This window comes from Cyrtonyx montezumae, unplaced genomic scaffold (genome assembly GCF_038088225.1).
Source record: "Cyrtonyx montezumae isolate F1298 unplaced genomic scaffold, pur_monq_1.0 scaffold_18, whole genome shotgun sequence".
NCBI classification, from domain to species: domain Eukaryota; kingdom Metazoa; phylum Chordata; class Aves; order Galliformes; family Odontophoridae; genus Cyrtonyx; species Cyrtonyx montezumae.
Genome location: NW_027071914.1, coordinates 13110804 through 13386741, shown reverse-complemented (window position 1 = coordinate 13386741; position 275938 = coordinate 13110804). Strand labels below are relative to the sequence as shown.

The window sequence follows — 275938 nt, the reverse complement described above, 5'->3', positions numbered from 1 at the left end:
TGATGGTAAGGTTGAACGAAGAATAAAGATTGGAGCATCAACACTTCGACTTCCCAAAAGCCTTGGTTCTTCCTCAAAGTAGAACAGGAGTTCACAGAGGAAGTTATGCTTCAATTTTAAGACTAGACTTAAAATCTTTAGAAGACGTAAAATGAACGAAAAACAGTATTCTATCAGGAATTCTGCTTTAAACCAGCTTTTGAGAAGGAATACATGGATGTGCGTTTTTACTGCGCTCGCTGTCCTTGATACTAACCCTCCACCCCTCAGAACCAGCCACCGCTGTGCCACGCTGTGCTGATGTGCTGTGCCATCAGGCAGGTTGTTGGGACACCATTCCAGTTTGTCTTGTTTTCAGATCCTCTTGCTCCTCCTCTGAAGCAGTCTCTGATCTTGTGTTTCCCTGGGCCTAGCCCAGATAAGGGGAAGTTATTCATCTCAGCCATGTGCATTAAAGGACATTGCTATTTACGTGAAGTAATATAATAGGGCTTTTTTGCTCTCTGTACAATGTGGGTTTTTGTAACTTGTTAGCTCTTGATGTTATTTTTGTTTTTTTTTTTTTACACAGTCATACCAAACTCCTGATCTTTTCTAAGAAAACCAGCACAGGGGCTAAGAAATATACACAAATACAGATGTACAATAGCTCAAAGTTTCACCACTTTCAGCTGTTCTCCCTCGCAGTGCTCAAGGTTACCTCCCTTTATAGCCAGCCCATCTGCCCCTCAGCCTCCAGTGTATTATTTTAAATTACCATTGATCTCAATTTGTTGCTGTTCACAGGTTGGTGTGTCAGCACCTGGGAAGGCTCAGACCTCACTGCTGCTGCTGGTACTGGGGTGGTAACTAACACGTGGCACAGGCAGTGGGAAAGCAGCATGGTGGGGTTTTTTAAAAACACCACTGCAGCACTAATTAGCAAAGACCACGAATCAGAGCCTAGAGTTTCACTCATGCAAGAAATTTCATCTTCCCATGTGATATTCCCATGGAGAATGCTAAACAAAAAAGACTCAACTGAAATTCTGAACTGCATTGATTAGTGGTTGACGTGTCACTTTGATTACTTACCAGTCAACACTTCCCAGACTTATCTGTCTAATGCCATTTGGCTTTTTCAAGATTTTTTTTTTTTGGAAGTGTATGAAAGAATAGAGACGCTGTTTTGGTTGGTCTGTGTGGCTTTTTACAGCACTCAAATGAGATTATCAAAATGATCTCATTTCTCATTAAAACCTGTTTAAGCCCAGAAGCCAAAACATGTGAAAGTATCCTCAACCATAAACAACACGAGGGGGTTATCTCCATTCTGCCACACTCTCTAGTTACAAGTGCTCTTCTCAGGAGACTGTTTAAAAAAAAATCAGTACTTTTTACAGAGTTTAGAATTCAAAAGTTGTCATTTTTGTGCTATTAGAGACAGGCAGCTGAGAAGCAAGTAAGGTCAAGTGATGCAATTTCACATGACAGTCTGAATGCAAATACGAAGAGACGCTCTAAGGAGTAGAAATTTTTGCCCAGCTGCTACTTTCTTTTTTCTGTCTTTGCACAAGTGAGCAAAAATAAAAGTGGCAAATAATAGGGTACAGTAAGGAGAATATTATATCCCTGCTTTAGCATCAGGTAACAAAGGAGCTGTCTGGGGCATCATTAGGCAAAAGTGAGGAGCAATGAAAATCATTCAGCATGTGGTTGAAAAGGATTTCAGCTTACGTTTTTCAGATGTTGATATTAGTTTTTACAGTGTTCATTATCTGCCCTGAAAAGCTTTCAGCAGTAGTTTAAGGACAAACACTTCAAACTGCCTTTGCATAACTAGAGACACTTTCAGACACTTATCTACACATCTTTTTTGCACTAGACACCAAAGGACTGAGCTTCCTACTGAGGATTTTCAGTAAATACAGTTATCCCAGAGAGTAAAAGGACCAAGATGTTGTCATTAGTACACAGCGACAGAGAAAGTAACAGTGAACATGAGCTGCAATATGGAAAAAGTGTGATAAATACTAGGAAAATTTGAGGAGGAGCAGATAGGCAGTAGGCCAGGTGCCAGTCTGCTTTATGGCCCTTTCACTGGTGACAGCACTCTGCTTGAGCACTGTCCTACGAGGCAGCACGAGCGAGTAGGCCTGAGTGTGATACAGAAATGGTGGGTAAGCAAATGGAAGTCCTTTCCAGCTTCTGTCATCACAGCTGGGTCATAAAACTCCTTGTTCATCAACTGCTGGATGAATGGTGCCTCCAGTTTCTGAGAACCAATAACCTGCAGCTACATTTCCTCTGCTGAGAAGCTGAAAGGGGAGGAAAAGATGTTTGTTGTATCGATGGCTCTCTCAGTGGAGGTGTCAATGAGCAATTCACATAGGACTTGTCTAGGAAAAGGAAGTCGAAGTCTTCGGTTTAAGAGTACACGACGGTGATTAACAGCTTTCAAGCTGTTTGAGAACGGGTCCAACAGCTGACTTGGAAACACTGGAAATTCACGTTAGGAGGAGTTCTGCATATATATGAATCAACATCATACCTGTGACTGAGAATTATGCATCCGGGGTTTAATTCCATGACAGCTTTTCAGCAGAAATGCTGTGATGAGCACGTGTAATGTAAAGCCAGCCGGGCTAATTAGCTAGATTTGCAATACTTGAAAAATACAAAGGTGCGTTTAACAACCACTCATTTAAAGCACGGGGTTTTAAGCAGCATTAAGGAGTTTTCTGAGTTGTTGATGTACCTTCCTTATAGCAGGAGCTGCAAAGACCTTAATGGGAGATGGCAGGGAGAAAAGGAAGCACTTGGAAGCAAGCTGTAGGTTTCTCAAGGAAGCTTGCTTTTGGTGCAGGGTCATTTTTCTCAGCCTTTTGTGTGGTCTTTCGGTCAAGAGTGAGAAATGCTGACAGAAGGACATAGGTATCTGTATACCTACCCCCTCTATTTCTGGCTATCAGGCCTAGCTGCTCAGTATATTTCCTAAGTACAGGATCTCACAGACAGTGTGGGGTTGGAGGGAGCAGAGCAGGAATTCAGCACTTCCCAACCTGCACCCACACCACGCAGCAGAGTGAAGTGTAACTCCTGTGCTGTTCTGGTTAATTCCTGCTTCTCAGCACGTGAACCTGGCTTGCTATTTTGGTAAGAATAATTTAATTCCATTCTTCTCCTGATTTGTTTTCTCAGCTTTAATACTTCAAGGGTTTAAACTGGCCTTTGAAAGGAACACCTTTGAAGCTAGAAAATAGTTTTGCTGCTGGCTGCCCTCCGGTTTGCCCTTTAGACAGTTCTCTGGCAAGAAGCTTCTGATTTTGCAAATCAAAACCTGCTGTTCTCCGGCACACATACCAGCACTATCCACACAGCAAGAGAGGGGAGGGCTGAATAAAAAAACAATTTTCCCCACCCTCACGCTCCTCTACAACGGCTTCTGCCACCCCTGCCCAGCAAGAAACTGCTGCAGGAGCAGCTGGGAAGAGCAGTAGGGGAGCAAGGTGCTGGGAGAACGAGGCACTTCTGCAGAGCTCCACGTATCAGCAGCTCCAGATGAAGAGAAAACAAATCCAACTGTCTACAAACAGCCCATGTAACAAGATGCATCTGGCTTTACCTCACACATTCAGATCCACTGCCCTTATTATTTCAAGATAAGTATCAGAAGGTGACCTACTGAGAACTTAAGACTTCCCTTCTCCCTGTAATGCTGTTTGTGGTTAAAACAAAGGTGTGGGACTGCTGTATTTAGCATTGCAGCTATGGTGTTACAGTTTGCTTAAAAAGAGTCTGGAAGTAAAGTGCCTCATGCACAAACACTGCTGAATACCCACAGGTGACCCAAGGTTCCCCAGCTTTAAGAGCCATTAACATTTAATACGGTGGGTATGGGATGCCATTGCCCAACAGCTGATGAGGTCAGAAGGAAACTCATCTCACAAATGGGTTATTTCAGAGATCTTCAGTTAAGGATTTTCTGCACCTTCCTGAAACTTCTGATACTGATTACAGTCAAAGATGGGACAGAGGCTGGAAATCCTTGTATCTCCTGCTGGATTCCAGCACGAGAAAATGCTCTTTAGAAGTGAAGGATTATGTGAAAAAACTTCTGAACTAAGAGCCTGGGTGCAGAAAGGGTGATACCTTCTCCCAAGCTCCAAACCTTGGAACCTTACACTCGGAGCAGCCGTAGTTTTCATGGGCCTTCCACCTGACCACCTCCCCACCAGGGCTGTGCAAGGCACACTAGAAGATATGCAGAATTTCCTTTCCAGCTTTGTGCTCTCTGACAACATCTCACATCTTTGCACCCTCTCCACTGTGAGCACCAACCTTTTCTGAGCTCATCCTGCACGACTGGTGGGAGAGGTCAGAGCAAATATGTCCCAAGATTTGTCTCAATCATTTAATATGATATTTGTGATCTGGACAGAGACCATCAATCCCAGTCCCACCAGTCTTGCAGCCACAGCCGCTCCTGTTTTTATGTTTTTTTTCATTTTGAATGTATGATATAAATCACAGCTACACTTTTATTTATTTTCTTTCAACAGCTTATGATGGTCTTTTTGTATCTTCAACAAAGAGAAAAATGGCGTGAATTTTGTTTCAACAGAAGCATTCAAGTCCTTATACTGCCACTTAGTGCCCCCTCTATGCCTCTATTTTTAGGGTTCTCAGCTCTGCTATAATCTACCTGTTGTCAAAATCAGTTTGGGGCACACTTGCATTGCACACAGGGGAATTCAAGAGAAACCATATACAAAAACTCCTCAGAGAGGCAAATATTTATATCTGTTGTATCTTAAAAGGAAATGGTTTTGTCCTTAAATATTCTCCCTAGTCATTACATTTTATTTCAGGTCAAAGCCAAACCCCTTTTTTTGAGCTCTACAGTTTGTCAACAAACACAGACAGTTCTCAGTTCAATTGACCAAAAATGGGCGACACACAAAACCAAAGCAGCCACAGCCCATATTTGCACAGCTGCAGACACCAGGCTCTCCTCCACCCCCCACAGATACTCATGCTGCAGGACATGAGCAAGGCTGCTACCGCCACAGCTGCATCAGGGAGAGGGGAAGGTCACAAGTCTCTCCTGGCTTTACAAGCTGTGGAAGTCCTGCCCACATTTGCAGGGGAAGTCATGCTAAAAATCTTCAAGCCGTAATGGTGTTTGCATTGGCGGTTGCACAGCTTTACATGCAGCATTGCCACAGCCTAAAGGAGCACCTGAATGTTATACTGTCACTTCAGATTCAGAGCTTGGCCTCTGCCATGTCATTATTGAATCAAATTTACCCTATCAGATGGGTGTTGAACTTAAAGAATGAAGAGACCATTGTTTAACCAGGATGCATGTACTTGTAAACCCCAATTTTTCATGGCAGGTGGATTACCTCTAAGCAACTTCAAGTGAATGCAGTTTTAGCTTCAATATACTGAAACACCACACACTCATGGAGAATTTTTCAATACAGAACAATTAGATCTTGTATCACATCTGAGTTCATTGACAGCACACAGAACTAAAAGAAGTCAGAAAAGGCAGCTTCAGCCTGCCACACACCAATGGAGTTGGACTGAGAATTCCAGTTCTGGGAACCGATGGCAATACGTTCTGGGGAAGGCTGGCTGCTCACAGGGACTCCAGCACTCACACCCTGGCACGAAGGACCAGACAGCTACTTTGCTTCTCACTGATTTCCATGAAGCGTCACTTGGGTTCTAAACTGAGTCATAGTAAGGAAATCCCAGCAAAGATTCTCTGCCTCTTCCAAGAAATAGAAGATTATCTTCTCCAATAATTACACATAACAGCTTAAAGAGGAAAAAAAAAACTGATTTCATTTTCTCTGAGTCACATTATTTACTGGCTGCTGAGGTGCAAGGAGCACAGATGTTAAGTGAAGTAGCACAGCACATTCTCCATGCTGTGGACTAGAGATGGAGGCTGCTGGGGTGTTAACCTCAGTCGAACCAGGGAGAGTCATCAGGAAAAGCTCCTTTACGACACAAATTCTGCTTCAAGGATGCTATGACACATGGGATCTGCTCCTTCCATGTCTGCATAGGAGAAAACGTAACTCAGCCAGGAAATCCAGGCAGACAGAGAAGGAGGAAACAGTGATTTTTCCTCCAAGCAACTGAGTCTCCCAATTCCAAAGAAGTTTACCCAACTCTTTGAAAGTCCCAGGCAGCATAGCTTCGTTAGGCTGCATTCACACAAGGCTCAAAGCGTTGCCCAGACTGTGGATGCTCTGAAGCACCTCAGCATTTGCAGCCCATGCAGCTTTCAGAAGTTCACATTGGAATATCACGTGTGCCAAAATACTTCAGTAGATGAGGTTTCATGTGCCCATTTTCTCTCTTCACCTTACACATGGAAAAGGAAGCTTTCCAAGTTATTATTTGTCAAAAAAGCTGCTGGCCCTGGATCAGAGCCCAGCTCCCCCTGCAACATAGCACTGGAGGAGTGTAACAGGATAGGAAAGTGCCATAGGGTACAGGAATATTTCTCATCTGAAGGCTGCTGGGAAATAACACAGTGGGAGGAAAAGTGGCTCCTGGGGCATTCTTAGGGCACAGACCTCAAGAGAAATGTCTGCAAAGGGCTAGAAATGAGCTGCCAGGAGATGGGACAATGCTGCTGCCCGTTCCCCCCCCCCTCCCCACAGAGGGTAACCCAGAGCAGGGCATCCAGTGAGCCTTGCTTCTGTCCCAAGTCAGGGTATTACGTAGCAGGATTTTGTGTTTTCAGTAGGAGAAAAAGATCCTCAGTGAATGAACTACACAGTTCAAACTTTTCAGGGAGTAGATTAGCATTTCTCCTGTCTCCCTCCCTTTCCTTCAAGGCACCAGCACAAACACAGACTTTACTAGCAAATACCTTGTTGGTGTCCTCCAAATAAACCCTCCAGAGAAGCTCTGAAGAGTTATTTTCCTCTGTAAAGTTCCCCCCCACACACACACACAGATAAAGCAAACCAGGAAAAAGAAACTGAAGTGTTCAATTTTCTGTCCAGTCACTTTCTTGGTGAAAGAGAGCAAAGAAACTCTTTCATGCTGCTTGCTATGAATTTTCAGCTCTGTTTGCTTTGACTCACAGCAAAGCCAAGGAATTAAAAAAAAAAAGTCTGAAAATTTCCACTAATGAACTCCAGACTTCTGGACTGCAAAACCATCTGCTTTCTCCCAAACCATGTTGTCAACAACTGAGCACAGCTGTATGAAGGGCAACAAAACGTTATACAGTTACTTGTGCTTCTAAACCCTACATTTGCAAGTTTACTGAAGTGCCATGAGGTTCAGTGCTAGGTTCCATAGCAACACTTGCCTCCACAAAAGCTTGCTTAGCAACGTTGCCCTGACCACACGGGGCTGACAGATAACATGATACGTGGCCAGATACATGGCCTGTATCTGTTCACTCTGTGGTTTTTTGTTGTTGCTGTTTTGCAAAATCTTAGAACAAGTGCCACATGGTGAAGCATACTACCAGGGCTTTATCTAGCCTGGGAGTCAGGAGCTGGGATACTGCTCATCAGCAGTGCTGAACAGCTCAGGGTCTCCCATTGCACCTGAGCAGCTCAGTGGCTCTCAGAAAGATGGCACGTACAATTCAAAAGATACACCATGAGCTTATGGCATCTCTCAAACTAATTCATTACATTAACACCGCAGACAAGTGAGCAAATGCTTTTGTCCATCATTAGTTTCCTCATCTGAAAAGTGCTGTGGATGCCATGCAGTGCCCTCCACAAGAGAGGAAGCCACCACTTCCCATCACAGCCATTCAAGGCTAAGAACTCAAAGCACAAGCAATACATCTTTTCCCCTTCTGAAAAGTGGCTTCAAGGAGGATCAGGACATCCTCTCCGCTGTACCTGTGCACACCAGCTCCAGGTTCCTGGTTGCTGTTTCAAGGAGAGGGCGTCATTACTGAGACCCAGCAGCAATGGCACCAAGCTAAGCCCCTCTGTGTATACTTTGGCTCTGCCAGTGAACTCCCTTTGGGCACACAGCTGAAGCACTTGCTCCTCACATTCATCTCACCTTCATCATCCATTTGACAGCCCACAGTCCAGGAGAACTCCATCCTGAGGCACACGATGTGTTGCCTACTTTTATTCTTGCATCTTGGAGTATTCTATCCTTAAGTGCAACTTCCCAGATGCACTTACATATTTTTTAAGCTTTTATTTACTTTAACCAGTGAAGTTAATACCGAAGTTTCAGTGCACTAATAAGGGGCTAAGGAAAGCTGACACTGCAGAAGACCTCCTACTCTCTCCTCTTAAGTTTCTTCATTTCTTCCAGCTTTTCTTTTTATAATGCACAGGGGGAAGGGAGGACTTGAGATAAGTACTCACAAGTTAGAAACACTCACCCAACACAGAGCTGGTCATATGGTTCCAGTAAGAAATGCTCAGCAGGTTGTATTTCAGTTGTTACAGTCACCCTTAATGCATCTCTTCCAGGTAGGCTGGGATAAAGCACAACTCAGAACAGAGAACATCCTTTCTCCTAGTGGCAAAGCTCTGAGGAGTTTCCATAAACAGTAATAGATACCACTTCATTTATTTCACAGACTAACAAGATCCAAGACAATCCTATTCTTCCTCTCTCTCCTCTAGTTAGCAGCACAAACCACTGCTTACTCACTACCTTAAGTCTGCTAGTAGGGCCCTTTTTGGTTGCTAACACCAAACCATACTGAGCTTCCACCTAACCCCTTAGATACACAGGCACAAAGATAACTTCTCTACAGGTGAAATCAGCCAGGTGCAGTTTAAAGAGCATAAATGCTGCAGCTCTTAAATATAGTAAGGTTCACCCACTAATAAGAGCTCAGCCACACTGACTGAGAGCAGCTGTGTTAATTTACAGATGCAGAATGTGAGCTTCTCAAGGAAAAAAGCAACGACACACAGCTGCTTTGTGAACCTCAGATCTGTTTTCCACACAGATGGCTTAAGTAGTTAGGAAGAGACCCGAGCTTTCAGAAGCAACGTTTGTGAGTGCTGCATCAATCAGGCTCTGCTGAAAACTGCACTTTCCTGTAAACAGCTCAAAACTGAGCATCTCTCATGGAAGTGCTGCACAAGCAGTAGATGTGTCCCACAGCTATCCTGTGTGGCACCCCCTGAGGAAAAACAGCCAAGAGCAAAGCTGGAGCCTGGTTCTTCCTTTCTTGTTCACACTGCTGTTTTCCTGGCTTTTGCTGCTTCATATCAACACCTGGCGAGGCAGTGCCCTCCTTTACCTGCAGGGAAACCCTTCCCTCTGATGGTTGGTGAACACGTGTGTGTCTGTTCACACTCACACCTGCCCATTTTCCTTCCATCGGCATTCACCTGCCGGGAAGACTTCCAAGACAGCAGAAATTGCTGGAGGTTTCAGAGCACAGAACTGTGATGCTGGAGGCAGTATGCACGATTTGCAGATTGGGACTGTGAGCTCAGATCTATGTGCGTGGTTTTTAACATGCAGCGATGCATGTAGGAGGGATTATTTATAGCACCTACAACTTGACATCTTCATTTAGTTTTAACGAGGCAAAGAATTGCCAGAGGAGATAAACACAGTGCTCCTATTCCTGCTCATGGAGTGAAGGACTTGCCAAAGGCCTCAACAAAAGCAATAGCTGCTTTATGATGCTCAGTGTGGAAGTATCTCTGTGGCATCCAGCAGTATTGCTGTCCCAGGCTCAAGCTCCCATCATCTTACAGCTGAACACAAAAGGCAATGAAATACATCACTTTGCCATGCAAGAGGTCTCCCAGACAGACGAACCAGAAGGGCAGCCCTTTAAGAATTTAGTGCCTGAAGGCTCCAGCTCTTCACACCTTGGCATTCTTACTCCAATGTTTCATTGCTCAACACTCGAGAAATCACACCCAAGGTCACATTGAGTGCATTTATTGCAGCCAATAAAATTAAAGGCAAAAATCCAGTACCCCTCTTCATTTTTTTCGGACTGTCCTGTGCTGTGCGTTACAGAATGGTTCAGTGTTGCAGTAAAACGTTCCCTTCTTTTGGCCTAAATAGATAAATAAATAGAAGAACTAAAAAGTATCCTAATAACCCACATCCATTTCTCTTTCCTCTTATTAAAACCTAATAGCTTCTAATAAATAGTTCCTATTTCTCTCTTTAGTGACAACTTAGAGGAGGTTTTGGTAATGACTGTCTTTTAACTGAGCTGAGCTCAATTAACTGGGCAGAAAATTAGAAGCCATGTCTGCAAAATTAACAGGAAATGCATCATTTTCTGGCATGCAAAAATACAATTCCTTTCTACCAAGTTTGGCATAGATTTAACAAAACATGTTCCACAGATGGAGATTCTTTCAAAAACAAATTAGCTATCCTAAGATAACCAAGCTCTAATGGTGCTGTTAGGACAAAAAGACCAAAAATAAACAATCTAGCAACATTAATTTTATCATGTCCTCTTCTGTCTATGTATTCCTGCTCGTGTCTGATGTGGACATAATTGTTCGAGTAATAATTGTTAGCGTAGTAATACCCCAAGGCAAAATTCAGCCTATGTGTTATGAGAATGTCCATTTCCACCATTTGCTGTACAGTATCCGGGGCCAAAGCATTCTGTGCAGCATCTTTGGAATGAAAACTGAAGTGTCAGAATCAGAAATGGTGAATTAGAGTATTCTTGTTTCCAGCGTGGCTCTTCTGACAAAATGTGGTGTGTAGCTCTTTGAGGTGCACGCAGACGTCCCCGTGAATCAGTGCTCAGCCACCGAACAGTCCCATGCAGGCTGACAGCGACCGAGGGAATTCATCTCTCCTGTTTGACAAGGGTTTGTTGCGCTCACCCAGCTCTCGCCTTGAGTGTATGGGAACGGTCACATTCCTCGGAGCTTCTCTTGTTTTGATACAGGGAAAGAATGAAGCTGCTCTTTTGATCATGCGCTACTCATGATGAATCGAAACCCACAGAGCACTTTGCCAGATCTTTTGTGGTAAAGCAGCATCCTCTGTGTTTGCAACGAGCCGTTCTGCTTCCTTCCACAAAGTGAGACATCAGAGGAGCACCACTGGCAAAGGAAGCTGACAAAAGAAGGTATCCTGAGTGAAAATTGTTCCCCTCCCAAGACTGTATTTAGATATCTCAAAAGGTTTCCGGAAAAATGGCTTAGCACACACATTCTATTCCCCAGCACCCCGGCTGTTAGCTGGATGCAGTGCTTCAGCAGCCACTTTTGAAGGAAATGTAACAGCAACTTTCAATAATAGACAGTAAGTATCTGTGAATGTAACTAGGAGTGCAATTTTGCAACTTACCCCCCCCAGACTTTCCTTTGAAGCACAATCCCACAGAAGTTACTTGCCAAGATGCTGCAGTGCCCGGTCTGTAAGCTGTAAGAACAGGCTCTGAGCAGCCGGTATGCTGAGCTTCAGAAAGCACTGTGAAAGCAGAACAGTACTCTTAAGGGACATGAAACAGCTACTGAGCCTGCTTGCTACCTAGAGGCGCCTCTAAGGTGAATCCACAAATGGAGCTTGTAGCATTTTCCTTTCTAAAGCACTACTTGGACCAGGGAAAGATGGTTCAGGGATTAAACATGAACATGAGCTTTAGCAGATCCTGCTTCAGTCTTGTGTTCCACTGATATATTTTCTTAATGTAAATTTAGGTAAGACATTTAAATCCGGATCCTTAGAAATACCTATGCACCATTTTGTTCAGGACTACAATGCCTTGTGCCCAGACAACCTGGGAATGGAAGTTTCAAGCCTCTAGCAGTTCAGCTGCACTTGAGCCCTCAGCAGCCATGCTTTTGGACTGCTATGGGAGGATATTGCTTAAGGATAGAAGAGTGTCCTTGGAGAACTAGGAAATAAACCACACTGAATCACCAACCTTCCCAGGGGTGACCCGGTGTGAAAGATGTTCATAGGATAAAATAGCGGCACCATATGTCTGTCTGCCTGGCAGAAGGCAGAGGCAGCTTCTATCCCATCGCATCCCGTCCCATACCAGCTGATACCACCACTGCCCATGCCCTCCTGCATGCCTGCAGCACTTCCCTGGCTGGATGCTCTATGAGATCCCCTGTCCGTGTGGGAGAATAGACCTGTTTTCTGGTCTTTGCCAGGGAATATTTCCCTGACACATTCTGCATGAGCTGCATGAGTTCTGATAATGGAGTTCTGTCTGTATGTAACGTGGTAGGCTGTACTCTACTGTAAGTTACTCCAGCTCTAAAACGAGGCTGAATTCATCTGTTCCTCACATAATATTACATTTTGAAGTCCTTTACAGAAACATAGTCTGGAAAACGCTACGCATGACTATGCCAGTAATGTCTCTAAATGTTCTCTCTAGTGAAAGGACTGATAAAAAAAAACAACGCAATTCCTTCCTAACTACTCACTCTGCCTCTCCCCTTGTGCGTAGAAACACAGTCAAGTGATGGGATCATGTCCGTCTCAGTGACAAATGCAGTTGAGCTAATGCAGGAAGAGGTGGTACTCAAGATGGAAATGAACCACTGCAGCGTCAGATATTGCATGGTTGGGAATTAGTCTCAGTTTTTTACAACAAATAGAAGCTCCAGAGCTCAGCAAGAGACATCAAAAGAACTACACACTAAGTCCAAAGTAGCTAATCAGTTTACATTACAGTTGGCATGCTGGAACTGATGGATTGGTTCTTCCAGTTGGAAAGATCAGTATGGAACTATCAAAGTCCTGTGAAATAATGACAAAAATGGGCAGTCTTGAGTGAATTTACTTGAAAATTACTTTTAGGGGGGAAGCTGGGTTGCCTGCAGATCCTCAGGGCAGAATCCAGCTGATGGCATGGAGAGGATGAGCTGCATGGTTGTGACTCGGAGAGATCATCACTTGACTTGAACGTTACATTTTGTTCTCGGTGTTTCCAATGAAGACAGTCAAAGGCAAATAAAGTTTGTATTGCCTCAGTGGAGAATGGTGAAACTTTTTCTGATTCTGTGGCTGAAATGGATCCTAGAACACCAAAAGCAGAAGGCATGGCATCTTCAGTGCCACCATATACCATATGTTGGGCAGGAAGAGCTGCTGTTATGACATGCCAGTGGCCTTCATTTGCTGTGCAAAATTATCTGAAATTATTTCTTCAATCTGATACTGCAGATTACACAGCAGTTTTGAGCCTCATAAAAAGCACTTTCTTCTTGATCTTTTGACTGAGCCCATCTTAAACTTTCCCAGCAGGGCACACTGATGGAAACAGGATGCGATAGCAAGTTCTGCTTTCTGTACAAATCCAGACTTGCACATTAGCTAAACCATATTTGCTGCAGGGGAAGAATTGTTGACTTCTTTTTTTCCTTCTTTCCCATCTGTTTTGCCTCTTCTCCAGAGGATCCATTCTAACATCTAATCCTAACACTGTGAGCAACAGCAGCAGCGCACACATGGCGCCGCTGGTGAGGTAGGGCTCTTATCAGCAACAGCAGCCGCAGCCAGAACTTGTGCCTCTGGGCAAAGTTACTCGGTGGCCATCTGAACATGTACACTGAATGTTTTCTTTCTCAGCTTCCACCAAAGGGTGTTTGTTTTTATCCACTCCTTTTCTCAGTAGCAGCAGAGACATTTTGAATAAAGCAAGGGGGGATACTTCTGATTGCTTGGATTTCACTCAAGAAAGACAGATTTATATGTTTACCCTGGAAATGACTTATTTGAATCATAGTTGTGAGCAGAGCCAGGGAGCCTCCCTCGCCTCCACCCCCAAAGCATGTCCGCAGGGCTCTGCCACAATGTGCTTTCAATTATAGGCAGGAGCTGCTGCAGCGTTTTCTGCCTCACTACAGTATTTTTCATTATGCAGGCTGCAGAACGACTAGGAAAATCAGATTCTGTTAAGGAAAGAGTTTATTAAACTTACTGAAGGAATAAAAGGCAATTTTAGACTCATATATGTTTAAAGACATGATGATGGAGGGTGAGCAAGCAACTTAGTTATGTCCATAGTGCAGCAATATGATGTAGTAAGGATTAATTGACAATGGACCTCAAGAGTCAGTTTGGGACTTTGGTGTGTCTCTGCCCTAGGCCATCACTCACAGCTTCAGTGGATGTTTTGAGTTTGGTTTCCTTCTGGTGTGACCCTATGAGGAGCACCTCTGCTCTCAGCTCAGCACTGTGGGCTGCCCACACTGTAACTGCTCAATAAGAACAAGAAACTGCTTCTAGAAAGATGAAGGTGTTGAAAACATTCCTCTTCACATTCAGTTTATTTTTTCATGCCTTCAGTACATGAGGGTTAATGAAATCCAAGGTGTTTTCTCATTTCTCTCATGTCACTGAAATGCACTTGGGAAGAATACCAGAATGTAAATGTTCACGCTGCTGCCTGGAGGGCGAGCAAAGATCCCATGGGTGAAGAAATAATTGCCACTTTCTGGTGATAAAAGTTATTCATCCCAGTGACTTGGATTCTTGCACAAGGCAATTTTGTCCACTGCTTTCATGTCATATTCTCTGTGCCATGAGGGATCAGAGCCCAGTTGCCTCCTCAGCAAAGGGGTTGGTAGTTATCCCTCTATCAAAAAAAAGCCATGACATCAGCAGAGATCAGCACTGTGTGTGTGGGGTCTGCTCACCCCTGATCCCACCCGTACATGACTCAATGCCCCCAGGCTGCGTGCTGCAGACCCTGGTGTCCATGGGGTGCTGTCAGCATTTCTGAACTAGCTTTGGCTCCACAGAATCACCCTAATAATTGTCCAGAATTGTATCACCTCTTGGAGGGATTTCTACCTCCACAGGCCCTCAGCTTGTACCAGTTTGACAGGCTGATGTACTCTGTATTGCTGGTAGCATCCTGATAGAGGACATCTCCTATTACCCTCTTGAAGGGAGAAGAAGGACTGTAGGGCAGCCTGATCTCCAGCACATCGAGTGGCAGCACCCAGAGGTTATCTAAGATGGCCACTGTCATTCCTTGGCCCCGGAGGTGGCTGCATTTCACAGCAAACTTGCTTTACATTTACAGGAAAGCTGGGAAGGGATTTTTCATAAGGGCAGGTAGCAACAGGACAAGGGAAAATAGCTCTCAACTGGAAGAAGATAGATTTAGGCTAGATTCAGAGGAAATTCTTTACTATGAGGGTGGTGAGACACTGGAACAGGTTCCCCAGTGAGGTGTAGGTGTCCCCTCCCAGGAAGCATTCAAGGCCAGGCTGGATGGGCCCGTGAGCAACCTGATCTACAGGGAGTCATCCCTGCCTAGAGCATGGAGGTTGGAAAGAGATGATCTTAAGGGTTCCTTCCAACCCAAACCATTCTATGATTCTATGATTTTCTTGTCCCTTTCTATAGCTTTCTCCTCTTTTTCCATCTTTACTCTAATTTCAGTTAATTTATATTGGGTTCAGACCAGAGGCAAGGAAATTTTTCTGTACTGTAAGTGTGGACAAAGACTGGAACAGTCTTCCTCAAGAGGTGGTCGATGCCCTGTGGCTGTCTGTGTTCAGGAGATGGTTGGCAAGGCCCTCAGGAACAGCCTGTAGCTCTTAGTTAGCCCAGCAGTGGTGGGGAGGTTGAATTTGATGATCTTTAAAGGTTCCTTCCAACAATTATGTTCTAAAACTGATGCTGTGCTACATGATATCCTGTTTTATATGATATTTTAACTTCATAAGGATGAGAGATGATGAAGCTGAGCAGTGAACTTCTGAGGTTTCCATGAGAATTCCTGGACTGGGGTTCATGCACCCCTCCCAGAGTAGTCATGAGACAGTCTTTGATGCGTGAGACATGGCAGTCACTCTTCCACAAGAAGGGACATTCCCAAATTCTTTCTTTTTTTTCTTTCTTTCAGACCTTAAAAACCAGGAGATTTAAGGAATTAGGATGTCGAGCAAGGAACTGCTCACCCAACTGGAATCACTTGAATCACTCTCCAGGTGCACCTGGAGCATTTGTACCACGTTCTGTGAAAGCTCCCAGGGCAGGTAAGAGCAGATGGAGTGTTTCTAACAGAAACAGCACTGCAGGAGCTCTTGTGGAGATATTTTCAGTCTAATAGCAAAGCTTGGAGCAGTTTGACATTTCTTGAGTTGGGTGGGATGAATGATATTTCATTAATCACTGCTTTTGGAGTTACATCACTGTCTATGAAATTGAAAAACAAAGTATGACATGTAGTTCGAGAGGTTTCACCATGAAATTACGTAACTTTTCTGTGGTAGGGGAATGAAACAGGACATCTTCACAGGCCAGTGTGGATTTTTGTGCTACCTAATGTCTTTTTCATCTGAAAGTGGCTGTGCCTAAGAAATACTGAAAATTACACAACTGCAAAATTGTGCCATTGACTTCAATGATCCCAACAAATTACTTTTATTTTTTACATGTTAAAAATCAGACACAGAGCTACGAGAACAAGGCCTGTTAAAACGTATAATATTTTTAATAACCAACACTGGGGACTTCTTAAACTAGTGGTATTTGCAAGTGGAAAATACCTAGCAACACTTTGCAAATTTCCATTGTCTTCCAGTGTTAGAAGGCCAAACTGTCCATTTTCAGTGTGACCTTTTCCCCTCTTGTGTTCGGCACAAATACAATGAAATGAATACCAAGGGAATGGATGAATTATTTGAAGGACCCAAGCTATGCAGCACTGGGTACCTGGGTGCAGCTGGCTGCCCTTTGCAGCAAGGGGTCCTCATACATGAGGGTAGTTGTGGAAGGAGCAATTCTGTAAACAAGAAGACAGGATCCTGGAGCAGATGCTGGAAGCTTCTTGCCAACCCGTAGCCTGGAGAGGCCGTCTGAGCACTTGGAGTCTTGGCCAGATCCTGTTTGTGTTGAAGTTTATAGATTTTGACATCATTCTCAATGAGCAGTGTAATCGATCTTCCAGGGGGGCTTTGCCCACGTGTGTGATTAAGTTCATGGACAAACTCCTGAGTCCTTATTCCAACAGTCCTTTCTTTAATTAATTTTGTATTTTTCAGACATGCAAAATAAACACTGACTTCCTCTGTTAAATGAAGAGCAATAAACTGGGGTTACATACTTTTATTATTAGGAAATAGCATAATACTCAAAATTTGAAAGCATGCCGTGTAGCACGCTGTACATCTAACCCTGGGATGAAAACATCCCATTACTGATAGCAGAAAAAGATTTTGCACAATAGTATTCAGTTACATACATATTTACACGCATACATGAAGCAAGATGTGGCTAGCCCATAAAAATGTGGAGAATGATAAAGCAAGAGAAGCAATATATAAAATGATAATCTTCTCCAACTACAGTGTTCTGCTACATCTGTGCTGGATCAGAGTTTGGCTGCTGAGGATGAACTTTGGAATATGTTGTTTTGCATCTTTGGGGAGCTTTTCCTCCAAATTTTCACAGTCTCTTATTTTTACAATGCAGAGAGCTGAGCAATTACAGGCGTACAATGTGGTAGATATTTTGGTAGGAGAAAACTCTATACAACATCTCCTTTTACATCCACTAGAGAACTTCACGTGCCCACAGAGGCTCAGGCAGAGAGCTCCTCAGTACACAGCCAGGAGATTTTAAGAACCAAGACTCAGAACGCATCGTCCGTTCTATAACGCTTCATAATGAATGTATGTGAAGTCCAGTTCTTATTCCACTTTGAAGAACTGTCATCTCACAGGTACAGTGTCAGAGAGCTCATTTGCTGGCACCTGCTTTCCACTGACATGACTTCATGGCCAAAAGCCAACTGTGTCAAATCCAACTTTTCAAAAGAGATCCTACAATTGGGAAAAGGCCGATTTCTGCATGCTCGAGGCTCTGCTTCCTTTCTAGCCACATACTTGCATGGAAGTTTGTGTGATCCAATGACCCCTGCCTCAGTCTGCAGCCAGCAATGCTCCCAGTGGCCAAGTTACAACCCATGGGGTTTATAATCCCAGACCTAGCTCCTCCTACACTGGAGTGATATGAAATTTGACAATTGGGATAGAGGAATGAAGACCGTACCTAGGACACCTCGCTTTGATGGTGTCACCGGAGTGCAGCAGTGATGCTGGACTAGTGACAGTGTGAGCATGGGAGTGGTTTAACCATTGTCACACTGTGGCATTCCAGACCTGGTCATGCAGCCCAGGTAATGCTGCCTGCCCCGATCTTTTGTCCCTCTTCATTTCCTCGTGGCTGTGGGAGGTCTTGCTGGGATCTTTCTGATTTGGGGACTGATGCTCTGCAACATTTGCTGTCTAAAACAGATTTTCTCTCTCTGTTGTGGTAAACAGTGAGACACCATAGTAGTTCACATTTGTTTAGGTCTGTGCATTTTTTTGCTGGTAACTACTTACACATCTCCTTTTGTAGCAGCTGTTTTTCTATGACTTGCATCTGTGGCATGTTTCTGAGGCCTGAAGATAACAGATTTGTTGCTGAATGTAGACATAACGTACGTTGTCAAGATTCATATGCAGTGAAAATCTGCACTCCTTCAAAAATCACCAGGGTTTCTTTGTTTTCTGTTTAAACATCCCTATCTGATCGCTCACTAGCTGCAGTCTGGCACAAATTTGGTGGCAGAACCGAGGGGATGGATAGCTCAAAAATATTTGAATCACTGAGTCACTGAGGGGCATTTCATTCCCACAACTTGTGCCCTTGGACAGCAATACAGTAAGAAAATATAACGAGCTGCTATTCGGTTTCTCACAACACTCCCAGTGTTGAGGTTTAGCCAGTCTGTCCTTGTAAACTGCAGCACAATTTTTCCCCCCAGAAAGCCCATATAATCTTGGACATACTCATATGGCAAAGCCACAGAACAGCCAGCCAGCCATCAGAACTGCTTTCTCCTGCATCTCTGACAAAGAGTGAAATTCAGTCCTGAGACCTGGGCAGTCCCTTTGTGTCTTTAGTTATGAGGTGATTCAAGCTCTCACGTGTTCTCGTATACACGAGACCACAGTAGAAGAGGACATGTGAGCAAAGCTTGGCTTGTACCTACAAAGAAAGAGGTGTTTGGTTTTCCCGTGCTGTTCATCCTTGCTGCTGCTTAGGACATCCAGAGTGACAGGCACAGAGAGCAGCACGCACGAGAGACAGGAGACAGTATCACATAACCTGCCTCCTGCTTCTTATTTTAGAGTTCTGAAATAAGAGTGCTCGTGTTTTTCATTGCAGAAGCCTCCTTTGCTCTCCACCAGCTGGCAGCAAACCTCTCAGCTTGGCAGCTTCTGAGAGCAGGTAAGGAAAGGTGAGCAGAAAGTGTGAGACAGGCAGAAACAGCGGACTTCAGGGGAGGTTCTCCTTCGTTAGCTCTTGTTTCTTTTATCCTGCTAAGACCCAAAGCCTTCCAAGTATCATGTGTCTAAAGGAAACCTATGAGGGAAAATACAGAATGGAGGATTTTCTTGCACTTAAAAAGCTGAGGCAGTTTCAATTTGCTCCAAACATAATTTCCTGATGCATTTTCTGGAAGATGGACGTTAATCTCCCTCAAAAGTCCTGATAGCTTTATTCAGCTCAGCACCACTGCACACCACACACGGAATAACCGTTACAGCACCTGGCTGTGCCTGACATCTCACTCTATATTCAGATGGAGAAAACCAGGATAAACCCCCACTGTCGGGAATCAAAGGTAACATCCTCACAGAAACCAAATCTTTCCTCGGTATGTGATTTTCTGAAGAACGGGAACGTGGTAGATCTCAGCTCTCAGGACCTCATTAAAGCCTCTGGTTTGGTATCACTGGGAGAGACATATGAATTGAAGGCAATTCCTGGAGTTGGATTCGATGTTCCTTATGGTCTCCTTCCAACTTGGGATATTCTGTGATGGTATGGAATAGGGATTATCGAGGAACCATTGATGCAGTAGTTTCCCCTGGTGAAAGAGAGAGCAAAAAGTTGAAAACGAAAATAGCAAAGCAGCAGCAGGAAGGGGGAGTACTGACTGCCCACATCACTGGGGCCGTCCTCAAGGATGTGTGTGAGAACTGATCTCTTCAGTCTGCAGAAGCGACACTGGGCACTGCTCACATTCTGTAAACGTGTGGGAAAGACAATGCCTGTGGCAGAGAAGAGCATCGTTTTGGCACAGGAACAAGGGGCTTTCTGACCACGTGAGCAGTGTGGCTCTGGAATAGCTGCACCACACACCACAGCTATTACTCAGGTGGGGACTGTGCCAGAAGATGTATGGTTTATTCCCAGATTTGCAGCACTGTAAAGCCTTGAAGAGGTGATGTGCATCAGGGAGATGATGGAGGTGATAGACACGGGGCTCTGGAGGGGCAGTTGGCATCCTCCTCTGTGGAGTTACCACACACTGTGAGCAACAGAAAGAGGGGAGATGTGTGGCTGCACACTTCCTTGACCATGTGGAGGAAACAACACCAACACAACGGTCAAAATGCGATCCTTAGAACTGATGAGTGATGTCAAGATGTGAAGATGAGAGCTGTTCAGTTTGGGGTTTGGGGAGGGTTGGTTTGTTCTGTGCTTTCAAAATCCCACAGGCATGGAGGAAATAAGTGCACCGGTGCAGACTGAAGCTGTTTTGGCTTCCAGCTCCTCTCAGGATGACTGTGGCACAATCGTTTCCAGATGTTGAGTTTCCAGTGGCAGCTGACACAGGCACACAGACACACAGAAACTTCCCCAGCTCCACGGGCTCAGACATAATCCCAGAATCACAGAGAGACACAGGCAGACATTACCCCTTCCCCACGGGCCTGACCAGCCTGCAGCTGACGAATGCTTCGGGTCCTTTAAGTGTGTCTGGGCAGGATGACGTCCCCTGATGGTGGTGGTGGTGGAGGAGCCCATCTCACAGAGCTCTCAGCAGTGCTGTGTCAGCCCCACGTGAGCACAGAGTGCTGGAAGTGCCTGGTTAACCTGCTGCTGGCTGTAGGCAGAAAATTAATGACCTGATTCCAATTATAAATATTCCAGGGAGGGCTAATGATGATTAATCTGCTGTTACAGAATTATTCTTTTATGACTTGTTATGTATTGCTCATATGAGTACATTCACTCGTGACACCTGTTCCTTTTGATAGCGTCTATCACTTATTAAATCTTTGTAAGTAATTCAGGGGGGTAACTGTCATGCATAAATGGTACTCGTGCCAGATTTAATGCAGTGACTGACACTAGTGATCGATGGACAGTGCACAAGCAGAATGTAGAGGATCAAAAACCCCAGAGAAACTCAGCATCTTGGGGGAAGGCCATCTCCATTCCTCTGGTGCAGCACAGAAGCACATCCTTTGCTGCAGTCAATGGACTCCAGGAACACCCCCAGGCAAAGGCTCGAGCTGGGACTCAGCATAAGGTCAGAGGAAAGCTAATTTTGTGGAGAATTTTTAATATGAAGATATAAACTTGCAATAAAAAGCAACTGCTTTAGGCTGGAATTTTCCAGAAACGTGAGGGGCAATAGGTCCTCAAATCCCACTGGACTGGTACCCAGCTCTCACAGGCTCTTCTGAACAGTCCAGCTTCACTCTGACTCATTGCCCATTCCACTGCTATTATTTCTTCATAAGATTCTGTTTAAGTTATTGTGCTCTTAATTTCCTGTTTCACAATCCTTTGGTGATGCCAGCAGAATATATTAATGCCGATTTCTGGATTTGCATTTGAACATTCAAAGGATTAAAATGAACCACAGCTCCTCATTGGCTCGGGGAGATCAAAGGTCCGGGATGGAGATCTGATTAATCCCTCCCCAGACACAGCCAAAGCCCAATTAGCAGAACTGGATCTTTCCCAGCCGTGTGCACTGGGGTGAAGCCAAGTCCAGCACCCACAGGTGAAGCTCCGTGGCTGTGGCTGAAGGTATGTGGGCTGCATCCTTGTTCTGCCTGCTCCAAGGTAAGCAAATGTACCAACAAAGCTAATGCTGTATTCACCATGAGTAACAAACACCCACACCTCAGCTCTCTGACTAAGGGCTGCTTCACCAGCACGGTCATTATTTCACCATCAATCATTTTATTTATTTATTTATTCGTTTTATTTCTTTTTCCTTTTTGCAGTAAGAAGATGTAAGTAATCCCGATAGATGTGTGACAGCAGATGAAGCGGGTGTAAAACTGTCAGCAGACACACGAGGTTTGGAGGGAAGGCCTGGAGACAAGAGGGTTTACTTCCAACTGTGCCCTCAGAGCTGCAGTGTTGCAAGATTTCTCTACAGAGCGTGCAGGAGTGTTAAGGAAAATCCTGAGAGCTGAGAAGAATCTGCACTGCCAGGAAATGTCTGATTTCCAGTGTCTCCAGTGAAGCACACAGCCCAAAGGTGGCATGCCCTGATCACCTGGTGGCCAAACAAGTGAGGATCCGCCCCACCTGAGCCCCAGGCAGCTGACTGGATCTCAAGCTGAAAGATTTCTATGGGCAAGATGGATTTATCCAGAGTTCTCCAAACAGATTTTGCCTGTGATTTATGCACTGTCCTTTCTCACCAGTAACAGCGGAATTTGGCCCTTCTGTGCTCATTTCCATTGCAGATTAGCAAACGTGTTAGAAAAGAGTCTGGTGTCAAGATGTTTGTTGGGGTTGGTGGTTTGGTCAAATGGGAATAAGAGAAGTAAATTCTCCAGGGGAGGATGTTTGTAGTCCCAATTCTTTCTTCTAACCATGTGTCCAGCCAGACAAATCCACAAACATGCGAAATGGTAACAACTGTAGCCAACAGAATTTTTCTAATTAACTTTCTGAGCACAAAATCCAGTGTTTCTGTTCCTCAGACTCCATCCAAAGTGTGTTCAAGCCGATGGAAAGGCTCCCACTGGCTGCAGAGCGATGGGTCAGAGCCCCGGGACAAGAGGCAGAGCAGTGGCTCCATTTATTTTGGAAATTCCATCCGTGAGCACAGTGCTTGTTGGAGAAATCCCACCCCACAACATGAAACAGTTCTCAGCACTGTGGTCTGTTCCAGTCCGTGCTCCAGCCAGTGACATTTTGGTACATAAATTATTACCCTTTGGACTCCAGAGGCGTTGCTTTCCCTGCCAGCCTTCTCCTACCCCTTTCTTCATCTCCAGCACTTCCCTACAGACCTTCTGTAGCTTCAGGTGTGAAAAGCAGGTCAGTTCCAAGGGCTGAAGTGGAAACTGGAAAGCACACCAAGCTAAACAGAATGCCCAAGCCAAGCATTTTATGTGTGTGTAGCAGCATGTGCTGTTCTACAGGAAGATTGAAGTCTCCCTTACACTCCACTGATGAACGTCTTTGCTGATGATGGAAGTCATTCAGGTCATGCTTTGTTGCAGGGGATCAGGCACAAAGGAACTATTTATCCTACAAACCTGTCAGCTTTTAAAAGCTCTGTTTCTTAATGGTGGAGCCTCTTTTTTCTCTCCCCACTTTAGCAAGTACCCTGGAAGATGGTAACAGTTGAGTTCCTGAGGAGGTGAAAGAGCTCTTTTCAGAGGATGCAATTTGAGAGAACTGGAATCTCTGGAAGCTATGTTAAGCCCAAGGACAGCTAACATCTGTCATGCTCATACCATGCAGCATCCACTACAGATAGGGTAAGTCATCTCTTACACCAGAATCATTTGTCTGCAAGGGAGAAGAGAAAGAGAAAAGGAGAGAGGGAAGGTGGGGGTCACAGTTCTGCGATGGGATGGTGAATCCTGCACCAGCTGGTGCATGGCACAGCTCTAAGTCCTCCGGCCCATCTCAGGACACTGGTGTCTGTGCTGCTTTCAGGCTCCACTGCCTAGACACCAAATTGGTTGTGCTGGGCTCTGCACTCAGGTGTAGCCTCACACCTGAGCCCTGCTGTGTGCCATGTAGTTGCAGCGCAGGCAGGTGCTTGGCTGGGGGATACTCAGGGTTGTATTTGAGCAAAGCAAGGGGGAGGAATGCAGGTAGTGAGTGCAGGTGTGGGACAACTGCTGAACATGTGGAAGGAAAGGAAGGGATGGCCTGGCCAGGCTGGGTGGGTGTCAGCAGGATGCAGACATGGTCCCTGTGCGTGGAGGGGGGTACAGCAGTTGGAAGGCAAAAGCTGACTCCAGCTAATGGCAATACTTCCAGTGAGCACGTGGCATTTCATTAAAATTTCACTGCATTTCATAAAGATTTTGTGTCTATGGCTCACATCCATGGTTATTAAAAGCCAGGTGTACTGCTCACACGGAATAAAATGTGGTGGATATTTGAATTGATACAATTTGTTGTATTTATAGTATTAATAAAGCTAAAGCCTATAAAAGGGAGGCATTTTGGGAAAATGAAATCCTTTGGAGAGTTTGGTTAACACGGGGCAGATGTTTCTTCTCCTACTGACAGTCAATGGTTTGTAATAATGGAATTTGCCCCTTTTTAATTAAAAAGGCTGAAGGTGAATAGGGGTGGATGTTTGGCAAAGGATCTTAAGGTATATTTTGAAAGAGGTCTGTTTTGTTTCCGTACTCACAGCTGCTCCTAAGTCCAAATCTCTGAACCCACGGCTGCTTTCGTAACTGAGTGTGATATATCCCCTTATCTTCTCACTGTGCAAATCACTCTGTGCTGAACGCTCCGTTACGCAACTTCACTTGCTCATGGATGGGTGAGTGGAGCTCCGAGGGGTTGGGGATAACAACTGCAAACAGTTTCCCATCACAGTGCTACACTTCGTCATTTTATATCAGGCAGAACCACGCTGCTTTCCCCTGGAAACATGCAGCAAGTGAAAATAGCGTGCCCTGAAGATTAAACATTAAGTGTGAGCTTAAGCAGCATTTCAGTTCCATGGAGGACAGATTTTTGTGCTTTTGCTATAAAGAGTGTGTGGCCATTGGGCTGTGGCAAGCTCCGTGTGCTGCTCTAAGGCAATATGGGCACAGTGAGCATCAGAGATGGGGGAGAAGCACAGCGTGGGCACATCTCGCTGCTGATGTTCCCTGGCTTCAGGCAGGTCAAGGAGGAAAGAGTCTACTGACTGAAGCAAGCCAGTCTGTCTGCAAGGGAAGGAGTCGGGGAGGTGATTTCTCAATGTGTGTGGTCAAATTTCTCACGCACTGGAGCAGAAGGAGCATCTCAGAAGCTGGAAAAAAGCAGCTAAGCCAGGCTCAGCTGGTATGGGGGGAGAGCAGAGAGCAGTGCCAGGGGAAATGTAGGAGGCCGATCCCCCAAGCCATCATGGAGAGGTTTTGCAGAAGAACAAGTAGAAACCAGCCCTTGGCACAGAGGACAGGGGCCAAAGAGCTTGCAGAAGGGGCAGGCACTTCTGGGGGACGGGTCTGAATTATAGCTTGGATAAGGGGAAGAGAAACAGGGCTTTCCTTGGGGAGGGGAGGGAAACCTCCCCAGCAGTCCAGCACTGACCTTTCCCTGTGCTCCTGCAGATCCTGGGCCACGCTGGTCTCCTTCCCCAGTCAGAAAGGGTTTTTCTTAGCACCCAAGATTGGATCACGTGGGGCTCTGCTTGTTTTTGTAGACTTAGGATTGGTTAAAAAGTGGTATTATGTTTAATGAAAATAATAAAAAATAAATAAATAAAATGGAGGTTTCAAAATTTATTTTCTTTCAGCTCAGAAATGAAATTGAAACCACTCAAGAAAATCAGTTCCCTCCCAAACCTCCCTAAGAAGTCCTCCAGCCAACTGGAGCTGAAGGGCTTTGTTTGCCTGCTTGTTTTTTTCTTAACGGAAAGCAGACCCAAGAGATGCTCGGCCTTTTCTCTTTTATGGGGGCAGTGGGGAGAATGAAACCGAGCGGGCATGTTCGGACCCTTTAAACCAGCTCTAAGGAACGCAGGGTCTGGAAGGTTCTGTATTTCCTCGGTGAGAGTCAGCTTTCAGCTCAGCCTGAACCAGCTGCGACTGCAGCGCGGGCAGGGCCGCGGCCCACATGCACTGACAGATGGCCCCCGTCTGTATCTGCACTCACACATACCAACCTTACATCCAGCCACCTTTGCAAAATATTTGGTGACCATCCGATGAACGCCGGTGTTTTAAGAGCAGTGCGACTACTGTTGTGCCAAGAAAACAGCTTTCCATCTTGAGAGTTTTGTTAGCTAATGCAGAGCAAAAAAGGATTCAACCGCTCGCTAGAAATGTGGAAATTAATGACGATTGGTTTCATCACATTCCTAGAGAAAAAATATATTGGAGTGTGTGAGCAGCCTTCAAATAAGGCTCCTGCCAACTGCAGACAGCTGGGCTCAGGGATGGGGGCTCAGGGATGAACCTGCCCGAGGGTAATTGCTAATGGGACACTTATTCGTTGCCTTTTCATGGTAGGGTTGTCATCCAGGACAATGATAAACCCCAATAACTTATAATTATCTCAGCAAAAACAACTTGGAACAAATCACCTGAAATTAAAGGGTATATAAAAGAGAGAAAGTGTAGGGAATGTGCTTTCAGTACCTCTCGCTATTGTTTCTTCAAGGATGAAACCCTCTCTTCTCTACAGTTTATGAGAGCCGTTCCAACAACACCCCACACCCACTGGTGGGGCTCTGGTCACAGCCCCCAGCCCGGTCCCTGCATCACACACACGGCTTCCTCCACTCGGGGTGCACAGTCTGTGGGGAGCAGCAAAGCCCAGCCTGTATGCAGCATGGAGATGGCACAGTGTGACACCAACAGGAATAAATTGGCTTAGACAGCAACAGTCCCCTCCTCTCTGTCACCGCTGCTATGTGGTAAATTCAAGCTGATATCTACCCAGTCCCAAAACTGCCCCGAGCTCCACCAGAGCTGCAGCAGGAAGAAAGGTGCTGCAGCTGCACCAAAGCCAACACATCCTGATGTTTGTCCAAGAAAAGGCCCAAATTCACCTGACTTCTGTGATCTCCTGACATCGTGGGGTGGGTATGTGTATGAGTGCATCTGTGAAAACATGTAGGAAAATAACAGGTTTGCATTGGGCAGAGGTGGTACTTAGAACACGTACCCTTCCTTAAGGGGCTGCTTTACTATAGAGAGCGAGTGAGGCAGAGGAAGGGGGAATTTCAGACATCTCTATTGCTGAAAGAGGGGTTAGGACCTGAAATCAAAGCTGAAGATGGGATTAAGGTAGATGAAAGAAGGGTTGGAACGCCTCGTTCCTAAAGCCTTCTCCAATATTTTTGAAACGAAATTCAATAGAATCTTTGCAGCTGTAATTCCCTTCAGACCTGAATTGCTTTCCCCCAGGATTTGTACTGTACCCACAGCAGCCTTCACCAGGCTGAGAAATGTGAAGGCAATGGGATATGTGCGGATCATGAGCGCCAAATCTCAAACCAAGGCAGGACTTTCCCTGTAGAAGAACTGCAGAACATCTGTTTGTTTCACCACGTCCAATTGCCATGGAGATGTGAACACCCTGTGTTATTCACAGGAAGATGACATAGCTATTCTTCTGCAAAACAGAAATTACTTTTTAAGTATTTCCAATCATAAATCAGGAAAACACCCAAAAAGTCCAGGTTCCACCCACAGCCCCAAACACCACACCCTCGTCAGTCTATTCAAAATAAGTGTCTGTGATAACCTTGCACTTTGCTCCTGACACCCGTGTGTCCTTCCAACATCAGTACACCTCAAAATGCTGCTGACAGCTGTGCTCTGGACTTCTACGTGTAGGAGCAAGACAGGTGGAAGAAGGAAAAATGAGACACCGTCAGTAAGCAACAAATTAGCCTTCAGATCGTGAACAATTTGCTCTCTTGGGAATGGAGCTCCTTCAAAATACACGGAGAAATGATGAGGGATTGCAAGCTCCTCTACAGAAACTTTATTTTTCTGGTTTCCTTTTGTACCCTACTCCCCACTACCTCGGCATGAGTTACATCCTGCTATTCGCGCTAACTAAACTAGTTGGTGAGGTGAGCCGTTTTCATTCATCAACAAACCCAAGCATCACTTAGCGCATCGTTGAGGCACAGGGCTGCAGTGACAGAGGTGCCACAGTGCTGGCTGCACACGGAAGCATCGCAGGCAACACTGGCGGATTGCTTTGAAGCAGCTCTGGGAGGTTTTGGGGGAAGGGAACGCTGCTGGGACTCTGATCTATTTGGATAATTAGATCTCAGCTGCACTGGGAATTAATTCCACGCTTCCAGCTCCTGCAGTGTAACAAGGACAACTGCCAGGCAGAAAGTTTTCCTTTACAAGACATGATTTTAGTCTCATGATCCCAGCCTGATTTTTCACCTCCAGCCATTCCCCACACTTTATGATTGAAGCAGGCTTTCAATTAGCTGCCACGGGCAGATACAAATCCATAACAAATCGGCCGTTGCTCCGAGGCTGGAGAAAATCCCTGCACTCTGCTGGTTTAAATGCAGCCTGATGCAGAAGGAGGGCCATCACTGACGGCTCTGGAGGAGATGTTCACTTCGCTGTGATCCTCCATTCAGTGCCTCTCCCACAAGCAGTAGCACTGCTCAATTCCACAGCACTGTGGGCCATGAAACAGATCATGACGTGATTAGCAGAAGAAGGCTGCAAGCATGTATGATCATTCACTATGAAATCATTTTAATGAATAACTTCAAGTCTCTTTCTGTGTTTCTGGTTACTTTGCTGCAGGATCATGGCGAGCACTCAGCTTCGTGTGCTGTGCTCCTTCCTCATACGTGTTGGCGAGAGGTAACTCCTACACCTTCACATTGGGAAAGTGATCATTAAAAGCTGAAACATCTGACGGACGTGGTCAGATCAAAACCTCACTCTGAAGGAGCTCTCCTGCTATGAAACGGCACTGACCAATATCCACAGATTGCTCTGGGGGAACTGCAGTGAGGTACAGCGGGGTTTGCACAGCATTACCTCTCCTTCTGGCAGCCCCAGCCCAGGGCATTGCCAATTGCACTCCTTGGGGCCCTCGGTTGTGACGGAGAAGGAGAATTGCGAAAGTCAGTGAGATAATTTGTCGGTTCTTCAGGGAGAGAGTTTAGAGGACTGCCAACGTGCACTGTAATGTTTTCTAGTGAAGTTCAACCAGGTCACAAGTCGTTAAGGTTATACAGACTATTGCTGAGTGCACTCGGAGGCACAGCTGTAAATCTCTGTATTCTGTTTTGCAAGCTACTACGCAAGATTTGTAAAAAGGGGCTGTATTTCACTACCAAAAGTAAAAAAAAATAAAAAATAGAGAGGGTTACTAAGGTAAAAAGGGTTGAAAGGAATCAGTCTGTGCCTTAACTGCAGGGTAGCACTGCCATGAAAGGAACATGTGGGTGTTTGGCCCTCTCTGCAGCTCTGCAGCCAGGCGAGCACAGCAGCCTGCACTCGGGTGGGAGATCCGTGTGTGTGGATAGGGGAGCACTGATGTCAGCACCCAACTGCGTTCTTAGAGCAAAGAAATACCCTGATTACCCCAGAAACTCCTCCACGCATGGGGTTTTAAGCTTTCTATATCAAGCTCAACCTTTCTTGTAACTTTCTGTTAGAGAGTGCAGGAGAGCACTACGTGATCTGCATACAACACAGACCCGTGGGAGACCCCGCTGCCTTCACCCTGCTCTGCAAGGCTCCTCGGAAGCAGCAGAGCATCCAGGTGCTGGGGGATGCATGGGACAGCTCAGCCCGGCCCAGTCCCGCACTGCTTTCAGTGCAGGAGCTCCCAGGCCGGGCTGTTCCCAGTTCCCATCCCTACTAATGACCCAGCACCAGGACCTGCGCCAGGCTGTGCCTCACCCGCACGACAGAAGCCTCCTGGCAGCCTCTAGTGGCACTGCTGGGGCCCTGCAGGGCTCTGCCTGCCTCAGCCCTGGCTTTAAACCCAGCAAAATGCGGCTCTCTCCACTTTGGGGGCTTTGCACGCAGACAAGCTGGGTGCTCCCACGTTCCCACCCGTAACGTGGGCAGGGAGGGGGCAGCTGCCAGCGGCACTGGGTGCTCGTTTCAGGCTCATGTGTACTGCTGTGTGCACGTACACTTTGCTTGTGAGCAGCATAGTGAGGCCCAGCGCTCACAGCTAGGATCAGATGGGGATCCCAGCGTGCTTTTCTGGAAAGCTTTATATTTATAAACAGTGAGAGCTAGAAGGATGGATAGCATGAAACATCACAGTGATTTCAAAGCATCTAGCCTTCGCTGGGGTTCTCTTTCCTCAGATTAAACCCAACTCTCCTTTGCCTTTCTGCTGGACAGCCAGCGAAGTGGCAATGCAGCAGAAGTAAAAATCCAAATGGGATCCGAGGGCACAAAGTCCCATTCCTATGAGCGAAGTCAGGGCAGAGGTGGGGGAAGGAGCTGCCACGGCACAGGAAGGGCCCCATACCACTTCCAGCATAGGATTGGGGTGCCAGAGGATGATGCCACAGGCACCAGGTGGGCAGGCACGTACACAGATCCATGCACTTCCAAATATTCATTAAGATCCCAAGGAAAGGCTGTTGGTAGAACAGTAGGCATTTGCTCCCAAATCTTACATTTAAATGAGAGAGAAAGCACAAAGGAATTTAGGAATTAGTACTAAGGGAGAAAATGCTTGTTATAAGAGACACTGGTTCCCCCACAAAGGCAGCAGTGATAACAGAGTTGCTTTTCCTTTCCATTTCTTGTAAGTCAGGGGATGACTGTGGAAAATGCAGTGATGTGTGTGATGCTCCTCACCGTGGTTGGAGCATCTGAGCCGTGGGAAGCTCTGCAGTGCCCCACTGTGAGCACGGCCGTTACGATGATGTTTATTGGAAATGAGACTCCAGTAACCTCAGGACAGTGCATGAAACATCACACGGGGCACTCGTCCTGACACTTTGCAAAAGTCACATTCGGCCCCATTTCCAAAATGTGAGCAGTGCCAATAGCATTATGCAATTTCTTTCTATATTGTTCGTTCTCTGCTTCAGCTGCTCCCAGAGCTGAGCACCCAGGGCACTTCCCCATAGATGCCTGGAAGTGATGAGTGGTCCTGTGAACTCATTATAGCTATTTCAGGGCACGGTGCCAAAGAAAGCAAGCTCACTGTAGTGCCCTTTCTAATACTGTTAAGTGCACAAGGACCACCAGTAACAGAGGCATGATGATTTCAATCAATATTTCAATCAATTAAAATGATACTATAAGGGAAGCTATCGATTGGAAGCAGGTTTAAATGAGCAAAGGTAAAACCAGTGATGTCTTTGAGCTGGCATTCAGTGTGGGTCTTCGTTCACTGTTCCCTGTGATTTCTGGGAGCACCCAACTTTGCTCCTGTTTTCTGGGAGCATTTACAACCAGCGATGCTCAGGTATCCTTACCTGTAAGAGGTGGTTGGACTGCAGCACATGGGCTGATACAGAAAGCTCCTGCGGTTTGGTTACAGAGCAGGGAGAAGCGGTGCTTAGTTCCATACGATGTTTTCAGATCCACTTTGTACACATTACTAAGCTACAGATGAGACAAGCAATCCGTTCTGAGCAGGACAGGCTGAGATTTGGATGTTACTTGCGATGTAGCATGAAAAACATCTGCCTCAATCCAGTCACTTCCATGAGCAACAGCATAGGTTAGCTGCTGTGGAGTGGGAAGAGCTTGGACTTAAAATCCAAACATAGGTCATATCTTACAGAACCTCTTTTTATCTTTCTATACATTTACAAATATGAAGCAGTCCTTTTAATCATTAATCTTTCTGGAAAAAAAAAAGCCACAAAAAGTGATTCCTTTATAAGTGGTCACATTGGTAATCAGTTAAACTAGATGTGTTTCTTTAACTGCTTGGTGATGTGGAGAAACACTTTTCCTGTGCGTAGCACTACAGCAGTTGAAAAACAAAGGTCTTTTATGGGCAACTACAGCCCTTAGGAATACTGTCAAGCATTTCTCCTGCCAAATAAGAAAAAATTTCACACCATATAATATAGTGAATATGCCCAACACACCCTGTGACGCACCAACACTGCGTCATTAACAGAGTTACTGGAACCAGTGCACAAAGAAGTCGTGTCTTTTTCAAATAGGTTCCTTTATCCTGCAGTATCTGCCCCTTTTTCTCTGGCCTGGAGAGATGAGCTGATAAGTCTCGTTTGGATTCAGTCATTCCAGCACTGAGGAGGAGTTTCTTTTTCAGAAGCACTCGAATAATTCCATTAAATCACTTTTTTTTTCTTTCCTGTAGGCCTTTCTAACCACACAAAGAACTCCAACATCTAATTTTAAATATGCAGGCACTTTCAATTAGATAAATGAAATTACTCTCATTCGTTGAATAAGCACTGAAATACTTCATTAGGCCAAGGTGAGCAACAAAGTACGAACCAGTTCCTTTGATCTGGACATACACGCCTCAAACTCAGAGAGCAGGACTGAGGCTGCTGTCTGGTTTTCATTGATAACCAGCAGTGTTCCTGAAATACCCCATCAGAAAGGGTAGTTTTCCACCTCAGCTTTATTACTGCTGGGATCTGGAACAGATCTCCCCTCTGCATCCCTGTGTTCTGATCACTTCCACTCCTCTCTGGTGTCTGCAGCCCATGATGTTCCTCCTTTGCTTCCAGTTCATTCCTGGTGCTGTGCCAGAATGTTACTTCATCTGCTGCATTACATTATGATTTTCTTCATTCATTTTTACAGCAGTAAGATATAGTTTGCAGCAAGTTAGTTGTATTAGCAGCTGTGTAAGCCTCTATGGACATATACTTGAAAAGTGCACGGCATAAAATTTCCCGAGCCATTCTGATCTCCACAGACATCACCAAAATACCATGAACACTTAAATGAAAGCTAGTTAATATGAGAAAAACACATGGGCTGAGTCTCTTCAGGTACATCTCCATCTGAGAAGGCTTTTCTTAACAAAACAAGACGTACAGACTCTGACCTGTAGTGCAACCAGTAGCAGAATCCTCTCCTAGAGGGGAAAACCCTCTCCTTCTGGCTGGAACATGCTCATTCAGGAAATCTATAGTAAAAGCTCCAAATACATTTTCAGCTTGCCCTTGTTCAGACTCATCTAGGAACTCTGCAGGTCTACAGTTTCCTTAGGTTAAATGTTTTGCAGCTGAAACCCACCGACGTCAAAGGCCGGCTGGTGATTTCTTATCAGGTTTACTGGGGTTTTCCACAAAAATCTTCCAGGCGGGTACTGTATCTCTATCACATGGGGTGGAGTTGGCCTAATTACTAATGCTCTCCTTAGCCTCCATCCATATCTAATAGCAGGACACTGTGGGCGAAATATCTGCTGCCTTAGCTGACAGCTTGTATCTGAACCTGCAGCAAAGAGCTGGAGCCATGGCAGACACAGCTGAGATCTCACTCTGCTAAGCCAGCCAAGAAGGGAGCCCTGGAGCTGCTCACCCACCAGTAACTCAAGCACCGTGTGCTTTGCCAAACTTACCAAAGCACCCCTCTACTCCTACATATGTATGCTTTGCCAATCTGGCTAGAAAACATTGGATGGCAGTCAGGGGACGCACTGGAACGTGGCACCGTGTGAACCAGCACTCTGGGGCTTCTGATGGCTGAGCTTTCCGAATCACAAACGTGAGCTCAGCTGGACATCCAGACAGAAGTGCCTCTGTTCCTGAATGAATTTCTGTGATTTGCCTCTCAGCAGTTCAACTTTGTTTAAAGGATATAGCCCCAGCTTCACACTGCTGTTTATTTACAACTCGATGCTTCTGTTACAAGCTGTGAAAGACCCTCTACAAGGGGAGGAATTTCTTTAGTACACCCTGGTGCGTCCCCCAGTGCCATCAGCAAGCATGAGAAGATGGAGAAGGGAGGATTAGATTTTTGGTCCTGTTCCTGTTTACGGAGCTGGACACCGTCCTGCACATCCAGATTCCACCTACAATTAATAGCACGTTCCCTGCTGTACTGAAGTTAAAAGGAGTGGATTGGTCGGTCAGGGAGAGCTCCCCCATAGCATGAGCCATCTGCACTCCCACTACGGGTGGTTCCCCCACGTCACTGCAGCGAAGGTTACTGGCAGGACACTCAGTCTACGCTACAGCTTGCACCAGAGCTTTCTATCATCCTGTCCTGAAGGGAATATCACTTGCTAGAACTGACTTTTCTGCAAGAACCGCCCTTCAGAAGCAGCATGTTGTAATTATATGTCAGAGTCTGGCGAAGCTTGACCAGTGGTATCTCCACATCTGTTGCTACATTCACTGACACAGTAGTCATCCTAGCAACCCACCCTCTCCTCCACTCAAAATCTTTCATTGTATGGCTTACAAGCTAGCAAACTTTTCTCTATAAAAACAACTTAGAAACACACAACCTCATTGAGAAACTATCCCTGCTATTAACATTTGACTAAGTAAGATTTGTCATGTGACTGGGATACAAAATTAATATCCACGTTTGGAAAAGTTGGGGTTTGGCTCAACTACTCAACTGCATTGCTGAATATTGTATGAAGCACCTGTTTGTGGCAGGCGTGCACTGAAAAAGAGATGACACAGTGATCTCGGTGTATTAAGAACTAATTTAAACTGCACAAAACAAAGCTTCGAGACGATTTGGAAATTGGGTCAGTTCTTTGCAGGATCATTGCTTGTTCTACACTTAAGGTGGGAACAAGATCCCAGCCTGCTGCTGAAGAAGAAAAGTTCTGGCTTGTTCAAATGAAGACATAAAACCTCAAAAACAACTTAATTACAGCAGGTTTATGCTTTAATTCTGAAGAAACCTCTACAGTCCAGATTATGCAGAGCCAAGCTGGATCATGTATTCCTGTGACAGCATCTGTTTTCTATAGCGTGAAATTCAGATGTTTCTGCTCTGTAAATAAATGCATAATAGATTTTTTGTACGTATGACACAACAAGCTACCTCTGAAAATACATCCCATGTAGGTGGGCTAAGCCTCTTGGCACAGCTCAGCTGTGCTCTGGTCCATGTCTGACCAGGGAAGATCTTTGCTGTTATCCGAGCAATCAAACTGCAGATGCTGCTGCACAGATGTGGGCACTTGAAGGGCAGTCTGAAAGCAATTATAAACCCAGTCAAAGGAGAAATCTGAGCCTAAGTCACCTCAATTTCATTTAAGAACATTTCATTGAAGCAGTTTTTCTCAGGCCACAGCAGATCATAATACTTTAATTTTAATTACATAAGTCTAGTTATTAAAAAAATAAAGTTTACACTTTTATTGGAACTGAAATATGGCCAAACCAAGCAGTAAACAGTGTCTGTACTCAAGAAATTATGGGACAAATGTGTTAAGGACATATCACCTGACTGGGCTGAATGCTTTCAAACCTCGTATGCATCTTTGTCCATTTCACACATATGTTCTCATCAGCCCCATACAAAGCATCTGATTGAGATACAACGTACAGCAGTATTTGCTCTAAATAGTTTGTGTCTGTTGATTTACAGCTTGCAGGGAAGAGAGCCCTTTTGTGTTTTACATGCCTGCAAGACAGCAGAGTGAACCCAGTGACCAAAGTCCTCCTGAGTGACACTCTACCCTGGCTATTGTCCCATCTCTCAGCAGCCTTCTGCTTGCAGTTCATTTGGGCTGGGAGAGCTTCCTTCATTTCAGCAGAACTGTTAGCTGATTCAACCCAGTTAATTCAGCTTTCCCATGCAGGAAGGCACAGTCTGTTTGAGCTCAACGCTTTTCCCAGCCTCTGTTTTCTGCTTACTCAGCACTACCTGCATGCTTCCACAGCAAAATTATCCTGCATGATGTTACAGATTCAAGCCAAGACTCGCTCTTTTTGTAACTCCACAGAGAAGCTCACTGAGGAAAAGTGACTCTAGAAATGTCAGAGGTGAAGGGAGACGGTTTTAGCTTTCTTGGAAAAAAGAAAAACTTGGAAGCAGGCTAGATACTCATCCTCTATGGAATTTGATTTTCTCCCCCAAACTCCTTATCATAAAATAAGATGAAGCTTTGGAAAGCGTAATTCTTGAAAAAAATAGAAATAAGAAATCGAAATGAACACGTGCTACCACCTGGTGTCCAGTATTTGAAAGAGCAGCACGGGTCCTGGCCGGTCACTAGGACCTGCAGACCCTCAGACCAGACAACCTCGGGCTGCATCGCTGCGAAGCTGTGGCATTCACCAGGGATTCCCCACCCCTGCCCCAGCACAGCAGAGCAGCTTGAGTCTGTGCAGGGACATCGCCAAAGGGCTGGCAGCAGCCACACGAAAGAGAAAGTGTTTGAGGCTTTTTTAAGCTTATGAATACGTTCACGACAGAGCAACACTGAGGACTGAGTAAGAAAATGAGGCTGAAGGGAAGCTCACAAGGTGTCTGGCTGGAGGAATTTCATGCATATGTCAGAGCCATGGAGGCACTGAGATGGAGAAAAGTGCCAACAGCTCCACACAGCCATATCAGGAGCTCTCCTATGGTCGGTCATCATTTGATGGAGTATTTCAGAAGGGCATCTGCTGTCACAAACCAATAGCCATTACGGCAAACAATAGCAAAAGGCTCTGAATAAATACAAGTTCAAATAGATAAATCACCGTATAGATCACTTAACCTCCCGACTTCTCCACCAGGTCATCGACGTCAAACCAGCAATGCAGATCAGAAGAAATAAATCACCTAGAGCTGACAAGAGTAACTTGGCCCAGAGCGCACAAATACAAAGAATGCACTTAGCATTTATTGGTTGCTGTGGTGAGCAAACAGAGTGTGCCTGGCACATTAGGAAGCAAAGGTCTGGACCGTTCTTGTGCCAACATAATACCCATAATTATTTGGAAAATAAAGTGGAGACCAATGAATTCAGTCCAGGCACTCACTATTCAGCGCAGAAAAAGGACTCCCAGGAATCATCATCCTCCAAAAGTCCTGGAAAATAATGAAAGGAGAAAACAGAGATGGTTCCAAATGTTGTAACCTGATTCATGTGCATACAGAATCCATTGCTACATGTAAGATATCACAGGAGAAAAAGAAAACATTCCCAAAACACTTCTAGAACTTCTCACTCAAGCTATTACACATGGCAGCATTATATGGCTGAGCAGCAAACTTCCAGCACAGTGCAGAACACGATACAGGTTTGTCTTGAACAACCCAGGTGCTCAGACATACCGGCAAACACCATGTTTAACATCAGTTAACAAGAAATCGGGAGAGAGATTATCTGAAATAAAGAAGTCTGGATAAATGCAATTAATAAATTACTGAGATTCAATATTTTGACCAAATGTAAGGTTTGGTTGAAGCACATATTTCGTTGGTAACTTCCCTGGTCTTCCCAGGAATGTTAGAATTTGCTCTGAAAGTAATCATTTCTAAAACTGCATCTGCCCCAGTTTTATTTGAAACTTTCTGCCCAGCCAGTGTGCTGGAGCAGTTTGGAATAAAGGCCCACCAAGGAATGAGAAGGCCAACCCAGCATCAACGTGAAGAAAGGAAAAAGCTACTCAGAGTAAAGGCAAAAAGGGGGACAAACTATTAGCAATTCAGGATTTACAAATATGCTCTTGTTTTCTATTTGCCATTGCGAAAAAGAAAGAGAACATTTGTGCTGAAATAAAAATGAGCAACAGAAGAAAATAGTGTTCTGAAATCTTTTATTTTTCTACAAATCTTTGATGACATTTTGCTTCTGCGGCACTCCACACCTTTCTGCAGTTAAAGCTAGAGAGAGGATGCTGGTTTACTTCATTCTCATAGCATGAACTCGTCCTCCTTGCTATTCTCAATCTGTCACATTCAACGATCACATGCAAAATGACTCATGCTGCCAGTTGTCTCCGTGTTGCGCTCGCTGAGCGTTTGCCAGTTACTCAGGAGCAGGTTTCGTATTGGGAGGCACTCTGCTGCAAACGTGGTGCTTGTTTCAGGTTGTTGCATTCCCTCAAACGTTTTCAGTTTTGTCACACAACTATCCGCCCTTTTTTAAATCTCACAGTCCAACAGTTCTGGACACAAAGGAAACAAGGACAGATTAGGCTGGTAGCTCTTTCACCCTGCTGCTTTGCCCTCACTGAAGGCATTTACTCAAAGCACCTAATATTTTGGAAGGAGTGGGAAAAGCTTCAACCAATCACAAGCTGTAAACACTGGACAAATTTTCTTCCCACCACCTGCAGCGATCACCTGAAAAGCAGATAATTACTTTCATCTTTTTGTTGTGCAGCCCTTTAGAAAATATGGCTCTGAAAACTAAGCCAACCATTTGCAAGAGCAACTACTGATCTCACTGAGGTCTCCCAGCGCTTTGAGACAAACCCCTTGCAAGTTCATACTTTCTGCTCCAGGATGTGATTGTAAGTCTTCTGAAAAGAGATTACAGCACCAAGGCTTGGTACTGTAGACTCCACTGACTGTAAAGGCAACCTATGGTGACCAGCTTGCATATGTGAACGATGTATGCCCACATTCATTTAGGTGAAATCTACCCTTGGGTGTCCCAATGAACCGAGTTCTGCATCAGGGAAGCAATCCAGCGAGTAGCTCCACGAGAAGGAGTTCTTTAGTTTTAGTATTTAATGACACTGGCTGTGATTTGAAACAGGTTTCACGCAATACAAGACTGTTGTCCCACTCCTTGCAAATCTGATGTCCTTAGGAGAGTATCTCGTTGATTCAGATGAAGGAAGAATATACGAAAGTCCACACTTAACTGCGCGTTAAATTTGGTCAGTCATCTTTTTTTATATTTTTTGTAGCAACCAATGAAAAAATTAATCATAACCTCATTATTAAAGTGCGTTTTATCAATTCAGTGTTTTTTTTTTCCCCATTAGAGGCTGTACTCAGCAAAAACTCTTCAGATAAATGATGATCTATATAAAACATGCAGCAGTGAGGACAACTGAACACACAGGAGATGTCTAACAGGTAGCAAAAGGAAGATTGTGCCTAACTGCACAATGGAAATTGTGGAAATGAGGTCACTTTCTGCTACGTAATTTGTGCTTTGTGTTTGATGCAAGAAAAATATAGAAATAAATAATTAAAGCTTTCTGCAATCATTTTATTGTTATTCAAAGTAATCAAAACCAGTTACTGATTTACAAAAAGTAAATAATACATCACTCATTCTGTCCATCAAATATCAAAAGTAAGGTCATGGTGAAGATAATTGAAGTTTGTAAAGTCTTCTAATAAAAGAGCAAATGGACTTTGTATCCAAGAGCCCTCCGTAACATCCCCTAATTGCACAGATAGCTGTCTGAAAGCATACGGTATGTGTAAGGACTGCATATACCATATGCACGTATCAGTTCACTTGCCACTGAAACAGTTGTGTCATGGGTGGAATGTGGCAACTCTACCCACACATAGTAATGTGATACAACAGATGAAGATAGTGGAAAGCCGTGAAACTGCATGGAGAAATTTAAGTAGATTGAGTCCATCCCTACTTCAGTGGGAATTAGATCAGGCTCCAAATGAGAATTTATGCACGACAGCTGGATTAACATATACATTTCCTCAAAGATTGCACCTCTGTAAGCTGAAGAGTTTCACAGTGCCACACTGGAGCATTCGTTCAATTTTTTATTAAGAGAAAACCCATCACTTTTTAATTCACAGCGATTTCCTCCAGGACAAAGGTTTCTTTAGTTATCTCCTTTGAGTCTTGATCCTACTAAATTTGCAAGGTACGAGATTACAGTAGAGACAGCTCAGTGTATATTTGAGCTACAGCTGCCCATATATTCTGGTTCATGAGCAGGAAACGACGCAAGCATGAAAGGTCAAACTGAGTTAAAAGTTTAGAAAGCTCCCATTTCAGTGAACTGCCAAGCATCAAAATATTGCAGCATTATTGCAGCTTTTTACACAAGAAAAACTGCATACCCTCTTCTTTTTTTTGTTTTTGTTTTTCTAAAACCATGCCTAAATGCAAATACTCTCCCTGTCTGATCAGCAGTCTGAAATCTTGGCACTTCTGTATATTGGAACTTCCTCTGTCATATGAAACGAAATCAGACATGCAGTGCCACTGCAGGGGGAAGCTTTACAACACAGCCACACAGATGGGATCAGCTTGCAAGTAAATATGTTTCTGTTGCTAGAGAAAAGCATAGAAAGTGACAGTGAATAAAGATGAAAAATAAGACGCTGACAGAAAGGAAAGAAACACCAAAATGGGTACAAAGAGAAGAGGATATGGTAAAAAGGACCAGAAAGATGAATTGATAGTTTGAGCAGCTGGCTTTCCACGAGGGAGAACCCCTCCTGCTTAGATCAATGATGCCATTATTTGGCACTGAATCTCTGAGTTGTGACTCCATAGCTGGGTGCTGAAATATTGCAAAGCAATCTGCACTATTCAGTCACTGAACTCTCATACATAATGGGTCATGTCATGCAAAGTGGGGCAGAGTCTTGTGCTTCTATTGTCATGCTATCAATGCAGCTAGGCACTCCACCTGGACAATGATGTGTGCAAGTCATAATTTATTTATTTATTTTGCACCATTATCTTAGATTCAATACAGGAAGATGATCATCTTCTTGCAGGAGGGTAACCAAGAGCTGGAGAGGTGATCCTAGAGACAAAAGCTCGTAAGAATCAATCTGTATCTAAAAAATTACAATCACCAAAACAATATCATGGTTCATAACTCCAGCTCAGACTCTTAATGATGCTCAGAGTTTAATATTTGATTATGACAATTAAGAATCACTGCATTCTTAGATTTCTTATTTTAGCAGTGGAATATACATAGAAGAAAAACTGTGACTAAACGTTCCATAGACCTGAAAGCTTAAGAAGTTAGAGAAGTCTTCATATTAAACAGAGGTATTTCTAGAAAGCAGTATCAGCAAACTTTCATCACATTCAATTTCTTTTAATGTACTTAGAGCATTTTTGTTTAATAATGCATATTAACATGATACTTAAGGCTGCAAAGTCAAGTACTTACAAATTGTGCCATCCCAGCATTCAGATTCCTCAGCTCAGTTCTGCTGTGGTTATGTGTGAGTTTTCAATCATCTTCTTACATACAAGACTTATGGAAGCTATGTAACTCCAGTCCACACAGAGGAAAGCAGGAATATTAACTGCCTCAATGCTTTTTGTATGGGGCTTTCACTGTGGTTTCAATGCTCGATAAACATCAAAGATTTATCTTTATTATCCAACTGTTGCAGGCGATGCTCTTACATTCGATAGATGGAGAACAGGCCATAAGACTGAAGGCTGAAATCATTACACATGCAATGATTTTAGATGCCCAGTCCAAGAACCCTAAGATATCAATTTTTCAGAGTACTTGTCATTTTAGGAATGTTCCATGTTCAAAGCAGAGATGCCACTGACCTCACTAGCAATGAAAGTTATCATTCAATTCAGATCTGTCTCTCAACAGGTCCTTAAAACGGCTGCAAGTGTCAGCAGTGTGGACAGAGCAGCACTCCCATAGCCCTCCCAGACAGGCCCTAGTCCCTGGACATGAAGAAGGAAGGTGAAAGGGAGGTGGCAGTGCTGGGAATCATTAAGCTACTCACAGCAAATCCTCCCAGCCCTAGTTTTGAAGGGTTATAGGATGCTCACTTTTGGGTACATATCAAAAAAACTGAAGTTTGTTGCACAGTGCAAAAAGGTGTTGATGGGTAATGAATGAAAATTTAAATGTACCATACTCTGAGTTTAACTGTATTCAAAATAAGTGATTAATTTCTGCTCTGATTCTCTTTAATATCATCCTGAACTCAGGACAATTGTACACCATGCAACACAGCAGCTCAGCAAATGCATGGAAACTCTCAAGGGCGGGTAAAAAATTAATGGAAAGGGCTCTCATCCGATTGATGAATCTGTGACCTTGAGCAACAAGAGCACTTGCAAAAAGTCTATCCACTATGAGAGACAAAATGAAGGAAGGCTCATATTGCACTCTCAAATCTCGTTAGGCACCCAGACCTGAAACACCGACACCAGCACAGACCATCTGCTCCAGTGTTTGCGTGGTTACAGGTCTGATAACACTTGCATGGAGCAAAAGTTAATCATACGTACCAATGAGCACCAGCACTTCTGCACAGGAAATTCCGTGCAGCATAACAGCTTCTAAAAAAAACCACCTACATGTTTTTACTTCGTACTGTTGTTTCCAACCACACAGGCTAAGCGATGGTTCAAACAAAACTTGGTATAAAAAGCTATAACTTGGGACTCTTCAAATGTTGCTGGGTTTCTGTTTTTGTTGTGTTTATTTTTGTACATAACCTGTAATGTTACCAGATAGTTAATTAACTTGAAATTTGCCAGATGGCTGTGATCTGTGATGGTCTGATTTTTGGGTGGAGCCAGAAGTTGAACTCGACAATCCTTTCGGGTCCCTTCCAACTCAGGGTATGCTATGATTCTCCTGGTATCTTAAATAGTGAACAATAATACTGAATTGTTTTGTGATTGATTTAATTCCTCTGATTTTATTTTATTGTTTATGTCTATTATTTGAGAATCTCTAGGTTTTATTTTTGCTACATGCTTTCTGTTTGCACTAGTGTAGGCCTTCCCCTGTGGGTCTTTCCAAATCCACTGCAATTTTACCCCAGCATCTGCCCTCCCAGCATGAAATTTCCCTGCAAATATTTTTGAGGGATTTACAATGATTTTCCTTTGCTGAAAAGCAATTCCTGGAAAATCCTGCAACGCACTCAAAGATTTTACTACTGCTTTTGGAGAACTAGCTCTAGGCAAAATGATACAGTCTATTGAGGCCATATCTGACCTAGAAAGTATTAACCAAAGAATGTACGGGACAGCTGGTTATTGGAAAGAACACATATACAGTGCAGAGAATGTCATGTAGAGCAGCTTCACTCAGTTCTGAATGACTGCTGGCTCTGCACAGCCAGGCAGGCACTGAATGCAGAGCCCACAGTGACCGAGTCAGCTCAGGTATCTGACACAGCCACAGGGAGGTAGTTTGCCATCCGAGAACATTTCAGATATACGATAGGACAAGGCTGACCAGAAATCTGCAGGACAGCATGATTAGTTCCCAAGCCAAGTGCCAAAGGGCTAACTAAGCCTGTCTGAGAGGATGCCTGATGTGCAGGCTGGCTATGCAGCGTGCTGGGGCCATTCTTTTCAGAGCACTGCTCATGTTGGTTACTGCTCAGATGTTGGTGTTCCTCAGAAGCACGGCCTGGTTCAGTGCCTTTCACAGTTTGTAGAGAAGGCCTCATGGCACAGCAAAGGAGAGTGCCATTCATTGCCAGCTATGTATCCATATACCAAAACAGACGAGGTTTCAACTCTTATTTATCCCATTCCAGAAAGATGTGATCTGGTGAAGGACCTTTCCCTGATATATGCACTATCAGTACTTCAAAACGACGTCTTTACTTTCCCAAGCATCTCAGCACACATCCACCCCCTGCTTCAAACCAACGCTCAGCCAAACCCGAGCTCCAGCATCCAGAAGGCGGTGGCCGTGTCCCTGCACACAGACATCACCCGGGGCACAGATCCGCTGTCTTATGGACACACGCACAGTAAAGATCCCCTTTCGCTAAACACGCCATCCACGCTCCGCCTGAGGTCACGCACTGCAGCTGCGAATGGCACAGCCGCAGAATTCCAAGCCCTTTCAGCGGAGCACTTCAACGAGGCTCCCTGGCCTGACTCTGGGAACTGCTTCACCGTCACTCTGATCCGCTTTTCCATCACTCCCCACCCGCCCGCGCTCCCGCCACGCAGCCGCCCCCACACGGCCGCCCCCGGCGCTCCCCACAGCGCCCCCATGCGGTCCGGCGCTGCGCAGCCGCGGAGCGGGGGCAGCCTCGGCGGGCGGGGCGGAGTGGGGAGGAGGAGGAGGAGGAGGAGGAGGAGGAGGAGGAGGAGGAGGAGGAGGGCCGGCCCGCCCGCAGCCGCCGCCACCAGCAGCACCGCCGCCATGATGCTTGTTTGCTTTCAATGAGTGTGAGGAGGAGGCGGGGGGGAGCCGCTCTCCCGTCCGGCCCGCGGCAGGAAACAAAGAGCCAGGCAGGCGGCGGAGCGAGGGCGGCGGGGGGACGGGGATGCTGCAGCCACAGGTATGGGATCGGGGGGGTGGGGTGGGGGTGCGCCCGCGGTGCCTCGCCTCGAGGGGGGGCTCGAGCTCAGGGGGCGGGGAGCGGGGCTGCGGGGGTTAACCAGGGCGGGGGGGGGGGGGGGAGGGGAGCGGTGTTATGATGGCGAACAGCGGAGGGCGGGGGGGATTCTCCGCTTTGAGGGGTGGAGAAGGCGCTCAGAGTTCGGTGAGAGGAGGGGGGCCGTTCTGTTGGGTGTCACGGGGCGGCCCCTCGGGGCGCTCCGGAGGCGGTCGGGCCGGGCTCGGGGCTGCGGGGCTCGTCCTGCCGCCCATCCGCCGCGGGATGGAGCTGGCAGCTTCTCGACGAGAATCGTTTCTTTCGTCGGAGGGCAACGAAGAGGGGAAAAAAAAAAAAAAAAGAGTCTAACGGCATCTGGCGGCTCCCAAGTTCTCTATCGATACGCGTTTATTTATTTATTTTCCCCCAACTGTTTAAAATAATTCAACAAAGGCTGAGAGGGAAATGACATCAATCTGATCGTGGTCCAAAACGTAAATTTTCCAGCCATCTCGCTTCCCTTCCTTCCTCCGTGCCCTCCGCTCGCCGACGGACGGCGCTGCCGGGGCGGCGGGGCGAGGCCTGCGGCTGGCAGCGGGCGGCCCGCGGCCCTGCGAGCGGCCGGGCGACGGGAGAGCCAATCCGAGCGCTCGGCGCGTGATTGGCGGCGCCGGCGGCCAATGGGAGCGGGTGGAAGGCGGGGCTTACGCTGACATGTGGGGCGAGGGGGGGCGCGCACACACACACCTGCGGGGGTAAACAGGAGAGTGGGGTGCGGGGTGGGGAAGTCGGAGGGTCGTGGGTTTTGTGAGCTGGCACGTCGTTGTTTGTTAGGGCGCGATCCTAAGGAGCCTTGCGGGGGCTGCGTGCACCCTTGGAGAGCTGAGAAGTGGGTCAGCGGGGCCTGGGTGCCTGCGCGGAGCTGTGTGGCTCAGGGCTTTGCGGGGAGCTGTAAGCCTGGATCACTGGGGGCTTTAGGAGAGTCTGCGTCCACCCATCTGTCCGTGGTGGTGTATGGAAAGCGTGTGCGCAGTGTATCCCAACAACTTTGCCATGAAAATTAAACATTCCTATCAGGCTTACTCTATGTTATGTAGTATGAAAGTATAACCATAAGAAATACAGGTTTGGCTTGGTTTTCTTTTTTTTTCTTGTTTGTCTGTGTGTACAAGTGCGTAGTGACAGAGTCCTGTAACAGGCTGCTCAGAGAGGTGGTGGGCTGTGCCACTCTGGAGGTATTCAGGACTGGTCTGGATGCTTTCCCATGCAACCAACTGTAGGGAACCTGCTTTTGTGGAGAGTAGGACTGGTGGGTCTCCAGAGATCCCTTCAAACCCTGCAGATAGTAATTCCACAGGCAGATATTTGCTTTGTAAGCAGGGTTGCACATCTCCAGGATTTTTTTTTTTGTTTGATTTTTTGTTTGTTTGTTTGTTTGATTGATTGTTTTCTGGGGTTTATTTCCTTAATCTAGCTCTCACCACAATGGGTAACAAATTCAAAATTCAAGGGATTAAGGAAAACCTGCAGTATGTGTCTGGCTTAAATACAGAGATGTGCAAGTGTTGACTGGTAATTGTATTGTATCTTGCATTTTTTTCCATTCTAGAGCAGGTCTCATAATTGGGAATTTATCAGCCTTTCCACTGGGGTAATTTTACAGGATTATCCGCCCTCTGTTCTTCCTGCTGCTTCATCTGGACTCTGTGGAGTGTGCTGCTAGCCATGAAGCCTTCTGTGGGGGTTTATTCATGCTATTACTGACATGGAGCCCTTTGCATTTGGATTAACTCTTCACTCACTTTTCACCTGAATCTTGTGGATCAGTCTGTTTATAAAAAGGACATTACCACGCATCCCTTTTCTATTTGCATTTTGAAGTTGAACTCTCAATACAGCCATAATGTGTTCAGGCTGTTTACTTTGCTTGAATTTTAGAGGAAGAAGTGAAATATAAAGATAGGTGAGATTATAATACTGCATGGGCAAGTAAATCCTTCTGATGTTTTATGTAAGACGTGGAAACATCACAAAGGGCCACAAATTCAGTGAGTGTGGTACTCATTAAGGTAAAAATCAGTAAGAGCAGGCAGTACTGGATATTAGGAAGACTTCTATGCAAGTTCAACATTTGTGATGGAAAACACTCTTGAAAATGGGATAGAATGCTCCTAATATAGAGCAAACTGAAAATGCTTTCCAAGCTTACCAGCAAAAGCATCTGTTTTCTGAATGCGTGGCAGTGTAAATAAAAGCAGTCTTGTTAAACTATCTCTAAAAATCTCAGTATTTTTGTTTGTAGTGCAGTGTGTTGTTATTTGGATTGCTATCATGCTTAACAGTCTGGGTGGTAAACTGGAATTCCTCATCCAGTTGTGCAGTCCTGCTGCAGAGGCTACAGCCTCCAGCTTCTGTTTGCTAACGGGCTGCAGAGGTCTAAAATAAGCCCCTTGTTTTGTCATTTAATTGTGTGTATGTTTGTATATGTAGAGCTTGTAACGTGCCATCCCTGGCCCAAATGGGGCAACATGAAGTGAAGGTTATGTACAGACTGTGTGCTTATGAATGAAGGTTAGATGCAGGCTGTATCTTCATGAATGAAAATGCCATTCAGTCTTCAGAACTGAAATGTACAAGGTATGTCACTTACAGGATTTTGGCTTTTTTTTCCTTTTTTTTGCTAGGAGAAATGTGTAGCATTCAAAGCTAATAGTGATGTATGTATGATAGGCTTGAAAAAGTACATTCTACCTCAAAACCCCATGAAAATGATCACAACAGATCCTGCCTCTGGATTTTAGTCCTAGTTGCATGATGCATATGTTGACCTTTGCTCTGTTGCATACAAAAGCTTTATATGTGAAGCACTCCAACTGAATCACTGCAGGGTTTCATCCGTTTTGTATTCCCCCTTCAGTGTTTGTGCCTCACACTTGGAGGTGTGATTATTCTACAGTATCGTGCAAGGTTATTAGCATTGTATTAAGTCACATAGTTTATGTTCCCATGTTGAGATTAGCTTGTAGGAGTCCGTTCAGCAGAGGAGCTTGGGGACCTGTGCTCACATTTTCCACACTGAGTGATTTCTGCAGGTGAAGCCTTAAAGAATACAAATGCCTAGGCAAGTCCCATAGAAAAAGCAGTTAAAATGCTTGACGTGTCCTTTTGAGCTACTAATTGCACTTCCAAGATGGTGCTTATTTAAAAAAAAAAGAAAAAAAAGAAGTTGGCAACAACTCAAATTTTCTCTATTGTTGGAGTGCAACAGGAATCCTTCTTTTAATGCCTCAGAGGGCTCTTTTTAGCAAAGGAATCAAGGAGGGCCTAGGAGCAGAACATGCATACATGGTTGTTTACCTGAGAAAGAAAATACTTGTTATAATTCCAGTTTGTGCTGTAATGGAGCTCTGAAGGAGGAGGGTTTTTTGTTCATTTTTACCAAAACATGCTAGGTATTTTACTGAGGCTGCTGCATAGATGTTTTGTAGCCGTAGTATCCTGATGGTTCTCTTCTGTGTCTTGGTTATGTTCCTGATCTGCAAGCTTTACTCAGCAAGTTGAGCAGCTTCCTACCTTAAGCCTGTCCTTACAGGTTCTACACCATTTTCTAACAGCACCTCCTGTAGCTCTGTGCTGCCTCATGGACTGAAGGGGGAGGCATGGTGCCCATCTGAGGGCTGCTGCTCTTCTAGGATGAGCCACAGCAATGGGAACAATAGTTCGTGTGGTTAGGGGACAGCCACTCACCGTGGTTAGGAGATGGAAGGAATAGTTTCGTATGCTGCATATTACAGATTATCTGTGTAGCTTTACAGCTAGAGATATTTTGGAGTGTACTAAGAATGAAATGTGGATCATGCAAATTAAACGGAGCTCCACAAAGGCATCACTCTGTTTAGATCATTTTGCAGGTCAGGGATCAGAAAATGGCCCGTGCTTCACAGACAGAGCCTTCCATGTGAAACTCACTGAAATGACATCTGCAAAGATAGGAAGGCTTGAAACCAAACTGAAGTAAAGCTAGGTTTGCACCTGTACAGCCTGATCCCTATCACTTGTCAGGACATGAGCCTGTACCATAAGAGGCTGAATAATGAAATGTTTTGAAATGCTCTGTGCTGAACTTCCACCATTAATACTTTGTAATCTGTTTTTAAAGAGTTTTAACAGTTCTCCACCCAACAGAAGAGCTTTGCCTGACAAAGCAAAAGTACTGTGGAGTCGAGTAGAAGGATCTCAGTGCTGCCTTAATCACAGCCTGTCTGTATACAGACGAGTGTTCTCAGGGTCTGTGAAGAATAATGAAAGCTAAAAAAGAATCTTTGCTGGTGAACATCTTCAAAGGTGTAACTCTGGAGACAAGAGGACTGGCCTTACCATAACTACCTGACATAGGACAGGCCTTTCCCACATGGATTGGCCCTAGTGCCTTCAACTACTGTTCAAGTAGGAAGCAAGAAAGTAGCTGAAGACAATTGCCTGGTGACAGAACTGCGAGAACTACTGCTCTGACTGGTCCTTGCAAGCTGCATCAGAGCAGCCATCTCTGGACAGTGCTGGAAACCAACCAGTGACGTGGCTGAAGTGGTGGGATTTTTTTTAAACCACTGCCATCCTCTTAGCTGAGTACTGCTGCTGCTCCAGCACAGCTCAGTGGGGGCACAGACAGGGCAGGGAAGAAACCTCGAGTGGGTTTTGCTGCATGACAAAGGGGTTGCAAAACAACATTTGCAGGCTTGTTGGTCTAACTTGAAGTAAAGATAATTCGTGAATAGTTCTTCTGTTTCTATCAGGATGTGGCTAGATGGGAGAGGAAGAACTGTAGAAGTGAGTTTTGTAATGTGCTGAACTAGAGTTCAGCAGCTCTAATATTTACAAGCATTTAAATGTCTGCCTAAAAATACTTCCTGGATAAAACATTTTGGAACTCGATGCTGAAACCTGTTGTCCTGCAGATATAAAGCAGGAAGGCTGGAAATGAGCTAATGCCCAAATCTCATTTACAATAATCAGGTTGTCTTTGACTCCAAGTTCTACTGCAAGGCTAAGAGAATAATGTGGGTGAAAACAGGAAGTCAGCATGCACAAAGCAGCAGAGGCATGGAAATTATTCTGCAGATGTATGAAGGAAAACATGGTAAGGAAACTTATGGTATACAGGGGAGTATTTGAAATAGCTTACCAAGTTGGACAAAGGTACATTGTGCCATACTTGAAACAAAAATGCTTTTTCATATGATGGAGAATTGTCAAATAGGATTGTATGGATACAATGTGTAGAATAAGGGTTTTTATTAATTGACATCTTGGTGGGTGAGACCGTTCTCCAACCACCTTCAGAAAGCAGGTGAGGAGCCTGTGGTCAACCTTGGCCTTAGCACCTATTTGCATTTTTAAAACTGAAAAGGCTTCAAGATGGAACACTTCCCTTTAAAGTTGCTCTCTTATGCTCCATCTTACTTGTACAGTATATAATATGCAATTTAAATAAATTCTTAGAGTAATTAGTAAACCTGACTGGTCTTCTAATGCATTGGCATTTGAGAATACACTAAAATAGAAGATTAAACATTCGGAATGTTGCCTAGCATTTCTGGGGATACGAGTTCAGGGTTGAGCTTTGCAATTTAGTTTTGCACTAATGTTTGTTTTGTATACAGCAGCCTTCTACTATAGGCATAATTATTTATAATTGCTGATAATTAAGAACTATGCTAATCGCCTGGACTCTGCTCCCTGAGAACATTTGGAAGTAGTATTTCTAATCATTAGATGTTTTGCAGGGTAAGGAGGAGGAATTCGAGTTACCAAAATCCAGCTGAAGTGTTATCATCTAGATCTGTTAAAAGACAGAGAATCAGGGGTCTCTGGGCTGAAACATGCCTCTTATACTCTGACCGTGTTACAGTTCTCTTTTGAAGCAAAACTGATCTTTATAGCAAGTGAACATGGAAGTGAGAGTTGCTGCTTTGCACTACTGAAGCTACAGTAAATTTTGTCACTCCTCTAGGCTCTAAGGGTTACGTGTACTCCATTAGAATATTGTGCTTCAGGTTGCTTGTCTGCTGGGAAATCATGATTGCCGGCAGAGCACGGGGATGGCAGGGGAGTGTGAGGCTGGAGAGCAGCAGCCTTGCTGCCCCTGCCATGCACCTCAGCACCAGGCAGCTCGTGTTCCTATAAACGCTGAGTGAAGGAGGACAAAGAAACCTTTATTACACTTTAAGTACCTGAAGGTTAAAATTTAATAATGTGCTCATTTTAAAAAATATGAATCGACTTATTTTTAGACTTAATGAAACAGAGCCTGAACCAGTTAGGTGCTGTAGCTCTGCAGTCTGATCAGGCCTTCAAATTGGAAAACAGCAAACACATCCTGCAACTTTGTGACTCAGCTGATAGGAACTAAGATGATTTGCTTTTTTTCCCCTTCTTAAAAAAATAAAATTCCAGGAAGGTTGACTCTCATTCAGCTCCAGTTAGGTTAAGAGATTTGCAGAATTTATTTCTTTGTAAATTTTGTGGGAAAAAAGCTTACTTCTGAACCTCCAGGTTTTCTGTAGTACAGTTTATTTATGCAAAACCAAATAACTTCATCTGATTGGCTGTATTACAGGTACTCGAGCAGCATATACTGACTTAATCATTGCCTTATGCTTAGCATTATGTAATTGTGATGCATGCTCACATACTTTCATGATGTGTAAGCTTGCAGAAGAGGAAGGGTACCTTGTTTTGTATTGGTAGCCAGATAAAACCCTGGTTTTGGAGCTCTTCAAAATCTGATGAGGCAGCATTATTTCCCTGATGGAGCCATTAAATGTTAATATACTAACAGCCCCTAAAACATCATCCTACTGAGTGAAAGAGCACTTGAAATTAATCAGTTGGCTTTATGTTGGGTACTCAGCATCGTTTTCCCTTCCCTTAATTTAGATCGTTCCCACATTAAGTCATCACTGGGTTAAAGGAGTCTTTGACATTTTCCCACACTTCATATTTGAATCTCTTGGGTGTGAGAGAAGTGATCCAGGATTCACAATGTGCTGCCCCCTGTGTGAGCAGCAGTAACACACCAGCCCTCCCTACTCCAGGGAGAAGGAAATGTAATTCCCAGGATGTATTCTGCAATATTCTCATTACTGTTTAGCAACTTTACTAATCTGTGTGGATTTTTTCCCCCTACTGCTATATTTTCAATGCTATATACTTGAAAAACCCACTCAAATAAGCTTCTTCTATAAAATGCCAAGAATGCTTACTCTGTTCAACAAATACGTGTTTGCACAGACATTTCTCCTCCCAGTATGCAAGTCTTACATAAATATGAAGTGTTCTCATAGAACTCTTGTCTTTGTGTATATTTCAGTAGAGCAATCCCGTTCACTCAGTATTAAATGTAAGGTTGCACTGCAATAGATAGGCAAGTCCTCGAGCTTCTGAGTATTCAAAATGAAAGTATTAGTGGTGGTAGCTCTGATGGGCTACCATTAGAGTACATTGAGTTTTATTCATGTGGCACTTGAGATCCATCTGGGATACACTGGGTACGTTTGCTTCTTTTCCTCACCACACTGTGTTGCCTGTGACTACTTTTCCCATTATTTTTCAGTATTAAGGTCACTAACTAGTTTGTTGTCCATACATGGTATGGGCTGAAGGTAAAGCCAGGTACTGCCTCAACTCATGCATTCAAGTGTGTGAAGTTCTGCCATAAACCTGCTCCAGCTTCTGTTGTTGTCTACAGGAAGATGATGCACCTCTTCATCCCAGCCAGGGCAGCAGCCATGTACATAGGGCTGTTGCCTCATTTGCCTGTACTTCAGGCTGAAATGTAATTTAGTTCCCATAGAAGTTCATCACTTGCTAAGTATAATGCCAACAATGAAGGGAACATTGAAAGCAATAAGCTTAATTCTCTTCGAGAAAGCACTCGTTTAAAGAACAATTAGTGCTTCTTTGAGTGGGAATTGCAGAAAAAAAATTGAGCAAGTATGAAGGAACAATTTTAGCAAGTTTTAAGTTTTATAGGAAACATAATAATACAGGAATACAGCACTATTTTTATTAATATTAGTTAGCTTATTCCCCCCCTCAAAGGGGAGTGGGTATCTTTTAGGTGCATTCCTGATGTTCCTTCTCTTTAAATGGTATCATTCCTCACAGTTTTAAGCAGTAGTTTCTATTCTAATAAAGCTTGACAGCAGAAATATTAACCCTTTATACACAGGCTGACATTTTTTATTAGACTATACAGAAGGACTACTATAGTTTTGTAATCTAAAAAGCATTGTACTTTGACTTCTCTTGGGATTTTAGACTTTGTTCAGTGTTACTATTTAACTAATGCCTGGACAGTTTTCAGTTGGAGGCAAGATTTTGCTTCCTGCTGGGCAAGAGTAAATTTTAGGTAGGTATGGCCAGAGAAACAATTATGTTGTTGTCGTCTAGATTGCAGTCTTAAGCAGCTGTGTTGCAAATACACACTTAAATTACTACTGTAATGCAGGAAGTTGGACTCTCCAAAATGCATTCCTTATTTTTCCTCCCACCCTAGCTTTTGGCCAGTTTACATCTCTTACCTAGCTTATCTTCTTATCAGAGATGGATCAGTGTTGATGCAAGAGTGAAGGGGAAACAGACGTGGGAAGGGAGGAACTGCAGGAGGACCTGCTTAGTTCTGCTTAGCATGACTTGAAACCACAAGGCAAGAAGATGGGGGTGAGGAGAATCCCAAATTAACTTTGAGTTTAGGTTTTATCAGGCAGTATCAGATCACTTATTTGTGGAGAAAACCTTTGAATCTGATTTTCCAATAAAGTTTTGGATTGCATACAAGAAGCTTCAAGGTTAGAGGCACAGAGTTACAAAGGAATGATCTAGTATGAGAATCCAGTATTAGAGTTATTAGAAAGGAGGTGTCACAGGTTATAATCATCTTTAAATCTTCGATCAACTGAATAGGTTATACTATATAGTAAACAGTTTAATTAGTACTGCAGATCACCATGTCTCCTACTGCTTTCAATAGTGCAGAAGTAACCTGGCAGCCAGCGTGTGCCTACTGCACAAAGGAAAAACACACTTCAGTTATCTGGTTGTTTCTAGCCTTGTTAGAAAGATTTTTACAGCTTAATCATAGTCCTCTCAGAACAATGGATCAAATCAGATCATATGGTACCTGAATGTTAACTTACATTGCTTTTATTGGTTCAGTGTTTTCTGTAAAGCTTTAGAATTAAAGTTCTCTTAGCCTAGTTTAATATATGGTATGGAAGAAGTTAACACTTCTAGGAAATATTTTATGGGGAACTTAATACTCATAGCATGCTTAATACATGAAGGAGGGATGGTAGATTCAGCCTACAGGAGTTACTGAATGCTTATGGCTTTGAAATGAAGTTAATTTGTCTGCGATGTTTCAGACAAAGAAACACCCTAGTTGTTCCTCCACACTGTCACCTCCCTAGTTCAGAGGCATTATCTACTAGCACCTTCTGGAGTTGTTTGGATCATTAACTGCCTTGTAGCCCAACTTCCACCTTTTATTTTGCTCTAACTTAAGAGACTTACCGTTATAGGGCTGCAGCCTTTTCTCATCCTTCTGCAGAGATCAGCGTAGCAGAAACAATTTGGCCCTCAGGCAGCTCCTCCAGCACTTCCTTTGTAGCCACTAACTTCTCTTGAGCCCATGCTCCCTGTGGCACTGGTGCTTTGGCTATAAATGCTCTTCAGCATCAGAGCTGCACCTGCTTAATGGAGCAGCACACCCACTCACATAGCTGCTGGTAATCACACCTCTTTTCTCAAAAACAACAGCTAGCCCAGTTCTCAACCACCTGATTGCGCTCATTGCTTTAAACTGGAGAGATGGGCAGCACAGGTGCAATTCTACCCTGTGGGAATTTGGTTTGTCTCTAGCAGTCCTGAGAGAAGCCCAGCTCAGTGCTCCATTATCCATTTGTTGCATTAGTCACCCTTGTCAGCTCTTCTAACAGTTTGGCCTTCCTTGACTTGGCAATCTTCAGTATTTTTCTTCCCTTCATTTCTCTTTTTGCTCTCTTTCTCTCAGAGCCATTCATGCAAACAAAGGCATAAAATTGTGTCTCCATTGAAGACTCCCGATCTGATTTCCCATGTCTTGACATCACCAGCCTGGTTTAGCTCAGCTCCCGTGGGGTTAGGAGTGTTAATTCTGCATTGGGATTGAGTGTCCAGAGTAGGAATGGGCAGCTGTCCTCGTCAGCTCTCAAGCAATTTTGTGTCTCAGCTTTTAAATTTAGTTCTAACAACCTGGTACAAGATAGTAAACAACTTAATTTGGACTTAAACAAAATCACATGCCCTCTTCATTGAATTTTGGTTGTGTGGAATGCATTCTGGTATCTGTCCTATCTTTGTTGATAAACCATTCTCCCTTGCCAACTAAGTGGTGTGTGTAACAACAGCTGAGTATTCCGTGTTGCTTCCCCCAGTCTGTGCAACTGAAAATTACAGGTGGTGTAAGCTCTTTTGAAAATGAGATCACTATGTCAAGTTACATTATTAGGGCTGCACTTATCAAAGGCTTTAAGGTTGTCCAGCACCGTTGTATGCCTCTTAAAATTGCTTTAGTCTGACAAAACTGTATCCCTTCAGCTGAGGCTTACCTCAGCAGGTTCTAAATTTGGAATGGGGGAGGTAGGGAAAGCAGAGGAGATGATGATTTGCAGAAAGCAGTGATTTATCCAACTACTCCCTGCTGTGAAGTTTTGAAATTTAGTTCAAGGTATCACATTTGTGTTTTACGACGGCCTGTGCAACATGACCCACATTTGGCCTGGCTGTCAGGGCCTGGGAGATCTTCAGCTCTACCTGGTGAATGAAGGTGCACAAAGATCTGGTGGGATGGCTTCTCCAGCACCAGCAGCTGGGTGCCGTCCTGCATCAGTACTGCTCAGTGCAAACAGGACTGCTCATCTTGCTGCTTTTTCTGGTCCTGTGTGATCCTATGCTCGGACTTTCTGCTTTGAAATGCAGCACTGGGAAAGGACAACCCATCGAACAGGAATGCTGAGAATGGGTCAGATGGTGATGCTGGCAGACTGGCAGCACGGGCTCACCAGTATCCTGCTCACCAGTATCCTGCGTTAAAACCTTCAGTTAAATCTCATCAGTCGTGTTACTGTGCATTAACAAAACCCACTGGAAAAGTATGTCATCCTCTTTTGGTAGCAGGGAGTCATGTAGTGCTGGTACCAGCAAGTCTGTTAATTAGTGCATGTGATTGACTGTGCTCTGGGGAGTATTCGCATTTCCCGTACTGAATGAGATTTCTGTCTCTAGTACTACCTGCTTTAGTTTTCAGAAAGTGGAGCACGTTTATTAAGTGCAGGAACTGCAGGAAGAGAACGCATCAGATGGGTGAGGGAGGGGAGCAGTCCCTGGAAAAGCACTGCAGCAGTGCTCTGTGCAGTAATGGCCTTTGTGAAAAGCATGCTCATTCGTAGCAGTTCCAGAGGAGATGCCATATATATTGTTTTGCCATCTGTGATTGCACTCGTTAGATGGCTACTACAAGTTAGTTATTTTTTTACCTTTCTGGTGATTTTCAATTGAGTTCTACCTATTTAAATCAGCTTGGTTTAAAAAGAGAGCAGAACACTTAATGGTTTTAGCATCCTCAGAGCTCAGGTATCACCATTCTTTAAGGAGCCTGTCCCAGCTGCTATTTATAATCTCATTGCTTTACCCATAATGCACTTCTTAAAGAGGAATTTCTTTTCCCTGGGTGGAGCTGATTTTGGAGTAGGGAGTTGGATAGGGAAAAGGTGTGAATCAGTAGAAGAGCTGTTGCTTTACAGTATACAGTAAGCACTTGGGGCTGAGGAACTTTTGTTTTAACGAAGTCACTGTGTTTTGTTTTTTAATGTTATTAAAAACGTTTTTAATAATAAATAATTTCTATTAAATAAATGGTAATCAGGTCTGGTTGAGGTTTATTAGCTGTTAACGCTCTAGAGAAGTGCAGTGCTTTTCTGATGTACTTGGTGCCCAGGGCTGAAGAACAGACTTGATAGAAAGCCTTGCTAGGTGCAGTAGCTGGGTGTTATCCGGGTGTCAGCTGCACAGCTTCTTCTCTGGGTTGCTGTTACGTGTTTTGCTCTAGCAATTGTATCATATTGCTTGTAATGTGTTTGTAAGTGTGTTCTGAGTTACTGTTGTTAAACTTATTTATTGCATGTAAATCATTTCTGTGGTTCATGGCTTGTGTTTCTCAGTGTGGGTGCTTCAATTTAGGATGGGGAACTCTTGGTGATAAAAGCTCTTATGTATGCATGGAACTGCTGTAGCATTCTTTCATTTGTAGTAAAAATGATGTACATTGAGAGTCCTTTGTAACCTTTAAGCAAGCAACTAACGTGTAAGTTAACACAGTATTTATTTAAATCAAGGTATGTCTAAGCTGTTTTCTCTTTTCAACTGTCTGAATCCTAAATATTTTTTTCTTGAAGAGGGAAAGAGACAGGAATGCCTTTTTTTCATTCCTTCTCTGTGCCTGGAGGTGGTACTGGTCTGCTGCCATACAGGAATGCTGGAGGGAGGGCTCTGCCTAGAGGAATTTTTGGCGATTCTCTTCCACTGTCCGCACTGGATTGTGGTAAAAAAGAAGCATTGACTAGAATCGTTTCTGAATTTCTTATGCAGAATGATGAGGAATGAGAGTGAGAGAAGTTAAAATCAGTTAGATGTTTAACAGTAAAACTTAACAAACTGTCAGAATCTCTGCATTACAAATAGTGATTTTAGACTCAGAAGAGTAGGCTAAGGCTTGGACTAGGGGGCTGTTGTGCAGGCTTGAAGAATTGAGAATCCATTTAGAATTACTCTTTTCTTGGTTGCTGAATCTGTGTCATCAGCTGAGATTTGCAGTAAGCCTGGAAATGATGGGTAAACAAGAATAGTAGCAGATGTTTTCTGTATTATATATGAGGGGGACTCTGGTTGTGGTGGTGGTGTACATCAGTTTCTGAAGTCTCGTTGTTTAAGGGTCCAGATATGCTTATTGTTTTAAGCAGCTTTGTCTAGTAGGGGTTGCTGGAGCGTCTACTTCTGTAGGCCAATGGTGAAGGAGACTGCGGTACGATGGGATGTTTGCAGAGCAGGAAGCACATATGAAAGGTGTCAGGGCAGAGTGATTGTATTGCATTACAGACGTTAAATTATTGGGGGCTGAGGTCGGATTTTGTCTGTCGTTCTAATACCATCAGATCTGAGCTCCTCTATTCTTGTAGCAGGTTTTCACACTTACAGATGGATGCAGATTATCTTTAAATATTTGGATTGAATGTCCGATACAATACTTAACTGTAAAATGGAAATTACCTTGTAAAGAATTCTTGGTATAAGATGTCATAATCCGTTGTTGTTTTGTATTGACAGGAATGCCCAAGGAAAAGTACGATCCACCTGATCCACGGAGGATGTACACAATTATGTCCTCAGAGGAAGCAGCCAATGGAAAGAAATCACACTGGGCAGAGTTGGAAATAAGTGGTGAGAAAGTGGGGAATGATCCTCAGTTAAGATTTCAGTGCAATGTAAGAGCAGCCTGCACAGTACAGGCTTGAACAGAAAACATAGGGAGTGTGAAACAGCTGTAGAAAAGAATTTCTAAGCTCGATGTGGTACATTCTGTGATGAACTGGAAGAAGCAATAACAGAGGCTTTATGCAGAAATTTTGATGAAATAAGGAATTTCTTAAAAAGATTACTATTTCTAAATGGCTGTTCAATAGAGAACTTTGTAGAAAGCAAATAGACTTCTAACTGGGAAGGAGTCTTCCAGATCACTGAATTTGTGTCTTGCTTCAAGTGCTGCATGCCTTTACACGTGAATAGCATTACTCACTTGAAGGTTACAGATGCAGAAACCTAGTTAAATGCTGCTTCAAGAAGCATTAATTTAGGCTTGGATATCCACTTGGACATCTGCTACCTATGCATAGAAAATGCATTAAGTAATAGCTCCTTCCTTTCATGCTTTGTGATCTCACTATAGACTGATTCCAGCCCAAAGAAATGTAGGTGGTGAAGAGAACATATAAATCCTTTCAGCTTCACAGGTTTCTTTGATAGCAGTCACCTGTTTGCATTTAGAGGATAGGAGAGAAGGAGAAGCTGTTAATGCTGTTTTTAAAAATGCAGAGGAATACTGATTTGTATTTAAAAACCTTTCAAAAAAAATTCTTAATAAGCATTACAGGAGAATGAATCCTTGAAGGAATTGTATGCATTTGCCTTGCAAAATAAAATGTGACAGTGTCTTTGTTCCATTAATGAGCACACTGTCTTTCCCTTGCAAAATACTTGGTCATCTACTACAGAAAGCCACAAATGCTTTAATTGCTTTTATTATAATCTCAGAGCTCTTTGCTGCAGGCTTTTGTGTACTAGCCACTCTCTTGTAGCTCTCTGGCAGTTACACCTGTATTAAAGATTTTGTTACCAGGGACTGCCTTCCAGGTACTCATGTATCAGTGTAGCTTTCCCCAGGCACTAAATGTGAGTTGTTTCCTTAAATAGAAGGAATTATTATTTGTATACATTGGTGTATTTATTAACGATGCTGCTCTTAATGTTGGGTTTTTTAAGGGCTTTCTCAGTTTTTTAACCTCAGAGAAACCAATAGTGGTGCTCATCTTTCAGTGCTGTTGGCACCAGTAGGTGATTCTTGAATGAAGAAATGAAAAGAGAGCTCCTCCTGGGGAGAAAAATCTTGGAGAGAGGAAATGTTTTGAGACCTTCTTCTGATTATATCTCACATTGTTTTTGTGCTGTGATATAAAAGTCTTGATTCTGTAACACGCTTGCACCTTTCAGTTGATACAAAAATTATACCTTTAAAAAAAATCTCTGGCAGTGGTATATTCAGCTTTTAGTTGAATGCCAGATGGAAATTCATGTTCTCAACCAGGCATTTTGGTCACCCCAAATATAGTACTTCTGTCTGTTCCTGGCTGGATGAATGCCATAGAACAAAGATTTTTGGTTTGAAAGATGTTACACAGACATAAGGGGAAAACTGAAGAGCCATCTCATATCCTATATATAAACAGTAATTGAAGAAATATTTCTTAAACATCTATTAATTATTGAGGGGATGGTCAGTAAATTGTTGTTTCGTATGAAACTTGAGAAAATACAAATGCTTAGTACTTAAGTCTACGTTGTTTTTTCCTCAATCCTATGTACAGTAGTGCTTAATTCTTTGAATCAGTGATTGATTGATTTTTATTTTTATTGTTTTTAAATTTTTTTTCTTCACCTTCCTTCTACAGGGAAAGTGAGAAGCTTGAGTTCATCGTTGTGGACGCTGACCCATTTGACAGCTTTGCATCTCAGTGACAATTCCTTATCCCGTATTCCTTCAGACATTGCCAAGCTTCATAATCTGGTGTATCTGGACCTGTCCTCTAATAAAATTCGCAGTTTACCAGCAGAGCTCGGAAACATGGTGTCACTCAGGTATGTGATTTTTTTTAACAGGAGTTAAACAGCTATTATCTTTGTAGGAACAGCTTGGGTTTTGGCTTAATAGTGTTGTTCACGTAAATGAAAAGCATAAATTAATTCTCTCTTCTTGTTTTTTTCACTTGTTCTGTGATACTCTGTTCTGATGTATGACAGTACATATACATAATGAGCTCTGGAGGTGCTGAGTTTGACAGCAGTCACCCATTTTATGTCTTTCCAAGTCACATTTCCTCTTCTGTGCATCTCTTTCCAAACCCTTTTACAAATCTTTCTGGAGTTATCTAAGAAATAATAATACACAAAAAAAATTGCCTTTAACTCATTGCAGTGTAGGAGAAAGGTCTGATTAAACATTCACTTTGTATGAACTACTGTTTTTCCTATTTATTCATTATTCCTAATAATATCAGTTCTTATTCTCTGGGTTTAATAACTAATGCAGCTTTTCTAATATCATCTCCTTCCCACCTTTGCTATCATTTAACTTCATTCCCATGCAAATTAAGGAGGAACAAAATATGTACTATATGCAACTTTTCCACTGAATTTTATAATGTTTAGCTCCTCTCGTGGAATGATACCTCCTTTTGGAAGTGGAACATGAATGGTGATGAGTATTTGTGTTACAGTTAAGGCTGCAACATTTTGTTTGCAGAACACTATTATGTGAAAATGTAAATGACATACAAAAGTAAACATCTGCAAGCAGTATTCTTCTGCCCTTGACCTGGAAAAAAAGAACACCTTATTATTTGGTTTATAACCTGCACTGACTTCATTAGTTTTGATTTTTTGATGTTTATGGTCAGCTTTGTTGACCAGGGAACCCTGAGTCTAAAAGTAACTAGAATTCTATTGGAAGTAAAGAAGAAGAAAATGGAATAATGGTCTGCCAGCACAGCTTTGATGAAACCAGGGGCCAAGCAAGTTTGTACATAGAAATATTAGTCACTGCATTTTATTCTGTTTTAGCAAAGAGCACTCTGCTGGGGAGGATAAAACTAGCTGGTGAAATAGGTACCAAAAGCTCAAATTTCAAAGTAGTTCACATCTCAAGCTTAATGGTGAACTGAGGAGCTACTTTTTAGAGCATAATTGGCAGCTTTGTTTTGTAATGTGTTGTATAGTTGTTTTCAGATGTGAAGTAATCTGTGTTTTCAAAAATAAGTTTTGCATTAAGGTTTCAGTTAAAAGCAGTTTAATTAGTGTTACCTTCCTTCTCCCTTTTATCCACTCCTTGGATGTTGTGAGCTAGCACCCTAAATATACTGGTATATTTTCAAATTCATCTTTGTACTTCATCAGCATCCTTTTAGTTTCATCAGTCTTTTTCTTTCCTTTTACAGTGTTGCTTTAAAATTAATACTCATTACCTGAAGTGAGCTTACCCCTGCGTAGTCATCAGTAGTGTCAGAAGATATTATGCCATCTTCACAACACTTTTCCAGTTTGTTCTGATTCTCTTCTAAGTCCTCAACCTCTTTTCAGTACAGAATGAGTGTGAAATGTGTTGCTAGGGCCTAGGATCAGACCAGCGTTGTGTTTGTGACAAAAGCATAGCACCGAAATCCAGATCTCTAGACGTGAAAAACTAGTGCATTAATCCACTGCGCTCTCTCTGTCCTCAGTAATTGCAGCTGATCCATGATTTCTTTTCACTGTGCTGAAAGTGAAGAAAAATCCGTAAGTGCATCCTGTGTGATAGCTCTCTGCAGGTCTCAGCTGTGCTGTAGTTTATGTTTCAGGCTGGCTCTTACTGCAGATGCTTCCCATAGTTTCTGGGAAGTTTTTCAAACTAACAGTATTTCAGCACGGGGCATTGCTAATATCCTGAGCCACGGAAGTAATTTGTGCTCTCACATTTTAGAATTGGTAACAGGTCTTACAACTCCCACATCTGGAGAGCTGTGTTTGGGCTGTATCGCAGAGCTCACCCAAGGCTCATTGCATCTCCCTTTTTTACTGCAGGTACTTGAAGGAGGAGGTGTCAGAGGGAGCAGTAAGATGTCTGATCTTTGAGGAGAGAGGAAAAATGAAGTAATTGTAACATGCTATCTTGGAGAGCTCAGATCTAAAACAGATTCTCTTGATATGCTTGAAGGGGCTAGTGGAGTTTGCTGTGATCATCTGTGCTGTACAGGAGGAGTTCCATGCACGCATAGATCATTAGAGAAAAAAAACTCTTTCATCCAGGAGAGAAACAGTGATGACACCCTACTGCCTTGCATTCTTCCATTTCACTCATTTTTCACTAGAAGATTGAGAGTAACTATATCTTTTTATAATACATATATAATGTCTTTTTTTTTCTTTTTTTTAACGCTTCAGCAGTGCTTCCTAAAGAATAAATTAGGACGTTCTTAATCTCATATGGAATGTTATCTCTAAAAAATACTATCTATTTAAATGTTAAGTGTCTATGGAAGTGCTGAAAACTGTTGGGAAAGTTGACGTTTTCAGATTTTTTTTTCCTGTAAATAATAGTATTTATTTATTTACCTGCTGTGCCTTGTTTATACTTAAAAACCCAAGAATGACACAGTGGGCTTCTGAGTTAGTCTGAAATGTGTGTTTTCCACAGCAGAATTTTCACATATTAAAAAAAATAACTGCAGACCAGTCGACAAGGTGTGCTACAGCCTGTCCATCAGCTAAGTAATGACTTGCCATTTCTAGATAACCAGACAATTAAAAACAACATCCCCTCCTTTATCTTCCACTGCTCCACGCCCCAGAGTATCGGTGAAACAAACCCCTTTATCTTTAGCACTGTTTCCAAATCTGCACTGAATCCAGGTGATATTTTGGAAGTCATTGGTAGAGCTGACTTTTGCAAGGCTTGAGGAAGAGATGTTTCTTTCTTTTTCAAATGCTGTCTCACAGAAATCTGAAGTAAGCAGATTTATATTGGAAATTGTGTGCAAAGTCTTCAACTTAGATTGGGACAGTTTTAAGAAATTCTAAAGCTTGCTAAGAAATCTGTTTTTTCTCTGCCCAATTGATTGTTATTTCAGAATTCAGGATATGAATTCTGCTCTTGTGTCTGTTCTGCAACTTTGGAAGTTAAAAGGGCACTTTTTGTTTTAACACTGAAGTTATGAAAACAAACAGTGTTGGTGAGAAACACAACTCATTTATTTTTTGTGTGTGCCTGGAAATGTGTATGCAGCAGATCAGTATACACTTTGCTTCCATGACAAAAGCAGGCAGCTTAACAGAGGGAATGAAATTACCTGGGAGGCATGCACACTGCTTTTTTAAAGTGTAAACCAGTGCTCTCAAGAGACCTTATCCAAAAAGAACTGTAACTCTGCACTAACACGGTAACGTCCTAGCTCTAGTAGTGCTACCATGGTCCTGGGTTTTTTGCTTACTTGTTTTCTGGGATATAATTTACTATTATTTGGCCTTTAATCACAGCTGAGCTGTTTCACGGCCTGGTTTGTCAGAGCTGTTACTGCTTGATCACTGGTAGTTACTAAATGCTTTAGTGATTGTTAATGTTTATGATACTTCTGACTCGTTAAGGTGAACTGGCCAACTGCTGCTTTCCTCCTCACCTCACTGTGATATGCATTCTGTCTGTGCCTGTGTGAGTACAGCAGAATTTCCCTGATGCTGCTCAGTGTTCAAGTTTGTTTGTTTTTATTTATTTTTCTTCCTATGTTGTGGTTTGTTAGTGTATTGTTTCTCTTTTAGTTACTTGTACTGTAGGCTGCTGAAGACAAACTGCGGTCTGTTTTCAGCCCTATATGATTGTTACTCTGTCTACAGGGAACTACATTTAAATAACAACCTGTTACGAGTTTTACCTTTTGAGCTGGGAAAACTGTTCCAGTTACAGACTTTGGGTCTGAAAGGTATTACTACTTTTTCTTGGTATCTGTGCTTTGTTTAATGATGTGACTCCTGCAATGTAAGGGCTGTAGACTGCTAATTCATGAACGTTACTGAGTAGCAATCCCAGACTTAGCTGCTTACCCTGCTTTTATAAACATTGTTCAGTAATTGTTAAAGAGAGGAACAGGAGTCAGTTGGGTGAAATCCTCCATGTGTAAGGAAGCTTCTCTTTCTGCAGAGCAAGAAGCTTTCTGTTGCTAGCACAGCAATTGGATGTGGTGCTTGTTTCAGTAACAGGCTACATTAGTAGGGTTTTGTGGGGTTGAATACTTGAGATTTGAAGCTTGATAGATAATAGATTTAGTATCTTTTCTCAGAGATGCTGGCTTTAAACACTGATAAATTCATACTGAACCAGTATATTTTATTCAGCACTTCTGTAAATGTGTTTGCAGGAAATCCACTCACGCAGGACATTCTGAACCTTTATCAGGAACCAGATGGGACAAGAAGGCTACTGAACTATTTGCTTGATAATTTGGCAGGTACTGCAAAAAGAAGTAAGTGATCATTCTTAAAAGGTTTATTCCTGCTGTGTAAAATAAATAGGATTATCACTTTTGTCTGTGCTTTAAAATATTTCCATAGTTTCAACAGAACAGCCACCTCCAAGATCTTGGATTATGTTGCAAGAACCAGACCGTACAAGACCAACAGGTACTGTAGTGCTTCAAGGAATTTTTGTTCATTTTATATAAAATGCTGCTCTCTGATATCTAAAAACTTGGTTGCTTAAATTAACCAGTCATCTTGCCCAGTGCTGACAGCCAGTTGTAGTAGTCCCATCCTAACTGGAACCTCTGCTTCAGATTTTGGTATAATTTCCTTTTAGTTAGCATACTCTTCACAGAATCTGAAATTACTGTCCAAAGTGAGTGGGTTAGTTGAATTATAACAGGCTTAATGGAGCATTTGTTGAAGAATAAAAAATTGAAGATCGTGATTATAATTCCTCAGAAAGGTAAACATATTTCTTTTGAGTTCCCCATGTGTCCTCTAATTCCACACTTTCTTGCTGTTTGCTCTCAGGTTGTGTTTAATTGTTTACTATTTTTTTTCCTGCATGAATTGTTTAAAATAAAGCCTTTTCTATTCATTAGAATACAGACTTTTATATTTAACAAAACCAAATATCCCTGCTGCTAGGTGATCTGTAGTCTTGCCTCAAACTGTCTCATATCCCTCCCATCCCAAATTAATGTGGGGAAGCAGATGTTTCTTTTCTTTATGTGTAAATTGTAAGGTTTTTGAGATAAAATAAAAACACAATTTTGTTTCTACCTATACTTGTGTTCTGTGGGAAGGGTTCCTTGCCTTAACTGTGAATCAGTGAAATTATGTGAATCTGTTACAATTGGTGGTATGAATTAGGATAAATTTGCTAGCTATGCTAAAATATGTAGAGTCCTCAAACAGATCATTTAAAATCTGTTTGAAACTCCCTTTAAAGGCTTTTCTCAGTAATGCACCACTTATTGTAAAGTGCATTTTCTTTCTGTTGTATATTGCATTAACCATATAAAGAGTTGTTTTGATTTTTGGTTTCTAAGTACATGTTAGTAAATGGCTCCAGAAATACCATCTTGGGGGTAATTTATCCTCCTGGAAGGACTAGAAGATGCTTTCATAGTGTAGGTGCAGGTACTGCGTTTTAGCTGAAGCAGATCATAAAATCATCAATTCCTAAGTCTGTGGAAGACAGAAGAAAATAATAGTATGTTTTTTTTGTTGTTGTTGTCAGTATGTAAGTAACATTATTGCCCTGCAGCCTTGTTCTCTGTCATGTGTTACAACGTACTTTGTGATAAATACGCTACCCGGCAGTTGTATGGCTACTGTCCATCTTGGGCGTTGAACTGGGAGTACAGAAAAAAAGCCATTATGCAGGAAATCCTGAGCTGCAATGCTGACATCATAAGTCTTCAGGTAAAAATTACGCTATTATTTCTTTTTCCCTTTCAGTTCTCACGTGCTGGTTTCTCTGTATTAAATATATTTGCTGTAAATTCTGTGTTTTCAAAACGCCCTGAAATCAAAAGGGGGGGAAAAAAAAAGTGATGTTTATAACAGTATTTACTGCTTGACATCAAAAGAATGCTTCTCAGCCCACACAGTTGGAATGTGAACCAGCAGCTGCTGATCAAAGAAATGTATGTGGGGGTGTCTTTGTGTGTGCATGTGAGGGTATAATTGACACATTTTCAAATAAAAGGCTTAGGATAATCATAACTCTGGGGATTACAGAAGTTCATTTATATTTTCTTCTTAAAATAGGAATATTGCTCTCAAATTTGCATTCTCTGTTGTACTTAATTCTTAGGTGTTTTTTTTCCCCTAAATCTAATTTGAAAGTGATTTGCACTTCTGAAGAGTCTAAATAATATCAGTCCTGTGTGTTTTGTTAATAGTAGATTCATGGTGTGCTGTGTTCTGACTTATAGGAGGTTGAAACTGAGCAGTACTACAGTTTTTTCCTGGTAGAATTGAAAGAACGTGGTTATAATGGATTCTTCAGTCCAAAATCAAGAGCTAGGACAATGTCAGAGCAGGAAAGAAAACACGTTGATGGTTGTGCAATATTTTTCAAAACAGAAAAGTAAGTGATTTGATTTATGAAGCCTTCCATTGTGTCTTGCTCGTTTTCACATAATTTCTCAGGTCACTCTAAAGTCAAAACGGTTTGGCATTACTTACCCTTTTTGTATCTAATTGGTATTAACAAGTTAAGAGTTCACTAAATTATGCTTCGAATGCTGCCATTAGGCATTAAAGAATAATTTCCTAAAAAGACAATTATAATTTTATAATTATAAATATATAATAAAAATAAAAATAAATAATAATATAAAATTATAATTATAAATTATAATTATAAAAGAATGCTTTTTAATTATTTAAAAAGAATAGAAATCTCTAAAATCACTGAAATGAGGCTGCATGCAGGGTCATAGCTTTCCTTCCTTTCTTCTGCTTCCATTCCTTTGTGTCCACAGTGGTGCCAGAAACAATTATTTTAGTTGCTATTAAACTTTGAATGTTTGAACTGGAGTCTTATGCAGAATCAAAACCAAGCACTCTTTCAGTAGTTTCTCCTTTTAAAAAATGAACGTTTTAATTTAAATCAGCTTAATATCTTTAAAGTAAAAAAATAAATAAAACAACCTAGGAAAACAGTATCCTTTTGATTTCAGCGAATGATCTTTATGAAATTATAGGATGGGCTGAGTCTTTCTGATCCTAAAAGTGTTTGAGCTTTAATTAAGAGGAGGATTTATCTGTAACGTTTCCTTTGGTAACTGTCTACTGAGGAAAGTGTATATGATGTTCCTCTTTCAGATTTACTTTGGTTCAGAAGCATACTGTTGAGTTCAATCAACTAGCTATGGCAAACTCAGAAGGCTCAGAAGCTATGCTGAACAGAGTTATGACAAAAGACAACATTGGAGTTGCTGTATTATTAGAACTGCGAAAAGAATTGATAGAAATGTCATGTAAGTGCTGTTTAATTTTTTAGTACCCTGTATTTTGTAAATGAAAACAAAAACAACCATATCGTTACTTGACCCATACATCTTTTCCTCAAATCTTCTTTGTGAATAAATTTCTCTAAGCATACAGTGTGTTAACTTATATTCACTTTTAGAATCTAGTTTCCTTTTCACTGTAATTTGTGCTGGAAACAAAAGAAATACTTCACTTTGAGGGATTCTATTGGAGACACAAATGTATTGGAGGATGAGTTGATATTAGATTACTCATCAGCTAAGTGTCATTTAAATCACTTTAGTATTTAGTAATTGTAAGAGGAGTTGTGTAGCCCTCTTAAACTAAACATTAGTAATCCTTTTCATACAACTGGTATTTTTTTCTTCCCCTCAAACATCTTGTTTGAAACTGAACACAGTTAAAGATGATAGCATTTTCTGTTGCTGACTATGCAAGGTAAATATTTAATTTTAAATTTTAGCTGGAAAGCCACATCTTGGGATGGAAAAACAGCTCGTTCTTGTTGCTAATGCACATATGCATTGGGACCCGGATTATTCTGATGTGAAGCTGGTTCAGACTATGATGTTCCTATCCGAGGTAAAGAACATTATTGATAAAGCTTCTCGTAGTCTCAAGCCTGGTGTTGCAGGGGAACTTGGATCCATTCCACTCGTACTGTGCGCCGATCTCAATTCTCTGCCAGACTCTGGTAAGAGTACTATTCCTATTATTATTCTTTTTTTCAGGCTATTTCACGTGTGTAACAATTAAAACTCTTAAGGTCTCATTTTTTTTTAAAGGGCTTTTTAACCCAGGGAGTATGTTGTTTGATATTACAACCTCTAAAGGTGCTAAGAAAATAAAATGTTGATCTGCTTCTTTCATGACTGACTTCTATTGCCTGTGTAGTACTATAGCTCTATTTTGTCTTTTGGAATTATTTTGATTTTTGTCTTAAAATACAGGAATGGAATGCAAGAGAATGTCTTCCAGCATAACTGGCAATGTTTCTGTTGCAGATGACTGTGGGTTGTTGGGTTTTTTGATTTTTTTTTTTTTTAATGTGAAAATATATCTTCTTCTCTTTAAAGTTGCAACAGTACAATTGCTTTTTACTGCTCAAATGTTGTAGGACTTCTAAAACTCAGTACATCTCTTAGGAGAAAAGAATTCTACAGAGCTCTTTAACGTTATGCAGATTTCTTTGACTGTGGCAAACTTTATAAAATTCAAGAAAAGATTCAGTGAACCCCTTCTTGACTTTCTCAGAGATCCAGATTGAGTAGTGAACTCGAGCTATCCTTCTTTCTTACTGCTAAGTATTACATATAGTTATCTTCATCCTTGGTCCACCTTCCTTCTGGCCTCTCCTTGGCAACATCCTAGCTATTCCTATCAACCCTAACCTGATGTTATTGCTTAGCAGTGCTGGAAAAGGGATTCTCTATGTTGCCAAGAAGGCAAGTATTGGTGGTGCTTACTGTAGTGTACAGTTCATGTCTGATTGTGCCTTCAGAATACTTGGTCACTTCTTTCACCTTCCAGAACCCTAACATAGCTGTTCTGAAATTAAGAGGCACAATCATAGATTTTTTTTTCAAGGCACAAATCTGTTTTGCTTTGTAGCCTCTCTTGGCTTCTATTTTTTTTCCAATCAATGAATCTGTCTTTGTTATAGGTGGTTGCTCTTGTCATACTTAGACATTGTCTCGTGATATCTCTTGTAAGAACAACTGCTGACTGTATTGTGTGTGTTTAGGTTTTACTTACATAAAGCAGAAGATTGCACATACAGATCAAAGTAATACATGCATACTTTCTGAATGCTTGTTAATACCTTATTGTGTATGTGCCTCTCCTCTCAGGTGTTGTTGAATACTTGAGCACTGGTGGAGTGGAAACAAACCACAAAGATTTTAAGGAACTGAGATACAACGAGAGTCTTACTAACTTCAGTTGTAATGGAAAAAATGGAACAACAAACGGAAGAATTACACATGGTTTCAAGTTGAAGAGTGCCTATGAGAATGGTCTAATGCCTTACACAAATTACACGTTTGACTTCAAGGTAAGGACTTTGCAGTTGCTTTGAAAAAGTTTTCCATCTTGGAGTTTTATTAGAGGAAATCCATTAAGTTAATTGTTTAACAAAGAAGTTAATGTTTAAGTAGCTAACAGTAAGTTTGCCAAGTTCATTTAAAGCAATTAAAATGTATAGCAAACAAGGTGCCTAAAATTTCCATCTCCTGGAGACCAAGTTTTCCTTTCTCATATTGGTATAATAATAGTTCTGCAAGAATCAAAGCACTGTTATCCTTCCCTGTAAATAAGATCATGTATTCTAATACTCTTAAGCTAAATGAAATAGTGGAATTTGGGCAGGTAAGCTGCCAACTCTAAGGAAATAACCTGTGCTACTACTGGAAAAGAAAGATGGATCTGTTCTTCAGATTATTTTTCTCTGATTTTGAAGCTTTGTAGGAGGATAGAAATTACAGCTTCCAGAAGGAGAGCAGGGATGATGGCAGGGTTGAACTTTAATTTGTTTCCCTAATCTCTACTGGGTTACCCGTGGGGCAGGAAATAGAAGTCTCCTGAACTGAAGATAAACTGCAGAAAAGGAACGATAGCATTGCAGTTATTCCAAATACTGAATTCTTTTGTTTAGAAAAATAACCTGAAGACAATGTACTAATAATGCTATTTGTGTTCTTGTTTTAGGGTATTATTGACTACATCTTCTATTCTAAACCTCAGCTAAACATACTTGGCATTCTTGGACCTTTGGATCATCATTGGTTAATAGAGAACAATATAAGTGGTTGTCCGCATCCACTCATCCCTTCTGACCACTTCTCACTTTTTGCACAACTGGAGCTTTTGCTGCCTTTCCTGCCTCCTGTAAATGGAATCCATCTCCCTGGCAGGAGGTAGTTAAGTACATTTTAGAGGGTAACCTCAGTCTAACTTGTACAATTGTAAAATCTGAATATAGAGGAGTGAGGTATGGCCAACAGGGATTTTTTTTTCTTAATAATCTTAATCTTAAATCTAATTATTTGCTAAAGACATAGTAAAAGCCAGGTGCTATCAACAGACATAATTCTGAGCCCAATATACTTTGTATACTGTCGACAGCGATTGGTGCATTTGCACCTTTCTTTAATATGTTGCAGTTAACCTTCCTGTTTCTTTTATCCAACATGACATTTTCATGCCTTGAAATAGGGAATTGTTATACAGTATATTCTCTTTGCACAGTTATCTGTAGCACTACTTTTTTGAGGCCAGTAGGAACATCCACAGAACATTCTTCTGTACTTCACTCCCTCCTTTTTCAGACTTGTTTGTAAAATATAGAATTTGAATTTAGCCTTTATTGATTGTATATGAACAACAGAAAACCTGATTTATGAAATTTTGTACTTAAAAAAAATCAGATTTGGAAAATGATTGTATTGTAAACTAAGGCTAAATTTTTATCTGTTTTCATGTGTTACAAAGGCCAGCTTGTAAAAGAGGTTGTCACAGGTTTTCTCTGCTAACGATTTGCACTGTTAGGGTTTTGTTAGCCCTTTTGTACTACTTTTTATGTTCAACTGAGAACGTTGCTTTTTAAAATGCAAATCTATAAAGTCTCAGTATCTTACAGAGGACTAAATACATTCTGTCAATTTCTGATTTTAAAAAAGAGAAAAGCATGGAGTTCTCACAGAACATATAAGCTAAGCAGTGAATATAAGTAGACCTGTATGCATTGAAAGTTATTGCAGATGTGTATACTCTCAGATATTTTTCTCATCTCTAACTTTTGAAGTAAAGTCTAGGGATACTTGTGTATAGCTTCCTCATTTCTGTTTTAATACTTGTCCTATCTCCACTGTGCCTGCTTAAATTTGTTCTCAACTAGCACTGCCTGTGCATGCAGAGAGAGCCTGTGCATCCTCTTTTATTTTTTTAAATAACGTTAACACTTGTGAAAATTTTATGAAGATACTTTTGTATAAGCTGTGGCATCTTCTTTTTTTCCTTTGTGAAGTATTGGGTATCACACTCTGAACATGTTCAGGTTATGGGTACACAGTTTCTAGCTTCTAATACCCATGCACTGCTTCTTTCAGTGTCATTACACAGCGCTCTTTTACCCACTGAGAATTATCATGTGAATTCTCCTTAGTTGAAGTGTGTTCCTCAGTTTCAGAGAGTATAATTCCTTGGTGAAGTAAAAATAAAAACAACAACAACAAAAAAACTCTGACATTTTCTATTGATGAAGCAGTGTAAAAATAAATGCATTTTCGAAACAGGTCCCAAAGACAATTCTTCAGATCATTTTTAAAGTGACCAAGTCTTATTTTTAAGGTGTCAAGACTAAAGTTATTGTGTACCCTCAGTGCCATTTGTGTCACGAAGCCAAGTATATAAAAAGCTTACAAATTTAAACTTGTGTATTTGTATTCTAAAAGAGAGACGATATCATCTCCTTAAACTAATACAACTTAAATAATCAATGTAAAAAAAATAGAATAAATGGAGATAGAAAGCTTGATCTTAAACAGCTTTTGTTTCAGCTGCGGGCAGGGAAGCAAAAGGACACTGAGCATTAAGAGAACTTTCTAAATATGAAGAATTTTTATATATATAGGAGAGTGGATTGGTAATAATGATTCAAAATTTTATTAAAAATTAGCAGGCACGAGTGTGCTCAAACTGTTCTGTTTTAAGCTGAAAGTGAACGTGACGAACAGTTCGGATATGTAAAATGTACATTTTTAAATTTCAGTAGAAGAAATTTTGATCTTGAATCCTTGTCTGGGACCTGATCTCTTGGGGTTATTTTGTTTTCCTTTTAGTTGTGAAAACACCAAACACGTCCAGTTTATAATCAGTACATTGAAATGCTGGTAGTATTGCTGTAGTAGACTTAATGCGTAGTGTTATTTTTTGTTTGGTTTTTTTCCTTTTTGGTTGGTTATTATTATTTTTTTTGTAAAGTGTGAATAAAAAGTGTTTTACTCATGTTTCCTTAATGATGTCTTGGTAATGTACATCATGACAGTTTCCAGTGATGATGAGCTGATTTAGCTTGTCCAACTAAGCAAACTATTTTCTTTTCTGAGGATCTGGATTGTGTATTGAGTCCAGGAAGCTTTACAGAAGGGGAAGGGAAGCACTTACTCATTTTGTATTTCTTAGAGGGGGGATAATTTACTTTAATAGATGCTGGAGCTTGAGTGCACTTGTTAGATTCAAAAGGTTTGAGCTTTATCCAGTATGTGTTCTCCTATATTTCTTAGTCTTTAAAGTATTTGAATTTATAACATCGTTAAAATGTGGCCCGTTGTGCTTTTGGAGACACAGCTGTCCCTGTTCAGTCACCTTGCAGTTTAAGGGTCCATTTAAGTAACCATTTCCTTTGGCTTTTATACTAGTCTATCAGATCCCAACTAAAGACCCACTGAATACATTTAAGGCACTCCTTTGACTTCACTGGTTTGTAACTGGACTACACCGATCACTTGAGAGATGAGGGAATGAGAAATACTTTGATACAGGGAAAGAACAGAAGGCACCAAAACGGAGCTGAGATAAACTTTGACAGACAATGTTTTAAAGAAAATATATTCCTATGTTGAACAAATGTTAACTCAAGTCTCGATTTCCAGCTATAGCATAGAATAAGGCAATAAACCATGTCTTCGTGCAATCCAATCGTTTGCTTCATAGTCTTTGACATGAAATGATGATGTGCAGTATTTTATTTGAGGTGGATTTGGGTGTTGCCATAATGTAACTTCAGTGTTCTTTATGTAAAAGCACGTACAGCAAAAGTCACAGAACATCAGTGGGATCCGTTGAGGTTTGAGCAGGCTTTTTTCCATGTACAAAAGCAGACAAGATATGGTCAACCATATTATTTATATTTGCCAAGAATTCTGGGAATCAAAACGGTAAATTGAGCCTACCTTTAGCTAAGAGAATTGATTACAAGATTGGCTGTGATGACTCCACGAGCTACTGCTTTAGCACAACATCAGTTAGGAGGGGTGGAGGGGGACTGCGTATAAGTCAGCGTCAGTGCATTCTGTAATTATTTTGTCCTTTTAGCTTTAAAAAGAATAAATTTGGCCAACACTTTGACAAAACTGACTTTGTTTAGAACATTGTACGTAGGCATCTTCGGTGTAACTTTAGCAAGTCTCTCAAGTTTGGGTGTTTTGTGGTTTTGGTTGGTTGCTTTTGATTTTCTTGAGCAGACTTAGGTTACGGTTTGCTTTTTCAGCCACGCAGTAAAACCTGTATTAAAGGCAAAATAATTACAATGTCATTGGAAACAGCAACTAATTACACTGTAAAACTTTAAAAATAGTAATAATCAGTTAACTGCGTAAGTGGCAAGCCTTTCTCATCCAGCCGGTCACAGTATTTTTTAGTATGTTAACTGCTATTCTTTTCTTTTGGTTGCATAAATTTGTAACACTTAAGTGTCTTGGTATGTTTAAGTAGTGTCTAAATTAGAATATCTTTGTCTTTATTCACAGTACTTCTGTATAACATGTAATGCACTGGACTAACTCTTGTTTACCATTCATGTAACAAAAACCAGCACGTTATTATCTGCACTAAGCTCAAAGAATGTTGCATTTGTCTATAGGCAGCTCTTCAATAAGATAAATGGGAAACTGAATATGGTCTGATGGTAAACAAGGGCTTTTACTGTTCTCTTCAGTGGAACTTTCTTCTTGGTCAAATTTTAACTAGTTAGTATTATATTTATATACAGGGTCTTCTTTTTCCTTACCAATGTATTTTCCTACTCATAGCTGACCAATAAATCCAATATCTGTTTCAAACCTTCTCGAAGTCTAATTCATATTTTAACTTAGTTCTGAAAGCTTTTTCTCAAGGTGCACGTGTAGCCAAAGTAAATGAAGGATGTCAAGGGTAAAACGGAAGTGAGTAGGCAAGCTGGTAATCCCAGGAAGCATTTCCTGTGCTCCACGGAACCGCAGACCAAAAAACTTTGAATCAATTGGGCTTGGATTGCAAAACCAAGAACGGTTAATAATGCCTCCAAAATATGAAGCCTGTGATCTGACCAAATCAGACTGCAGCCCCGTGACTTCATACCTGGCCTTCCTCTGCTCTTCGTAAGTCAGTCAGTGAGGTGGGTTTGTTGTGACCCTTCCTACCCCAGAAAACCCAAATCAGACTTGGGATCTGGCAACGGGAAGGAATTCAGAGGTTCCTCTTTTCATTAAAGTGTCATAAAAGAGGAACAAAGTGAAGATTTCTTTCATCTTTCTTTTCAGGAATGAGATTCAAGCTAACTTGTGTCCTCAGTTCCTTTTATTATGGTTTGTTTTCTGCAGCATTTTCTCCTGCATCAGTCTGTGCATAGCAGCGTGATCTGTTCTGTTCTGTGACGTTCCCATCACTATCTGCTGAAAACAGAGTATCTCAGCATACTTGCTGCATAAAGCACTCAAGCACAGAAGGCATCTCATGGACACTCCTGTGTCACTTCAGAGCTTGTGCTCTGCGTGCTGGCACTGCTCTTGACAGAGATGTTCTTGTTTGGTGTTTCCATAAGTACTGCACACCTCTGGGTGCCAGCCTGCTTGGGTTTTTAAAATGCACAGTTGAAAAGCAGCTGTAAGTCCTCAGCAGAACCAGGAGTCCATCAGAGATTTCCGCAGTGATTTCTCTTCGTTTTTAAGCGTGTTCTTAATTCTCACCAACGCGTTTGCTGTCTTGCCACTAGATGGTGCCTGCAGCACAGGCTTTGTGTGTGTGGGGATGTGCAGGCAGTGTGTCAGAGTGGCACCCAGGAAGTGGGGTGTGTGGAATTACTCTTTAGAGTTCTTACAGGAGATCAGGCCCAGGAACTAACGTTTTTCAGTTGGTTTGTTGACATCTGTGTCGATTCAGTATTGGTTTTATGAACACAGCTGCCATGATGGGAACTAAAAAGCCCTGCTTTAACTACTGATATTTTAATAAAGCGGAATGTCAAATCACTCTGGCCAGACTTTGAGCTACTGTTCCTTTATGTCCCATGTGCACTGGCTCTTCAGAGAGAGTACGGAGTTATTTTATGGTGTGGACTTTCCAAAATGGTGCTGGTGACCACAGGGCATTTCTTACCCACTGCCATGAGTGCTGGGGGTGTCTTAAAACATCTGGAGCTGATCTGGGTGAGGGAAGGCAAAGAATCTGAGAGCAAGGTAAGTGCGAAGGACGAGATCATGGGAAAAGTGTGCATCCTTCAGGGGTGAGTGTTCTGCTTACCTTCTTGCTTTTCATCTTACCCTTCTAACCAGAGGCACTAATTGTTTGCTCTCTAAACGTTCACTGCTCTGTTTGTGTGGAAGGCAGTAAAGTTAAGACATGGGGACCTTTGGTGTGTTCAAATACTTTTCCAAAATAAGCCCAGTATTATGTATTTCCAGTTTTAAAAAGATAGGAAGATACGTTCTAGTTAAATCTTCCCAGTGTGCCTGTAGACAGTATTCATTTATTATGAGTGTTCTGTGTTTATTACATTAAACATACATTACTTAAAATAAAAGCCATAGGGTTTTAATGGCCACAAGGGTTTCAGCTAACGCTTGATGTGTTTTTTTTTTCCCTCTATCTCCCTAGATATGAAGAGAATTCAGAGTACAGGATGTACCTTTTGGGTCAAAGCAGTGAGTTAATGGCAATTTCTCTGCAGTAGCTGATGGTATTGGTAGCTCGTATTGGCTTTCTTTCTCCCTTCTATAAAACATAGTGGACCAGTTAATAGTCTGTCTGCCTTTTGGCCAGGAGGAGACAACTGTTGTACCTCACTTCTGAACCAACCAGGTCAGTGGGTTTGCCCATCCTGGCAGCAGGACAGCACAGAGATGAAGGTCAGCTGAGGGGAAAGTCTGTGCTGTTTTTTGACCACTGACTTTAAGCCAGTGGAATGGGAGAAGCAGCTTAACTTACAAAACACACGTTAAGATTTCTTGTGGGTACAGGGAATGTGAGGTGAGGGAAAGCATCATCTTCACGTCATGTCTGGCAGTGTGGTATCCCGTGGTCAGGCTGTCATTCCAAACGTGTCAGACACCAGACAGGCTCAGACCTTTCTTTCTCAGTTGTTGTCTGCTTGTTCTGGGCTCTGTGGGGATGTGCTCTGGTTCCAGCTGGTGTGTGGGAGAGTGTTGCCCATCGGTTGTGGTGTTTGGATGTGAAGAACCATGTTCTTGTTGCCAAGATTTTGCTCTCAAGGGTCACTGGGGGGATGTGCTGCCAGTAAATAATAACTATATTCAGCAAAAAGTGCCATGCAGTGCCCAGTGAGAGAAGAGCAAATTAGATGTGCTTGTCTTGCAAACTGCATTTGGACCCACAAAAACCCAGCAGATAGGGCAAGAGTGTGCACTGTGGTTGTGGCACCAAGAACAGGAATTCAGAGTCTGCTGAGTTGCTGTTGAGGGTGTTTACATTCTTTGTTGGACCCAATCCTGAGCCTTTGGCATGTCAGTACCATTTAATTAAGCTTTCACATCTGATGGTGTCAAACTGTGGTCCCATCCAGTTACATAACCGCGAGCCGCCAGCCAGCCTTGTTGTTACATCAATCTCTGTATTACTCATCCATTGCAGGAACTATGCAAATGAATAAAGAGGAGGAACGAGCCCAGGGCAGCAGTGCATGCTCTCCTGTCTGCAGCAATTCTTTGCTGTCCAGGAGATTGCAGTCCCTGCCACTAATCTTGTTCTATCTAAATGCTGCTTCTTGTAGGTCTGCCTGATCTTACAAATCCTCCTTCTTCCCCTGTGAGATGTTCCCTCTCTACAGAGCACAAAAATAACTCAAAAAAAGATGTAACCTGTGGGAGTCCGTGGGGACTCATGCTGTCTGTGTAGGTCATTTTGGTTTATACCGAAGGAGAACAGGAAGGTTTGCAAGCAGAGCGTGGGGGGGGCAATGGTAAAATGAAAGTTTCACCTGGAGTAATGACATAGCCTTGGACCAGGGAAAGAAACTCAAGCATGCACCACCAGCTGCAAATGCTTCCAAAGCCATTGTAGTCTCTTCCCACAGGTTATGATTTTGATATAGAAATGGTCGTTTGTGTGAATTGGTAAGTTTAGTTCTTCAACCAAGGTGTTAACCAGCAGCCTGTTCCCTTCCATCTCTTTTCTTGGAGCACGGAGCTGGGCTCTGACAAGGCAATTCGGCCAAGCAGAGGCAAAATCCTGAAGGATGCAATGTTATATTCTGGCTTAAAAACAGACCCCCCCCCCCCAGTGCAGAGGGGGCAATTCCGTGTGCTCCCTGCAGACCCCATGCATCCCCCACTGCACTGTGGATGAGGCCTCGCGATGCAGCCTGCTGCTGGGGTTGGCAGCTGGGGAGGAATCTCCTCTAAATCCCGACAGTACCAGCTCAGCCCTTCAGGCAAGCACTGAGGTGCTGATCATCTCTGGTATTTCTTTGACCCAGTTAGCAAAGCACGAATGTTCCTGATCCCAGGGCTGTCTAATCCTGTAGACTCCTGCTGGCTTTTGTCTTGCTGACATCCCCCAGCAACTGCCTCCAGGAGCAGCCCCTGTGCCAGCGGTGGGAACCAGCTGCCTGTGGCTCTTCCTGCGGGTGTGCTGGGGCCTGCAGGGCTGGGCTGGGCCTCCTCCACCCTCACCCGAGTCCTGAGCAGTACCTGAGGAGCTTAAAGTTTGGATAACAGGAAAAACTTCTTCAAAAGAGTGGTTGGGACTGGGACAGGCTGCCCAGCCTGGTGGGGTCACCGCCTCTGGAGGTGTTCTGGGAGCTGTGGCACTGAGGGACGTGGGCAGTGGGCAATGGTGGTGGGTGGGCAGTTGGACGAGATGATCTGAGAGGTCTTTTCCACCCTCGATGATTCTGTGATCCTACGGTTCTAAAGGCCTTCCTCAAAGCTGAGCCACGAGGCAGTGCTCTGTTGGGCGAGGTGCCAGGGAATGGACGTTGTAGCCCAGTAGCTCCAGTATAAACCAGTCCGCTGTCCAATGTTCCTGTGTCCAAGGAAAAACATAAAAAAAACCAACAACCATTCAGCTAAACTCAAGTGACTTGTGTGTGTCACAGTCCAGCACCAAATGCCATGTGGCAATCTCCCTCCTGGGCTTCCAGTCCGCTGAGCTTCGCTCACCCTGGGGTGGGGGAGCAGCTGTGGTGGGAGTGGTGTGGCTCAGGGCAGGCCCAGGGCCTTTCAGCTTGAGTAGTTTATAAACAAAGAAATGACTGACAAAATGCTAGCGTGTTTAAGTGAGTAAACTAATTATTTCATTTCCCTCATCAGCTGCTAATAGGAATCTGTGCTTTAATTGCAGGAGAAAATTGTCCCCAGTAGGAGCCCATTCCAGTGCTCTTACAGGCTCCCTTTGGTTTTAGATGGCGTTTGGTCAGATGTAATGTAGCAACCAGATGCTATTCCAAAAATGCTTGTTTTCTACAGCTCTTTGCAACAGTCCCTGGAAGTGCTGCCTCCAGGAGCTTAATTTCCAGGAAGGCTGTGATTGCCAGGGACACTGAATGTGAATTTACACACTGTGTATTTTTGCATTGGCTCTAATTTGTGCCAGGCAAATGCAGTTACCCTTGAGAAGCCCAGAGCATGGGAAAAGGCCACGAGAACAAGATGTGGTGTTTTGGGGCTCTTCACAGCTGTCAGCTGTGATTTTAGTGCCAGCTACAAAAATAAATGGGGGGCTGTGGTGAGTGAGGCAAATGGCTGAGCTTGAAAAATGGTCAAAGGCAAATCTGCAAGCTAGTGCTGTTTGAGCTGGTACTCCAGCACGATCTGAGATGGGAGCAGGAGACCTCTGCCTGGATCCTGCAGGATGCATCACTGGTGGTGCAGCTCCCTGTGCAGGGACAGACGTAGCACTGCCTCCTGCTGCCAGCAGGACAGAGAAGCTTCCCTGCTCCTTTCAGCTGTGCATGCATTTAGCCGTTGTTTTGGATCTCTTTTATGCCCGTGGTTCTTGCTGGAAATGCAAAACTCTTGGCCATTAATCATGTTGCTGATGGGACATACGAGGCTTTTTTTCAAAGCTAAGAGAGTCTTGCTTAGTCACTAAATGCAGTTTAATTTCATTATGCACCATTTATCATTGCTCCCCATTTTAGAGGCTCAAAGTCAACTAAATACACTCTAACTGAGCAATTAGGCCCAACTGTGTCATTTCAGGGCAAGGGGAAAGCTTGATGCACCATCCACACAGCTCTAATCTATGCAGAGGGACCCCATAACTTATCTCAGGCTTGGATCTAATTACCCTAAATTAGGCTCTGTGTTTTCTCTCAGCTTTAAGATTTTGACTTTTTTTTTCTTTAAAAAAACCTGCTTTTACACTGCTACTACACGAGTGCTCTCATTTATAGAACTTCTCAGGAACTGGCTTTGCTGACCTCACTTGGGCCTCCTGCATGGACCTTCTCCATTTCTGCCATTTTCCTCTCTTTAGGACAGATGCATTCTTGATCCTTTCCTGCTTCTAAACACATTGCATTGGTTCGTGTTTTAGTTTCTGATCAATAACAGTCTTTCTATCAGCAGAGAGACCCTACTTGTGGTGGATTAGCTCCTTGGAGTGCTGTGGCTGCTCTGTGCTGTACTGATAACCAGATCCCATTAGCCAGGCTCTCAGAGCTGTTGCTATCTCATCCTTGCTTTGAGCTTATGGTAACTGTTGTCCTTCAAAGCCCCTCCTTGCTGCTGCTGCTTCTCTGTTGAACTCAGGGCTGGTTGTGGCACTGATGAGAAAAGAGGGGACAATTTTGTTTCTGCCTCTCTGTCTCTGTTTTTCTAATTTTGGTCATGGTTTTCTGTGTCCAAATATGTTCATTGCTTGCAGCAGTAAAAGTCTGCATGACCACGTGAATGAAACTGTATGTTAGCCTGCAGATTGCCCATGAACAGGTTGTGAGACTGAAAGCTACTGGTGGGATTTGGATGCCAACTCCCTGCTCAAATTCATCTGAAACCCTTGGGCGGTTCTGACAATCCCAACAAATGATGTCTTTCAGGAGGTGATGAGATCAGCACGGCTCTCACCCCACACCTCAGTGCCTCCATCAGGGTGTCTGCACCTCCTGGGAGCACTTTGGAGCTCCTTCACCACAGTTCCCACCTCCCCAGGGCTCCCAGGCCCTCCTCACCCATCTCCTCTCTCTTCTCCTTTTCTCCCCTTGTTACCTTGCCCCGTCACCTGAGTTTGTCTGTGCCTGTCTTTGCTGTGCTCCGAAGTTTCCTCCCCCCAAGGGTTTTAGGTTTTTAGGGAGCTCTGCTGAGAAATTTTGAGGATTTGGGACATTCACGGGAATATGTGGCAGCTGGGGAGGAATCTCAGTGCTGGGGCACTCTGCAGCAGCTGTTTGGTACCGTGCTGTGGTTTGGCTGTGAGGGCAGATGTCATTGCCGTGGGCCTTGTTCTGGGGGTCCTGAGAACGCACAGTGTGTCTGCTCTGATGCAGACCTAATGCCCGGGCCTGGCTCCGAGCAGGCAGAATGGTGTTACAAGGCATTGCTCGTGTGCTCGGGGCCTGCAATGAGCAGGTGTTTGTGTGGTGAGCCCTGAGCCGTGGGTCATGGCCTGCCCCAAGCCTGGAGGGTCGCTTGTGGGCCTGCAAGAACAGAGACGGCTGCTTGGTGTAAGGGTTTTATTTGCTTTCTTGGTCAAACGCAGTGATACATGCAGTTGGCACAAGACTTGGTAGGCATTAGTGTCTTAAATGTGGACAGAAACCGAAACATCCGCTTGGCAACGAGGGCAAATGTCACCTCTGTCCCTGCGCAAACCCAAGAGGGAAGGGCAGAGGAGGGGGAGGCAGAGCTGCTGCAGCCCTTGTTCAGCTCGAGCTCTCCAAGCCCTAAAATAGCTGCAGCCACCTTTGTTCTTGCTGTGCGGTTAGCTTGAAGATGAAGATGGGAAGCAGTTCGGCTCCAGAGCATTGATGAGTTTCAACAGGAATAAAAATATTTGAGGTAAGAGATGTGAGAACGAGCAGTTCAGATTCTCTCAGCTTTTGATCCTTGAGCGTATTTACACTCGCGTTGGTGCTGAGCAGAAGATGCTGTCTGATTTCATCTACTGAAGGGTGTTTTAGAAATGGCTTGTGAGCACTTTTCTAATTGTAGCCTTGCAGTGGTATTTCCCATCCTGGCTGCCTTTGAGCAAGTCGCCTGGTCCCCGTGCTCTGCTCCCTGCCAAAGCATTCATTTGAGGCAGCAGTAACTGTGCTAGTGATGCTTTGCAGTTTTCTCACCTGCTCCTCTCGCAGTGCTGTGGCCGTGGGACTGTGACACTGAGTGAAGGTTTCAGGAGACAAAGTTTTCTCAGTGCGGTGGTTGGGGCCTGTCCTGGCCGTGTGCTCACCGTGCTGGGACCCCACAGCAGCACTGCTCCTCCTGCAGACATCCAGTGTAGCATCAGCAGTGGAGGGGTTGTCCCGGGGATGACTTATGGTGGTATTTTTCCTTCACATTTCGATCTCACAGCACCAGGCAGAGAGAAGTCAGCGTGGTTAGCATGGCCGGGGGGGAAACTAGAGAAGCATACACATGAAGGAAAACACAGACACAATTCACATGTGCACAGATCTTGCTCTGCTCCCAGCCCTGCTCCCACCCAGCACACAGCATGCTCTGACACCGATGGATGCAGGGTGCTGGGTCCCTGATTTCTTGCAGGGCCAGGGCAACACCAGAGCAGCATTGGCAATGCTCACCCCGAGCTCCCAGCTCATCCCTAGCAAGGATAAGTTGTGAAGTGAAAGTCATACATTTGTGTAATACTAAGGAAGAGGAAAATTCCCACCCGGAGCACTTTCAGCATTCTCCATGTTGTCCTTTAACAAATCCTCATCACAGGCTTCTCACAACTGTTAAAAATATTCCTTTACATGAAAGCATGAACAGATGACCGACCCAGGGGAATTCTGGTGCAGATGCAGTGATCTATGCTGTGTGTCTCAGTGAATATATATATCAGTGAGAGCATATTAAGTACTGTCCAAGCACTGTTCAGAATGTTTCTTTCAGAATAACTGTACCCAAGCGTGTGAAACATCTGTCTGCTTGGCATTTGCTGTGAAACAGCAGTATGTGTGTGGGTTTTTTTTGTTCCTGTGGATTTTGTCTTCAAAACAGATGGCTCTTCAATTTTCTCCACGCTCAGGGCAGTCTGGGCAATAGGTGTGGGGCAATGCTTTATGAACTGCTGCCTTTCCAAAATGAGAATTAACTGCTGCTTCCACAGAGGACTGGACTCCACGTTGTCTGTTCACCCACTGATGAGGAGTATGATGGATCACAAAAGGTTTTCTGACTTGCATGCACATTCAAGCCATGTTTTCCACATAAGGACTCCAGGGAGAGCTTCTAGAGCACAGGGTGGTTATTTCTTGCAAACAACATTATTTGGAACATATAGTTTTTTCACACTTCAGCAATGGCTGGGAGCAAACAAGCCTTTATCTTTGCTTCTTTCCACATGCATCTGTGCTCTGAAATCCAATTGTGGATCACGGCTTTTTTAGCTGCCTGGAAGCACTCCGAGTATCTCTGTTTACTGGGAAAATCACCCACTGCGTTTTTGTCACCGTGAGAAGTTTCTCTCCCTTCTTTTCCATCAGCACCCCCTGCCTCGAACAAACCCTGTCTCCTTACAGAGCAGCGCAAAATGCGATTTCCTGATAGCTTCCCTCTGGCTGAGCACGGCAACAGCTCTTCAGTGTTAATAAACATGGGGGCATCTTCTTTCTGACTGTGATTGCTCCCTATAACTGCTCCCTCATCCTTTCTGAGACACCTGAGCTCCGAGCAGAGCGTTTCTTTCTGCACTGGCCTTGGAGAGGGAAATCTTGGAAAACTGAACATCCGTGGGAAATGTGGTTTCCCTGCAGCTTCTTCTTTCGTGTCTGGGGGATGGAGGGAGCCCGGGTGGCTGGAGGAGGTGCACTGTGAGGAGCCAAGGCTGGAGCTTTTTCTCCACAAACCCCCGGAGGAGCAGAGATTTCCTGTGTGTGTGTAGATCTGTGCCAGGGGGTCCTCTCTGGACCAGAAGTCAGCTTCTGCATCATCAGGAAGGGATGTGGCTTTTCCCAATGGCACCACATTTGAGATGAAATCGGTCAATTGAGACACTGACGTTTCTTGCTGGGATGGGGACCATGACATGGCTTCCAGGGTCTGCAGGATCCTTCTGTCCTGAAACCTATGGCTGCTTTCAGGAATGCCTGGGAAGGTGGGTCTGGCAAGGTGGCAGATAGATTGAATGTAATCATCACTGGAGTACGAATCTGGGTTGGTTGAAGTGTTTGCAGCATGCTTTAGGTTGCTGTTTAGGTCTTCCGTTGCCTCCTCGTGAGTTTCACAGATGGTTGGGAGAGGTTTTGAAACACACAATCTTACCCTGGGAGCCATGGCTGCAAAGAACAGACAAGGTATGATCAGCATGGGAATCACAGCTGTGGTGAGGACATCCTGGGGTTGCTGCTCTGAAATCCATGCTGCTGAATCCACTCAGTATTTTCTTATGGCCAGGAGTGGTGCTTGCAGAAGCATCACTCTATAATACAGGTAGGAATTTTTTTATCTCTGATTTCCAGAAGAGCCCATGGGTACAAAGGAGGCCATATTGTTAAGTAGAAAATAAAAGGTTCATTACAGATATTTGTGGGGATAAGCAACTGTGCTCTCCTCTGATCTAATGCACATTTACCAGCTACAGCAGTGTTCTGCTTGAGCACCAGCTTGCCTCGTGCCCAGCCTGTAACCCCAAGGACGTCTCTTTGGCTGGTGCTCTCACTGTCCCAGGCTCTGGTTCACACTTGGTCTGGTCCTGCAAGAGCTGATCTCAAAAGGTGCAGAGCTCTGGTGGAGAGCACCACATGGGTGGCACAGCATTGCAGCCGGTCTGCTCAGCAAGGAGGAGGAGGTAACGTACAAAGCTTCAGTTTTGTCTCTACCAGTGGTTCATAAATTTAGCTATGGGTTGCTGGAACCTTACCTGAAAGCTTATGTAGATTCAGGTCCTTTTTAATGCACATAGCAATCCTCCACTCTTCGTAGGCTGGCCTTCCATCACGCCACTCCCATGAGTTAAGTAAACCCCTTTTTATTTTCATTTTTTTTACAAATATTTCCTCTTGCAGTGGATGCTTGCTATAGGGATTATATAATTTATATCAAAATTATCTTTCCTGTGCTTTGTTTAGCTCACATTCTGGCAGAAATGACCACATTGCCTGGACTTTGTTTTTTTGGTTTTTGTTTGTGTTTTTTTTTTTTACACCCCCTCCATCCCCAGTGGAATTCATATGTGAATAATCTGTCAACACCATCCAGCCTGGCTGTGTGACTGAACACGAAAGTGCTCTGCTCGCTCTCTGGATGCTCGCTTGTCACTGCTGGAAAGCCTGGCTTCGCTGAAGCTCCGCAGGGCCACGGCTCCCACGTACACGCAGGGAGCACCCAGGTGCCCAGCCCTACTGCACTGCTGCTGGCTGCTCCTGGCAATGCCAACCAAGGTGAGGTTTGCTGATCTCAGAGTGGGAGATGCCTCTTTTAGATCTCAGGGCCTGTTTACTATCCTTTCTTTATTCTATATAATGCTCTTTTCCTATCATCTCTCTAAGCACCAAGGGGGAAGGCTTGCCCCCCTCCCAGCCCAGCACCAGGCCCTGCAGCACATCATTAGCTCGGCCCCACACAGCTCATTAATGGAGCCCTGCCACCTCCTCCTTCCTGGAGCAAACAGCGACCTATGGATGCTTCCGATGGGGCGGACGAGTTCCAGCCCGGATGCCATCCCCACTGCCCCCACACTGCGTGGAGGTCACCTCCCCATCCCCACCTGCTGTCACCTACCATTGCCCGTCACCCCCTGCCCCCACCCGCGGCCCCCAGCACCTCCCCCCAGCTGCTCCCCGCTCCTTGCCCACCTGCATCCCTCCCAGCCGTGACCTGATGCCCTGCCCTTACCTGAGCCGCAGCCCCTGCGGGTGTCGGGGCACCTCCCAGCTCCGTGCCCTGCTCTCTCTCGCCCCGCTTTCCGCACAGGATACGTGCTGCCTACAACTAACCCGTGCTCGCTGCGCCCAGTCAGCTGATCCCGCTGCCTGTTTTGTTGTTGCAGCTAAATATAGCCTGCCGGAGCCCTTCCCAGCCGAGCCCTGCTGTGATGCACGCAGCTCGGCTCCGCGCTGCATCGCTGCTGCGTGGCAGCAAACGCGCTGCAGAAAACTGCTTTGCGAGGTGGGCTGGCAACGCCTGACCTGCGGGGCTAGCGGGCTCCGCAGTGAGGGCTTGTCTTTGTTTTCTGGCTCTGTGTGCCTCTTGTTTAACTCCAGCATCTCCTCTCGTGTGCCGGGTGGCGAGCCGAGTTGTGATTTTTTGCGGCAGAATCCTCCCTCTGCTTTTATTTCTAATTGCTGTCCTCAGTGACTGCCACGAGTGAGCGGCACTGCAGCATCCCTGTGCTCCCTGACCCTGCTGCTCCTCACCCGGCCTGAGCTGCTGGGAGGAGTGGGGAGAAAGTCAGAAATCCAGAACTGGAAATCGCCATTTCAGCGTTGGTACAGACGCTCTCGGTGTGGTTGGCAGTGAGGCTGGAAGCTGCTCTGGCAGCCACTTTGGGCACCCAAGTCTGTGCCCATCAGTCAGATCCTTTCATTCTCTCCCGTGTGCAGAAATAAGCTGCTCCAAAGCCTCTCCCATCTCTCCAGGCTGTGAATCCAAGCAGAGCTGAGCTGCTCTCTGCAGCTGGCCTTCACTTGGTGTTTGATTGTCAAAGGTGTTCAGCTGTTCGCCCACCTTTCCGATACTGCACTGCTGGAGCAAATCAACCCTCAGCTTTCCTGAACCAATTTCCAGCAGCAGTGCCCAGCTGGGGGTTCTCTGGAGACAGTTCACACCTTTACCTTCTCCTTCTCTTTAGGTTTCTCCGAGAAGAAGTAATTGGGGTCCTCACTGTGTGTGTGTCAGGTGAGGGGCATTTCCCTGCGATACCAGACCAATAATACAGCTTTGCAGTAACGATCTCCTCCACCTCTTCAATTAAGTTTCTACGTCTGTCTGGGGTTACGGTAAGAAAGTCACATTTATTTGAATGCTCATTTGTTTCATCTCACAACTGCCCACGGTTTCCTCCAGCACTGCCAGGTGCTGCTCTGTTGAACCTGCTCCTCCCCAGGTGAGCATCTGTGCTCCTGGTGTGTGAGAACCAAACAGGATGAACAGCGAGGCAGAGGTGAAAGCAGTGCCTGAGCTGCTGAGGGAAACATGAGGTATTAGTTCTGCAAGGCCTGGTTGTGTCCGAGGTCCGGGTGATGTTGTGGCAGTGTTTCTTGTTTGGGTTTCTGCTTGTTTGCTTTATTCCCATGCTCCCAGTCTGGGGGAAAGCTGTCTTAAACTGGTTCAGCAGTATGAGGTGCACGGGGTAACAAGCAGCTCTCCTTGGGGCATCTTTGAGCTTTTTGTTGTGTTTGGATAAACAAAGCAATTCATCATGGGGAGCCCTTTGTGGATGAAAAGCATCAATTCTCACCTCAGGGAAGTACTCAGGGTGCTGCGTGGCTGAGCTGCACTGTGTGGGCTGTGTGCTTCCAGTGCACTTTGATAAATGACTTTTCCTTGAGAATGTGGCAGGGAACTTTTGTTTGGGTGGAGGGATAACATCACTCTGTTTTTCAAAGTAATGAAAGAGGTAAGAAAAGGTAAGAGAGGAGAGGAGAGGAGAGGCCCCTGCAGGCCGGTGCGGCCAAGTGATGTCCCCGTGGGTGCCAGGCAGCTGCACTGCCTGAGGAATGGGCTGCGGGTAAACCTGGGCTGGGGGCTTTGGGCACTCTGCTAAAATCGTGTCAGAGCGTGGGGAAAGGAGCAACCCTCAGCACCCAGAAGCCATGGCACAGACAGCTGCTGCTTTCTTGCGTCTCTGTCATTAATATTTCAAGAAAGAAAAGGAGTTCGACCTGATTTGTGCCAGCTTCCCAATGATTTGTGCTCTCTAATTATATCCCTCAGCCCCTTCACCTCCCGTGCGTTGCAGCAAGCAGTTGCTATGGTTCGCAGTGAAGATTGTCCCATGAAACATTAATGGGCTGTTTTTGTATTAACTTGATGGAGCTGGGTTAGAGATGTCACGCCCGCTGTTGTTGCCTTGGCTGCAGCTCACACAGGAACCAGCAGCGGCTGCTTGTGCAAACACCATAACTGATGCTCAGAGATTGCCTGGAAATGACCAGGTATTTCTTTTTATTTGCAAGCAAGGAACTGGCTGCTGCACAGATGGGGTGCTCACCATTTAGTGCAAGGCTGAGCTCGCTGTCCACTTGGAAACGTGGGCACGCTCCTTTCGGAAGACCTCGCAATGGCTGTGGGCAGTGCAGGTGCACACCTTCCCTGGGATTTTGGCTCAGCCTGGGAAGTGCCCCCAGGGATCCCCCTCAGAGCACTCTGACCTCACACCTGGCTGTGGTTCACCTGCCCAGCACAGAGCTCAGTGCTGCTGCACACACCTGGGTGCAGCGCCCGACCTCTTCAAGGTGCTTTGGTGATTTGCAGAGTGCAAACTCCCACTTCCCCTGGAAATCCAGCACAGGATATTCATTTCATCTTGTTCCTTTGTATGTACGTGTTTTTCCACACCTCGTTTAAGTTTTATACGTGTATCCCCAGCCCCCACACAGTGTCAGTTGTTTCTCCCAAACTCAACAGACCAGGGAGCGGTTCCTGCACGGGCTGTGAGGTGTCCCCTCTGCACAGCATCAGCCACAGAAGGCAGTGTTTGCACGGATCTGTGACCCTGCTTTGCAGTGTGGTGCACAGTCCAGACACAGAGCTTACAGCTTGCTTTCCATGCACCTATCACACGTGCTGGGTTTGCCTTTGTGCAGATTTGTGGAGCTGGACGTGACTTTGTGGTCAGAAACAGGCAATGCACCAGTATTTGTGGGTGCTGTGGGAGTAGGATCCTGTAAGGACAGCTCATTTTTTACATGCTTTTTCCAAACTAACAGTTACCTGTGAGCAACGTTTCTGCATTCAAACTGAAACCCAATTAAATATAATTTTAACTGCAGCTGTAAATTAGATACTGTATGAATTGTCACATGAAATGAAACCCGTGTTTTGTCTGGCCCGCTCTCTTACCAGGGCATTTAAATAACTGAATGCTTTTCCCACACTGGAAATCTGAGGTGGTTTGTCACTTGTTGGACTTGGGTGCACTGCATGGTGCTAACGGGATAACCAAGGCAAGCAGGGATCTTACAAGTCCTCAAGCAACAAAGTTCAATTAGATGGAAAAGATTCAATTATGCTTAAAAGGGAACCTGGCTATGAGCATGCAGGACAGGGCAGGAAGATGTATGCAAAGGGATTTCATGGAAAGGAGCAATTATTTTATCAATAGGACTTGCAAAGCAAAATGGGCTCATCAGTCCCACGTGGAAGTCCCAATGACTGTGTGGTTAAGATGATGTGTGGACCAGAATGGATTTCAGCAGAAAGCAAAGGATGAGAGCCTTGAGCAGCTGTAAGTTTGATCCATCTCCATACGGTTTTAGAAATCAAATTGCTTTGGGGTCTGCAGATGCTGGTTCCTCCTCCCCCAGCATCTCTGCACTTCAGTGACAAAAAGCACAGGGAAAAGTCAAACGCTTTGCAAAAGAACAGACATTTAAATTTAATAAATTATAAAATTAGAGATTCTAATTTGTATATACATTTTTAATATACAAAAAATGGCTATTTATTGCAATTTGCTGTTAAGGTATATGTAAGTGAATGGAAGTTGCATATAGATACTCAGATGAACATAGCTAATACTGCATTGTAGGTGAGTAAATACGACATTAAATGTGTTACGTACTAAAATAAAACATAAAACCCTTTGAGTACCAGTAAAGCACCACTCATTACATTCTCAAAATATCTGAAAGCATTCTATGGAGGCGTTGTGAGATTCTAAATACTGAGTGGATATACGAATATAAAAAGTGATGCGTTCATAATAGATGACAGACAATTTTAAAGGAATGTCGGTGGAAGAATGGCAGTAGATTGGGACCCAGGGAACCAGAATTGGTTTGAGATTGTATTGTTTCTGTGAGGAGGTGACCCTCGGATTTTAAGCTTAGACAAGGAGAATAATGGTAGCTTGGAGAGCTGTGTACTGTATGGTTAGGCAAACGGATGTCAGAAATCACGTGGCTTAATGGGAGTATGTTTGCTTCAGCCCTCAGAGTTCTGAGACAGTCTCTGCAGGAATATAAGCCAGTTTACTCCTACGTTTGATCTCTAGTTTCTGGGGAACATGTTAAAGGAAAATACTGATCTGTTCATTACGTGTCAAAATGCTGCACTCAGGCAACAGCAGAATGGGGCACGGTGACATACACTGATGATGCTCTTTGCCAATCACAGCATTGTAGGATACAGTTGTCAAAGTTCAACCAACCAGTAAACGACCAAGATTTCCACTGCAAGACAGGAAAAAATATCAGCTTACCCAACCCACTGCCGTGTGCTGCTCTTTCTTTCTCAAATGAGCTCTGAGCTCTGCTTTCCAGTAAAGCGTGGTACAGGTTCTCAGGAAACTGCCATGGGAGGGAATTGCTGAAAAACATCTTCTGAGATGTGCACGTCAGCCTGAAAAGAGGGCATCTTTCCCAGTATGCAGATTTGTTTCCTCGTTCAGCAAGACTGTAAAGAGGAGGCAGCTGGTGCTCCTGCTCCAGGAGGAGATGGGTCAGCCTGTGTCTGGGCCGTCTAGACTGAAGCTGCTCCTACAAATGTCATTTCAGCATTCCCCAAATAGCAGCTAGAAAATTATTCAACAGAATTAAAAATAGCAAGGAATAAAAAGGTGAGATTGAAAGAGGAGCAAACCCTTTGTGACTGCAGGCCACATCAGGCATGGCATGGAGTCCCCAGCGAGCACCAGGGGGAGTGCAGCACTGCACCACCTTTTGGGAGGCTGCTCCCCATTCAGAACACAGCTGAAGTTTCCACCTTATCTGCAAAATTGCCTTTGGTCTCTTTGCTTGAGAACAGAGAAGGCAAAACAGTCAAGTTCCTGAATTTGAATCAGCTTTCTGAGTCCTCATTGTCTTTGCAGAAATGTCACCTGAATTGCACCAAGTAAACTTCTGCTGTGCTTGCTCCTGGGATGCAACTGGAAAGTGCTTTGGAGGGAAGAGGCTATTTGTAAGGCAGCATCTGAGCTGTGGCCACTTCCCCACGTGCCATTTCTTCACCCTGCCTGGCTCATGCTAAGGAAGACCAGAAGCTATGAGGTGCATTACCTCAGGCTTCTGCAGGCTGGCAACGTGGGTCTCCACAAAGTCACAGAGGGAAACAGGCAGCAGTCAGGGAGCAGACTCCTACCTCCATTCCGAGTTAAGTCCAAGCCCCAACCCTTCTCCATCCCTGGGTTTGGTGGGGCTCTTTCCAAAGTTTATCGTATGGTCGGACGTGCTTTTAGGCTATGACAAAGCCTGGGTTTGCTGTGTTTTTTGTTTTAATTTTCTATGGCTCTAATAGCAGGATAACAACAAGAAGGGAAAGAGATGAGTTTATCTGCATCCATGTAACAGAAATATGAAATGCAAGAAATACTACGGCCACCAGCTGTCAGCCCAACTACAGCATGCTCCTCTTGGGGCACGTGGGGGGAAGGATCACATCAGCCCTGCAGTGCTTCCTGGCCGCTGTGTCCTTCCATGTAACTCCCACCTCTGCACCACCTGAGCTGCTCCTGAACACTCACCTGAGTGCACCACCACAGTCCTCATCCCAAGGGACTCAACGTCACACATGCTGCAAACTCCCCTTCTCTGCTTCGGACACCTCCTCCAGGCTCTTTTCCTAAACCATCCTCCTGGCCTCCCAAGCCTCCTGAAGACAACCAGCACTGCAAAATCTGCTTTCTCTTGACCCTTTTCCAGCACATTCGGCCACAGTGGTTGGATGTAGGAGGGCTGCCCCAGGCAGGCTGCAGTGTGTGCAATGCTTCTGAAGTACTTCAGCAGCAGTAGAGCTTTACAGACTGCTGGAAATCTGGTGTGTCCGATGTCCACGTGGCTGCATACAGGCTTAGAGCTGCCTTTACCTCCAACCTTGAGCAGCTGTAGCTGGTGTGATAGCTGGAGGACGGGGTCTTATTCTCAGACTGGAAAACCTGACCCAGAGCAGAGCAGTAAGGGAGGATTTGGGGGAAGCTGGAGCTCTGCGGGAAGCTGACCAGCAAAGAGGAAATGAATGGAAAGAGTCCAAGCCAGGAGACAGAAGAAAAGCTGAGCTGCCCTCTGCGGAGCGAAGGGCAGCAGTGCACGGTGCCGTTACCGGGAGAGTCCCAGGCTGTGAAGAAAGGACTGTTTCCTCATCTATTTGCAGAGACCTGCTAAAACTCACACCCACTTCTGCCCTCCACAGACTGCATGGGGCCTTCAGTGCCTGATTTCCTCCCTTGCTACTTTGTCGGGATGGCAGAAATAGTTCTGACTTTAAATGCTGAAGTCCAGCTCACACCGACCTCCCCATCACCCAGAGCGATCCCAAAACCAAACAACTGATCTGAATTTGTCTTCTGATCTCTAACCAGGAATCTGAAATGACTGATGAAAACTACGATGACCCTGAGAGGAAAAGCAGCACTCAAAGGGTTGTCAGGTTCCTCGTCTCAACATTCTCAGCAGACCTGGTGCTGTACACGTGTGCATGCACATCTTGACGTAGGACACAGGGAACAATTGTTCACTTCTGTGCCCATAACGCTGTCCTCAGGAAAGGAAGAGAATGAAAAAAAAACCAAGTTCCCCAGAAATAACCTTGTGCTACGGGAGAAAAAAACCCAACATGTTTTCTTAGTAAAGCACCAAAGAAAAGGCAACAAGAATCCAGTCATCTTTGACTTAAACAGCATGTGGGTAGAAAAAGTCAGGTAACAAAAAAAAAAGCACCAACCAAGATCACTGAGGCTGTTGGGTGATATGAATGGATACCTGTAAACACAAAGACTGGGCTGTCACCAGTCCAAGTTGGCCGGACCTGCCCTAACACGAAACACCTTGCATATATATTCCAACTTTTTTAGGAGAATCCTTTGAAATGTTTATGGATACACGTAAGCTGCTGGTTGCCAGTTTTTAATTTACACATAAATATATGGCTACAGAATTCTCTATATCTTTTCTTACACCGTCCTGGTTAGGAAGGCTACATAAGCACGTGCCTAGCTGCAGCTCCACTGAAGGCAGCTAAGCGTGGTCTGGCTCGTCCTTAAGCACCTTCCCGAACCGTGGCTGGCTAGCACCTGGCTCTACTCAATGCACAGAAGCATCACAGGATTGCTGACCACCTGCTTGTCAGGAGTAAAGGGGTTCTTAACAACTCGGGACCATTTTCCTCCATCATAAATGTAACTCGCATCACCGCTCCCAAGAAGCTTTACACAGCTGTAGAAGACTTAAAGGAGCCCATAAACAAAAATCCTGCTAACCTGGCTTAGGTATTAAGGTTTGCTTGGATTCAGTGAAATGCCGTCATGATATTGCACTAATACTCTACTGTACCCTGAAAACCTAGCCGTCGAAGTGTTCAGATTAGCACTCACAAAACAAGCTGTCGTTTCCATTTCTAGTAGGCTTTAGACTTTGGCATCTCTGCCATAGCACCACTTTGATTTTTCCCCATTTTCAGTCTCTACGACATGGGCAATACTACGATGTTGGTAACATCTCTATAAGAGAAAAATGTTGTTTGTGCCATATTTCCATTTCAGTTTATTTTTCTGAGAGTCTCTCTTTTCCTTTTCTCAGCAATCAGCTCCTGGATCCTTTGATTCCTTGTCCTTTCGTAAGGTATCCTCCTCTGTGTGATGATGTTGTGCTGCGAGACTTCGTTATCCAGCCCCTCGATTTTATAGGGTACGTCCACCGCGTTAATTTCGGGGTGCTCATCGGTGGCATTGGAAGGAGGCACGTGGGGTCTGGAAACAGGAGGAGGTCTGGTGGTGGCAGGTTGTGTGGTGGAAACTCCCATGAGAGGGCTGAGGGTTGTCTGGAGCTCTTCCTCAATGACATTATTCTTATTTACGTGAGCGTTGGTTGCATTGCCTTCCTCTGTGACGTTGTTGTACGTATTACAGGACTTGCAACAGAGCTTATTGTAACCGGGAATTGAACAGTACCGAGAGAGAACTTCCATGCGGCAAAACATTGACTTGTCTCCTTGACAATGATCTTCTGAAAGAGAAAAAGGGAACAGATAAATAAAGAGCATTTTCACATTAATTGGTGAAAGAAACACAGCTGAAGCTTTGGCAGTGGGCTGAGGGTTTGATATTTAACGTGGGATGGGAAACTGGCAAATGAGCCTTCTATCAGGAAAAGCAGACTTTTGCTAAACCTAAAGCTCAACTCGTTTTCAGGGAAGCAAAACCTGATTTGAACTCTGTTCCCATCCACAGCATAGACCCGAGTGCTAATTGCTGACTTTGTGTCCTGAAAGTGCTACCCTAAAGACCACTGGCAGCGGTGCTGAGCATGTTCCACGCTTGAAAAAGAAGTGGTGCACTTAGCATAAGGTTTTTCTCCTCTTCCTAGAAAGGAGTTGCCAACAAACTCCAGCAGGATGGAGCCAAGCCAGCCCATTGGCAACTGGGAGACTCGATAAAAAGCTCTGATATTTGTGTGTCTCTGAGTGAAAAATAAAACATAATGAAAGAGAAAGAACTGCAGGTGGCATGCTGTAGGTTAAGGAGTTAAAGGGAAAGAGATCATACTATTTTCTGTCTATAAGACCCCCAATGGAAGTCTACTCAGAGATTGCTCAAGCCCACGTGGTTTCTGCTCAGATGAAGATTGTGTGGATTGACAGAGGATGGATGGGGAAGGGTGAGAAGGCTCCATGTCAGGAAAGCACCCTGTGCTCTGTCCTACACACACGCTCTGTATCTCCTGTGCCTCTAGGGTGAGGTGACGGAGCCAGGAACTACTGGGAACTGCAGGGAAGGAAAATCCCAACTTGCAGCCCAAGTGGAAAGAAAGAGGAACTAAGAGAGGACAGAGCTAAGGAGAAAGCCAGCCAGACCAAGACTTGGCATAATCAATAACCAAGTATGTTCTCTGTGACCACAGTGCTGAGACAGATGAACTCACTTCTGCCTCTCTCCCTGCTCTTACTGCATCTCTACCAACTCTTATAGTAAAAGATGAGTAACTGCAATTACTTGCCTTTATTCAGAGCACATGTGGTCGCTCAACACGTTTCTGGAACTGGCACTTTGCCATCGTGCTTGGAGTACTGACTTATCCTGCCAGCCACCTTACAGCAAAGTAGAGAACTACAGCAGATGCAGAGATACCAAGTGAACCCCAAAAGTGTTGGCGCCGGCTCTTCACTCATCCTCACTTAACAAAATAGGGCGTTATAGGTGTTTAATTGGCAAACATATCAGTCTAAAATAAGCTGATAATAATTGCTGCTGCTTTAAAATTCCACTATGGACTGAGGCTGAAAATACCTCTCTTGCATTGTATTTATGCCCCGATTGTTGCGTTTGTTGCAAGAAAAACAACACTCTCATTCCTGTTTTCAAATGCATCCATTCATAATTTTAAAATTCTAAACTGAATATGAAAAATATATATATATATATACAAAAACCCTATGCCTTCCTTAGGAACCTAAGAATAGTACTTCGTTTTTGGACACGTTTCCAAACCTGTTGATATGTTCTCAAACATGTTTCCAGCCTTTAAGAACTGCAGCAGTCACTATCCACAGGCATTACTGTGCTTAAAGGACTGCACGTGCCCGTACAGCTGTACGTATTTTATTACGTACCAATACAGAGCTCCCTCTGAACACTCTGCCTTGTGTCACACCACTTTGATGCAAACATGCATCAGAAGAAATGCATGAAAATAATGCATGAAATCTGCATTAAGTACTCTGTTTAGTGGCATCTAACAAGTTATGTAAATAAACTTGGCATCTTATGACTGTTAGAATGAAATTGTCATCCACTATCCAAACCCAAATATCCAGATTTGCTGAACTTTTATTTATTTTTACTCGCAGTATGCATGACAGACTGGAAGTATATCTCCAAAACATCAGTAAGAAAAAAATAAATCAGTTTCACAGTCACTTTGGTACACATTAGTCTCATAAAAAATATTGAAAAGCAAACTGAATTGGCACATCTTTAATATTATGTTAAATACATACAAAACACTAATAAAATATCCCTGATAAACCAAAGTGCATATAGACATAGTGCACAATGCCCAGATACCTTATTGCACCATTCTCTATAGCCATCCATCTCTTGAAACATCACTAAACATTGTCTATTTAAAGGTAACAGTCATGAATATATTTATACAGTTAAACACCAAATTATTTTACATAACAGTATTCAGTGCCAGATACGTGTCTTTGCTTTTTCACCTTGTCATGTAAATTTTTAACATGTTTCAAGAAATTATCATATTAACAGCAAAATTTAAGTATGTGATCACATGATAATGACAAGTTGGAAGTGCTACACTGTTGAAGATCCAAAGATTCAGAAATGCCACTTTTCTAAAGAGCATGAGCACTGCAATAAGGTAGCAATTTGCTCCACAACTACAGATTTAAAGTTGATATGCTTCGACTATTATTACTGTCACAAACAGTTTTATGACTTGTGAATTCGAAATCTTCAACACAAACACATACAGTGAAGCAACAATGCCACTTAAATCTCAGTAAGTCAGGTAACAGTCCTGTCCTTGTGAAGGTATGGATATGCACTGTGCAAATTAACCTCGGATTAAATTTACTGCCTTCTAGTAGTCATCGTTCAAGTACAAACCCTCCATATGAAGATCAACTCAAGATCATCTGTTTATATTTAAAGCTGGATCTGGTAAATTAATGCCATTTACATTTCAACATTAAGGCATTTTTCTAAAATTCTTCTAAGCAAAAAAAAGCAATAAAAATTGAGGTAATTCTGTAGTAGTTCACACTGTTATGTTTGCCAGTTGACACGTCTATAGAGCACACACGCACGCACAACCGTACCACTCACATCAGACATGCACATGGTGAAAAAAGACCACAGAAGTAATGAGTATAAATGCTCTTTGCTGAGCAGCTGGAGATGCCAGAGTCAATGAAAACGCCCTACTGCCTCTGCCAGGTAAACGAAACCAACACCACACAACCTTCAACGCAGACCGTGCCCGTCTCGCTTTGTTTCTGTTTCTAAAGTGAACAAAACCTGCAAAAATTGTGTGATGGGAAAATGTATGCAGCTTTCCACGAGGAAAAACATGTCAAACCACCAACAGGAGGTCAGCGACAGCGCCAGAGCAGCACCCAGGGACCAGCAGAAAACAAACTCCTGGTACCGGGACCAGCATCCACAGGGCACAAACACAGATGTTGGGGACGGGAACAAAAAAAAGGGGCAGCAAAGGTGAGTGAAGCAATGGCATCACAAAGGAAAATGGAATGGATAAATTCTTTCATTCAACAGGCTACCCCATCAGAAAACTGAAAGTACAGAGTTATGAGATTTAGGGTCTTCAGACAAAGGAGAACTTCAGCACTACAAGGTGTCATTATTGTGATGTGATCACATTCACAATAAGTTCTCAGTTTTGCTATCAAACTGAACATCATGAACCAGTAAGAGCCTTTTTTCACCATCACCAAGCAACAAGCAAACTGATCCCAGCTCCCCTTCAGAGGACTGCGACATACCTTGGAGATCCAACTTCACACATCCAACACTTCAAGACCTCCACCACCAGTGCTACACAAGCTCCAGAGAAGAAAGACACCGAGCACCAAGTGCCTGGTGTGAAAAAAAGATTCAGCCCAAGATTTAAACTCGGCAAAGTCAAGGGAACTTTCCGCATAGAGAGAAGAAGAGAGCAAAAGGCAAAGTCCACATTCGATGTGGCATGCATTTAAGGGCAAAGGCAGAATTATAAATGGGTCTTTTACTTGAAGATATTTTCTGGATAGGGTAGTCTGGATCAGGTCTCGACAGCCATTGTATCATGTAGGTTTTCTTTGAAGGATCAGAAACATTTCCTAGAATAGAGGAAAAAAAGACACAACACAGTATACATTAGCACTAAGAAGCTGACTTGTCACAGAGGGACAAACTAAGAGAGTGAGCATGCTCAGGCAGTAGAGGAGCCAAAGTGTGATGGCCAGGCTGTGTGGTTTTGAGTACGGGGTTGCTCTTTCAGTTTGCTACAACTTGTGCCCAATACCTGACAAGGTACACTGACAGCAGCCTGAAGGACAGTTTTCCAGAGCAGTACTTCTGACAGCACCATAAGTATCTCCTAAGATACATCCAGTTTAGTCTCCTTATGCCATCTGTTTAAAAACTGTGTAGTGGAGATTGTACTTGGCAGCTTGGTCCTTAATTAGGTATCAAAAGCTACCCCAAAGAACACATCAGGAATAAGGGAAAAACACGAACTGTTTAATAACAGGAGCACACAGAACATTCTCACAGGTGTCGTTTGCAAACAGCTGAAAAAGCTGAGAAGGCAGAAAGGCTAGAAGAGTCAAGTGCTTACTTGGACAAGGAGGTAGTCTGCAAATCCTTACGTTCTCTGGTTTAGCTTCTTTGCAAAGGCCAATGGCATTGTCCCTGGTCCGGCACAGGACTGGGCGATCCTGTGTGCCATTGCCACAGCTGACGGAGCACTGAAAGGACATGCACCACTCAGACCCCAATCAGACTTTGTAAACAACGGATCAGAAATTATTTTTTATATTTTAAACCACTGCACTCGATTTGAGTCAACGTGGTATGTTATCTGAACCAGTGCAGACACTTCCATAACTACACAAGAGGGAGCATCCTTGATTTTCGTGGCATGCCACCATCCAGCTCACTTTCTGTGGCATTAGCAGCAGTGGAAGCCATAGATCCTCTGCACAGGTATCAATTTACCACCTTAAAGCACTTGAATATTAAGCACAGAAGAAACTCACCACGATCTCCTCCCTTGCTTCTGAAGAAATTAGCTGCTTGAGACCCCCAGGAAGAGACTGACCTGTGACCAGGGTCCTATCCTCCACTGTGCTGGACAAAGCTCCCGGTTGCAAGGCCTCCTGCCCTCGGGGCGGTCGTTGTTGCAGTACTTGGTGTGAACAGACCGGTTGGTGTTGTCGTGCAGGGGTTGGATGCATCGCACAGATCGCACCTGGTATCCCGTTTTCCCACAGCTTTTGCTGCAAGGCTCCCATTCTCCTGTAACCCATCTGGGTGAGGGAAAAGAGAGGAAGTTCAGTAAGATTCTCTGTCTCTTCTCATTTTTTTTTATACTGCAGTCAAAGCTGTTTACCACAAAATTGTAATAGGCTCATTTACCAAGTGAATTCCATCACCTTTGATTGAATGCTACAGCAGATTTAGCCATAAAATACCTTGAAAAAAACTCACATAAGATGAAGTTTGTATTTTTTTTAATGTAAAGGAAGCCTAAATGGCCTCAGACTGAATATAAATGGCCTCCCTTACTAAGTCTGAAAATACATTAATCCTGTTGGTTTGAACTGAATGCAATGTTGCTGAACGTTTATGAAACCTTCAGCCTCACACTATTTTTGCCTTTCTTTCAGTCACTCAAATGCATTTTCCCAAACACAAATTTAATACTGTTTAATTCCTAACAGAGAATGGCACAGCCTATTTTTGGAAAGGAAAAGTAAGGAAGCATTAAAAAACCACAAGGAGCCAGAGCTTTGAATTTACCCACTATGAAATTTCAGCTCTGTACGACTGAGTCACCATTCTAAAATATCACATTTATGCTGAAATTAGATCCAACTCAACGAGAGGTTTTTTTGCCTTAAGAGCATCTGGTAGAAAATGTCTCCAGTTTTGATGTTACATAGGTAAGGCTGGAGTTTGGGCATGGCTATATAGTGCTCTCTAGCAATAAGTTCTTCTCATTTTCCCCTTCTTTCCTTTTCTTGCATACAGTTTTATGTTTTTTGTTCTACAACTGTGACAGCATGGCATTCAGTCACTACTATAATTATGTTAGATGGTCCCTGTGAGCATCTGTAAAATCAAAGCTCTGCTGAAGTACCACAGTGCAGATGAAGCCTCTGCTCATTTACGTCTGAGATAAGCATTACATTTGCTTTGCTTCATCTACTTTCATTTTAAGCTGGCCCCTCCAAGACTGCATATGAAAATGTAGTCTGATCTGTTATGTCAGGAGCAGCCAACCCAAGGGTGCTGCTGAGCTCCTGGCAAAGTCGCGAGCTGTGCACCAGCCATCCCTGCTGCTTGCTCCCCATAGGGACCCATGGGAGTGAATCCCAGCATCAAAAATGCCTGGTTTTGGGGAAGGAGTTCAATAACCATAACAATTTGGACACGGGAAAATGTCCCCTACAGTTCATAGTGTGGTACAGATGAACACTTCACTGATTATTGAAACTGGCTTAAGAATTCAGCTGCATATTTTAAGAAACTTATAGCAGGGAGAAACGAGGACAGACAGGGACTAGAGGAAATTCAGGAAGCAGACTGAAGGCTTGGTTACAAGCAAGTGCAGGAAGATATACAGCATTCTGTAAATATTTACAGAATGCAGATATCCACAAGACAGAAATATGGTTCAGTGTAAACAGGATCCGTGGGATAAACTTCATAAAAAATATATGTAGTATGAAGAGATCCCGAGTTCGAAGAGATTGTCCTAAAGAATTCATAAAATCCTAGTGTTATAAATAGTCAAAACACCACAGGCACAATGAAATGCACGAAATTCCCAAGTTAAGCAAAGAAGGGAAGTGGCAATTTCATCCAAGTTTCTCTTTGTAACCAACTGAAGTTTCACAAGCTGTGGAGCCCAAAGCATGAATTCAAAGATGATTTCTGAGTCAAAGGTGATTTTTTTTTCCAATTAGCAGTGAAAAAGCAGCAGATTAGTGTGGCTCTGGGTGTTGCAGAGCTTCACAAAATCTCTTAAATAATTCCCCCTCCTGTGAGCAAAATGCTTCAATGCCATTCTGTGGAAACAGGTGACAGAAACATTCAGGAATCCAAGTGCAATTTAGGATCCCATTGAGTCTTCGTGGTTCCTGGGTCCAATTATATTTGTAGCTGAAAGAAGAGTACAGTCCTTTCCAGAGAGTCTGAGATATGGTCGTTAGGTCATTACTTCAAGTTCCAAAAAGATAAATGTTCAACCCTGACCCATGCTGAGTTTATAGGACATCGTTTCTTGACTTTTCTCCTCTTTCTATCTATTTTGAAAGGAAGTTAGGAAATACTGAGTGATACGTTCTACTGATTTGCTGTGCTTCCTGGCATCCAGACCGAGTCCCCAGAGGTAAAAGCTGAGATCAACACACTCCTTCCTTGTTGCAGTAGCAACAAGAGGAATACGGATCCTTCGTATAGCAGAATAACCTGCTGCCAGTCAAAAAGCACATGAAGTTTGTGAATAAAGATACTCATAACAACTGGAGGTACACCAGGTGTACCAGAGTACCACGCTGTATGAGGACAACCTGAGAAATCAACCAGGCCAAATATTTTTCCCTGTGTTTACGTGTCTGAAAATATGCTGCCAGCTTAAGGAAGATTTGGGTTTGATGGGATGCATGACTTTGGTTTTCTTATGTAGCACTCTATAAACTTGTTCTTACACGATAAATTCACACTGCATAAAATCAACTGGAATCAACTGAATTTATGTCAATTTTTTACTACCTCCCAGGAACACAAATGTCTGGATGGAAACTGTGCTTTTTTTTCTAATCCAACGTATCTCAGAAGTAATAGGAACCAGCAGTTCCAGAAATGGTGTTTCTGCTGGCAGAACACAGCATGACATCCTCACAGCCCCGGGTCTCTGTAACCATGTGCAGAGGTTTGTAAGAGCCCTTACGTTAAAGCAGCCATGCATCAAACTGGAAAACAGAGACCACGCTGAAGTCACCTTCTTTCAGCTGACAAGAGCCAGCTGGGCACAGCACCTCCAGCAGCTGCCCCAGGGCACCCAGCAATGCTTACATGGGCTGTGAGCACTCCTGGAGGTTGCACACCCTGCGGATGGGCTTCGGCTTCTGGATCAGCTCGCAGTAACTCCGATGAACCATCTTGTGGTCTGTCTTCCTCCGGCAGCCGTATTTTGTGAACTGGAAGCCTGAAGAAAGACACTCCTCTTATTTTTAGGGCTGGCAGCTCTTACACGGGTCCTGCCAATCCCACTGAATAAACACTTGAATTTATGTAGACTTAGCACCAAGAGTCGTTCAGTTTCTTTGTTGTTCACTAAGGCTGTAATGCAGCAAAACACCACCTGGTGTTTCAAGCCACCTTAAGGGGCTGAAGCCCACCCATCATGTCAGTGGACATCGTCAGAGCCCACATCTGATGCCCAAAGCAGGGATCTTCACACTGTGAGGTGCACATCCCAGGGGGCAGACTCACTGAAGGTGTGGTCCCAACACACCTTGACGTTTGGCGGCCCTATGCCTCAGAGACCCTCACCCAATTCCTGCACATTTGGACAAGTCTTCCAGTTTCATTAAAATAAGTTAGAAATGAGCCGTCCCAGATCTGCCCCAGGAGCCATTTCAATTTTCTCTTAAACAACTCTGAATGTGATTTGGGTTGGTTTTTTTTATTATTATTACTTTTATTTTTTACCTCCTCCACAAGGTCTCGAACATTGGGACCACTTCTTCAGAGCCCACTCATACGATACTGAGTCCACTTCCAAAACATTATTGTTATCTACATTCAAGGAATCTTCATGGATCATGTACTTGTAAGTCAGAGATATCTTGGCTCCACCGTGAGGAATCACCTAGGAAGCAAAACAGATGTAGGGGAGAAAAGACTTGAAGACTGATATCAGAAGCTATGGGAGATGACAGGAAATAGCAATCATCATGGTTCAGATCTAAAAACATCCCCAGAGGGATTTAAACCTTCTAGCTGCACTCAACACGTTTTTGTTTTGTTTTTTTTTCCCTGATGAAAAAGTATCTCTCTCCCTGTGACACAGAGTTTATAAACTGCATATTAAAGACTGTTGTTGATTTAGACTGATTTTTCTTGCCAGCACTGGACTGACTTCACAACAGTAAATTTTTTCCATATCCCATCATAAAGGAAGGAAACGTTCTACTAAAACGATGATGGATAGTTCCACTAAAAGAAAAGGCAAATTCAAATGCAACGATATCTGAGGTGCAACAAGGTGAAGCAAATTGCTTATACTTCTGATAAAACACAAGTATTCTTGTGATAATTCTGGGAATTTTGTAAGGCTTATTACTTAATCCTGACAGAAGTATAAATCGTTTAGAGTTTTATGCTATCTCACTGCACCGAGACAAATGCAATAGAACATGACTCAATATGAATAAAGCGTAAAAGAGTGGTCCTTGGAAAACAATTTTCATTCCTCCTGCAGTGTCCAGCTGGTATAGACTAACACATTACAGCTGCTTTAAGAGAGATTCTGAATCAGTCCACTCCTACTTATGGCAGTCATTTGCTATTCTGCAGTGAAAAAAGAACACAGACACAAGGGTTTTGGAAGTGCAGAACTGGCTGTGCCTTAACAAACTGAGCCTGGAAGTACACAGGTCCTGCACTGGACTTGCAGGATATATTTTCAAAGCATGGACAGAAGGAGGAGTTCTTAGATCTATGAACCACTTTACTTGTAACTGATGCTCCCATGACAGATACGTTAAGTAGGCTGGAGAGTCTTTAGACAGGGACTATTTTCTTGTCCAGCTGTAGGAAATGATCAGGAGAAATGGCTGCCCAATACATTACCCCGAGTTATAACAATTCATGTACACAGCAGTGAACTAGGAGAAAGGAATTAAAATACACCTTCTATCGTCTTACAAGTGAAGCAGATGTCTTCTTTTAACTCACAAGAGGAATCTAAAATACACTGTAGTACATTATGACTCTGTAATCCTGACACTGTGTTCCGTGGAAGATGGTTTTCATTTGACTTACCAGAATAACTATTCCGTTACGCAGGGGCCCCATGGTCTGCACGGTTTCTCTGTTATCGTCGTTCCGATACTCCCACTCCACACCCATGTCAATAAATACTTTAGAGTCTGGCACGTAGTTGTCTTCACTTAGAATGAATCTTCCCGTTTCACGATTTTTAATTGCTAGAAACAACACAAGGTATGTGAACAGTGGAGGTTTGCTTCTCATCTCTGGGTTTGTTCTGCTCCTGTCCCGTTGGGAGGAGCAGAAAAGGCCAGGCACAGCGGTGTGCATTTCCCTCTGTTCTCTCACAGGTTTGGAAAACTTTTTCAGGTGTTTCACTGAACTGCCAGCTCTTTCTTGCTCAGCTCCAGGAACGTCAATTGTTCTTTTTTTTTCCTTTTCCATAGCGTGCCCTGTCAGAAATGAGGCCAGCGACACCACAGTGTGTCTGCCTGTTCTCAGCTGCTTCTCTTCCCAGTGGCCAAACCCAAGTCAACCTGATGGCGAGCTTGGGGTCCCATGGCTCTCAGCTCTTTCACATTTAGTATTACTGCTCCATGGGGGAAAGCCTACTGGGCTAACCCACAGTACTCATCACTGCAAGAAAGAGGGAGGCTGGAATTTGTATTCCTTCTGCTCAGGTACAGCCTGATGGCTGTCTAGAGAGGTTGAGGGTCCCTGGAGGTGCTCAAGGCCAGGTTGGATGGAGCCCTGGAAAGCTTGAGTTGGTCAGGGGCAACCCTGCCCATGGCAGGGATGGAACAGGAAGGACTTAAAGAAATCTTTCCAACCCAGCTATTCCGTGATCCTATGAAGAACCTTGTCTGGCTCTGCGAGCAATGGCTCACATCCCACAGGACAGGATGGGAAGCATTCACTGGTGAGAAATTCGACCAAGTCACAGTGCAATTAGTGGGCCATTTGCTGCAAATCTACTTCCAATTAATAACAGCCCAGCAGGCACTGCTTCTCATCAATTACACAGCACTGCAAGGAGAGGATTTCAATTACCTCCTAAGCTGTGTGATTGGTTGGGCAGCCTTGCATCAATACTGCTAGCTGTGGGGCAGGATCTGAAAAAGAGTGAATGCACCCTTTGCTCTTGGATTGAGCTGGGTAACAACAGGATGGAAAGCACATTGGAGGATAATGCACAGCAGAAGATAAAGTAATTCAGCTCCTCTATCAGCAGCTTTCACACGTGCAGGGATGTTCTCACTAGGACTCCAGGGAACACAGCACAGGGAAACTGAATTGCCAAACAAGTTTCCTAATTTAACATACTTGAAGGAGGTATGTGGTGTGGGAGGATAATGGGTAAACAAATGCATAAACATATTGTGAGGCTCCAAAAATAAAACAAACAGCTGAAAAAATATTCTGACTGAAAATTTGTCCTACTTGATGCACACTTACCAAGATGATGACTCGTGGCGTCTGATTCCTGTATAAGTAAATGTCTTGCCCCAGCAGGAATTTCAAACATCTTAATATGTCCTTTGTTGTAGCATTTAAAAAGATAACAACTGGTTAGTATACATCAAACAGGAAGAATATAGCTTAGGTTTTAAATAAACATTGTTTTCTAAAACCAGGGTGTACCGGAGAAGCTGAACCTAATCCAGCATCACTCCCACTCCTGTTTCTGTGCCAGGTGATGGAGTGCAGCAGGGACAAAGAGCTTGAGGTCAGAAGAAAAATGCCTTATATGCCATTTGCTTCAGACTAAATTGTGCTTCAAGTGCCATACACACCCACAGACACTGTGAGGGCTTGCATGTGACAGTGAACAACAATGACATATTTCTGCAGCACTCAGATGGAGCAGCAAATGACATCAGCAGAGCCCACAGCCATCCAATAAGGACCACTGAAGACCTCTACTTTGCATGTGCAGGCCCTGATATCATCAGACATGCATAATCACTGGACATTTTTGAACTCTAGGTATGTCTCAAAGTTCAGAGAGTGTTGGAATTAGAGGTGCCGTGAATTACTTGTGATTTTTCAGGAAACTTTAGGTATCAGGAGAAATCCGATGAAAACAACCTGAATCCCCCAGGACGGAACAATGAATGAACTGACCTTGTTTCTTTGGTACTCTTGAAAACGTCCCTTTCACCACTTTGCAGTGGGAATTATCTCCTCCACAAACACCGCACTTATCTTCCTGCTTTGTGGATCCTATGACTCTGTCACACCCAACTTTCTGTGCACAAAGGAGAAAAACAGTCACTTTTACTTATCCAAGCTTCAATTCAAATGAGCCTTCACCTCAGATACCAAAACCAAAACTTCAGTGAAGTCCAAACTGTAGTATTTTCCTGGAAGTTCAGTATCCAAACAGATTTTAATACCTGCACTTCCAGTTTTCACAGAGCTGTCAGGCAGGTAATTCGATTTTGATACTGCACTTCAAAGTGGTCCCCATACCAAAGGAAAGCAGCACTGTGAAGTAAAACTTTTCAGCCTCAGCTTATCCTAAAGCAGAAGGTTAAATTCTGGGAGAATCAAAGTGTCAGTGGGAGGGTAGGGCCCTCCAGCAGTACTTTGCTCAGTCAGAGCCTCGAGCAATGCTGAAAGATGACCCGAGGCAGATCCCAGCTTGGAGGAACTGCTATTGTTTTTTTTAAAACAGCCTGATCAATTAAGGAGAGAATGCACATCAGCTGCACCTTAGCTTTCCATCAGAGCTACAGCAGGTTCATGTGCTGTGTATTCTGCCCACACTAAACCTGAGCAGGAAAAGCTTTCGATGAAAGTTAATTGTAATAGTTCTTAAAACACTGTGTGAAATGTTCCTTGTGTAGGTAGGTGCTGTTGGAATTGAATCACATGCAGCGTGATGGCAACTGTGAATATCACACACAATATTGTGACAATAAGCCTAATGAAATCTCCTTAATGCCCGAAGCGTTATTATATCTGCTTAAACACACATTCTTGGAGAGAAAAACTCAAGCCATCATTTTAATTGTTCCCACAATGCTAAGCTCTGAACCAAGGCATCAAAGCTTACCAAGCAGTCTCCCCGCACACAGATGCTGTAGGCATCTTTGTAGGAGCAGCGGGTCCCATCGTGGACCATCCTCTTCATGTACACAACGTCCCCTGTTTCCTTGGATTCACAATACAGGTGGCACCTTTCCTTGGCTGCAAAAGAAAAGAGTCCTTGGTCAGCTCTAACAGCTCATTTGCTGACCTGATAGGTGACGCTATGCTTTTTGAGGCAGAGAAGAGCAGACGACCATTCTATTAGATGAAACAAAGATTCTGCTGGTTTAACATGATTAGATCTTAGGACACTTTTCCCACCATTTAGAGCAGTAATGAGCTCACAGTTGTAGTAGTTTGATTAAAATAAATCTTCACAGGGCTGTTGCATTCTTCCCTTGTACAGATCTGTGGCCTCTGACCTCTTTAAATAAAGTTCTTGTTATTGCTCTTGGTGTCTTCATGGCCACAGGGCATCAATACATCGGAGACCTTTGCTACTGCTGAGCAATGCAGATACAGCATGCAAAAAATGCAGTGTCTGGACTATTAAAATGGGTAATTTACTTTTCTCGTGCAGATCCTTAATACAGAAATCCTAAGTTTAAGACAGTAATGTCAGATCTAATGCACCTGCATATATTAGGAACATTACACTACACACAAGGCATAGATGTGTACACACACCATGCCTCACCCCATCATACCATACATTCAGTGCAGGAGATAAAAAGGGAACACCCAAAGGTCTGAGTGGATGCCACTGGCTCTGCACAAGGACTTTATTCCCACAGCTTCACGAGAATGGTGAATTTGCAGCTGCCATTAATTGGGATTAAATGCTCCCTCCAGTCCCCACCAGAGAAAAAATGTACCACATGTGCCTGACAGAGCTGCCTGTCAAGTGCGTGGATTTATGTTGCTTCTGAGTCAGGGCTGTGTTATCTGCACAAAGTATGTCTCTGCTATGCCTTGCCCGTATGAAAGGTGGTTTTAAACAGCTTTAAACACAAAAGGCTCTATAACACAGATAATATGGAAACCCAGCAGTGGCCAGTGATCAGTGCTCAGAGCAGTGAGCCTGTTTCTGACCCAGAAGCCATTGAATTTAATAGAAAAAAGCTGATTAGTTTCAGCATTCTCTGTGGCAGACAGCTCCAGAGGCAAAGTGAAGGTCTGAGCAGAAGCAAAGGTCTCTGGGCCATGGCGTTCCTCCCCTCTCCCTGTGCCAGCAAAACTGTTTCATGAAATTGAGCTGCAAGGCTGCATCTGCTCCTCTGAAAATCCCAGATTGCACAAGATGGCATGAGAAGAATGAGGGGACCCTGAGAACTGTTTAGGAAAAAAGTCAGACAAATTAATAACAAGCAATTTGCGATTAACTTCTGGCAGTACCTCCTCTCTGGAATGTGAGAGGATTCACCGAGGTGACCCTTCCCCTTCCTGAGACCTGTGCTGGGCTGAGCACAGCTCAGGGACATGGGACATGTCACTTATTCCCTGCCATGCCAGCCCTGTCCTCCATGCAAACTGATCTGGCTTAAAAACAGTGAGCAGTTCTGCATTGCTTGTCAAACAAGTGGGGACTTGTTGCCATCTGCCTTCTTGTCAGTTAAAAGCAAGGTTTCAGCACAACACGGCAATAGCATGGCAACAGTCTTCATGCCCCAAACCAATTAGCTGCACTTCTGTTGGCAGTTAAAGCAGAAAAGTTAGCAGTAAAGCTAATATTTTTGTTCTCAGAGGCAATCTCTGCCAAGATGCTGGAACACCACGATGATCATGCTGGTTCTCACCCAGCTCCCATTCAAACAGTGCCCGTCCCCAACAGTGCCCAACAACGTTTGCAGGAAGATGGAAGAACAAAACAAAACTAACACTTTCCTGAGTATGTTCTTCAAGGAAAACTGCAGTTCAGGGATCCCCAGGTCATGGCTGGATCTTGGTGTTTAGCAGCTTTTGATGGATTATAAACCTTTCATACATTTCCCTAAATCACTCTTAAAACTTCTGGCATCTGAAACACCCCGTGGCAATGAATTCCCATTTAATATGTGCTGTGTGGGAAAGTACTTCCTCTTGTTTGTTTTAAATCTGTTTTAAATCTGTCACCTGATAATTCTATTTGATGTTCTTAGGCTTGTGTTACGAGAAACAGTGAACAATCATTCTGAGTGCAGTGTTTGGTGCCAGAACCTCCAACTTGGCCATGCCAATGGCCACACCATGACCCTATAGGTCCCCAGCTCCAGGCTCCCATTCCAGCACTGCCCACGCTGAGGACAAGAAGTGGGACTGCTCACCATCAGCATGCTCATAGGGCAGCCAGTGGTGCTTTGTGTTCTGGTACTCGAAGTATGGATCCCACTGCCTGCACTGCTCCTCTCTGAAATCCTCAAAGTCCTTGGGGCAATCCTGAGTGTTGCAGAGCTGGAACTCATAGCTCGGACCCACACATGTGCGGCCTCCATTGGCTGGACTGCAGAGGACAGAAAACAATGTTTAGTTTGGTCATTAACGCATGAACTGAGCATCTAACAACCCCTCTGAGACACAATCTAACTCCCAGCCATGTCAATAGGAACTTGAAACCAGTGATGTATTTCCAGTACTTCCTTCTCACATTTTATCAGGACTTCATCTAGTTTAATGACTGCCCTGGTGTTTGCTTTCTGCTGGGAGGTGCCCCGGAAAGGCTTCTCTCAATCTATGCAATTACAGCTAGAATAAAAAAAGCAATCATTTAAAAACTCGCTGCCACTATTTCTCTCTCACAGTGCAGTTTCTGCAGGTTGTGCCTCCAAGTACTTGAAATACACAACAAAAGTAATTTTCTTGGTGTAGCTGGGGGGAGGAAAGCACAAGCAGGTGAAGCAACTCATTCACATTCTTTCCTAAACCAGCAGCAAACTCAGCCTTCCCTATGTGTAAACAGATTTTACAACTAAAACAGAGCCCACAGTCGTAAAGGTCACTTCATGTTGCCAATGGAATAAAGGCTGAAATTAGAACTGACAATTATTTTCTTAACACAAAAATTTCCATCAGAAAACGTGGCTTCATCATCAATAACGTTATTTTCAGTGCTAAAGTCAGGTTCAATGGCTTCATCCTGTCAAAACACGTTCAGAAATTCTGTTTGGTGAAATCATTTAAGTCTGCCCACTGCTTCACTTCTTGCTGCCGTGACCCTGACACTTCACAATACAGGGATAATCACATGTGTAATATCACTTGCACATACCTATCTACAGTAAATGTATCATAGTTTCAGTGTTACTGAAATTAAGTCATTTTACATTATTTCAATGTCATCAGAGCAAAGCAATTCAATGTTCTTAGGATTAAAATTGGGGAGGGTTCTGCTCTCTGAAGCTTTGCTCCAACTTGGAATGAAAACCATCTGAAGATGTCAGTATCTTCCATGCTGTAAAACTTTGTTTTTGAAATACTAAAATAATTGGATTAATTAAAAAACAATTATTTTGTTATACAATCCAGCAAATTATTGACATTATTTCACACTCATGCTAGAACATGACACATAATACTCTGAAGTATTACTTTTGCAATAACGTAATGGCACTTTCAAGATCCTTTTAATGACATAAGCAGCTCAGTGGATAGATAAACTAGCAGATAAACGTGGCTAACATCTTGCTAAAGGGCCCAGAGCAGAAATTCTGGCAACATACACTATAGGTGAGACCTAAGAAGCACTGCTCAGCAACATGTACTGTATTACTGTGGCAGTAATTCTGCAAAGATTCTCACCATTCATTCACTCCACGTTAGAAAAACACAAGGGAGTCACAAACTTACTGTGGATTGTCACACTGCCGTGTCCTGTACTTCACCCCTGTGCCACACGTGCGAGAGCAGGAGCCAAATTTACTCCATGCCCCCCAATGCCCATCCTGTTTCAAGATGTCGGGTGTCAGCCAGATGCAGTGACCCTTAAAGCAGTGCTAGGAGAGAGAATTGGACAGGTACAAGAATGAGTAGATGGGAGTTGGACTAGATGACCTTCAGAGGTTCCCTTCCAACTCTAAGGATTGTATGATTCTGAATTGTACCACTGGTGCACTAGATTTCATTTTGGGCACAAATGCTGGATTTTTTCACTTCTCCAGGAGAAGGCAGTAAGAATCAGTGCTGTACTGTGCCCATGACTCCCAACTCCTTTAGATTTGACAAACTTAAAACTTTTTCAGTATGTCCACTTATGCTCATAGGATTAGAGACTGCCCAGTGTGCTAACCCACTCTCAGCACCGCACATCTCCATTAGCGTGGCAGGGAGTTCACCCTAACTGGTAGAAGTTCATCTAACAGAAGTAGCAGAGTCCCAAACCTTGCAGGGTAAAAGGGTTAAACACAAAGTTTTCTAGATTCCTCAAACCCACACTTCTTTATAAGTCTTTGAAGCCTCTATGATTATATTTGTCAATTTTAATGAGAACTCGCAGGATACAAGGCAAAAAAAAAAAAAAGCAAGTGAAGGCATAATAGTTTGCTTTCTCTCAGATATACAATCTGATTTTTGGGTGGACTTGCCTGGAGCCCAAAGTTGGACTCGATGGACCTTATGGGTCCCTTCCAGCATACTCTATGACTCTACGACCCTCTCTACTGTCTCCTCCCATTAAAGACATCTGCCACTGCCCTTCCACCAGTCTCTCATGAAAGAAGTCTTCCTTAGCTGAAGTCAGGATGAATTCTTCTCAAGGATCATGGTCTTGGGCTGCTCCTGCTATTGCTGCTGCCTACATAGAAGTCTAGTAATGAAAAACACTGCCAGCACTACCAACAGCTCCACACGAGGCCATCGTGTGCTGCCCGTGCTGGTGGCTGCCGACACAGGGCTCCGGCTCACACACAGATGGCCACAACAACAAGTGCAATCAGTCGCTTGCTTTCCTTAACATTCAAGTCAATAACAACATTTTATGCAGCTTAACGAGCCCTGGAATTTGGGAATTTGGCAGGCAGCACCAGCTGAGCATATGGCTGAATGCATGCTGCCAGCAAAAACAAAACCAGAAGATATATAACCGGAGAGCATTAGTAAGCGTGGAGCGATTAATGAGCTGGAAGATGAATTTAAAAGGGACGGATAATCATTAATAATGCTGAATGCAAAGAGAGAACCATCAGTAAAATGGTGACAAGACACAGGTTTCCGAATTGCTAATCCGCTCAACGATTGGCCCTTTATTCATGCAATTTATTTTGCTGCTGATTTGGTTGGACAAGAAGCAGAAAACAGAGCAGAAATTAGGTTTCAGCTACTCGTTATTTCTCATGACTTCAAATATCCAAAGTCAAAACACATGAAGAAGATGAGTTACCACAAAGTCAATTTACAACAATCCTGCTCCGGAGCTGCAGTGGGCAGACTTTTCTCAGCTGTTTGACAGAATAAGAGATAATTCAGCAAACATAAAAGAAACACGAAATGCTCACATGCTAATTCTGAGATTTGGTGCTGTACCCTTCAGGGATGGTGCACTCCTAGCTTTGTAGAGGTTTGAGCAAACACTGAGCAATCAGCCCTGAGTGGGAATGGGACCACTGGGGCAATGTAGGGGAATATGTCTGCCTGGTGGGTCAGACTGCAGCTGGGCTTGGAGGAAGATGAGCCACAATGGCTCCTGATCCCTGCTCGATTCAGCTTCCTTTTGTCAGAGTTCTGCATCCTTCAGGTCTAAAATCCACAGGACTCTGCTTCAAGAGCCACGTAGCAATGCTCCGGGATCCAGCACTCAGCAGAGAGGAGAGGGAGAGACATGTGATGCTGTGTTTGCTGTCTCTTTCCCCTTCTTTAGCCAGAAGCAAGGGGATGTGGTTTGCAATAACCATGAACAAACCACCTGTTTGACACTGTGACTTGTTCCTGAACTGGAAAGCAAATGTGGAAAGTGTTACTGACTTTGCTGTGTAAAGAAAGGAGCAGGATGGGTTTTTGCTGGAGAAGTTGGTCCTGGGCTGCCTGCTGGGAGGCAGAGAGCTAAGTTTGTGTGCAGTGAGTCACCCCCAGGCTGCGTCCCGGCTGTGGACTCAAAGAAAGTAGTCTACACACAATGAAACGATTCACAACAGTGTTACATGATGTTGATCTGTGCAAGAAGAGCACACGGAGCATAAAGCAGAGATGGATCCGTCTGCAGTGCGATAAAGGATGCGAGAGCTGCCCCTGCCCACTGCCACTGCATTAACTGTGAAACGAAGTGGGAACGAGACAATTCTGACTGCTAGCCCCTTCACAAGCAAGGCTTCCATTTAAAGTGTGAAGCATATTAAAGCAATCTTTCTTTTTTAATGAGGAGAAAAAAAATGGGAAAGGGCGAATTGTTTTCTTACTGGAAGAGAAGATGACTTCTTGTGGTCTCGCCAGTTTTTCTGGCAAACAGAGCAGTCCAAAACAAGTGCAATTTCCAGGAGAGGAAGCTTAAATCTCGCGCAGTAAAACATTCCACTGCTGTTTTCAGTGAGGTTCTTTGAGACAACTGCTGCAAGGGCCAAAAAAAAAAAAAAAAGCCTGTGTGTGTTCCTGTGGGCTTCCCACAGCTGCACGATCATTTGTCACAAAAAGATCTGCAGATTTCCTTCAGTCTCTCTACCTGTCCTTCTCACCTCCCAGCCCAGCTTTGCTGGGTAACCCCTGCTCCGTGTCAGGATGGGGCTGCCCACTCTGCTCCATCCATTTGAGAAAACAGTTGTAGGGGATAACCCCAGAGCTGTAGCACTGAGCTGTCCTGAGGGCAGTGGTGGGTCCCTGGTGCAGAATGTGCCCCTCTTTGGTGCTTCTCTGGTGGCTGACCCAGTGCTCACCCACCTGTCTCCTGTGGGGTCTGCATCACAGTAGGAAACCATCCGGATTGCTTTGAGCACACATCGGTGCTTTCAGAAACCCTTTTTTCTTCTGAGTAATACCTTTTTATTTCAATAATCGTTCTCTTCCTGATAGACCAAACACTGCAAATCTCACCCACGTGGTGTGAGTGCAGGAGTACCAGCTCGGTTGGCACAGGAGGGTACCAGGGTACCTCTCTCCAAAGAAAGAAATCAGGAATGTGGGCGCTTCAACCCTCTGTGCTCCTCTCAGCAGTGAGCAGATGGACTCGAGCATGCTATCATCCCCTGCATGAGCAACTTTGCTTTTTATTTCTGCCTTCTGGAGGGCAGTCACCTGCTTCAGCTGATACACATCTCTCCCCAGAAGAGTAATAGCTTTAAAAAAATGGAACAAGGAAAACTGATGATGGATTAGAAATCATCATCCAGGGAAGCTCCGCTTACAAACACTGGGGCTACCGGTGGAGCTGACAGAATTGTATGCAAGTAAATAAATGATCAGCTTGAAAGCGTATGTGCTTTATTTTCCTAAACTGCAGAATGCTGTGTAGTTAAGCTCTGCATAATTACCTCTTGCCTGCATGTTTAACCACGGCAATTCACAGAGCATCTTTGGCTCCACATTAAGACTCCACTCCTCACACCACACTCATTTCGTTGGAGCTAACGTGGCTGCTCAGAAGTGCAAGGTGCCACACCACTGAAGCTTTAGGAAATCAATTCTGTCTTCCCCCTCCTGATCCACTTAAAAATACTGGGTTGAGAGCTACACAAAGTATTCTATTTCCTTTAAAATTCTATAAAAATAGAATTTTTGCTTCTAGCTGTGAAGCCTTATAAGAATATTATATATTTTTATCACTAAACCCACCAAACTATTAGATTGCTGCCAATTAACATAATGCCAGTGGATTTTCAATGACTCCATTTGTTCAAGGAAACTCACTTAAAAATTCTTTTTCAGTAGCACAGCCTCATTCTTTTGGCAACTTCCTTCAAATGAACACACACAGAGAAAAGCTTACAAATATTTACATACATTAAATGCGCATCTATATGAGTGCATACACACACATATACATCCAGCACTACAAAGTCTAATCTCCCTTCCACCTCTAAGCTGCAGTCCCTCACTCCAAGACAGGCTGGGCACGCAGTGTGGCTTGCTGACCATGTGCTACAGATCTCCCATCTGCTCTAGGTGTTCTTGGCCCTGGGCCATCAGAGAAGAAGGAAGCAGCTGGACTTCATCCTCCTCAACAGCATCTGCTGAGTTTGGCAAAGCCATCAGCTGTGGGCAGTCTGCACAGCAGGCTCAGGGCAACACCTGAGCTTCGTACGCCCTTTCAGTCTCCTGAACATCACTTCCATTTCTGGCATGGGGACCTCCCAGCTGCTGCAAAGGCACAATGTTTCTTCAACACATCAGCGCTCCGACTGCTCCTTATTTTTCTGGCATTAGCCCAAAAAACACAGCAGTCTGAGTCTGAAGTTATTTTCCTCTTCCTCATACGCTGGTGAGGCACCATGGGAGGTGCTTCTTGGAGCCACACTGCAACCGAGTCCCAGCTTCAGGCAGTGGCTGTGCTTTAGTCACGTTGCTTTCCGCTAAGAGCCTCTGGTTCTGCCCAAATTGATGAAGACAGCAAACAGAGAAAGGCCAAATCAAAGGCAGGGATGAAAAGGATAGGAAAAAATGGAAAAGGACCACTCTGATGTGCCTCTGTCAAAACACCATCAGCTCCTAATAAGAACACTGGTCAAATGCTGAGCTGAGAAGCAAGAAGTTCATTGTAACGCTCTCATAATGTACCGCTCAGGCTACAGGGCCTTATCTAACCAAATGGTTTTCATTTCATATCATTTTCTCAGGTTCTGCTGGAAGGCTGCAATAACTTTATTTATCAAAAAAAAAAAAAAAAAGCAAAAAGAACCAACTGGGACAGCTACTCTGGGAGTAAAACATTTACACTCCTATCACCTACAGAATGCACACATCCCCTCTTGCATCTCCACTGAACTACAACCCGGCCGTCTGGGCAGCTCACAGGAGCCTTGGATCCTAAGTCCCAGTCCAGAGCAAAAAGTTACAGCTGAGTTGCATAATATCCTGACAAACTGTTTATAATGGAAGCACTGCACTGATTGTTAACTGTGTGATTACAAGTTCCTTTTTTAATTCTTATTTCTGTCCAAACACTGATGAATGAGCAGGTTGGGGAAGTAAGGGAAGCAACAAGCTGGAATACTGCTGTGGATTTTGGGGGGATTTTCATGCATTTATTTAACATAAAATCGAGTTGTGGAAAAATAGGTGAACCTGAAGAAGCTGCCTGAGATTGTGTATTGTGATTTAAAAATATACGTACTTTCAAACATGAAACAAGGGTGGTATGAGATAAATAAAGAACAGAAGACCAAAAGGGAGTGGCTCATATAGAGCATGGCTTGCTAGGGAAGGAATTTAGCATTGCATTATTATTTCATGAAAAAGACGTTTCAAACCACAACAGCAGTTGCTAATACAGTTCATTTATCACATAAATGAAGTCATCCATTGGCTTTTGCAAACACCCTTCCAAGTAGCAACAACATCTCCCCCTCAGACCCTGCAGCCTCAGCCCAGTGAAGGCAGGCTTTTACAGCAGACTTCAAAGGAGTTCAGATCTGCTCTGAGCACAGCGTGACCTTCACAGAGGGGCAACTGAGAGCTGGAGCAGGCGGAGGCTTTCAGGGCAGGAGCTGTCTGAGCCCTTGGCACTTTGCTCCTTCCCTTCACAGCTCCTCACACCTCCCTTGACTCTCATCAAGCAAATCCACCTACGCAGATCTGCCCCTTCTCTGCTGCTCATCGCTCTTCATGGTCATGCTGGCTCTCTCCAGCTCTCACTCAACTCCCACATCCATCCCTTCCCTTGGGGTAGGCACTGCAGCCTTAGCAGGGCTGCAATCTCCAGGACCACATAGCTCTCAGCCCCCTCACCACCACGGAGGCCAACTGGCACTGCTACATCACTGACACAAACACAACATCTCAACCAAGTCAAGTGCAAGTGCAAGTGATTTTTTCCCCCTTTTTGGCTCTACAATGACTTGCCAAGAAGCCAAGGGCAATTCATAAATGTGTAGACACTGCTGTGCTTTGCCTGAAGACTGGGTTTGATAGAGATGCCACACAACACACAGCAGCCCTGGCCCCCGCCTTCTTACTTCCATTCAGGAGTTTGCCCCACATCTCAGCTGATTTCAAGTCCACAAGGTTTTTCCTTTGTTAAACCAACCCCATTTTTGGCCAAACTGAGACTTGGGAACTGATGGCTTACAATGCATCTCACACCCAGACCCAGCTTTATGGAGGGGACAAAGAAAAGTCATGAGGTTCTCTCTTTACACCTTTCCCATTATATTCTCCAGTCTTCCGTTCCCTATATTTGTAAAAACCAAATCGGGAAGAGAAAAACCTGCCATTTCTGTACTGGTCTTAAGGATAACATCCCCAGCTGCACACACACAGACTCCAACATGCACAGCACACACTCCCACCTTTCCTGGTGCACACATGGTCCCGTCCAGCGGAGGCCCTTTCTTTGTTTTGCAGAAGTAGGGGTTCTCAGGGTGGCTACACCACAACTGCTTACAGGGATCAAATGTACGAAACTGAAACACACAAAAAAATCAGAGTGGGTGATACTGTGATGGAGCTCTAACTTCAAACAAAAATGCAACATGGGGTTGGATTTTCCTTAACCAGCTATCAAGTGTCAGCTATGCTCACTGATTCCTGAGGAACACTGTGGAGTAAGTATGTCTGAATTTGCAAAATAGTCAGTGATTCTGAGGTGAGGTCCTGACTGCAGTCAGAATAATACTGGGCAAAAACTGCTTGATACCAGTGACCAAAGGCAGACCAAGCAAGGGGGAAACCAGTTTCCCTGCCTGATAAGGAACATGCTGCCTTTTCCTACAGTTTCTCCAAATGCTACGGCTTCATTTGACAAAAAGAGCAAACAATCCTTGAGTACCCATGGGACAGGGATGCAAGCTGCTCCTCTTAGGAGGGCTCCAGTCTGACCTCAGGCTCAATGAGTAACTCATCGTTTCACCTACATCACAAGTGCTTGTAATGCAGAGAATGAGAGCCACCCACCACAAAATAATAAAGTATGGACGTGCTCTTGGCTGTTCTGAACCAAGAACAGAAAGCCTGGAAGGCTCTGGAAAACAGCTATAAGGAAAGACCCTCTTTGGCAGGGACATTCCTCCAAGGCAACATCAGTGGGAACGTGTCAAAACACAAAACTACAGCTGATGCTTAAAAGGTTTTCATCCATTATCTGGAGACACTGCTCAGCACACGTAATCCTGCAGATGGGAATGAAAGCAGCAATGTTCTGCATTAGCAGCTGCCACACCAGCTGAAAACATGTCATTCCTTTTGATATTTGTGTCCTGCTCAAGGAGCTGGAGGTGGGAGACAGTCCTGCTGCGGAGGCCGAGGCACTGCAAATTGCACCAGTCTTGCCTTGCTTATATAAATTTGGGCTTTGTCTCTTGTTTTCCCAGTACAACAGAGCCAACTGTAGCATCAGGAGTCCTTGCAAGTTGTTCTCTTTGCTGTCATGCTTATTTTCACATGCTAGGCATCAAAATCCATCATGCTTTCCACAGAACTGGAACATAAAAGCATACTGCCCTGCTTTAGCCCTACAAGATGTGACACCAAATCCACCTCCTTCTCATTGGGGTGGGAGTTTTGTAACAAAATGACTAGCTGCCAGCAATAGGAGGCTCCACAATACAGCAAGCTTGTTTGCTTCAAGTCTAGAGCTGTTCATGAAACTACAGTGTGACCATTTCTGTAAGCTCTGGTTTTTTAAAAGAAAGCACAGAGGTTCTTAAAATAATGTATTTGTCAACATTAAGTTGTTATTTCTTGCTCACAGCTAATTGGGCACAACATCCTTCCTCCACGTGCTGTCCCTATTCGGGACATTTCAGAGACACTTACAGCACTCCTGGATGAGAAAGAGCAGAGGCTGAACTTAAGTACTCACAGCTGTGCACATCATGTAGCCCAAACCAAAATCAAAACGACACTGCTCATTCATGGAGTAGTGAATTCCTGGCAGCTGTGGAAGGGAAGGCCAGTCATGTTCGAAGGGATCATCGCGCAGACAATCATAGGAACTGCAACAGGCAAAAATTACAGTAACAGATGGGGCTGTGAGACTCACAGAGTGTTTGTGGTTTCAGTGCCTTCCTGCTCCAAACAAAATAGAGCCTACTATTTCTCAGACTCTGGTGATGAAGAGCACCTAATAGTGAAATTACGCTCACGTAAACTTTAACATGTTGTATCCACCTCTACCATATTCTGTGTTGGGTCTTTTATTTCTTTTTTGTTTTGTTTGTGGGGAAGGCGAGGTTTGAAAATCTTTCCATTGTAACTTCCACGCAACTTGCAGGTAAATTCCCATCGGTTCCCAGGTTCCCCATGAAAAAGGAACCAAAGGAAGAATCCACATGGGACCAAGAATTAAATACTCAGTTACTTTTCCATTTGTGGAATTCCTTATTACCTGCTTTCAAGTGCAGCTTTAGAAGCAGAAGCCCGGGTAACCACCCCGGGGCAGTGCACAGCTTGCCAAACTGCTGTCCCTGCTGAGAAGCTGTGACTCATTTATAACCATGAGTACCTTCCAGCCCACATTAAAGGCTCAGGATTGTTCCCTCTCTGTTTCTCCTGATACCTCTCATCCCCATCCATAACCTGTACAAAGTTTCCTTTCCACGTGATGAATTTGGGAGACTTTCCCACACGACATGCTAGGATCATGTCTGATTAAAGTGCATGGAAAATAAAGGAGAGTATCATGGAACGGTTAACTCAGTACAATCACTGCTTCGTTCACAAGGCCAACACAGAAGGCAGTGTCTCTGAATTGTCTCCAAGTATTTAACAGACATGAGGACACCATACCCGACTCTATTCCAGCAATCATGCAGTTGCCCTCAAGATACCGATGGCTGAAAGCAGAATGTTGAGGTTTGATTTACTTCAAAGCAAATCACAGCTCTGCTTTGTTCTATTTCAAAGTAGCTGTATTTAAAATAATGTAAAGCAGCCATCTAAGCCAGATGATTTCCATTTAATGCTCTAAAGGATTTGCTAATTGAAACAACCACACCACTCTCACAATACTTCCTTTCCTTATTGCCATACCTAAGGTACCTCAGATAATAAAAACATTGACAAAAAGACTGACTTTTGGTTATTTTGTTAATTTTGCTGCCATCTTTACTACTTATTTTCAGTTCTTGCTGTGTATCCTAGTTTCATTGTATTTTTCCTATACACCTTGCACATAACAATAAGGGGGAGATCTTTTCTATAAGGGATCATAAATGTCAGAGTTTGTCAGGGAACCTGGGTGCAGCCCTAATGCATGAAGTTCCAAAGAGAAGGCAAGGGAAATGAATGAGCTGTTAAAAGAACTGGAGCATAAAACAGCTTTTGTATTTTGGATATTTAAATGAAAGACACCAATGAAAAATTAATTCGAGAATCATGTTCCTTCCTTAGAAATCTATTAAGATCCAGAAGACCTCTAAGAACTCATAAAGGGCAGAACTTCATTTTTAAAGAGCACCATCTCATCATTCATTGCCAGTTATCATAAGCAACCAGCAGCTCTTGAAGCTAAATCTGATATCTGTATGATAGCAGAGGCATTCCTGCAGCAAGAGCTTACGTGAGGGAGGAAGGAAAGTCAGCAAGGAGGTGAGCACCAGTGTCTCCCACACACTATCAACATTCTGGAAATGAATATAGATGTAAACTAAATGAACTGAGAGCTACTCAAGATGAACTGAAACCAAACCCATTGACAGTTTGCTTTATTATTTGCAATCCATGGGAGCCATCTGGTTCCCAGTAGTCTGGGGGTGGGTTTCTTTGTTTTATTCAACTCTACTCGAGTAACTAATAAAAGAATAAAGCACAAATGCTGCACAAATGCTAAAAGCAGAGTTGTTCTTAGACATTTGCTAATCAGAGGAGAGAGGCTGCTGAGCAGCTACTCACTGGAGGTATCGATTCAGCTCCTGCTGGCTGCAGCGGGACCAGTGGAAGCGGTGGAAGGCAGCTTGCACAAGGGGGGCCATGATGCTCCCCAGGCGGACTTCATCCCCACATCTGTTTCCTTGGCCGTCGTGCTCCATGCCTAAACTGCCCCAGCACAGGAGAGAGCAAGCACAGTCACAATGAACTCCAAGTGTCCAAAAAGTTTCATATCCCAAATGTTGCCAGTGGGTGATTGATTCATCTCTGCATTAAGGATACGTTCTCCTCTCCAGGAGCATTAAATGAAATTTCTCCTTACTCCTATCTGGAGCTCTTTGGACGTTGCTTAATTGGAATTAATCTGCAATTGTAGCTAAGTGGGGCTAAAAGCCCACACTGCAGCCTAGGTTAGACTAGCTGCTGCCACCCACTCCAGCAGTTCCACATTGTTTGTGCATCAAATAGCCTGGAAACTGTTGGGTGCTTTCAAGAAAATTTCCCCCAGTTGCAGACGTTTTAAAAAACTACCTTGGCACTAGAATGAACATACTCTCTCCTTCTCTTTGCTAGGATCTTGGATTGTGTTTTTCTGTGCACACTGTTTGATTAACGTGGGCACTATCTGTATGCAAATGAAGCCAAATTAACAGATTAGGGCTGAATGTGATTTCATGCAACACAGTCACTTTTCTAAATCTCAGTGTACTCTTTACAATCCTAACTCAAAAATCCTGGATCCAAATAGCAGATGGGCATTAATTCTATCTCCCTGTCTAATTAAGACATTTACAGTGAGATTCAATGAACTTCGGTGATTTTTTTTCTTTTGAAGCCCTCAGTAATTTCTGATACGACAGACAGAACAGGACCTGGAGGCTCTCTTAGGGAAAACATAATAGATTGAGACTGTTCAGAAAAAGCCTTCTGGGAAGTGTTGTTCTTCCAGAGAGAATATGGGCAATCAGTGGGTGTCCTCTGCAAACTGCAAAACTGAAATGCTCTGGGAGAAACCAAATCATAATCACATCAATAAAATGATTGCATTTCTATATTTTTATGTAGTTGCAATTTCAGTGCTTAGCACTGTTTCTATGCAGTATTTTGTCCTTTGCCAGCAGTAACATAGGATGTGCTGATTTAATGTGGACTGTGCTTGAGAATCATGTATTCCATTAACTTAAAGAATTCATATTTCACCCTAATGAATATTTTACATTTCCACCAGGAGACTATAATGCATCATTCAATCTGGTTTCACAGCAGCCCTGGGAGGTATTGTGGTATTAGTTCTTTTTTCCATTTGAAAAAATACCTGAGTATAAAACTTAAGATCATAAATAAAGCCTTTACAGAGCTGAGATCTGAAGCCAGAGCTAATCCTGGACCTGATTTCTTAACGTAAACTTCATCCTCCCTATGTCGTAGCTCTCTCTCAGCAACAAAGACATTATAAGGTGGGGCATGGGATGTGCACAGTTCTACTCACACATGTCCAGTTTCATGAGCCACCACGAATGCAGATGAAAAACCATCTTCATGATTGAGAGTGCAGCTTCGAACAGGATGACACATCCCAGTGACTGGAGCATAGCCTGCGAGAAACACCACGTTTCAGGAAAGGTGCATGTAGGGAAAGGTGACGTGTGGTGAGAAGCTCTAGGAAAACAGCTTTCCCCATTGCAACACAAATACAGTTGAGGTGGTCCTCTCACAGATAACAAGATATCTCTGCCCCCAGACACTTAATGATGTGCTCTCTCATCCATGAAACAGATGAGATCAGCCTGTTAACAAACCAAAGCTGTATTTCTAGCTCACTCAGAAGGCTGCTATCACACCTAGGACCATTCTGCAATCACTGCCTCCAAGTACACGAGGCAAGAGAAGAAATGGATACTACACACTTCTGTGCTGCAGCTCATGAGCTTGGTACATTTCCAGCCTTCAGGAATACACGAGCAAAGCCCCAACCCTGTGCTGACAAAAGATCCAGTCAACCCAAAACGAACGAGAGATTTATCCCCTCTGCTGAACAAACCTGATCTTGAAATGGGCAGAACCATGAAAGAAAGGAAAAAGCACACAATACTTGGTCTGCTGTTTCAGGTCTTTTGGTAATAGCATTTCTTGGCAATCCTTACAGCAACAACTTTTTAAACACAAAATCTATTTCTTATCTTTGGGCATTTTCAGGATTGTTTACATAGGGATCTCATTTGTTTGGCTTCAGCTGGAGCAAAAAAACGACCCAATAAGTAATCCCATCAGTTAGAAAGGATGCAATACATGAAAGAGTTACAACTGAAAATGGACATATGCAGAGCATTTGGGGAAAGAAAGCATTGACCAAAACTAAGCAAAATACACACAATTAAAGTGCACGATTAGCTTTGCACAGTGATAAACACAAATGCTGCTCAGAAGTCCTGCCATTTACCAAACAAAACCCAACACTCCTCTTACCCTGCATGCCAGATGGACCAAAATCCTGCCTTGTCAGGAAGATAGCGTGGTCGTGATATTCTGCATGCCCGGTGTCTGGCTTCTGTTGCAAGTAGGCCCAGCGACATACGTTCTCCAGGCTTTGAGAAGGGTTCCCAATCTCTATCAGACTCATGGACTGAGCATGCCCAGAAGAAAAGAAGGCAGTGGTTATTTCCCAACCTATTCAAGCACTTGAACAAATTTTCCACTTCCATTAAAACTCTTCGTAAAGAGTTGATTATGCTTTACAAACAAATGTTACTGGGTCAAGAGAGTAAGAAAACTGTTAATGTTCACAGTTAGATCAAATATGATTTCTGTGACATATGTATAAGGCATAAGATATGACAAGAAAAAAAACAAACAGGTATTTTCAATACTGTATTGTGCAATGTGCATTAAAATCTCTATGCCAACCTGGCACCAGCTGACACCATCACTTCAAGCCTGGATATATTGTTTCCAACCCAGCACTATGGGATCCTTATAGGATCTACAGCGATGTCAGGCCAGCAGGGCCCAAACCAGTGTGAGTGGGGCAGAGCCCACAAGCAGCAGCAAGGGCAGACTACCAACACCCAGCCCTGGCTCATCAGCCACTTTTGCCATGCACCCAAGACTCCTGAACATCACTGGATGCTCTACTGAGTGTAAACACAAAGTGTACTCTGTCCAGATGTACTTGAGTCATAACACTGAGAAACAGATGTTCCCTAAGACTGTATTTTAAAGCACTTTTTCTTTAACCCATTCTCTTCTTCATTCAGAAAGTAGACTCCATCTTCCCAGTGTGGTACATCTTTATTCTGCCTATAAGCCACACATTTCGTCACTGCTGTGCTATCATGACTTGGCTGACTTGAGTGAGCTGACATGTATTAGGTGGGTGAAAAGAAATATTCCATCAAATGATAAAGAAAAAGGTGTTTTAAAATCCAGCTACTGCATTTACCTTCTTTTTTTTTCCAATAGTACTCAATTTCCAGCTAACTCTTGTGAATATTGCACACTAAGACTTAAAAAAGCATATTGTATGTGGGATGTTACATTATAAAATATATGACTAATTGACCTGCTCCAGGCCTTCCAGGACTTGTAAGAACTACATATGTGAACCCTGGCTTCTTATTTTCAAAAATTATACTACCATGACAACACTGTAACCATAACACAAACCACCACAATTTAGACACTACACTGTACTGTAAGCATTTCTAATTCTCAGATACATAGATTACAGCAAAAATAGCCAGGGCCAAAAATAAGAGAGAAGTAACGTAGTTCCTGTTTAAATACAGATGTGTTTGACATGCCCTCTCATTGAACGCACGATGGAATGCACAGAGTATTGACTGCATGAAAAAGAAAATCCTCAAGGGTTGTGGAAGAACAACTGGAGTTGATAAAAGAAAAGCCTGCCAAACTGAGGTCTGATTTTGGCAAAAATGGGATATTACAGTTTTGCAAATGTTCAGAAAAACAAATTAATAAACCAAATCGAGGTACAGTTTAGATTCTGATACCACTTTGGAATGAAAAGGTTGTAATATAATCCCAGGCTAGATCATGCTGCTTCCAGACATAATTCCCTTGGAAAAAAGAATAATAACCATGCTGAAATGGTGAAAGAGTTGTGACGCCTCTACTGCATCTTCGTATGTTTATTAGAATGGACATGAACGAACTTTGAGTGACTAATACAAGGCAAGATCCTGTCTCTTCAACAGAAATCCTATTCAGTTAAACTGTGACTGTCAGTGAGGTCTTGGGTAGCATGCATCAGCAGTTTAAGAAAACAAACCAACAAAAAAAACTATCTACATCATCTGCACCTTGATCTCATTTCTCCAAAACTTCAGAAGAGAAATCTGTCCTATTAAGAAGTCGAGTGAGAAATCTTAGTGAGATTCAAAAAGCAAAGAACATTGGTACTGTGAAGTAGAAAAAGCTTAAGCCATGCATGTGATGGAAAAATCATTTACTTTGTGAACTGTCATTCTTTGTCTCATAACGATCTCTTTCTATACCTGCTATGAAATGAAAGTAATTTTGTTATATAGAAGACAGATCAGAAAATAAACAAGAAGTATGAATTATCAACATGTGCTTTGTTTGAAGTTATCTCAGTATTTACAAAGGAATCTCTGCATGATCAGCAAACAAGTGAGGGGTATGAAAAAGGCAGTCACTTCTGAATAAGCAGTTCACAGTTTTCTTCTGTCTTGAGTCACCTCCTCCCTACCTTCTCAACTGCAACCTTTGCCAAAGAATCCCAGTACAAAAGCAAAATGCTGGTGTGAGCTAACAGCAGGACTTCTTGAGCCCTCTCTTCTGATGAAGACTTTGTCTGGCACAGACCAGATCAGCTTACTGCAGCAGCTCCCATGGTTTGGGCACTGTGTTGGCTTCTGGCATGAGTCAACAATGGTTTTCTTTGTATACAGAAACCCACCCTGGAGAGCAAAATCGCTGCCTTAGGCCAAGAGCATCTCTATGCCTATTTGCAACAACAGAGATTTTAGAGTTTCTCTTCAAGCAAATGAAAGGGGAAAGCGACTGGCTAATGTCAAGAATTTCTTTCTGTTGTTGTTGCAACAAACACACACTGGGCAAACTGAAGGAAAACCTTCTGGCATAAAAGGGGAAACAGAATATGCAGTTCTGGAAACGTGTTTCAGCTGACAGCCCAACTTCTTTTCCAATGACACGACTTCTGCATCAGAAATGTGGCACATGTAAAACTGACTTGCTTACTTTAAGGTAGGAAATGAGGCATCCATTAGGAAATCCATTCTTTTAGGGGTCTATGCGTCTTGCCACATTTGCTCGTGCTCAAGAATTCTCACAAAAACAACAGTTCACTATTTCTTTATCCAGTGCTAGCAACTGATGGCAATGGATAAATGGAACGTCAGTGTTTGCAGTTGAATCTCCCAGCTCCATCTTGAGTCATGGTTCATTTGGAATTTGTGTGATCCCAAAGTAGGAAATATTGCATGGTCGAGCAAACAGTGATTTGGGATCTCATTCATTTCAATTGCTATGCAATTACACTGGTTCAGATCTAAGGCCCATGGAAGCTGTGTCCTCTCCTGATGGCAGATGACAGAATGCCTATGGAGGATACTTACAATACCCAAGCATGGTTTGGTACTTTCCTGAGATAATCTCCAATCGTCCAATGGTTTTTGGATCAGAGATTTCCTGAGACAGACGTGGCTTTATACTGAATTTTTATTCTCTTGCTCAGTCACTCTGCCTCCAAACGTAAGTGCTGCTGTCCTGCAAGAAAGGTGCTTAGGAAATCAGGGATGAGTCTCAGCTAACAGGGGCAGAAGTAGTATGTTTTGGAAGGGTGTAGTCTGAGAACTTACTCTTGCAGAGATATTAGATAACAATACATTCTCTTGTAAGTCAGTGGGGAACTTTCATCAAACTCAGAAAATCGCAAGCCCTTATTAAATAAACAAAGTGAGGGAAAACGAGCAAAAGAGACGAACAGCATGCAGCAATGAGGATTGCAATTAAAGCCAAATTCCTTCTCTGTCACATGGCAAACAGTCCATGGGCAGCAGGCTGGCTGTGCAGAGGAGGTGGAGGTGTTACTGTTGGCCCGCAATGGGCCTGCACTGCCAGGAACACGAGAGCTCCGCAGCTGGCGGAGGAGCAGGCCTGGCCGGGAAGGACCTCTTTCCAAAGAGGACAGCAGGCCTGTGGAGAGCATTACTCAGCTGATCAGCAGGAAAGCTGCCAGTGGAAAGAGAAACTTTCCTTCTCACTGCATGAAAAGCAAGAGATCTGTGGGCATTTCAGAGAGCTGCTGATGGAAACAGATGGACGTGTTTGCCAAGAAGTGGCAAGGCCTTGGCTGGGAGCACAATCCCATGTGGGGAGACACCATGGAGGGCTGTGAGACGGCCGGGATCCCTGCTCTCACAAACCCAGCATCTGCTGACGCCTTCCAGTTGCCTTCTTTTCTGATTCTGACTGCACATCTTTTCTACTTTTCTTCTTTTTTAGAAAGAGGTGGCAGAAAATAACCACGAATAGAAGAGGACAGAGTTGCAACAACCATGAGTACAAGGAGTCAAAGGAGGCAATAAGAAATGACTCCGAGGTCATTGCTACATAGATCCTGATGCCATTGAGCCTTCTTTGCTATTTGCCTTGTCTTTCAGGGAGTTAGCAGTGTGATGTTCAGTTCTCTGTTATTAAGACAACAAAGAACAAGTCAACCTCTACTACAAGCCCCTTCAAATACTTTTGGAAGGAATTTGGAAACTGAGAAAGACATCAAATGATTATTCTATGAGAATTTCAAATACAAGGTTTTCATTGAAGAAAACTGCAAATTTAGTCTATATTCTACCCAAACTTTTCCAGAGCTTTCATCTTGCTAATACATGTAAAGAACACGCTGGTATCACCCATACAGTGGCAGATTTCATTAACCAGGTACTTTATTTATCTGCCATTTGCAATAACTGAATACAACTTTGCAGTAGGTGCTCCCAGGGACACAAGAACAGGTCAGAAGCTTGCTGGAAAAGCACCTTCCCAGCTCATCCATTAGGTGGTGCTCCAAGAGAACCAACGGAGAGGGCTCTGCAGCTCCTCAGCAGCTCCAGAAGGAGCAGAAATAGGCTTCAACTTGTCAGACTCCAAACTATGGCAGAAAAGTTGGAGCGTTCTTGGGAGACAATTTAATGTATGACTTTCCCTTCTTGAACGTGTAACATCTCTGCAAAACACACCACTTACATTCCTTCTACTTGGCACTTCTACTGTTCATTGTATATTGGATTAGATCTTTTATATTCTTTACTTACCCTGAACAAGACAAGCAAAAAATAAATAAAAAGAATTATCTAGTGTCCATGGTAACCAAACTAACAAAAATAGCTCATTCAGCAAACTGTCATTTTGCATTCAAAGGATTTGTAAAGCTTTCTTATGGCAGCAGTTTTGTAAACATTTTTCAGTCTCTAATTCTGAATAAATGTAAGCAGATCAGGAATACAAAGTACTATTTATGCTATCAGCCAACTTTATACTCTTCGAGGTTCCAACAAATCACCCTGGGAAATTATATGCTATGTGTCTAGTATCTAAATAAGGCAATTCATCAATTCACACAGATAAAATTAAGAGGGGCAGTATTTTCTCTCATCTTCACCCCTGCACTGATAAAAACAATGCAAAAATAAGAACAGCAGCCAAACTCATAAATAACATGGAAATTCTTGCCATGCCATTAAGCCTGTGCAGAATCAGTCACTGGAAATGGACAGAGACTGGGATGAGAACTCCACCCTCATCCATGATTGTAGAGCACATTGCAAGATCCAGGCTCGATCCCTGCTGACACTGCCAGTTGTTCCACAGTATACATAATAAATATCATTCATAAACAAGAAAACGCACATAACTGGGTTATCATTCTCAACCAGCAAATATCCATCAGTTCTTCAGACTCTCTCCAAGGATTATCTGCACATGGGTTTATTCAAAACTCAACCAACAGGGGCACAAGCCTGCTGCTCTAAGTGACCCTGCTCTGAGCAGTGGTTTTGGACTGTACTAAGTCCAGAGGGACCCCTCCTGGTTCAGCTGTTCTTTGACTACCGTTAACAAACCTGGTGCCTTGCTGGGCACAGCTGCTCTCAGACTGAGCCTTCATCTCTCCCAAGGACAAACAGGGAGGAGGGGAGCTCCGAGCCTTTCTAGCCCAGGTCAGCTGCAGAATGGTGAGGTCAAACACCTGAGTTAAGGGAGAGTGCAGGCTTGTCCTTCCATCCCAGTTACACCACCTGTGCCACTCTCTGGGAAACAGAGAGAAAAGCCTGGCTCAGGCTAGACCACTGCTTTCTGGCCCAGCTAAACCAAGAGCATCTTGCCTGCTCACACTGAGCTTGGCCACATAAAGGTCAGATGGCAGAGAGAGAGAACACCTTTTTATGAAAAGATCTAAGGTAAACTCTTGTCCCAGATGAAGGCAGCAGGAGCCCTGAATAACTCAGACACGCAACTGAAAAACCCTTCTCAGTTAACAGTCCTGTCCTGTGAGATTTCAGGAAGCCATCTCATATGATGCTCTTACTTACCATCTTAAAACCATTCGGTTTTTTTCTCTCAATCTTTCTGGAACACTTTCTGCCCTGGTTGGTCAGGTTCCTCTTTCAATTTGACCAAGTTCACATGGCCAACAACCACTGTTCTGGTGCCAAAACTGATCTGAGGCTAACAGGGGTCCTCCCCCAAGGATTCCAGCCCAGCTTAGCACAGAGCAGCACTCCCTAGCCCATCTCACACTGTGCCAGTCTGCATCCCAGTGACCATAGCTGTGCATGCTGCTCCAGAGGAGAGCTCAGAGGTGTTCTGCATGGCCACATTCAGATTTCCCAAGAAATAACTCTCATAAATCCTCAGGTAGCTGCATTAATTCAAAATTCATGCTGTTCCTATGAAGTCTTAATGAATTTTTTTTCCAGCATTAACTGCCTTAATCACTCCCTTTGCAGCACATGTGTGCTATTCTCTGCTGTTGTCTAAGGGAGGATCATCTGCACACAAAGTCACCATTGTGGATGGCCAGAGCATGGGGCTGGAGCCAGGAATTTATGAGCTCCTATCCCCAGACTGCCAGTGACCTTCCGTGTGGCCTCCAGAATAACGCTCAACATCTTTGTTTTTTTAGCTGTAAAGTGGGAAAAATAATCTTTATTCATCCACCTCAAAGAGGTGATGAGAGGATTTTATGCAGTGCTCAGGGTTGAAAAGTTTCAAAACAAATTTTATAATAGCCATTCGGGGCTTCCAAGTCCATTCTCAGCTCATCTCTTACCAACTCCTCCTCACTTGGTGATCGTGGTTCTTTGGCTGTTACCCTGCATGCTGTACAGCTTACCAGACTACAGAACTTTTACAGTCAACATAGATCTTAATGGAAGAATTTGTGAAAACATTGAATAATAATTCTTCTCAGGTGAGTCTGTATTTTCCAAAATTTGGAACTTATCTTCCTCCTACCAAATTCAAAAAGGAATAAACAAGCCAGCTCTTCTTTTTCCCTTTTGAAGACAAACACACAGCATGTGCCCTGTTTACTGATTTGCAGCATCCCATCCCATCACAAAGCCTCAGGAAGTCAATGGAAAGAAAATGCAGACAAGTGCATAGTAGCTCCCAGATCTACCACAGATATGGGGCAGGATGTAAAACTTGTCCCAGTAGCTTCAGCCTATGTCCAGAAGTGATAACAAAGACAAAAACATACTTCAGTGAAACAGTCCTTTGAATTTGCCCATGGAGTAATTTTAACGTGTTGTCACCAGGGAACACCTATTTCTTCATCTTATCAAAACCATTAATGCACTTAATAAAATTACTGAAACTTTGGAATGTACAGCTCTGTTTGGCTGAAAATATAAAGAAGTATGCTTCAAGGCATGGAGTACCTCCTAGCAAGAGCCACAGAAAAGCCCGTTGCTATGCAACTCAAGTATTGTCCACATTATTCTTATCAAAAGATGACATTGTATAAAATAATATAATTATCTTCTTCAAAAAAAAAAAAATCCAACACAAAAAACATACACAAAAAACCCAACCACGATGCAGTGAAAGGCTGCTGAGGGGTTGAGAATTGGCAATAGCTCAAAGTGCTGTCAGAAATCTGACACTGATGGTACATACTTCATCAGTTCCAGAACCATAATGTAATTATTATGATTATTTAAATGGCACCCTTGATAATATATATAAATTGCTTTCAATAAAGCGAGTGAATCTGAAGGTATCTGCTACATGCTTGGAAAATAAATGCTTACTCTAGAAAGACTGGGATAATATTTTCATCTCGCGAAGCCAAGCAGGCTGCTTTATGCATGCACTGCCTCAACTTGTCCATGTACCGTTGCTTTCACTATGTACACTGAATATATACTTTAGAAAAATGCTAGTGCTGGTGTGTTTTAGCAGGCAAATAAAATACTGAGGGCTTTGTTGTAATTACTCAAGAACATGTTCAGAAAATAGGAACTGTCCAACTTCTCCCTCCGCGCAAAGAAATTTTCTTTATGGTTATTTGGGTTAACTTATTTGATATTGTGTTCTGCTGAATCCCACAGGATAATTAAAACATTGCTCACTGTGAATTATGGGTTTAGAACCCATTAATGGATGATCCATAAGCAGATCATACAGTGCTACCTGCAGCTATTCAGTGATGTGGCCAAAGGCCCACCAGGAAGGGAAGGTGCCCATACTCTATCAACTCCACTCAATGAAACAGATTAAAGTGAGATCAGTAACTTTCAAATTATCAATTCATAATGCTTTATTCTACTCAAGAAAATAAAGACTCCCAAGTTGAAATGAGGCCCGATGCACCTTTTCCATCAGAAAACACAGCAGAAGCTATCTGAATTCACACTACAACCAATGCAGATTGATTAAGCTCAAGATGCACATGCATAGCAGCTATGAAATACTTGTGAAACAAGGACAGCAAGGAAGCGACCAGTCCATGTGGTAATTCCACTGGCTTCTACAACTGCTGCAATATCAGATATTTTTGAGAATTGTTATTCGATCTGCAATCCCACAATTGCTGTCATTACAACAATCATGAGGATATTTCATTTATTTCATAATTTAATGTAATTAGACACCCACAAACTTTTGATCACAAAACAGAAAACGTGACCTCTTTTACCTTTTATTTTAGGACACGCAGCTGAGTGAGCTTACCCAAAACACTTACTGACATGGTTGTCTATCTCTGCAAGAAGAGCAGAGATGGATTGGCATGTTTAGTTGAGCAGGGTAAGCAGTGACCATCAGAGGAGCCTCCCCACTGACACTCAGCTGACTCCTGACTTTCAGCAACTTGCATGAATATACATGGAGTCTTCCAGCCCTCAGGTTTATTACATGAGCATGCAAATACCACCAACCCCCATCACAGCAGCTGGACATGCAGTCCTTAAAAAGCTTATCAATGTATTTCAAACACACTCTTCCAGCTAACGTGGAATCTGATGTTGATTTAGCACATGTGGGACATAGGTACTAAAGAGATTAAAGCTTTTAAAAGCCATGTAGCATTTCCTCTTTAAGCACATTCTGGCCGCAGAGCAGTCCCTCCTTTAGAAACAGCAAGAAAACACTTGGAATTCTTGATTACAGACTCAATCTGCAGAGCTCTTACCTCGTGGCCCCTATCTCTTAACTTTAAGCACACGCAGTCGAACCTATGTTAAGCACAAGTTGAAGTGAGTTCTTGGAATGGGCATCCTGCAGAACTGATCCAGCATGTGTTCACTGATACTTAGGTATTTCTCCACCACAAAACTTGACATTTTTCTCAGGAACCAAGATGTCCATAACATTCCATGGATTATTTCTAACAAGTCTGAGAAGACAGACTGCCAGAGCTAAGTAGTAAGTTAAAATGATACAGGGAAAGCCCAGAATAAATCATGGTTATTTTCCTACTGTGAAGTTCAGATTGTAAAGAACACTTATCTCTATAGGTATTTCCTTGCATTCATACACTGTGAATCTAGTTCACAGACCTCCATCTCCTCCATTCAACACAACCCCTCCTTACCTTGCCATAGCTGAGCAGGATTATCCTCACCAGCACAACATTGATGTGAGCACCCAGGGATTCATCATGATAAATTTCGTTAACCTGAAAAAGAGGTCAAAGCTTCAGCTGCAGTGCTGACAACAGGTAACTGAAAGCAAATGCTACAGCAGCACCTTTGCTATGCTGTTATTAAGACAAAGATCACTTGTGATTATACATAAAAAGGGCAAAATTCCACTGATGCTAGAAGGAAATTTTCTATTTTCTAGCCTTGGAACAAGCTAGAATTCATTTAAAATAATTTAAAATCACCGTAACATCAGAGACCTCATGTTAGTGGGAATTTAAATGCCAACCTAAATAGACTTACACATATGAGCACTGTGGTGGACTCCATGACAAAGCTCCTGCCACTGAAGGAGAGCCCCCAGTCCCTGCCCTGCTGTACTGTGCATGCCTCCCCAATCCTGAGCACACACACTGAAACACAAAGCAGAGGAGCTCTCTTCTGGGTGAGACCACTCATGGGAAGAGGTCTCAGGAGCAGAGGGGCAGACCCTGGGGCTGCCTCTCTCCCGAGAGGGATGTGCTAGATCAGCTCAGCTGCACCCTGTAACTCCTCCATCTGGGACTCATCAAATGCCATTCTGACAAGAGGATATACCTCCCCCAAAAAGCCTGGTCAGCCACATGGGCTAACTAGATTGTATGTCACAACCAATCAGTGTTAAACTCTGCAAGCAGAACGAAAGCTAAAAAAACACCAGCAAAAAACTCTCTTGTTTATTTATTTTTTTACAACAGCTATGTAACCCAATGCACACGCTGTTACAAATCACCCTACAAACACCGAAAAGAGAATGGTAAATATTTACAGTGCAAAACAAAACGTGGACGTATAAAGATGACTTAGGAAACACCGCCACAAGCGAGCCAGGCAAATATCAGCTGTTAAAGAGGCTGATCTGGATACTCCATGATGAGCGGATGCAGGAGAGCAGACCATCCAATGGCACTGCTGTGCTGTGCCACACAGCAGGGGGCTGGCTTCACAAATCAGAAGAGGCAGATGAGATTCCCTGCAGGCAAGTGTCTTCTTGGTAAGGATTACACCAAACTGGTTGGCTCCAGAGATGGAAGCAAACCTCATTTCTTCCTAATACACAGATTCCTTACTACAGTCTGATAAGTAACATTCAGAGTAACTTTCATTAGAAGCACAACAATAAAGAATGTACTGTGTCTTCAATCAGCTCTACTTCCAATGGCTCGTCCTTTATCTCTGTATAAACAATTAAAACTGAATACAATGATGTCGATTTCACCAAGTAATTCCTACTGACATTTTGAAGTGAGTTTTAATCCATTTTATCAGTATTTTTAATGTAACAGCCTGATGTTATGGCTAGTAAGAGGGCAGGTTTCACGTCCTGAGCATCACTGGCTGTGAGCAGCAGCAGCACACCCTGCTCATCTGCTTTGTAAGCAGCAGCCCTGGAAATTACACCAGGTATTTGTGGGTGTAAATATTACTTCAGAAGACTAACTTTATATTCCTGTAGCTAAAAGATTTTTACTTCGAGAACCATTACTGAACACGGATTGTAAAGACTTGAGATATGAGCACGCATTCCGCATTGCAAACATTCTTTCACCCAGGAAAAAGACCCTCACACACTGTCAAGGGAGGCAGGGATATTAATTTGCCTCGTTCTTTGTGCACAGGGAAGACTGCACACATCAGTGATGTGAGGCTGAAATACGCTGTAAATTACCTATACGTGAAATGAGTACTGAACAAGAACTCCTCTGTAGAAGACAGTAAGCACAGCATGTAAATAAGAATTTAATTAGTTCATAACGCATAATCCAAATTGCTGCACACCACTCTCTCATTAACTCCCAGAATTTAACCTAAGCCTCTTCTAACAATGGCTGAGTAACAGAACAACCGTATCACTGTTGCGTGCCAAAATGAAACTTGGCATGAAAACATTGATGGAACAGAACTGAAACACTGTTTGACTGTTCATGCAAATGACATCTAACAAACAAACTGTGAATGAACAGAAAAGCACAAGCACTGTAAAAAAAGCTGCTCGGTTCTCTCGGGATAGTGGATTTTCTGCAGGACAGTGGGTCAATTCAGAACTCCAGATCTTAGTTTCATTAAAAAGGACAAATCCGACCCCTCCTCACCCAGAGCTGAATGAAACCCTCTGCTCCTTTGGAGGAGCTGCACCGTGGCTTTCCCAGCAGTGTCTTGCTGCACACAGATAATGCACTGAAACGGATGCTTCACCTTTTCCTCAGTCTGACCTAAATTGCACCTATTTGTTTCAGGAAGTTATTAAAGAAATGAGATCCAAGAGACTGAATGCTGTGCTTTCATGCACTGACAGGGCTCTCCACAAACCCACGCTCAGCTTCACTAGGCATCCACCTGCCAACCCCACAGGAGAGCAGTGGGAAGCAAACACAGCCCATCACTCGGGGCACAAAGCAACCTAGCACCCCACGGGCCCTGAGCCCCTGTCCAGCACAGCTGCTTCAGGTGCTGAAGTGCTTGTTCTGAGCACAGATCGTCAGACAACAGACACAGAATAGGTTTGGATGCCTATATAATAAACACAGACAGATGTGAAAATGGTTGCACAGTACTTCCGTGGTGCTTTTACTTTATTCTCATGTATTTCTGCAGGGCATCCTGATTTATATCGAACAAAAATCAGAACAGATCTCTTGCCCTTAGATCAGTAAGGGTCGCAGGCTAAAACTGTGCTGCTGCATAGGAAAAAGAGAGTGCACAAAGCTCATCTCAAAATGACAGCCCCTGGACTGAAGGCAAAAAAGATTTTTGCACTAAATCTCGTTAGATGTCCACAGTGATTCAGCGTTTACAGAGGGCGATAAAGAAGGTTGGGTAAATCTGAAGGAATTCAAAGCACAGTGAAACATTGTAAAGGCACTTTCACTAAACTATTGTAGCTCACAAGCTATTTTGGGATAACTATCATGGTTTATTTTTGTGGGACATCTCAATCAAAGCAAAGTATGCATTTCTATTTCTGTTCCTGTTTAGAAACCAGGTTGGCACAGATTGGTGTTGCTTAAGAAAACAAGCACTTGATTTATTATTTTTCCTTCTGTACTTCTCTGCTCATTTTATAAGTCTTCTGCCCTAAGCAAGTTTGAAGCCAGCAGAGTTAGTAAGTAGAACACGATAAAACAGAAAAACCATGAAAAAAAAAAAACAACACAAAACCCAACAACTCAAGTAAAGCTAAGCTTTTGTAGATGCATCAAGCTTCGTTAAAGAATCTCTGCAAGTTTTTATTATTCAGCAAAATGGCTGAATAATATTCAGCCCAATTCTGTAAGGGAAATCTTAAAACTGCTGCAGCTCTGCTGGTCTTGATGCAGTGCAGGTTACTCACAGCTGGCAGGATTTGTAGGGGAAATCCAGAGGCTCCCCGAGTCTCCAATTAAATTGACGTGCAGAAAGAGAACAACAATCTGCATATTTTGGCAAGTCATCAGGAAACTCATTCATGCAGTTTGAAGGAGTTCTCTGCTCTGCAGGGTTTATCAGAGATCTCAGTCCCACTGAACCATGAACCGTCTCGGACGAGCTCATCCCCAGGCACGTCCCTGCAGCCCCACGCTGCATCGCTCGCTCGGGTGAGCACTGCGGCCTTGGGCTCACAAGCACACAGCCCCAGCAGAAATTGGATTGCTTCAGCCTCTGAGGGATGTGACCCAGCTTTAGCAGCCAACAGAGCTGCATCCAACCATTTGCAGAGGGCACCATACGAGATGCAGCTCGCTCATCTAGCTTTCCAGCCACCACAAACTGCTGACCCATCCAACCCAATTAGATGGCCATTGGATGGCCTTTACATCCTTGCATGGGCACTGTTGCAGAAATATCCCATGGCTACGTGCCACGGGGCAGAGCAGGAGCATGCGTGTGGGACAGCACAGCTCCTGGCAAGCCATCGCTCGAGCCCAGCCTGAGTTGCAGCTCATTCATCAGATCTTAATTATCTGCAGTAAAGCCTTGGTGCCTGGTGGGCATCCAGCGATTGTCTGTCTCTGTAAGAGATGGCTGGTTTGAATTACAGGCGAGGAACCAGAAATGTCATAGTGGATACCGAGCACAAATGTTTGTAATCTGACCCCTCCCAAAAGCACTCTCCTCCCGCTTTATTTTTATGTGTTCTCACTTCAAACACCACTATCCTCTTTGGTTTTCATCACCTCCTTTATGCTTTTGAAGTTCCCAAAGTAACATTTCTAACATTCCCAAAGCTTCACTTAATCCCACAGGAATAACACTACACCAACTTTTCTGGTGGATAAACTACGGTCACAGAAACTCATCAGGCAAAATCCAGGGCTCTCAGTCTCCCTTTTTAGGCATTTCCTCACTTCCTCAGAGAGGAACTCTTCTTTTTTTATTCTCCTGCAAATCGTTGTTGAGCATCACAAGGAAAAAGGAACAATGAAAGCACACAACACTTATGCAACTTAAAGGTTAAACTGTGACCTCAAATTTGGAAAAACACAATTCTGCTCAAAAACATAGGCAACAGGGAGTTTGAGGAGTGCCTGGCAATGAGCACTATGAAACAGAGATAAGCATCTGATGTTTGGTATTTGAATCTGTGTCTGAGTCCTGATTTACCTTCACTGGTGTAAGAGTTGGGAGATGGTACCAAGTCCAAGTTCACTGCATCTGATCAAAATGAAAAACACTCCCCAGAGCAGATGTGCTGGCAAGACTCAAGGTAGCTCTGTGTTACGGGTCTCTATCTCGTCTTTGACTGTAAGGTCGGCTTTAGAAAGGTCATAGACTTTGTTTTCTGACTGTACAACTAATTTATTTTTCTCAGTTCCTCCCTCAGGCTCTTGGAACTCCTCATTTTTTGCCCACAAACCACTTGGGAAGTTTCTCCAAACACCGTAAATTACATTTAAGCCAAAAGACGCAGAATTTGTTCGAGTTACTGTCTCAAGATTACTCTAAGAGAATCAAATCTAGTACCATAAAATAATTAAGCAGATTAATGTATTATTTTACTACAAGGCAAGGGTGTGGTGTCAGTGCAATAAGTGCAGTGAACTATTTAAGTAATATGGTTAAGGAAAGCACCCAACATTTGAAAGCTGATCCTAATTATCCATGCTCCGTCACACAAACCACACTGTCACATCTCTGAAGTCCTTGGCTGCAACCTTTATGGCTAAAGCTTATGTTGGTATTTGGACTACAGGAAAATATATCTTTAAACAGTAATTATTCTCTACCACAAGAATACTACCAAAATCTGAGTGCTGGATGTAGCACAGAACATCAAAACAGCAAGGTACAGTTCACTTAATCTTGATGAGAAATGCTCACCTAATTGACACTGGAAATAATCCCTACGGAAATGAATAAACTCTGAAGGGGTTCAGAAGGACTGCTTGGTACAGGGCCTCCCAGTGCCCACTCACATCTACAACTCCCACTGTACTGCAGCAATCAAGATAATGAATAAAAATAATCTGAGGTTTCATCAGAAACTTTCTTCCTTGCAAGTTGCAGCTACTGCTTTGTAATGAACAGTGTGGAGTTAACTCTCACACGTTTACATTTTCAATTGAGCTGCCAATCAGCCATTGACAACTGAAGTCCTTCAGATGAATAGATCTGGACCTACATTTGTCGTTCAGGGAATTTCTTAGAGTCAGTTCAGATCTGAAGTCTGCACATTGAAGTAAACTGATTAGAAATAATGAGTATTGGTGTTTAATTAAACTGCATTCGTTTTTACAAACCCAGTAAAGTCTTATTAATAAAGACACCCTTCCTGTCTAGAAAATGCTTTCTAGTTTAAAAAGCGTGATCCTGAATACAGATTGCACCATTATTTCAAAGCATTCAATCATCACTTTCTGTTTAACAGCTTGAATTAGACATGCTTTCAGGTTTCATCCAACTGCCAGTTAGAAACCAGCAGCACTTCTGCCCTTTTCTCTCATTAGGGACTGTTCTGTACCTGGAAATCTTCATCCCTCATCAGCCAAAGACACGAAAGCAGAAATCTCACATATAATAGTAGTATCATGGACACCCTATTAAAGAGGATGGATAACATATTCAGGAGTGCCCCAGGGCTGCAATTTCAAAGGGATGTGTAGTGCAGAAAGACACAGGTGAAAGACTCCTGGGACTTTCCAAAGCCCCAGCTGCAGAAGTCCCATTGATTTCGGTTGCTCAAATGAAAACTTGTTAAATTTATAGGTTCTGGAGTGGAATGTTCACTTGAAGTTTGGGAGAAACATAATCCTATGAGCTAACTTCTAAAACTGACTCTCATGGATTTTGAAGGCACACAAATAACTAAATATTCAGATAAATCTTGTTATAAGTGAGGCATTAATCCTATTTAGAGCCTGTATCTCCTTGAAATAACGGCAGGAACTGCACTTTGAGGAGCTGCTTTTCAGCATCACAAACATTTTGACCACATATCCATTACATGGATGTCACATAGGCTAACCACTACATGTGGCACTGTCACATCTTTTGCAGTAAAGGAATAAAAAGCATATTTAAAGATTTTCTCCCCCCCTCCAAATATTCCAGAATTCAAAGAATAAGCAGCTCTTAGGCAAACTCTTCCAGAACACACGTAAGGATGACAATTGCCAGCATTAAAAAATGAGGTGCTTGAGGTAAGGCCCAAAAATACTGACTTGGTAATAGGGGAAGAAGGACAAAATAAGAAAGAAAAGGTTAAAGCATAGGGCCTTACTGGGGAAAAAAAGAAAACAATGCAAAGAGGGGTGTGAAAGCTGAAGACCTGAAGACAGATGGAGCCAAAATGTTGAGTACTATCTGGAAGTGAGCTTATGACGAGACTCTGCTGTTTCAAAAAGCAGAAATACTTTAAGTGAATACACTCCAACTCCACCTCTTAGGAAGTCCTGTCATCCATATTCTCATCCTGGATGTGACTCTTAATGCAGGGTTCTGGAGGCTGAAATCCTCACCCCGACCACTAGCTCAGCCCAGACACATGAACGGTCACTGCCAGCTCTGCTTCTTTTCTGCAGCAGCAGAAGGTCTGATTAATACTGAGAACTATTTTAAAAGGGTTATGAAACAATCTGAGAATTTTAGCCCCGGGCTGGCTAGCACTAATACCCACTGCAGCTCAGCACCCTACTCCTCCCACAGCATCCAGCTGTGAGAAATCCTTTTGTTTCCCCAAGAACAAGATAATTCTCCAATGCTACTTCTGGCCAAGTGTTTTTTAATATTTCCCATACACATGTAGGAGCAGATAAAATCTCTGACTCCTTTGCCACTTTCTTGCAGAAATTGAATTACCTTCCACATTCTTGAGTAAACAATAAAGCTGCAAGATAGCTCCCAAATCTCTTACCCCCTTCCTTGCAATGGCCCTGCATGCTAAAAATACAAAGATAACCTGTGCAATGGGTGGGTTTATACTTGGAAATACAGAGGACTGTGCAAGCAACTATATTTCCCAGGAAGAAACGCACCATGATGCATAAAAGAAAAAGGTGTGAGAGGCAGCTGAGGGTCTCCAAAGTGAAAACAACAGCATTTCTTTTCAAAGACAGAAGAAATGTCCCCACGGTGCAGAGCAGAGAGGAAGGGATGTCAAGAGAAACCCCAGTTTCTGTATGAGGAATGATGGGAGGGTAAAGGCGGGTGACAGGAGGCCTGGCTCGTGGCGGTGACATGGCTGGCAGACAGACAGGGATGCGTGGCTGCAGCCCAAAGCGTTAAAAACCCTCTGGTGCGTCTCTCACCATTCGTTTGGGGCCATGAGTTCATTTCCAAATGTTGGGATAAATATTAGCACTGCTATTCAAGATAGCCAGGACACACGGCCTCTGTTTTTTCTCACTTTATGGCTTTTAGGTGTGGACTGTAACACATCACTTAAGCAGCACAAAACAGATTGCCTGAATAAGTCATCACGCAGGGCTTGAAAAAAATATATATTGTTTTGATTGGGTTGGTGGTAGGGTTCCACCCAAGATCCCTGGGAAAAGTTAATTAAGGACAACTGCTCACACCATCACGCACAGCAAAAGCAGGCAGAGCAGGGAGAGCAGCCACGCTGTGAGCTGGGCACTGCTTCTGGGAAAGCGATTACGCCTCCGGGAGTCTGGGCACGAGGGACACTTCACCTGGAATTTATTTTATTTCTGGAACCAGAGAATCTCAGCCCTCTCAATCACCCTTTTATCTCCAGCAAAGACTTGCATTATTGTTTTTGTTTATTTACTTACTATGCACACTTGGATTCTATCCTTAATGCCTTCTTACTGTATGAGGCTAATTGATTTTATGCTTAACGCCTTGTTAGAGTACAAAGCTAATTGATTGCTCCCATAAAATCAGCAGGGTACACACAATGTGATGGTTTCAGTGGGATCTTCCAGCAGACTTTTTTCGCAGCCATCCCTCCTCTTTCAGCTCCCCTTGGGCCTACGTACCTCGCCATGCCCAGACTGTAAACATGCTTTCCCTACCAGCTGGTATCTGCCTCCCCACAGCAGAGCAAGTCTTGGAGAGAAAGATGCAGAGGACTGGTCAGCACCATCCCTATCCCTTGTCTAAAACACAGACTACAGAAACTGGCTGAGTTTTGGTGAAAGAAAGACCCAGGACAATGCTGTGGCTGCTAAAGATGTCCCAGCACCAACTCGAGTGGCTCCTCGCAGCCTGGACACAAAGGGAAGGGACACATCCTCCATCCCCAGAGGACATGTTTCTGCCTCAGACCTCCCAACAGAACAGCTGCTGCCCGTGCCAGGAGCTGTTACAGCCCCGGGATATGGTTCCACAGACTGCACTTTCTAAACCACTTGCAGAGACAGCATGTTTAAGAACTGTTATTTCTTACAATTTGTGTGTTGGATGGTTTGCTAAAATTAGGAGCAAGTGTATTCCAGAGTTGGAACATTTATGGCTCCTTTACCATTACTGTATATTTTAATTCTTAAAAATAGTTTTAAGTGACATGATAAGTAGAGTCCTGCTTAATCTATTTCAGCCCATTTGCCACATTCCTGGTTTGGCCTCTTTGGCTTGTTAATTTAGAGATATATAAAACCATCTGTTTCACTGTAGACTTTGTTTTAAGCCTCAGAGGAAACAAACCACACAAACAAATGAAATCCACTATGTCATTTCTGTTAAAATGTACATATTTACAGCCATCAGAGCATACACCAAGTACCCAATAACTCTAATGTCAGTACAGATTTTTAACTATTGACCTACTGCTCTGATATTTAGAAAGAAAAGACAATTCCTTCAAACATTCTCTAATGTCTGCTTTCCTCACTACCACATTATATAGTCTACTGCAAAATGGTTTGAAGGATTCAATATTTAACGAAGGAAACCTAAAGGTGTCAGCTATGGACTAAATACTAAATCAATCTAAGAAAGTTCAGTGATTGACTGCATAGCATTTTACTGCAGTGCGAATGAGGAGTAGGCAGGTGGCCTGGGACTTTAAGTGATTCCTAAGGAATCAAAGAGTTTAACTGAGCAGTTTTAAAAATGTATAAGCCAATCGAAGTTTCTAATTTCTTCCTTATTTGAAGACAGTTCTCCAAACCATGTTATTCAGCAGGGAGCTTAGGTTAAGGGAATATACATCTAAAACATAACGACTTCCAAGGACCCGAGGCCCTGACCCTATGCCCCCATCCATCAAAGCACATAAGCAGAACTTTGTGTGTTTTAATGGTCCCGCTGTCAGCCTCTTCCTTGGCCCCTTTTTCTTTTGCCTCTTCTACAAGCAGCCTGGATTTTGCTCCTAGAATTATTTCACCTCCTGCTACGAGAAAAATCTATGATGTATTAAACGGCAAAACCAACATCCATCCGCCCTCCTCTCACTGCCATCTCACCGTGCTGCTAGCAGGGCTGTACTCACAATGTTCATCAGGGTCAGCAGGTACTTCTGAACGTGTTCTTTCCCATGGAACTGAACAACTGAGTCATCGACCCCCAGAAGGACTTCAATGTTGTAATCATCATCCGTCGCGTGCCTCCGGCGGCGCTGCCTTGATCCGCGCACCCGATCTTCAATAAGGCCCAGTGCACCAGCGAGTCCATCCAAGTTAGTGAGGTTAGGTGCTGCAATTAGACAAACAAACACGTTAGCAACCGACAGCAGTTCAGGCTCAGGTCTCAGCTAAGCTGGGATAAATTTGATGCAGCAGCTTTGGTTATGTTCTGTATGTTGTGTAATAGCATAACTTTCCTTCAATGTCAATTAAAGGTGACCTAGATGAGAGAGAAATCTGACCTTTGCAAAGTAAAAACAATACTTTCTAAAAAGTAATCCTGTGGTATAATGGCAAGGCCAAAATGATAGATACCAAGGCCTTGACGAGGAGAACAGAGCTGTCTGCAGTAAAATACCTGTTGCTTGAAAGTACTTAGAATCATGGAATAATTAAAGTTAGAAAAGACCACTAAGATCATGCAGTCCAGCCCATTCCTACCATGGTTTAGGCATCTCTCACTGCCACACCTAAGCAGTGCACCATTCCAGAATCTACTAAGGGTATCCTTGATTTCAGAACCATAGGCAAAGGCCAACACCATGCTTTGAATCTGGTCTTACTGCCCACAGCCATTTCTCCAGGCAAGTGCAGTTGCCAGCAAAACCTGTTTACACTCAGCATGTAGTAACAACTCAGCATCCTCCCTCAATGCATTAGCTCCTTTCCTCAATATATTCATATTGTTTTGCAGCAGTGACACAGATTCTCTTTATCGTTACAAATCAGGAACTTTTGATATGAGATGAATTCATTTTTAGCTACATTCAAGATTCTTTAACAGCTTTTCATTTTTTGTTCCTAATTTGTCATGTCACTTTGCATTATTGCACGTCAAAGACCACTCCATCAGGCACAATAGCAGCCAACATTATTATCAACCATTTCAAACAGCACCCGTGATAGAAAAAGCTTGTATTTTAGCAGGATGGGATATACTTCATGTAGAATATATGCACTAAAAATTAACGTGAAGCTGTGGAATATCGACATTTCACCCTACAGAATAACAATTATTCACGTTAATATCATTACTATCATTTGTATTAAAAGAGCCTTAGGAGTTCCCCCCCAAGAATCTCTTGATTTCAGAAAATGTCAGAAGAAAGAATCGGACAGGCAGAGTGAATTGATTAAAGCCTTCCAGCACTCAGCTCAGCGTGGCTTTATAGGAAGCAGAGGGAGGAGGCTAAAGGCATCACCTTCAAAGGTGAAATATGAAACAACTCTTGGAAATGTTACTAAAGAATGTGGATTCTCCATCTTCATTTACTGAAATTTTTACATCAAAACTGGCTGCTTGGGATGAGATGTGTGAGGCTACTGGGCTCACTGCAGGAATGTCTGGAGAGCTTTTTGCCATTTCTCCATGGAACTTCAAGGACATGAGACTCAGATAAACAAGGAACACCCCATGCAGTGTTCCTGTGTCCCCACAGAGCCATGATCTTCTCCCTAGGCTCTGTCAGGGCTCAAAACCCACCGGAAGCCAGCACCAGCCCCATCTCCTGTTTTGCTCATTGGGAAAGCCTCAGTGTTAATCCTTGTTGGTGCCCAGAAGTAATTACTGAGTTATCACAGCGGGTTCAGGAGATCTGCTATAGGATCATGCTGCAATCATATATTCATGATCTGTAAGGCAAACGTACAATTTGACAGTAACTGTTATAAGCTCTCTAGAAAAGTAAGACTGAGCTGGCAGGGGCTGCAGGTCATGTCCTCTCCCCATCACTCACAAAAATACAACACAGCAATAAGCAGCAAGGCTAGAGCTATCAGAGGTGATGCTGCAAACCAGCAGTGCGGTGTCTTCATCCCTACTGCACCAGAGGCACAGTGTGATCCTGGCATCCTACACTCACATCCCGCAGGGTAGGCTGCCTGCTCCCTCCCTGCCCTGCTGCAGCCCTGGCAGCCCTTCTGGCTCCTGAGAAGAGCATTTGTATTTTCCACATTACCTTTCCCCTGTGCTTTGCACAGTAATGCTCCGAGAGTCAACTGCACTGTATTTTACTAAGTCATCCCAAGACCCCTCCACCATTGGTTCGTTTTCAGCAACTTTTGCCAAATCAGTACTTCAGCTGCTAATTATTGGTGCCAACTTTGTTCTCCATCTCCCATGAGCAGACACTTGGCATTTGCAGGGCTAACAATAGCCTCTGTTGAAACCTTCTGTGCTCCCACCAGGAAAAATTCACATTTCTGAAAATTAAACGCTGAGAAACTGGGTTGCATTTTTCTCTTGTGCTAATCATCCAGACTAAACTGAAGGACAGCACCACTCTAACAGTTCACCCACAAATACCTCAAAAAAAAAAAAAACAACCACCTCTTTTCTTTTTTAAGACAACAAAAAAGTGATCATCCAGTGAATTTTTTTTTCTAATCCTGAGGACCTTCTTCCAGTTCAGTGTAAAAGCTGCTGATAGAAGGAAAACTGTGCTTCTGGCATAAGCCCTGCAGCCTGGGCCGTGCTCCTGCCTCTGGCAGAGCCCTCCCTGCAGTGCTGCAAGGGGCAGAAGGCAGCTGGGAGCTGGGCAGCAGAGCCTGCCCAGAGGAAGCATGTGCACAGCCCAGCACGGTTCTGCACATGGATGTTTTTCAGGTGTCCTCCACTTTTGCTTGCAGTTAATGCAGGCAAGCGGTCCTGGCTTATCCCAGGCAGCAAAGTCCTAGCTGTTTGCTGAGTCAAGAGCCAAACAATGTCCCCAGCTGTGACAATTCATTAATATACAGAGAGCACATCAACGCCTAAAGGGGAAAGGTCTTTATACTGTGTTTGTGCAAACTGCTTACAGCATTACATATCATGCAAGATCTTGCTATAGTGTTTCCATTTTCTAAGCAACTTGCAGTACCCCAAGCTTTTCTATAACCTGTTGCAGTTTTCAAACTGGTACTTTACCCCTTGGTGTTTGGGTTCTGAGTGGGCTCGTTGAGTCTGAGCACCCAGCTGCATGCAGCTTCGTGCTCTGAGGCAGGCAAAATCCCCACTGACACAAACATCACTTTGACCTTTGCAGCACTACCGCCACTACCAGCCACAGCATCGCAGCCTCAGTGCTGGAAGCCCCCAAGACAGCACGCTTGTCCCATACAAGGATTTTCCAGCAGTGACCATTCAGAATTTCCACAAGCCACTTATTTGTGGGAACTTTTGCCCTGCTCATTAAACTTTGATATCACGTGCTTTATGGAAACCTAATAAGATGACATCTTCAGATTCTGCCTTACCCATTGTGGCAGTCAAACTCTAACAGATGCTGTGAGTTACTGAAGCATGAACATGCTGCTGCCATGAAACTGCCTCTCCCTGTGTTTGTTTCTTTTAGGACACGTACCAAAAGTACAGTTGCTGGCTTGCAACCTTACTTTGTTTTTTCATTACGACTTTCAAGAAGGCTCAGGAAAATACAGTTGTACCTACAGTTCTTATGAGTCCTTTATGAACTGTTGCACTTTAAAAATAGTATCAGCTTTAGGGTCCCCCAGTTTCATAGCAGTGATACTGTCCTAATAAAACACTTCCTCATTTTTTACCTTCTCTTTCTGGCAGGGGGAGGGAGACCTTCTGGAAAGCCCAGTACAGGGACCAGGGCAGGCAGATGGGTGACTGAACTGCATGACTTGTTCACAGCCATCATCTGTGGTTTGTCAGCAGAGCAGCCCACTGGAATTTCTCTTTAAATACAAGCATACAGTGTGCAGGCAGACCAGCCACCGTATTCAATGCAGCTTGTTTGCTCTGCGGACACTTCATCTGTCACTGCAGAGCAGGCAAACACCTGAGCCGAATGCTGAGCACCACATCCTCTGCTTGATGTTGACATGCTGATGTGCTGCTGAGCTCCATTCCCAAGACACACTTCTGAGCGGCCTCCCAGCTTCCCCATTCCTTCATGCGTGTTGCTGCAAATCATCTCTTTTTCATTTTTATTTTTTTTTACCCTTTCTCTTTAACCACAATGACTCAGCCTGAAGTCCAGCTGGAGCCCACACTGCTGTGGGGTAGGCAGGGCCACAATGGCCACCCTGGGCTTCACACCACGCACAGCCACTGACAACGTGATGCCAAGCCTGGGCCCTGCCCTCACCGTGTGGGCAGGAGGCCATCTATCACCTACAATGGCAGAGTCATTAAGGCAGGAAAAGACTTCTAAGATCATCTCGACCACCAATACTGAGCACGTCCCCTCTGTGCCACATCTCCACAGTTCTTGGACACCTCCAGGGACAGTGGCCACACCACCTCCCTGGGCAGCCCGTGCTAACGCATCGCCGCTTGGTACTGTGAGCACAAACAAAGCAGGCCCCGTGGCAGGGATGCACAAGCAGGCAGGATGGGCTTGCTCTGGATCTCAGCTTCCTACTGCTCAAATCCATCTGCACCTCTGGAAAAGTACCAAACCCCTCGACAGCTCAACAAAGAATTGCTCTTTGGGGAATAGCACGTTAAATCACAAGTCATCTCCCTGCAGCACTCCCTGCCACCCGCACGCTGAGGGCTTCTGTCGCGTCTGTCCCCCGTGATCAGCTCACTCCCCAGCTAGCCCCCCTAAGCCCCTTCATGTATACTAACCAAATCCTCATTTGTCTTCCATGCTAAATTGAAGCTTGAACCTCGAAGGTCAGAGGCAAAGAGCAGCCAACAAATCTTTTTTATTCCTTGCATTTTTTTCTCCCATTTTTAAGTTTCTCAGCATACGTTTTCACTATTCCTTGCCACTGTATGCATTTGTGATGTGTCTTGTTCATCTGTTAATCAATAGTTTCTCTGAATTATTTTTTTCACTTATTTCCTCCATCTATACAGCTCTGCTCATCTTCTCTTTTTACTTTGTTTTCCAAATGTCCTCTATTTGTCTTTCTTCTCTCCCATGCCATCGTGCTCAGCTACATTTGCCTTCCATAATTTATAAATCCCTTTTTCATACTACTGTCTGCATTTGGACCTTTCTGCTATATGTCATTCATACAAACCCAGGGTAAATCCAACAAGGTGAATTAAAATGGATGAGAGCTCCTGTGAGGTGAAAGCAAATTGAAAACGGTCTAAACAAGAAGCGAATCGAGCACAGCATGCTGAGCACAAGACACAAAGCTGGTCCTGTTTAGAAGAGAAGTCCCAAGAGAATATTGCCTCAACACAACTTTAATTTGGAACTCAATTTCCAGAGGATTCGTAGGATTCCTTGAATCACAGGCTAACACTGTGGCTGCATCCTGGCACATCCTTACCCAAGAGCAATTATCACAGAACTCATTGGGTGCATGTTCAGATTCCTTTTCTTCCACTTCTTTATGTAAATGCAAAGCAAGACCAGAGTAGTGTGGAGTAGTGTGGAGAGAGTAGTGTGGAGACCAGGCATGCACCAGGCATCCTCACAGAGGTTATGAGCCCCAGTACTGCCTTTATCCACAAAGAACAGTAATTCACATGGAAAGTTTTAGGCTGCATGCCCTGCTAACCATATGATCTCATTAGGAGCTCCTTGCCTCTTCATCTACAGCAATGTCATTTCTGGTTGAACCACATTTTAGCACAGACACTGCTCCACCCTCCATCCATTGGCGTGAACTTCCCCACCGGGCTCAAAGCAGGTCCCAGCTGCAAGGAGGGCAGAGGGTATGGCAGCTAAAGTCCACCTGCAGTGACCTGCTCCCAGCATGGGAAATCAGTCCAAGTTCTACGCATTTAAAATATGGTATATGTGGGCAATATCAAAAGCTTCTGTATACCTCCTGGGTTAGGACAACCAACTCATATCTGCAAAATGAATGCATATTAGTGGTGTTGTACAGCATATTGCACACAGGTGGACTGCAAACAGGCAAACAGAGCCAAACTCTCTGTCTTCTTTTTTTCTTTTCACCTATACAACAGTGCAGTAACTTCAAATCTGGGACATGCTCAAGAGTCTGCCTGAATCAGAGTTACAAAGAATAACGAAGTTGAAGCCTACCGAAGTGGCATAATGCGGGAGAACTTTTAAAACTGGGAAAGAAAAAGTCTTTTGCAAAGGACAAACCAATTAGCACAGTGACAATGGCCAGGTGGACATGGTGGCAAACGGCCAGGCAAGAGTCACTAAGAATAACCACAGCGAGTTGTTGCCAGGGAGACTTTTTTGGCATGTCACAACAAAGAGAAAAGGTATTACAATGCTAAAAAGAAAAGTTGAAAATAAATTGATCTCATCAGGGCCAGAGTCACACAATGAATAACACAAAGAGGAGAGATAATTGCTCTGCTAAAAGATTAAGTGAAAGCCGGGTAATGTAATATCGCGGCCTAAAATATTTTTTGCAAAGTGGTGCAACATCTTGTGTTATAATTTCAACTTTCATATTACAACATAATAGTCAAGAATGTGAAATGAAAAGAACTGCAAATCAACCAGGCAAACAAAACAGTGTGACCTTGTTGAAGTGGAGCGTTTTGAGAACTGAACATAAAGTTTTCCCAGCAGTAAAACTCATCCTTCAGAACATTTTCAGCTGTCAGCCTAACGACAGCAAATACAGGTTTCACAATGCAGCACCAAGCAATGAATAAGCAAAATGTTTGTAACTTGGTGCTTAAAATTAAGATCAAAAAGGGCAAAAAAGCTACTCTGTAGAAGATTAATTGATGGGCCAACCTTTAAGTTTCACTGACTTGACTGCATCTGGAAAATGCTTATCTTGTAAGAATTTTGGCAAGTCATTGCAAACTGGCCGTGACTTGCAGAGTGCATGGTGACTGACCTCCTACATCCCACTGGTTTGAACAGCCCCATCCCTCCTGAGCATCCCAGAGCATGCAGATGCACAAAGCGGGCTTTGCTGTAAACAAATCCCACTGAGCTACAGAAAGAAGCTGAGAGCTGTCAATCTCATTTACAGCTAATGCATAATTAGCCAGAACACAAAATTAAGACACATGAGAAGGATTTCCACGGGCTCCTCACATCCTCCCAAACAGTAATGCAGCATTTGTGGGCTACTGGAGTCCAACCTACCTCCAAGATATGCAATGTATGATCCTTATTCCAAGCATGACTAAATTACAGCAAATTAACACATTAAATGAGGTGCCTCACTGACCTCTGGCTTCGCAGGTGACACATCTAACAATCCCACTTGCATTTTTAACAGAAAGAAATGCCAAAGCACGGTGAAGGACTTGAATAACAACAGGTTACAGGAGGTGGCAGCTGTCTTTCCACAAGCCAACTGTTCAGCAAGAAGGGGAAATTAAGTTTGATTACAGTTTAACGAACAAACATGAAAAAAACAGGTTAAAAGTAAAATTCCTACCCAGGGTGGGGTGAGAAGAGGCGGGAAAAAAATTAAGAAATATGTATAATATAAAAAACAAACATTATTGGAAATAACACCTGAAGCCAATATACATCGTCTCAGCACTTTTGGCCATAACCACTGACCAACAAACTTTGCCTTTTGGTAAGGTCTCCATGTAGGACTCCACCATCCTTTCAAAAGGAAGCTCCTGGGTGAGGCATGAAGTCTCACAAAGCTGTAAGTGATCCAACCAAATGTTTTCAATGTCAAGTATAACAAACACAGTACAAATCTCATCAGTGCAAATAATGAATCACACAAAGAATGCAAACAGGCCCCTGTTCTTCTACATAATCATAATGATCTTTTAATTAGACAAAGCAAACGGTCTGCAGTGCTCTCCTTGTGGAAAAAAGCAGATGAACAAAGTTTTCCAAATTCAAAGGTGAAAAGCACACATAACTGGAACTACCCTTAAGTTCTACCCACTACTTCTATTTCTGAGAATATTATACCAAAAACCATGAGCCAGTCAGGAAAGAAAAATGATAATTTAATGAGAAGAAAACATCACTCAGGCAGTTTGAGCAATGGCACTGGGATGTATGGTGCCTTGGCTAACGACACTGGCAGGACTTGAATCAGAGTGAGGAGGAGTTACAATTTTACGTATGTTTTGAAAATACTCTTGTTGCTAAATCTGCTGGAGCTTTCCGTAATAACAATACCAGCTGCATTTGATTAAAGGCTGTAAGAAAGACAAAACTTACATGGAGGAAGCAGGCATTCCTTAAGCTTAAAAACGCCAGTAAAAGCCCTGAGAGACAGAATCGGTCTCTGTCCTAGTGAAAGCACAAGAGCTTCATTCCCAGGACATTTCAAAATGAAGGGCAAAGGCTTCTTTTGTCATTCGTACACAGAGCTCTGGATCTGTCAGGTCCTACCAAAGGCAAACTGCTAAACACTGCCTCTTCCTATTGCAGTGTGTGGGTGTGAGATGGGGTCCAAAGGCAAAAGCTGAGAAGAGTCTTTCAAATGCAGCCCTTCCCTAGAGGATGTGTTGGGAAAGGAGGCAGGTGGGGGGAAGGAAGGGAGGAAAGGAAAAAGCGAGGAAGGAAAGAAGATGGACGTACGCACGGGGAGAAGGCAAATCAAGAGGCACAAGCTGGAATAACACCCTGCAAGAGAGGAAAGTGAAAAGAAACCATGGCCAGTTGTCCTGATGCTGTTCCCCATTGGCTCCAGGGTTGGATTAGGGCTCACTGCTCTCTCCCTGTGCTGAGCTCCAGCAGGAATGGAGGCAGAAGGCAGTACCCTGGTGTGCATAAGCAGGGCAGGGTAAATTTAGCATTAATATCTATGGGCTTTGGAGGGATTAGAGCCAGGTCAACACTGTTGTTTAGTTTTCTGGCAGCTCCAAGTTATTTTTAATTTATTTGCAGGTAAATGGAGTTGAATACCAAAACTTTAAAAAAGAAAAGGAAACAAATCAATTCAGTTGATCTGAAATGATATTTTTACTCATTTGATATAAAAATCAAGCAGCTCATTTCGAGCCTTGCTTCAGAGGATCATTCAAAAATATAAAATATTTCAAAGGAGAGGAAGAAAACAGCTTGTTTTAAACTCACTACCATGAAATCTGTCAACAACCTTAGGGTTCTGCATTCTCTATCTTTATGAAGTTTGAGGAAAATTCAACAATTTTTATCACTAAAAAGAAAAAAAAAATCACCCAACTCAATTGTAAGTGCCAGAACTACAGGGGGTTCCCATTTGCCCCTTTCTGCTATCTATTACCCCTCTCCCAAAGGATTGATCAGCATTACAGGACCTCCATACCTTCACCAGGATATTTAACTTCTCTTGATAAGCAGTTACACTCAGTGCAGTCTCATTTGTCCTTCAGATTGGCTCGCAGCCCATCAAAATGAGGACATTTGCCTGTCGAATAAGATGTAGCTGGTAGGATGTAATGCTCCTTGGCAGGCTCTGCAGAGCTTCTCCAATAGGGACAAATAAGATCCACTGCACCTCAAAATGAAAGGCTATCAAGGATTACATAGCAAGGAATTTATCTCCTACATTAAGACAGTATCATCTTTGCCAGTGTAAATAAGGCTTAGAATGGTCAGAAATTGCATTTGTATCCACTTTGCAAAGCATTACAAAATTGCTTTAGTATTAACGATGATTCTACTCTTACTGCAGAAAACGAAATCAGACTTTGGAAAATGAATGGACAATGTCCTAGGAGAAGGGCTGGAAAGTCTTTTACACACACCATGATAGCCAAAAGGAAAGAACTCTGTCTTCACAAGGCATCGGTGTGGTGGCAGGGCTGGTGGGCAATTCTTTTCAGCTAGCAATTCTATTCAAACTGTTTTAATAGGAGAAATACATTGGAAAACTATCAGAAACAATGGCAAATTGAGGTATTCAATTCGCAGACATTCATTAAACTATCTTTAAGTGTACCTTTGTTAATTCACGTTGATGTTTAAAAGGTAAACAACTCAACAGCTCCTGGAGAATTGGTAGAAGCTGTTAAAAATGATAAGATACAGCTGCTCCAAAGTTTCAGCTAGATTCTGCCTGCTGAACTACAGCAGCACGTAACTGCTTAGCCCCTAACCTGTTACTTTTGCACAGTAAAGTGGAAATGTCAAAGCCAACAACAACAAACACACTTCAAAGCACCTTAGAAAGCGGTTGGAGGAGTACTCAAGAAGTAGCAGAGAGCTCTGCTGACACAAGTAGTAAAAGCCCCAGTAATTAACACTTTCCATCTGAGACTGGTAAAAACTGAGTTGCTCAAGCTTCTGCAGCAAGCTGTGGGGTTTGTCCAAACACTCCAAATAGTAGTACCCAGCAGAACTTGGTCATCTGTTTCTGTCTAGTTACAGGAGTTGTCAACCAAACTGCTCTTGGTTTACTTGATGCCAAAACAATCTGTGATCAGTTAAACAATGAAAATCAAAGGCAACAAACACAACAACTTTCCACAAATCATCAGTCCTGACACCATCGTTTATGTTTAACTTCAGGCACCAAAAGGTAAAAATGCTATTTGCAAGTACAGCCATCTTCTTTATTCTTTCAGAAGGCCAAATGCTCAAAAAAAAAAAAAAAAAAAGCACTGATCATACAAACACTGGAAATATAAATTATTAATGCATACAGTGCTAACAGAAATAGTAATGTGTTCCCCCTTAAGTCAGAACAGAATGTATTCTCAGTTCTCGCTGAGTAAGAAATATTTCTTCAGTTGTTCAAGAAAGAAATTTACATTTTCCCATTACCTCAATAGAGAAGGCTATGCAGCTAAACCTACTCAGCTAAACAAACTGAAGCAGTAACAGAGTATACTTTAAAAAGATAAAGAGATATCTTAGAGGAAGCAACTGGAGGGAAAACTAACATCTTTCGGTAGCTGAAAAAGGCATCAAGGCCTCTTCAATAGATTATTGTATCCTAAGCATACTTTTATATATATCTCTTCTGTAAAACCAGTGCCACAAATACCATCTCCTTAGTCCACCTATACTCTTTGTTCACACAGACCTGAGACCACAAACAGTGCTCAAAAGTAATACTTTTAAAAGTTGAACAAAATAGCATTTACTTGGCCAACGATAGTTCCACTGAATTGCATGACAACAAAAAGACACTGAAGTACCACAGTCAATAAAAGCTGCTTGGCTTTGATGCCCCCAAAGCCCCCACAAGTCCCAAACAATTATTGTGGACCTTCCAAACTCTGCATGATCTTCTGCAGCGAGGGAGCTGGACGTGCAAGCATTGAAGCTGATACTAATCAATACCCGTCTCTTTCTCCCTGGCTTCAGCTTTATTAGAAAAAAAAAAATGATATCAGCAGCTGCCACTGTCCCACAGAGCTTCAAAAGAAAGCAAAGCTCTGCTGGCATCTCGCTGCCTGCTCCTCCTGCGTGTTTCCATCTCAGCTCTGGGCTGCCTTTAGTGCAAAGTTCTACTTCTGACCTTTGCTATATTTCTCATAACATGGGAGAATTTTAATTTATCACTTTTTCACTCTTCCCAATCTATTTCTAGCTAATCTTCTCTAAATTTTCTGGAGCTTTCAGAGAGATTTCTTGCATTCTGGTTTTGGTCCAAGCTGTCTTACTCTGAAATGCCACAGTGCAGCTGAGCAACTCCAATCTCTTCCTGAATAACTAGCTCTCCAAAAAACAAGCTTTGATTGCTTTGGAATGACTTTCAAACCTAACTTTTTGAGAGATAATAAGTAGACAAATACAGTGGAGCAGAGACTCAGACTTCATTTCAGTGCACATATATTTCAGCAATAGGAGTGCCCCACCAGCTCAGGGTGCAACAGGAGGAGGCCATGCAAGCATGCAAGGCCCTGGATGCTAATCTTCAAATGGCAGAAGCTAGCTCTAGCGTGTAAGGTTGCAAATGCTCAAAGTTAAGTCTGTGTCTTCATTCATTTCAGTATAACATGCATTAAAGGGGTTGATTCACAGGAAGAGCCAAAGGGCAGAGGGCAAAGGAGGGCTGGACCTTAAGAGGGAGATGTGGGTAATGTCTGTCCTACAGGGAAGACCTGCATTTCAGACAGAAGATTGCAGACAGTACTTGAGATACAGGTAAATACTGCCTTTTATTCCCCAAAAACACGGACCTGAAATGAACTTAGGGTCTCCTCGTTTCATACCTTCCTCCCTCCTTGCAACAACAAATTCATGCTAACACAGAAACAAGTGAAGAAAGAAAATCTCTGATGGAGGATTAGATTTTTTATGTTCATGGATGAATAATTTCAGATAAATACTCTAAAATTATGTTTAAAAACTTATCTGGAAACCCAAGGGAGACAAAAGAGAACATAAGTATTTGGATCATCTGAAATAAGAAGAAAGTAAGTGAGGAACAAAATGTCTGAATCATAAACCTGCCATGATTTTTTCTAACCGCTGCAAATTTCAGGTCCATTTGAAGTCCCACAACAGAGAAACTAAGGCAACTGATTGAACTTCCTTGTGAAAAGGCTGGAAAAAAAATCCTATAGAGTACAGCATGGGGTCTTGCAGAAATGTCCTGAATTCAGCCAGCAAGACCGATGCTTGTTGTTAGAAACCCTCTGCGTTAGACAAGGCAGAGAGAGGGTATAAATGCACATTCTCATCCTGCTGCACACACAGCTCTACACCCTTTATCTCCTGGTCCTAACAGCCTGGACCCAGCTCAGCCCAGTTATCACCAGGAGCTCTCCCAGCCAAACCAAAGATGTGCCCAGGAGCCATGGTTAGCATTATGCCTCACTGACTCCCAGCAGCTTAACTCAGCAGAGCCATGTTTGCATGTTCCCCTTGTGACTCAGAATAAGGTCCAGAAAACCAACACTCTTCCCCAAATACAAGCATGGTCAAATTCCAGCTGGTTCTCTGGGACAGGTGAACAGATCAAGGCAAAGTGTGCATGGGATGTGGAAGAAGGGTGCTATGGGCTTGAGAAGGAGAGCTGCTGTTTGGCAGATATACTTAGAATAAGGTGATGCATCCAGAGGGCTGTGGGAAGAGATATTCAGTCTGCTGCCATGTGCTGGGCTGGGGAAGGAAATGCCAGTGAAGATCATGGAATGGTTTGCATTGGAAAGGACCTTAATGATCATCCAATTTCAACTGCCAAGATCTGCAAGGGAAGAGGAAAAGAGGAGTGCTGATGGCACAGAAGCGTAGAGGTCTGAAAAAGAAATGTATTTGGGAGGCAAAGTGGACTGATGAGAGAAAAGGAACCAAATGGCAAAGAAGAAAAACCCAGCTTGGCGAGGTTGGGCTGATTACTGCCAGAGGCTTCATGTTCTCCTGCACAAGCAGTGCATCTCCTGCCAGCTCTGGGTAATGCTGCAGGAAGGTGGCTGAACAGCTGTCTCTGCCAGGCGTGCAACTTTCATATAGGAAACCTCCATAGTCAGTGAAATGAGAGTTAACTGTAAAGGGAGGAGCTGTGTTAAACCTGACAAGGCCGAACAGAATGGTTTCGCATGTGGCACTGTCTCTAGACCATGGCTATTTTGTGCAAAGGGCACCAGCACAGCCTTTTGTCTGCTTCTTCCTTCCTGAAGAACGTTGCTTGGAATAACACTCACACGGTGACACTAGCCCATGGCTTGCTGAGCCTCCCCATGCTCAGTGCTCCCAGGGAAAGACAGTCACTACAGGAGCATGGACCCCAGCTGGGATCCTCTGCTTCCCTGCTCCCAGGCCTGGCTGCCCTTCTGCAATGGAAGCAGCTGGAAGCAACAAAACCATCTCCTCCTGGAGACAACTGTATTCCCTAACTTCTGTACATGCCTGCTTCCTAATGTGAAGAGAGATGTATAATTATGGATGTAGCACAAGGAGCAGACAAGCTGAATTAAGCTTCCGATCGCATGTCTCATTTATGTACAACTGCAGCAATTACAGATGCAAATTAAATAACTGTGCAGAAAATGGGTTTTATTAGCCAGAACTAAAGCCCCGTAAAACTCACTACCTCATGCACATCTCTGCACTGAATGTGCCCCTTTAGAATGTCAATTAGAAATGTGAGAAACAACCAGGATTTTCTATTTCCTGATCTGAAAAAAGGGAGGCTGTCAGAGCACGTCTTTCTTCCACCACAAAATGAATAGGAGCTCTAATTGACAATTTCAGAGCAACACATTGTTTCACAGACAGTAGTTTGATGCAACTTTTAAACACGTTATTTATACTCGGTCTTTCCTGCCTGACATGGCTGAGAAAAGTTTCATCTAATAACACCATATGCTTGATGCAACTCAGATTCAGGAGACCTTTGGAATTAAAAAGTTTAAACTCAGAGCTGAGGAGCACCATGCTTATTAACATTGGAGCTCTTCTGAGATTTGGGATGTTGGGGATCTCTTATCGTTGTGCCTACTGGGTCCAGGGCACTCCTCTCTTGATGTTTTAATGCTGAAACCCCTAAAACCTTCTGCCACTCAGATTTAGCATGGAGTGCTGCCACGACTAAGGAGCCAGTGCAAGCCTGACAATTTGTTTAAAAGCAATAAAATACACTGTTCCTATTAAATCACACTTAATCCTGCTGCATAGTTCTTACACAATTCCCTGTTATGTGTGATTAAGCCTTCTATATATAAATATATACGTATGTAACATGAGCACCTGGACAAGTTTATATATACTGTTGTACCTACGCTCCCTGCCTACTTCATTTGTTCTTTGGCAGCAGGAAGGGATTTTCCCAGCTGCCCCCATTGAATCCATCTGCGTTAACCACTCTGGGGCTGACCTGGAGTGACTGCTGGCTCTGGGCAGGGGAATCCTTGCATGCCCCTGCTCAGCTACCCATACTCAGCAGGTCAGAGCACAGATATGAGCCAGGGTGCCCAGCCACAGTATGGTCAATTCCCAGCCCACATCTTCACCCAGATGCAAGCAGGGCCTGAGGAAGGCGACCTGCATGTGCCCCAGGTGGGGTGGAATTGCCCCGTGCCCTTCCCCAGGGGGTTCTGCTCTGCTGTAAAATACACAGGTTCGTTTCCATTTGCACACTGACTCCCAGCAGACCTGCTCCTGCATGCTGTCCCTGCCCCGACCCCACGCTTCTCCTGCCAGCCCCACAATGTGGATGCTCCTTCTGGATTCAGAAACCTTCAGAACCTAAACATACCACATTCACTGACTTCCCCTTATCTCTTGTGGCAGTTATATCCTCAAACAACTCCAGCAAATTACTTCAGCATGACCTCCCTTGTCTGAATGTCTGCCAGGTAGTCTTAATTAAACTGTGCATTCCCATCCACACTCTCCACAACACCCTGAGGAGAAGTTTCCAAGATTTCCTCATTTTGTATATTCCCTTGGATCATCTTTCATTAAACAGCAATAATGATAAGCAAAATGGAAAAGACAAGAATAGTTTTGTATCTGCACAAAAGTAGCACACAAAACAAAATAACCAGCAACTGGTTATCAGGATCGACCACCCACAGTGGGATCCCGAGTTCTGAGCACTGCCTACAGCTGCTGAGTGGAAGTGGAAGGTCTTCATGCATTGTGCTGATGAACACCTGAGTAAAATCCAAAGCTTTGTTCAGAACAGGGTTATAATGGGATTATCTAAATTGCTAGAAGAGTATGCCCCCAAGCACTGATTGAGCTCATGATTTAACTAATAGGAGCGTATACATGGAATCACTTCCAGCTTTCATAACTAAGAAACTCATACCGAAGGCATTACTATTTGATAGTTCATTTTTTACGTTGCAGTTTTAGATTCAGAAGTTCTCCATAAAAAGTTTTAGATTCAGACTCCATAAAAAGCTTTAAGAAGCACAACCTCCTGTGAGCTCACTCCACTTCTCACACTGGTTCCCTCCCCTGAGAAATCAGTGCTACATCTCTACAGTCTGAGCCAGGCAGGAGCTCCCCAACAGCCCCTATGGCCCAGCACATCACCAAGACTGGAGCAGAACAGCAGCAGAAGCCTGCTCCATAGCACACAACATCCAGGCAAGGGGAACATGGCAATGGAAGGCACAGGTTTAATAATCCTGTCAAAAAACAATTTAAGGAGATTTAGGATTTGCTTTTATCCCTTGATTTAAAAAAGATATTTTAAGTCCTGCCTTTGTTTCTCCTTGTATTTTGTAGCTGACCTATTTCTGTTCTTAATTAACATCGGAGTTTAGTTTTATTCCAGGATTGGGATAGCTACAGAAAAATGATCTGAGTTATATTGGGACTGATGCAACAAGATTGTTATTTAAATGCTGACTACAAGGCTGCTGTATATCACAGAATCAGGAATGGCGTGGGCTGGACAGGACCTGAAAGCCCCTCTGGTACAACTCCTGCTCCAGATCAGGTTGCTCTGACTGCAGGGCATCCACAGCTTCTCTGGGCAACTTGTGCCAGTGCATCACCACTTCAGCATACAAGTGAGCAACAGAAAAATCAACTCAATTCTGTGATCCAAGCTCAACTTTGTACAGCTCAGCACACAAAGAAGTACTATATTTGCAACAGCACAATGACATCTGGCAGCAATTCCACAGCAATGCATATGGAAGGCCACAATGTCATTTCTGCAAAGTAATTTTTACAAAAGAAGTTTCTCACATCTACAACTGAACTATGCCATCAAAAAATCCCTTCCCTACAACCTAACCCAGGGAACTCCAGGCAAATAACAGCCCAGCATGTCACACCACAGTTACCTCATCCCTAGAGCAGCTGTGGGGAGAAAAAATATGCTTTTTATTAATGTTTTAACAATTCGGGAGACCACTCACATAACACTATCTGCTCTTACCCCCGCAGCTGATGGTTAGTTAGTGAGCACACTAATGTGGGGCAGAGGGTTGGGGTGTTTTGGGTAGAAAGAGAAAAAACATGAGAAAATGGGAAGAAGGGCCTTCTACACGTGGCCAAAATTTGCCTCCTTAAAACAGAAAAAAAAAAAATCAGAGGATGCTCTTTTATGAAACAGTACACCTAAAAGGGGAGCTGCAGTCATTCTCAGTGGCCTAGAGAACAGGAAGCTCTATGAATTACACCACTAAATGCATGGGTACATCCATTTGGGATTTAGACCTTCTATGTGCAGCTGGTGTGAAACCACCAACAGGACACAGCATTGACATCTGTGGTTTGTGGGCAGCACTTGCAGTACATGGGCAGGATACAGACTCACTGTAGCCAGGGGCCTACTGAGACCATCTAGCTAGAAGACATTTTCTTACATTGCACACAGTGCATCTATATTAAAAATTAATGAAAGTACAGCTATCAATAAAGACAGACAGAAATAAATACTATGTGCAAGAGGTTTTCTGTGCACCTGAGGAAAAGAATCACTTTCAGAATTCAAAGCAGAATATCACACAATTACTTTGTTAGTGCAGAATCCCAGAAAGTCAGTGCACCATCAGATGCCATCAATCCATGCAAATTACACAAGCTTTGGAGCACACTTCCTACAGAAATCCACCAAAACAGAAATCCCTTAAGTATTTAAGTTGAATTTTGTTATGGTTCATTTAATCTGCCTTCTTAAAGCACATCTCCAAAAGCAAAAATGATCAATAATTCCACCATTAAATTGCATTATGTTGCAAAAAGTAAAGTGAGACAATATGTTAAGTAAATGAATGAATAATCCTTGAAATCTCCATACAGTAGGACAACAGCTTTAATAGAAGGGCTTTGCTGAAATAAAACCCATCAATTCAGACTACTCAGCCCATCTACAAGGCAACCTTAGAAAACAAAACCAATTTCACACTGGAAGCAACTGGAGTAACTTTAAGAGATGCCAGCGTGACAATTTATAGCTATTGCAATTTTTTTTGACAACACATTTCCATTTTCAACAGTCAGAATAGGTGAAGCTCTAAGTACAAAGAGCTCATTGATTCAATACATCTCTACAGTTTTATTCTGAAAAATCGATCATCATACATTTCCTCCAACTCTTTATTTGGAGCATCCTCTCATAGAATTTATTATTATTACTTTCTGCTGAAATAAAAAGGGTGATTCCACCATTAACAGTGCTACTGAATCATGATTTAATATTGCATGCCTGACTTCCCTACATAGAGGGATAGCTTGGCTTCTTATGAAGAACATTATTATTAAGCATTTCTCAGCCATGTTTATATTTGGTGGCTATTATTTTAAGAATTGTTTTCTTTGAACAGATTTTCCTTGCCCCACCTATGTCATGTTGAACTCTTGGAATTACCTCTAAGGGAAAGGTCACTTTCAGCTTATAAAGTATCCATGGGCAAAAGCCAGAAGCTATGAACATGAATTTTTCATTATATTAATTGTCCTAGTTTGACTATAGAACACGACTCTTCAACAGATAGAGAATTTTAATTGTGTGTGAAATATTCAGTCTTCATAAGCCCCCTTCCTAACCTTTGTTATACTGCAGGGAGCTTCTGCCAACAAACACTGCCTCTTAGCTAATGTTCAACTTTCTTTGTAATTCACTTCCTTGACCTTTTATTTTGACATTTTCACCCCATATATTAATTTCTGCCTTCACTGACTACTGCAGCATTATAATCACTTGGATATAAACCTTTCATCACAACTTTCGACTTTGTTGGAAAACGCCGTGTATCAAATAACAGCAAATTTCCCATTAATCAGCTGGCCTTTCAGAGCAACAGGATGCACCACAAATGGGAATGCCCCAGAGCCCCACACCGCCCTGCATGGGTCAGCAGGACCTCGGGCCTGGAGAGCAACACAGGGTGGTACCCAGGAGCAGGATGGCCCTTCCCAACCCAACCCCAGCGCCAGGGGATGTGCCCCCAGCCTTGCCCTCACACAGCTCTGGGACAGCCATGAATTAGGCAGAAGCATAAGGATGCTGGCAGCAAAGCATGGTGATGAATCTCTCAGGGATACATGGTCCTGGGGAGGAAGGCTCCCTTGTTCCAGTTTTGTGATGCTCGAGACGAGCCACAGGCTCAAAATGTATGAATCACACAGGTTTCATTGTATATTTTTTATCTACAGCATACCTGCACACAATTTATTACAAATGGGTGAGATACAGTGCCATACTGAAGCAGTCCCATTCAATACACAGTTTTCTCACCTGATTTCTATGTTCAATACAAGGAACAGAAACCACACAAGTCACCATTCAGGTGACCACTGGCCATGATGCTTCCCACCCAAAGCTGTCCCAGCTGCCCACTCAAGGCCTGCCACAGCAAGGTGGCACAGAGCTTGGAGGGCTTTGCACCCCATGTGGGTCACAATGCCCCAAAATGGGGGGGCAAACCTCCCTTCAAGGAGAGGAGAGCTCTGCATGTAATGAGCACTGGGTTCAGCTGCACTCCACATCTCATCTCTTTGGGACAGAGATAAAAGCCAACAAGCTGACCGCGCACCCACATGCACCAATGTGGATTTCAACCCCTGTCACCTCTGCTGGTGATTCTTCCCACAGCACAATTTCTCCTGAAGTAGCATCATTAAAGGGACAGGCAGGTGTTGGGATGACAACCCCCATTGCAATCAAGGGAGATTTAAGTTTTCAAAGTGCCAGTCTAAGGGGATTTAACTAATTTCCTTCCAGTTCTGTTCCACAAAATACCATAAAAAGTATTTAAACATTTCCACAGCAGCCGCCTCCAGAAATTCTCTTGGAAGTGATTGCTGTAAATGCAATTCCTGCCTATCGGGGTTTTTCATCTTTTAGCAGCACTGGAGGAATTGAAGGAACTTCACAGCTGTCACAGATTTTTGATACCTGGACAGAAGAAATTTTCAAATAATGTGTGAAAGGAGCACAGATGTTCTCGCATTGTTCTTCCAGCCTCCCTTCTTCCAAGGCTCCTAGTTCTGTTATTTACCATGGAGACTGGTGAAAAGCTAATCAAAACACATGGGTGAATTGAAGTAACCTTGTCAATAATTCTGAGAAGTGGGTATGTGTGCAGCCGAGCAGAAGACACAGAAAAACACAGCAAAGCCATTTCAAACATCATAAAATGTGAGCTGCAGTTGCACTGTGAAACTGTATGTCAGAGGAAAACACCCACAATTCTATTACCCATCCTTTTCTTTTACAAGCTAATAAAGATGCAACCTGATTGTTTGCAGGCCGGCACCGCCGAGTATTCTTCATGTGGAGATCCAAGCTATCATCTAGCATCATAAACATTAAACAGGCTGCAATTCTGGAGCAATGTTTGATGTGTAGGATGAAGCAGCACAAGAGAGAAAAAGAAAGGCCCAATACCTGATTATGTACAAGTACCATATTTCTGATGCATTTGCTGTAGTGAGAAGTATACAAGACAACATTACAGAGATACTCATGGGCTCTCCTAATCCATAAGACACTTTGTGTTTCTTCTCCTTCTTCTTGTCAAGGCACTGCCTTGAGCTGTTTGATGCTCATCCTTAAACAGAACCTCCTCAGCACTAAACTTCACAAGCACGTGTCCAACTCCTGATACAATAGAGACTCTTCCCATTAATTTAGCCACAGTTTCATTCTAATATTAGCAAAATAACCAGAACTATGAACACAAGCATTACTAAGCAGGCACAATCTATGCCAAAGATAATCCTGTCACTGATAGGAGTGTGAGGCATTTATCCCCACATCTTGGCTTTCCCAGACCACCAAGATAATGTTTGTTAGTGCACTTGGGTATATCATGAGCTCAACTGATATTTTATTGGCCTCAGCTCAAGAACTCCAACTATAATCTTTTCTTCTAACTTGCTAGAAGAAGCAGAGAGCTCACAACCAATGCCCCACTATCTTCTAAATACCATTTCAAAGCTGAGTGCAGATTATTTCAAAGCTTGATTCCAGCTCACTGCAGAGTAATGTTATTGTGAAACTTTTGGTAATAAGAAATAAGAGAGCAACATAATGATTATTTATTAGAGCACATTGTAGGAAAGAACTTTGTGCCCATAAAAGCACAGTCAGGCCCCATGGCTCTGTCCAGACACCAGCACTGCTGTTGAATCACTGGAGGATATTCACAACCCTGGAACTCAAGTTAGTAAATGAAACAAGGGAAGCTTCTCTCCTCTTTAACTGTTAGAAAGAATTTTCAGAAAAATTCTGAAAGCCAGGTAATACACATGCTTCATTCCCATATAATAACAAACCTTCCAAGGCTTGGCAAAGGGTGAATGAACTAATGGTTCCTGCGCTCAGTGCCTACCTGAACAGCCTGAGGGATGTTACAGGAGGCAAAGCTTAGGCTGAGCCAAGCCTCCCGCTCAGAGCAAAGCTCTGGCCATTTTCCTATGAAGGATGTAGTATGCCACACCTAAAGTTACAGAACTTCATCTCTAAGAATAGCATCCTGTCCTGAGAATGTAGAAGCAAATACATTTTTAACTTGAAATTTCATGTTTTTCAAGAACGAGGGCCCTCTGAGACCCTTGGGCACCGTGTATCACCCTGGACATCTGCTCTTCATGACCAGACAATGGAACTGTTCTCTTCAGCTTCCCATTTACACAGAACACTCATCACATGCCATTTTCTATTATTTTGTTTAATCCATATGTATTGACACCATCCATTACTCCTCAAAGATAAAAGTCTCTCCAAAGAAGAACAAAAGCAAGCACTTCTGATCACACTCCTACATAAAGTTGGACATACACTGCTTAGCAGTGCTAGGAGTAGTTTCAGTACAGCTGCCACAGCTCCAGGGCAAACTTGCATCCTTTGGAAACTGTGTTCCTCTATGGCATGGAAATTCCTGACACATCCCTAGATGCAAAGTGGTCCATCATGCTTCCTGCCTGCTCCTACCGCACTCTGTTCTGTGCTCCCAAGTATTACAGGGAAAAAGGATGCTTTAGGTTTCCTTTACATTCCTATATCTTCATTTGCTTGTATTTCTTTGAAATACTGGATTTACCTCATTTTTGTTATTTCTAATTTAGGAATAACTGTGTTTCCCCTAAAATATATTATTGTCTTAGGTTACTCCCAATAGTAATTTCAAATGCATATGGTTATTTTTGTCAGTGTGTCATTAGCATTCAAAAAAGTACTCCGATTCATTTGCACCGGAGTTGGGAGTAACAGAAGTCAGTTAAACTAGTGTTAGGGAAGAACAAGGTTAAACTTATCTAACCTGAAACTCAAAAAGATGCTGTCTGCATGGTTAAGGAGATGCTATTTAAAATCAGAATTATACCATGTGCTGAGCCAACCTCAAACATTAACTAAAAGTTGGCTCAGTAATAGCATGAGCGTTTTGTTTACAATGTGAGCAGCCTTCAGTTAAGTGCAGTAACAGAGATTGCATTTTGCACAGAGGGTGATGAGCCCTGAGAGAGGTATGCACACAGTCATCTCCATAAAGCAAAACTGTCTGCACTACAGTTTGTTAATCTCCTCTATGAGATCTTTCCATTAAAACACGTTTCATAAAGCCACAGGTTCGTCCTGCCAAACCCATGCAGCGAGGCTGACTCGTCAGCAAGCACAGCTCTGTTAGACCTCAGTCTGTTTAATGACCACATTAACAGAACCTGCATTTACCCAAAGGCCAATAGCAAATCGTACTCTGCATGGTTTCCCAAGAAAGATACTTGAATGGGAAACCATACATATGAATATCTGTGCCCACGCAGAGACATCTCTTTATTTTGCCTGGGGATAAATTCAGTTAGTGTGAATCCCATCCTTCGGTGATCTAGACAGTCACGTATTAGTTAGGAAGGGGACTCCAAAGCAACTGACCTCTGTGTTTGTCATAATATCCAACAAGATCCTGAAATTGTCTGTACAGTAGGAGATAACATAAATTTAAGAGACTGAGTTAAGCTAAGGAGTGAACAAGACAGAAGAGAAGGATAAAGTAATTTATTACAAATACACAAAAGAAACATCACTACAACTCCTAGATACAATAGGTTGTTTTTCTATGGGCCTGAAGGTCAGTGGATTTCAGTGACTGTGGAAAAAGGGAACACGTTAAGTCTGAAGCTGAAAATCCACCACAGAGAATGTCTAGACACCAAGCCTTAAATCTCACTCCTAAATCAGCTGAGCTGCAGCTACACTGTCCCTGCCATGCCGTCATGCTGGGTGCCAGACAAGGCTCAGACAAGGAGTCCCCAAACACCACCATGAAGATTAAATCTGAGCACCTAGGGCAGTGCCCCAGGGACAGGTTGTCTGACAGCTGGTCCCACTTCAGGCAGAGATGCTCCACACTAGCAGCAGTGTCTCTTTCATTTTTTAGAGGTGTCAGTAACATTCTGCCTGAGCTTTCAGGTGGATTTAACAAGTACATCTGCAGCAGCAGTGAAAGAAAATGCAGCAGCCAACCTTTATGCTTTCAAACGACAGTTCTCCAAACACTTAAAAAAACAACTCATACTGTTACACAACAGTACCGCAAAGGAGAGTGAGGCACAGGGCAGAGAGGGAACTCACCTGAGAGCATACTGCCCAGCTCTGTGCCACATCCACAACTCTGCATGTCCATAGGATCACCAAGATTGGAAAAGACCTCTGAGATCCAAGTCCAACCCCAGCCCACCCCCCCAATGCTCACTGACCACATCCCTTAGTGCCACATCTCCACAGTTCTGGAACACCTCCAGGGACAATGAACCCTCCACCTGCCCAGGCAGCCTGTGCCAGTGTGTCACCACTCATCTGGAGAAGAAACTGTTCCTAACATCCAACCTGAACCTTCCTTGGCCCTCCAACATTTGCCCTCCAAGCATTTCCACTAGCTAGTCTCCACTTTTAATACCAGCAGCTCTTCCAGCTCTTATTAAATTCAAGTATGCTCTGAAAGCACTAACTCAACATCATCAAAAGTTGGGTGTATGTTTTCCTCCACAGAAAAGAAAGTAAAACTCATTTTAGTAATTTCTAATTGCACTGGCTGTACAGATTCAAAGACTTAGATACAAAGCCATGCCGTATTTTTATACATCAGAGAGTAAAAATCTGTTCATGGTGCCACTTTGGGTGATGTGTTCCTCAAACACAATCCATCAGGGCTCGTTCAGTGTGAGGAATGGGATGCAGAGAAGGAGTGATAAATGCCATTAATGCCCGGCCTAAGAACATGCGGGGAAGAGATGACAGTACAACTAATTCTGTGGGAACACCACCTTCTAGCTATGGCTCCCAATCATTAAACAAAGATCCTGTGTTATGCTACATAAGGTTTAGATGAGCTTTTGCTTAATCCATGAAAAAATAAATTTAGCAGATAAAAAGACGTGGCAACTTGCTTTACCTCCCTTTCCTCCCTCAAAGCATATCCTTTTTTGTTCCTGGGTAGAGACAGAAGTCATCCCATTATGACTGAGCTTTACTCTTTGCCAGCCCTTAGTTTGATTACAGTGAAGATCCCAGAGCTAATAAACAATTAAAGCACAGAGGAAAGCCACCTGGAAGATGTACAGCAGAAGGAATTAAAGAAAGGCAGGGCTGGAGGTTTTTTTTGTTTTTTTTTTTTTTCAGGATAAGCAAGAAAATACAAAAACATTCTGAGCAGGCCAAGGGCCATGGGATTCATGATGTGTGATTTAGAAATTTAGTAGCAATTGTATATGTGAACATCAATAATTTTACACAGTTGTTCCAATGAGGAAAATAAGACATAAATGATTATTAAAAAAAGAATAAATGGGAAGAGAGAAACTCAGGGGTGATGCAGAAATCGAAATGTCAGAGAACGTTGCAGGCAGAGGGTAGGTATGGGAATAACAGATCCAGAGCAAATCTGCTGAAGATGTTAAGAGCTGAAAAAAGATCAAAGTGATAAGAAACAGGAACGGAAATAACCTTTAATTCTGTGCCTGTAAGAGGATGTGAAAAGAACGCTGCAGCAAAGGCCAGCCAAGGTAACATGGACAGGGGTCTCGCCGTGCGTCGGGAGCTGTGCTTATGTCAATGGAAACCTGAGGGGTTGTCCTACTTTAAGGAGCACTCTGCTAAAAACACAGCACAGAAGATCTCTGCAACAAAGCGGGAAGATCTTCTTGGAGCTTTAGCAGTTTTCTTACTCTTCAGACATATTCACCACTGTGAATGTGCATTTTCACTCTTCTTGTAGATATGGATCGTGGCACAGCCTGCCTCCACAAGTCTATTTATGGCACTCCTTTTAATTGGCTGACACAACAGAGGGACAAAAGACAAAAGTCCTGCTTAACACCCAGCACCCTGTTCCTCCTGCTCTCCAGGTGAGACACTTGGAAGTAGTTCCTCACCAGGCTCCAAATATTCACCAGGACTGTCCCAGCCTTGGCTGGCCACTGCTCCCCCATCCTCAGAAAATAAGCAATTAATAAGCAATTAGATTGCTTTTTAACTGGAAGTCTTCAAATTGTTCCCTTGCTACAGAACAGGTACAAACGTGCCCAGGCATTCCACCAGCATCTTTGAAAACACCTATTTCTATCCTGTTTCAGACTGAATATTAGGAATAATTCCTTCTCAGAAGAAGAGTGGTGATGCAGTAGCACAGGTTGCCCAGGGAGGTGGTGGGGTCACCGTCCCTGGAGGTGTTCAGAACATGAAGAAATGGCACTGATCAGTGGACATGGTTGGGGTGGGCTCGGGATCTTAGGGATCTTTTCCAACTTTAATGATTTTATGATTCTATCCCTCATCCCACAGTCCCAAAGATTGGTTGAAGAATTTGTAGCTTGGTGCTGATCTAGAAATCCCAGAAAAGTTTATCTTTATTAAAGTTAACAAACCCTGTTTTGCAAAACTTGAGATTCAGAAACCTTGGCTAAAACCTAGAGAATAGCTGAGCTTTGAGCAGTATCTGAAATGAACCACAGGAAAAAAATAAGGCTCATTCATCACTAATTAAGGGCTTAACTGACATTACCAATGCTTAGCATATGTTCTTCCCTATTAGCTTCCAAGAAAAACAACAGGCCCACGAGATTATTTTGAGCATGAGTTGAAATAAGGTGAACTATACCTTACGCCAATAAACTTTTCCAGAGGAACAAATATTTTGTTTACTCTGAAGTCAATTCTAAGACAAGACATTTACCCAGCTTCAGCACATGGTGCTACCAGCAGCCACATTTCCAGCAAACTGAACTCAGCTTTATTCTTCTTCAGAAATCTCAATCTGCTTATATAAAAGCTGATCTACAATAAAAGATATTCCAGTAGCATCGATTCCGTTAAACGAGCACACTTCCCCAAAGTTGCAAGTCCTTTCCATGAGATAATTTTACAGTACTTCACTGGCTATGAATGGGGCTGAAATCCCCCACACCTGGTGATATAAATGGGGCTGAAATCCCACATACTTGTACAGTGTTTTCTCTAATGCGCATAAATGCGTTTCATATTTCACTCATTTCTGCTGGGATCTACACCAACCCACATCTCAGTCCTCAGAAAGCCTAAAATGGTGCACTGCAGAGCACAGAATTTCCTGCACCAAGGAAAAAATTAATCCTAAAGTGGATTTCTTGCCATATTAGAGTCTACGACTGCACAGTGCTCACTAACTTCCTTATCTGCAGGCACATATGGAGTTCCACAGAACTTGCTGGGATGCTTTTATATGTAAAGGTTTATACGGTCAGAGGCTTGGATGTAATTATTCATGAGTAAATAAAATTTCTGAAAGGCAAGGCATTATGGAAAACATCAAATGCAGTTCATCTCATTTTCACATAAGTTTTCATCATCATCCCATCAACATCATCGTTTCATCAACAAAAGCAATGCTATTGTTTGTTAAACAGAAAAAAAAAAATCACTTTTTTAAAATGGAACACCCAGTTAATAAAACTGGGTGCTTATGTATTAAGTTTTAAAAGTCAGTGTGGTTCCTACTAAAGCCAGCAGAAAACTCTATTGATTCCACAGGGATAGAGTTCAGGCTTTAAATATGTGCCTAAAAAAGTAAGTTTTTCTACAAACGTAGAATACTTATACCATCGAAAGGCCAAAAGGTGTCAGGTGCCAGCTGTCACAGGACACCATGTAGGAGGGGCAGCTTCTCCTGGCTGGTTGGGATCACCCAATATCAGTGCAAGGGAAGAGCTCAGCACAGATTTAGCACCTGTACCTGGAGTGACAGCAAGCAAAAATCTTAACACTTTTGTTCCTTGAAGATAAGTGCATCACCCCAAATCATCACAACTTGTTTTTCAGTGTCCTGCCATGGAATGGTTTAACAGGCTTACGGCCTGAATGCAGTTGGGACTCCTCACCAGCACCATGTTACCTTTTGCTAGAAGCCCACTATCTTTAGGATAAACAAATAGCTTGCACCAGGCAGATTTCCACGCACTGTGAAGAGGTTAGACGCATCCAAGCCTATTTTTAGCGTGTATTTACTGCCTATTGCAGCCTGATTTATACCTCCTTTTAAATTAGGGAGTTATGAATAGCATAAAGTTACAGTACTATAAAACTCATTTATGAAACATCTAAATGGAAAACCTAACGATCTTCCAGTGACCCAAGACAGATTTAAGTGTGATTAGTAACCAAAATGAAAACTCACCCTCTCGTGATGAAGGATCATTGGCTTAATCATTATGATACTATAATTTAGTCTTAAACCAATTATATTTATAGCCTTGCTGGTGTCTTACACCGTGTCTGGGAAAATAGTTTTATCTATCAAAACGCAAACAAAGCATCAGCAGATGATATCTTCGCAGACAAATCATCGCATCCTGGTGCTCAACTGAATTGCTGCAGGAAGCCCGGCTTCTGCCAGAAGCATTGCTGAGCAGTTTTCAAGAAATTAAGCCTTGATAAAGTATGAACAACTGTAGCTTAACAGCTACCTTCAAACATTTAGGCCACCTGTTTGCATTCAGTGGGAAAATAATCAGGATGTTTGTTCTCAAATCTTCAAGCCAGCCCAACTTGCCATACAATACTATTTACCCTCCACGGAGTGTCAGAGTCAACTTCTTGGCGTAAGAGATGCTCAGTGTTGAAGCTGTTCCTGTGGAGAAAGGCTGTGTGCTAAGAAGAGCTGAAAGGGACTCAACCACAAGAGCATCCCAGGACATCTCAGCTTTGGGAAACAGCAAGGTGCATTGTAAAGTTGTTTTGCTTGAGTTCAGAACATTGAATGCCTCTGTAGATATTTCAGAGGTAGAAGAAGGAGGAAAGAAGCTTAAGTGAGGCAGTGTGCCATTTTGTAGCAGCATATGAAATAGAAAACAGAATCAGTATATACACTTTGAAGTACTGTAATGAAATCCTGATCACATAACTCTTAAATAATGGTTGTCTAGCTTAGAGTATGCAGTCCAAGTAAGATTTGGGAGTGCTGTCCTCTCAGCTCTCCCACAGAGCACAGGAGGAATACTGGCTGTCATACCGGAAGCCATGCTTGCAGCTTGGCTCGTGTCTTACGCATAAAAGATGTGGGATAGCAAAGTAAAAGTGGTGTACACAGCCAAAAAATCCTGGAGCTCCTCAGCACCTGAAAGTTTCCATTCCCATGGATCACATTCTAAAGAGATTCTAACAAAGAACAGGAGAAAAAAAATAATCTTATTCGTACTCTATAGTGGGCAGGGTGGAGAAAGACTAGAAAAAAGTTCAGATTTTGTCCCTGAATGGCAGCTACCACACTAAGAACTGAGCAGCCACAAATGGCCATAATAAGGGGAGCCAAAGTAGTCATTTATCTCTTCTGGCAGTCCATTTGTGCATTCACCTCTCTCTGAAAAGGTTCACTTTATTCTGTGCATGTGTCCAGGGAAGGGTCTTTCATCCATCCAATGCCAATAACCTAAAATTCTGCCACTGGAGACTTTACCTGTCTCTCAGAAACTATAATTGCTTTCTTGGTATCACTAATGAGCTGAAACTGTAACCTACATTCAAGCTGTCAAATCTTGAAGCATACTAACGCTTATGAAAACCAACATATCTCTTTTCCCTGCATGTAACATACACTATTTTCACTAATTAAACTGTAGATAAATAGAGGCATTTCAATTGCCTTTTCACTTCTTAGACACATGTTGCTTTATTTGACAAAAATATGTTTTATTTGAAAAACTAGATTAACTTTAGGAAAAAGACCATGAAAACAGACGGGCTAATTTATACAACGGAACACAGATGAGACCTTTATTAAAAATAGCACTTCTAGCAATGAAGCAAAAAAATAATAATCAAAACTTATTCTTCCTATGGGTGTGTGAAAACAACTATACTGCCTTCCCCAGCTTCCACATGTCCTCTTGCCACACATACAACAGTCACTCAAACAACTTTACTGAATTCAAAGCAAAACAATAAGCCAAACACTACCCACTTATTTGGAGCCCTACATGAGTTTACTTTATTGTCTCATTAAGTTCACACACACAGGGAAAGATATGGGGATACAGCAATCATATTCTCCATTTTCCAAACTGGTGGTCTGATGGCCTCAGAAATAACTTCTGCTTAGGAAGCTGCAGTGCAAGTAGAGAGAAAAGTAACGCCAATGAAGTGAATTTCTTGCAAAATGAAATGGAAGGTAAGGGCTTAGCTGGCTCCTGCCATTTGTTAACTGGCTGTTTCACCAGGAGGCACACAGGAGAGCAGAGCTGTAAAATTAATTGGACAGCATGGCAGGTGAGCTATGCTTTGAGCAGGTCTTTAAAAGCAAGCTGGTGCCAGGCTAAGGAGCCTCTTCACTTTCATTCATCTTCAACTAATGGTTGCACATTGCGTTACTAGATACACAAAAAGACACTCAGCAGTCGGTGCTTTAATAGCTCTTTACAGGTAAATATGACAGGCATTTAGAAAGCTACCTTCTTGGCTATGTAATTTTTAATAATTCAGGAGTATTAGCTGTGTGAAATAAGAAGAGAAGCTGTTTTTTTTTTAACTCAGAAAATGAGACAGGATGGTTTGCCTCTATTCCTTTCTAAATAGAAGTAATTTCTGCTCAACTTCTCTCTTTTCAGTAATCAATAGTCTTCACTCAGCAGCTCCAGCCCTCAGCCCTGCACAAACCTCACACATCCAACCTAAGGGGAAACCCTTTAAATATCTGTGCCCACAGATTTGTCGCACAATCCACATTTTAGGGTCATCCACTCAGTACCTCCAGTAGGAATACCACGTCGGTCACAGGCAGTTTGTGAAACCTTGGGTTTGACAGACTACTTTCCATCCTGGAATCCATCACACTTCAAGGTGTGTCCTAGAAAAATACTATGTAGATATAGTAGAATTTCCCTGAGGCGCTGCTGCTGTTACTCTTACAACACACTGTACAGCTCACACACCTTCCCTACAGACAGCTCAAACTAGGTCACTATCTGTGGCAGTGAGTCACCGTCTAACTATAGCATCTGATGCAGCGAGCTGTTTAGGAATCTGCTCACCTTACACCCTATAAATAGAGAAAAAAGCATCTCCAGACAGTGATTCAGAAAAAGACACCAACCTAAACGCCCTGTGTCCTTCTCCAGCAGAAATTCCCTGTGCCTGATGACTGCATGGGAGATGCGGCGCGGGTGGCTGTGTCATAGCTGAGCACTTTCATCTTACTGTAATACCAAAACCTGGTGTTAACCCCCATTTAAAGCTGTAGCTACTTCGCTACGAAACAGAACTCAGAGGGTGATGCTTTACTCAGGCCAGTGCCACTGCCAGATGCTCACACACCACTCTGTGCAGAACGTGCTCCTGTGGCCACAGCAGCTGTCCCTGAACAGGACCAGTTCCCCACAGACCCCTCACTCTCACTTACTGCCCTTGTTTTCTCCAGGAACAAAGGCAAAGCTCAATTTTTTTTTTTAACTAAGAGCTCCAAAACCTAAAGGATGCCCGGTTTTTATAAGGAACAAAACAGGATGCAAAAGGGAATAAATGGGAATGGATGATCTCTGCCCAGCCCACGTTTGCTTTCACTGGATAGATGTTAGTACTTTGCAATTGTTTTTATTCACAAGTGTGACTGAGGGCCAATTTTGACGGTCCTTAATCAAGTAAGCCTTCTAGCAATTTCAACAGAAGCTTTATCCAATTGAAAACTGCAGAATTTGGCTAGAAAGAATGAGAAAGGAAAAATCTGTATCATACAAGGCCACATTCCAATGCAATGCCTTGTCTCACATCTCTGGTTACCAGGTGTTGTATTCTGAAAGCAAAATTTGTCCCTTTCAGCAAGCCAACACATTCTAAAACATTTTCAAAAAACAGAACATTCAGTGAGATTCAAATATCCCTGCTCCTCAGACAGGTCCTGGATTTCTGCTTTTAGTGGTTCCACAATCTCAGCTACAGCAAAATTTTTACAGCCACTGCTGTAAAACCACTGCTTCAGCAATGGCACGCAGTCATCACCTGAGTGCAATGTTACCACGCCTTGCTCTGTCCAGCACAACACACACTGTTCATTTCTTTCAGTCCATCCTCCCCACAATACTCAAAGTAAAGGCCATACAGAGAAAGTGCTGACTTATGGCACATTCTAAATTCCAGTAAATCTGTGGCAGTTTTATACAAACAGATATAATTCGAAGTCTCAGAAGATAAACACAAATACCTGCCATACCATAGCACTGCCATAGTTGTCACCAACTAGATACCTAGAAACTTCTCAGAGTAAAGAAAAATCTCAATGACTAAATATATTTCTGCATAGTCTCTTGATGTTACCTTTACAAAAACGGATTTTTCTTATTCCAGGAAACATAAAGAATCTTAGACTAGCATTTATTACATACATACCACTTATCTGTAGACGAGTTAGGCCTTTGCTAGCAGTCTGATGCTAAAGAACCCCAATGACTTCCCTAAGCTCTGAACTAACTCCCATTGGAAGCACTTCAGGAATCAATCACCACCCAATTATCCATCAGAAAATACTTCGGAATGTATCAGGTCCAGTAGGTAACAGCAATAAGCACGGGCTGTCCTTCAGCTCTCATACAGAATCTCACCTTTAAATAGCATTTCTGAAGCAGGCAAGTGTTAAAGGTTGCCTTAGCTGTGAAGGTTGCGTACTGGGAAACAGCATAATTAGTGTCTTCACTACCTTAACCCCACTCCCCCATGCACATGCATTATCATATGGATCTTAACGAGGTGCTCACTCGCAACTTTTTTGCAGTGAAATCCCTGATGGTGTAAACTGCAAGCATACGTAGAGATGAATCAGGAGAACCTAGTGAATAATTGTCTATGGAAGTTAGTACATGTGGTAGAAGATTAAAAGCGTGTTCAGAAACATCACGAGAAGGAATGTCTGAAGGAGAACTGAACTCCCTTCTATCACAGACACCACAAAGACATTGCTCTGCAGATACTACTAAATAGGTGTTCTCTATTTAGTAGCCATCTGGCTTGAAACAGCAGCCTTCCATTTCCAAAAGACTCAAATATTTCTATCTGCAACTCAGCACTACAGGAGATGTTGTTCTGAATGTTCAAATCACTGAAAAGAAACCAGAGGTGCCTCCAGTGGGCCAGGCAGAATAGAAGGAAGTTTTAAGCTCTAACCACTGGTCACTCAGTTCCCTCCTCTGTTAGAGGTGGAAAAAACATTATCCTCTTGCAGAGGGCTATGAAAATAAATGCGTTAATGGCTGGAGATTTTCAGACAGAGCAGTGCTCAGTGTCAGGGAAACACTCCAGGGGAAATGCAGTCACAGGGGAGGATCAAGAACAAAGGCATGAAGGGGGTACCCCAGACAGCAAAAAGCAAACAAAACCCCAATTAGATGCCCCATTGGAGGGCTTGTTTACTGTACTCATCAAGTAAGAACTGAATATTACTGACATGATCTTCCTGTTGAGCAGCCTGACCAAAGCTTTCTCTGTAACTTGGGCAGGTATCTGACACAAAGAACCGCAGCCCAAAGCAGTGAAGTTTGGGAACATTTTAGCAAAATAAAAACAGTTTAACCAGAGGAAACATGTAAACTCAACAGTAGGTGATACTACCCACTCCGCTGCCAATTCAGCCATCTCCAGAGCTGAACTGCCAGCTCCAAGCTGCCCACACGGAGATTCATTGAGAAGCCAGAAGGAAAGTGCCACGTTGTTTTGTTCAGTGCAAAGTGTGAAGTTTATCATATGCCTTTTTTTTTTAATGCTTTTCCTTTCCCCCTTACTTCAGACTGACAAGTGCAAATTAAAATTTCTCACTCAGACTCAAACAGAGAACATGAAATCCTGATTTCAGGGATTGGGGCAGATTTCTCCAGAATTACATGGAAGGCAGCTGTCCACGCCAGCACCCCTGAGACAGCCCTGGCCAGAGTGGCTGTAGGAACTTCTTGGTGCACGTGGTTAATGGGGACAAAGGACAGATGTAGAAATATCAATGTTGTTAAACAGTTTTTTTTCTTATTGATAATTATCACTGCTTATACCCTCAGATGAGTCAACTCAAGGCCAGAGGCACCAAACAAATGGACAGCTGGTTCTCAGCGTCAGCGCAATAAAGCCAACTTACTGAGTAGTCCAAGAGGAACAGAAGGTACTTACATCAAAACATATCAAACTTAATAGATGATTAGTACCAAGCACCATGATTCTTATTGGGCCATTTTTGGAAACAAGAAAGGATTTATCACTCAAGATTATTTTTCAGTACTCCCTGTCATTAGAAGCATATTGCTGTTTTCTCTGTTTCTGGAGACCCCACTAATCCACTCTGGGAGTGGCTGAGGACAATAAAATTATTGTTGAGATGCAGATCTGGATCTTTCAGGCACAGTGATCCCATGCCAACATCAAGAACACTTGGCATTGCTAACGACAAACCACAGAAAGAAACAAATGACAATTTTGGCAATGTGAAGTACTCAGTATATGCAACTCCTTCATTACTGTCTGCCCTTACTGCCTTAGCCCCAAGAATGAGCATCATCTCCCAGCCTTCTGTTTGCTTCTCAGTTCCTGGGCAGTCCTGTGCCTCATCGAGAGCCACCACCACTTCAGTACCAACAAAGAGCAGCACATAAGGGAAAAGCTTAGCAAAATTCAGGAGAGGTTTTTCCCATGCTAAAAACAATGTACAACAGTCTACCAAATGGGAGCCCCTGGGAAAAACCTGCAGCAGCCACAGTTCTGCTCAGGCTTGATCATCCTGAATTGCATATTATCTGTTAAGTGCTGTTGTGGTTCTACTCTTGATCACCAATTTTGGACTTTCAAATGATTTCATTGAGCAAAACATAGATTTCCAAAGCATTTGGGTAAACAATACTCATGCTTTGAGCTTCACATAGATTCAGTCTTATCCCTATTGCCAAACTGCTGCAACGCTGCAGTGTTGGATGAGGGAGAACACGTGTGGATGTTAGTAAGTGTCACTCACTTCTGGATTTTTCATTACCTTAAGCACCAGACTTATATTTTTATTGAGTTAAATTCCCACCAGTTCCTGCTGACATTCATGATTTAACTGGCAAGCACTGTGGGGAACTGCTGAGCAATCCATTTAAAGAAATAGGTTGGATATATTAGCTAGGAATTTTCTGGCACCCATTTCTATGTTTTGGTTAGTACATAGCACAGCACAGACATTCAGTGATCTATTCTCCCCTTTGCAGAGCACAACATTCTCACCATTTCTGGAACATAGCTAGCACATGTTAAATAAAGAGGTGGAACAAGAGTCAGCTCACAGTTGTGCTGGTAGACATTCAGCACGATCTCAATGAAGCTAGCAGCTTTGCAGAGTTTTGGACCATCACTAGTATAGTTGAGAGAAATTATTGACTCGGGAACTCTTAAAAATCCTCTGAATGACACTTGAAATTCAACACCTGCATTACTTACGTTTTATTTGTGACTACATTTAACTGTATTTAAGACATTTAATTCAGAATTGGGATATGATGTCACTCCAAAAATCAAACATTCACAACACTTCTGCAGAAGTGTCCTGTAAGTAAAAAAGAACTGCAAGCCTAAGAACAGCACTGCAGAATTACCTATGTCGCCTACATCTGAATATTACTTTGCTCCAACATTGAGCCTAATAAAAAAAATCCTTGCTCAGACAGGATTTTTTAATCACTAAGAGTTATTTGGGAATATGAATGTATGAATAAGAGTCATTCCTCCTTCCAAACACCACCAAACCACAGAATATGAACTCTGCTCGAGGACACACATTTGCTCAGCTGATCACTATGTTGCTAAGCTGCCTACCCATTTGTTTTGTTTTTCTTTTTTTTTTAAAAGGGTGTGGAATCATCTTGTTTGTTCACTTCAAGCCACACTTCTGGTGTCCTGCCCCAGATCACTTACCTTCTGGCTGAGGGTTATCAGTAAAGGCAATAGCATGGCTATGGGGATAAAGGAGCCTTCTCCTGAACAGACTTTGTCTTGCCATAGAGATTAGTTACACAACCACACAAGTGAGGTTGCATCATTTTAACTGCAGGAGGTTACATTAGTACGATTTTTGTATTTACATAAAGATGAAGACGAAGGAAAAAATAATCATCCACGGGAACAAAAAAGTACATCTTGATTGAAGGATGGCTAAGACAATCTGATAACAGCGTATGTGTCTAGAAAACATTGGCACATGGAAGGGAAGGATTTTTTTTATATAAGAAGAAAGTGGAGGAGGGCTACAAAGGATAGATTGTGAAAAATTATTAAACCTAGACCCAAGAAAACATTTTTCAGCAGTGAGATCATTTAGGCTACAATGTAGGCTCCGAGTGCAAACTGCTGCATTTCTTTCTCTGGAATTTTTATGTAAGTCAGAGAAACGTAAAACGGGAACTTGTGGTACATGGGGCACGCTCAAGGACATGAGAGATTATTTCCATAGTAGATAAATGATACTAACAGTACTAACCAATGACCTCAGAGATCTGAAGATTTGGCTTCTGAATTGTAAGAGACAAACATCTCACATCCTAACCGCATCTGTAAGGTTTTACTTACAGAAGAAATCATAGTTCAGATGGTATGCAAAGCAACACAGGGCAGAGAGTAAAGAGGAATCATTTGTAACCATCACAAAGCATGGGAATCTACAGGGAATCCTGGGTTTCTCTTGGTTACACAGGAATTATTAAGTACATTTCCTGCCTATTTGGTAAAAGAAGTGAATTTGCAGAGCAGAAAGAAACAGGCTCTCAAGATGAGTAAAAGCTGAAAATACCAATCATCATGAAATAGATTGGGAGCACCAAGTGAAAACTGAACTTGTCTCTTGATTCAGCAAACCACTGTCTCAAAGCTAGGAACAAGTGCAGCCAAAACCAACTATTAGCAAAGAAAATGCCTTCACCCAAACTGAAGGCTTCTCAATGCTCACAGAGAGCAAGGCCAGTATGCCTATCTCCCTGATCAGGAACTCAGAGCCCTCACCATAATGCGTTTGCACCCAGCATTTGACATTGCATTTTCAATTGGTTTGTTTTTTTTTCCCCCCAGTTAACCCCAGGTAACTGTAGGTCATTTTATTCAAAAAGTCTCGAACTATATTTCATTCCTGTTTTGATAAGAATAGTAATAAAGTCAGAATAGGCTCTGATTTTGGCCAAAATGTATTGTACTTTTCCAGATTAAAAAAAAATAAAATAAAAGCAGAAGCAGCCAAGAAGATATACCTTTGTGGGTGGTCTCCTGCAAAACCAGGATAAAATAAAAACACTCTCCTTTCCAGTTACATGTCTATATTCAGTCATGTTTGCATAACTTTTGCATTTGGAAAGGATCTTTCATATTTCAGGAGAAGATAGCTCTAGTGAGGAAAAAATTCCCATACCCAATAACAAGTTCCTTTTGTATTCTTTGTTTTTAAGTTTTGAACAGAAAGCTTTATCTTGTTCAACAACACAATCCAAAAGCCACTGCAACTTGACTCTTATCAAACACAGTCCTAACAAAGCTCTTGAGAACAGTACATCCTTGAGACAACAGCTTTGGCAGTTCTTGTTCAGCCAGGCTCCCTCCTGCTTCTGTTCTTTATCTTCCAGTTTTGACCAGGTGGAATTTGATAACAGCCTGCTTGTTTTACATTTCTAGACAGCCAGAGGTCTCAACAACCCACTGGTGTTTTGGACCACTCCTTCATGGAAGAGCACTGGTCATAAGGTAGTCAGCACAATAAGCAGAATAAATCCATAGCAGCTGCCATGTACTGGAACAAGTGAGTCTGGGTATGTGCATGGCATCTCTAATAAGTTTGAGATATCCTTCAGTGCCATCCCACATCTGCAGAGCATGCCATAGGCTCCTCTGAGTGCTCTCTGTAAGCAGAAGATGGTGGGGTTGCAGTGTGAAGGCAGGTGAGCAGTGCAGTGCACAGAGTTCCACGTACCCAGCACACCATGGCCGGCACTGCTTGGACACTGCAGATTCCCTCCAGTCAAAGCCCACACTGAGATCTTTCTTTGGAAAATTCCAGACAGAATGACTCCCACAGCCAGATTTGTCCAAGTCCCATTAAAATGCATTAAAAAACCCAGACAATACTGAAAATCTTCATGAAACTTGATCATTTTGCCATAAAGATATGGACATCTTACAAGATATAGCTAAATCAGCAGAGAACAACACTTCAGATTGGAAGGCAGATTGAAAGAATCGAGTTTTTTGACACTGCTTAATTAAGCTATGCTGCTTTTCACACCAGGACTGCCAGCAGAAGGAAAAACATATTGTGTGCACGCAGTTCTCTCTACAAGCAGACACTAAATGGCACTCCTTCCTTGCTGCCTCTCTCTGCTTCCTGCATCCCACCCTGCCCATCCACCTCCCCAGCAAGAAGTCACAGCATGCCCCAATCCCTGGAGCTGCTTCTCCTCAGCTGAGAGGCGAGTTGGGCTCCATCCCCACCCAGCCCATAGGACTCCAATGGAGCATGACAGCCCCAAGGACAGGGCACCACGCATCCCTGTACTAAGCAGGAAAGTTTTCTCTTGGCAAAGGCTTTGTGGAGCACCTAGCAGTGGAAGTCATGTGTCTTGCCTCTGTTCTGCCTAATAAGAACAAATCTTGGTGTGGGTTTGCATGGCACTCCAAGCCCAGCTCAGTGCTTCCAAAGGGAGTAAATCCACCCGGAGCACTTGGAAGGATTTCAGATTCACCCTGTTAATCACTTGGTGGTTTTAAGTAGTAAAACGTGAAATGAACAGAGCCCAAGGGCTTTCCCTGACTTTGTAATTAAGGCAACAGAGAGGGGAGAAGCAAGAGAGGACAGCAACCACGAGCACACAGGGGTCAGCCTGGGAGCTCTCATGCATTCAAGTGCCTTATTGGTTCCCCTCTCAGATCCTTGAAACCTATAAAATTACCTTCCTGAGATACTATCCATAGAGATAGAAAACACTGCTGTCTCCTTGGCACCTCCAGAACTTGAAGCTTGCTTTGAAAAACTTGAATATTTTACACTCATTGTAAAGGAAGCAAAAAATGTTGTTACATACAGCAATGATTTCTGAAAGAACGGGAAGAGAGACCCATGATGCTTTGGGCATCGGCACACAATGAATGTACCTCTTTTCAGCACTAAGAGAACTCTCAGGTTCTTCACCTGGGTTTAACATATTTTAGAATTGGTGGAACAAGGCCTTTTGTTCTTGTGTTTCAAGGCAAACCAGTCCATGGATGTGAAATACTCAAACCTGCTAACAAAACAGTAATATTGTCACAGCAATTTTGCTGTAAAATGATCATAAATAGAAAGAAAAATAAAATGAGAGCAGCAAAGGCCTCATGAAACACAGCCACTTGGTACAGTGGTCAAAAGACTGAGGAGTCATGACTGGTTCTGTGATAACTGTGGATGAGAGACCTCAGATTCCTGGCAAAGATGGAAGTCCAAGATATCCCTTGGAGATGAAATTCCAAGTCTTGGTTGTTAAAAAAAATAAATAAACTGAATAAGGCAGAGGAGAAGAAATGAAAGCACAAAATGGTAACAAAAGAGATGAGAAGTAAGAAATTTGGACTACTTTAATTTACACTATTAAGTTACGCTAAAAAAGATGAAGTAGGTTTTATCAATTAAAGAAACATACAGCATATAATTTTTGAAATCAGTTGAGCAGATTTTCAGAGAACTGAAGCAGAGGGATGAGAAGAAAACACTGCTACATGAACACAGCAGTGAGTTTTGGAAAGTACTGTGGGAAAGGAAGACACTGTGTATGTCCTGCAAATTGGATTAAAAACAAAGTATGAACGAATAATGAGATCGAGGACAGTGAAGTTCATCCCTCGAAATAGGGCTGGACAAGGGAAACTTAGAAAATAACTTAATTAGGGAGCATCAGGAAGGAATGGAGGCATGATTATTACTGATAAAGCTTAAAGTGACATTCCAGCTCCAAATGCATCTGTACCAAAGGCTGGATGAAGGCACACCTGCCCAGGTGATTAAAAGAAAGGCAGCACTCATTAAAAGGAGTGAGGAATAGCCTGCACTGAAGACCCAAAGCCTGTAACTAGGTCACTTATGATCAGGAAGCTTCTATCAAATTCACAACAAACTGGTCAATCTCCTTAAAACTAAATACGTGTTTCTTGAGATGAGAAAGAGTACTGACAAAGGGAGAAGAAACATCTTATGGAGTCCACACTGCAACAAGGCAGAATAAGACTGCAAAGCATACAACAGCCACAAGCCCACGTGCTACGTGAGGAAAGCACATCTGTTGTGACTGTAAGGTCTGCAGAAAAGTACATGAAGGCACATAACGTGAAAGGAAAAGAGGGGTAAAACTACTCAAAGTATCAGTGTCTTCCAGCAGGCTGCAATCATTTGTCATAAGCCATGAACAACGTGTCTGCCTCCCAATGGACATAAAAGCGGTCTCAGAAAGAGGAAGTGCATGTGGTGGTTTTGCTGGGAAGGCACACAGCCAGGTCCTCTGTTTGATGCTCAATTATCAATGCAACTTCAGATTATGTATCAGTTCTGTTGTGCACAAATGAATCTCTAAGTAAATCATGAAACCCCACTGGTACAGACTGAGGCAACCAACAGAAGCAGACAAACATTCTGCAATTCCCCAGTATTTAGTCGCCACATTTTCCATGGCACTGCACTGGGTCAGCTCTCACTGGAAAATTCCCCATTAAAAAAAAATAAAATCAGAGCAACTGGGCTCAAGTGCATGGTTCAGCTGAATGCTACACATTGAGTGACCAATAATTTATTATTACAAAGGCAGTTCCCAGAAAATATATTGATTTAAGGTCTGGGAGAGGTAGCTATCAAATAACAAGCATTGCTTATAGCAAGTTCAAAAGAGACACTAATTTATTTGGTGGGAATATGGTTCCACCTCACACTGCAAAGTGTCTGAGTACTTCTTTAAAGGAAAAATCAAAAAACATCTTTAAGGGAGAAGCGTGGCCTTTTATCTCAGGGATCCTTCAGGAAGTGCCCGCCCATCACTTCAGAGGTAATCAGGCTTTCCAGTTGTCTGACCTGAGACCCACGAGGACAGTAAATCCTACCAGCACAATCAATCTTATCCACTGCAAATCTTCAAGGTTCAGACATGCTGGTTTTCTCGAAAGAAACTCTGCCCCTTGCCAGTCCTTTCCAGCAGGATTTCAGCAGCATCAAATATCACCCATTCCTCCTCAGGCAGTCAGATAAGTGGATCCCAGATGGAGCAGTGTCAATTGGTTACTACGAACCAAATCAAAGGCTCTATGCATTCAGACAGAGTACTCTTCCACACGTCCCATCACCACCCTATTGAAATCCATCAGCACCTCTAAGGAAAGTGGAATAGGAGTTGCTATGACATTCTTCCAACCATCCTACGTGTACCACGCAGACAGGTAACATAATCCACAGCTTACAAAAAAAGTCAAAATTTACCCTTAAGGGCTTATAAAATCCCCTGTTAGTTTTCAGCACAGACTTTATCCTGTGTTTTCTCATCTGCATTTAGTAGCTGTGCTGTCATTCTTAAGTTTTGCAGCAAAGATGCAGATTTCAGCAGCGTTCCAAAAAATATTCTGCTTCAGCAATTTGTGACCTCCAGGTCAATATCTGAAATGCTACAATGGGTTGTCATGGAAATGTCAATACAATCAGTTTCTCCACACGCGTGATTGTGATGTCCAAGAAAACACCTGGATATTTAGAAATTATTCACCTTGCAGTGACTAAAAATCAGATTTCCCTCTTTTGTTGTACTTTACACTGGAGTGTTGCAGGGCTGCCTGGGTCATTCACTACCCTAGAGCCATTGGGCTGCCCTTTTCTAACTATCTCAGAGCTTAACAAGTCTCCAGAGGCTTAAAGAAAAACAAAGCAAAAAACACTTCAACTTGAAAGAACATAAAATTAAAATAAATGATTTTCAGCCTGCTTTTTATCATCACCTCCTTAACAGAGGTTGGGTAATGGCTAGGTGTCCTGGCAGGAAGAGTGGCCAGTCTGTGAACAAGGATTCAAGCCCAGATCAAACCCATGGCTTTCAGTAATAAGGCATTTTAAGCTCACATCCTGAAAGAACTGACCCCTCAATCTTCATACAATTCATTTTATAATGTGTTAAAATTAAGACACCTGTTTAAAAAAATCCACCTAACAAGCATCTTCAAGCTCCAGATAGGAGAGGCTTGGCACAGCCATCCTCAGACAGGAGTGAATACATAACTGCAGGACTGAGACCACTGTGAAGTGGGGATCAAACCACTGTCCAACTGCACCAGCCAACAAATGACTGCAACACATTCATTGCTGTAATAGCAGCGGTCACCTACAGAAGGAGAGCCCTAGAAAGAAACCCAAGAGGATGAATGAATTCTGAATCATAATATAGTAACATTCGATCAGACAACCAGGATTGCTGCCCACTCAGCAATGCAAAATACAGCTCCTAGGATGCAGTTCTCAGTGCCTATTAACTCCATCCATATTAATAGTGAGTCAAGGGCAATCACTCATGTCACCATTCAACCACTGATGCTACCAGTTACATCAGATGCTTCCACATGAAGCGACCTGGATGTGCTCACCTATGAGAGAAGGATGTTTTCAAAATGTGAACTGCTTGCCACGTGCAAAGACCTGTTCAAAACCCCATGGCAATTTAAAGGGCACAGTCATTGAGATTCTTCAGGAGATGAACAACAGCAGAGGGAAGAGAAATCAGGTAGAGGAAACAAGATTGAGATGATGGAAGATAACAGCTCATATTTCTTTCAAAATTTAAAAAGGCCTACATCACCAAGTGAACCTTCTCTCCCTCTCCTGATTTTCCTGGGGGTAGTGGAGGAGAGGTACAGGGATGTGTATTCCAGCAGAGGAGCTGCTTCAGGGCATACCACATTTCTGAGTCACACTGACACAGCAGACACCTGAAGCACCTTGAACAACTGGTATGTCCCTTCACTACAACAGAGAAAAAAACCTCTTGACAGGAAAACAGACAGACACAAAGTACACAGATACCTGGTACTGTAAATCTAAAAATGGCAGTAAATAGAAGCTACAAGCTGTTTCTTTTCAGGTTACTTTTAGGACTGAGCAAGTCTCACGTGTGACTCATACTTCAGATAAAAGAACCCTTCCTAAAATATTTAAGTCATCACCTCAATTTTTACAAAGCTATGATTGTTGAAGGAATGTTAAACTACTGCAGTTACCAGAAAGTAAAAGTTTACGTTAAACCTGACAACCTGTAGTGGCCGAACTCTGCCCTACAGAGCAAAGCCCAGGAAATGCATCTTGTTCCAAGGACAACTTGCCTGAAGCCCAGAAGTGCTGGGGCAAGCAGCCCACACCCTGCCAGGCTCTGCAAGCAGGAGGCACTGCAGAGGATGAGCTCCAAGGGCAGTTGCTTCCACCTCCTCCCACTGCTGGGTCCCCCTGCACTGCTGGCCTACCCTCCATGCACACCCATCCAGCGGCACCACAGTGATTTGCTGGGAAGCATTCTGCCTGCAGAACTGCCAGCTCTGGGGTGACATGAAACCCATCCCTAACCCCCACACCATCCAGATTGTGATTAATAATTCTTCCCCTTGAAAGCACTGCACATTGCTGGGCAGGCAAGCCATGCCAGATGGTCTGTGCGCACACAGAGAGCTGGAACAAGTAAGTGACTGCACAAAAAACTCACAGATAAAAGGAAAAGCAGAGATGCAAACCAGGCTTTTAATCAAAGAACCTGTAGGAAAAAAAATATAGAGCACAGTATTTAACCCATTAACAAGCACTGCAGTTCTAAGAGCAGAGAGTTTATACCCTTTGTACAGGATGGGGGGGGTCCCTGAACACACAGACAGCGGAGGGCAGGATCCCCACAGCCATTGAGGGAAGCAATGAAATTGTTCAGTTGCTTGCCCATCACACAGCCTCCAGCTGCAGTGCATCCCTTGTAGCAAAGGCTCCCTGAAATGCAAGAGAGGTGACAACCCCTCGGACAACAAAACCCCAGGGCAGTGAAATTCATATGCAAATTTTCACATGGGACTTCATGCCCCACTCCCCATTTGGGAGTAAATACTTGGAAAAATAACTATAGATCATTTGTAATATGATCATTTAGAGGGATCAGCCTGAGCTCAGAGTCTGCAGTAAGCTGCTTCTACTGCCTTTAACTTATTCCATTGTTTCAAAATAGCATTTCTGTACTTTATAGAAAAAATGCACGTTTTCAAGAAGAAACAAGTTTACTACTGAGCAGGAGCACACATCTCAGAAGTTTTGCATCTGAAGCCTTACCAGCTTTTTCTTGGGCTGAGATCCTTTCGCCTTTTGTAATTTCAGGAAAGCACTGGGGAAAGGAGACTTGCACAAACTGAAATGAAAGTTGTGCTCCTAGTGCTTATTTTTCAAGTGAAAGTTATTTTTACCTAAGAAGCCCAAGCAGCCCCAGGCATTGCTTATGGAATTCAAAACAGAAGATGTAAATAAATAAGCAAAAGTTAGAAAATGGCTGGAGAAAGTTGTTACCTAACACCAGCTAGCAGCGTGGCCCTGCACAGCAGGCACCCAACCCACACTGACTATTGGATCACTGCAGGTGCATCCCTGGCCTCTGCAGCTTTGACACGTTGAAATTCTCTGCCTTTAACTGGGCATTGTGGCCACCACGTAATTTAATCACCACAGAGAAAGCCAAAACAATAGTTCAATTTCTTCCATTGGTTCTAGCATCATCACAGTGACCCTTCCAGCAGCACCCTTCAGTCATCAGCCACCAAGCAGCTGAGTTCACACAGCTGAGAGCAGTCAGAACCAGCTGGAATACTTTCTTAATCCTTGGACCACTTCATGAGGCCTCACATGCAACTATTCTGTTGCAAGACAGAAATGTCAACATCTGAAGGATATCCATCTCCCTCACAACTCTGGGCTTGCCCATTGCTTTCATTTGATGACGCCTGGAGCTTTTTGCCTCATCAAGCCACTTTATCATCGTTATCATGGACAGCAGACAAGATTTATGCCACTTTCAGTCTACAGCAAATGTTTCAGCATTTTGTACTCGAGCTGACTTCAGTGACGCACACCAGATGCTATTTTGCATATTGTTATTAAACAGAGTTTGAATAATTCCATCATACAAAACACCAAGCAGTACATGCTACCCATGCTTTTGGATTCTCAGCTTCAGAATCCATCCCCCAAGCAGAGATACAGCCTGCAGAAGGCATTCAGTTGTCAGGATTAAGGTCTTTCTGTGAACCAGTTTCCCCCTTCGTGCCTGGCAGAGGCGTCAGAACATGCTGGATTATTGCCACGCTCTGTCTTCCTCAGCAGGTTGGACAACATGAATGTAGCTGGTAAATAAACAATCCCCAGAAGGATGACACTTCGTGGAAAAACCTCACAATCCATGCAAAACTGCAGAAGTGTGTGGGTGTGCACATGCATTTCCATAAGCAAAAGCTCCACACACACATCAGTACTCGCATTGGAAGGCGAGGTTTGACTTATGAACCACCGCTCCCACGAACTCTGGTCTATTACCAGCAAAAGACAATATCAGCTTTCAGTAAAAACAAGGTTGATGTTACCCTCATCCAAAAGGACAGTGTTTTGTTCTCTCCTTACTCCCATGAGGTTGTAAGGCTAAAGTTATTATGTCCTGAGAGATCAATGGGCATTTAAAAATAAGCAGCAGAATAAAGCGAACACTAATGAAATCTGTTAGGTGTTTTGTCTCTATAAACATCTATAAACAAATGAGTTTTGACTAAGAATAAATACAAATAAGTGATTAGTCGAGCTTAATTTCATACATCCCTCGTGCTGAATTAATTAATAGAAATGTGCAAAAATAAGTACTTTCCCAACATTTTCAACAGGTTCTCACAAATTTGTTAGAATAGTTTCTATAAGATGGCTTATTTTTGTGGACCAATATCAGCTTTATCATCATTTCCTTATATCCAGCAACACTCAGTACATTTGGTAATATTCAGCTCCAGCTGTAAGCTGCTTACAGCAGTCACTCAGAGCCTTCTCATGTTGTTTCAGTTTAGCAGAGAAGCTAAAATGAGTGTCAGTTGAGAATGAACTGAATATTATTTAATTGGAAAACAATACAAGTGAATCACTGATATTTAAAGAAGTACAAACAAGCAAGTTGATCACATTTAATTCACGCGTCATTGATCAGAAGTAGAAAGCACTGGCAACAAGTTACATCACCAGCTCCACTCAGAAAACGTTTGGCCTATGGTACATATGTATACAAAAAGCTACTGCAGTCAGTTTTACTTCAGTACCTGCTTAAAGCTAAGCATGCAGGAAAATGCTTCCTCAAAGTCTACATGCATCTCAAACTGCCTTGTGAGGATGGGGAGCGATGAATATAGAAACGGAGGTCCTTAATATAATATCATTGTGTTCCTGTATTCCATGTTTAGAAGCCATTTATTAAAGGAACAACTGTGGTTTGGTTGAGTGCATTGAAGAGGGGCCAGGAAACCACAGCCAGCACACATGGCAGCATTCTGCTCTGGCCCCTCTGCATCCCCCACCACATGCAGCATCCCTGAGCAGCTCTGCACATGACTGTGTTGCCCCACCAATTTCACCTACGCACAACAGAGTTTCATTCCTGGTGAAAGTAAGCAGTGCTGCAGCAACCCCAGCACTTGATAACACAGCACAATCAACCATTTGGAAAGTGATTTTTAGCATCTGGAAAAAGAAGGGTCGGTATTGTTTTGTTTTAATTAACAGCAAAAAATTATTTGAAGCCACAACACAATTTCCAAAGCACTCAAACTCAAAAAAAGCCCACTGTAAAAGTACCTGACGGTATTATGGTGGTCCTGATTCACATACAACATCAGCACACACTGCATGGGCACTTCCCTTCTGTCCCCCGAGAAGAAAAACAACATCAGTCTTCTCTGACAAGCGTTCAAGTAGTGTTCAGAAAGTAAGATGTAAAAGTATTATGTTCAATGATCTCCATTACATGTTTATTCCCAGCCAAAAGAACAGCTGCATAGAATAGCTTGGGATGACATGCTGGGTACAGTGCAAATCCACTATGGGGTAATCTGTGCATCTACAGTAGAAAGTTCTATCGACTGCAAAAAAAACTCTACTCCTAATATTTCTTGCCAAGCATATATGAATGTATTGCTCATCAGCATTCAAGTAATCATCCCAGATGATTTATTGCACATTTATGAAAAATGAATTCTTCAGATTTACCCAAGAGTTTCACATTAGTGCCTTATTTGTCTGTCCTAGCAAAAAACAGCTTCATCAGCCACATCTGGGGTTGGGAAGGGTGACATCCAATGGCCTAATAACCCTCTGGGGACTTGCTTTTTCATAAGTGCATAACCTCGCTGCTTATTCAAGACCTGAATCACAACTAAATTCTTCATCTTTCTCTTCCCAGAAAAGCCCCATGAATCTGCAATGTGCAATTCAGAGAAGACCCAAGGCAGGAGGAGACAGATGTATTTATCATGCACAGATGATGTAGGAAGGAAAAAAGAAAAAAATACTGTCATCAGTGCCTTACTGACTACAAAATAAGGAACAGTAATTAATCAGCAGGAGTACACTCTGAGAGGAAATATCGATTGAATTTGGAGAAACTTCGGTTTGCTGAAGGAACAGTTCCTCTGCAAAGGTAACCAGAAAAGTTTCTGTAAATTAGAATGGCACCCAGCCAGCCCGCAGCCGATCTGAGTGCTGCTTCAGGCAACCCAGCAGAAATGTGCAACGGACTCACGCTGGTTTCTAAAGAGTAATTTAAATACATTAGTAAATCAATGGCATTGGCAGTTTGATGGACTATGATGGAGGAGCCTTCCTCTGAAACATCATCTTTAAAACCTGCATAGCTCTGGCAACTGAGCCGTTTCAACTTCACCATGTTTTTATCATTCTTTCCCCTCCCAATAGCTTCTAGTGTTTGGTTATTTCAGCTCACACTGACATGAGTTTCTCTGGCTCCCAATCTCTCAGGACTCCCTAAAGTCCCATTATCATGAGGAATAGGAAAGGCTTTATTTAGCCCTTCCAGGCCAAGGAGAGGCAGGAGGTGTTGTAACAGGGCTGAGGAGAAGCTGTGCTCTGACAACATACAGACACAGGCTCAGAAATGAGCTGGTTGCTTCTGTGAAGTAAAAGCAGTAACTTCTAATTTCTTCCCTTTTACCTGACTGGCGTGCACTTACGGCTGGTGAGATGCTAGCCACCCTGAACTTAAAATAGGAAACAGTGCTTGACATTTAGAGAAATGCAAGACATTCCCACTCCAGGAAGTGCACCACAGGGTCATACAAAATGATCACATCTTTCAGCACCAAGTCCTGTCTCCCTGAAGATCTGACCTCAGGCAAACCCAAGCACTGCTATGGAAGGAGCTGTGATCCACCAGGCTATGTGCAAGTCTGCCCAGCCTGTCAGCTCAGAGTACATTCTTGATGGGACTTCTGTCAGGTTGGGCTTGGCCACTCCAGGGTTTTTAAACTGGCATTTAAAGAAAGAACAGTCTCCCTGCTTCAAGAACATTTTGAGAGTTACCTTGTTGTCTTCAGTAATAAACTGATCTTGGCTAAGGTCATCTTTCATCTACACAGTAAATAAAACTGTCAACTGAAGCAAGTTCCTGTTTCTCATCAGTCAAGCAATACAATAAAACTCAAAGTAGTGTATTTAAACAATGATTTTGAGAGAGAATGCAAACCTTACAGATGTTTTCATATAATCATTTCCTCTCAGTTGTCAACACAACAGACAGTGATTTAGCTGGACATAGAGTTTAGAAGGCTGATACTCAGATTGCCTTTAGAGACAAAAGAAAATACCAAGACCTCATCATAATAATTAATTGACTACTTCTCACTTAACACCTAAAGAACATCTCCAAGTGAAAATCGCAGATTCAAGAAACCAAAACAATCCTCAAGTTTGCCTATTTAATTTCAGTTCTGCTACGCAGGAAATCTTTCTGCTGTCAAGCAATATTTCTTATCTATTTAAGAAGGAATTCAACTGGAAATATTTAGATATTTACAGCACGTTGACTATTTTTATCTAGAGGAAGATAAACTATTATATGCATGCAAACAGTAAAAACATACTTGCTAGAAAAAGCTGGGTTTATTTCCACCATTCCTGCCATACATCAACCAGGACAAGATAACATCTTTCTAGAACAATTAGCCCAACTGAGACAGCTGTAGTGAGCTCACATGGATTTTTATAGTATACCTCCATAGTTACTTGCCTAAAATACAAGGCTGGAGTTTCTCCAACATGTTGACACAAGAACAAACCCCATGTTGTCTGAAATCAAACTCCAGCTCTGCCATATACACAAGGGCACGCCCCAAATCTCACCCATCTGACCCACTCAGCTCCACGTCCATAGGAGTTCCTTTACCTCATTTCTCACTGAAGTACTCACAGCTTCTCCCATTTCTGGGAGAAAGAGCGATAGAGATCAAAGCATTTACAAGAAGCTCATATCTTTCTAAACGCAAGCATTCAAAAATCACAACTTCCAACTCTCCCCCAGATCATGAGATTCTGAAAGATGTTATCTTCAAAATCATGGAATATTATGTACCATATTGTTCTTTATTTTGAAATATTTACATAGAACATCAAGTTTTTATCAACATTTGAGGAGGTTCTGTCTCTTTTTAGTGGAAAAAAAAATCATCCCTTATTTATATGATTCCTGGAGGCTTAACTTTAAAAATAGTCCAACCATCACGATTCATCACATGTAAATTTATGGGACTTGGCAACTATGTCAATGTCTCCAGGGATGATGGAAGAGGAGGAGTGCTCTTGGCTAAATGGGTTAAACGTTTTTATCTTTATTTATTATTTCTTTATCAAATAAAAGGAGCATGCTGAAAGTGTGAAGTATTTCTTAAAGGAGCCCATCAGTTCATTCAGTGTGATGGGGACATGTGGCACACTGTGCTTATCAGTACCCCATATTAAGTATCCTGACACTCGTTGAACAGAACTACATGCATTCTGCAGAAAGAAACTAGAAAATAAAAGATTTTTTTTTTCCTGAAAAACACATCCTTTCTAAGACTATTGCCAAAAGCAAACCAGGAGTGAAAAGCCAGGCTTAATAAGTGTACAGGAGAAAAAACCCAGTTTCAGAGTGGCTGTTCATTTTCTTGTTTTGTTAAAGGCAGAGAGAATCCCATGGGGGCAAAAATAAATAAACAGATGCGTAGTACTTTGTGGTTTCATTCTGTTTTCCCAAACAGAAAAACTAATCTTTCATCAATTTTACAAATCAAGAGAGGATAGGGGGAAGGAAGGTACTTTTTGCATTTTTTTCCTTAATTTAAAGGTAAAAGATAGGAGAAATCACAACAGTTTCTACCCAACCCAGACACGGTCAGTGCTACAGCTCAGCCTTGCCCAAGGGAGTTCAGCCATATCTCTGCTCTGTAATTCCATGCTGCTGGCTGACAGCTACTATTATTTTGTGCCTTTGCACCAGAGCATACAAAGCTCGGTCTCTCCGCAGGCACACACTGCAGCGAGGCCCTGAGGAGGCCCAGCAGCAGCAGGTCACCAGCATGGTGCACAGCCCTGCAGCACAGCTTAGCTGTCGGTCACACCTGGCAGTCCACGTGCAGCCCCACGAGGAGCTGTGTGTTCCACAGATGCTTTCAGGCTGTCAGAAGAGCCTTCCTCTCGCATGCCAGTAACTGGAGCTGATCTACAATTTACGCTTCGCTGTGTACCAGACTCCTACTCCTGAGGAATATTTACCATCCAAAAACAAAAATACTGCCATAAGGTGTGAATAACATCGAGTCCTTTGTTTAAGAGGAAATACGGTGACTGGTTGATATTTTCCAACACTGCAATAATTTTATAAACACCTACTAACAGAGCAACTTCCACCATATGACTCTGGAACTGCAGCGCTCAGGCCTGCCACCCCCAGCTCTGCCCCAGGATGAACGTGAGGGCCATCAGGAGAAGCCAGCACAGCCCTGCATTGGTCACAGCATTCTTGGGTCATTTCAGGGGCCAAACTGGAAAAAAGTCAGATGGCTACAATTGTTTGCTTCCCTTTTTGTCTCCAGTCTAGCTTGTATTCTGAGAAATCTACACTATTGCAGATGTCCCTGTTCACTGCAGGGCAGCTGGTCTTTAAGAGTCCCATCCAACCCAATTCTACGATTCTATGACTTACTTCTTTCCCTGATCTCTGTGACTGTTCCTTCATGTGCTCAGGGGAATTAATGCATGCAAGAGTGATAGCAGAGTCATCAAGATACAACACCTATCTTTTGCAACCATATTCAAGAGAGAGAGTGATCATCCAGCATATTTCTACAAAGGTTAAGCTAATATGCTGTATTACACCTAAAACATTTTGCAAGAGGATAACGCTAGGGTGTAGTGGCAAATAACTCTGCTGTTTGGTACACATACTTGGAATCAAAATGTAGATAGCTTTTTTGTTTCCAGTCAAACAACCCAGTTAATCTCAGGATTAAAGCCAGCTATCTTAACATCCACTTACAAGGTTTGCATCCATTATTTATACTGCAAAAGAGGAAATTTAACCAAATAGAAATTGAAAATACTATGTAGAAAGGGTGATTATGCTTAGATCCTCTTACTGCACTTGCAACATGATGGAAAGCATAATAAAATGGCAGAGTAGCAAGTTCTTAAACAAAAGAATAAGGGTCTGTTTAAATATAATAGCAGAAGGCACAGAAATAAAGGAAAAAAAAGCTGCTTACCCTTGGAAGACCTCAGGTACACAGGAATCTCCAGAGAGATCTCTTTGCTTCTACTACCAGCGCTTAAATGAAGTCTGGGAAGGGGTGGATCCTGGTTCCACCCCTTCTGGTCACTCAGGTACACTGCATGCACCTGAGCTCCCCTTTGCTGGCTCTGCCTTCCTACCAGGTGCTCCATCACAGCTTCAAACCGGGACTTAGCATTTCCACTACACTACTACTGTCTACTTCATACACATTATGTTAAATTCCACAATCAGAAGCACAAATAAATCCAGGAAGTTTGTGTTCATATCAGAAGATGCTGTTCTTTCACCACTGGAACAAGTTTAGCCCAGTGAGACACTGACAACAAGAAGCCCGTGTACCATGTCAATGTTAGGGTCCCTGCTGCAGCCTTCCACGCAGCCTTTGCAAAGACAGCACTGCTACCTGGCTGAGAAGATGGAGCACCTATGCAGTGCTGCTCTGTCCACCATCTACTTCCTCTGCTCTGCCACAGAGACAATGACTTCCTACCTTTCTACCTACAGAGGAAGCTACACTTTGAGGATAGCAAAAACAGTCAGCAAGCCACATTGGCTACGTGCCTTTACACTTTATACGTCCTCTGGTATTCACACTTCTTCCTTACCTTTATACAGGGTATCTGCATCCTCAATAGGAAGTTGCTTCTTGGCCGCCCTGCGATAGACCACGTGTGTTCTGCCTCCTTCCTCCTCCTCCTCGCGTGTCCCCTTCTCCAGAGGTTCAATGAAGAACTCGTCCTTGTCCGTGCGAATCATGCCAGCCTGGAGGAGCAGGGCAAAGATGGGACATTTTGTGTTACTGCACACACAGCTGACACTGTGAGTAAACAGTTACAATATGCTTAAGCACACATTAGAGTCCTCTAGAGAGCAATTAGGATTCAGAGAGGAAGCCAGGTGAATTCTTTATTAGAGCAAAATGAAGTACCATTTCCCCAGTTTGACAGGAAAGGACAAAAGGTAAAACCCTGAACCAAAGGGATTTCTCCTTAAACCAAATGAGCAAAGCACAGGTCTGAGAACCTGTCTAGGAAATACCATCTCAATTAGAAACCAGCTACAATGCAAGTTAATACGACCTTGGCTATCTGTCAGAAACAGACTGCCCCAGTGCCTCCTATCTGCTAAGCAGAGGATCAGGTCAATGCCATGAGCTGGTTCTGATGGGCAGCTCCACAGCTAAAAACTGTAGAGTCAGCTGCTCAGAAGCAGAAGTCCTACAGCTTATGTGCAGGCAAATAAGAGCAGTGATTATTTTCCCCTTGACACAAAGGGTTGCACTGACAAAAAAAAAAAAAAAAAAAGGATCTCTTTCAAGAATTAGCCACAGCTCATTTTAAGAAAGCTGCCAGTGGTGCATAGCTAAGAGAGGAAAGCTTTTCCAGCCTGAGCAGCCACTCTGGTATGAAAAACTGAGATGTTTACACTGCTACAGAGCACCTCAGAGGAACATCACCTGAACGATCCTCACAGTGCTGAACACAGCAGGGAAACCACCACAGAGTGAACATTTTTAAGAGGTATATTCACTATTTTCACGCAGGTGGAACTTCTGGACATGATGACGCCTCTTGGGACCTGTGCTTCTGGGACCCCCTCCCTGCTGGGAGAAGCCTGACCTCAAGCTTCCAGCAGAAGCAGTCTGGCTGCCTCAAACTCAGTACCCTGACTTGAAACAAGCATCATCTAAACCACTCTTACCATATCCCAGCAGTAAAGTTCTCCTACAACCCATATTTTTCCTTCTACAAGCAGCAAACTGCATTTCTACCACTATCAATTCAGTATTCTTCGGTTCACTCCTTGGAAAAACATCGGGTTCATTTGTTACATCTTAACTCAGGCAAGATTTCCAGTCCCAGATTTCACGTATGTAATGTATACAGATTATATATAATATAATTCAGTAACAGATTGAAGGGGAAGGATTTAAGAAGCAAAATTTTATCGAAGCAATTTAAACCGATGCCATCCTGCCTGTATAGAGAGGAAACTGAATTTGAAATCCTGTCCTGTTTCTTCTTATCTGATTTAGATTCTACATGAGGCACAAAAGAAATGGTGAGACAGGCTCAGCAGCTCAAGGAAGCTAAGACAGGCAAGCAAGTGCTGAACCCAGAGAGACAGCCACTGATATTCTGGAGTGTTTTAAGGAATACATGACAAATTCAGAACTGAGTTATCCTTTATCCTCCTTTATTCTCCTTTTAGAATTTATTTTACTTGTATATGCACACACATTTCTTCTGGTATTGAATATTATATCCAGAACTTTTAAAGCCTTTTTATGAGAAATACACAACTAAAGATCAGGAAGGAACAGGCATTTGCATGCTCAGCTGCACAGGATACAACACATGTGCCATACACACACCCAGGAGAAGCACACAGACAGCCTGACTGCCAATGAAGGAATAGGATTTTGCTTTTGGCAAGTATGCTGCATTGTTGCAAACATGTTTACTTATATTTCTGGACTTATTAAACCTACTATTAACTTAGCAGCTAATGCTGGTTCTTAATTGTTCATGCACTGTTTAAAAAGCAGCCCATACCTGTGGGATACGGGCATGCAGAGGGACGTGCCAAGGAGAGCCTGGAGGAGTTCAAACCTTCCAAGAAAATCACCAGGTAGACAACTTCTGTCAGATCAGTTCTGCCACTGGTTTTAGAAGAACAACTTTAATAAATGAAATTTAGATTCCAGGTGTGTTTTGGAAAAAATAACTTTGATTCTGATCAGACTGAAGACTCCCCTCTGAGAGGGAGGACAGGCTACAAGACTTGACAAAGGAGAAAGCTGAAGGCTGGTTCCCAAGACATAAAACCAGTCATCAAGCACTGCCACTTCGTGCAGATGACTGTGGCTGGTGCTGGCCATTTGTATGCAGGGGTTTACGTAGCACTGAATGCTGCCAAATAGCTGCCCATCCACCAGGTGCCCACACTTCATACTCTGCTTCTCGGATAGATGCAACTCAAGGCTATATAACACCATGACAGTATTCTCTCTAATCCCATTGGAGTGTAGAAAGGGAGAAAATTTATATATATATATACGTATATATATTTTTTTCCTCCGATTTTTAGCTTGGATTTTCTGTCTTATACTGGAAATTTTCCTTTAGACCTGAGAAACACATCCATTATTTTTGGTCAGGAGTACTCAGAAACTGTGTATTTGGACTGTAAAAGAATGACATATAGATTCTGTATTCTACACAGTCTATCAATTAGCCAGCTTATTCTCATGTCTTAAGTGGAATTAAATAAGAAGATAGTCTTGCTTTAAGAATTCAGGAAGGAAATTCATTGAGGCTGCATGGCAGAGTTCCTACAGCAATCCAATGTTCAAGCCATCTGCCTAAGAACATACCCACAAGTATGCAAGACCCACTGAGAAATATATGGCACTCCTTCATTTCTCCACCATGCACTTCCTCTCCAGTTCAAGCAAGACATTTAATCTCTTTACCTTCATTTCTCTACTTCTTAAACACCATAACAACAGTCTTCTAAGTTAATTAAAAAGGCTGACTTGTGTTTTTTGCCAAGTGCTTTGAATTTGAAAAGCTCAGGATGAATTGAATCATGATTTTTTTCTGATACTCCTCGGAACATCTCAAAACAAGTCACCAGGAAATTGAGATTGCTTGCAGGCACCAGGTGTTGTATTGTTTGAGCAAATTTGTGCCTTCCTTTTGACACTGGTTTGACTAAGAAGACTTGAGAACAATCTTGGGTTATCCTCCATTTACTTCAGGCAGTGTGCAAGCAGAATTAAGCCTTATAGTTCTGAGTCTCTCCGAGTTCTTGGCAGAGGAGCTGTAGCTGCTCCCAGGAGCTAGGAGCTTACAAGGAAGTGATACCAGCAGTGCCCCATTGCATTTTGCCCATTGCCAGTCCTGGCAGTGGTGTTCTTGCAGGGCTCAGGGACACACACATGATGGCCCCTTGCAGCCACAAACACACTGTTAACACAGCCAGGAGCAGGACCCCCAAGCCCTCCTAGTTCTGGGAGCTGATACCTCTTCCTCTTCTGGAGCTTCTAAGTTCAAACTGAAGTGAATATGAGAATATTGCAAAGTAATGATGGCAGCTGTGACTAAAAAAATACAATTGAAAATGCATTTGTCTTTGGAATGCACTGAACTGTAGCACAGCCTATAATATCCCACTATTTCCCAAAGCAGGACATCCCCAGGCCTTCCATCCAAGGGTTCCCAGAACAAATTACTCTAGTCAAGCACTGCTTAGCACTCATTAATATGCATTAAAACCAGAAGACACTTAATCAAAAGGAAGCTGCAGTTCAAAGAATCAAAACCTCTGCTAAGGTTAGCAAGGCAGTTATTTAGAAGTGAAAGCCACTCAGGAAAAAAACTTGTAAAGATGGCAGAGACCAACTGCCCTGTCTAATTAAGACAAAGATTATATTGATAATCCACAAATGAGTCCGTAGCAAGTCACAGGGCTGGGATTAGGGCTCCACTAATCTCTTCCAGGAGCAATAGAGCTCCCGTGCCGCTGAATACCTACCAGCCTTTCAAGGAGCACAGGATCTACAGATACCAATAAGCATAAGGATGGCAGACACCCTTCCCTATCTGCCCAGCTATACATAATGAGGCCACATACCATCAGGCCACACCTCCCCGTGGGACCTGCAGCCCCATCGCCATGCTGGGTACGTCCTGACCGGCCAGACCTCCCAGCTGCTCACCCCACACAGCTCTGCCTCACCTCCTCAACACCCCAACCCCGCTCACATTTCTAAAGGCATTCTTTAAAAGTCTAATTTGACAGAAAAACTGCCTGACATATTTAGGATCGACAGAAAACCCCGAGTTTTAGAGCTTTACCTCCTGTGGCTAATTAAATGTGCACTCAGTGAGCAACTTAATTGTCTCCTCATTCCCATTCCCATCACAGCTCCTGTTCTAGGCTGTAATGAAGCAACCCATCTAGCTGCTGCTTCAGGACTCCAGAGCTTCAGCCCATCCTGTAACTGCAAGTTTAATTAATGTTCATTTTCTTCCTCATTAGTACTGCTTTACAAAGTTTCTCATTGCCATATAAAGGCAGATTTACTTCCCAAGCACACGATTCAGATAGGAAGCTAAAATTAAATGTGAGCAAACCTGAAATTAATAATAAATTCTAAAAAATCTAAGTGCCTGCTTATTTAATTAAGTCCATTAGCTACAAATCCAGAGTGCTTCGTAGACTCTTCGAAAAAGCATTTCTATAAATAGAGAGTTCTGGGTTTTGGGGGCTGGTTTTTTGGAGTATTTGATTCTGAAGAAGGTTACTGCCACATAAGGCAGAATTTGGTTCTACCTGTGCAGAACCAAATCCTAAATAGAGCCCTGAACTTCATGGAATCCTCCCTGACACCAAGGGGAGGATTGGACTAGCTGACCTAACTTAAGCTGAGTGCCTGGGATAGCAGCCTGCACTCCCTATGATGTCAGTGAATCCTCCAGAGGGGAATTTGCAGTATGGTATCCTCCCAGCAATCGATTCGCAGAGAAGCAGGGACAGGAGATTTGCATTTCACTGTACAGTTGCCAGAAAACATTCTGTAGATGACTCAAAAGAGAAAATATTTATATTTGCAGGACAACAGATCAGGCAGGGACTTATTCTACTTCTGTATCAATGTGTCTGTACTCTAGATATACTTCATTGCTTTACATTTGACTAAAACTGGAACTAATATGGCACTTTCAGCAGACAATCTGAAAGCAAATTGAATATGTTGTTTTTATTTATGATCCTTCTCCAGGTCTCAGAGCCGCAGGAATGGGCTTTTTTTCAAACAGTACCAGATGTGTCCTCCCATCACTACAGGCAAGTACAGAAATGTTATTAGTTCAATTACATTACAACAGAATCGATGCACAAAGATCTCAGATGACTGCAGCAAGAGCACCGAGGAAGCCTGGGTATGACCAAGGGCACAGCATAGACCTTTCAGACTCATTTCAGCCCATGTGGGACTTCTCAACATTTTCAGCTCTGCAGTTGGTTTACTCTCCATCATGAAGTGTGTTGATTCAGGAGCAGGAATGCTTGGCATTTTATTTCCAATTAGCTTCATTCATATAAACAGTAATTAAACAAACAAACAAACAAACAACTTAATGTCATATTTACATTGGATTCTCTGAGAATATGACTTGACTTATTGGAGCACTGCACAGCTAATCCACTTCTTTCTGAGGTTATGAGTAGAGGTTCTGGAGGAGTTGCACCGCAGCCTTGGAAGATGGTGCCCTCGCTGTGCTGTGTGCTGCTGCTCTCCTACACTGCACTGATTTGTTCAGGCAGGACATGGAAGGGCATAAAAAGGAAAAGGTTTAACTGAGCATGTTTTTCTTACTGAAAGACTATTTTTCAGCTTTTATTTCCAAGTCAACTTTTGATTGAGTTGCTTTATTTTCCACATCTCCTCTGAATAATTATGTATACAAATGGGAATTACATAGATAGCTTGATAGAGAAGCAGAGCTGTATGAAAGCTGCGTGTTTCTTAGTGCCCCTATTCATCCTCTTCAGAATGGAGCTAAGGTCACAGTTGCAATGGACTTTGGGAACTACTAATGAAAAGCAGCACACATAACAGCTATTTGTACTGAGTGCTTTCATGACTGTCTGCTTTCTCACAGTCCTCATAGCACAAGGGAGAAGCATAGGGGCATACAGAATATAGAAATACAGAAATATGTGTCTATATGCTTCCATTGCTACTGAAAATAAAGTTTTGCCCAGCTCAGTCCCCACACTACTCCAGGTGTGATTAATAGCAGCAGTGAGACAAATCTGCAGCCAATATAACCCGATGCTAACAGACACGCATTAGTTTACAGTAGATGAGAATCCAGACTCAAATCCTGCACATAAAAGGCATAACTCAATTTGAGTTTTTAAAAGGAGGGTTTGTGGTTTTTTAAAGAGACGCAGCAGTGAGACAGACACTGCCCCACAGCCTCTGCCCCTGTGCTGCCAGCTGCTGCCCTCTGAATGCTGGCAACCAGGGAGGGTGGCTGCATTTCCAAAAGCTTAACCCAGGTAAACACGGCTTCTGCAAAGCGAGTGTCTGAAGCAGACACAGCCTGCAAAAACGCAACAGAGCCTCGGATGCCCAGCAGGATCCTGCAGCTGTGCAGTGACACAGCATTGCTCCTTTGGCACGTTTGGTTCAACCTTTCTTATGCTTCCAGGACCAACAGTGGGAACCTCATCTCCAAAGAGCTAAGCTGCCAGACCTGCTAGAAATCTGGAGCTTTTTCTTTCTTATTTATTTTATTTTTGTTTTTGTAACAGAGAGCAGTTTTTAGCTAAAATAATGTTCCAGCAAGAGCATTTAGGAAAAGTCTCTAGGTCTGAGGTCCCCAGGTACATGTAATTCCAAACGGGAAAGAGGTGAGTTATTAAATAGCTGTTAAGAATGAAAATGATAAATGTGGCAGATCTTGCTGACTCAGGGGATTGTAAACTTGATTGCTGTTGTTGCAAGCAGGGAATAGTAAGTGCAGTTCCCTGCAACAGAGTTTCTCAATTTTAATCTTTCAGAGGGGAAGAGCGTGAATATTGAGTCCACGAATTTGCTAACAGCAAAATCCAAACGGATTAACTTTTCCACTTCAACACAAGGAATCATTTGAAATAAAGCATTTCTGAGGTCACTCTGACAAAACGCACAGTTGAGTTCTACCCTTGGCAATAAAAATGAATTGCCATTCGTCAAGAAAACAAAACCAATCTGACTGGAGAGCTCTTCAACTCAAATTCTCATGAAATGGGGTGGCTGCTACACAAGTTTCTTTTCAAAAATATATTTCCTTAAGGCACAAATCACCATGCACTGAAGCCAATGGGTGTCACATCCATAAATCTCAAGGCCAGGATTCATAAATGTGTTCATAAATATTCAAGCAGTTTAGTCTGACCTTCTGTGTGAGACAGGCCAAAGACTTTCACCAGAGCCTCACTGCAGCCTCCCAAAACCAGACACCATCCGGAATGCAGCAGGGCTGGATCGGGTCCATTAATGGGTGGGAAACAGAGTCTAAGTCTTTGCTATGGTAAACAAGATAAAAGACCAAACACTGGAGGGAAAGGATTTAATGTATTTAAATATATATTTATTATATATGTATATATATATAGTTTCAAATTTATATATATAATTCATTTGAGTAGCATTTAAAATAAGGTAACTTTAATGCTTTTAAATAATATAAATCTTGACTCTTTCCTGTAGGAGATGCCACTGCAGCACCATTTTGCATTCCAAGGAAGTACCCCAAGCTGCAGAAAGCCAACTCCAGGGCAGCACAAGCTGCTGAGTCAAAGTCACCCAATCTCCTCCACCTCTGCTCTGCTCACTCCAGAGAAAGCATGGCCAGGAAGATCTACCCCTACATCATCGCCCTATAAAGATGTCCATTTTGACAGACCCAGCTCTCCTTGGTCCCCGATTTCTGATATCAACCAACACAATGAAAACTTAATCCCTCACAAGTATAAAACTACACTGAGGTGAGAATTTGCACGCCCTATTGGCTCTGCTCAGCCCCACAGTTCAAATCCCAAATCTGGCCATAGAAGTGGCCTGTGCACCTCCACATGGCTCAGGAATCTGGCAGCCTCAACCTGCTAAAGGTCATTTTTTCTTAAAGTGATGCCTATGAGGGTGAAAGAAAACAAAAACTCCGAAGAGTTTACTGTATCAGGGACTTGTTTGCCTTCCCACATCCCTCAGACATGCTTATTTAACCTTCCTGCTCTTCTCCATATTGAAGAGATAAACCTGAGAACCAGTTATCCAAATGAGAGCTTGAAAACTAATGAGAGATGAGCTTTCAATTTTATCCTGTGCTCAGTTCTAGGCTTCCAGTACAAGATGTCAACAAAGTGCAAGATTCAGTACAGAAACTGAAATAATTAATCCCTGGAGGAACATGCTTATTAAGAAGGATTAAATCAAAAAACTAATGTGCACTATTTGCCCATATGACAGAGGAAAGGAGGCATATGATAACTCTCCAGCATTTGAAAGCACAGAGAGAATAAGGATTGCTGATAGAGGAAAAACTTGGACGTATTAGGAAAGAAACAAAATAGAAACTCCAACAGAAATTTCAGGCTGAAATATTGTGGACAATCTCATGCAGTTTAGGAAGAAAAAACAAACACATCAAAAGCTTGTCTGTAAGAATCTTTAAATTAATATTTCACCTTCCTTGCATTGAATTAGAACCTAGAGATTAAGGAGCAATGTTTAGATATTGTATGGTGAGAAATACTATAAATGCAGAGGAAGAAATGAAGAGCATCAGCTGAGAGCAAACTGGGCTCAGGTAGCTGGGCAGCAGCTGGTAGCACATGTCCTTAGAAATGCAAAATCATGAACATGAGCTGGACCTCTTCTGAGAGCCCATTCTCTGAGCCAAAGGAACCCAGCTCCTTCTAGGGCTTTGCTTCGTCCCCCGCCAGCAAGGCAGAGGGCAGCTTCGGGGCAGCTGGCTGTGGCTGGAAGGAAGCTGGAGGCTCTCCATCCCTCCCGTGATGGGCCAGCCACAAAAACTGATGCCAGACAGACCACCTAGAGACAGCCTGAAGCAAGCTCCTGGCTGCTGCAAGTGAAATAACTGCAGGTGGAAGTCCTGCAGAGGGGCAGGGTTTATTTGCACGCTCATATAACAGAGCAATGAATCCACATGGAGAGCTGAATGTAGAGGGCCTCTTAGGAAACAGTGGGAGGACATGGTGCTCCTGGTCATTGTGGACATGTTCTGGATGTCAGCTTGCAAGCTGAAAACAGTTTTGTCACGGCACTGCTCTAAGCATTCCCAGCCCCATGAAAAGGCAGGTAAGATGCACAGCTGAGAACAAAAGCCATGGGTTCAGGGGGAATGGAAACAGTTTGGATTCACCAGGCACTGAGAAGACTTGGGAATACATGCAGTCTGCACAATAGAGATCAGTTTCTCCCATGGCATCGTATTAAGTACTGAACAGGCAGTAAATAATGTTTTAAATAATAGGAGAGGAAGGTGCAGAAGGGTAAACGCTGACGTGTACTGATATAAAAACATACCAAACACTCAGTGGAAAGAGGACAGTATGGGGACACTAACAGCAGGATAGGAAGCACATTGAAACAGCAGCCTGACAGTGGAGAATAGAGTCCAGAATTAACTCAGAGTAACCATAACAAAAAGCATACAGCTTCTCTCTAGATTAATGTTCTAGCTATAAATAGGAAAATAGCAATATAGGGTGATACTGTCACCTGCTTGATCGGGACAGCAACAGAGGGAGTGCAAACAGTGAGGGAGAGCAAAAGGGCTATGAGGACAGGAAGCACACCATAATGGGAGATATCCAGCACCCCGTGAGGACTGGGCAAATACCATCCTGGGGAGTGCTGCTCAGCACAGGTCTTAAGTATCATTAATGACTGCTTTATGAAGCTCTGAGACCAACTCTTTGACTGCGTGAGAAGAGCAGCTGAACTGCTGCTATTGGTATTGAAAATACTACCACAACGTGCTTGTGTTCAATGAGAGGAGGCAAGAGCAACAAAACCTGCAATATTTCTACTGAAATTCTCAGTTCCAGAAAGGATTACAATGTAAGAGTAAAGGAAGTGTTAAAGACGAATTGAATGGGCATCTAAAAGAAAAGCTCATTGTAGGTACCACTGAACTATATAAAGAGTCTTGAAAACTCAGAGCAAACATATACCATCTATCCATCAAATGAGTTCAGAAAGAGCAAGTGAAAGTCAGCATTGCTAAACAACACGAGATGGTTATTTGAAGCATACAGCCATCCTTAAAATAATGAAAATAAAAATTAGTAAAATTGAAATGATCAAAGTGGCAGATTAAATGTAAAAACACAATGAAGGTAAAAAAGGATCTGAGGAATAACTTCCAAAAGCATAAAAACCTTATCCTAGAAACTTCCTCAAATAGATCAGGAGCTGAAAACTCATCAGGGAATCTAAATGCAGCAGATTATCAAGATGTAAAGAAGCACTCAGAGAAAGCAAGCAAATTAAATGAGGTTCTTCAAAACAAGCTCACCTTGGAGAACCTGAAGGAGGACCCTGTGTAGAAACTCTCTCCATCTAAGGTTGTGCTGAGAAATTCATCTCAAACTGAAAGATCCAAAGAGTTTATAAAATAGAATCTACATTAAAGAGGTTATAGGGCTACATGTTGAAAAAAAAAAAACAACAGATGAAATGGGCTAGCTACTGCCTGTGTCATAGCTTGCTCAAACCTGCTTCAGAACCAGGGGACTGAGTGCAACTGAAATACAAAGGCAGCTTTTGAGAAGAACTTTAAGAGCAATCTTGGGTACAAAGACCATAAATCCTGATGGACAGTGGGGTACTGCTTTGTGCAACACAACTGAATTGAAGAACAAGAACGTTCCTTAAAGCTATGGCTCCAGTAACCATTACGTTTTCACCAAACTTCATGCTGCAGAACTTACAATATTCACATGCACAGACAAAAGTCTAAAGGATCGAACCACAGCTAGATACTAACTGCAGAGACACGAGAAATCAGCGGGTGTGGAAGCAGAAGGTAGTTTGCAATCCCTGAAAATAACAAGAGTGCAGAAAATAAATGTAAATACCGAAGCATAAATCAGTCTGCATAACTTTCAGCACTACAAGAAATCAAATAGTATATCACATCTTGCTGGACTAACGTATTCATACCAGTAGAGCTAGGTTAGGGCCAACACCCTTTCTGATGAGTATGCAAATGCCCTGTGTTTATTTGGGCATTGTTATTACAACTAACAAATTTTAGGGAAGTTCTCAAGGAAGTGCTCTCCATACTTTATATGTCATCTATAAGGTACTGTGGCTTTGTTGCCTGTAATTCTCAAGAGATTGCTTTATAATTAAACAGACATCATTAATTTAGACTACTAAGCACAGAGAAAAAACATTTGCAGCTTTTGAACCAAGAACGCTAACAAACTTCTCAAACTTGATTGCAATCCTCCCTCTAAGTCCTGCCTAGAGCAACAACAGACACCCAGCAAAGGACAAAACAGAGCTGCCCTGAGGGCATCCCAATGCTGCTGAGGCCCATGGTGACATGGTCCATGAAGAACCTGCTGGTGACACATCGCTAATGCACCCAACCCAACTGCAGCACAGGAAGATGAGCACCATGGAGGAAAAACATGGCTATGTGATTACAGAGCCACAGAGGTTCACAGATGTCAACTAACAACACTTCTGAAAAACTGTGAAGGGAACGAATGGCATCTTGACTTCTCCCACTCAATTGGGCACCGACTACATGATATAGGTTAGAGAAAGCCCCATCAGGAGCCCAAGAGACAAAATCAGGAAGATCATGGAATGAATGCATAGGAAACTGTCAAATGGAAGATAACATTGACCAAAAAAAAAAAAAAAAGCCTAAAAGGCTTTGGCAGGAGCATTTAACCAACCCACATATCTTATAAAGCCTTAAATTAGCTCCTGCCAACTCATGTGAGGAATGGATGACTATTGCTGCAAGTTCAGTGAAGATTTCCTCTCCCTCTCCAGAGAAAGTAAACCAGCACATCTGGAGGAAAAAAAAGTAAGGGGGGGGGGGATTGATGTTTGAAGATGGGATAAAAAAAGACAAGACAGATGGCATTGTTATTCTGTTATACAAGTCAGTGGCATAGCTGCATTGAAAACACTGGATTCAGGACGCCTGCAAATACAACCAAACTGGAATGTTCCCATAAAAGTTGAGTGTGAATGATCAGGACCTCTAAAAGAACTCTAATTTCAGCAGAGAGATTGAAGGCGTGAAATATTAATGTCCTAATATGAATGAGAAAGACATAGGAAAACAATGGTGTGGTAAGGAGCATCTGAAAGTTGTCTCTTCATTTCATAATGAAGAGTAAGAGAGGACTATCAATTAAATTAAAGCATGATTTTCCCTGCCTCCCTCTGCCTACAACGGATTGCAGTATAACTCCATATTTTTCCTTCTCCAGCTGACATCTCATAGCAAATTAAAGACCTTTAATACAAACACAGAGGAGCCTCAGAAACCCCAGGGTGCCCCAGAAAGAACAGAAGCAGGTCTGGACTTCTTGGTTTTGGACTCCTGCCAGACCAAAAGACTTTGTCAAATTAAAATGCCCAGATGATCCTGAAGAGAAAATCTCTTTTAGTTTATTTTTTAACTAGTGATATTACTTTATATTTACAGGTTGAGTTTATATTGGTACGTTTTTTGTTTTTACAAGTCCGTATTCCAACTGACCCTGGTTTCACAGTGCTTACACCTACTGTGACAGTTTTACAACCTGTTGTAGCTGCCCCACGCAATATGGTCAGAGCCAAGCTGTTCTTTTGGTAACACCATCAGGTTTCATAGCTCTCCTTCAACAGGTCTGAAATTCTATTTAGGTTCCTCATCTCTATGGTAACTGCAAACCCTACAGAGCCTCACAGCACTGTGCTGGAGGAAAGCAATCCCTGCTTCCTTACAGGATAATTGGGGCGCAGGAAAACTGGATGACTTGCCAGGGGACAAGCAGGAGCTCTGAGGCAGAGATAGGAAGTTGTCTCCTAGCCTCCCAAAGGCCAAACCAGGAGATCTCAAAGCAGGAGTCACGAGATACCCTTCCTCCCCTACCAGCACAACCTTACGCTCCAAGCAGCTCTCACTTCCGACCACACTGCCGTTCTCAGCTTACAAAGCAGAAGCCTGAAGGGATACATCCCTACATAGTCTACTGCCTTACTGCAGTGATTGCAGCAATGAATAATCTTCCATCCTGCTGCTTCCCCGGAGCCCCCTGTGCCCACTGCCAGCCCTGCCATCAGCCCATGCCCGTGGCTGCATGGCCACGAGGCACTCAAAGCAGTCCGAGTTCTGCGGGGGCTCATCCGGACTCCGGGGAAGCAGGAATTTCACGAAGCTATAAAAGTTGTTTTAAAAACTTTCCCAGATTTTATCATTTTTCACAGAGTCTGCAGTTCTCCTTCCTGGCGTTTGAAAAACGACGCCCAGCTGTGCACTGGCTCGCAGCTGGGGCTCTTGGCAGCAGGCGGGTGTGCTGAGCGGGCAGGCCTCGCCCCACGGCCCGGCTTCACCGAGTGGGACTGGGCCACCACGGCCAGTGCAACCACGCAGGGTCATGCCGCACCTATTAAGCTATGAAGTGCTCTCCTGAGCAAGATCAGTGTGAAGAAGTGAACGCATGGAAGAACCTGGGGATGACATGAGAGAAACAAGATCTATTGAGTGCTGCATTTGACTCCCTGCATTAAAGCAGTTGTCTTTCTCACATTTTTTACTTTTTCTGTTGGTTTTTTGTTTGTTTGTTTTGCTATTTTTGGTTTGTTCTGGTGTTATCCAAGCACCTGACAATTTTCAGGAACTTGTTTTCACATCCCTCTTTTCCTCAGATTCTGAACATATTTTCTGCCTTTTCCAAAGAGCTCATCGGGCTTCACGTAGCTGCAGAACAGATGGCACAATTCTTAGATTTTCTTTAGCAAATGGACAAATGCAATCGCTTTGTTCTTTTCCTTTTGCATCTGCTCTCAGGAGAGATGCTGGTAGCCACGGGCCAGGCACAGCAATGCAGCCATGGGCACCCACAGTGGTGTGGGACATTATGCTGTCCTCATTCCAGGAGCACAAACACATAGGCAGCACGGGAACCAAACACAAACACCCAGCTTCTCTGCAGATCTACAGGAAAAACAAGCCTTGGGGAAACACAGAAGCTCAAGGGGAGGTAGGGGGAATGAGGAGCACAAAGCCCACATGAAAGCTCACGTGGAAGAGCCTGGGGACAAGTGCTGTAATTTTTAGCTGTATTTCAACCACTTAGAGCAGCCTTCAATCAGTCAGAATTATAATATGTTGAAGGAACCTGTTTCATCTTGGAAAGCCAGAGGCCACTTAGTCTTGTGACAGCAGACTGATCAGAGCTAGGTTCTTGCACAGTGCAGCCGGAATTAACCCCTGGCCTGCTACCTGCTCTCCCTTGCTGGCAGACAAACACAGTGTATACTCTGAAAGTTTGGACCAGTTGATGAAACAATCATCCTTTTCTCTGAAAATCCAGGTGTGACTAGGCCATGCCATGCCTACACAGAGGACCCTCCTTACATGTGAAGCACAAACATACAGGAGCATCTCTTGGGGAGGTTCCTCAGTGAGGCACCCGGAGGAAATCTGGACCAGGGGGCCTCACAAGTGAGCACAAAATGATGAGTCAGTGTTTGCAGCTGATCACAGCAGCAGCAGATGCATGTCTGCAAGATGTTCAAGCTACACGAACATTTCCGATCGCTCTGCTTGGTCTTGCTAAAAAGGTTTAACAGTAGATGGTAACCCTTTAAGCCTTCACACGGGATACTTGCTTTCCTCCCACTCCGAAGTATAAGCCTTCCCGCCTCCACAGTCACCAGCTCGTTTCAGAGAGACCACAGTAAAGTACTTCAACACACCTTGATTCATTAAAGAATTTTACAATAGCCCTAAAACACGTTTACAAGTCTGTGAGTTACCAGGAGGAAATGTCATTCTTCGACCCATAGGGATGACCTCAGAGGAGAAGAGAAGTTGTAAAAGGAAGGTTAGCTAGCCCTGAGGTCCAGCTTAGGGAAGAAAGTAGCCTATGAAAAGAGGAATTATAAAAACACCTGTGTGCTCCCAGAGCTCAGGCTGCCATTGGTTTTGCAGTAAGGTTCGTGATCCTCAGTGTGCTACTTCTGGAATGCCTTTGCTTTAACAGCCAACATGACAACAGACAAAATTTTAAACATATTAACATATCCTTGCTTATAAATGCATCATTATGCTCATGGGCACCAAATGCTTTTAGCAAGAAGCAACTTGTTCATCCACTCACTACCTGCAACATTTCCATGCGTGTTTTGGCTCTAACACTGGTGTATAGGTAATGAAACTGAGCTCCCCATGACTGTTTCTCTCTGAGCTGTAGTTACCTTAGGGAAAGAGAAGGAGAAAAAGAGGGTGAATCAAACTTTTTCATTCAAATCTTTCTTAAAGGTTTTCTTACAGTTTTTCCTATGAAATTTTATAGTTCCTCACTGGAAAGGAAAAAGTAACGTAGCTCCATCTCTTAGAAATTGAAAAACAATTTTTAATTTGATTCTCTCCAAGACTCAACGTGCATCTCAAGAGTGAACAAAATGTTGCTTTTTTCCACAATTTAAAGCATTGCTTTAAAATAAGCACAATACATTAAAATTAATTGCATTTGAAAGAACAGACGTAACTTCAGCTTTCTTGCAAGCACCTACTGGAGCGTACACATGGTTAATCAAACCACAACCAAGATTTTGGTGCCAAAATTACAGCTCATCTGAGAGGTGTATAAATACTGTTTAAAGCTTGGAAAATAGAGGTTACACAGGTGGACAACAGAATTTTCCCTTCCTTTCAGCAGCTATTTACACTTCTTTTTAATTTCCTTGGAAAGGAATCAATTAAGGAACAAACATTTCTTCAGCTTCTGCACCATCCTTTTTATTGTTCCTGTCTTACAGAGGAAACTAAATCACACCTTAAAAATCCTCCGAATTTCAGAAAGCAAAGTCACCTGGTATGGCCAGGGCTCCGTGCTGACTCAGCTCCTGTGCCCAAGCCTGTTATAAAAGCAAAACAAGAAGTACAAACTTCAGGTAGCAGCATTCGGACTTTTGGACTCTTTTGTTCCCTGAGAGGCCAGCACCCAGGACACTTGGCACAAGTGAAGAGTGAGTGCAGAATGGGGGTTTTCCTACTTCTCTAAGTGTTTCATTTTCACAGGGGAAAACCTACTGAAACACCTGTTTATTTTTCAGTTCCTTTTTGTGCTCTGCCAAGGGAAACAAAGCACTTGTAAATTTCTGCTCAGTACTCGTACAACTTTTGTAGATGGTTAAAATTAACAAGCAGGGACTCTTAGTTCCACCTCATTAAAAAGAGCTGATTTTATTTTTAAATATTTGCATGCATAAGTACGTAAACTCGCTTTTCAAACATGTAAGAAGGCATGCATTAAAGAAGTACATTTTTGTCTTTGCATGCATTTCAGACACAATGTGCCTCACCTACACACCTCATTTAAGTATGTATAACATTAAATAAAACAGGTTAAGTTAATATCCTCTTATTAACCAAGAATCTTCAGTACAGATTTGAATGTTTACTCTGTCAAAACCTACATATTGCGATCTACAGTTAAGAGCAGTACTCAACACCTACATAAATGGAGAAAAAGCAGGAAGAGGGTTCTGCAAAGCAAATGAGCAAATGCTAAATAGATCCCATTAAATTGCTCCGACTCTGTTGCAGAGCAAAAGGGAGAATAAATATTGAATAAATAGTATTACCATTTATTTTTGTTGAAGGAGCTCAGGACTAAACAGTTAGGTATTACACAGGTATGCAGCCCACAGAGAGCTTCCAGTCAAGCTACAAAACTGAGTACATGAACTAAATACAGAGAAACACAAGTAGGGTAAATATCAGGTTACCAGAAAGAATTACAGTCTGACAATAAGCAACTGGAGCTTTTATGGTCACAAAAGTCTAGGCATACAAGTGCATGCAGCGGGATGGCTCAGCTGCTGTGACAGCCCAGCTCAGGCACCTGCCTTGCAATGGCTGCATGTTGCATGGGCACAAGCCAGGGCACAGAGCTCCAGGGGATGGCTCCATGTGGGAGGCACGTGGACACACACAACATGACAGAAAAGCATCACAGGCCACAACAGATTGTCTGCTATCATTTCAAATGTGACAAACGATCCCTGTGGGCAGTGCTATTTCAAGAAGTCTACCTGGCATGGGAACGTGTTCTGCTAGTTTGCGTCTTCCTCAAGCTGCACTTCCACTGCTGATCCAGCAACATAAAGTGTCACTGGGGTAACTGGCAAAGATGTCTTGAAGATCTTGATGGATTTAGTTTTATAATAATAATTTCATCCCTGCATCAGACTGGGAAGAGGGGCAACATAGGATGCTTCATAAGGTCACCATTGCTTACCACAGTCACCAGCCTCAGCACAAAGTAACATCTACAACCAGAGCTCCTACAGCCAGCAAACCTCATGTAAGCAATACCATCAAATGAGCAGGAGTATACATGTCTAATGCCTTTTATTTTCTATTCACAATCTGGTACATTAATAAAGCCCATTATAATAGGTAAAAGAAAGATTGAAGCTATTTCTACACATTAGTGTGCTTAGAAGCATGGTATGAGCTTCTAGTTTTGAACAAGTGCAAAGATGCATTGCTCTCATTAGCTGCGGAGTTCTGTGAGAATTACAAAAAATATTTGGAGGCAGTTAATTCTTGCTGTTGTGACTTTGTTTAAAAAAAAAAGACAAAAATCAAAATAGAAATCTACTGAGATAAAATCTGATGATCGACAGATGTGGCATGGGCTTTTCCTGACTCATTATTGGGATGGAAAAAAAGCCAGATCTCCTCTTTGTTCATTCTAAAAGCTTAGGCTAAAAGGAGTAAATAACAAGTTATTTCCCAATGGTGGAAACAGCCTTTGTATCTCAGTTACTCTGAAAATCAAAAGTTAAGTTCCAGAGTAGGTGGAATACAGGAAAAAAAAAAAAGCTACTGCTTATGTTTGTCTTCTAACACAAAGTACAGCTCTAGCAGAACAGCTGGCCAGAGCAGGAAATTCTGGCAAATACTGCAATGTTCTCACAGACTGATGAATTAGAATACCCTCAAATCTTAAGTAATTCTTTCAACAAATGAAAAAAAAAAGTAGACAAGTTATGATATTCTAATCACAAAATGGAAAAATAATCCCTGGAATTTCTGTGGCTAGCGTCACAGCTAAGCTTATGACTATCAACTGTCTGCAAGAAATTGCTTTTCTATGAGCTACAAAGCAAGGATTCCCAACAGAAATTATTTGGTGCATAATTTCAATCAACAACAAAATTCAGGCAAAAAATTCAGACAAGTTATACCTTATTTGCAGGCAGTTTGAGGTAAGGTGGGATAAGATGCCGGGCAACCTGATCTAGCTGTGCTGTCCCTGCTCATTGCAGGGGAGTTGAACCCAATGGCCTTCAGAGGCCCCTTCCGACTCTAAGGATTCTATGATTCTATGAATTCACAAAAAGAAGAAGGTGACATTCATAAAATAAGTACTTTTTATGAATTATTCACCCTATTCTAATATCTTCTTCAGAATTTCCAATCTGTTCACTAAGCACTACTGTGAAAAGTTCAAGACCATACTCAATATGGTATGACCATGGCAATAAAGGGATCAGACCCAGCCAGCACGGGTTCACCAGGGGCAGGTCGTGCTTGTCCAACCTCATCTCCTTCTATGACTGGGTGACCAGACAGGTAGATGAGGGAAAGGCTGTTGATGTAGTCTACCTGGACTTCAGCAAGGCCTTTGACACGGTCTCCCACAGTATTCTCCTAAGGAAACTGGCAGCCCGTGGTGTGGACAGGTTCACTCTTCTCTGGGTGGAGAACTGGCTGGAGGGCCGTGCCCAGAGGGTAGTGGTTAATGGAGTTAAGTCCAGCTGGCGTCCTGTAACGAGTGGTGTCCCCCAAGGGTCAGTTTTGGGGCCCATCTTGTTTAATATCTTTATTGATGACCTAGACGAGGGAATTGAGTGTACCCTCAGTAAGTTTGCAGATGACACAAAGCTGGGAGGATGTGTCAAACTGCCTGAGGGTAGGGAGGCCCTTCAGAGGGATTTGGATAGGCTGAACAGCTGGGCTGAGCAAAATGGGATGAGGTTCAATAAGACCAAGTGCCGGGTCCTGCACTTTGGCCACAATAACCCCATGCAATGCTATAGGCTTGGGGCAGAATGGCTTGAAGAATGTAGAGAGGAAAAGGACCTGGGGGTGTTGGTTGATGCTCGGCTCAACATGAGCCGGCAGTGTGCACAGGTGGCTAAGAAGGCCAACAGCATCCTGGCCTGTATTAGAAATAGTGTAGCCAGCAGGAGCAGGGAGGTGATCATCCCCCTGTACTCAGCTCTGGTGCGGCCGCACCTCGAGTACTGTGTTCAGTTTTGGGCCCCTCGCTACAAGAAGGACATTGAGGCCCTGGAGCGTGTTCAGAGAAGGGCAACAAAACTGGTGAGGGGCCTGGAGCACAAGTCTTATGAGGAGCGGCTGAGGGAGCTGGGATTGTTTAGTCTGGAGAAGAGGAGGCTCAGAGGAGACCTTATAGCACTCTACCACTTCCTGAAGGGGGGTTGTGGTGAGGAGGGGGTAGGCCTCTTCTCCCTGATAAGTAATGACAGGACGAGAGGGAATGGCCACAAGTTGCGCCAGGGAAGATTTAGATTAGACCTCAGGAAGCATTTCTTTTCTGAAAGAGTGGTCAGGCACTGGAATGGCCTGCCTAGGGAGGTGGTTGAGGCACCATCCCTAGCGCTGTTCAAGAAGCGTTTAGATGAGGTGCTAAAGGACTTAATTTAGTAGTTGGGTAGAGATAGTGATAGGAGGATGGTTGGACTAGATGATCTTATAGGTCCTTTCCAACCTTATGAACTTATGAACTTATGAACTTATACTCATAAAAATAAACTTAATATAACTCAATCCTCAAAGAACGCATACAGGGATCAGTCATTATAACCAACTGCACCCAAAATCTCCATTTTACACAAATGCTGAGTGTGGTTTTGAACTTTCCTGGATACCAAGCTACTTCAGAACAACCACAAGTTGCCTGGAAAGACATCCTCTCTCTTCCACCAGTGGCCAGCTGACATACATCTCAGGATGAGTCTTTGATCTTAAACCTTTCCCTTTGCAATGTGGAAGAGGTTGACTAAAGTAAAGTGAGTCACAGCCATGATGGAGCAAATCTTCCATCTCCTGATCCTGCCCTTGCTCCAGAACTCATTCTTTTCTCCGGCAAGAGCAGGGAAGAGGTGAACAGGCTCCTGAAACAGCCCCTTGGGCCGCACTGCCAGGATACAATTGCAGACCCTCCAGTGACTCATGAATGTAAACTCCACTACAGAGAAAAGAAGCCAAGTATTCACTGACCTTTGCTTGGGGAAAGCAATATAGTGATGAATGAAGAGAAACTGGAGCCGCTGCTATCTGTATTACTCACCATGGAGAGTTCACTTCTCTCCTATTAGTAAATAAGAAAATATGTAGTTTTATTGGCAGCCAAATAGCCAGGCTGTAGTCCTTAGAGGATAATCTGGCACTCACTTCTGCAAAGTTTCTCCATTTGGTTTGATATTAAATTAAATAAGATGTCTCACATCTCTCTTGTAACAGTCATCTGGTGTGTTCTCTCTCATGCATATTGGGAAGGTTGTTTTCTCTGTATCACTGTAACTAGCATATGTCAGGGAATTGCAAATCAGCCGATTGCAGTGCATCACTGCAGTCCCAGCCCTGAGAACAAAATGCAGGATGTCACTGAGGACAATGCAGTGCATCAGCAGAGACATGTGCTGCCCCAGACATACCAGGAGTCCCAAAGGGCAGGCGAGGAATTGACCCCATACAAAAACATCTAATATTATGATACTTTCCCGGAATCTTAGCAAGATTATCAAATAAACTAATAAATAAAGTATACGACAGCAGGAAAAGAAACATGATGCAGCGCTCACATTGAGCATCACCTGAGAATAAACAAGAGAGCCACGGTAGGAATCCCCAGGTTGTGATGTCTGAAAGAGCCACTTCTGTCCCCCAGGCCACCAGGAAGGAGGGATGTGCATCTTCGGAGAGGGAGAACAAGCAACAGTGCTACACTGGTGTTTTGCCCCATATGTGGCACAGCAATGCTAGTTGGAGTTGGAGGGGTGGCCCTCAAAGGCTGCAAAGTGGTTCTCATCCACATCCTGAATAGTGTGCCAGCATACATAGATGATTCTTGTCATCAATTAAATAAACACACTTTCCGTGTCTGTGTTCTCTATGAATCTCAATGAAGTTGCTGTTTATCACTTCTTAAGGAAAATATAAACTTTGCATAGATTTTTTTTCCAAGCAAATTTAGGATTTGTTGTGAGAAAAAGTATTCTTTTCAGAGAGAGAGTTGACCAAGAACTTCCAGCTAAAACGAACTGTCCTCCAGCCCTCTGCCACATCACCACCACCAGTCTCACACAGCCCCAACCACAGCCGAGGAACATGACTCACGTGCTGGGGTAGCCACTGATGACACACAGTTCTGGACACTGACCTCTCAGGGCAGCATGGTGTGTCATGTACACAACACTTCCTCCCAGTTCTTACCGCATTTGCACCATGAACAAGGGCGGGCAGCAGAGGGAACCAGTGGAGCAACGGGGAACTGACCCCATAAGGTGCTGACCTACTCCCTGCTTCTCTGACATTTTCTATGGCATCTCAATAGACCCGAAACTGAAAACTGCTTAGGATAAATGCTCTACGACAGGAAGGGAAGATAGGATGGGAAAGTCTATAAGCAACAAGGGGAGGAAAGAAAAGATGAGAAAGGTGGAATGGGAGAGCAGAACATGAAGGAAGAAGCAAGAAGATCCTGCAGAAAAGACCAGAGTGGCACAGAGGAGAGCAAGGATTCATCTGGCATAGCATAAATGGTTTGACATTCAGCTGCCACCAATGGGATTGGGAAACTTTAACCACAGGAAATATAAAGTGAGTAAACTTATGAGTAAAGCCAAAAATATCATTCTGAGTTTCTTATTTACCACAAATATTCTAAAGGAGTAGAGACAGAGTCAGAATACCACCTGTATTCTAGAGGAGAGGGGAGTAGACCCACACCCATTGCACCGTGCTCTGAGATATTCACCACTGCCTGGTGCAGCGATACAACACGCTCATCTGGAATGGCCTGCAGCAAGCCAAAGCTCATACACAGTTCAACAGCTGCACATTGTTTTAAGGATGAGCAGAAACAGACAACATGCATTTTGTGTTATTTTAATATCTGCATATATAAATATCTCTAGTAGGTAAAGGAAATCAAAATCCAAAGCACCAGTAGACTGCCAGAAAAAAAAAGAAAAAAAGAAGCATTGCTGCTGGCTCCAAACAGAATGGTTTGTTTACGGTCTTCCAAGAACTATAAAAGATAGTGGTGGAAAGCAAAAGGAGAAGAGAAAAATATACATAAAACCAAGAAAATTAGCATATAAATTGAAATAACATATGAGACCTGATCTGTATATCACGTACTCCTATTCACGGTACATCTGCCCTGTAGCTCACAACTTCAGGGCAATACACTCCATTGCCACAGTTCACCCTTAGAAATGGCACAGCTCATCTTATCAGTGAACTTCTGTACCAGAGTCACCAATACCTTTGGGGTCACCAACCAGTCATAGCCCCAGACCTGCCTGCCTCAGTGCAAGCTTTCAGCTCTTCTGCTGCCTCCTGGAGCCAGGGGCAATCCCACTGCCACCAGTGCTTCTGCACCACTCTACTGCAGCACTTGGGCACTGCTCCAACTGGTTGAAAAATAGGCCTCCTGCCACACAAAAAGACAGTGCAAGCCAGTGCTAGATGAATGAGAAGAGCAGGCAGAGGTAAAAGCATTAACTAGTGCCACAAAGTTGATCCACATAAATTAAAGCTCATTAAGTCCTGGGGAATGTGCTTGTCTGGAACAGGCATTTGTTTGTCATAATTTAATCCCACCCGAAGATGAACGTTGAGCAGCTCTGCCCACTTCACTGCCTGAAGAGGCCATTCCAATAGAGGATTGATCTGCTTTTGCTGAAACTCAGTAATATTTAGTTTTAGTGAATTTTTATCTTTTTTTTCCTTCTTCTTTTTGGTTCTGCAAATAAGCAGCCCTCAAGCACGGTTAAATAAATCTTAAGGTCACAGTGCCAAGTAAATTAATCAGCATATCTCAGGGCAAAAAGCATCTGTTCAGGGTTTCAAGTTGGAATTACTTTATGTCTGCTATTAACTTTCATGTACCTATGACTGGGACATTTGGCTTTGGCCATTTTCAGGACAGAAAGACTGACTAATGGGAGAACAGATGTTAGCTGATATGATCAAGCACTTATTCCCGACACGCAGTAACTGCACCAGCTCATTTCCATACAGTGCAGCCCAGCTCCCCCTGCGACCCACAGCGGTGTGCTGCAACAAAGGCTCATGCTCCACAGCTGTGTTTCTTCAAGGAAGAGGAGAAGGATCAAGAATGTGAGTGTGCAGAATTCCTGTTGGTAGAGAGGCAACAACAACAAGATTGTACAGTCTGTGTATTCAGACTGATAAGTTTTTGGAACCACTTTTCCTCTCTTTGCACCACCAAAATTAAATGAACCTGAACACAGTTATAAATTGACCTTTATGAAAACAGGATGTGTTTTCTTTAAATGCACACAGCTCTGCCATCTTGCAATACATGGAATCTGCAGCCTCTGCAATTTAAGGGACATTAATTCAGATGAATGCAGAAGCATACCACTACCACATATTACCCTCTGTTTTTACAGATGTACATAGTTTTCAAGTCCAAAGATAAAACAATGCAAACCTAGCTGGGAGAATTAGGCGTACAGGCAAAGTCTATGTAAGGTACGAAATATAAAGTAGGACTGGCATGGTGACAGGACTTTCCCCATGCCCTAGGGAAAACTAACATTATAAGAGGGTAGAATGTGTGGCTTAAGAACATCTGAATGGCTGCACACTGTTTCCTGTTTACATAAATTAATAGATTTGTCTTTTCCAAGCTTTGGATTCAGTAAGTGATGTGCAAATGCCATGTGAGTCACAAATCTTTTGCAAATGACCAAAGAACACAGGATTTTCCATCCCAGATCAGAACTCGAGCCTAGCACTGTCATGTAATGTTCATTTCTGAGAAGGGGAACAGAAACTCTCAGCCACTGCAGTCTTCATCTGGAACTATCTGCCTTGACAGCTTTTTTTTGCAGGAGTAAGCTTGGGAAAATGCAGATGGAAACACACAGTTCTTATGGACCACCCTAGGCAACAGACCGAATCTTCTGTCTGAGGGCAATGACCTTGCCATATAGCACTGATTACTCCTGTAGCACTGTGGATGGTCTTATCCACTCTGTTCACAGCGTAGGGGTTGAATAACAGTGGGAGGACTCCTCCATCAGTGGTAAATAGTCCATGCTTGTTACAGTTGTGAGATGGTAGGAAGGATGGGAAGCAGACTCTTGAGCATGTTGAGAACTGCATCTAAGATCCTTATTCCTCAAGGAAAATGCTCATATCCATGTCTGCTGAAACGTCAAGCCTTGTGCATACCAAGAAAAATAGTTTGATTAGAAAGGCCTCATGCCTTCATTTTGCAGAGGCCAAGCACTATTTACTATAAACAGGGACTCTCTGATGATTGCCCCTTTGCCAGAGTGGAAAAGGCAGGCTCCCAGCAAGGACGGGCATCGCACTCACTAAGCACTAATTGGAGGAATCCTCTGCTGGCTGTGTTAGTTGGCCTCGCAACCTCTTCGCACGCAGTCCAAACACTCCTTGCAGGAAAGCTGGCAAAAGCCCCAGAGAATTACAAAATGATGAATTTTGCTTGGACAAGAGAGATTGCCAGAGTTAATTATGAACCATTATTTAGACATATTGGTGAGGAAGACATAACAATCCTCAATCCTCAGACTTATTATCAGGCCTGCCAAATTCAAGTCTCTGGGTACAACACTGCACGTAGACCAAGAAATTTCTTCAGAAATTGGCATTGATTAAATTTTATGAATAAGCAAAACATCCCATTAGCAAGGGGTCTATGAACACCCATTGCTCAGAGCAGAAATAAAAGCATGGGATGGAGCAGCCCGCGTGGTCACTTTTTGCCCTGTCCCAATGACATGGATCGTGAGAAACAGACTTTCAGCCGCAAGAAAACTGAAGAATGTTGATAGCTTGGGAATAAGCATGCATTTTGCACTGTTAACCAGCGAGACCTGGGAAATGATTCTGCACATTGCCAAGAAATTAAATCAAATTGAATTTCCCATCTTGGGGTTTTTTTGTGTCTTCCCGACTTCTTGCAAATCAGTCAATGTGCCAAGAAAATATCTTAAAAATATAACAGTGAACACAAAAGCCATTCTGCTAAAGCAAATGGCAAGTTGGAAAAACATTTTCTACAATGTCTGAAAAGTTTTAGCGCCAACTTAAAGAAAATGGGAGAAGCAGCATAATGAGAAGCTACAAAAGGTTAATACATGGAGAGTGATGGGATAGTCTGACCATGTAATAAAGGAAAGCTACTGGGAATGGCATTAACAACAAAGATCTGAGACGCTCCTAACAGCAATAATGGGGTGTAAATGCGACTGTGGAGAAGCACACTGTGTTTTTCATACTATGTGATGAGTAAAATCAAGCCTGTGCTCACTGGGTCAAAGACAGACCCAGAGTTTGCAGGGATGTGAGTGCTAGAGAGAGACATAGCAGCAGTGTACATTAACCTGCTGATTGCTTGTGAAGCTCCAACGGTGCTCAGCCACGAAAACATAACAAATACTTCCAGTACACTGAGACACGGAGGGGAAAAAAAAGCCCTCAGTATCTGTTTCCTGTAAGTGCTTCTTAAGAAACTCCACGAGTATAAGTCTGGAAAGCAGCAATGTTTTTCAGAATACACTTCCCACCTCAAAGCACTATCCAGAGCTCTCCTGCAGAGCAGGAGATGACTGGCCACTTATCAGTCCTTCCAGTCATTTTTTCTCACATGAACTGCCCTCAAAGAAGACAGGTATGTGGTAGTCTCAGGCAGTCCAAGAACACCATTTCATTTAGTTCCCACACTGCTGCAACAAGTCATGCCTTCCAAAGGCTCAGATGAGAAAAAGGGCTCACGTGGGCTATGCTACCTAACACAACTCACTAGCCATTCCTCTCCAATCGCCAAGATATGAAATAATTTTGCATTTCAGCCTTTCTTTTGTATTATTTGCAGTTATCAGTCATATTTCCTCCATCCAAACAGACTGCAAAGATTCCGTCCACTTGTGTAGTCCCAACTCAAGGTTAAGCCCTGGTTAGAATACAAGATTTGCAAGTCCTAATTCAAGGTGACACGACGCTGCAGTTGATGAAAAGCAACAGGCTACAAAATAAGTGGTTTACCCTACAACCACAGTCTCTTCTACCCTAGTGAAGTCTTTTTTCTAGCACTATAAAGATCAAGCAATTTGTACTTAGAGGAAAGAGCTCATTCCACAACTTTATCACTGTTGTTATGATACCAGCAGGGCTTTCTTTTAAAGCCTACCCTGGCAAGAGCATGGCTCCCTAGGATTCTCGCCCTGCATTTAAAACGAAACAGCTCTAGCTGTTGTGGTTGCAAAGAAATGTTTGAACTTCAGTGCAATCTTAGAAGTTCAGAGAAGGGAACAGATATAAACTCAAACATGATGAGAAACAACAAATCTGAGGATTTTTAACCAAATATCGTTTTCTGAGCAATCGGATTTGTTGCAAAAACCTCCCTCTGTACTCTGCCTGCTTCCCAAAGTTGTGCCTATGGCTCACGTGGGGTATGAGTGAGCAAGTTTAAAATAGATTCCTTCGATATTCGTTTCATTGAGAAGCTCAGCATTTTGGGGAGCTGCAGCCTATCCATCAAGCTCTTGCTTCCTCAGCAATACTGACACCAGAATTAAAGCAAGTGCATGGAGTCCGGACAAGCTGTAATCAGAGCTTTGACTTGAGGGTAATACACCTGAATTGAGTTCAGGAGTACATCAGATTGGATTTGTCATTCAGCTTCCTTCCACTGTCTTCTGTGGATCCAAAGTGGAAGCATCTTTTGATTGCTGTGACTCTGCACATCAAACCAAGTTACAAAAGTAAATTCACATGTATTCGGAAATTCATGCTGTGGTTTGTATCAACAGCCATATATTCAAGCTTCTTCATATGAAGTTTTTTCATAAATAAAGGCTTTGCATTAGACTGGAGTCTAGAAGTGGTAAGAGCTGGTCTAGGAATTTGGTATTCATTTACGTTTGTTGCAGAACTTTCCTGAAAAGCTTCCCTGAATTATACCTTTATACAGATTTTATACAACATTGAAAACATACACTTCATTTCATGAAAAACATGGAGAACATTTTACGTCTTGAAAACTTAATTACAGACTAAGTTAGAGTCAGATTTCCCCAATCAGCTTCTCCATTTGAGAATACGGAGTGGCAACATTCGCTCATTTGCACAGAAGCCACCCAGATGCGTGCTGAGCTGAAGCACGCGTTTACCGGACAATCTCCACTGGTTTCAACACGAACAGCTTCCACCATTCCCTGTTATAAAACCAATCCACGATTGCACTAAGCAAAATCAGCTGCATGTGTACCAGCTCTTGCACCCAACACTGGGAATGACCTTACCCATCTCTCTTGATTTGTTCTTGGCTTATGACTGCAGGCTCGCAGCCCGTTGCTTACTTTGACACATGCTGACACACTTCCCTCCGTGCTGCAGTCAGGCCTCAGCAGTTTCCAGCCCCATGCAAACACATTAACAAACACCACTGGGAAATTCCCTCCGACGTTTCAAGGTAGCTGCCTGAGGAAAATACTCCAGCCATGAGATGGCTTTTTAGATCACATTACATCGCTCCCACACTGTTTATTTTATTCACCTCCCTCCTCTAGATACACTGCGGCTTGGCAGAAGAAGGCTGTCCAGCTCCCGTTGCTCTCTGGGCTTTCACCTTCCACACATGCCACCAAAAACAAGGGCACCTTTTTTTCCATGGTCATGGCATACCCCAACTCATACTATCACCAAGTCTTGAAATGATTAAAAGGACAGATGTACGGTAAGTATTCACTGCAGTAGGTTTTGTTTGGGTGCCTCCCTGCAGGACAGGGCAGCTCACCACAGCTGTCCTCTGCAACCCCTCCCATAGGAGGGGGTCCACAAAACATAGAGGTGTTTTGTGGGATGGAAAGAGGGAAAATGGTGTCTGGAAAGATGGGTCTGTTCTCCAGTTTGGCCACTTAACAGCCTGCTCTGAGGGGGAATGCAATGTTCATAGATTTGCTGGGTAGCAAAGGATGAAGACGTGTTTATAGTTTTCTGTAGATGTACTGGTGCAACTTTCTGAACCCGTGAGGAGGAAGAGGAGCTCTGTCACCCAGCCTCCCCAAGCGTCAGCACTCCTGTTAGTTAGCAGTGTGGTGTAAGTGCCAACAGATTGTCAGCTAAACGCTTCAAGGAGTTCCATGAGCTGCAGCCTAAGGAACCTGGATATCTGTCCAGAGCAGACAGATATGAGTTACGATCCCTGACAGTTTCTATTCATTTACATGAAGAGTCTGTAAGAAAATAATAATATGCCTTCAGAATCAGCCAAAAAGACGAGACATGCTATACCCCATTCATCTGGAGGAGTTGACAACTCCTGACACGTAAAGCTGGACCTCCTAATCCAGCCAATTTGTAAAACTACAGGAATTCATTCCAATGCTACACAGCAGGCACGCTCCAGCAGAAAATCAATTCCAGTGAGCAAAGGACTGCAGAAAGCACAGAATATTTATTTAAGTGTTTGGTGAAGGCTGAAGTGGTTATTAATTTTTGTTTGACACCATTGTCAGTATATTTCTGATGTGTGCACCTAAAATTTCCAGGGAGACAGAGGGGCAAATGACACAGAACTAAGCTTCCTGCCCAGAGGTTTACTGGTACCAGTGCCTCCACAAACCTCATCCAAACAGCTCAGAGATCCCAATGGATGATGGTCTGCACAAAGACTTGTCCAGTGCATTCACTAAACCACACAATTCTTCCAGACACAAAGTCTAACTCCTAATTACCATGCAGCTCCTTTCTATTTACTCTAAATAGCTTTTATAATGGCAATACTTATTAGTATAAAAAAAACCAACCAAACAAAAACAGGCTCCTTTGTGTGGTAGAACCATGCATGTAGCCATTCAATTTTCCTATCATTAATTTAGGTTACAGTGCTTAATGCACAGCTATTTCTCAGCACTCCAAGTTTTACAAGATCTTTTGCTTCCTACAGAATGAATCAGAGCCCCATATCCCCAAGCCCCAGATCCTGAAGACTGGATTCTCACCTTGAGCTCACTATGTAAAGCAAAACATTGACATTCACAACGAGATAATTCTTCCCCCTCATTAAGTATTGAAACAACATAATATCTATAACAAATACTGATTGCTCAAATTGCAGCAGTACTTACAGCAGTATTTTGAGGAACTGAGGGCCAGAGTACATGCTCCTCTTGTCTCCTATATACAGCACAGAAAGAACCTATTTCCCAGACCTGAAATCAATCTACCACCCTTTACTAAAGTACTTGGAATCTGTTATCCTTTTAATTGTGAGAAACTACACACTTATTCTCCTGGTTTTATCTGAAGTCTCTCAAGATGATGCTTCAGTGTCCCTCTTTAAACATATGTGATCATCTTTGTACAGTGGGCTTTTCTTAAACAAATAATAGGTTAAGAAGAAAACTTTTAGTTCTCACAGTAAGTAGACAAAAATTTGAAAATAGAAAATGTACATTCAGCCAAAAAGTAAACGTGAACAAAAAATGACTCTCAAAAATGACTTTTTTTTTTTTCCATGTGACCCTGTAATTGGGAGGTGATACTGAGTCAGAAAGCTTTAAATTGGCTTTTATTCCAACACAGCTTCCAGGATTTAAGCAAAGCCAAAGTGAGCAGAGAGCCTCAGTGCTCAGCCCAAGTGTCTGGAGCAGAGGAACAGAGATGCCAGAAGGCCCAAGGAGTGTTCACACTCTGACATGCAGAGCTCACCTACAATTGGTTTCCCCCAAATTCTCTGCAAAGTATCTGAACAGTAATGTTATCTATAAAATGTGTTTTAATGGAACGCTATGGCAGATTTTTCCACTTCTTCAAATGGATTAGTGATTCCACACTGTGCCAGAAAAGCAGAGAAATCTTAATCTTTCCATTTGTTTTGCAACCAAATAATGACTGCTTATAAGTATTTTTTTCCTTTATTCATTGCTTGACATACTGGGATATTTGATGGCCTTGAAATCAGATCCTGCCTAGGATCCCTGTTATCCTATGCAAACCACATGCTTTAAAAGAATATTTAATAAAAGGTGAAATAATACCAGGACAGCACAATGTGCTTATTTCACAACAGCCATTTGTTTCAGTTGTGATCAGATATTTTTCACCCTTGCTTGGTGACAGCGTTACAACACAGGACTCCATCAGATATATACCTGCAGGAGCACGTCAAAGTGCAGTAAGAGGGGGGCTGACATCAGACATCCTGTTTAGAGCACTAAGTAGTTAATTTTATGGAGCCTGAGTGGCAAAGCATCATTTCTTCCACATCCTTCCCTATAAAGGAAGGTAAGTGTTACGAGCAGTGCATTTGTCTAGTAGTGGAACACACATTTTGTTACAGCAGCTTACCTCCAATTCAAGCTTTCAACCTTTAGAGGTAAATAGTCAGTGTGGGGATTGGAGAGTAAATCTCAGTGAAACACATGGCAGATTTATGACAAACTATTTGAAAAAATAAAAAAAAAAAACCATTATGACAGAGAATGATTTAGGTCAGTGGGTCAATTCATTGTGTTAGCCCTAGGATTTACAGTGCCACTTGCTGTATTGTAACATACGCTTTATCATTTATATATAATCTTGTATCACAATTCTGATATAGGTACTAAACAAACTCTTCTATATTCAGTAAAGACCTTTATACTGATACAACCACATCCATTTTTTTACCCTCTGTGCTTCTCAGGTAGGCTGCCCCTAACTCTCTTCTTATATCTGAAATAAAGCATCACACAGTTCATTCTGTGTGCTGCTTTTGCTGATCTACCCTAAGCTGGAACTCTCAAATTCCCAACATACAGCAAAGATTTCCAAAGGACTCTGTGTCCCAGAGGGACACATAAAATAAAAAACAACTGGCAAGTGAAATCAGATCATGGAAAAGAGTTCAAATGAAGAGATTTTCATGGAACACTGCACTCTCTTGTAGCTGACAGAAAGCATATGTTGGTGTACACTCAGAGCAGGATATACACAGATGTCACAAGCATCATCTCTGGTTCACGTGCCACCAATAAACTGTCTCCTTATGGTGGCATGGCCAATGGCATTGTATTCACTCCTCAAACCAAAGCAACAACATTACAAACATAGCTAAGAATTATCTTTAAAGCCTGAGCAGGCTGCATAAGCCCAGAGCCCTGACCATAGGTGCTACTGCACTTCTCAGCTCTGTACCTGATTCAAAGTCACATCCTGACATTAGTCTGCTTACTGGATCCAAATACCACATACTATCAGTTACACTAGTGATCTTGTGTACTTGTCTTAGCACGGTTAGATCAGCCCTACGAAAAACATTTTTTCTGTTTTCTTAAGGGCCAGTGAACTCGTCTTTTTTCCCCCATCATTTTTAGTTCTGATGAATGAAAACACAATGGCTTCCAAACTCTCTATGAAATTAGATGCATAGCCCTTCTACAAAGAAAAGGCCAAACACCTTTTAGAACTTTTAATTCTTCATTTACCTTCTATCTCCTGGCCACACAAAATGCTCTCATTCCTCAGTACCAGTTCCATCTTACCTAAGTGGATTTCAAGAGCCACGGTTTTCATCACATCTTCAACTCTGATACTTTGAGAGCAAGTGGAGCATGTCACGGTGACACCTGAAAAGGCATCTTGCTGCTAATATGGAAACACTGGGGACCACACTGCCTTCTGCCTGCTGGCCCTACTTCCCATCAGCTCCACAAAACTCCCACAGAGCAAGGTCTTCAGAAAGAGATTTTGTTCCATGTTTTTTCCATTAACATCCATGGGATTTCAGAGTGCTTCACACTTCCTAAAACCAGGTCCAACGTCAACATTCAGACATTTGGAGACAAAGGAAATTCCTCTGGCCTGTTCCATGCTCAAGTGCTGTGTCGAGAGGTGATTAATCCACTCGAAGTCCCAAATCAGGACAACAACCCTTCACAAGTTCTACCAGTAATTTTGACAGCTTTCTGTTTCAAGAGCGCATACATACTGGTAAACGAGCTGCGAGAAGAAAGCTGTTCTGAGAAATGACTTACTAAATGCTTTGCAAAGATTTATCGTAACTTTCAACTGGTTTCCAAAAAACTCTTGTAAATGAGCAAATGAACTACGAAAAATTACTCTTAGCTCCCCCTTCCTTCGCACTAAATTTTTGTAATTATCTCCCAGACTGAGAGTCAGCTGTCTAATTAGGAAGTAAATCTCTGAGCTTGAAAGGACACCAGTCAGTAATTACTACTGCATGTTCATTTCCATTCTCTGCTTTTCCATGATGTTTGTCAACAGCTCCTTTGCCTTTGGATATTCATTCCTTCCTACTTTCTTAATGCTGCTTTACCTGTAAGGAGAATGGAAGCCACGTGCAATCTTCTTTCTTTTAGTCTTACAAGATTTTGCAAAATATCTGCAAAATCAACAGTGCTGCAAGTAGTGGGTTTCAGTCAGTTACTGCAGTCACTGAATGAGCAGGAAGCTCATAATGACTTGTGGCTTCACGTCTATGAAGACAGAACTCAATCCTCAGATTCAGCAGCCTTTCTAGGCAGACATGAGATCATAAAACGTGCCCTCAGGCTCTTTATGTTCATGTAACCATTTCTTTGACTACAGAAGTTACTGCCTATTTTTTGCATGGCGGGGAGATGTACTTTCTAGTGTCTTTGCCCTAAAATACTGAATAATGTTTCCAGATTAAAATTCTTTGTAACAAATATATGCATCACAAAGAGATTTTCAGCCCAATTTTTCTATTTGCTTGAGGAATTTACACAAGGAGAAATTATTGACAAAATTAAATCCCATTCCATTTGTAACCTCAACGGTCAGAATGGACATTTAATGACAGAAAGCAAAAGTTTCCTGTTTCTCTACAACAGAGATTTCCGCAGTCAGTAAATAAGCTACCTGTTCTTACAAGTGGTGTAACTGCAGCACAGCTCTGGCTTTGTCCTGGCCTTGCCACAGACCCACCTACACAAGTACCACGGATTGCTGACTTTTAAGATGGATATGGAAAGAGAGACAACCTGGAAGGAAAGGCGTCACAAAAAGTGACCAGCACGGGCAGCAGGAGGCATGGAGCAGCCCAGGAGACCCCTTCCATTTCCTGTTCTTAGAAGTAATGTATCCTGATCACCTTCTCTGAGGTCCTTAAAATAACAATACCCTGATCTGACTAGGGTTCTTACTGTTTCAACTTTATGCAGGTTCATCTTGTTCAGAGCAAACCAACAAACTGTGCATTCTGCAGCAGTGGAGGCAAACAAAAGCTGTAACTACAAATTTTAAGTATTAAAAATAAAACCAAAAGCCATTTCCACCTGCAGCCTGCTGTTACTGCAGGTACCACACCAAAACATTCAGAAGCCTTTCTGACCATCAGCACTTTTCCAGTAAAGTTCCATCTCAGTAAACTACACGGATCATTTAAAATTTAGAAAAAGTGATATACACTGTCCTTAGCTTCTTTCCTTTAAGGGTCAACTTCAGTTTGGGATAATCCCGTCCCAGAAGTTCATGCAGTTTACAAGCAAACTTCCCATGCAAGCTGGGCTGCGTGCGTCATGCGGAAGGACATCACCAGATGTGAGAGTACATTCTGTGCAGTGTGAGTGATCTGCACGGGCAGGATGTCAGCCCTGAGATATGCAGTGTTTGGTCCTAATCACAGTAATTTCAGAATTCAGAAGCTAGGAAAAATACTTCAAGGAGAAAAGCTCAGCAGGTAATGCTTGAGGTGGTGATTCCTCTATCTGTAAGGATCACAATTTGAGGTAAGTTATTACAAGCTGATTACAAGCATGGTTCTCTTACTTACTTACTTACATTTATGCTATTGGAGAAGGATCGAAGGAGGAGGAACCAGAATGAGAAACTGCCTGAAAATCTCAGTGCAACGGGAGAGGGGAGGGAAAAAAAGGAAAAAGAAAAAAAGAAAAAGCCATGCAAAGCCAAGAAATAAATGGGTAACTAGAGAGAGGAATCCCTCCCTCTTTCATCATCCTCTTCTGAGTTCTTCTGAGTTGCAGGCAGACTTTCTCTCCAGCTGTAAACTGACAGAGCAGTGAAAACAAAATGGTGCATTTGTAGGCATGCTGGAAGCAACAGAATGTGCCTGAGCAGCTGTAGGCACCAATGTGTTAGCTGGGACAGTAAGCCTAAGCTTAGAACCACAACTGCCTGCCCCAGCCATAAGTCAGCCTCTCAACACAACAGATTTTCAGTTCCCATACTGCTGCGTTGCTGCCAGGTCCCATTCTGTTCACATCTATCTGCAGGGCACACAGATACACTCAAGGTGCAAATGGTTCTCATCTGCTTGTGGCATTGACAATGGGAGGCACCACCATCACAGAAAGGCCAGCCTTGCTTCTGGAAGCCAGAAGGTAAAACCAAAAGGAGAGAGGAGAAGTTCCAGCACGGCTCTCCTGTGATGCTCTGCTGCTGGAGCTCCACGCATGGCACCGAGCCTGGGCTGTCCTGCTCCTCATGCTCATGGCATGGATGCTTCACAAGGCTCCAGGCAAGGCAGGGACATGGGTCTGCCAGCTCATCATTGTGGTCACTCTAATAGCATTTATTTAAAGCCTCTCTGAAGCCTACTTCCCAGCTACAGCAGAGCAAGAGAAGGGTAATTAAGAATAAAAGGATGTTTTCATCAGTTTCATCGTGATCAAAAGAGGAGGTAAAGGAGTGTGTGTGTCCTACGGGACCCATGTTCCCCACCACTGCACAGTCAGCTATTGTAGTGAAACAAGGATCTGTATTTTGTTCTGCAAGTTTTGCTTGACAGGATATTTTAAGATGCAACATCTCATTTTCATGAGAGCCCTCAGGAGACAGAGTGAAAACACCCATCATGACCAAAGTAAAGAGCATTTAAATATCAAAGTAAGAAGGAAAAAAAAAGGTAGAGAGAAAGCTTGGTCCAGCTACAGAGATTAATGAATGATGACCCAGGTTCATTTGCCATCAGCTAGCTGAACTTTCTTAGTGTAAGCAGGGCCTGAGATAAATTGGAACATTTATTCCAGATGACAGGACTAAAGTAAACAAATAGATGCTCTTTAATTTCCCCTTTCTCTTAGGGGGCCATAAAAATTCAACGGCAAAGACCCTGCAAAGGGATAGACATACAAGAAAATATAACATTATTTCTGAGCAAAGGTTTGCATTAAGAAAGGACCGGGAGGGCTCGTCCTTAGAGAAAAGCACAGATCTCACCCTGCCCACTGGATTGCCCTTACACCTCTCTGCTCCCCCTGCTCCTGCTGGCGTGCTGCTGTCCTGGGCGTGCCTCACCCTTAGCTATGCAAAACCTTCTCAGATCTTAGAGAAAACCAGAACACCACCCAACCCTAATTAAAGCAAAACAGAAACCCTGCGTTGTATAAGCAGGCTCTTCAAATCCCTCTTTAAGCACTTAAAAATGACCTGGTTTTAAAGCTGCCTGAGTAGCCAACTTGCTTTCATTTAATTGAAATGGCAGCGCTGGCTTAGACATTGGATTTACTGCAGCTACTGGTGTCAGCCTGAGAGCACTACAGACCTGATGTCAGGTTTGAGGCAGCACTTGGAATTAAAGACAATTAAAAAAGAGATTAATAATACATCGGACACTTTATCCCTGAGTAAAACAGCGCCACCCAATCTCACTTGGCAAAGCAGGAGCAGTTCTGTGTGCCGTGCACGAGTGCATCTAAGGAGGATCCCCAGAACATCTCAAAGCTCCAACCCATCATCACTTAGGAAGAAGAAAATTAAAACCAACATGGGCACAGAGAGCCAAGACACACTGCCTATAGGAACTGCTTCCCTTGGTAGGGGCAAAGTCTGCTTTAAACACATGGTTCCCATGAGTTATCTAAATTTTTCATAAATCTCCATCTCACCTTATACTGTTGTCATTTAAACCTTGGAAATCAAAGCTTTTAAAAAACACCTCTAACTCAGAAAAGCGTCAAAAGCCTTCAGGGTCTATTGCTTACTGTACTCTCCTTGCAGCTAACACTTCTGAAGCTTTATTTTTTTAATTACAAAAGGAAAATGGCTTTGGGAAGGCACAGGAGTGGTTCAGCGAATTATTACCCAAAGCAAAGCACAAAATCCAATGCCAAGGAGAGGGCACGCTCAGAACGCTGGTCCTGAGGTCAGAAGTACTAGCTGTAATGAATGATGGCTGTACTTCAGAGCGCCAAGCGGCAGCTGTGGCCCTGAGCTTTTCATCACAGACTCCAAGAGTGGAGAAATGAGTGTGTGCACATTTGAGAGAACAGCATCCAGCCATTTACTGTGGGATGACAGTTCCATAGCTTTTAAGGCAAAATATAATTGGGCACGCCTGGCCAAGGTTTTAAAAGGCATCATCCAAAATGTCCTTAAAAAGAGGCATCATACATATGAAAGCTCTTTATATATACAAAACCTCTATAGAAACACCTACAGCATGCACTGTCGTGTTTCTGGAGCCAGTCCAAAGCCTGTGGGCATCCTCACTCCACCTCACAAGGTCTGAAGAGCCACGGTGGAAAGAAGGGCAGGCATGCTGTCCTCAGCAAACATTCAGATACGTAGATTTAAGTTCTATTTTTCACATTGGAGGAGGGGCAGGAGCTCCATCACTCTGGAAGAATGTGAGTCAAAGGTAAATAAAAGAGCAATAATAATGTGTGTGATTGCTCCTGCTAAATTCCACTCATCACAAAGATAATAAGAACGAAAAACTTCAGGAGGTCAACAGCATAACTTTCTTTTCAGACATTATTTTTTGATCATTTCTCCTGATCAGACATACAAAGTCCTCCTGATAAATGCAAAGTGATTTTTTTCAAATTAAAAGGTTTTGTTCTAGATCCAACCCAGCATACGTTTTGTGTCAAAAAATGCTGCCAAATTTTGTAACTTTTTTGAGAAAGAAAAAAATAAATAAATCTTTCCTTAGTCTACAAATTGCTGCATTCCCAGCACATCCTACACAGCCTGGCCAGGCTAACACAATCTAATGAGGCTTTAAAGATACTGTTTGCCCTTGTTCTGGAAACCCAATAGCACAAGAATGAATGTTGCCTAAGTTTGCCCTTAGAAATATTTACAAATTATGCTACAAAACGTGGGCATGAGTTACTCAGCGGAAGTAAACTCAGCAGTACAGGACATGTCACTGTTTGTCCCATGAAATCATCTCCTTGGACACTGTTCTCCAACGTCAGAGCCTATTGTCCAACGGATTACTTGTTATTTAGACATTTAATTACAATTTAATTACAAGCTTGTCTCTTTTGCATTTTAAACCTATAGTATTTCAAGGAGTTCTGCTCCAGTCTCTCCTCATCATGGTGTACATGCTGTTGCATAATGCAACCTTATTAAAGATTACAATCTGCTGTAAAATGCTTTCTTCTGCCTGGAACTACAGGCAGAACCCAAGGAAGGCTGGCATCATTTCAGCAGCAAGTCAGACTATCTCCAGCAAAGCAAACTAAATAATTTTCTGTCCTAATTACACTGGAGAAACTTGTACCTAGTCTTATGCCATCTCTCCGTGTAGTATTTTGCCATAGCTGGAGACTCACTAACACCCCCTGACCTGCTTAGTTGGAAGCTGAATCGTAATTGATACCAAAACAGATATTGGAGCACAACATTAGCCAGTTCACCACATTTCTCCTCCCTTCTCTTCCCCTTGAAAAATCTTCAGCTGACTCATTAAGAAATTACTTCTAGAAATGAAATATGGAAGAGAAGCTCTATCCTAATTAAAAGAAGCACATGACAAGAAAGAGAATCATTTTGTCTGGTGGGTGCACTGTCGGATCTGCTAAGCCAGCCAGGCAAACGCTGTGCTCATACCCAAACATTTCCTGCCCTGATGTTGGGTTTTCTCAGTACCACACATTACTGTGAGTGTAAATAAACCTGCCCCATGAGCAAGCCTTGCCAACCTGTGTACCAAGGGACGTCTGCTTAAAGGACATTCAAAGTCATCTCTTAATCTCATCACTGAAGATTATAACCTTCTTCTATCCAAGATTTTTTTTAAAAAGCAGTTTTGCTCCATTGCAGAGGAATGTATTATACCTAGAAATAGGCCAAGATGAGAGCGTTGCTTCCAAGGCCCTAACGATTCAGGTGGGGCACCCATCCAAATCTGCTCTGGATGCAAGTCAGCTCCAAAGCTGCAGAGAAACTGTTTTCCTGTTCCAGTTCAAATATGGACAAAATCTCAAAATCTCTCTTGAGACAATGAACATACGCCTCAGATGAAATATGATTAAAAATACTGTTCTTCCTTCATGTCCTGGTTTAATTCCGAGTCGATGGTCCCACTCTTCCCTCTTGCAACATAACACCCAGCTCTGCTGTCAGTCCACGTGACATCGAACAAAAGCTATCTCCTTTTGCCAGCTGCTTTTCTCCACTTTCTCTTCTTCCAACCCAGATTTAACACTTTAACAAAATATTCTGTCCTTTCCATTTCCAAAGTCAGTTCCCACAGACTAACAATGTGCGTTTATGAATCAGCACACAGGATGCTGAAGTTCAGTTCCTCCCTTTCTGCACCTTTTCTGTGACCACACTCCATATTCGAATTAGAATGGTCACTCCCAAACTCATTATTCAGCACCTTGATCCATCCTGCAGGAGAGCATTTTTTTTCCTGCAAAATCCTGCTGCTAAGGAAGGCTGCTCTGCACTAACCCCATGTTTAAAACCAGCAGCCTTTCCTCTTTCTACCTCAGATATATATATATATCTTCATCAAAAGAAAAAAACAATTCAGGAAAAAAGAAAAAAAGCCCTCTCCCTGGCACAACTCTGAGGGACGGCTCACACTGGCTACATCTTGCAGCCAAACACTTATGTGGGATACCATACACCTGTTCAGCTTCTGGGCACAGCCCTGACTTCTTCACTAACCCAGGTATACAATGGCCACTCTGAAAGTAGTGCCTCCTCTGTTATTTTGTTGGCCCAGGACATCAAAGGTGGATGTTGGTGGGACAGCAGCAAGGGCTGAACCTTCCCACCAATATCCTGTTCCATTTTGTTGCTGTATGACAGAGGGCAGCAGAGGGGCAGCCTGACAGAAGGGATCTGATGTGGAAGTGCATATGGAGCAAAGGTGCAGAAGTGAACTCCTCCCTGCAGAAATAACTGCACTTATTGACATTCATTGATGTCTGGCAAATGTTTATGGAGACCAAACACTGTGGCACGCAGACTCTTGTTCATTGCTGGCAAAAATGCATAGTTAATGGTGTTGACAATGTTGGAAAATAGTATATTGTAGCTGAGAATTTGCTCTATCAAAAAGTGTTACTGTGCTCTTTATAGCTCTTGTAGTTTCTGGTGAAATAAATGGGAGGCATTAATTTCGGAGCAACCTATTTATTTGCAGCACTCCAGCGCTGCTTAGCATCTTGTTATTTGGCTGGTTGCTCCCTGCTCCTTTAATGTTATAGGGAAAATGAGTTAGCCCAATTCCTGAGAAGCTTAAGAGTTCAGCATAACATATAAGAAACACTTTTTTTCCTCCAACAATCTGCTCTTTGGCACAGCCTCAGAATACTTTACTGCCACGTCTTACTTTGAAATGGGCGGATGCCAAGAATGAGATAAGTGCAGACATCCATGACTGGGAAACACAAGTAGAAGGCCTTCTCCAGAGCCAACTGCAGCCCTTAGCAGACAAGAGCTTCAAAGGCAAAAAAATCCCTAAAACTAAACAAACAAGAAAGAAACAACAGTGAATTTCTCTCTCTGTATTCAACAAGCAGAAGCACAGCGTTTACTTCTGTAGAGGAAAAGGTTCTCCTTTAAAAAATAAAAATAAAAAAAAATGGAAGACCTCTGAAATATCCACCAAATTGCAATAGAGCTTTTGTTTCTTCAAAGTTTGAGAAGTCTGGCTCTGTGACTCTCACATGTGAATGCCCACAGTGTTACATGAAAGAGGACACGATTGGCTTTTGGCTGTTATCAATTCAATGAATGCACACCAAGATTACAGCATAGGCTTGCCATGAGATATAACTGGTTTTAAAGGCCAGATCTGTCTCCCACCAACTCCATTTGGTTTGGTCTTCCTTAAAAGCCCGATAGCACTTTTCACCATATAGTTTTATCACCAGTTTTTCCACTACTACATGTTGTAAGCAAGATGAAGGGAAAATGCCTATGTGACTGTGGTCTTCATTTGAAATCCCATAGTCTTATTTTTCCATTTCAAATAAGGAAGTTTTAATTTAAATCAATTAGACAAAACATATTGTGAATATCTTGTAAAACATTCAGGAAGAAATGAAAAAAGAATCCAACAAAAGGGAAAATAAGCCACCAAGTGTGAAAGTAAATAAAGGCAGAGCAAGAAGCTGAAGTTCAAGTCGCCCCAAAAAGAAAGAACTGCATTGAGAATAGCTGAGATCTCCAGCATCTCTAACCTCAGGGAAGATCACAAGGGAGCATGTTCCAACCTGGTAAGGCATAATGAAACTGAAAATTACCTTTAAACAGCACTAGAAGAGAAATTTGGCTGCTTTTCAGTTGCCTGCTCTGTTCACGTGGTGATGTTTTGGCCACTTCCAACCCTTTGTTCCACACCTCCCTGTTTGCTACAACACTGACGCTCATCAGTGCTATTGCGAAGGATATACGTCTATTTCTTTTCCACCGAGTGCCACAAACCTTTCAAAGTTCCCCATGTAACTCTACAAAGACTTGCTTTTTGGACTGGATTACAGAGAGGGCAAATGCACACAGAGTGGCCTGTAGTATCACTGAAAGGTTGGTGTGGGGCTCGAGCACTTTGTCGGGCTGGGTACAGGTGAGCCTGGCGGAGGCACTGTGGTTTGTGTCATACAAGGGATCAAACATCATGGTCACAAACATTATTGCAAATAAAGGGCAAGGGACCACAGCAACATCTTTGTGAACGTGTGCAAAAATAATCATTGCTGACAATTTAAGCTTCAGCTAACTTCAGCTGGCCCCCACCAGCACGGGAAGAGGCCGACGAGCAGCATCCCCTGCCAGCTGCTGGGTCCCACACACCGCCCGAAAGCGGAAGGAGCGCTGAGGGGAGAGAGAACGGGAGAAGTGATGGAATGGGTTTTGTTGGAAGTTTCCACGTACATGAGAATTTACCTTTGGCCTAAGACCAGGAATGAAAAACCGTCAGTCCAAAAAGAATGCTTTGGCCAAGGCGACGTACGGCTTAAAAGGGGGCTTTCGTGACAGCTCGAGTGTTGTGGTCAGTCTGGCATCTGCTATCACATGTTTTACATTTTCTTTTCCTAATGATATTAAGCTCCCTGTAAGTACTGAAACTAAGAGAGATTTACTTATTTTACCAATTTCTCCCATATGCTCTAGAGAAGCATTAGCACCACTTGCCAACTTATTCCATTTTTTAAGTAATTTAGAGACTTAAAATGTACAATAGTATAACCTATCCAACCCAGATTTCACTTAATCAGTATTTGTCTTCTGTTTCTGTGAGCTCCATAAGAAGGATCAACTGTCTTTTACAAAAGGTGGCATTTGGGATATCCTGAGTATACAATATAACGTTACAAGTATGGTGCAATATAATGGTATACACAGACTCCTCCAGGAAACCTCATTTTTCAAGTAGTTTCCATAAATCTGAATCCAGAAATGAGGGCCATTTTTTTAATTTTTGACCTCTTTTCCAGAGAAAAGAGCAGTGCATTCTTGAGAAGGTAACTATGCAATCCAAAAGACTGAAAGAAGGAAATACCGCAATTTAGGGATACTCTGCATGGCTGAGTTGCAGATTTTACACTCTCTTAATGTGTGAATATTCTGTAGCATGCTCAAAAAAGCAATTAAGTAGTAGTGAGCCAAGGCAGCCACAAATATCAACACCAGAACCTGATTCTTGATTAAAAAAAAAACATTATTATTACATTCACTTTCATTTCTTATTTTTCCATCATATCAGCCCAAGCAATTGAACAGTTCTCATTTTCAGAGTCGGTACAAATTCTCCTTTGTGTAAGTGTGATTGGGTTGTACCGCTGTAAGCAAAAGAGGCAGAAAAGCAATAAAAGAGGGCAATGTATATATTTACACACCTCGGTTTCGAGAGAACCAGCTGTCTTTTGCAAGGGAGAAAAGCCATTCCTCATGTCTACAATTTGATTTCAGAACAAGGATAAAGCTTTGTGTTATCTATATTAAATGTTTGGTTGGTTCAGAAGCAAAACGCAAATTAATTATCTGAAAAGCAATGTCTGCAAAGTGACTAGAAGGCTTTTATTTTTCCTAAAGGAATCTTGTTATATGAACTATCTCATTTCCTGATTAGCAAAGTAAAAGCATGAAATTATTCTCACCCTGGCTACCTCCCAGCTGGATCAAAGCATGGCCCGGAACGTATGGCACCAGTTTCCTTGTTGAAAAAGTCCAGGAGAAACTCAAGCACCCACATCTCATCTCTTCTGATAAAGATATCGGCCCAAGAATGTGAAGGCAGGGCTGGCTGTGCAATGTATAGCTATACACCTGCCTGGAGAGCTTTGTACCTGGTTTTGTTGCACCATTACTCCTTCAGCACAAAGAGTCCTGTTCTGCTTCTGGAGTGCAGTCCAAGCCCAGCCCCAGATGACAAGACACCAATGTTCGTAACTCTTCTCTCTTCCCAGGTGCTGTGGGGAAAGGTCTGCCCCAGTCCCAGAAGTACCAGATCTCTGATGGGGGCTGGGGGGCCCAGCTCGCACAGGAGCTCAGAGTACTGATGAGGCCGTGCATTCACGTGGGAGCAGGACATGGGTCGGGTGCCCAAGAGCAGCTCCTAGTGAATACTTCACTGCAATATCTGGCTTCAGTGAATGCAGAGGAAAGAACCCACGCTCACATCTTCCCTGTGCATGCTGCCATTCCTGGAAGGCATCTCCTGCTCCAAGCCATGAAGTCACAGATCAAAACAAAACAAGCGGTTAACCTGTTTTTATTTTAATGTGGAGATACTGCATCTGAGTGAGGGCTTAAGGCCATGACAAGTACCTCTGGGTAAGTCAGCCCTCTCCTATCTCATGAAAGATAAATTCAAACACACACTGACAGCCAAAATAGGAGAGCGAGTACTCTTTTCCCACATCTCTTCTGTTTGGAACAAATCGAGCTCTCCTCCAAAGGTGTCTGAATAAATACTACAGTAAGGGGGAATCGATTGGTGTATTCCAAACAGCAGTGTTAAAAAACTTTTAAAAAAGATCAATAGGCATTGCTCTATTAGTCACATTTTTGGCAGCTTGCCTATAACTCCAAATATATCTTAGGAGCTCAATTCAGCAGCCAAACTATGTCACAGGAGAAGGAAGACAGTAAAAGCACATCTCACAGAATCACGAGTGCTCCCTCCTACCTACAAGAGAAAGTTTTACAGTTAATCCTGGCCAACCAAACAAACCCCACTTTACTGCCCACTGTAATACCTCCCCTTCAAGTCCCTCCTAGATAACTAGGTTTTTTCCATTCCCCTTCCTCATTTTTTTTTATTTCATAAATGCTTTTTAAACCGATTGTCAGTTAGATTAGACCATACTTGATCTGAAATGGCGTCACCGCTCCCAGGTTTAAAGGTAAGAACCGACACAACAGTACTGGGCAGAAGAGGGAGATCTGGAATTGGTTTTGCTGCTAGATTTGTTCTGAGGTCAGGGAAACAGGACTTCCCACATCCTTTGCAAATAAGCAGCATGTATGTTGCTTGCTCCAAAAGAAATGCCTCCTGTTTATTTCCACGGAAACTACAGCAGATACAAATTGCACAAGAACACTCTTGATAGAGCAAATCTCAATGACAAAACACTCAGCACAACATCCTTCTCTGATGTAATGGGCCAACATAATGAAATGGGAAGCATTCCCTTCGGAGCAGCCCTCATGTGGCATTTCGAATCTGACTCCATCACGTTACCATAACTTCAGCTCTCTGCAAGAATGCAGGTTTGGGCAAGTCTCACTCATGGCCAAAGAGGCAGCAGTGCACGTAAATGCTTCAGAGTTTAAAATGTCACCTATTGGTTCTGGCAGGTCCAAGAGGTTGCTGCGGAAACACACGCTGTATTGCACAAACAGGAGGCAAAGTTTTCCGTTCACAGGCAAAGAAACTTGGACCAATAGTCGACAAATCAGGTTTGGGGTGAGGGAAAATTTGTTATTTGTTCTTAGACAGACACATTTTAATTTAGAAATGATGAAGCTAATAGTGATGAAATCATTTACATTCCATTTTAGATTGCTTCCCCCTCCTCAGAAGAAATGGTATTATATGGAAAGACCTTATTGTGCAGTCCATATGCAGCACATCCACCTCTGTATTCCCACACACTGGTGTCTCCATCTGATTATACTTCTATAATTAATGAAATTACTTTAATGGCCAGCCATGTTCTCTGAAAACGTAGTCCAGTAATTTTTCTGTAACCTTTCTTAACCTGTGTACAGGTTGCTGCCCAACACAACTCTGCAACAAGAAAGAAGGGGACAGACTCTTCAGCAGAGTCTGCTGTGACAGGACAAGGGGAAGTGGGGAAGTGGTTTCAAACTAAAAGAGGAGAAATTTAGATTGGATATAAGGGAAAAGGTTTTACAATAAGGGCAGTGAGGCACTGGCACAGGTTGCCCAGAGAGGTGGTGCCCCATCCCTGCAGACACCCAAGGTCAGGCTGGAGGGGCTCTGAGCACTGATGGAGCTGTGGGTGTCCCTTCTTGTGGCAGGGGAGTCAGACCAGATGGCCTTTAATGGTCGCTTCCAACTCAAACAATTCTATGATGCTATGAACTCCTGTGGGAAAAAAATTGGTCAGAAATGTGCAAAATTTCATCCTTGAAGAGTCAAGTGGGACTCGGTTGCTGCTAGGAACCACCCAGTCCCCTTCTACAATCCATCCCTTCTGTAAGAGGATGGGTGCCCCTGAGGCATCACTGAGCAGTGACAACCTCTGCCTCTTCGCTCTCCTTCCCCCTCAGAAAGCAGCGTGAAGTTCCCCAGCAGCAGCTTTGCCCTGCGGGCTCCATCACATGCAATTCCCACACACTCCTATTTCCTCAAAAGAATTCTTTCCAATTAATCTTTCTCACATAAAACGTATAGCTGGAAGGATTTTTCTGGAAACTTTCTATTAAGTAACCGCTGGGTCTGAAAGACAAGATTTATTTTAGAAAAGGGAGGTGGGGCTCTGCTTCGAGCACTTCATTTTTGGAAGCACAGAAGAAAGCTGGAATTGTTCAGCACGAGTCCACTTCTTTCATCCTTTCCTATTGGACTTGACTTCACTGGGGAATGTACCTCTTCCAGGTCTTTGGCTATCCCCAAAGTGGCAAATTTACAGACCTACAATTCAACTTAACTGCCTCTGCTCTGCACCTGGAGACGTAAGGCATCCATGATTTGTGCCAACGGGAGGCCAGGATGTGCTTGTAGAAATTACATTATGATATCTTGGTGTCATGATCAATGTTTCTGCTGAAAAAGTTTAATAAAAATCTTAAAAAAAAAAATTAGTCAATATTTTTTCATAAATTCTGATCATGAACACCACTGGGCAGCACAGCAGGAAAATCTCTTTTTGCTAACTAGGGAGGGCTGAGGATGCTCAGTATGCACTAGCAAGCCTGAAGACAAACATCAGAAATGGAAATAACCTTCTGAGCCATAGCAAATCTCAAGCTGGAAGGACTTGTAAGGATCATCGAAGTGCTGCTCACTGTAAATGCTATGAGCAAGCCAGCAGTGCTAGAAAGACAGAAAACCTCTATCTTTTAGAAACCTCATTTAGGGCTATTTTTGAAGATGTGGATGCAGCTAGCTGACATGCAGACATAGACAGGCAGAAACTTCAGCTTACGTGGTTACAAGTGAAATCCAACACATCCAACTGGCTAAAGTATATTTCTTCCGACCATCTTGCTGCCATAACATGAGACCCCATAAGTGCTTTCTGTGTGAAACTGCTGACCTCAGTGTCTCAGCAGCACTGGAGGCCACAGAATCCACTCAGGCAAAATGGATCACAGCAAAAGGAGCAAGAGACAGACAGAGCTGTTTGTTGTCAGATCATTTTCGCATCCATCCAGCATTCATTGTTTACTACTGTGATTTCAGTTGGTCTGTACAAGATCGATTCTGTGTCTTGTTCCACAACTGCTTGTTTTTTCACTTTTTTAAATTGATCCAGACCACTTTTTGCACAGACCCTCCTCCCACCTTCTACTTTTAGCACCAGATCTGGAAAACTCGTTTCAGAAGCTTTTCTTTGGAATTTGGAGCTCAGTGCATTCCTTAAAAGCCTGACAAGGATATTCAAGCAAAGGAAGTGTGCACTACTGGTATCTATCTCTGGCACTGCTTAAAGCCTAACTTTTTTTCTATTATACCTCAATTCCCATGTTTTTTCTCCTTATTGCCTTCACTGAATAAATGTATCTACTGAAACCTGTAAACAAGCAGGAGAAATGTGTGGATTTTTATCAGTTTGTTTTCCTTAAAAATCCACAGTTATATCTGTTTCCAAATGACTGAGGCAGAGAAACATGGAAAAGCTCAGCCGTGAAGATATGGAGACTTTGGCTGCAGTTCATTCAGCTTCACAGGGTTCATCACAACAGTCTTTGGCTCTCCTCTCTTCTGTTTTCCTCTCCGCTAATGGACACTTTACTATTCAATTAGTGCTGCATGATCCAAATCCCATCAAAGTCAATAAAACTCTTTTCATTTATGTTAATGGGCTTTGGACCAATTCCTGAATTAGAACCAGAATCAAATAAAACACTCTTAAGGAAAAGATGCACTGAGCTTTCACTTTAAAGCGCAGTCTCAAAACCTTCTTTCCAAAGGTTTTCGCTCGCTTCAAAGAAAATTTCATTATTGTCCAACTCATAGAAACAGCTGGACAGACCTCATTTCCCAGTCTGATTAAAGTGTGAAAACAAATCTCAATGCAGCCTCTGCTTCCCCATGAAAAACCTTCCCATGATGAGGGCAGCAAACCTGACCCTGAGGTTACATCCTCCTGAAGCTGCTCCTGCGTTGCACAGGTCTGGGAGGCCTCCACCCTGCTGGAAGAGGAATGTGGTAATACAAACACCTTTAGAAGGTCCTGCCCCCAGACACTTGCTATTCCTCTGGCCCTGAAGCTCAGCACAGCTCAGTTGTGCCAGCAAGGCTATCTGCTGGGCTGGGCTGAGGGAAACTTCACCCATGGGACTAACTTGGGAAGGCAATTTAGCCAAGCAACATCCAAACCTGACCAAGAGGGATTATGACAGACAACTCTGTGCAGTGGAGCAGTCACCATTACATACAACAGAGGTGATTTTCCATTGCCACTTCAATCAAATTAGCTAGTGAGAGCACCAGCTACTGCTATAACTCAGAGCATGGAGGCTTCCTGCTATGAGGCCACAGCCTGGTTGCTGCAGGAATTAATGAACCACACGACAGGCAAAACTATGTTATGTAAACAGGGACATTAAGCCTTCTTCTGATACTTTTGGTCTGCTTTGGCAATGCCAGCTGAGCTGTACAATGCCACTGTATCACTTCTCACAGAGCAGCCTGTTTTAATTGACTGGCACATTAAACATTAAAGTGGTTTGCGATGTTTGACCACAGAAATCACATCCAGAAATCGTATCCATCCAGTGCTGACTCCACTGCAGGGTCACAGAATATTTCTTTAGATTCCCCAAAGCTCAAATAAAAGAAACAAATTCCTGTTGTCGATTTGGGTGGGGTGTTATTTCACACCAGCCCAGGCTGGCAGCACAACAGACTGGAGACAACTTCCCCGAGAGCAGCTTTGGCAGGATGTTAACAGAGAGGAGGATGAGAGGTGCTGCAGTCCCTCCTGGCTGTGCCCACGACCCCTTCCCATGGAATCAGTCAGTGCAGCCCCGGAGGGGACAGTCCTGCAGACACAGCAGTGACACCAGCACGTGGCTCCAGAGCTCCGTTCCCATCTCTCTGCACTCACATGCACCTGATGGTGAGTCGCACCAAGCTCCATTTGCTCTTAAGTGCACTAATTGCTCCAGCCTTGCCCTGCAGATGCAATTGGGATAAATAGGAACATGGCTTGTTGCTTCATTCCCCCTTCTGGATGGACTTGTTGGAGGTGCATATTTGCTCAGCAAGGATTTTGTTCTAAATAGCCAAAAAACAGCAGTTTTTTCTGCCTGTTCCTGAAGCATGGGCTCCTTATAAGTTATTCTCATCACCTCAGCACTCCAGTGCCAGGCTCAGCATCTCCCCTGCTAACTCTGACCTGCTGCCTCTGCCTGTGCTTCCTTTGGCCTGTGCTGTTCCCCAGCGCTCCTCCTCACCACAGCACACACAGGGACTTGGCCTTCTTGCTGTTCCTAGGGCCACACTCCTCCACAGGAACAACAGAATATTTTTTTCTCCATTGAAGGAAATATTTCCAGCCACGAAAGGGCGAGCAGCATAGTGCACCAGCTCTGCACAGTCGGCAGGGAGCAAGGCCTTCAGACAACCTGTGCAGCTCTGGAATCCCAACCCTTTTGCCATGGTGGAGCACACTCACCACCCCTTGGCTGCAGTTTCAAAGATGTCCATTTGATGTGCATTCCTCTGCAGAGCGATGCTGAGAAGGTCCCTGGCTCCGTGAAGGGGATGAGAATCCGTCTCAAGGAGAAAGCTGCTTCCACACCCAAGAGAAATTAGGGCTAGTTGAGCCACTGCAGAGTGCTGCCCGCTGGCACTGCCTTCTGCTTTAATGTTTCAAGAAGTGCCAAAAATTATAAATAGTATATTGGATTACCCTTACAGAGTGAGTCCACTCCCAGAATGAACCGTATTGTTCTGCGGAGCTGTCCTCTGGAGCCGTGGCCAAATGCAGCAGGAATAGGAACAGAAAAATAAATCTCTTTATGGAGGACTCAGCCAGGTTCCTGGTGATATTCGAGCTATAATCAGTACCTGAGTGGTCTGAACCAAAGGGACCTGCCTGCCCACTTCTGTCTCTCTGCCTTGACCCCGCTACCACCACTTTATGAAACCGGGAAGCACGGGCAGAGCCTCCTCGCACAGATGCTAAGGAAGCTGCTAAGAAGAGGATAGGTCTCTAATAAGTGACAAATGATCTGAATATAGACAAATTTAAAACAAAAAGAGAAAAAACAAAACCAAAAATAACAGTCTCCCATAGTGGGATAGCTAGGGCATACCATAGCACTTGCAGGCAGTGATTCGCTATTTCTAAGTTAAATCCTTGGGGTAAAGGTGACACTGAGTCTGTTCTGCAAACACACTATAAAAGGCTTACCTCAGCAGACACCTCTTTCCAAAGGAGCACAACAATGCCAGAAGCATTCAAAGACCCAACTGGATTAATCACACATGAATTTCACGTTATTAACACCACAGTTATCCAGCAGCTCTGCTGGTGGTGCCATAATTTTTACAGGCTTGCATGATAACACAAAAATGTCACCAAAATTACATCAGTGTGGTAATGCAGAGCCAGGAAGCCATTAGACCTGTGAGCCCAAACATTTGTGTGATAACCCCCAGCATGTGCAGCTGAGCCTTTAACCCATCTGCCCTTTGTGACCAAGGACTCTGAGAGCCCTCAGGATCACCGCTCTCTTCTCCCAATGCATTTTTGCTATTTCCAAGTATGTGAGCAAATTCCAAATGCATTCCTTTACCAAATCTCATTTTAATAGCACACATGCAGTCTGATTCTGTGCATCCTTCTGCCTCTCAGGAAGGAGTGTATCTCTTTACAAACCATGATAGCCTGTAATGCAGGCTGTCGGAGGAGGGCATGTCACCAGGAGAGTGTGAAAACATCTAATTACATAAGGCCAGGTCCTCAGCTAATGCAAAGTGACAGAGCGCCCAAAAGCCCATGGAGAAATGATGCCACGTATTAGCAAAGGTCTGGCTCATTATAATTGAATAGACCCAATGTCTGATTTCCACTCCTACTGGCAGACTGTTGGCCTCAAGACCATCAGGATCTCAAAGAGGGCACTGGGGAGCTGGAAGAAGACTGCACCAAAGAAAGCAAACTCCTGTTTGGCTGGATGCATGTTTAGGATCCAGCTATTCCCAAGCTACCAGATCAGCCTGTTGAACAGATATGCAGTTGGAGTTTTTCTCATGTTTCTTTTTTGGGTATTTGGGTATTTTTGATTGAGAGGCTGGGTTTGGTATTTGGGGAGTTTTCTATGACAGCTGCTAGTGTTATGAGGTCAGAGCTGACCTCAGGCGGGGACAGGAATCTCTCCACCTCAGGGGCTTCAGCCCGACCCATGGAAGGTCCACTCCACATGGCTTCCCCCAGCATACCTCCAGCAGTGACAGAGCAAAGAGGGGCAGATGCAGAAAGCAGGAAAATCTTTCTCCTTCCTGGCTCCATCCTCATAGAAGAAAGAGGCTTCTAGAAGAGCCATCAGAATAAGTCTGCAAAGTCAAGGCAGCTGGAATTGGCTTATCCTCCTGGCATGGGCAAGAGTAGGGTTTCCCCTGGTCCCTCCACCTCACTTACTGCATCACCTCTTCTGTGTCAGGGATGTGGTGTGAGGCAAAAGGGGAAGAAACTGTAGCAGAGCTATTTCTGTTTTAGGAGCATGCAGTTCTACCCTGTTCCATTCAGCATGTGGGATATAAGCAGCAATGGAAGAGCTGCATTCGAGCACCTGGTCCTCAGCCCCCTCACCACCACCACACCAGGGGACAGAGAACAAAGTGGAAGACAAGGCTGTGATCTGATTTTGCCCCAGAATGAATGTTCCCTTGCTAATCAATCTGCCCAGGCAGAGCCAAACGAACCCAGTGAAACCAGAGTGACTTCAGCAGCTTTGGAACAAGCCCAGATATCAGCTGCTTACAGTGGGACCTTCCAGTCCTTTATGCAATATGATGATGGACCGTGACGTAAAAATTGACATGGATCTATTTTTACAGTGCAATTTTCTGCTTATCCTGTATTTTCATAGGTCCGGCACTTTGACCACGATTTACAGGATGTATGTACTTACTGTTGGCCTTAACTGGACTGCAGTGAACTACCTAGTAACTTTATTGTAATTTATTTATAAATCCTACAAGAGAGTCTCAAAGAAGGCAAAACATCACACAAGTTCTCTTTTCTTTCTTTGCTTGTCCATTAATTACTCAGCCTGAGTTTCATATTTCTCTTTCAGAATGGTAAACCATCCTTTAATTAATCACAATTTTACACTTACTGCTTATGTCAGTCTTAATGTGCCTTAAGTCTTGCAAATATTTAGTGCTGACAGACATCACTAGTCCTTATTTATTCAGCACTTTGGTTCACTGATGAATGCCGGATCTGCCATTTTCACAGTGAAACCTAAAACTATTAGGAAACTCTGAGTTCAAGCTTTATTATAAACCTGAAAGCAATCCAAATTCATCCCCACAGTTTTGTCATCCTTAAGCCCTTATTCATTTTGCACTGAAGTGACATAAAATTTGCACTTCTGGGTATTTTGGGATGGGTTTGGGGTTTTTTTGACTTCACAGCAGGATTGTGACCTTGGTTAGATTCACCGTGCACTACAGAGGAGATGTTCTCAAAAGTTTCAAGGCCATATTTTTATCTTCCTATTACTTTGCATAAGAAAATATTTCAGCATTTTCAGCCTTGCAAGCAGCACAGGCTGTCAGCTTCCAATATAGCTCGTGTCACGTGAGAGAGAGTTGGCACATGAAAGGCTCTTGGCCCCGCTCAGCTGTCTTCATCATCAGGTAGTGATTTATTTCTCAGAGACTGTTTTTTAAATACATTCTGGTTTGCAGAATGCTTTCCAAACAACATCTTTCACATTCCTTCCACAGTTCCTCTGCTTGGGGAAAGAAAAAAGCCTATCAGGTTTAACACTCCGGAGAATCAAGAAGTTTATTATCCTGCATATGAGTTGGTTGATTGTGATTTACCCAAAAGTCATGCTTCAGAACAAATAAACCCACTACTAAAACAGTAACCACAGCCTGTGCTGCCACCTATCCTTAGTTAATCTCGGCGTTTTCTTCAGACTTTTTCTCCTTCAGAGCTCCAGGCTCTGCCCTGCATGCAGGTCTCTCTTTCAGCTGATGAAGGGCCGCAGACGCTGCTCCTCGCAGCAGATGTGCACACACCATTCCTGGCAGGGCACACAGCATGTGTCTGCATTGGGCAGCACTGGCTGCTAGCTCTGCTCTATGCACATGCATGAAATGGTAGCAAGATTAGCAAGTCTTTGGGCTCAAGCCTATGCTTTCCCCCCCGTATTCTAAATTCTGTCATTTTTCCATATTTTCATTAAAACATCAGTGGGTTATTGTTATGTTAGCTCTTGAAATACTTTGACTCCCAAGAAAATAGGCCTTTTCTTTCCTGTTGAACTGGACATATTACTTTGACTTTCTCCATTCCATACTGAGGACAGTATGCATTGCATGATGTCACAAAGCCCATGTTCACCTCCACTGCTTGAAGCAGAAACTCCTCCCATCTGTTCAACGCCGCACTGACCCTGGAGCCCCTGCCCCTCCTGGCGTGCCCTGTCTACCAGGATACCACTGATACTCATGAGTCTTTCTCATTGCAGCATAGTAGGTTTCATGCTTAATTTCAGTAGAAGTGAGTTGTAATTTCTCCCCTGAGGTCTACCAAACTACAGGTTAAATGCTGGAAAAAAACTGATCTGGCCATGCAATGAAATTCAAACACAGAGGTGAAAATACAGCAAAAGTTAAGTAATGGGAAAAAAAAAACCAATAATATCGTACTTGGAAGGTGTAAGATTCAGAAAGTACCGCTGACCCTGGGCAGGTTCGACCTTTGAATTGTCCGTGGAGAGATACACACGTGAAGAATTGTTATTATTTATTTATTTTGAAGATCAAGGTGACTAATGCAACAAAAATAAAAATAAAAAAACGTAAAATTTTATGTAAGCTAAGGGAGAAGAAAGAATATAGATGTAAAGCAAAAGCTGAACAACAGAATATGCCCAGGACACTAAGAATATACCCAGGCTGACTTTCACTGGCCTGGTGGGTTTTGAGACTGCAAGAAACACAATTTATTTTTCTCTGTCTTTTCCTTGAGAAAAACTCTTACTTAAAGCACTTGTTTTAAATAGAAAAGAGATCCTCAGACAAAAAAAATGTTTAAAAAACAATGGTGAAATTCACATTTGTCACTCCAAGAACTTCAGGTCTGGGGAAAGTACCCAACATTTTGAGGTCTGGGAATAACTCAGAAGATCTATAATGGAGACTGTAGAGGAAGTATGAGGAAGCAACACTCTTCAGCACTTGAGGAGGATGCTCTTCTTTTCAGTGTTACCATTTAATGGAACAATGCTGAAAATAGTGTGTGAAATGTAGGCCTTTCACTTTGCAGACTATTAAAACTGGAACCTGCTGTGTCAAAACTCTGCAAATAAAGATGAATTTAAAGCACACACACAGATAAAGGGGCTAAAGAAACCAGATGTGATGCGTTAAAGAACTTATTGAAACTTCGGAAGAACGAAAGCAATAAAAGGAGACAGCAATCTGAAAAAACAGGGTGTGCACAGCAGAGCTGATCCCAGGGGGAAAAAAAACCAATGCAATTTTGTGCACTTTCCTACAGGAGACAGAAGACCTGCTCCCTGATTCTCTGTTTTAATCAGACCTGGTATGAGAAACGTCCTGGCTGAATGTGCAATTAAGTAATGGCATGACCTGCTTACAAAGCAACAGCCACTGTGAATAAGCAGTGCTCAGAAATGGGTCAAATAAAATACGTGTGTGACTCATGAAGAAGAGGTTCTGCTCCACGCAACCGCTGCACTTCTGGTTGATGCAGCTTCCTATAGCAACAAGGTATATGCGTATGTTTCACTCCAGTAGTGGGGATGTCTTGCTACTGAAAGAAATCCAGACTGCCAGATTCTCTGCAACACCTTTCCACGCCACAAGGAAGCAGTGAGGCAGTGGGTCAGCCTGCAGCCTTTTGGAAGGACACGCCTCTGGATGCTGAACAGGGACAGACTTCTCAAAACAGTCGTTCTGTTTGCTCTGAAAAGTAATTATGACCTTCTCAAAATCAGTTATTCTATTTGGGTCTCTGGAGATGGGAAGTGGAAGGAGCCATTAGGCGATGTTCTCGAGTGCACATGGTTTAATACTCTGAATGGAAAACTAGTTCTAGTATCATCAAAGAGAGCAGTTCAGCTGAGATACTCCCACAGGGAGGACAATCCAAGATCAAATCAGACACAAAGAAATACCTGTCTTTTGTCCACAGGCCTATAGCGTACCACAGAAACACAGGTTAGATTGCCCAAGGATTTTCTGTCCACCTGTATGGTGTCAGAAATTACACTGCTCTCAAATAAACGTATTCCATGCAGAAGATGCAAAGGAAAAAAAATAGTACTTGCTGATGAGAGATTCTCTTCTAAGGAGAGCAAAATGAGGATAATTTACTCGAGTTAGAGGCTGAATCATAGTGTTTACACTCTCAGTGTTTCAGGCTATAACTCTTACAAGGAAAAGTCTCTGCAATTTACAAAGCAGAAAGGGCTGACTAATTAGGCTGGTGCTAGCTGGGGACATGAACCCAGAGGATGGATTATGAACTAAAGTTTTTGTCTTGTGAAAATATCTGGACATTCTTGAGTATTAGGGACCAAATCAGCTCTGCTGCTTTCCGTCAGCTGATGCAGATCTTCCTTATAATGCATATGAACGGCAATGAGCAGATTCTCATTCTGCTCCAAGCTGACATACATGCTTGGCTTAAACAAGTGGAAAAGACAAATGAATTTGAAAGACCATATGTGTTAATAGAGATCTCACTCGAATCATCTGCAGAGGAAGGAATTATTTGCATTTCTCCTGTCACTGTATCACTCCTGCTTATCGGAGAAGCAAAAGGTGCACAGGTGTTGGCCACTGCACACAGAAAGAGATGGCAACTTTGGTTTGATTTCTTCTATTATTAAGGGAAAGCCCCTAAATGAAGAGATCCACTAAAAATGTATGCAACACAATCACAGTATAAATGCTAAGAACTTGAAATACAAAAAGAACTACTGGAATTATTTGCAGCAGGCATCTGTTTTAGCCATCAGGTACTGGACCTGAGCAGAGTTTGAAGACAATACTGTGCTACCTTGAGTTCTGCTTTTTTGCTCCATCCCAAACCAGTGAAATCCAAAAACCAGATAAAGCAGAAACAAAACTAAATTGTAAATCCATACGAAAGCAGGAGATGGATATCTAAATGGAAAAATAACAGTTATATAAGCATGTTTGTCTTCCCTGTTGTGTTCATTGTGAGCAGATCCTTCACCCTTTTGCCCAGATGAGTTACAGGACCTAGCTGAGTTCGACCCAACGTCAGCCCTGTGGCCAGTTTCAGGAAGGCATCTCTATCTGGAAGGTGTTTAAGAATACAACCTTAAAGCTCACTGACTTCAAAGAGCCCAAGCACATGCTCAAAGTTAAGCAGGATTATACTGAACAAGGGCAGATTTTGCAATGTGTTGAAATGTCTTCAGGAATGCAGGGAACACAGCAGGAAGGGCAGAAGGAATATCATCTAGAGACAGAAAAGGTGGGCATTTCACATGGGTAATGTGAATTGCTCTTGGGAAAGCTATTTGAATTAATCTGGAATTGGGGCTCCTACATTTACAATTTACATTACGTGTCTAAAATTAGATCATATGAATAGTCCCTTTCAAATAGAGGAGAGAAAATAAATGTATTCCAATCACTTGATTTTAAAACAGGAAATAAAATACTAATAACACAGATAATGTCTTGGGGCAATTGACAGACACACACGTAAGTTAACAACAGCCAAAGCACCAGCCAGTTCCTGAAGATTCATGACTGTTTAGTGAAGGGAACGCATCGCCAGGAACCCACCCAGGTCAGCTCAGTACTACAGTTACAATTAGTTTTGGGCAACAATCTAAAAAGTACTGCTGGCTTCCCAAGCGTTTCTAGAAGAAATAGCATCTGGGCAGGCAGCCAGCTAACAGGCTTCTCTCAAACAGTTATTACAGCATCCAGGAGAGACTGAAATGCTGTAGGGCAAACCCTGACTATTTCATCCCATAAGAAGAAATACTTGTGTCAGTTACAGTAGTAAATCTTCTATAGCTTGGTACCCCAAAACAAAGAGCATGAAATGTAATGCTCATAGCTCCATAACAAAGCTCACAACTATAAATGTCCTCAGTAGCTTACTCGCTGTATGTCCATTTCTAATAACTTCCCGTTTTCATAGCAATGTAAATGGAGTCTTCAAACAGCTGTTTTTTTTTTTTTTTTGTATACTAATTAAGATAATTATTAAAATCACACTAATGAAGCAAAGCTAAGACATCATATTCCCATATTGAAGCCAATATTCCTCCAGCTGCTTCAGAGAGTGCAAGATTGTACCGACTCCCCAACATGAAGCTGTGATCCTCAGGCTTTTAGAAGCCCCTATAAATTTGACAATAAATTTGATTACGAGGCTTAAGGCAATTATATGCTCATTACCCACACCACTATGTTGTTCATACTGTGATCCTCCTGCATTTGCCTGTGCTTAAGCACATGTTCTGCCTCACAAACCATGAATGTTATGAGGAGATTGGGAGAGAGTTTATTCCTCTTAGGTTTCACAACCAAGTAGTACACGTCTGCTTCAAGCATTGCATGGGTATTTATTAAAATAAGGAACCCAGATGCATGAAGAGTTTGTCCACAGCAGCAGGCTCATCAGATGGGGTTAAGGAAAGGACTCAGAACCAAATTCTGTGACTCTTTATTATTATATGGCACTTTTACAGCCCCAAATCAGCCCGCTCCCTCATCTCCAAGCACGTCCCCAGTAAGGACCTGGCCAAGGACCAAGACCATACCAAGACCATACACTGTCTGCTGTGATGTCTTACAGGCCACAGTTGACCGTGGTGGCTTTGCTCAGTTAGATGAAGATCAGTTTGTGTTCAGTCACACCAATCGAGGTGACACCCCATTGTCCATAATGTTTATATTCTAAGGCGGAAAGCTTTCAGAAAAATTTTGTAAGACAAAACTCATCTATAATTCAAAAAAAAAAAAACCACCCTATCAATGAGCTTTAACTGTCCTGTGTTTTGTAAAGATCCATCTGAACTCTGAAAACACACCTAGACTGCATACTTCAGACGTTCTCTTCATCTGTCTCCGATTTGATTTTTAAGTCAACAGAAGTAGTTTTATCATTGATTTCTGTTACAGAAAACAAAGAGGCTCCAAACTAAATATTTATCCCCTCAGTTAGAGCAGCAGATAATTCTGCATTCACTGTACCTTTTAATTTCTTTAAACGATTGCAGATTAAAAACCTTTGCCATTTATAGTACAGTTCAAAAATCTGTTCGCAGATCTACTATTTACATATAAATCCATTCCAACAGCCTCTCATTTTGGCAACACCAGCAACACCAGACAGACTCCTCTCAGACAATAATTGGAAAATAAGACACATTTGGCAGTTAAGTGCAAAGGGGATGTTCTGAGGAAATAACATCAGAAGTTGGCAAGATGGCGAATGCATTCACTTACTTGAACTAAATTCAGTCAACAGATTTTGCAATGTAAAGATCAAACTTTGAAACTTAATTCAAATATTATTTCCACCTTAGTATCCGATTGCAAAAGCTGGAAGCCCACCAAAATCACAAGCAGATGTCAAACCACTTTCAATAGCAGGCATTTGGAGGCATTGGTGGAAACAAGTTTGCAACAAACAACTCCAGCACTTGTCAGTTGACATCCCAGTTTTAAGAAAGTACCATCCCTAGAAAGGAGTTGGAAATAGTAGAGGTGTGTTAAGAAGTCTGGCCACAGGATGTATACCACTAGGCAGCTGCAGGAAAATGCAGGAGTTTGTTGACTTTCTTCACTGAAGTAATGAAACAAGATATGAAGTGAAATGGGGACACAAAACCAAGTGAGAATAACCTTCCTGATGAGTTCACTCCCATTCAAAATCCCAATGAATCTGAGAGCAACATACAGCCCAGTGGTCTTTAAGGATGTCTCGTCAGCAACATGTTGTTCCAGAGATTCTTTAATACTCTTTGCAAACGCAAGAAATGAAAGGGTAAATTGAGAGAGTTAAGTGCACTCAGCTTCAGTGCTTGGGCCACGGACTGCTGGGGAATCACTACTATCATTTCTTGGAGTTTCAATAACTCTAATGATATCTGTTTTAAACTCTCCCCTCAAAAGAAAGAGAGAACCTTAGGATAGAATGGGTAGAGATGGAACACAGTACCCAAGGGATCAGAGTTCAATTTGTTGTTCCAAACAGATTTAGTGCACAATCTCAGGGAAATCATTAAAGCCAGATGCTTAAAGATATTGAGGTAATGCTTCCTGCAGTATGGTTCAAGGACATGGGCGATAACAAACGCGCTCCCACACCAGACCAAATCTTCTCCTGCTTCTTCTAATGGGCAACGAAACCAAGACTACTGGAATCAGACACGCAGGCTGTGGATGCACGTTGCAGAACGAGGCTCCACCCCTGTCCTGCAATGCCCCAAGCAAGAAGAATTTGCCATATACAAAGTGTCGCTTGCTAGGTACAAGGAGAGCAAAGTACTCCTGCTTCCTAGGACAGACAGGCCTCCAGGCTCACGTCCTGCTTTCTGAATTGCTCTTCTTGCACAACACTGCTGTTCCTCTTGCCCTTGTACAGCCGTGCACAGCAAACAGAACATTAAAACCTGTTTCTCCAAGCAGGAGCACACGCAGCTAGGAGAAACCACAGGAAAGGAAAGAGTCAAGGCAAAAGTATTTGACTCCTTTCCATTCTCAGATAGCCAACATGCTATCCCCATGCATGTTATCATCCTGGCACAGCAAGCGAGCGACTTTCTATGATTAAATAAACAGAAACACAACTGACTCATACTGGCTTTTTTTTAATGCAGAGAACAGAATGCATTAAAATACAGTAATCTCAAAATTACAAACTCTAAAGGAAATGGCAAGAAAATATTGGTGGTTCATTATCAAAATATAGCTTTTTTCTCAGTTAACGAATTTCTATGCAGTAATTACCATTTGAGTGATAGTGCAATGGTTTAGGATGTCAGGTACAAGCAGTTACGATTTGACTGCTGAACAAGCACTCCAGAACAGAAAGCTGCAGCAAGTTTTAAAACACACAGCCTTGTGGAATGAATCACAGGGAGCTGCTTCACTTGTGGAACTCAGACTCTTCTGAGAGTTCCCATCAATCACTTGATTAGGCAGTAAAACTCACTGAGCGAACGATCTATGAAAAAAGACTGAATAAATTGAACTTTTCCAGGGCAGAAGCGCATCTTACCTATCAAATTTGTCTACAGGGCAGTCCAGCCCATTATTCAGGATCAAGTCTTCTAAAATTTCCCTTTGCAGACTGGAAGTGAAAAGAGGAAGAGGATTTCCAGAACATGACATTTCATCCTGCTGCCAAGGTGTCAGGTGCCTCAAGTAACTTGACCACAAATCAACATAAATCTTGGCTTCAGCTGCTCTGTTACCGAGCAGCTACCGCAGAGCACGTGCTCCAACTTCCAGTGCCACTGTCTGCACAGCAGTGCCTGGTGCAGCACAGCCATTCCCACACAAGGGAACGTTAGTTAATTTGCATTCACAGTTACCATATGAGGTGTGAGTTTATGGCAGTCCACACATTTTATATTTAGAAAATTAATGTAATTATCTGAGATATAATAACAAAAGTAACTCACCAACCCATCGCAATTGCTGATAGCAACTGAAGCATTTGGCAGATCAGTGATATCCCCAACATAGAGGCAATTCCCATAGAGAGGTTCGATGCGAGTCTCGTCCGAGTCCTCCTGCCATTCAACTGTTGCTCCAGGGGCAACGAGCCGGGAGTTTGGCCGCAACCTGAAGTGAAACTCTCTTCCAAAAACAGTGACATTGTAAAATATTTGCTCATTTGCTGCTTCGTGTTGCAAATCGTCTGCAGCTCTCCTGAAGCGTGCTTTCGGCGGTCCGGACACCAGGTGGGATAGGAACCTGCCCTCAGAGTCGGTGCTGGTGGGGATGACAAGGCTGTACTCCTCTATATTCCTCAGAATGGGATCTTTGCAGGGAGAGATGCGAGAGGAGAGAGACACTGGACCTAAACACGTCTTGATGCCGCTGGGTTTTTATTCCATTATTCATTAGCACAGCAGACACTTACATAAGGCAAACGGACACTGCCCCGTACAAGCACTCGGTTCACCAGCACCCAGCGTGCAGAGTTCATTCAAACTTGCCTTTGCTCCCCAAAGCCGCGGACAGCTGCCCGAGCCCGCCCGCCCGCGGGACCCCGCGCTCCCGGCCATACAGCGGAGCCCCGGAACCCCCAGCCCATCCCCCGGGGAGCAGCGCGGCTTCCCGGCACGGCGGCGATGCTCAGAGGGCGCGGAGCCGTATCGGGAGTACTCGGAGGGTCAGGGGAAGGACCCGGCGTGCGGGCTGCAAACCCCTAAGGGCTGCGCGTCGCTCGAAATCCCCGCGGCGCGGCGGGGATGGGCCGGCTGGGGACGGGGACGCCGCGGGCAGCAACCGGCAACAGTGTCAGCGGTCGCCCGGGGACTTCGGGACGGCCGAGGCAGCGAGAGGAGGAGCAGGCAGAGGAGCTGCCATGTGCTTCGTTCCGCACCGGGAACTCCGGGACCGAGCCCTGCCCTGTGCAGGGCGGGCAGGGGCGGCTGCGGGCACGGCGCGGTGCTGCCGGCGATGCTCCGCGCCTCCGTCCTCGTCCCCGTCCCAGTCCCCGTCCTCGCCCGCCGCTCGCAACTGGAAACCGGGCAAAAGCGCCCGCAGAAGTTCAAGCGGAGCAGCAAACCGCGGGGCTCGCAGCCGCGACTTGAGACGGGCGGGCTGCCCGGCACCGGCCGGCGGAGGCAGGGCGAAGCGAGCGGCCCTGAGGCGGCGGACGGCCGCGGGACCCGGCGCGCACCTACCTCCGTGCCCGGGACGCCGCGGGGCAGCGGCGGGCAGGCAGAGCGCGCAGCAGAGCAGGACGCAGGCGAGCCCCGCGGGAGGCTCCATCGCGGCGCTCCCGGGCCGAGGCGGGGAGCGGCCCCGGGGCTGCCCGCAGCCGGGGCGGGCGGGCGGGAGGCGGCCCCGCTCCGCTCCTCTCCGCTCCTCTCCGCGCCGCTCAGCGCTGCCCCGCGCCCCGCCGCCCGCGCATTCGCCCAGCCGCAGCCGCAGCGGCAGTGACGGCCGCGCTCCCGGCTCGCAGCGAAGCAGAGACACCAGGAGGCGGCGGGGGTATAATACTGGAAGCACAGGGCGTGCGGGAGTGAAGTCAGGCTGATTGACAGAGGAGCTGCCACACGGCGCAGCCGGCCCGAGGGGAGCGGGGACTGCCCGCCCTGCCCGGCCCCGCGGCTCCGAGCCGCCCCGCTCCGCCCGCTTCGGGATTCGGGGCGCGGGGCTCGCGGGTGCCCCGGGGCGGCGGGGCTGGGGCGGTCCCGCCCGGGGCGGGCTGCGCTCGGGGAATTCACGTGGGAACGGGAGCCGGGAGAAGCGAAGTTCGGGCATCCCGAGGGAGTTGCCCCGGAGGCGCGGGGACACGTCGGAAGCGAGCAGCAGCCGGAGCAAGTGCCGGCGGCCCAGGGAAACCACATCACGGGGCTTCTCTCGGAGAATAAATTGCCCTAAGTAGCAGTTTCACGGGGAAAATTAGTTGGGCTGTTTGCTTGGAAGGCTAAAAATGAGTTGCTGCAAAGCCATCCTACCATCTTATCTCAAATATCTGCAAAATGGAGAGAGAGACTCTGGAAGCGTTCAGGAATACTATAAATACAATATAGAAGAAGATTTTTAAAAATAATTAAATAATGAGGAGCGGCCTTTATGGAAAAAAACAAGTTATATTTGTTTCCATATGGCCAGGATAAATGCCATACCGCTTATTCCTTTCAGATAATGTATGTATTTACTCAGCTGCTGCATTATCAGGATCACATGCTGTTTTCATCATTTTACTCTTTAACCTTGCAGAATCCTAACAGCCCTTCCTGTGCTCTTGCTGTCCTCTCCAGCCCGTGGCCTCCACCGCCGCGCACACGTTTGCAGAGTATCTGCATCTATCAAACCCTCCACATTTGCATGCAGTGGCTTCCTGCAGGAAGCTGGTACTCTGCCAAGGAATTTTCCGGGTATCCTTGACTATTCTTGCTCCTCCTATATGGCTACGGGTCCAATTAGTACTTTTAATCCCCATATTCTGAACGCAAATGAAGGGTACGGTGGAGAAATACCGGCGCTGCTCAGTGCCTAGGTCTGGTGGACCCCCGGGTCTGAGCAGATATGGCAGCACATGGTATTCTCCCTGCTTGGTTTGGTGCTCTTGTTCGATTTTCTAATTTTTTAGGTTAAGGACAAAAAGGGAAAGATTATTCTGAATAATGGAGCAGATCAATTTGTGCATTACTCTCAAAGATCCCTTTATCTTTTTAAATGACCTCTGCTTGGGATGGCTGTGCTGGGCTTCTCCCAGTTCTTCCTTTTGGTTTGTTTGTCTGTTGGCTCATTTTTTGTTTTGTTTTGTTTGCGAGTCCATATTGAGCAGTTTCTCCTACTTAAAATCTCGTATACTTTCATCAGTACACAGCTGGAAACGTTCCAGCTTCATTTTTATTGGCCTTGTATTTTAAGCTGATGATGTGGCTTTTTTGTGTTCCATCCATCCCATCCTGCTCAAATTGAAATAACTTCTGCTCACAAACTTGAAAGGGAGAGGGATTGGCCGTATATTTGAAATCAAAGTTCCAGTTTCTATATGATGCATCCAGAAAAAAATGAGACGGGGTAGGTGACAGAAAAAAATCCCACAACACAGCCAATAGTTGTACTAATTAAGATGGGTTTTAGTTCCTGAAAAAATTGGAGATTAGAAAATGTGCTTTAATATGGGTAACAGCTGCCCTGCAAAGTAATGATATAAACAAAAGGAATCAGTAACTGCCTCTGTATAGAAGTTTATTTCTACACAGAAACCAAGTCCTGTGTGCAGACCTGGCTGTCGTAATGCACGTGACCCACAGCCAGGAACTCTGCAGCTCTGTGGGTTGATGGAACTATTTTACAACTTGCTTTATAATTTTCTCTCAATCCCAAACTGAGAAGTCCTCTCAGACAACGGGGGCAGACCTGCAGTTGGTAAGAGATGTGTTTCCACTGAGCTCACCGGGCTAAATCCTGGTCCCTCACTGAAGTCGGTGACTTTTGCCACTGACTCCAATGGAGTCAGGATTTCATGCAGTAGATAAATTTTATGCAGTGCCAGCTCAGACCAAGTGAGGATGCGCCACATGGCGCTGCAGTGAGCCCGTAATCCTTCCAGAAAAAAATGAATCCAAGTTTGATCCAGAGGAGGAGGCCCAAAGCTTGCCAGGCACCGCAGAGCCTGAGTGGGTGAAATTCCAGAAGAAAAGAGCAGTTCTTATACCCTCACTCTGCTCTTACAGCACTGCAGCAGAGAAGCTCAGGGAATACCCCTCAGGTCTCATTCTCCACTTTCTTAACTGTTCACCCAGAATTCTTGACGTAGGCAATGGAGGTCGCAGCCTGGCTTTCCGTGGCACGGCCTTGCCAGGATGCTTCACATTTTTTTAGAATGAACCAGGAAAACTCAGCATGAAATGTATGTACTCCTGCATTACTCATACTTCACAAACCTCTCCATTAATTGGTGTGAATGGAGTCACATCATATTTATTTTCCTGGAACGAAGGGAAGAGAACCAGATACCAAGACTGTGCTCTGACAGTTGGAGCTGAGGGCACACATCTGCTGCTGCCAAACGTGACTACAGTCACACAGACATTTGCCTTTGCTGGAGACAGGCGTGCAGAAAGGAAAAAATGATGCGCTGCGTCCTGAATGAATACCTAGTCTGAAGGAAAGGGCTTCTAGCAGCTTATGCCAGCACTCCCAAAGCAGCTTTAAACAACCCAGCTGAGCCATGAACAGCCGTGTGACTCAAACAATACGGAGTTCAGCGCTGCCTGCCTGAATATTTACTTGGATTTGCGGATTCTGTCTGCTCTGGGTTTGTGCAGTCGGTCCCTGTTCCAACTTGGGCACACGCGTACAAACTGCAGTCAGGCCTTTCCTGTGGAGGTGTTCTCTCAACATTTAGTTCTGCTTGGTAAAATGAGAAGATCCTCAGCATACATCACCAGCTGCTGCTATGGGAGTGTCTCGGATACACATAACTGCACCGCATGCCTGGCATTTCTAACTTCTCCTGCTGTTTTCAAGGGAGAAGCCTCAGCTAGTTGGGTTGCAAGAGGAGCTGATCAGCTCAACGTGGGCAGGTAACCCGGAGTCTGCTACAGCCTCCGTGATCCAAACCAGCCCATGGTCTCCCTCGAGAGGTTCCCCAAAAGGATTTCTAATTGCTGACCTCCTTAGTGGGAGCACAGTGCCATTCTACAGAAGGAGTGTACACTGCCTGCTGTTTCTAGCACAGATTGCTCATTGTGTTCACCCTTATCTCATGTATATACTTCGTGGCTATGTAATACTATAAAGCTTAATAAAAATGAAGGAACATTAATATAGCATGCCAGTTCATTTCCTCCACACTTGACATTTTCAGGCTGTATATTGTTTGAAACCTTTTCCCACTACGTGGCAGAATTATATACTGCCTACAGAAAACACATGTCAGTGCTGATGTTGGAGCAGCGGATGCTTAAGAGCAGTAACCACAACTGCAGCAGTCCTGTCCTCGTTCCCCTTTACCTGAGCACAGTAATGAAATGAAATATCACAAAATAATAATAATAATAATATAGTAATAAAGGTAACAATAAAATTATCAAGGTATTTTTGATGATTTCATTTCTGCTCTTTTTTAAATAAAGGTAAAAGATTATTTCTGGCACCAAAGAAATATTGTAAGAAAAGTAAAGTGACAAGAAACTAGATTAAGGCAGTAACACCAACGCTAGACGTTTTGATTCCTGAAGTAAGAAAGGAGGTAACATCACCAAAATATATATGTATATCTTGTGCTGGTAACCAGCAAAGTGCTGCCTCCAGCATAAGCTGCTGGCTGACTGTACAAAAGGGGCCATCTCCTCTTCCCACTCCTCTAGAGGTTGTCCTGCAGCCAGCCCCATGACTCCCCCAGACTTGGGGTGGCTGCTGACACGGGAGCAGCACAGGACATGCGGCAGCATTTGGAGCTGCCTGCAAATCACACGGGCAAGAAATTCATCTGGCCACGTCGGGACAAGCTGCAGATGCCTTCTCAGGCCTATGCTCATTGCTAACACAGGTGCAGATTTATTCTGCATGTCACACAAAGCTCCTGCCTGTCCGTGGCTGTGCAGCTGAACCACACACACACCACTGCGCATTCAGGTACGGGGCAGAACGTAGCACAGCTAGGAGCTTGGATCCAGTTTCCAGCAGTTTCTTCTGTGTTTGGTTGAGCCGCTCTGTCCTGACGTCGTGGCTCACAGTAAATGTTCCATCTTAATTCTCCTTCACATTTTCTCTGTCGTCATAACTCGTAACATTTCATTGTTAACATTTTTTTTTAACTAACCACCTGTATTTAACTGCTGGTGAAAACGCCTTGTGAGAAGTACAGTCCCTCTCCTGTGTTTTCACCTTGATTCTTTCTGTGCAGATTTACTGCCTCGCTATTAATATTCCAGCCATGTGATTTATCCCAGCAGGTTCCCAGAATACTTGCCTTCCCTATATAAATATTTGAATGATCTTAATTTCAACTAATTAGTACTGGGACATTTGATTTCCCTCCTGAAGAATTCTCATTTGTTCCTAACCAGCTCCTTTCTGGTTTATGAGATCTATACTGAAGGGAGAAAACAGAGTTCCTGAAAGAGCCACTCGCTATTGTAATACTGTTCTAGCTTTCTTTGTACATTTCATGTCAGCCTGGTACCAAAACAGCTCTCCTAGGTCTAACATCTCAGAAACAGCAGGTACAACAGGCAGTGACAGTAAAGCATCCCTCCCTGCCCACCAACACGTGTCAATCCCACAGAATGACAGAGCTGAGGAAGAGCTGAGGAAGAGCATCGGCCGTGATCTTGGAGGCGAACTCCTTGGGCACCGCAATGTGCAGCACACGTGGGTAGGTCGCCAGCTTCAGGTTCATGCTGGGAGTTCACTGGCCTTGTGTCACCCTCTGGGTTACCCCCTTTGCTATCAGCTTCAGCTACGAAGGAGGCTTATAGCAGCCAGGCCCCAGCCAACAGTTTGCCTTTTTTCCCCAGTGAAAATCTAGCTATATATGACTTTCCTTGAACGACACTGGGCAAGTTGGGCTGAAATAGTTTGACTATGTAGCATTGTCAACAGACTTTTTTTGAAAGGGAAGAATCAGCATCTTCCAGCAGAGAAATGTCTGGGAGGAAAAAAGTATTCCTAGTCAATGTAATAATTTACTGTTGAAAAACAATTTTGACAAAGCAGTTTCAACCAGCCGTACTTACAATTCATTCTGCTGAACAAAGTCTTCTCAGAAGCATTGCTGCCATGCAGATTCCTCTGCTCTCCCAAAAAACCACACCATTCATTTCTCTGATTTACCCCCAAAGCCATGAAGTGGCTGTTGAGCCCAGGCATCTTCTTAGTGAGTAAGGGTACTTATAAAGAGCGTAGATTAAGAATCAAAGCAAAAGTTCAGATTCAGATCCCTCTTCAAATAAAACAAATTCTGCTTTCCAGTTGCCTGTTTCACAGCTGCACCTCTGGTAATAGGACATCTCTGTAATTTATATCTTCACAAAAAACAAATACCCATTCAAAATGGGAGAATTTCCAGCCTTAAAATCATTATTTGTGTATTTATATTGAATGAATGCCTAGAAGGCCCAACAGAGACTGAGGTCTATTGAGTTAGGAAGACAGTGAGGAAAGTGACCTGCCTAAGTGCAAAGTTCAATGCAGCTGTTCAGTAAAACAAGTACAAAAATAAGGATTTCCATCCTGAAATCTTCCAAAAACTCACCCCTGCAATCCTTATCTATTACTTGTTGACACACTTTTTTAAACAGTATTAATTCTTTTTAATTTACAAACAATTTCTCTGAATAATTATTTCCTTTAACAACAGAAGTCTCAAGCTATTTCCCTTCTCCGTTCTCACCGCCTACACTACCACCTTGAGAGATCTGGTGCATTTGCAACTTAGCCTTTTTTTTTTCCTTCTCTTAATCAGGCTTCCTGGGAGCCAGAAAGCTGGAGGAGAGAAAACCGTAAATAATTGTGTCTTCAGAGAAGAGTTTAAGCTTTAAGCAGTGGCAGAGACACTGAGTTCATATGCCAGCACCAAACTTGATCAGAAAAGTCCTTACAAATCAGGTTAAGGAAAATTTACTACTATCCAGGATCCTTAATTTGAGAAGGTTTTTCATCAGTCACAGGAATGATATCATTTCTGTAGCTGCCGTTTAAGGATATAAGGAGCACAGAAGGAAAAGCACAGCAGATTACTGGGATCGTGTCCAATGTGGAATATCTGCAACCTCAAGTCAAACAAGCTCAGAAGGTTCATGGAATTTGACTCAGTGGGAACTGCCAACTCGGGGAAGGTCACAATCACAGCACTCAAAAGATAAAGGAAAACACTTCTCAGTCAATCAGGGGATGCAAAACTTTGCAAATGTGCGTTTTCCACCTTACAAAAGGAGATTTTTGTTGAAATTGTGAATTGTGTATTTCCTTTAGCTCCAGAGTCCCAACCTGTGAAATTCTGTGGCATTGCTCATGGACACTGCGCCTAACCCTTCACTCATTCAAGTGAAGGAATGAGGGCAGAGTTTCTTCAGAGATATTTGAAAGCAAGCCTCTTGCTTGCATCATTTGTCCTGAAAATTAAAAAAAAGTCGAGAATAATTCCTCTTCACTACCATAGCACAGAATTTAAATCCCATCCCTGCCTTCTTGATAACCCAGAACAGAACTTGGGTGTGAGCTGGTACTCTTAGAGTGCATTATAAATTGTGTCAAACTGGCATCAAAGGAAAATAGCACAGAAAATCTCAGTAAGCCCAGGGCTATTATTGAAATGCATGCAGTAAAGCAATCAAATGTTTCTGGCTGCTTGTCGGCTCATTCTCCAAATGACCCGTTGGGGTCTACTCTGTAGTGTGAATGGCTCTAATGGGCAGCGTGGCAGTGGATGTTGGCCTTCTAAGCTAAAAAAACCTGGGCTACACAGAACATTTTGCAGCCTTTGAAAGTCCAGTTTACTAGAAATAATAAAGGACATTTGCAGAAATTGAAATTTAAGGAAACATGTTCGGAAAGCACAGGAACAGTTTGCATTTGAAAATTCCAAGCTGTAGAAAGCTGGTTTGTTGCAGCAAATGCAAATCATGCATTAGGCATTTCAGTGCCCCAAGGGAACAAAGGAAAAATGTGGATGTTTTTAATGACCTTCTTCATTTTGCAAATGTAATAAAATCACTTGCAAGGAGATACCTAATGTTTAGCAAATTTATAGCTGGTTTTTGCTCCACTTTCAACCAATGGCGGACAAGCTGACTGCAGTTGCTCTGTCCATGACCTGAAAGCTTGTTAGCAGCCTTCCTTGTTCTTTGTATTGATTTCAGAGTATCACAGGGAGTATCTTATGATTGTTCTTGTCCTTTATAGACATATAAATCAAGAGCAAATTCACTGAACTCAGAGCTGTGACCCTCATGTGAAATGGATGTTAATACAATCAGAACCACCTACTGGCAATGCATTTTTGAATTATTTCAGCCTGCTGTGCTAATAGTGTCCCAGGCCCTAACATGCAGTTTTTGACAATTATTCAAAGTACATTTCATACTCAGAGAGCAAAGAATCCCTAGACGCTGAAGCAGGTGAAAAGCACGCGGTACGTCTCCTAAATGTGATACCCTACCATTTATTTCCTCAGACATCATGCGGTAATTTGTGGGTTTGGGGACTGCTTGAGTTTCAAAATCATTAACCAGCTGCAATGTAGGACTTTATTGATCTGTTTTCACACTCACAGTAACGATGTGGTACTGCATAAGAGATACTGCATTAACCATAGAAGTACATATGTTTCACATTCTCTGACAAACTTTTCTACTTATAATAATCTTTGGGCTTTGTCTTCTTTCAGCAGTAATGGCTCATATATCTTGTGTACGTCCAAGACAAATTTTGTAAGAGGAGGAACTACTCTAATTTCTGATCTGTCTGCACTGAGTGCAAGGCCTGTTTCTCCAAAGCCTTTCTGAACATATCCCAGCAGACCTGCAGGACTCCCCGCAGCTTTCTCCAGCTCGAAGGCATGTTTTGGTTGAGTGGACAGAGCTATCAGCCACCAGAAATAGCTACGCCTTTCACTTGGCATATTTGCTTCAAGCATTGTGTTTACAAAAGGACAAGGAATGTTGCACACAGTTCTGCCAGAGCAGTGACTGAGTACAGAAATGTTCAAAGTCTCCCAATGAAACAGTAGTAAAATGGCACATGTTTCTTAATACTGCTGATGCAACTCCTGATAGAGCACATTTGCTTAATGTTTTACAGTTTAATAAAACTGCATAAACGTCCTCATTAGATGGCATGTTGCAAAATACTTTGACAGGACCAAATTCTAAATAATCTTTCTGTACAGACCTACAGTGCGACTTCCACTGGATGGAGTACAGAGTAACACAGCTCCTGCCTAACCGTGGCTGGTTTCCTGCTGCTGCTCAGACTGAGAACACCAAAGCAGAGTGATGCATCAGTGAGACTCCACCTGATCTGTAGACTCCCGGCTTCTGGCCCTCTCTAGAAACATTCTGCTCACTACCACAGAGAATTAAGTTGTTTTTCTTTCTAAATCAAACCTACACAGGCTCATAATCCACCGGGCAACTTCACAGCGTATACACAACTGCATAATCCTCCTGAAGTTGCGTAACTCTCCAGCTGTCCTCATAAAGAGGGATTTCGATCTGTGCCTGGCAGGTTTTGCAAGTACATGTTCTGTAGAGTATGCAGGTAATGATGTGTATGATATTGGGGCCGTTTCTTAAAACTAATCAGTTTTTAATCTCTGTCCTTTTCTTTTGTAAAACCTGCCTTCCCCATGGTTGCTCGCACACAAATACAGATGCACAAAATAAGGAACAGATGTCAGCTCCTCTGATCCTAAAAGTGACTCCAGCTAAATATTTTAACAAGAGCCAAATATTCTTCTAAATTTTCTCTCTTAGAATGAGTCTTCTATAGATATGTCACTTTTCCTATGTCAACTGGCAGTAGTTGAATTAATAATTTAGTGAGACAGCAACCACGGGACTTCTCATATGCATATACAGTGCTAAAATGTATGTAGGATCTTGTTAGTTTTTGAGAGGGTAGCCATTTTCTAATAATGTTAAATCCCAAACTCTGTTCTATTTTACAGAATTTAGCCAAAGCATACACTTGCATAAATCTTCTCCATAGCTTATTTTAGTTCAGGGAACTCACAGGTCATTCAGGCACTGCCACTGGTACCAGCTTCTTTCTTATCCCCAGAGTCATAGTATTTGTGATTGCCAAACAGTTTTAGGCTGCTGACCTTCTGTCTTAACAAGAAATTACTCCAACCATAAATAATCCAGATGAAGCATGCTGGATCAAAAGCAAAGTGGAAATGTAACTGTAGCACAAAACAAACACCACTTCGACTTTGTCCACATGGAAAAATTATCTCTTCCCAGAGAACTTCAGGCAGCAGCTCCATGATTCCTTTGTCTCTTTACTCTCAGTCTTCACTTAAACATTACTTTTGTGTTTTACTTGTATAATGTCTATCTGTTGCTGGATATACACAGATAGGAAATAGGAGAAATTCTGACCTTGAGGATCATGGGAAAAACAGTTGTTTTTTTCTTGATATTCAAGAAATCTACAATATTTCTTCCTCTAATTGGCATGATCTCACAGTTAGTAGCAGCCATGTTCCATGGCAGAAAAGAACAAATGCTCCTTATGGCAGATTAAGTATTTCCAGAACAGAACAGGATCTTTTCCAAGCCTCCTAAGATTAGAGGTTCATTCTTTTCTAGGCTTGTTTAGAAATTTCCCTTCTCCAGTATTACAGCTGTCATGCTTCCTGAGGATGTTCTACCTAGCTTTGTTTTTAAATATAATTTTAGGACAGGCATTGGTGTGATGCAATACAAGAAAGAAGCTTCTCTCAAAGCTGAAATTCTCCTATTTGTAGTTGGACATTGAAAGCAGGAGGGATAAAAAATAACCTTCGAGACAAAATGCAGATCTGATGGCAACTCAAGAGTGGGCAGTATCAGTCAAGTTCTTAAAGTACTGGCCTTCAAACTGAAGTGCCACCTGAGCTATCTGTGACCAGAGCTACTGCAAGAACTGCTGTCTTCATTCCTCCAACCCAAGGAGGCTAAGCCAAATAGCTCTCTGACTCTTGAAGCCATTAAATATCTAGATGGAGATTTTGCTCTTAAAACTATAACATCATTTTGAGAAAATCATGAAAGAGAGGATAAATGTATAGATTTCCTAAAGAATTTGCTATCAGTGAGTGCTGTGAATTAAGAGCCATGATTATATGTAATTGTTAAAATCACTATTATGCCAAACAGATTCAAAGAAGACAGATCATACTGTGCTGAATCCTATTATGTACAGCAAATGACTTGCTGTTTTGTAAAGATCTTATGTTTTACATAAATGAGATATGAAAAACCTGGTAAGGAAAGCACAGACAGGGAGCAAGAACCTAACTTGTCTTCTGTCATGCAGCAGGTCAGGTGAAAAATCAAGAATAAAGCCCAAGTCTCAGTGGACATGTAATTGCTACCTCAGAACATAACCAAGCATCACCATAAGAAAACTGCATTACAGTTGGATAAACAGTTGTTCTTCGTTAGAGGGTCTGGAAATTTGGTCCATCAGAACAGTGAGAGAACGACCAGTGTTAAAGATCCGCATTCAGCATTCTTAGATACATCTCACATTAGATGTTGATCAAGAAGCATTTCAGTGATGCAAGAAATGAAGAAGGGAATGCGTACACTTCATATGCTATATACTTACACACTGAGAAAAGCAAAATATCGACTCCTGTTCCAAGGTCAGTCGTGTGCATGTCTTCACTCTAATTGGGCTAATTATGAGAGAAAGTTGGTCCCTGCTGTTATAATCATTAAATATTGCTTAGATAAACTGCCACTTACATCTTAGCAAAAAGAAATTCATTTTGCTTTCAGTCATATTTAAGTTATCTCAGAATATCCTGATAATACCATTTTATGTATAATGCTCCCATATTTTACAAGGGTTTCTCTTCAAAACAGTAGAGCAGTTTCACCTTGTGGATCAGCAGTCTGAAACTATAGGCACTCATATCACATTATATCACATTAACCTGACCTGGTATTTTCAGGCAAAGATTATCTGCTCCTCAGCACCACCTCCATCTCATTCAATGGGCTTCTGAAGCTACAACTTCACTCTTCTTCCTAGAAACTCTTCTTAGCTGTTCTCTTTGGTTTATTTGTTCCTGATACGACATTTTCAAATGTTTAAATGGAGGGATGAAAGAGATTATTACTGTGGCCAACCTGCTGCTATTGAGACCTCTCCCACATGCACCACGTGGCTGCTGGGAACATCATGGCACCAGCAGTAATAGGAGGCTGGATAATACTAATGAAAACAAATGCATATTTATTTCAAAATGTGACATCAAGGGAAATTAAAATTGAACTGCAAGTTTAGCAGTCAATTTGGTTTTGAATACCAGATTGTTTGGAGGCTCATCCTCTTTTCTCTCTGCAAGCTGACCTCGCACCTGCCTGGTCTTTCTCTGTACACAGTTGCAGCCATTGAGACAAAGGTGCAGCACACTGTGAGCAACAGACTATGATGTGCACTGCTCTCCAAAGGAACTGGAGGAAAATGTTTTTTTTTTTAATTAAGACAGAGGAGCAGACATTTCCGACTGAGATACAGCAGATGGCTGCCAGAAAATGGTAAAGAATTCGGGCAGATGAAGGGCAAAGCAGCCTGGGGGCTTCAGAAAAGAGACAGGAACCCAAGACCAAATACAGTGCTCTGTATATGTGGGGCAGAAAAGTTTGGAGTGGCAGAAGTGTGTAAGAGTATCCCTCCATGCACTCTTGCTGGCATCATTCTGGTCCTGCTGCAGTAAGCTTTGCATTGCAAATTCAATTCTAAACACAAGGCCTGCACGTCAGCAAGAATTCAGCATTCCGCATATGACGAGGAAATGTGCCTCTAAGTGCTCTGCTCTGGCCTTTTTGGCCCTTTTTCAATGAAACTGTAACTGGAGCTGTATTTCCTGGGAAAGGTGGCCTTATTCCGGGGCAACAGTTCTTCAAATACTTTTCTTAATATTGAAAACAGTTAGCATTGGAAGGGTTTAGACAATTCCACAGGAAATCCATCTAGCTGTGGAGCTCAAAAAACATTTTATTAGGGGTACTAACAACCTTTAGAATAATAATAGGGAAAGTCAGTGTTTCCGTCAGTTTATGTTAGGAGGTGTTGATACAGATGCTTTCTTTTTGCAATATATGTTATTGTAATGATCACATTTCAGGAGGGTGGAGCAGGAATTTCTTTTGTAAGTATCTGAAATGAAGTGTTGAGATATCCCTTATACAAGCATTTTTAGCTTCTCGTTTTAAATTGTTCAGTGATTGCTTATCTGAAGCCTCAAAAGAAAATGCCATCGGGTGCATGGGATAACACAAATGAGTTCTGAAGTGTGGGATTTTTTATCACAGCTGGGGTTCCGTGTATGAATGTCACTCCATTCTGGAGACTGTTTTGGCTCTGATTTCTAGGAGTTGGTAGCACCTACAAGGGAAGGTAGGCTCTCAGCAGAGTTCAGCTCCTGTTTCAGAGCCTCAGCAGAATGTTCCTGTTTTCTGAAGAGCCCAGCACGCAGACACGCTCAGCCTTCTCCAAGGCAATGGCAAACTGCTTTGCAGTCCAATCCACTTCAGTAAAAGTACACATTCAAAGGATTTGACTGCATGAAAAGTAATTGTTTCCTCCCTGATCCATCTGAAAATGTAAGGTGATTATCTCAAAATTAAGGATAAGTGCTATGAATGCAAAATACAAAATTCAACAGCTCTATGAGCTGCTTATTAAACAAGGCCCCCGCTTACCGTGCACCAAATGCAGAGGAGGGCTGTTGCAGGAGGGAACACTCATCCTTACAATAATGAGTACGTGTGAGGTTTCACAGTCTCCACAAGGTCTCATTAGTATTCACAATTCTATTTAAGGTAATTTGGTACCTCTCTTTGGAGTATACACAAATAAAATTACTGTAGCAAGTGAAGAAAACAGATCATCCCATGTGGGCACGTGTACATCCTCCATACATAAGTTAGTAGCTGATGCTTATGACACACTCAGCCAGCCCTCTGCAGGTAGCTCATATCTATGGCACAATCCCCTTCCAGGCACACAGCCACACGAGATAGGTTTGGGGCAGCTCAGCGGCACATCTGCTTTTGCATATTAACTAGAGGAAGTTCTTCTTTAGCTCAAGGAAAGTGGGCACAGAGCAGGGGGTGAGAACAGCCATGCTCACCACACAGTTGTGGGCTCTGAATGGCATTCGACCAAATTGTAATTAATTCTCTGTATTGGCTACGCTGCGACATTTACAGAAATATTTGTTCATTGGGTTTTACTGCTTGTTGGAAAACTACTGATATAATAATTATTCTACTATGAAGGTTGCTAGACAACATCTATAATGCAAAACAGGCCACATTACAAACCCAGATCCTGTGTACCTCAGCAGCATTTCCCAAGTTTCCTCACCTATGGGGGTCTGCTCTAGGCCTTCACAACATGACTGTGAAGACGATTTATGTTTTTATAATAGGAGAAACCAGGGGAGAACTAGTTAAAAACATGCACTCATCCTCAAGATTTTTAGGTGCATTACACTAGAGTTTCTTCCTTCTGCACTACAGCATTTCCCTTTAATCATCAGGTCTGTGCCTCGTTCCATTGCAGGCTGGCAGAGCAACAGCATGAGACACAGTTCTACCAACTTCACAGAGCAATGCACAGAAAACTTCACAAAGTCTGCTCCCACCTCCCACTGTTGCACAGCCTGGATCTGGAGTCCTGTTTTTATTGGCGTCTGTTAATTCTACAGAGCAATCAAAGTAATTTGTTCCAACTGTTTTCTTCCAAAACAACTCAAATTCACTGCCACACCTCCAACAAAAAAACAAATTGTTAACAAATGGCTGAAGTCTAAGTCACAATTAAAGCAACAGTTGTGAAGAGGAAATCATGATAATGCAAGCACAGCCCTATCCAGTTCTTGCTGGGGTAAGTCATCCCCGCAGAGATGTGGAATTATCATCCAAACGCATGCGATGGCTTTTTGTTGTTTGGCCATTGATCTCTCACAGGCTGAGAAGTATTCGTGCAGAGTAGTGTCACTGATGTTTATTGGAAGCAATGCCCTCTAACAGCTGGTGTACAGACAGTGGTATAATGCCATTCCTGAGTTCTACCTTAACTCCACAGGCTTCTCCTGTTCAGTTCAAAGCACATATGACATAGAGTGGGTTCTTATCCTCACTGCAGCATTATGGATACTGGTGAGCACTTCGTGGCAGCTGGCATGATAGACCTGTGGGAAAAGATTTTAAAACAGATACGCTCGTGTTTCAAACACTTGTGTGCACTTGCTTCTCCAAGGATGTCTTTGGCCTCATCCACACTGAGACATAGCCAAGCATCAAACAAGAAGTCTTTGAACAGACACACTGCCTTCCTGACATTACCAGATTAGCTGCCATCCTGCTCACCTACAGAGCAGATGTTCAGCTTCCTAGTCACCTAACATCATCCTCCAGGAATCCGTAATATACATCTAGCTGCCTGTATTTAAAACTTTATGTATGGACAAGGCAGTCATGAACAGATTCTGACACTTCACAACACACAAAATACTGCTGATGTATACAAGTGGTATTCAATGACAAGGGACAAAACCAAATGTTAATACAATTGCTACTGAAAATACTTTGAAGGTACCAGCTGCAAATGACTTCACTGCAAAATGAAATACCTTGCAAGGCTCAAGTGTCCCAGAAAATGTCATTTTTCAAGTGTTTGACTTGAGCTGGAAAACAACCGTGACAATTTTCTACTGTACAAATGCATTCTTACCATCTAGGGAATTAGTCTGTATAAAAATTGTGAGAATGTTCATTGTGCTTATTTTTATTAAGCATTTTATAAAGGTAGTCTAGTTGTAATGTGAATGATCTGAATTAATGTATGGATTTTTAATGAGAGATCATAGATCTACATAGTAATTTCTTTACACCAGTTCACATACACCTTGCAGGAGAATCTTCTACCATCAGTTTCAGTACCCCACTCTTCCTTTACATTCTCTTACCCAAGAACTTTCAATCCTTCATCTCCACAACCACTTGAAACAAAGGCATTTCTAAGAAATAAACACACAAGTGGCCCAAACATCTATGGACTAAAAAATTAGTGCTCAAATGCTCTGTTTTCCTTTCAAGACTGTCTCAACACCAATGCAGACTTGTTCCACAGGGAATACTGTGTTTCCCATGGCTTCCTGTACTTGAGTTTGGTTATTCCTATCTTTCAACCTTCTTTTCCTTTGGGTTAGCTATCATTACCTGTTCAGCTGAACCTTAGTGTTTTTATTTTCTGGGCTGAAACTGGAAGCTGATCCTAGAATGCCACAGGCACCTAACACAGGCTGTACAGAGGTTTCAGGAGCACCCACTCAGTTCTATACCTCTTTCTGCAGAAGTTACCCTGCCCTGACTTCTGATCATTTCTGCTGGTTATCTCCAAATTTCTTTCATATTCCACACTTCTGCTATTGACCTATCCAGAACTGATTTATTTTCTCCAGATATATTCTTTGCACTTCTCCGGTTCAAAGCAGATTTTGTTTCCTGCACATATTTCGGAGCTCTTTAGATCCCTTTTTATTATTTATCCTTGCTCACTTAGTTTGCAACACCTGTCAGTTTGAGTATGATGCACCATAAAAAAGCAGGGCAGCTGCAGGGCAAGCAATGCCACAGTGCCTGGAAAGGCTCCAAGCGGCAATGGGACTCAAACTTTTGGAAATTTACCCATGGCAAAGAGAAAGGATCAGGAACAGGTGTAGCTGAACTGGTGATGAAAACAACCTGCCTGAAAGCACAAGGAAGACACAAAGGGCAACAAGTGTATTTTCAGAGGGACACAGTGTCTGCTGCCATCATTTTGTCTGCAGTAGCTGCTGACCCTCAGCGTGATTTTACCTGGCTACGAAGTATCTGAAACCTCCCTGTCACCTTGGGAACACTGCCAGGTGTGGGTGCATGCGCGCACCCATAGGTGTGCCTCTGCATCCTCCCACTGCCTCCTCCTTGGGCAGCACTGAGCCACCAAGCAGTGCTTGAAGTCATGACTCCAGAACACCTTTCTTTTTTTCCAGTGGCTGATCTGTAATGCACTAAGACATTTCAGAACTTAGGCTTGAAAGATGGAGCTGCCTGCAAGTTGGTACTGATACTTGGTATCTAAGTGCTATTTAATTTTGAAATGGAAGCACGGGGATTAAAAGTTTGGACGACAGCATTCACACTGAGTACAGTCGTTAATTCACTTTCTGAATTTTCAACTTCTATCCGGAGCCTGATGTTCCGTTTTTCCATGACATTTTACACAGAATTAACTATTCTCCTCATGCCTTATTATTTCCCATGGTGGATCCCAGTGTGATTAAATTATAATACTGATAGCTCCCTCCAGGGAGCACTATACATGGGACTAACTGGGTACTTTTTCTAACTGGCTGCATCACGCAGCAGCCCACCTGGCAGTGCAGAGATTTTGCTTACCTTTGAGGAAAATCAGACAATTTAAAACATGCACGTTAGCTCTCTCTAAAGAGAAGGAGCTGTTCAGTGAATTCACAATAGTGCCTTGAGCTAATGTCTCTCCAAAAATTCTCATCTGTCCATTTCCTTCGGAATATGAACAGGGTTATTTTTGTGTCATTTTTTCTGTATTTTACTAATCTAAACAGGAATATAAACTACTGAATGAGTATCATCAATTGTAATCTTGCCTACCATTTCCTCCATAATAAAACCTTAGATTTATAAAAAGCAAATGTTAGCTTAGGAATTTTTGGTAAGTAATGCCTGTCAGGAGCTCTTTTCAGACCCGTGTAATTATGATGGACAACCTGCACCCTGCCCTTCCACAGCCCTGCAATAAGCAGTCAGGGTTCCACCCATATCCTGTACACGGGCTGCAATTATGGTCTGAGTAAGTAAGTCAAAGATGTTGATCTACTGACAACAATGAGCTTAGAATCAGGCTATTAAAGAATGGAGGAGTATGTGGAAAATGCCCTTTTCATGTCAAAACAGAGGAAATTATACCATTCCTTAACAGCAGGGTACTCATTCAAAAACATATCTTCTAAGGAACATCGAAAGAAAGTTCTAAATGTTCGTGTCTTTCTTTTCTCAGAATTCGGATAACAACCTTTATAAACAAATCACTTAATTGAATTACCTATCCCAATTAAAGTACAGTACATGCTCTGACATACTTGCGCATAAATACAGTGAATAGAGCTCATATCTGAAAATAATGCATCAGTACCAAATTTATGTCTTTGTATATAAGACTAAATGTCTTCGTCATATTCTAAAGGGTGTCCCTGAGCTTTACACATCCTTTGTGTTCTACCACAGATACTCCCTGTGACCTTAGGCAAGTCCCTCAGAGCAAGATTTGAATGGGCAGCTGGATATCTGTTTCCAGTAGGTTTTAACTGAGTAACTCTGAAAATCTAGCCACTGAGGTCTGGTCTGCAATTTTCTATTTGCAAAATGTACGTAGGGGTACTTCCTCTCTTACATTTTACCCACAAAGGTTCTAAGTGGAAATCTCTGATAAAATAATGAGAGAAAACACATTATGACAAAGCATTCCACTACTTTAAAATATTCTCTAAACAGATTATGATTCTCTCTAACACACTATTTATAAGTTTTGGGGATAATATTCTGATTCCCTACAGCTGAATATTTGAAGTTTCTTCACAGATATTTGGTACCTCCGTCTGACCGTCTGAAAGGAAAACAGCTATCAGTAAAGCAGTCAGGTGAACTTATATACTATTGTTTCTATTCCCAAAATAGAGTGCAAATATTTGCAATTCAAATATCTGCTTATGTAAATTTGAAATCTAGTTTCAAAGATCTGCCAGCTAGTCTAATTTGGAGGAGAAGCCTTACACTGAGATTCTCCCACAGTTAGGGCAACTCTTCAAGCAGCAGCACTGCAGCCCCTCCCCCACCCTCCAACCCCACATATCCCCTATCTGGCAGGCTCTGTACAAACAGGGACACAGAACTGAACACATCACTGCAGTTTCCATTGGAACAACTTCTTCAAATGGTCTTGCTAGATGACCTAGAAAGGTTGTGCACAGCATTATACCCATGTCACACATAGTGATATTCCCGATAGGTTTCCCATGCTGCAGCTCAGAGCTGCACAGTTTCAGAGGCCAAAGATAAGAAAACTCTGAAGGTTTCCATTAATGCTTGTCTGTGCTGCTTTGTTTCACTTTCTGCAGACACCTTGCCAAAGAAATACAACACAAGCCAGATTTGCTCTTGCTGTACTTTCTAACAAGCAGATGACTATGGGATATGTCATTCAACTGGGTTTTCACCTGGAAGGATGAGGCACACTGCCTGCTGTGAAGTGACTTGCTACTGGCTTTAGTTGGCACGCACCTCTTTTTGCATCATCCTGTGCTCATAGGCATGTCTTGGTGGAATCCAACAGAATATATTTTACATGTATTAGCACTTCCAACATACTGAACTCTTGCAATACATATGTTGGGCCTCTATCCAGATATGTATGACCTCATAACATTTCATGAATTTTGGACATAAGCCTATTTTGCACTTGTTCCTGTACACAGATGTGGAAACTCTGAGAAAGAGTATCTATACTAGTACACGGTTTAGCAGTGGGTTGTTAGACGTAGGGTGGTATGGTTTGGTTGTGGTTGGACTTGGTGATTTTGAAGGTCTTCTCCAACCTGAGCAATTCTATGATTCTAATTCTATGATTAGCTACAGTCATATTCATAAATACACCAAGAGGATCATAGAAACTGTGATAATGAATCAAAAGTGAAGCTCAAAATGCAGAATGATTTCTTACAAAAATGTCATCAACCCTTGAACAAGTTAAAAAAGACCCCAGAAATGGTTCCTAAACTTGTTTAACATGCTAGTGCATTATGTTGAGCAGTACCTTGCCCTTTGAATTGTCCTATTGATTTTAGTTCAGAATAAGGTTGGCAGGATGGGACTTAGCAACTGCAGATGGACAGCAGTTCCTTCCTTAATTTATATTCACTTGGCCACGTTTTGCAGCCATTTATTTTTTTTTCCCTAAGGAGATTCTATCTCTTCTCAGAGCAAATATAAATCTCATCAGTGCGTCTAATCAGGACATCTCTTCTGGATATTTCCCACCGACTTCTGCTGGAAGATGTTGATGCCACTTAATCAATAGCAAAAGTTCATTGGTTTCCATGCAGCAGGGTTTTGCCTTAATTCTTTGGGTATTATTGTCTAATATTGTCATCTTCAGCATATTTCTCAGCATCTCTGCCCTGGATTTAGATTAATGAAATACTTCCTTATAATAATGCTCTGCAGTATAGAACATAGCACATTTCCAGGCCATATTTCTTCTTTTCCAAGTTCAACATGTTGGCAGAGAAATTCTCACTTTCATTTTTGTTTTTGTCCCAAATCCATCGCTGCTATGACCCTTGCTTTAATGATTCCTGTTATATAATCAGTTTTGTCTCCAATATAACTTAATACTATATCTAGAAGCGTATTCATCTTTATCATCAGATGCACATCTGCATTTAGAAACAATTCTAAATCAGTTTCATTGTCATTCCCTCAATTTCCAATAACAATTACATAGTTCAGTGTATACCTCTTACCCAGCACCATATTTTATCCGTTGGCATAAATACTGTCTCAGGTCGTTTGACCATAGCAGTGGGTTACAGCAGGCACCTTACCCCAAACTACACACTAAGTGGACCCTTACTTTACACAGACCAGCTTCACATGGCATAAAAAGGAGAGCTGGGTTCAGATGGATTTGTCTGAGTTTAGTGCTCTCCCTAATGTTTTTCTTGAAGTCCAGTGAAAGATGAACATTACCAGCTTGTTCCTGGCTAGAACAAGTCACACTATCTTGGATAACACATTTCGTATGTTTAAAAGAACCACTTTGTCCTATCCCATTGCAATAACCACTGTTTTTATTTAGTTTATTCTCACTTATATCAGATTTTACTCTAATATTAATGAATCTCAGCCAGAGAAGTGTATTTAGTGAGAGCAGCTATTGGACTGTAATGCAAATTAAAAAGCCTCTTTATTATGCCCATAAAAAGTCTTCAATTTTATTATATTTGTGTAGAGTGACAGTGACTTTTATCATCTTATGTAAAACCTTAATCAAGTCTGAGTGTAAAATGAGATCAGACAGATTTTTACTCTATCTCTTTTTTCCTTTTCTTTTTCTGACCAGAGTGGTCCTGATAGATACGGCATACTGATTTAGCTGTTACCTTTCCTCTTATTTTATTGAAAGATCTCTGCAGGGATAAACATGCCCTTCTGGAGCTTTTTTAATTTTTTTATTTTTTAATTAAAAGTGAATAATAAAGTGGAATGATCTGATAATGATATGGACATAATTCACACTTCTCACTCTGAAATTTATATGAA

The 275938-nt window shown here is 43.1% G+C and overlaps 3 protein-coding genes across 4 annotated transcripts; 1 reads left to right on the top strand and 2 right to left on the bottom strand.

Moving 5' to 3' along the window:
* The first annotated feature begins 43663 nt into the window (after positions 1-43663).
* Positions 43664-71791, top strand: CNOT6 (CCR4-NOT transcription complex subunit 6). 2 transcript variants are annotated; one of them, XM_065734786.1, is made up of 12 exons: positions 43664-43820; positions 57279-57392; positions 59177-59363; positions 63147-63232; positions 63668-63757; positions 63861-63929; positions 65041-65198; positions 65714-65868; positions 66609-66763; positions 67240-67470; positions 68627-68829; positions 69483-71791. In XM_065734786.1, exons 2-12 carry the CDS (start codon positions 57281-57283, stop codon positions 69693-69695), a joined length of 1659 nt encoding a protein of 552 aa, XP_065590858.1. In that variant the 5' UTR covers positions 43664-43820; positions 57279-57280; the 3' UTR covers positions 69696-71791. The 2 variants fall into 2 exon arrangements, with proteins under 2 accessions (XP_065590858.1, XP_065590857.1); XM_065734785.1 differs by having other exon boundaries at positions 63668-63772.
* Positions 71792-81103: 9312 nt separating this feature from the next.
* Positions 81104-84862, bottom strand: LOC136047705 (uncharacterized). Its single transcript, XM_065735000.1, has 2 exons — positions 84767-84862; positions 81104-83208 (listed from the first exon to the last, which is right to left on the bottom strand). The coding sequence occupies exon 2, from the start codon at positions 83204-83206 to the stop codon at positions 82220-82222; it is 987 nt and encodes a 328-aa protein (XP_065591072.1). The 5' UTR covers positions 83207-83208; positions 84767-84862; the 3' UTR covers positions 81104-82219.
* A 6379-nt stretch (positions 84863-91241) lies between these two features.
* On the bottom strand, positions 91242-255198 carry ADAMTS2 (ADAM metallopeptidase with thrombospondin type 1 motif 2). Its single transcript, XM_065734780.1, has 22 exons — positions 255023-255198; positions 253790-254151; positions 193523-193679; positions 141777-141979; positions 131818-131901; positions 122184-122340; positions 121207-121312; positions 119742-119885; positions 117712-117844; positions 116201-116314; positions 109623-109768; positions 108104-108279; positions 105826-105959; positions 104892-105015; positions 104223-104303; positions 102822-102985; positions 101487-101646; positions 100848-100980; positions 97867-98074; positions 97384-97513; positions 96794-96883; positions 91242-93030 (listed from the first exon to the last, which is right to left on the bottom strand). The coding sequence occupies exons 1-22, from the start codon at positions 255108-255110 to the stop codon at positions 92564-92566; spliced, it is 3561 nt and encodes a 1186-aa protein (XP_065590852.1). The 5' UTR covers positions 255111-255198; the 3' UTR covers positions 91242-92563.
* Positions 255199-275938: the final 20740 nt, after the last annotated feature.

Bases quoted from the DNA above. Each gene is read 5' to 3' on its own strand.
- CNOT6 (XM_065734785.1), top strand. From the start codon at position 57,281: ATGCCCAAGGAAAAGTACGATCCACCTGATCCACGGAGGATGTACACA. The intron at 65,869-66,608 runs GTAAGTGATTTG...TTCCTCTTTCAG, and splicing joins ATATTTTTCAAAACAGAAAA to ATTTACTTTGGTTCAGAAGC. The intron at 67,471-68,626 runs GTAAGAGTACTA...CTCTCCTCTCAG, and splicing joins CAATTCTCTGCCAGACTCTG to GTGTTGTTGAATACTTGAGC.
- LOC136047705 (XM_065735000.1), bottom strand. From the start codon at position 83,206: ATGGCTCCCAGGGTAAGATTGTGTGTTTCAAAACCTCTCCCAACCATC.
- ADAMTS2 (XM_065734780.1), bottom strand. From the start codon at position 255,110: ATGGAGCCTCCCGCGGGGCTCGCCTGCGTCCTGCTCTGCTGCGCGCTC. The intron at 131,902-141,776 runs GTGAGTACAGCC...CCTCTTTTTCAG, and splicing joins TGCTGACCCTGATGAACATT to GTTAACGAAATTTATCATGA. The intron at 105,960-108,103 runs GTGAGCAGTCCC...TTTCTTTTGCAG, and splicing joins GCCCTATGAGCATGCTGATG to CCAAGGAAAGGTGCCACCTG.